Genomic DNA, 288358 nt, shown 5'->3' with positions numbered 1-288358 from the left:
GCTGCACCAGATCAGCCCAAAATATTGTTCCTTAACCCCCTGATAGCCGCCAGGTGGGAGCTTGGGACAGCAGTTTTATTAAAAAGGCCACAACCAAGGATGTGTTTGGCTGTTTTTAATGTCTGTTTTCCATTTTAATTTCTGTCCATGGGCTGTGCAAGTCTTTTGGTTTCTATTCAAGACATAATCTTAAAAATGACATGCTAACACATAGTTTTACTGTGGTTTAAAAACAGGCTTATTTCCAAAAAGAGCTGGTCACTGTAGTTTTTATCAAACGTTACCCAAATAGGAAGTTATGCATTTGTACGGGGACTATTTTCAGCAGCAGATTCGGTTCTAAGTGAGCATTTTCATGTGTGATTGGTTGAAAACAAGCTCCAGTGTGTGTGTTCATGGTAATAAGGAACATGTCACTGTGGCTCACTGAAGTGTTTTTTATAGTTTTTGGACAACAACAATGCTCTATGTGCTTCACAGAAAAAGTTTAGCTAGCAAACAGTGCTCTGTTCTCCACTGAGACCTCTTGGTTATTAAAGACTAACAGTATATTGTTCAGTGTGGTGATATGCATACATTCTCCAGTGTTTAATTTTGTGAATCATCCTTCTGAAATGAAAACGTTGTGCACACGCACTGTATACATGCACTGCCATTGTTGCAGTGTTTGTGCAGATGTCATTATCAGACACCAGCACAGTCTCTTGACCCACATTGAAGAGTCTTTGGCCCGTATGAGCCTCCACTTATCCACACATGATTGCATTCATTTGTCTAATGACCAGTCGTCCCTTCTGAATCCAGGCCAGGAAACAAATAAAGTGTGTCTGTGTGTGGGAGAGAGAGAGACAGAGACAGTGTGCCTATGTGTGTATTGAGGGTGCACCATTAGAAGCACCACAGGTCCTCTTACAATCTGGAATACTTTCAAAGCTATTCATACGTTCATTAAATTCTATACTCTTATTAGCACAAGGTGGTTTGATGTTAAAGGGATACTCCTACATAATTCATGCCGTATACTGTACTCTGTAGGCCTATGTCTTTAACGTAAATGGGTTTGGTAAAAGGAAGGAAAACAACATCAGTCAGGCGTTTCTGCCTCTCGGTGCAGCTCGCTAGAGACAACCTCGCCACTCTGGCTCCATGTTCAAGTCCATCACTCTTTTGCCCTTGATTGCAAAAAAACTGCATTTTATGCCTCATTGGGCTTTAGCAATCAGTATTAGTAATAGGTTTTAATCTGGGAATGTAATGACTTTGCAGATGGGTGTCACAGTGCAACGCAGTGGCTCCCTGACCACTTGTCTTCTTGACTGGTCTGTGAAACTGGCACGAAACCTGGGATAGGAGGACTCTTCTCTAGCTGTGAAAATGCAAGGTGAATCAGTGTCATCTGATACATATAAATCTATATCTAGATAGATAGATAGATAGATAGATATACACCGATCACAGTGCAATGTTTTATTGGGAAATCTTGGGTTCTGGCATTCGTGTGGATACCACCTGACACGCTCCACCCACTTAAACACCAGTGGAGAGCAGGCACTCCCCAGTAGCTGTGGCCCCCCAGCAGGACAATGCACCATGCCACACTACAAAGACTGCTCAGGAGTGGTCAGAGGAACATGACAAAAAGCTCAAGGCATCGACCTGGCCTCCAAATTCTCCAGAACCCCCTTTTGATCAAGCATCTGTGGGACGTTCTGTTACCCCACCTCACAGCTAGTAGTTGGGGTAGTTGGAGGCCAGGTCAACACCTTGAGCTCCTTGAGCACACTTGAGCAGTTTTTGGTGTTGCGGCATGGTGCATCGACATGAATGCCAGGACCCAAGATTTCCCAACAGAACATTGCACTGGAAGATAATCAATGTTATTCACTTGACCCACCAATGGTTTTAATGTTGTGGCTAACTGGTGTATATAAATATCCTTTTTTACCATAATGGGTATGCATGTGTTCAGTTGTGAATTTAGCTTCAACACATAGATGGAGAAACCATCACTGACCGACACCCTACTCTGGTCCATGGTCACTGTGTTCCAGATTCTGACCCAGGAGGACTGGAATCTGGTGCTGTACAACATCTTGGTGGCTACCTCCCTGTGGGCCATGCTCTACTTTTTCTGCGGTTATTATAGTGGGAAAATGTGTTCTCCTCAATATACTTTTGAGCATAGTGGTTCAGATTTAATAATTTTGAAAAAATATATATTATTTATTTACCATCCCAGAAAAGGAACAAGCGATAACCAATTAATTATTTCAGTCTCATAAAAACACTAAATTATTCATTCAGAACTCTGATTAATAATTAAATGAATAACTATCAGAGGTGGGAGTAAGTCACGTGCACGTCATAAGCAAGTCTCAAGTCATAACCTTCAAGTCTCAAGCAAGTCCCAAGTCACTGTGGTGAAAATCGACTGCTCTGTGTGTGTGTGTGTGTGTGTGTGTGTGTGTGTGTAAGCAATAGAAAGAAGCAAAGAGGTGCATGTGTGGATGTCTCTGTTACTGTGAGCGCACAAAGACAAAATGGCCCACAACAAAAATAACTACACATCAGCCAAATCAAAGATGGCCTCATGACAGGGAGGGTCTGCCTGACCGAATGTGGTCAGTCAGGACAAAGTAAACCTGTGAGGTGGCAACTTTGAGTTCCCCTTCCTCAGTGTAGTTCGGTTGAAAACCAAATTAGAGTATATGTGTATGTGAAGTATGTTAAAAGGTAGTTAGCAAAGAGGATGTTTAGTTGCATTAAAGACACTGTGTGGAGCAGTAGCAAACTAATATCAACTTAGCTTTAGCAAAACAAACTAATGAATAACGTGACTACAAAACGATTACAGCAATAACTCATTAAACAATGTTAAATGCATAAATGTTAAACATACACACTTTCTCTGTGGATAAGCAAGGCTTAGAGGAAATGTGATTCTAGTATGGTCTAGTACTATATTCCAGTGGTGAAGGTAAGAGGAATCTGTTCGCTCTGTGTGTCCTTACAGAGTTAGCAGTTTGGCGCCATCTCGGCTTTGTTCTCCTTGTTTCTTGAAAAGTTAGATTGGAGACTTTGTGTCTGCTGCGGTGCTAACTTATCTTGTCTCATCTGCCATTTAGCAGACCTTTCTGTCTGCTGGGAGCAGGCCACGTTCAGAGGGCTTTGTTTATGGCTCCTGCTGGGAGAAGAGAGAATGAGATTAAGCAAAAAAGCCGAAGTTTGTTGGCCTGGTGACATTCACACGCCACACTTGACGAATGGTAGTGCAAAACTGGGTCCATGAGCGGAACTTCACATTGAGGTTTGATCATGCAGAGGCCTGTGGGAGAATGAGTACATGTTGCGGTCCTTTGTTTGATGAACAAAGGAGGCCACAGCAGCCATTTCCTAGGATGACTGAACTTACAGGACCTGCCTTGCATGCCCAGTTCAGAGATGCACAAGTGAACAAATCATCTGTGGAGTCTGGTGACAACATAAGAGGGAAACATCTGTCTCTCTTCCTGTAGGCCATCTGAAGACTCTGCATCTACAGACACCAATGAGGACAACAGATCTCTAAACTTGATCCACAAAGTGCTTCAGTGGAGCTTAAAGGGTGGTCATTCTACACGTCGTCTCCAAAGAACAAGTTCTGTTCGACCACATGGTTCTGCGCTTCATTCCCCTAAACTGCTTCACCATTGCTATGAAGAGGTCTGGAACAGACTCTGGAAGCATGGAGGGATGGATCATGAGCATGTCCCGTTATGTGATCTCTGCTGTCTCACTGTTCGAGGTGCTTGTTAAGGTTTTAACTCTTGGTTTGCTGTTTGAGAGGGAAAGCTACTGCCGGTCCTCCTGGAACATCATGGATGGTTTGATAGTGACTCTGTCTTTAGTCTACATCTTTGTCTCTCTGGCCAGTTCAGGCAAGGATAACATGCTGAGCATCCTGAAAGCTCTGCGCCTGCTGTGCACACTCAGGGTGATCAAGTGAGCCTGAAACTGGAGCTGGCAGTGGACGCTCTGATTGCCTCGCTTAAGCCCATTAGACAACTATCATATTATATTTATATTGCACAAATATTAGTGTAAGATCAGAATTCAAACAGACCAGTGATGTTACAGCAATAAATACAGCACTAACATATTCAATTTAAGTGGCTTTTCTTCCTTCATTGACTCCCTCTGTAACAGTTCTTTAAAGTCTGAGCTAATTACACAGATATACTTTGGTTAGTTAGCAAATGAGACTTTGTGATGAAACCACCGCTGTAAACTGAGCTTACTGAACCCAGACTGGCCAGTCCTCTGCCTGCCCGCTCAGCTGCTGAGCCTGAGTGGTGTTTTCACTAGGGTTTGTGCTGTGAGCATGAATCTGAGTACGTCTTTATTTTTTCCGTAAGTCATGTGTAAAATGTTCTTGTGGTTCTGATTTTATTTAGTTGACCTAATTCTTTTTTTTGAAGTCTAAGTTTTGCTCGACTAAAAGTTGGCATATTGGTGTTTGTAGTCATCAGCTCATATTGATATTTCAGCCCATCTAGTCCAGCCATAATCAATAATTTTGCCATTTTTTGTCAAATAATTTAACGTAAGATTGTAACTTGTTCTTGTCTGATAAAAAACACAGGTTAAACAATAGGGAATGCAGCTTTGTCCACAGTGTCTGGTCTATTGGTCTGATGGGAACAATTAAGGGAATACATCCTGACATCGAACATGTTTTCATCAGAGTATTATTTTGGACCAACACGATTCAACAAGTGGCCCGGGGGCAGTATTTTCTTTAACTATTATAAAACAATGAGAGCTGTACAGACACCAAGCCCTGCTACTACATTTAATCTTCTCTTTTTACATCAACATTCCATGTTGATACAGTCATAGTTAGTGTTTAACGACATCAGGGTCACCTTGTCATCATCTTCTCATGAAAAAAGAGGTCACTTACAAACAATTATATCATAATTATTGTTAACTACATTAACACTGGTGCAGAGGACCACCATGAAACCTTACAGTTCTCCCAGTGCCAAAATAATTCAGGGGAAAATATTGTACTCTCTACGCATTCATTAAGTCAATCATTTTCCGTAACCACTGGGTCACCAATTAAAGAGGCAACAGATAGGATTTGTTTTTGTTTTTTTTTAGCTTGGTCGCCACCTAGCGGCAGTGGTGCTGCATCGCACTGTTGCAACAACCAAAGTGAGCGTGGGGATCAGAGATAATCAATGAAATGTAGGCTGTAAAGCCACCAGTATACCTCTATGTATATGTAGAATGAGAAGGTGTGTGGACACTCTACTAAATAAATGAGTAAAGAGACCGAGCAACAATTATCAGATTTATCTCAAGAAACAGCTCACAGTAAATGATACCAATATGTACAGTACCAGTACAAACAACAGTAGACACAGTGGAATTAAACCAATATGCACATGTAAACAGTCCCCATTCTAGAATAAACGCTACCGTATGGAAACCATGCGGCCGGTTGGAGCTCAAATTGAATGGGAAACAAAGTCCAGTGTTCACTTAGCTGGGCGTAACTTAGCTGGGCGATGTCCGTGGATAGCTGCCTCCGTGAGAAGAGAACAGAAGGAAGGGAGGGGGGTATCACTGTCCGAGGGCTGCCGTAGAATGGCAACCAGGATGTCAGCCGACCAACACTCGCTACCCGCTCCCTGGTTGCGGCGATTTGCGATGCTGGCCAGCTAGGAATGAACTAGCAGCCAGTACAGTACAGTCCTCTCTGGTCTAGCTAACATTTAGCCGTGTTACTTACTGATCCATTAGAAAGAAAGCTAGCTGGACATGGGTTTTGAAGCCTCTTTGGTCACGGAGCTCCCTCCATCTCTTGAACGCCTGACTGAGGTTTTTTCTCATTTTCTGCTCATTTTTCACTTGTCTCCAAACTTTGTCCGTCTGCCATTGTGCTCGTGACTCAACTATCTCATGCCCAACTCCTCATAAGGACCAGCTCCAGTCCCTGATTGGCTGACCGACCAATTTCACAATACATGACGTGTTTCCTGCCGTAAAGCAGATTTTTTCCGCGAAATTTCGGCACCGGTGGCAGAAGCTTATTGCAAAGATTGCAAAGCCACTAAGTAACCTATGTAAACACTGATAGTCTGATTTTACTGTGGCCACTACCCTGTGCAACCCACATTATTTTCATCATGATATATTTAGGAAAAGATGCTATCTGTTGCCTGCATGTCTTTGGGCTTTAGGAGGTAGGAGGAAGCTGGAGTACCCGGAGAATACCCACACCAACATGGAGAGAACATGCAAACTCCTCACAGAGGGGCTCCCCCAACTACTGATGGCCAAATGAAGCCTCATGAAGCATTTTCTTTATTTTCTGAGCCCACTAGATGGCGCTCATGGTTTAAAGAGAGAGGCTCAAAGAATGGCAATTCAGTGTGATTTCAACCTTTTGTTGAACAAGAAGTGCCATCTAGTGGGCTCATAAAATAAAGAAAATGTTTTATGAGGCTTCATTGGCCATCACTACCCCCCATCCCTAGGCTCAAACCTTGGGGTGGGGGATTTGAACCAGGAACCCTCTTGCTGTGAGGCAACAAAGCTAACCACTGCAGCAACATGCCGCCTACTTTCTACTCCGCTACCTTTATTCAATAGCTATAGCTGCTGGTCACTTTGCAGATCAAGATTTTAAATCCCAAACATCTAATTATCTAAAATGAATACAATGTTTTATGATTGGTTAAAATACCCTGTTCCAGGACAAAAGGTTTTTGTTTGGCCCTTATTGCTCCTGTCCTTCATTGTATGCCCAAGGCCCAGAAACCAATCCCAGTTCTGAAATACTACCTACAAGGCTGTTAACGAAAATGCCAACATGGCACCAGACTATTTACGGATGTTTGAACGTACCAGAGACCATCATAAGTCAAAATTCAGTGCTAGGGAGCCAATATTTGGTACAGTGTACTAGATGATGTGAGATACCCCAAGTGTAGGAACTTTAACAGAAAATGGATGAAAAAAAGTGGATTATTTTGGGGCAAAACAAGCTGCATTTCCTTTGCTCTTATTCTGTAATTAAAGAGAATTCTGATTCAGCTGTCATATAAACTTCCAGGAGAGCTCTTTTGTTTCAGTCAGTCAGCAATAATGGGAGTTCGCAGTTAGTTTTCAACTTAACTTTTAAGTCTTGTGCTGGTGATGTGTTGTAGAGTGTGCACACTGGGGGCTACATGGTAATTTTAGCTCTGAACAAAGAGGACTCCCCTGATAAGATGCTATTATGATGGAAGCCCTCAAGACACAGGACTTAAGAATTAACCCTCTTTACTAAGCAGTCAGTGAGCATGTGATGCAGCTGCACTGTGGAATGAAATTTATGCTGGGATGCCATGACTGAATGTCAGTTATAGTACTTGATATGGAGAGTGCATCTTTTCTCAGACTCCATGCGGGAATTCTTCGAACAATCGAGCCCAAAGGCCAGTTGAGGCTTCAGTACATGAGCAAACGCTTGCCCTCTGGCCATGATTGACCTTTACTTTTGGTATTCTCTGCAGTATGGACCTCACATCACACTGAGAGAACAAAATGCTCAACAATCTCTGTTGCACAATTGTGGAAGTATGCAGATATACACTATATACAGCTCCTGGCAGATTCTCCGCTGTACTTTATCTGTTCACTAAAACACATAAAATTACCTAAAATTTAAGAATAGCATCAGTATTTTGCTACGCAGGACTTCAAGAAATACAAGGTACAACTCCAGTGACGTGATCCAATCAGCTCCTTTAACTTGTGCGTTCTAATTTTGTCCTTTTTGCATCTTCTTACGTTGTCGGCTGCTGCTTTGTAACTGACCGTGTTTGTGGATGGTTCTGGTGATCCATGGTGTCTTCACATCCCGAAGTCAACAAGACAGTTGTATACTTCTTCCAAACACAGGCAAAGCTGCTCTGAAGCCACCCCTGAATTACGCGGGGTGCTAATTTGTAGGATGTCATACAAACTGTAGCATGTTGATTTATGATGGCTACTTGCAGACAACCCGTCATGATCCTGGGTTTTTAGTTCATACTCTGTTATCCTGTTGACTTTGTTTTGGAGTCTTCTGTTTGTGTTCCTTGTTTCATGTTATTCATTCATGTTTAATCTGCTTCCTGTTTTATTTTGCAGATTCTCTCCTCATGTGTCGTGTCTGGTTTCACTTCCTGTCTTTGTGTGTTTTCCCGCCTGTTTTCTGTCACACCTGTCTCGTCAGTCCTTCCCTGTTCCCAGAGTCTTCCCCTCACACCTGTTCTGTATTAGTCTTGTCTGCTCCACCCTAGTGTTTCCCACCAATCCTCATTTCACTTCTTTTGCCTGTGTCTTCCTCCTCCAGCTGTGTCTCGTTCTTGCGATTAGTTTTCCCTTTGTCAGTTCGTCTGTGGTGATCCTGTGGGTGCATTCTGTGCTCGTTCCTGCATTCATACCTGCGTTTTTCCTTTGCTCATCCCTGTCCATGGTGTTTTTCCTGGTTGGTTTTCAGTTTGTTTTTTTGTTCTGCCATCATTTGGACTTTGAGTTGCCTGCCTTTAATGGGTGGCTCGCTTTTTGTTCAAATTCCAACCTGTCTGTTAATCTGCATTTGAACTGACACGTAACACAACCACAACCGCAACACATGCGCAAAGGGGATGTGACGCCATTGAGAGGCAATGACAATAACACAGACCATGTCCTTTATTGAATTACATATTTCTCTAGGTTTGAACATTACTGAAAATGTTTGGGATTATGTAAGTCCACAAGTCAACAAATACAGAACACTGGTCTAGTAATTTTAGACATTTTAAGTTACATATGGTATCCTCATCTTTATATTTGCATCATTTCAATGAAAGATGTATTTGATTTAAATATTTGAGAATTTTTGGGACAATTTTTGTGTCATATTTATTTAGATAACTTAATCTTATGTGTCCTAATTGTGCCATTTGTTTTATGAGTGCAGTACTCAATTTATTAAGTACAGCTTGATAAAGCCTTTTTTTTACACAATGTATTTCCAATTATATAAATGATTATATTGTCTGTTTTTTACTTGGTTAGTTATCGACTAATTGGCACCTGCACAATGACAATAAAGGCTTTCTATCCCATTCTAGTCTATTTAACATAAAATACACTCAATTTAAAAAAAAAAAAAAAACCAAGAACATGCAAACATGTAGTCCCATAAATATCTAAGTACCCACTTATAAATAATATAGTGGAGGTTCTGATTAACCACTGCTGCAAAGATCAGTCAAAAAGAACATCATAACATAGACAAGAATAAATCAGGGCAGACATTAAATTTACATGACTTGCAGTACACAGGAACTATCACAACCCAAAGGGAACATTGCTAAGAACCTTCATGCTCCCCAGAGGATGAAGCATTTATATTTAGTGATGGCCAAATGAAGCCTCATGAAGCATTTTCTTTATTTTTATGAGCCCACTAGATGGCGCCTTTTGTTCAACAAATGGTTGAAAGCACACTGAATTGCCATTCCTTGAGCCTCTCTCTTAATCCCTGAGGATGCTTCATGAGGCTTCATTTGGCCATCACTATTTATATTTTGGACACTCCATGAGGTTTTCCTTAACTTCACTTCCACCCTTATGCCACAGATCTCACGAGGCAGATGTGTATTTGTATTTTTATTGTGTATCTTAATTAAGGCAGTCTCTAAAAGCACAAAAATAGATTGGGCATACTTGCCTCATAACATTAGGACACACACAGTGTACCGTACAGTCTGTTCTTCATGGTAAGATATCTGATTAAAGACTCTCATTGAGCACCGCCAGGACTGTTTTTGTTGTTGTCTCAGGAGAAACTGATCTCTATGCAGACGTTCCTGGAACAACATCCAGCTCTGATAAAGTCTTTTGTTCCATTTGTGAGATTTTGGACAATGTGATTAGGCAAAACACACAGTTCTCAGTCCGCTAAAAGAAGCCAGTGAAACAGCAGTGGAGAGAAATAGCTTCCTGTCTGAGGCTGGGCTGGCGCTGCTGGTTTGAATAAAGCCAAAATCAAAGGGCCTTAAAATACATGTAGGAGAGAGATTTACTTGATAGAGTAAGAGCAAGATATATTACGTCTGACTGTGGAGCTGAAAGGTTCGGCCTTCATGTGAAGTCCAGGAACTATCTGCAGAACAACATCACGCAAGAACACAAGAGGGTGGTTCATTTAAAATGAGGCATCAACACACAATCTTATACAGTGTGCACAGCATAAGTGACTATTTACATCTCGGTATTGAGTGTAAAGCTGGAGATATGAGTTAAAGATGGTTTATTGCCAAGGCTTTTTCCTCTTTGTATCTGTATGACAGCAGGAGGATCCACAACTTTAAATTGCAAGACAAACAGATGTTAAAACAATGTTAGGGATGGTATTAAATAAAAAAATGGAAGATGGATTTTTTTTTCTCAAGGGGGTAAGGGGTGGGTGTTGTGGGCAATTATGACTGAAGTTTTGCAGGTATAATAGTGGTTGGTTTACAGTGTTCACCAGCATAGTTTATTTCATTCATTTTTCCCAGAGGAACGCCTACCAGCATCGAAAAGCAACAGCACTAACATATGGAAGACGGCAATGAGTTCAGCTCCACATCAACTTGTTGAAATGAGGAGCATGTTTTCCTGAAACCAACATTTTCTGTTAACTCTCTGCAATGGGAGCGTAGTGTATCTACACTCTGCCACCAACATCAGCAGCACGACGAGGCACTGAAGGTCTCTTCTGTGCTGGGCACTGCACATTTGATGTTTTTACTGGTCAACGAGAGTTAAAAAATGTTTAACTCTGGGTAAAACGCTGCACTCATTATTGTTTCTTTTTACCCATCTGTCCAATCACAGTTCAAAATCCTTGTTTTAACATATAGAGCCCTTCATGGTCAGGCACCTGAGTATCTGTCTGACTTGCTTCATGTATACGTTCCCAGTGGGACACTTAGGTCGGCCGATCACGGCCTGTTGGCATTTCCTCGCACTAGGCTCAGAACTAGACCGGGCCTTTGAGTCCAGTGCGCCCAGATTGTGGAACACCCTCCCACAGAATTTGAGAGCCGCAGCATCTGTCGAAGTTTTTAAGAAGCACCTTAAAACCTACCTGTATAGGCAGGCATTCTTCAACTTGTCTTAAGTGATTTAGTTTTGCAGCAACTGCTGCTGTTTCATTTTGTGTCTCTGTATGTTTGTATGTATGTGTTCTTGGTTTGTGTTTTAATCCTGTGAAGCACTTTGTGAGTTCTCTCTGTGAGAAATGCTATACAAATAAATTTTACTTACTTTACTTACTTACAGTGGAGGAGACGTGGGGCAAATAGCCTATCACATAGACCAACCGTCACATCTCACATATACAAGTACTGAACAACAACAATAAACGAGAAATATCACATTCATACAGGAGGCAAATTTGTGAATCCTAGGATAGTGAAGGAATGGCCCAAATGGCCATCCAGAATCTGAGATTTTAACAGTCTTATAAGTTTAGTGCAGCTACACTGTGCCACATGGAGCTAATAAACTTGGCTACGACATCAAGTTTGATGTTTGCAGACTGTACGCTGACAGCGCCAACTGAATCACAGGCCACGACATACGGTCCAACAGCTTCCCATACTGAGTGCACAAGAATGCTGCACTGGTTATTACTTCTCCAACTGTGAAGCACAACATAGAGGCTCACATTATTAAATAACCTAAAGTCTTGTGGGCACTATATACTGCGGTGTGTCTGTGTGTGTTTGCTAGCAGCTACGTTGCTCACTTGGCGGCTGCAGCTCCGCCTCTATTTCCTTCCACGCTTCGTCCTTCTTTACGTGATCATGGTCAGAGCTGGAGGACACATCATACAGGCAAGGCTTCTGCTGCCACAACTCCACAAGGTTTCCCTCTTTGCTGGAATTCCACACATTTCTTTTAGCGTGTTTTGCCTCCATGGCGAGCTGCTATCTGTCTGTTTGTTTGGGTTTAGCGCCAGTGCGTCAATTCGTGCTGCACTTCTATTGGTTGGTTAGTAGACGTAGGTGGTAATAGCAGTCACACAGTGAACGAATTTGTCCTCCCAAATTTCTGATCCCAAGCTGTCTTTGATTGCAACGCTTTGACAAAAGCCATCCTTGAACCTCTCACTGTGTGATGTAGGACCACTGTTTTAGAGCCACGACCAAAGATATCTCCATGTTTCCTTCACGATGGTTATCTTTTGTCTGGGACACCCCAAAAACACACAGTACTCTGCCTCTGATTGGCTTACCCTGATATTCTTAAGTGCAACATACACTGTCGCCATACGCCACGCGTCAAAACGCCCGCCTCCATTATATTCTATGAACAAACCCACACTGGCCGATGCGGCGTGGCGCAGCGCTCTGCTTCAGCCCACTACTCTATTTCCAGCGCGGCCGGCGCTGCGAGAAGAGCCTTTTATGTACGTCTCGACTGCCGTAGTATCAACTCCAGTTGCTAGGATAGACGATATTTGGTGCCAGCTACCATTTCTGTTGTTTGTGGTTGTTTTTGGACAGCAGCAAATTGTTGCCTCAAAGTTTTTCCTCTTCTTCTTCCGTTACTAGCAGTTGGCAACCGTTGGCAACTAGTGTAAGTACAGCCACCTAGCGGGCTGGGGTGGGAAATACACTTTAGTGTCGACGGTGCCGTGCTGCCAGTGTGTGTTGGGGGGCAGCACTCGACGGTCACAGCGCCACGCAGTGTGTGTTGCACTTTACACTAACCCTAACCAGTTCCACCCCTCTTGCCTAAACCGAACCAATCCAACCTAGGATTTGAAAATTTGCCTAGGTTATATATAAATATATGTTTGCTTGGCCACAAAGAATCTTCCTGCACTCAAGGTTAAAATATTTTATTAATAAAGGATTGTGTATCTTTGACTGTGGTAAAGAACTGGGTATCAAGAATCATCCAGTTTTGCTGGTGTTGGTATCAGCGTCTAAATTTCTGGTATTGTGACATCCCTAAATAATACAAAACACAAATACACCAGAGGCTGATGGGATATTTGTTTGTGTTGGAAGTATTTGGTCATAAACCAGATTATCTGCATTTTGATTTCTCAAGAAACGTCTCCTCTAACGCTCTAGCTGCAGTTCTAAAACGTGCAGATATAGGACATTTAGTTTTGTCTGTACGACATCATTATGTGGTCTAACTCATCATTATTTGGAAACTAGTGTTTCTGAAATGTGGATTGTGAGGTTCAGCCCCCTCCCCACCTCACTCATTCTTATATGGTCCCCTATGGAAACACAAATGTCCAGTTTCAACCACGTACACCTATAAATCTTCCCTGTTGCCAAGCCCTTTTTTAGCCAATTGGCAGACACATCCTCACACACACACACACACACACACACACACACACACACTTGACCTCCATTCCAAATTTCAGTCTCTTCGGCCAAAAGCTGTGGCGCCAAAGGGTGGGGAATTTCTTGCGGACTGACCGACAGAGCGAGCCAAAGAGCTGCTGGTCTTAGCTAAAAACTAATTATTCAGTCACTATGAAAGAACAATTTTAAAGAATCTCTCTGTTCTGATATCTCGCCGAAATAAAGTTAAATTGGGCAACCATGACTTTGATGCTGGTTGCCAGACTGTCAACATTTTCATGTTTTTATAAAAATTGTGTTTAACAAGCCAGATATAACAAGTCGAGAGAAAGGAGTATGTGAACAGTTTTCCAAATTTAAAACAGAGGCCAGACGGGATCTATGCTCACAACACACACACACACACACACACACACAGAGTCTGTGTTCGTCTCCTCTTGAGGCAGCTAATGGAGGGTTTTAGAGAGCGAGTGTGTGTTGTCACATCCCCCTCTCTGGTCTGTCTTCATCACTCACAGCCCTCTCCTGCCAGACAGCGTTTATGGTCAGTGTTTAAATGATGCAGTTCCTGCACTGAGCATACTGATGCAACACCATCCGCCGTTTTTCACTGTAGCACAAACTTGAAAGAGAACAGCCAAGTCAATGCTGGGTCACTGCGAAGCATTTAAAGAAAATATCTAACATTGTTCTAGCCTCACTGACGATTTAGATATTTATTATAAGATGCCGTTTTTCTATCTGCTTTTTAAAAAACATGGTGACCTTAAATCTCTTGACTTCAGATTTTGCTACAGATGTCTGCAGCTGGTTTGGCAGCCTCAGTCCGTCAGTAGAAGGACAGTGAATGTTAAAAAACAATACTACTCAAAATATGCATGCAAGTTATTTTTTAGACTATTTTTTAAGAATTGTAATGATGCTCGTTGGCCTCACATAAGGACATCCATCAGTCTGTCCAACACTTGAGCAAGACATATCATCAAGGCTCTTAGTGGATAGTTCTTCATGACCTTGGCGATCTTTTAACCTCATATCGTCAAGTTAAAAAAGCCTGTTCGCAAAACTTTTGGGCGTAAAAGGTAAACAGATTGTCCACTTGTACATGAGACCACCATCAACCATAGTGTTTGGGACGGCTGTGATGTTTTGACGATGTGTTATGTGTGCAACCCACCACCTGGAGATGTAAAAAGCAGCTAGAAGCTGTTAGCAGCTAACTCAAAGAAGCGGGACAGCAGCCAAAAATGTCTGCAAAATGAGAAGACAATGGGCATTCACTAATCATTCACTAATAAGTGCGTAGAAATGTTCTTAAAATAATCGAGCAAGCAAAATCATCATCAGATTAATGACACGAATGCACTTGCTGATTTTGTTCTAACCCTCACACATGAATCAGAATCATTTTAAACTGACAGGCTTGTGTCCGCTATTTGCGATCGGCATAGTCGAACGCCCCCATTTGTCCAAATAAGGAAATGCAATTGTCCAGAGGTTTATCATGGAGAAAGCTGTTAAGTTGTTGCTATGCATATAAAGGTCCTGACACACCAGTGTTGGACCTGCAGTGAGCCATTCGTCATTCTCCTCAAACATGTTCAAACATGGCGGCCTCATATGTGCTCTGTCCTGAAGGAATGGACTGCAATATCGTCCAGCAAGGTTAGTTACGCTATCTGAACAGTTGCTTGGAAGTAGATCAGAATCTTTTGTATCAGTAGGCTACCAATTAACCAGTTGGCTACAACTGAACATATGTACAATATCTATCTCAACTTATCTTACTATCTGACTATATAATGACGAAAACTCTGTGCGTGTGTCTGTTCCACTTTTTTCTCCTCACTGAATTGGTCAATCCATGTGAAATTTGGCACAGTGGTAGAGGGTCATGGGAGGATGCCAATGAAGCAATATTACATCAATTGGCCAAAGGGGGGCGCTATAGCAACAGAGTGAAATGTCAAACTTTGAATGGGCATATCTCATGCCCCGTATGTCGTAGAGACATGAAACTTTGCACAGAGATGCCTCTCCTCATGAGGAACATATTTGCCCCAAGAACCCATAACTTCCGCTTATATAGATTTTCTGCCATTTTGAATTTTTTGAAAAACACTTCAAATGGATCTCTTCCTAGGAAGTTTGAGCGATCTGCATGAAACTGGGTGAACATAATCTAGGGACCAATATCTAAAGTTCCCTCTTGGCAAAAGTTGGAAAACTTACTAAAACTGAGCTTCTATAAGGCAATGAATATTGCGGAGGGCGTGGCTCATCACATAAAGGTGTATAACATCTCAAGGGTTTCACCCATCACCACGCAACTTTGTAGGCATATGACCACACATAATCTGAGGGGACCCCTCCATTATTGACCCCATCAAACAAAATGGGGGCGCTAGAGAGCTCATTTCTTATCTAGGCCTAACCGACATATGGATTTTTACTAAACTTGGTAGATATGTAGAACAGGACGCCTCAAGGTGACTGGAGAAATTTAACTCTAATTGGCAACTGGGTGGCGCTATAACAACAGAAAAATGCTTCAAAATGGCTAAAATGCGACCGATCGCTGTGGCTCCCCCTGTGGACCAATGTTGGTGTTTTTTCTAATTTTTGGTATGACTAAGTCATGGTATGGTATGCTGTACTCAATGGGTATGGACTAGTAATACATACATATATATATATATATACAGTACAGGCCAAAAGTTTGGACACACCTTCTCATTCAATGCGTTTTCTTTATTTTCATGACTATTTACATTGTAGATTCTCACTGAAGGCATCAAAACTATGAATGAACACATGTGGAGTTATGTACTTAACAAAAAAAGGTGAAATAACTGAAAACATGTTTTATATTCTAGTTTCTTCAAAATAGCCACCCTTTGCTCTGATTACTGCTTTGCACACTCTTGGCATTCTCTCCATGAGCTTCAAGAGGTAGTCACCTGAAATGGTTTCCACTTCACAAGTGTGCCTTATCAGGGTTAATCAGTGGAATTTCTTGCTTTATCAATGGGGTTGGGACCATCAGTTGTGTTGTGCAGAAGTCAGGTTAATACACAGCCGACAGCCCTATTGGACAACTGTTAAAATTCATATTATGGCAAGAACCAATCAGCTAACTAAAGAAAAACAAGTGGCCATCATTACTTTAAGAAATGAAGGTCAGTCAGTCCGGAAAATTGCAAAAACTTTAAATGTGTCCCCAAGTGGAGTCGCAAAAACCATCAAGCGCTACAACGAAACTGGCACACATGAGGACCGACCCAGGAAAGGAAGACCAAGAGTCACCTCTGCTTCTGAGGATAAGTTCATCCGAGTCACCAGCCTCAGAAATGGCAAGTTAACAGCAGCTCAGATCAGAGACCAGATGAATGCCACACAGAGTTCTAGCAGCAGACCCATCTCTAGAACAACTGTTAAGAGGAGACTGCGCCAATCAGGCCTTCATGGTCAAATAGCTGCTAGGAAACCACTGCTAAGGAGAGGCAACAAGCAGAAGAGATTTGTTTGGGCCAAGAAACACAAGGAATGGACATTAGACCAGTGGAAATCTGTGCTTTGGTCTGGTGAGTCCAAATTTGAGATCTTTGGTTCCAACAGCCGTGTCTTTGTGAGACGCAGAAAAGGTGAACGGATGGATTCCACATGCCTGGTTCCCACTGTGAAGCATGGAGGAGGAGGTGTGATGGTGTGGGGGTGTTTTGCTGGTGACACTGTTGGGGATTTATTCAAAATTGAAGGCACACTGAACCAGCATGGCTACCACAGCATCCTGCAGCGACATGCCATCCCATCCGGTTTGCGTTTAGTTGGACAATCATTTATTTTTCAACAGGACAATGACCCCAAACACACCTCCAGGCTGTGTAAGGGCTATTTGACCAAGAAGGAGAGTGATGGAGTGCTGCGGCAGATGACCTGGCCTCCACAGTCACCGGACCTGAACCCAATCGAGATGGTTTGGGGTGAGCTGGACCGCAGAGTGAAGGCAAAGGGGCCAACAAGTGCTAAACACCTCTGGGAACTCCTTCAAGACTGTTGGAAAACCATTTCAGGTGACTACCTCTTGAAGCTCATGGAGAGAATGCCAAGAGTGTGCAAAGCAGTAATCAGAGCAAAGGGTGGCTATTTTGAAGAAACTAGAATATAAAACATGTTTTCAGTTATTTCACCTTTTTTTGTTAAGTACATAACTCCACATGTGTTCATTCATAGTTTTGATGCCTTCAGTGAGAATCTACAATGTAAATAGTCATGAAAATAAAGAAAACGCATTGAATGAGAAGGTGTGTCCAAACTTTTGGCCTGTACTGTATATATATATATATATACATGTACAATGTTTAAAGATAAAAATGTCTCCGTCTTCATCCAATTGCCTCAACGAAAATGTGTTATTCCTATTTATACTTTATTCATTCAGTTTACTGATATGTTGAAGTCATTTAATGCAGTGTACGTGTACCTTCAGGACTGTTTGTAAAACAAACAGACTCCATAATGGATTGCCTGCTGTCTATACTGCACTGTGGACTGCAGTTATTCTGCCTCCAGCTGTTCCACTGCTGCATTTTAATGCCTGTGGGTGCACTTGACCCTTGTCCTAAACACATACAGTACACTTTAAAGCCCAGAATAGACCACAACCAGCATGTACATGCATTATCCAGTTGTTTCTCCTTCATCATCATTTTTTCAAAATGTTGGGATTAAAGAAGGAAAAAAAATACTATGGAATAACAGTGATTTTTTATGCTGTTAATGGCAGACAAAAGTGCACTGAGAGTTTACGCCAGTGACATCAGATTGAACGTGTAAATAAGTTATACAACGTCCCACGTGGCTCTCAGCAGTTACATCAGAGGCTAGAAATAAGACAAGTAGAGATGAGATGTGTCTGCTGTGGCAGCTGAGGAGGCATTGATAGGCGTTCAAAGCCACAGCGGGTGCAACTATATCAATGGGATGTTTTCACCATATTTATATTTAAAGCTGTCTGTGTGCTCTCCCTGCACGGTATACACAGCATTAATGTATTTTTCATATGACCACAATGTATTGTGTAATACATGCCTGGTGTATCAAAGCAGCACCTTCAGTTAGTTACATTAAGTGTAAATGCCAAACATTTTCGCAGAGCTGTCACAACTTGCAAAACTTTCTGCTGTCAAAAGGATTAAAGAGAATCTGAACGTATGTCACGACATTTCATATTATAAATGATGACAAAATAAACTGTTATGTAACCTAATACTGTTTTCAGATTGCAGATTGTATAATTTGTCATTGCAAGCCACCATAGTGCCTGTGTCCTCAGTGAGTGACTAACAGTTGTGCTAAATGTGGACACACTCAAGTTGTCTTTCAGAGGAATAATTATGACTCTTAAAGTAATTAAATTTGTTGTCGTTCCGTGTCAGAACTAAAGGTCTGACTGCTAACAAGAACAGGAATGTCAAAGCAATGTAAGAAGTGACTGAATGGAAGGCAATTATCTCAGTGACTTATGTGCAAGGTCGTAGCTATCGCTTAGGATCCCGACACCATGTTTTCAGTGTTGTTCACAAGGATTTGGAAGAAGAGGAGGAATTTAGATTCGACAGTCACACATGTTGGAATCTTTAATACCCATTTTAAATTTGTAAACCAAATTACACTAAAACAAAGGTATAAATTATCTACTGTCAGCTGGGAGACGCCTTATAAACAGTATTCAGATCATCCTCTTGGATCGTCTTTAAACTTCACAGCTTAACATATGATGTCGCTGTCGGCAAAAACCTTGTATGACCAAAACCGCTACTTCAGGAAATGACCCCCACCCCAATATTTCCCAATGGCTGTGAATGGCTGATTGTTTGATCCATGATGGTTTTACATTTGTAAAACTTTCCCCAAGCCGAGAAAACCATGTCAATAATTGCATTAAATCCTGCTATTTCAACGTAAGAAATATTATTAAAATTAAACCAGCTGTGTCTTTTTCTGACCTAGAAAGGGTTATTCATGCTTTTATATTCTCGTACCTCGACTTCTACACTAAAGCTCCACATGATTTAGCCCTCAGTTAGAATAGCTGAATTTCTGACTACCTATGCTCCAAGGTGTGACCTGAGATCCTCAAGCCTGCCCTCACTGGTCGTCCCTGGTTCAAGGCTGGTGACTCAAGGTGACTGGGCCTTTACAATGTAAAGTCAATGAGCTGAGTAGAGACTCACGTGTGGCCAACGAGTGAAAGACTACTGTACATATTCAGTGGGCTACATACTGTGGAAGTAAATCAAGGAGCAAGAGACTTTTTTTTTTTTGCCGTAAGCACCAGAGACAGAGACAGGGATGCTCAACATATCCTCATACGAATGACATTACGTACTTAACTTAAAGTTATGGAGGTCAGGTTTAACGTCAATTCTCACTGAGGGCGAATATCCGCGCGGATTATTCTCGCAGAAAAATATAAAAGTTGATTTCATGGGTTCTTATGGAAGTTTGCACACCAGGGCGGAACTTTGGTGCGGTGAAAAAAGTTTCCGCCCAGACTTTGACCCCCCGTGGAATTCGCCAGCGAAACTACACAGCTGGGCCAATGAAACTGTTTGTTTATAGTCGCGCAGACCCGGGACAGTCCAAAATCCAGTCAGGCAGGACAGTAGGGGAGAGAGGTTGATAAACCTCATTTCACAGCACCCCGTCCTTTTTGATAGCAGATGAGATGATTTTATGAACAATGAATTAATGTCTGTCTAAATGTCTGGCAGTCCATGGTCCAGCTTGGTGGCTGCGGTGAGAGTGGTAAGTGCTAAAGAAAGTTGATGTTGACACTTGTTAAACGTTAGCTTGCTAGCTTGCTGCTGCTACTCGCGCCCATGTTCACCCACACCCGTTCACACTGCGCGGAACTGGAAAACAACAACGCGAAATTCCGCACCACGTCCGTACCGTGCCTGTGTGTATGGTTTAAACGCGGAAAAGCGCTGCGCGAATATTCCATAAATCCGTCCCGCATTTCCACATCACGGGAGTGAGAATGAACCTTTAGGCAAGTGAAGTTTCTGTGCTTAAGTTTAGGAAAAGAAATATGGTGAGGACATACCTTAAAATGACCCCAAGATCACCCATTGTTCACATGGTGCTGAACACCAGTCTCCTGGGGAAAGTCCTATGTTTTGTGTCCCATCCACCATCCCAATCTACCTCCTTATGGGACCGCTTCCTTCTTTGATCCACTTGGCGCATTAGTCACATGTCCGCAGCCTTCCCAAATACATGGACTATACACAAATTACTAACTCATGATTACATGGGACATGTGTGAATTTTAGTGCATTACTTGTTGTAGGCGGACGTACAAACAGTGCATTTAAACACCCTGGGATGTTCAGGTGACGTAGTTTAGCCAGTGTGCTATGGTTAGATTGGTGAGAGGCAAACCAGTTCACTTCTACACATGATGGGGGATGTTACAGTTGGTTGCCCCTTTTTCGTTCTGGATGTGGCAACCTTTTTTTTGCCATATCCAGGACAGATCCCTGTAGCTTAGATCATTAGGCTGACCATAAACCCCTGGTGCTGCTAATTAACACACGAGCAGTGTGCTAGATGCTGCTTTTGCACCGTCAACCAGAGAGCATCCTGGAAAAATAGCTGCTGATACTTTCGCCCACTGAGTGATTAAAATGACTCAGACTGTGCCAGAGACAAAGTCTAACAAACCAGTGAAGGCTGTTGTCTGTGAGTGCACTGGTCATGCAAAGTGGCACTACAGTCAGGTACTATAACACATCTACACAACTGTAACTAAAAGCAGATAACAGGTTGGAGACTGTTCTGAAAACAGCGAAGCACTGGTTCAAACAGAAGCGAATTTTCAGGACAGGTGAATCTAACAAATGACTATTTATGGCACACATTTGCCAAATGACACATCCTTTCTCAGTCCGGTGCCATTGTGGAGCAACATCAATTACCAATGAAATGTATCACCTGTCACTGATCGATCTCAGGGTCACTGACTGGAGGACAGAGGAACAAGGAGGCACAAATAACAAGCTGAGAGAAGCACCAAAGGACGGCTACGACCACGAGCTAATCACACCTGGGTAATGAGATCGCAAGCAGCAGCTGTGAGAGTGAACACTAGATTCCAACTACAATCTACCATGTAACTGTGTTATCACCTGATTCTGAAAGCGACCATGACACCACTCACCTTGTAGTTATATTTAGGTTTCAACCATGAAGCAGGGAACCCTTTTTTTATTTATACACTAATCTATCTAATCTTCCTCAGTTATGACATACATCATCTCTGGCTTAAAATGATCAAAAAAGTGTGAATCAATACTCAGAGGGCATATTGGCTCAGTGCTACATATGGGATCTAGAAGGGGGACACATAATCCATATGGGGATATATTATTACACATCTTGTTGGGATAGCAGAGCATCACTGCATTGCTCTAGAAATGTATTATTAAAAAATGTAATCATTCATCATTGTAAATGTATTACTTATTAAATATTTTAATACATTTTTATGATCCAAAATGATGTGCCACTTCCATTGCCCTATTTCCCCCTCACATTAACTTATGATTTTATCTGGATATCCTATCGTATCACATCATATATCATAAGAGAGTTACTGCCTCAAGTGACGGAGTTCAAGTATCTCTGGGTCTTGTTCACGAGTGAAGGTAGAATGAAGCGTGAGATGGATCAGTGGTTTGGATAAAGAGGGAGCTGAGCCAGAAGGCAAAGCTTTCATCTTACTGGTCCATCTAGTCCCAGCCCTCACCTATGTCATGAGCTTCTGTAAAAATGAGATTGCGTATACAAGTAGCCAAAATAAGTTTCCCCTGTGGGGTGGCAGGGCTCAGCCTTAGAGATAGGGTAAAGAGTTCAGAGTAGAGTCGCTGTTCCTTCGCTTCGAAAAGAGTCAGTTGAGGTGGTTTGCGCATCTTATCAGGATCCTCCTGGGCGTCTAACATTGGACGATGAAAGCTAATAGGCTAGCGACACAGTGACAACCGAGTTTGATTCACAGAACTCACCTCCAACTCTCTCTGCAGAGTTGACAACCCGCACAATCTGCGTGCAGCGACCCATTCCTTTACCCATATCCCTTTCTTCTTTTCCTGTTTCTTCTCATCGCAGAGCAGGACACAAATGACCTGCAGAGCTCCAAGCTGTCGGACATCCATGTTGACAAGTAGCACCAGGTAGTGATGGCCAAATGAAGCCTCATGAAGCATTTTCTTTATTTTCTGAGCCCACTAGATGGCGCTTCTTGTTCAACAAAAGGATGAAAGCACACTGAATTGCCATTCTTTGAGCCTCTCTCTTTAAACCATGAGCGCCATCTAGTGGGCTCGGAAAATAAAGACAATGCTTCATGAGGCTTCATTTGGCCATCACTAGCGCCGGGGAACTTCATAATATCCTGTTTTGGTCACATGTGACAAAACGTAGTTTGGTGATGTCACCGCGTTATCTGGGGCTCTGTTGGCGAGGGCTCGGTAGTGAAATCTTGTGGTGTGCACACACAGGCTGTAACGCAGTTGGTGAGACTCCCGATGACAGAAACACACATCGCCAGGTATGAACACTGCGACACCGCGACTCAAGATTGTTTGCCCAGTCGTGTATTGTGAACAAGGCTTTAGAGGTGTTCCAGGCACGTCCCACTGGTAGGAGGCCCCGGGGCAGACCCAGAACACACCGGAGGGATTACATATCTCATCCGGCCTGGGAACGCCTTGGGGTCCTCCAGGAGGAGCTGGAAAGCGTCGCTGGGAAGAGGGACGTCTGGGGTGCTTTGCTTGGCCTGCTGCCCCTGTGTCCCAGTAAGTGGATGGATGGATGGATATCGTATCTAGGTGAGAGAAAGGGTATGCATGCAGAATGCTTTCGAAATGTGACTTAATCCACAGTGTGTCATTTGCACAAATGTGACTGCTCAACTGTTTGTGTTTATTTGCCCCAGACAGCCCCTGTATCAACAGTGCAGACGTTGGCTGTGAGTTAGTGTGTGTGGGAGTGTGTCTGTGTGTTTGTGTTCAGCTCAGCCTCTGACTGAACTCAGAACTCAGTGGAAACTCCATTTTTTTAAATGTTATTTTCTCCCTCTCTTTTTCCCCATCCCTATATGTTTTGGAAGCAGATTCATAAACCCTGGTATAAGTACAAATTTCTCCTGGGTGAGTTCTTGTCTAACTGCTTCTTTCCATTGTCTTTGATGCAATCATACTGCTTTTAAAATTCACTTTGCAGTTTGTCGTAGCATGCACTAAATATTTTTTTCTCCAGCTAGCCTCAAGGTTCTGTTTGCAATACTCAGAACATTAATATAGCAGCAAACTAGTATTTGCTATGTCTACAAATCAGCTTTTTAAAGCATCCTACAGCTTAAAATTTCTCGACGTGTATTTAAAAACATTGGAAACACTTTTTTGTGTTGTGAATAAAAGCCTTCCTGTCTATATAATTTTATTTTATTTTTTTAAGTAAGGGAAGAAAATTGTGATAATTATTATTTATTGAAGTTGATTGTAGGAAGAGAGATCGTCTGCTAGAATGCTGGGTGAGAGCCTGAATATAAAAATGCATACAACAGAACAAACAAACAATTTCACTACAAGTGAAAAACAAATTTACAACTCTCATCAACACATTGACTTAGTAAAGAAAACATATGTTCTCCTGGTCCTTAAGTATGGGCCAGTTGCTGATAAGTCCCCCTGCCCCTCCTACATAATTTGCATATTTTTAAGATTTTTATGTTTTATTTTATCTATTAATTCTTTTTGTTGGACATTCTCTGGTAAAGACAGTCTCCAGATACTGTGATTTTACACAGTGTTTTCCTTGCAATAAATGATGCAGTGCAGATTCATTTATATTGTTAGCCCATTACTATCACTTGTAATTTATCCTGACAGTATCGCATTTAGCCCATTTCTACCTTCCTAACTTTTCCAGGAACCCAGGCACCATTTCAGGAACTTTACCACCATTTTGATCACAGGATTCAGGGAAGAAATGCAGTTCTTTTGCAACAGTTCCATATAGTGATGGGCAAAGCAGTTCTTTAGATGTTACTGAATCACTAGAATCAGTTCATGAAAAAGATTCGTTCAAAAGATTTGTTCACCGAATCGTTCAGTGCTTGGCAGGAGGAGCCCTGACTGTGTACTGCGTCTGCCCTGCACTGGTGAGTCTCATTACTGGCCAGCCTAACGTTTTAAGTTTGTTTATCTGTAAACTAAGTCTGTTAAAACAATGGAGATGTGTGTGATTGTGTTCATGTGGCTTGACTCCTGGCTACATTAGCCGTTAGCTTGGAGAAAATGGTCCCTATGAAAGTGTATCGCTGAGAAGAAATGATTTGAATTACTCAGGGATCGGGGTTACGTCGTTCACTGAGTGATTTGTTCACCGAGTGATTCGTTCACTGAGTGATTGGTCACGCGGTAGGCAGTCCCTCCCTGCGCCCTGGCTGCCTCAAGTAATTCATCGTTAGCACGGACGGAATCGGCAGTTCCACTCCCGGCCACCACGCTTGCTGCTGAGCTGAACTGAACTGAGGAATGAACGAATCAGTTCTGGAAGTGATTCAGTTCAGTACGTTCACTCAACAGATTTGTTCTTTTGAACGATTCGTTTGCGAACGACACAACACTAGTGCTAAAGCTAAGTCTCTGGTGTGGGTAGCTCCTGGTTATCTTAAGTACTAAAGACACTCATTGGGTCAGACGATACAATACGATATGATACGATGTGGCATGATATGATGCAATATGCTTTATTGTTCCTGTAGGGAAATTAATCTGTGACTCAGGAGCTGCACACGTATTGCTGTTTCACAATAATAGCCCAGAAGAAACACAGATCAAGCACTTGATACAACATGTGTACAGCTTAATTTGCCCAATGAGACAGCACTATGTGCCTGAGAATCGCAATTAATGCAAGGATAAAAATATCTTGTAATGTTAACTATAAAACAGATGAATGTCAGGAGCACTGGCAGCTTCAGTCTCACTGACCCTCCGATGAATCAAGACATCTATTATCTAACAGTATCTGACAAATTACTGTACGTCCAACACCACATTAGAACACTGCATCAGTGAATCACTGTCTACTTTTATCACCACCTCCTCTACAGTGTGAAAGTGCAGAAGGGAGCAGGGGGATACAACTCACTGAGCTACTTTGTGGATGGACTCACTGGAGAATACCTTACATGCATATGTGCTCACTGAATCAAAGACACAATCTGAGTTTAAAAACTATACAGACTTTATCACTTTATTACATAAAGGCAAAGTTAAATAAGCTCGTCCCTAATGTATCACTATCCAACAAATGTGAGGGTGTGGAAGGAATAATATAAACATACAACAGTGTTGTCCTTTGTTCAAAGTTAAAAGACTTGAGCACTGATGTTTCTGTGGCCACCTCTGAGATCCTTGGCATTGATATTCTCTTACAGCCATTTCTAATTATACTGGGAGTGTCACCGAATCAATCAAGGCTTCAAAGAGCTAAAGGACAGCTTTTATCTTACTGAGAGGAAATGAATACTGATAATTTACAAGGAGGGAGTGCCCATGATGAAGCTATTGCCTCTTGATTTGAAAAATATTCTAGAGTGGACCTTAAAGATTTCCTTTGAAAAACAGACCTGTAGCTACTATCTAGTCACAATGTGCAAAACATATCCATCCATTCATTTCACTCTGCTTATATCGTGCTTTTAGGCAGGCCAAGCAAAGGACCCTGATTTACCTCCCTTTAGCCACACCAGAGTCCAGTTTGAACCAGTCTGAGACCCATGATTTCAGATAGTCCTGGATTAGTTGTTCAGTTTTAGTAGAGTTCAACAGCTTTCACACCACTCAAAATGAACTAACTCCAAACTGGATAACACAGTGCAGGTCATTAACCTAACACAAATGGTTGGCTGTAAGGGGGCCAGCATAGGAAACTAACTAATGGTTGCTATACCCAAATCGTCGGTGAAGATTCTCAGTCATCCAGGTCATGGTAATCGTAAGTGCTAATATCGTAGGCAACTGGACTTGCTTGCGTTTCTTGAAGATGTTTCGCCTCTCTCTATCCCCCACCCAGAGATGGGCAAAAATACATCAAAATGTATTTTGATACAAAATACAAACTACCCCTCAAATAAATATATCAAAATAAAATATATGTATTTTGTATTTTCAAATACAGAAAATACTTTTTTTCTTTCTCTTTTTAGCAGCGACCCGCAACTCTATAGGTCACTCTGTTGGTCGGTTGGTCGGTCAGTTCACAAAGCTTTTCGTGAATAACTCAAAAAGTCCTTGACCAAAAATGCTCAAAATGTGCATACTGCAACTAGAGACCATGAGTAACTATACCAGAAAGAATGCCCACGATTCGTCCATAGGTGGCGCTATACTAACTGATTCAAATCTTTTTGTGAATAACTCAAAAAGTCCTTGACCAAAAATGCTCAAAATTGACATGCTGCAATTAGAGACCATGAGTAACTATGCCAGAAAGAACAACCATGATTCATCCATTAATGGCGTGATAGTAGCAAATTTGGTCGCAGCTATTGCAAATCTGCGCTTGTTTTTTCACAGTTTGGTGTAGGCTACCCTAAAATATTATTTATTGATTCAGGTTTAGATTCAGACAGCTTCATTGATCCCACGTGAGGCAATTCATTTGTAGCATACTCATCCCAAGCATCAACTACAACAAATACAATTTCCTATGTTATGCACAGTCCAGTAAAACAGACCACTAGGTCATTGAATGGCCCAAGTTTATAACAACATATAGATAAAAATATATATAAAAAAATAAGTAAGAAATATTGCTACATCCAATATTATAAGAATGTGTAGCCTATTATTTTTGTTTTTTGATTCGTGGAGAAAGTATTTTGAGTATTTTAAATACAAAATTACTCCACTCAAAAGTATGTTGTTACAAATTATATTTGCTTTTTATAGTACTCGTACTCGTACTCGTACTCGTCGTCCTCTGCTTATCCGGGTCCTGGTCGCGGTGGCAGCAGCCTCAGCAGAGAAGCCCAGACAGTCCTCTCCCAAGCCACTTCCATCAGCTCTTCTGAGGGAACCCCTCCAGCGTGTCCTGGGGCGGCCCCGAGGTCTCCTCCCGGTTGGACATGCCCGAAACACCTCCCAAGGGAGGCATCCGGAAGGCATCCTTACCAGGTGCCCGAACCACCTCAACTGGCTCCTCTCGATGTGGAGGAGCAGCGGCTCTACTCCGAGTCCCTCCCGGATGTCTGAGCTCCTCACCCTATCTCTAAGGCTGAGCCCAGCCACCCTGCAGAGGAAACTCATTTCAGCCACTTCTACTCGCGATCTCGTTCTTTCGGTCACTACCCAGAGCTCGTGACCATAGGTGAGGGTTGGGACGTAGATTGACTGGTAAATTGAGAGCCCAGGTTTCTTGCTAAGCTCCCTTTTCACCACAACGGACTGGTTAAGCACCTGCATCACTGCTGACGCCGCCCCAATCCGCCTGTCAATCTCCCGCTCCATCCTGTCCTCACTCGTGAACAAGACCCGACTGCTTTTTATCGGCCTTATCAAATACAAATTACAAAATACTCAAATGTAATTGAAATACGTATTTTAAATGGAAGTAATAGAAATACTGCCCATCCCTGCCTCCACCTACAATGCAGTCTTGGGATCCCTCCCCAGACGACGTCACACCCATTCACCCCTGGTCCCATCTGACCCTAACGACTCACATGGTGGCCAGGTGGGTCAGCGACTCACATCGTGACCTTAACAACTCTGAAACTAAGAGCTCACGTGACTCCTACGACTCTGCAAGGGCTCCCACCCACACAGGGTTTATAGCCTGCAACTTTATACCAGTCATTTAGACCTGAAGAAGCTTCTTGGGTGAGAGGCGAAACGTCTTCAAGAAACACAAGCAAGTCCAGTTGCCTACGGCATTAGCACTTAAGTATACCCAAATCCCTTTTCCAGAAACATATGGACTGGAAAATCAAGAAGTGAGCCTGTTGACACTGCACCAACACATCTGTTCATTCACCAGATCCAGTAGCATAGACTGTTGTTGAGCCACTCTGCTCAGTTCCTCCGACATAAAGTCGAGAGACTTATGGATCTCCTCCATGCCGTCATCTCCCACAAGATTAATTTCATACTCCATCTTAAGGCCCATTTATGCTCCCTTTACGTACGAAAATGTATACGTCCGTTTCAAACGATGTTACCGTCACTGCCCACATACTTCCATGAGCCCTTTACGTTGGCATGGATGTTAACCAATATATCCACCAGGGGGCAGCCCAATGTCAAAAGTTTATGACAACAACAAACTCAAAAACAAACATGGCGACTGTGGAGGAGATATTGATAATGTACCTCTTGCATAAAAAACAAAAACAGAGGCAGTGTTGTAGGAGGCGGTGGTCGGTGAGGCCGTTAAATACATCGCGACTGGAGGACGGAGAATTCTTTTCTCTAGTACTGCCGATGAGAGAAATTGAATTGTTATTTCTTCTTCGTGTCTCTCTAGAGCTACGTATCGGGTAGTGACAGCAACACTGCCCCCACGGTTCCCGGTGGTACTGCTCCGTTTGGCCCGTATCCGTAAGCTTTATGGAAACGCGCAGAAATATGGACGATATGAACGCAGAGCATGGACAGAAGGCTCCGTCCGTATCCGGATCTGGATCCGTATTTAACGCTGAGCATAAATGGGCCTTAATGCTAATGTCGATTTTCCTAAAACAATCTAAAGAACCTTTGCTGGTACAACAGCTTGAAAAAACAAATCTGATATTCAAGAAACCCATTGTGTCCATCTCCACCACTTCACTGCTCTGAGGGAAAAAGCACTATATTCCACCTGATCCCTAGATCCCAACTGTCCTGAATGCACAACAGTGATGGATGCAAGAGAAGTGAAGGGAAGAATCATGAAGCAGTGCAGCTTGACGCTAAGGTGTGAGTAATTAATTGAAGAAAAAAAAAGGGAAAGCTTGGATGGAGAGTGCCAGTAAAATGGCATTAGACCCTTTTGGTTCTCTGTGTTTTAAAAGAAAGTAATGGTGTATGTGGTGTACGTCTGCAGAACAGCTCAGTCTTAGAAAGCAGCACCCAGCAGACGCTGAGGGGAAGAACTAATCATTCCTTCTGTTGCTATGGGAATATTGTAAACCTGCCAAATTTGAAATGTGTTTTGAACAGCAGACATACTGAACCCTAAAACCTTGGTCAATTCTCTGAGCCGCTGGGAGAATGCAGTAAAGGAGCAAGTCCATTCAGTTTTTAACAAGCACAAACACAAGTGCTGGAAGAGATGGGTAAAATATTACAAAGGGGATTTAGTAATGTAAAGATATGATGTATGGATGATGGTATTTAGAGGCACTGTAGAAGGGAGACAATAATCAGAGGGATAAAATAAGTAAAGAGAGAAAAACAAAACCAAGACAGAGGAAAAAGCAAAGAAGAAAGAAACCACAGAGAGGCTGGTTAATTTGTGACCTTAATGACCTTGGTAGTTGCAGTGGGTAACGATTGATGCCTTTTCACAGCTTTCTCTCCCATTAGTGCCGTAATAAGAGAGAGCCCATCACCTGTGTCACCTGAGGGCTGATGCCGCCTCCACATCCATCATCCCACAACAAAAGGTGACCCGTATTATCCAGGTAGCCATCTCTAATACTGATGTCTGCTCTAAGGCTGCTGCACACAGTACCATGGCAACAATTACTTTATTCTCTCTAACTTGTTGGTCTCAATCACAAACTGAGATACAACAGACAGTGCGACTGAAACAAAATCCAAGGCTAGGTGGTAGATAGTGGTGGGAATAATGAAGTAACTACCCAGTGCCGCAACATGGGGAGAGCCTCAAGAAGCCCTGAGATAAAAGTACTTAGAGCTTCTCTCATTGTGGCATCAGGGCAGATTGTGATGTCAGAGACTCAAATAAAATTGAAATGTAACTAAAGAAACTGACAAGATTACATTTTACTGAAATTGTACCTGATATGATTTAATGTGACTGATTGAATTTGTAACAGCATATGTTCCTCATTCAATCAATCCATTTATCAAAGATTACTGCCAGACAATTGTATCCCTGCAAAATAAGTGAATTACTGAAATGTTTTATATCAAAAGAGTTACTCGTAGTGATGAACCCACAAATAAATATATAACTTGGTAACACAGGTAACTTGACTACAACTACAACCTTGTTTCCCACCTTCCTGTTAAGTAAATGGTAAATGGACTGTACTTGTATAGCGCCTTACTAGTCTTCCAACCACTCAAAGGGATTTTACACTATTCTATTTTATTACATTTATTTATTTGCAAGGACAACGCACATTAATCAACATTTCTGGAAATGTGCCAGTGTTAGCTAGTGGGCTAATTTTTAAAGACAGCACTAACTACAACAACCAGAAATGGTCAAGATGGAACAGAAGCAACAGCAGAGGATCAGTACAATACAATAACACACAGACATGCAAGTAGTGTTAAGCACCAACACACAGATTAGCATTACATTCAGACATGCAGAGCAACAATAGAAAGTAAACACAGATAATTATACATTGTCATATGCACTAGCATACAATCCATTTGTCAGAAAGTTAGTCATGCTCATTATAAAATACATATTGCATGCATACCCATGCACTACGTGTCACATTCACCCATTCACACACTGGTGGCCACCTGTTACTCATCAGAGTGGAGGAGCTGGGGTTCAAGCCGCCGGTCTCTCGAATGGTGGACGACCTGCTCCACCTAGGAGCCACAGCCGCCCCCAAACTGACAAACTAAGGTGTGAAAACAGTGGAGCATTTAGCAGCTAACGAGCCAGATTTTGGTGCCGAACAAACCAGAGCTAAAAGCAGAGTAAATATTAGACTTCATAAGGTGGACGTGAACACAGTTTCAAATGAGTAGGCTACTAATGTTTCTCTGTGTCCGCTGTGTATTTGTATTGTAAGCTATTGCTAACATATTTGCCCTAACAACTTTCGAATGTGATTGTTGTGCTTCCACCAAATTGATAAGGGTTTGCTCTGTTAGTAGAGGCTAATGTATTCTCGAGCCACTGGTCTCAATCAGAGATGATGAGTGGACTCAAGTGTCATCACTTGAGGTCATTTGTTAGACTATGCACAGCTCCCTCTGGAGCTACAATTATTGTACAGATACAGTAGTGACTGGAGAACTGTAAACAGACTTTGATGTGTAAAATGGTGGAATTCCCCTTTAACATTAGGGCGGCTGTGGCCCAAAGGTAGAGTGGGTCATCCAATAATCGGAAGATCAGTGGTTCTGTCCCCTGTTCCTCCACTCTGCATATTAAATTATCCTTGGGCAGCAGTGGCGGCTGCTGGTCTTTCAAGGAGGGGAAGCTCATTTTCGGCCTACATCATAAAATGTGTCCGTTTATTTATACGTAAATTCTACCCTCTGGGGCTGCTGCGCGAGGCTAGTGTGACCGCCTGTGAGTGCTTTGGGACGGTGGAGTGGCTCACAGCAGCACTCGCTGCTCGTTGGGGACAGTAACTGCAGAGCGACAGAAGTCAGAGTCTCCAAACACGAGTACAGTCTCCAATAACACCAGAAAAAGATGCTAGATTTGTCGCTAGTCGTTTTTAACAAAGAGAAAGTCACTAAGAGGATTGGAAAAGTCTCCAGATCAACTCAGAACAACGGAATGAAACTTGAAAAATGCTCCAGTGGTGCTTTATATTTCAAGATTGCTGATTCGGTCATTTCGCTGTCAATCAAAAAGGGATTCAGCCTCAGACAGATCATCCAGTCATCATGCAGAAGCCCAGTGTCCAGGCCAGCCGAGGCCAGCCCACTGCCCCATAGACCCCCAGAGACGCTGAGCATCCGATGGGCGGGACAAAACCGAGCATTTATCCAATGACTGTCTAGTTTCGCTGCAGTGGAACAACCCACTCTATGCTTCCCCATTGAAGTCTTTGGATGCTGAGCTTCAACACTGTTTAATGCACTAAATATGCGCTAGAATGCGTTCAACTTTTGTTCAGAATCAGCTACTTATCACAGGTCACTGACGCGACTTTCTTCTCATTCATTCCCGTAGCATCACAGTCAGTGAAATGTAAACACAACAGTACATATCTGACCACTTATTTTTTGACATTTTAGGGGAAGCTGAGCTTCCCTTGCAGTCTTACAGCAATCGCCACTGTTGGGCAAGATACTGAACCCCTGTTCCATTGGTGGCTCAGCCACCTCCATGTTTGCTGGTGATGTCTGAGGTGAAAGCGTAATGTAATGGTAAATGGCAAATGGACTACACTTGTACATCATATTCACCCATTCACACACACATTCATACACTGGTGGCCGAGGCTACCATACACCTGGTGCTCAGCTTTTTTTCTTTAACACACTGACACACCAATGGGTCAGCCACAAGGAACAATTTGGGGTTCAGTATCTTGCTCAAGGATACTTTGACATGTGGCCAGGAGGGGCCAGGGATTGAACCGTCAATCTTCCAATTAGTGGAAGGCCTGCTCTACCTCCTTAGCCACAGCCACCCCAGACTATGAATAAGGTATATTGCAAAAGGAAACATTATTGGTGTATCTGCCCTGTGATTCGTATTTGTTGGCCAATGCTACACCCTTCCACAAACTTTCAAGAAAATGGGGCCAGTAGTTTTATTGCAAACCTGCTGACAAATGAACTGAGTCAAATACATGACCTCTGTGGAGTTAATAATATTCTTCAATGATCTCTTTTAAAGGAAATGTAATATTAATGTATAACATGCTAAGTGTACAGTAGGTTGAGAAAATAGAGCTAAAATTAGCTTAAATTTGAGGGTGTGCAGAGAAAAGCTGAAACAGTACCACTGATTTGTGCAAGTACAATTTCTTGTACTTTAAACAGTTCTTGACTTACTACCCTAATAGTAACCACTACTGATGGAAGAGTCAAGTTGTTGATTCAGTTATTTATTCGTGTGTTATGGAAATGATTTAGAGAGAGGGGAGGGGGGTTCCTTTAGACTGCAGATACACATTTTTTTCCCTACACCCCTGTTCAGTGCTATCTCTCTGTCCAGACACACTGAACTCATCAGTGGCGGCTCAACATGCTGCGAAGATGTTTTTCACCATCTCAACCAGCTCCATGCATACAGACAAGTACAGTGACGTTAATTACCCACAGTGCATGTCCTCTAGGAAAGAAGACTTTTCAACTTCCAGAAGTTCAAACAGTGATCTCCTGCTGTCACTCGAGGCCACTGCTGGTTTTGCTGAAATTTCCGTTCCAGCTCTGTTGTTGTTCTTTGCTGCCACCGTCCACATCCTCTGGCCTGTGTCCAATGTGCCTCCACAGCAGCCATGTCACGCTGAGGAAACATACGTGTCCATCAGAAACAGAGGTGGATTCACCTCAACAAGAACAGGCAGACTGTAGTTCCTGTTTTGTTCTGAGGCAGCCTTTCACCAAAAGAATTGCATCTGTAATTTAAATGTCTCCCATATCACATTGATTCATTTCAGTCTGTGGTTTCAAACAGGAAACTGAATTACTTGGCACAATAAATAGGTAACTGTATCTAATATATGCATATATTCAAACCCAGCTGACAGAACAGACACAAATGCAGCTTCAGCTTGTGGAAAAAAGGAACTTGAGGAAAGCGGCTGTCCACATTCATTAGTCTCAATCCATAAAGTGAACTTTTGGTGTGAGACCATTCATTGATTTATATATTGATTCTTTTATGTTTTTTTTATAAAGATACAACTACAAGTCAAAACCGAATATTTCCACATTTATGCAAATAAGTGAAGCAAAAGTAACCTAAGGGTTGATGAAGGACAGATAAAAACTCTTCTTTTAGAAAGGAGACCAATGTGTCAGAGTTGATGTGTACTTCATTTATATTTTCACTATAACAGAAGTCTGACGGGACTTTCACATCGGGGACCTGGGCCCATTCTGAGTACACCTGAACCCCAAAGTCCAATTTGTTTAATCGGTGTGAACACGGTGTACTGTACTTAGGCACGGTACACTGATCTGGGCCCAGGTCCCAGCTCCGCACCTACAGCAGCAACTCCTCCTCTGGCACAGGAGCACAGGAGTGGATAGTTGGGGCAGTCGTAGTCAGGCCCCGTTTGAGTCAATCAAACCAAATCTGAAAATGCCCCCATTGTGTGTGGTGTGCCAAAATCTTTTATCAATCATTCACGTTGTTTTGAATGGAGGAAAGAAAAGCATTAGTCATTTTTAGTAACATTTAATTCGGGAAAAGAACCTGTAACGACCGTTGAGATGAAGAGAGAGCTGAGCCAGAAGGTGAAGCTTTTGATTTACTGGTCCATCTACGTCCCAACCCTCACCTATGGTCATGAGCTCTGGGTAGTGAGCGAAAGAATGAGATTGTGGACACAAGCAGCTGAAATGAGTTTCCTCCGTGGGGTGGCTGGGCTTTCGTGTTGAAAGTGGTCAGTTGGTTCAGGCATCTGATCAGGATGCTTCTTCACCGCAATTTTGACGTTGCAGAGGATCTTGAGAGCCGCCTTGGGTCGGAGGTGAGTCAAGTCCTCATGTGTGAACAACCCTCCGAGCCAGTCGCCCTCTCGTCTGAGACTTGGACTGGATATCTGGCATGCTAGAAAACTGGAGAAGTCTGACACGACTGACAAAGAGCATCAGCCAATGAGAGACGGGATACGTCCCATGTCAGCACACAGGAGGACGGAAGAAATGTGAGGAGGACAAGTCAGCAAGCAACAACAATAGTGGCGTCCACAGCAGCACGTAATGCGCAGTGTGTTTGAACCCAGGCTCTGGAAGCAGATCTAATTCATTTATTTTTACTTCCACGCAATTCAAATAACCCGCTTGTAGCCAGATAGTGCAGGGTCAAGGACAGACGATCTCTAGGGGATATGGCAAGCCTTAATCTGGTGTCTTTCCTTGCGATGTACGGCTCTACCAGCCCCAGTAAGAAATCAAAGTCCTCTGCTGTCATCCGTAGCATTTTCCAAAAACCAGTTTGATCATTCAGCTATGAAAGGTAGAATAATCTGGGCTTCATTTGGCCATCACTAGTAGTTTGGTGATGTCACTGCGTTATCTGGGGCTCTGTCGGCGAGGGCTCGGTTTCTGCAAACCATGAATATTCTACACTTCTACAGTGTTTCATACATATATCAATGTTTTATTATGCTGATCTGTTCTGTACGACATCTATTGCACGTCCATTCGTCCTGGAAGAGGGATCCCTCCTCAGTTGCTCTTCCTGAGGTTTCTACCATTTGTTTTTCCCTGTTAAAGGGTTATTTTTGGGGGGGTTTCCTGATCAGCTGTGAGGGTCCGAAGGACAGGATGACAGGATGTCGTATGCTGTAAATAAAATTGATTGATGGACTGAATGTTTCTAAATTGACATAACAAGCTGGCTCTGACATTTGGAGGTATAGGAGAGGCAGACCACTGTTCAGGACCAATAAACAACGACATAGCTTGTGATGTGGAGTGAGTCATTGATGTGTTGTTTTTTTTTTCAGCACCTTAAAAGTAAAGCAGTTGTTTTTTCCCCAAGACAATGCGGCTGTTCCTGCCAGGATAGTGCCCTTCAAAACAGGGTATTTCAAGCCAAAACATGATTTTTATAAAAAAAAATTCCCCATTATATCCTATGAATTAGCACTCCACAAATGATGTTACACACCTAACCTAAATACACAGAGGTAAGGTTTAGGCATCAAAAGATACGGTGGTTAAGTATAGAAAATAAACATGGTAAAGACATACCTTAAAATGACTCAGAGTTCACTCAGATGGTATCGAACACTGGTCTCCTGGGGAATGTCCTTGCAGAAAGTCTTGTGTTTTGGGATCCATCCACCGCCCCAACCTGCCTCCTGACAGGGACCAGCGTTGCCAGGTGTACGATCACGATAATTATCCCTCTGTACGATGTACGATCAATAATCCCAAAAAAGGCCAAATGTTCGATAATTTGACCATTTCATGAATGTGTGGTTGTAATCAGTATGCCGGAGTTTTTTTGTGGGCCCTGAAGGCATCTGTTTCTATGCGACATGTTTCCAGCCAATCGCACTTTGCTTAGTGTGAGATACGGGTGACATTTGTCTCTGAACAATGAGCACGATTGGCTGAATGGTCAGCTGTACCTGCCCCACGAGGCGCTAGGACCTGTCAGGAAGTCGAACGAGAATGAGATTCAAAACAGAAGAAGAAGAAGAGGAAAAACAGAAGCAAGGAAAATGGAAAAAAAGTAAACCAAAAAAGTAAACAGTAGAGTGACTATATTTGCCTGTAGCGCATCAGTAGGATTGTTATATTGGTTATGACAGATGTACGATAATTATACGGTACGTCTATGTAAGAGTCTCTGGTACGATAATCCTACATTTCCCACCTGGCAACGCTGATGGGGACCACTCAGGACTGCTGCGTTCTTTACTGCTGTCAACGCACTGGTCACATGATCTCATCCTTCCAAAATGCATGGATGCATAAATTACTGGCTCATGATTTTGCGGGATGAATGTATGAAATTTGTGCACTACTTATTGTAGTAAAATGTACGAACAGTGAGAATAAAGTTTCAACATATCCACTTCATAACAGCGTCCAGATGTAACGTATCCGTGGTTTGCAGAAACCCACAATGCCAACGTTTTTGAGTTCTGAGTGTTGTGCTGCTGTATTTCATTAATTTATTTATTTTGTAGTTTCCCCAACAGTAGCCCGATTTGTGGTTTTGTTGGTTTAGTTTTCATTAGTGTTCGTTGGGGACTATTTTCAGCTGCGTATTAATTCACATTTGGTACACTAGTGAGTATTCCTGGCAGACAGTGCGTGTGTGACTGAGTATAAATAAACTACTGCGTGTGTTTATGGTAATGAAGGAAAAAATTAGAGTTAAATTAATACTATGGAAAGCAACAGAAGTGACATTATGATTAATAGCTTAAAGTAATTATTGTTTGACTTATGAAACTTCAAGAGGAATTAATGGAGTGTATATGAAAATAATTGTATAGCAGCTATGTGAGTCACTGCAGTTTTAAACTGTGGGAATTAAGTCATCTAAAACATAATGTTTAAAACAAATACTTCTCGATAACCAGGAGTGGATTACAACACGTCTGGCTCCCCGTGTCGAGGCAGACATTCAGTTATTAATATGCTAACATCTAAAGTGAATGATTTCAGGAGAAACGAGATCCATTAAGAGTAAAAACATGTAGACCGGTTTAAACAAATATGAAAAATCCCCTTTCCTCCAGTGTCATATGCATATTGGGGCTTCAACAAAGTCTCTCTGATCTTTCTATCTGCCTCCCTTCACTCCTTCCATTCAGGGAGAGAAATGGGCTGCCAGGATTTTAAACCTTGACAAAATGGTGTCAGAGAAACTGTCATCTTTGAACAGCATCAACCTCACTTATTTTCTAAGCAAGCTCCCTTTTTCATCATCGCTTGCTGCTCTTCTCTCCTGTCTCTCTGCTGTCCATCCCCCAAGGACAATCACACTTCAAGAGCCGGGAGTAGAAGGAGAAACAGCATACAAAATGCAAAATGTGTCAAGTGTATGAGCACATAATGAAAAAAAACACACATATTGTCATTTTTTCTGAAAGAAAAGTTTAAAATAACGAGCCCTCTTTTAATTTGGAGGCCAGAAGTGATTGTACATGAGACCATAGCAAACGAATAACTTGCGTCATACGTGCATTAAATCACTGAATCGATGAATGAACTTCCCCCAGTACGTCCTTGGTGTCATACGTCCCTGGAAGATCTCAATGCTGATTGGCTTTCACGGTGCGAACTGGTCGCTGTTAACTGATTCTGAAAGCTTTTCAGATTTAAATAATTTTGTAGATTACCCTCATTCTGTATTATATTTTGTGAAGTTGTATTGCCTCTGTATTGCAATACATTTCAACAGTTTATCTTATTTTGTTCAATTAAAAACATGTTTTCAAACACCCTATATGACCATGGCACAAATAACACTTTTGAAAAATAATACTTTACACATTCTGTGTCAATGTCAACCACCCACCGTGACCTCCATGACTCTATGCGGGGTCATTTGGGGAAAGGTGTATCAGCCCATTCTTATTCCCGGCTCGTCAATTACTGCCGCTTTGTCAGTGGCCTCGACTTCAGATACCAACGCACAAGAGGGAGGCAACTTCCGAGGCGATGTGATACACACCAGGTAGTGACAGTTGTTGAAGCAGCGAGTAACAGCTAAACTTGTCAAATTAAGCTTCTTTGTCAGCTGAAGTCTGCGTCAGGTACCGACACACAAAGGAACCTTTCGCGGCGTTATGACACACACCGCCTGGCGGCAGTTTTTCATATTGTATCGTGACTTAGGTATCATGATAATAATGTATTGTGGATCCTCTGGTGATTCCTATTCCTGGTATACAGAGTGAGAAAGTCTGTATAGGACAGGAGGGAGGGTGACAGATGGTCAAACACACTCTGGACTTTCAACCAGGAGCCCACAGTTGATTACCTCTGTGAAACCAAAAGTCAGTCGAGTTATTTTAATAAGAAAGTAGTGTGCTAGTATGTGAAGCATGCTATGGTAGTGACGTATGTCCCATGTCAAGTGATGTTACTGTATGTTAGTAACAGCCGTAGTAATTTAAAGCCAGGCTATGATGTTCTTTTCTAAACCTAACCGTGTGCTTTTGTTACCTAAACTTGAGAAAATAAATGGCAGTGTTTTACCTATGTGGTTAGTTAATTTTGAAAAATATTGTATGCATTTAAAAACCAGACGAAGCCGGCTGCCTAGTACATCATATTTTAACAATCAGGTAATTTGACAGAGTGGCGTTATTTGATAAGTTAGGATGAGAATGTGTTTGGTGTGTAGCTGTAATTAGTGATGGCCAAATGAAGCCTCATGAAGCATTTTCTTTATTTTCTGAACCCACTAGATGGCGCTCATGGTTTAAAGAGAGAGGCTCAAAGAATGGCAATTCAGTGTGCTTTCAACCTTTTGTTGAACAAAAAGCGCCATCTAGTGGGCTCAGAAAATAAAGAAAATGCTTCATGTGGCTTCATTTGGCCATCACTAGCTGTAATATATATATATATATATATATATATATATATATATATATATATATATATATATATATGTATATGTACCTACATTCACACCATGCTGTTTCTGTTCTTGTTAATGTGTTGAAACAAGGATGGTGTTTGATAGGCTGTCTGAGAAATGCTTAATCTGAAATCTGTGTGTCTTTACAAACTTCTTGTTCTATATCTAACCATGCGTTATCTAAATAATGCATTGAATTAAATAGTCTGCTTGTGTTACTGGATGAATGTCTACTTTTGACAGAGCCGGTTTGATCTGGTGCCTGTGAATTCGGATGGAGTGACTTTTTTTCTTTTCTGTGAGCTAGTGCCCTTTTGATGATTTTTATATCTACGTTGAGAGGAGAAATGGGACAGTAATTTGATAAGGTTGGGTCTTTGTTGGGTTTGAGGAGGAATGAAATTGTGGCTGTGTTCATGTTTGCTGGAAATCTTGAGTTTTGTTTTATTTCAGTTATCAGTTTGTTGAAGAGCAGAGCCAAAATGGTCCAGAAGTGGTAATAGAACTCAGCGGGGAAGCCATCAGGTCCTGGTGCTTTGTTATTGTGAAAAAGATTGAGGGCAGTAGAAAGCTGGTCCTGTGTTATCGAGGAATCCAGTATGTTGGTTTGTTCTTTACTAAGCTGTGGTAAATCATGAGTTGAGTCTTCTTGAGTCTGCTTGGGTCCTTCTCTGATGCTGAGACCTTGACGATGGAGACTGTTGCCTTGTCTTTATTTTGTTTAATTTGATTTGAAAAATATTTACTATACTTATGGTGGCAATTTGATTCTCAAAGTCTGTGTATCAGGAGTTGAGTTTTCTTATTCAAAATTTCATTTATAAGGAATTTAGATTTTTAAAATTTGTTCTGGGTTTCCTCTAGTGATGGCCAAATGAAGCCTCATGAAGCGTTTTCTTTATGAGCCCACTAGATGGCGCCTTTTGCTCAACAAATGGTTGAAAGCACACTGAATTGCCATTCTTTGAGCTTCTCTCATTAAACCATGTGCGCCATCTAGTGGGTTCAGAAAATAAAGAAAATGCTTCATGAGGCTTCATTTGGCCATCACTAGTTTCCTCTGTTGAAGTACTGGTCACAATGTGGAACATTATGCAGACTGAATGACCGTATTCACCAGGAAAAGCTTAAATATAGACATATTTGCGATTTAAATTTGTGTTTTTTCATCGTACAACAAAACAAGCTCTATAGTGTAAACCCTGCAGTAAAAATAAATTGATATCCAGCAAATGTTGGCTGTTTTGGCTGCAATATTGTTTAAGATCTACCAGAAGTATAAAGACAATAAATCATTTCCCGCCAAAAGGGACTGTTTTATAACTGTTTCAGGAAGTAATAGTGGTGGGTGGTAGGAGACAAAGCTGCTTTTTCAGAAGCATATTATTAACTTGATTTTTGATTTACTGAGTGTATAATAAAACCAACTTCCTATTACAGCAAAGTGTATGCTCATGTTTTAATATGAGGTCTATGAATAGTCAACATGTGCCCAGAGGAGAGGTATCGCTCACTTCCCCTGCATTTGTTTAATTAATATATCCATGAAATTCACTGTGTTGCTTCTGTCCCAATACAAATCCATTAGCTTTAAGTTTGGTGACTCATTTTCCTGTTTGTCTCCTACTCCTAGCAGCGAGCGGTCTGTTTTGGGTGTCGTTTCACATCAGCAGTTTCTCTGCTAATGAGCTGCTGCTCTGATTGGCAGCTGGACCAGAGGCCCAGCCAGGAGACTACTGTGCAAAAAGACACCGGGTTAGGTTAGAGCTGATTGGTCAATTTCAGAACAATCCAATGTCTGCGATGACACCAAAACAAAATCTGACTTAAATAATCACTGACTGTATTTCAGATAGTTAGGAACTGCTGAATGAGAGGTGTCTGTAGATGTCGTGTTACATTTACTTCGTTATATGGAGTTCATTATTTACAAGAGATCAGCCATGGAAAGAGTACTAGAGCATTGTACATAAGTAAAAGAACTGCTTCTTTAAAGAAATTTTACTCAAATAAAAGCAAAAGTACTTGTGTAAAACTTTACTCAAGTAAAAGTATAAAGTTGGTCAGTTGAAATGTACATGTTACTGCATCACATTTTTAAAGGGTAAAGGGATTAAGGGGCATCTTTAGCCTACAAACTAAATTGCAATAAAATGTCAGTGTACACACTATTGGAACAAAACCAGCAACATGAGGCTTTATGTACAAACCCACAGCAAGTTCAATTTCTGTAGACTGCACTTTGCAGCAACTGATTATTAATCAGTTTAGAGAAATAACCAGAAAAGAGGCAAACCTTAGACAAAAATGACTGTCACTAAATAAAAAGTCCATGAACCCTCACAGCAGATGAAAAAAGCAATATTAAGATACACAAATGAATTAATCTGATGCTTCTTATAGGAGTAACAACAAAATAAAATCATCATAACATAACACAACATAAACGTCTCTGCTCATTCCTTCTCAAAGCCTAGTTTTCTAACCAGTCACTCAGATTCTCAGGTCCACTGTAACTAGTCCTCTTAGCCTCTCAGTCTAACTGTGCTCCACAAAGTTTTCTAAGGTGTTGAGCTGAATGGAGTCACAACAGGGATTATTCTCAAAAAATGTTGGTAAAAATGTTCTAACCTTCACCTTAGTGAAGGTAGAAGTTATGTAGTGAAAGCAGAAGTCACTGCTGGTGGATCCACTGTGAGAATTTTAGCATGTTAGCCTGAGTCAGGCTAATACAACTTGCACCTGGGTTGCACAATATCATAAGCCCTATTCGTACGGGATTAGTATTACCTGGGGACCTCTGGTAATTTGTAATAATTGCGGAGGATGTCTGTGATCTTAATCCCATGCGAATGCACCATGTCTGTTCTTTGTAAAGTAAAAATTCTGCCACGAAATTACCTACTATATTTTGCCAAACACAGACGTCCCGTGATAATACTAGTCCCGTGCAAATCTGCATCTCAGTGATTGGGGGGTATTTTATTGTTGTTGTTTTTATTTCATGCCTTTTTTCTACCTCTTTCCCGGTTGAATTATGGAGGCTGCGGTGGAAATTATGAATGACAGTTTTGATAGCATTTTACGTGCAAATACAGGAGTCTTATCATCTCGGTACACAGTATGGAGACCCATTCACAGAAACAGCAAGCTCAGATCCATCAGAAGAGCAAAATTTCAGAAAATATTGAGATGGATGACATGCGTAGCAGCATGCGGTAAGGAACATTTTTCTATCTTTCAACAGGCTTAATACAAACGCCCTGACGGCCCGTTATCCTGACAACAACTGCCCACTGTTCAGAAGTCCCACTGCTGCTTTGACATTTTATTTACTGTTGCCATGATGACTAACACATACTACGTTAAAAGTGATCATTTTAACACAAACCATAAGCTTTCCCTAAGCCTAACCAAGTGGTTTTTGTGCCTAAACCTGACAAGACCCTAACAATAGCGTGGCTCACCCCACACAGCAATTAAACTCAGCGTCTCCTTGCGCATCCAATGTCTATTTTTCTTACGTGTAGCAGCTATTTGGCTTTGCCCCGGCTCAGCACATGGATGTGACTCAGCAGCACGCAGCAGCAGCAGCGGATGTCTTCTTCTTCTTCGGATTTTATTGGCGGTTGGCGACTCAGCAGCGGATGTTACGATGTGCACAGCTTTGACATCATATCTGGCCCGTAATGTCAGTAAATTTGAGTAAAATACAGACTTTGCTTATCCCGTGCGAATGCACCGCAAGAAACACAGATGTGGGGAGGGGGTAATTTACAAATTACCCGACGTCCCCAGGTAATACTAATCCCGTGCGAATAGGGCTATAGGCGTTTTTGATTTGGGTTGCTCCCTAGGTGGTGCATTAATGAGTGATGTGGTAATTAACTGCTTGCCACAGCCAGCTGCTGTTCCGCACCCCTCCTACCCTTTGACCCTCAGCTGATAAACGTAAAAATGTACAACATATATCTCATTCAGAATGTCAGCTGAGTGCAGACTGTCACCTTTCTGTTGCTCTGCCCTGCTGTATCCGTAGACACACCTGGAGCTTCTTGTCTGCTGCAGCTGCTGATTTATCTTCTTCCTTTCAGCCTGTTATCATTCTGAAGTCATCAAATACCACTGCTTTGTCAGTGATTTTGGCGTCAGACGCTGATGCCAAAAGCCACCTTTCACTGTGCTTGTCAGCACCTGTTGCAGCAGTTTGATATCCCAGTGCTGCTAACAATGTAATATAAGGAGGTGGAAAGTCCCTGTAGGGTGATGCGAGGGATGGTGGATGGGTTCAAAAAAACCCAGGACTTTAACTGGGTAGTCCAGTGTTTGCTTCCTGTGTGAATGTAAAGGCAAACCATGATGTTTTTTTCTAAACCTAACCATATGCTTTTGTTGATGTCCTGGTGTTAGTTGTGTCGTCGCAGAACATCAGCGGCACACGCAGGAGGATACCTAGCGCTTAATATGTTGACATGAAAGGTCACCGACAAAGCGAAGATATGTGAAGACTTGGGATGAATTGATTCATGTGAGTAGTACGTATGATACTTGTGATAAAAAGTACTTGAGTAAAAGAAAATAACTGATCTTTAAAAATACAAAAAATTACAAGAACATAAAAAAATGACATTGTTACAGTAATGAGAGTAAATTCAATTTGTTACTTCCACCCCTGGAAATAGTGTTAAAATATTACAACTTACTTACTTACTACTAACTTAAGACAAGAGTGTCATTTAAACATCATTCTGCATAATCTCTGAGTAATTCTGGCTCATAGGGACTGTATCTGGCAGAAACATCTGTTGGCTTCACTGGCTTGTAACTGACAGAAGATAAATCCTGTCACAACCACAGAGAACATTACCTACTGGTCTTTCAATGAATCAATGAAGCCGTAAGTAAAACACCTGTCTCTGTCTCATTTCCAAAGCTACAAGCATCTAGTCTGGTATTAGAATTCTGACCATAGACAGTGATGTTCCTACTGCTGATAATTTACCTCAGGTGTGTTCAGGCCATGGTTTAGTTCACAAAGGTGAAATTCACTGGCAAAATACAAAATGTTAGATGTATGTGATGTACTTGATTGCTTCTAGATCTCCTCAAAGTATGCATGTGTTAAGACCTGAAAAAGCAACTCCTGAGTCTGTGTGTTGTATAATAGTTTAACATAATTGCAAAGTGGCTAAAATCATCATCATCACCACCACATTTCAGCATCTGCACATTACACTGCTGCTGTTACACTCCTTCACCCACTGTTTCTGCTGTGTTGAGTGTGTTTGTGTGTGTGGGCCACACCAACTCAAGGTAAACGTCTTGGGCAGCTCCTGTGTCAGATCGCATAGCATGGAGCTCGGAGTGATTATGCCGCCCCTGCAGTCTTCCTCGACAGAGTCTAAATTGGATGTGGCAACGAGAATCAGAGGGAGCCACAGGAGTGGACAGATAAACTTTCCAGGGAAAAACACTGTCATGCACACAGCGCTCGCTGCATTCTCTTTCTGACGCCACGCTGGTGGCATTAAGACATCTCGCTGACACCTTTGAACTTTGAAGAATAAAAGGTTGGAGGAAGAAAGGCACGGGCTTGATGTTTTATTTTTCATCAGGGGCATTTATAACCTGTCTCACTCTTAACTGTCTCCTCACGCACCTCTTTCATCCTTCCATCTACCATGGCTGTGGCCCTCATTAGTAGAAGTAAGGAAAACAAATGTGGAGCTTAAGATTGGACCTCTGCGGGAGAGCAGGCTGCTGGACTGAGTGGGCAGACTGTCCACGAAACAAAGGTACGCCATCAAGCCTTTGTGTGGGCAAACAGAGTTCTGCTAGAGTGCAGAGCAAGTCACTGAATCAGTCAGCCACCACCACGGCTGAAAGATGTGGACACAGATCATAATATGTGCTATTTTAACATGCTCTCATCCCAGGTTGTTGAATGCTTTCTCATGCCCCTCGGCTTGTCATACAAGATGCTGGTGGTACCTTTTGGTGTCTCTGTGAGATGCACCCTTTAGCACACAGCTGTATCCTGGTTGAAACGTGGTTAACGTTAAATGATCATGAGGCAAAAAAACAAAACAAAAAACAAAAAAGATTAGATTTGGTTTCATAAGGGACACTAGAAAGAAGAAGAAGAAGATATACTTTATTAACCCCCAAGGGTTCAGGCTGAGAGGACTGCCCATGGACAGGGGCCCTGAGCAGTTGGGGGTGCCATGCCTTGTTCAAGGGCACCTTGGCAGTTCCCAGGTGTGAACTGGCACCTCTCCATGTACCAGGCCACTCTCTATATTTGATTAGGATGGGGATTTGAGCCAGAAACCTTCCTGTTCCCAACCCAAGTGCCTATGGACTGAGCTACTGCCACCCATTGTTACTCAAACAGTGATCTCCTGGGTGAAAGTCTGTGTTTGTTTGACCAATTCACCAACCCTCCTCCCAAGCCTTTGGCCCTTTCTCACTCCTTAGACTACGCCCCTTGATTTGAGTGTCAAATATTGCCACAGAAACGTTATCGCTATCGACCTTTTTTAGCATTAGATTGCCTTTTTCAAAGTATTTTAAAATGTGTTAAGCGGCTTGAGAACTGGCTTTGCATTCAGAATCCTTTGTTTTATCTCCCCGCTCTGCCCCGTCCTCTTGAAGAAGCACTCTGAAGGGGTCAATGTGCTTCAAGTCCACCACTCATACAGTATTGCTCTTGGGGGGGCTGCATCCATCCTCCTCACTTTTGTGACTTTCTAAAATTGACAATTGACATTCACTCCCACTTCATATAATGACTGGCCAGAAGGCAAGATTTGAACTCCACCTAAAGGCTTTCTTCATTTTTCATACAGCTATTTCTGGCACTTTGCTTTTGTGGAACTGAATGCAACACCATGAATTCCTTTATGGAGAGACTGAAAATGTGTGCTGTTTTCCCCATTTGTAAAATTCATTGAGTTAAGACTACAAAGCCAAAAACTACATAGTTCTTGGACAGAGGTTGGGATGACATTGTGATGCACCCAGAAGGTCTCAATGATGTCAGGCTTTTTACTTCACCCTCCAGTGTTAGAACCCGGTTCCCCAAAAAATACATTAAAGCATCTCTGGAGATCGTGTTATGGGTAGATGTACATCCCAGAGGCTGATGCCCACCACCCCCTAAACCTCAGAATAGGGACCTGTGTGTGTAGCCGTCTGGTTGATTCAACTCTTGTTGAATGGATGGTTCAAAATGAAAAACATTATAAAAACAGCCATGCAAACATCTCTGGATGACCCCCTCTTTGTATGTTTGTCTACCTCAGGCCAGAGAAGCATTTGCCAGCCTTTATCCCACAATGTTCGCCAGCCCCCGAGTAACGACAGCAATACATTTCCTAGCAACAGCAGGACGCCTCTGAATGAGAAGAACACCTCAGTGTGAGTGGGGTCAGAGTTTTTCAGGCATCCAGTGTGATCACCTACGTATGTGCTGACTCAAAAAAAGCCACCAGATTCTATTCATGCTGCAATCGCTCTTTTTGCACAACACACTGAGGTCACAAATATCACTTTGTCTGGTATAACTTTGAGAATGTTTCAGAAAAGAGTTATTAAGGTTCATAAAGACGTATGACCACATTTGACCACATTTGAATTTCCTGGCTCTGGTAACTGTCAATGGCAGCGAGCCATCCAACCTTCGCTACATGCCTTCAGAAACCCATGACTGACATCACTGGGTTGTTTTTCTACACTCGATGTACTGAGCCCAGACCAGCTCAAGGGAAGCTGCTCTGTAGATGACCCTGACCACCAACTCGCCCTCCTCAACAGGAGGGCAAGAGAGGAGTGAATTCCCCCCGGGAGTCAACAGAATATTAAATTTGAAGTTAGTTTCAGGGTTGTAACCGACCTCTTGCCCAGTGTTGAGAAGTCTACATGACTATGTTTGTGTTTTTTACTTCATGCCCTTCAAAAAGCATCGACCAGATGGCACTAGCTATTAATTAGAACTTCACACCATAGTTTCAAAGATGAGGGATCAATCCCATTATCATTTAAATCTCAGCCCTCGCAGCCTTTGTTGTACCGAGGCAGGGCTCACAGAGTGGTCTGTGGGTGCCAGCGGACAATGGAAAGCTCATTTACTTCTATGCACTGTGTAGCTTCCCCTTGCAGAAAATGAATATGTCATTAGCCTGGTTAACCCCAGAAGTAAATTGTTTTAAATCCAGGCTGCGCTATATGCATTATGTAAAGCAGTCCTGGATCTGAGCTGGACCATTACTTTAAAGCATGGAGTCTACTCCGCAATTAATTTGAAATGATTGTTCATAGAGAACAAAAGAAAACCTAATTTATTTTTGATTTACACGTCATATCGATTTCATGCTCGCATGACTAACCTGGCTCGATAAAAAAACCTCAGTTCTTCGAAATTAATTATCCTCTCAGGGATTTGAAACGTTCGACATTGTTCTTTTCATGTCTATGGAAAATCCCAAATATGCTTTTAAAAGCTCTTTTGAAAGCAAATCAAATGTAATAAATGTATGCTGATCCTCTGAGATACAGAGGGGAGTAATAAAATGAGGCAAAGTTTGGAAAGATTGAGCACTGCTAATGAAAAATGTATTAATCTGCTTGAAGTGAGAGAAAACTGAAGACTGACTACAATTCATTTACTGTTAAAGATATTCAAAGAGCAGGACTTTCATTACAAGTTAACCTTCAGATTCATACGTGAGTCAACAATGATTACTGTTCTCACAATATTTTTTGACACGAATATGTCATAATCCAAACAGCCCTCAAAACCTTGTTTCTGGTGTCACCCAACTTTTAATTTACTTCCTACTACGTCTTTGTATTATTACCCAAACTTTCCAAAAGTGGGTCAAAAGTTACCTGTTGCATTTCCTCTGGAAATTTATAGGAATCTTGATTCTTTTCAGGTATATTCGCCACAATATTTACTGTGACTACACCTCAACTGTCCTTAGCATCGCCACTTGGCTACATTATTTTATCCAGCAAGACAATTTTACCTTTGATACAAAAAGTATCAGGCATTTCTGGACCTAACAGTTCTGGGGACTCCCTGAGAGGATCTGCCCTCCGGGGAGTCCCCAAAAACAATATACCTTTTAGGGGTTTATTTCTGTTTGCTTCTGCATCACCAATAGGAACACAGAAGTGACGTACTGTAAGCCAGGTGACTTTCGCTGAATCAAAATGTCCGGACTTCACTGCACTTGCAGACTTGTGGACATTCGCGGGAAGTGTGGGAGTGCTTAGGGCTGTCCAAATCCATAATTCAACCAGTCCACAAGGGGCCTCAAGCTGACTTTCTAAAGGCTTCAAGAGAGTCTATGTTCTATGCAACCAACTGGTGAATCTCATTCATGGTGCCCTATTTAAACTGCTCTGGCCTGCCTACTGTTGCTGCTTCCTCTGCAAGCCACTTCCCAACCCGCCTCCACCTCAGCTCCTCCTTTTCATGCTGTGTCTGACTTATCAATGTCAATTCTGTTTGTCATTGATGCTGCTCTGTTTCTGCAGGTCTTTGCTGCTGTTCTCCCTGCCTTATGCTTTTCATGTAGGCGCATGGAAGGGCAGGGAGGTTTGCTAACTCTGCCTCAGGCTTTCCTCGTATGCGTGTGGAAGGGCAGAGAGGTGTGCTCTCTCCACCTTAGGCTTTCCGTGTAGGCCAAAGAAAGGCACAGAGGCCCCAGAAAATAATTTTTACATGTTAATTTCAAAGAGGTAAAGGAGTGTCTGCTAAATTTATTTTTACTGTGAAGTATTTGTTGAGGATTTATAACATGACTATGCAGCTTTTTTAACTCTGCTACTTAGCTTATAAGGCATGTCTCATATTTTTAAGGGCTAGACTCTATTTGTTGATTGTCAGATGGCCTACTATTTATAATTTAATAGTTCTATATATGCTTGTATTTTTTGTGCAACTGAAAATATGTTTTTGATTTGGGATTTCTTCATGGATTGAGTTGACTTGGCTTTTAGATATTCAGCTGAAATGGGGGAACAGTGATGGGGGTTGGAGTTTTTGTCATCAGTTACAAGTAAGCATTTTAGTTGACAAGAATAAAAAAAATTCAGGCTAAAACATTTTTTGTATTTTTGCATTGCATTTTTTTATTGAGTTCATTTTATGGAAGAGTATAAATTTCAATGATATAAAAAATAAACTGGTCAAATAAAATGTCAGTGTCAGGGCTAAGGAAAAGTCTCTTAAGGTAAGCTGTAAAATTCTTAAACCTGACACTTGAGTCAGCTCCTACGAATTTAGAAACATGGCTGAATATGGAGGAGGGAGACAGAGAAGGCCAAAAATTGGATTAGCCAGTTGGATGTGATGATAAGCCAGTGAGGACGGCCGGTGCAGCGCCTCCGTGGCCTTTCTGATAACAAAGCTAATCCATCCATCTTAGCCTCCTGGCCTCTGCTTTGATTCCCCTCATCAAACATCCCACCGCCCTATTGTTAGCCATGTTTGCTGCCTGTCCTGCTGCGGCGCTCCGGCCATAACTCTTCACTCGGCAACGTGGCGAGCAGGTCAACTATTAATTTAGGTGAAGTGCCACAGTGTCTGTACCTGCTGTTCAGCTCAGCAAGGCGAGCTGAGCTGCTCAGCTGAATGAAAGAGACATGCTGCCTGTCATCTTTCACCTGCCTGGCACCCTCGCTCCTCTGGGCCTTCTTCACATGCACTTGTCTTCCAAAAGTGCCCACCGTGACCGGCAAGACAAATTGCGATATTACGGCAAAACTATCAGCAGGACATTTACTGTGGCCAAGAGTTAAGCTGGAGTCATAAGTCAATCCTAACAGACAGCCAGTCGTCGAGGATGTGAGGCAGACAGAGGAGGAGGAAGGGGGAAGTGGCAGGGCGGGAAATGAAAAGATGAGGGCTGTGTTTTACCCCAGAGGGTGTTTCACAAAGTGAGATTAAGCAGTCCAACTTGTATCAGTGAGTTCTGTTTGGTAAATGCTGTTTCCATTAAAACTACAGTCAGTAACTTGTGTAAAAAATAACTTGTGTTATTTGCTGAAACTGTCACTATATCCAGACATGAGACAAAAAAATCATGTTGCTCCTCCTCCTCATTGCACTTTTAATGGCATAGAATCCAACAGCTGAATGAAAACATTTAGATTCAAGGAGTCTCAGCTGTCACTCATGTTCATCACTACTCATGAACTTCGGTCAAACTGTCAAAGTAGGCAGCGCTGATCAAACATGAATCCAGATTCTGATACTGCATTGACTATCTCTCATTTCCCAAAATGAGAACGTTTGGTCTGACTGGTGGGCGACGCTTTATGTTGGCTCGACTCTTTTCAACATGGCGGCCGGGCCAGCTTCTGAGGAGAGAAACAAGTAATGCAGTAACAGAATCTTGATTCATATTTGATCAGCGCTGCCTAGTTTGACAGTTTGACCGCAGTGCACAAGCCGTGATTGACATAACTGACAGCTGCATCAGACTCTACGAGGCAACAAAGTAGGGGAACATGATTTATTTTTCTTACTGACGTATGTGCTACTGTGTGAATAAACTACGTTTCAGCAAATATGATTATTTTTATATAAGTTACCGACCACAGCTTCAAGCCTTTATCTCCAGAACTCCACTGTCTCACTGCTGGATCATCATTTCAAACTCACATTGTGAGGCTAAACAAATACAATACGACTGTACCGTCCACTGTAACAGAAATGTGCCTTTTTTCCATGTCGTTGAGCCAGTTTGCTGTCTCTGATAAATAGCTGTCTGTTAGTCAGGAAACAGCACTTCAAAATAAAAGCTCTGTGTCAGAAATTCACTGTATGTGAGTCTTGACTGACAACAATATCCACAACAATATCATATTTGATATTCCAATTTCGCTGGGATAAAATGTTTCATCATAAAACTCCTCCAAAGGGCAGCAGTTGGATCATGCTGGTTGTGGGTGGTATATCTATACTTCATTCTGATGGTATGAAAAATACTCAAACTGGCACCACAGTGTTAAGATGCTCATTTTTATTCACAGTTACAAGTTGACAATACCTTTATTATTTGGTCTGATCAATCAGTGGTGCTTTAGATACATGTACATATTTTGTTCATACAAGGTTCCAGTGAAACAGAATGGGCAAGACAAGGGAAGACGTAGTTGGGATAAACGGAAAAAAAAAAAAAAAAAAAAAAAAGCATTTAGAAGTGACCCAGAAATAACAGTGGATAAGCTGGATCAAAATATTATTTATAACTGTTTGCTATGGTGATTTGTTATCTGATTGTTGATGATCTGTTATTATTACACGGCTCTATTAAATGCTGTATTCTGATTGGTCAGTCGCGGCATTCAGAAGTCTGATATTACTGTGTAATGACCGTTGCTATGTAGCCCGGCATTGCTAGGGACGCCGCCCTGACAACAGTTACTTTTTTATCAGGCCAACGTAGCCGTTACCGCTTCAAAATAATAATTTACAAGATACAAAGATGGAGTATTTTCATGATATAACTTTGAACATATTTGGTGAGCATGAAAATCTTGAGTCATGGTTACTGGCTGAAGATGAGAAGAATGCCGGAGAAGAGGGATGCTCAGAGGCGCACGGAAAAGAGAGGAGACACAAGATTGTGGATGACAGGGAGGTTGATTGCATCGAAAAAGAAAGACATGAACTAAACACCAAACGGAGCTATTGTAGCGCAGATTCAGCCGTTGTGGCAGTTTTTTTTTCTCTCCTCCCGATTTAATTTATAAATCAATAAAAATCGTATAATTAATCAATATTCTGTCTCAAATTATTTATTTAACTGATAATTAGCCGTGTAATAAGCAGGATAATGTATAATGAGCCGGTGAATACTGGGAAAATAACTCCCAACAGGGGAGTAGAACCGTGCGTCGAGGTTCTATTCCCCTATCGGGAGTTATTTTCCCAGTACTCAGCGGCTCATTACACATGTTTAATGTGTGTTTAATGTGTGTTTAATGTGTGTTTATGTGTGTTTTGAATCAGTCAAACTTTACAGCACTTCACAGAAATCCGAACGCCAACTAGTGTTTTGGAGGTGTAACTGCAGCGTAGGCTCTGCATGGAGCTGACTGACAAATCTGCCTTAACAATATAACTGTACCAGGTAATTCTTACATACTTGCTTTATGAATAGAAAAAAATATGTGATCTATATAAATCCAACTGAAACATAAACTCCTCCTCACCTCGTGTCTTCTTTCCCCACAGTACCTACCTACATGAACCCATACTGCAGGATGCATTATTTCATGTTTTTTATATACAGTATCATTTCGTTGCACATGACCAGAATATTGGTGGAGTTTGATTCTTCTTGGGATTCAAGTTTTTTTTTTTTTCCCGGAACTGCCCACCACAGAGTAAGTCAGAAATGCAGCGTAAATAAAGCTGTGGAGTGAGGAGTGTCTTTTTCATTAAAGTAAATTTACTCTGATTAGACAAATTGATGTGATCAGCATTCCACTGCCAGACTGCATCCCCTGACTTTCTTAATCAGACTGCAGTGCTGTTGGCTTTCTTTGGTCATTAGACGCTTATAATCATCAGACCACATGTGGCTCTGAAGGACACACTGTATTCTTCTGGAGTGTGACTGCTGCATTCCTCTGCACAGGCGTGCTTTAACATAGCATGCACAGCATCCAGCCACCCTGTCATGACTTCATTAATCCTAACTGGAGGAGTCACTAGTTAGTTTAGTGAAATTGGACTAAAGCAGAGGACCAAGTCACGCTTAATGAAGTGAGACTTTCATCAATAGAAGTCCTGCTTTCCCCGAGCCTCCTCTGTGAAATACCCCCCAGGTAGCTGCTCCTGACAGCTGCTCCCTTGTTTGAACATCAATTTCATTTTCAGCGCTCCTTTGCCCCTGCCTCACCAAATCCCACAACAATTACGACACAGATAAAGTGTTCAGAGGGGGAATGCTGCTAATGAAATGTGGCCTTTAGGGCTGCTCGTGTACAGTTATGTGTCAATGCAGTGGAATTGCTTCAGGCTAATAGTGTGTCACCGGCTTACCGCCGGCAGCCACAGGACTTTGTATTAACATTCATGTGAAGAATCTTTCTGCAGTGTTTTGTTTGTTCTAGTTTTTTTGTTTTGATGGTGATAAACATTCGTCTCTCAAAGGGGAAACCTTCTTTTCACCCTTGAAAGCTGTTAGGATTTTATTCTGTTTCTCAAGGATGCACACATACACGCTTGACTACACTTGGGAACACTCCTATTTTATATGTATAAATTTAATAATTAATTCATTATCAGACATCAAGGTGTCCTGATAATCCTCCGAGATATTAATGTTTTTGTTCATACACTTACACATACAACTAAAAAGTGTCATTTAAGTGAAGTGGAACTTGAGGCCGAGTATACTGATCTCATGTCAGTTTTGGTGTTCAATATGTAATGACAAATTTATTATAAGATGATATAAAACATGTCCTTTCTGTCACAGTCATATATTGTCAGGATATTGACACATTTTGAGACTCTAATAATAATAATAAACTTTATTTATAAAGCACCTTTCAAAAAACAAGTTTACAAAGTGCTTCACAAAGATAAAAACAAATACACAATTCATCCCAGTATTACACAATCAAAAATAAACAGAGATAAGACAATGAATAATTAAAGAAACAGTAAAAGCATAGGTCAGATAAAACTTATTTATTAAAAGCCAACCTATAAACGTCAGTTTTCAACAGAGTTTTAAAAGACGACACTGAGGTAGCTTGTTTGATACCCAAAGGAAGTGCATTCCACAACTGTAGAGCCCTTACAGCGAATGCCCTGCTACCTTCAGTCACAAGTCTGGATCTGGGGACCAAAAGTTACAGCTGGTCAGCAGACCTGAGAGTGTGAGGAAGGGTGTAAGGGGTAAGGAGATCAGAAATGTAAAATGGGGCGAGGCCGTTCAGGGACTTAAAAACAAACAATAAAATTTTAAAATCAATTCTGACCACCACCGGGTGTTCAGACCGTCGGGTTTTTGTGAGAACTCTAGCTGCAGTGTTTTGAATAAGTTGAAGGCAGTTGATGGATTTCAGCGTCAGTCCGGTAAATAAAGAGTTGCAATAATCTGAGTGGCTAGAAACAAAAGCATGGATTAGGGTTTGAGCATTACTGAATGAAAGAAAGGATCTAATTTTGATGATGTTCCTGATTTGACTGATGGCTGACTTAGTGATATTGCTAAAATGTTTAGAAAAACTCAGATCTGAGTCAAAGATTACCCCTAAATTTCTAGCCTTGTGAGTGCACTGTAATCCTAATGAAAGTAAAATCTGGGTTACAGAATCTCTGTGTGGTTTAGGTCCAAACACCATCACTTCAGTTTTATCGTTGTTCAACATAAGGAAGTTGCTGGACATCTAGGCTTTAATGTCTGTGAGACAGGCTGTGAGTATGTTAACTGAGGTGAGGTCTGATGAATTTATAGATAGGTATATTTGAGAATCATTGGCATAAAAATGGAAAGAGATGTTGAAATTGCGAATAACCTGACCCAATGGTAGCATATAGAATGAGAAAAGTAAAGGGCCAAGAATCGATCCTTGGGGAACACCACAGGTAATGTTAGCATAGCTAGAGAAAACATTTGCCACTGAGAAGGTCACTGAGGTATGACTTGAACCATTGTAGAGCAGTCCCAGTCACCCCTACCCAATTTTCAAGACGACCAATTAAAATGTCATGATCAACAGTATCAAATGCAGCAGAGAGATCTAATAACACCAGGACAGTACAGCAGCCAGCATCTGAATTCATCGTAATGTCATTCACAACCTTTAAAAGTGCAGTCTCAGTGCTATGACTATCCCGATGACTACGGGAGCCAGATTGAAATTTCTCGAAAAGTGAGTAGTTATTCAGGAAAGATAAAAGCTGCAAATATACCACTTTCTCCAATACCTTAGCAAGAAAGGGTAATTTAGAAATAGGTCTAAAATTGTTGAAATTATCACTGTCAAGATTTATGTTACTTAACCTCATATGCAACCCCCTTTTTTCTTATTCCATACATTCTTCTTCTTTGTCAAAACCTGAGCCTACATTACCCCCGATGCAACTTGACCCTAAATGCGAGATAGATGAGTGTGCTGCTGGTAGCGGCCTATGTAGCCTAGTGTCTCTACCCTGGAGCAGAGATGAGGAGGTCTGATAAGCTCACCTCCCTCCTAACTCCACACTTCTAGTTTTTTTTTCCTTTAAAACTTTAAGCACTCAGACTCCGGTGACATCACCCCAACCCCTTGGGCCAGAGGTATTAACCATGCATATGCACATGCACCATGCATACGCCTTTTTCCACCCATGAACTTGCATTTATAAAGGAAGAATGTAACTCTGTAACTTTACAGTGATGCCGTAACTTCACGTTGGTTACTAATGCGACAGTATCATACAAACAAGTTGTGTGAGAATATGTTGCCAATGACAAAATCTGTCCACAGAGAAACAGACAGACAGACATATAAACACCTGACAAAGTAGGTACGTGGTGGATGGGTCCAACAACCACCGACATTCACCCGGGAGGGCGTGTTCAGTAAGAGTATAAACCAAACCTTATTTTTTTTCCCCGAAACCCAACCACATGTGTGAGCTGACAAAACATAACCACGTGCATTTGTTGTTTAAAGGGATAGTGCACCCAAAAATTAAAATTCAGCCATTATCTACTCACCCATATGCCGAGGGAGGCTCAGGTGAAGGTGTGTGTGCGCTTGTGCGCAAGACCAGCGAAAACACGTGAACACACATGAAGGCCCATGTCTCACGGTCTCGCGCAAGCGCACACATGTGAACGCAGTATACAGAGAGGCAGTTAGAGCTACAGGCTACAATGACGCCCGTTTCCACTGAAGAAGTTCCTGGTACTATTTGGGGGGCAGGAACTTTACAGGAACGTCCTCTCGCTCGGCCCTCTCAACCGCCGTGCTCACTGTGCGGCGGAGCAGGAGGAAGGTTCCTGTATGTGACGTAATCATTGCACGACCATTTTAACCGGGGCAACGCGGCAAAGAAACAAACAAAGAAGAACAACAACAAAGAAGAAGAAGCAGAAGAACGAAGAAGAAAGCAGACATAAGAAAGATGATAATCAACATGGAAGGAGCTGAGGTGGTTGCTGGGTTTCTGGCGTGTCTCTTGGTTTACATGGCGGTGGAAGCTATGAACGAGCTAACCCTTGTCTGCTGAGTTTTAAAAATGTTGACGTCACATCCCGCCTTGAGTATATCCAGTCAGCACCAAGTAATCCCCAAGCCCTAGCCAGGAGTTTTTCAGGGCCGTTCTGAGTACCTACTCCGAGGCAGGGACTTGTTTAGCCCCTGTAAAAGTTCCAGAACTCTGTCCTTCAGGGGTGGTTCCTGCGATGGAGACGCGCACCAACGGCCCCGGCCCTGTAAAATTATCCCGAAGGTCCTGCGGTGGAAACGAGCCTAGTGAGGCTAAAAACAAAGTTCAAATGAGGTTTTTCCAAACAACTTTTTATGTCGGGGCTTCAGGACACTTGGATCACTACGGACGAGCAGTATGGAGATATTTTGTGGTTTCAATTATGTGTTTTTGGACGTTTGAATCTGGGGCGCCGTCAGCCTCCATTAGGTGGAGTTGTGTTGCTACCTCCTCTCCCCTTGGATCTCTGCAAGTGATGTGAGGACTCTAAAACTTCACCTGAGCCTCCCTCGGCATATGGGTGAGTAGATAATGGCTGAATTTTCATTTTTGGATGCACTATCCCTTTAAGGATAAAAAGAAGGCACTTCACTGTGTTGTACCGCCGTAGTGCGGATTTTAAAAGAAACTATGTAAACTGTACATTTCCTGTGACAACGGAAGTGTGTTTTGAAAATAGACAATGCATGTGACAGGCTGGAGTTGACACAGCGTCAGCACCCAGGGTAAATGTACATCGTATCTAGACGTGGAAAGTCCATGACCAAACGTTAATATGTGACGAAGTCGGAGTGAGAATGTGTTGAAAACGTATGAATGTAGAGTTTGTCATGTGCGGGAGAGTTTGGACAGATGCAGCTATTGTGTCACTTACCTCCACTTTTGTAGTCCAGACACGCTACAATACCCTTGGGCACAATCATGGGTCTGTGATACACAGATGTTCTACAGCAGGTCTAGTTGCTGACATGTCTGTATATATACCTTGACATTGTTTTATTCTTTTTGTCTTGTATGCCTGGTGGAGGTCTAACAGAGAGTTTTTTATAGAATCAAATAACATGTTCAGATGCTGGTGTGCAGAAGTTTGTACTTTATGCTGAACACTCAGCTCTGACAGGCACCTGTAGGCAGCATTGTGCTTTTGCGTTTGGCTGATAGGTTGCAATTTATGCACAGTCTGTCACTGTCAGCTCAGTATGAAATATTAAACACCAATGTAACATTTCTGGGCTGAGAGAGAAGGATTTCTGGGAGTGATGGATTTATGACCACATTCTCTCCTCAGTATGTGTCAGTCCAGTGTAAGCAGAACTATTTGTAGGATTTAGAAAATAGAAAAAAAACTTAACAGCAGTATAGCTGGACTGACAGTTGTCTGACCCCCAGAATAACTCCCCTCCATGTAGTCCAGTCCCCTGCTGCTCTGGCAAACCTGTGTTTTAACAACTGAGCTTAACTCAGAGTGATGCAGCAGTCAGCCTCATGGAGACTGAGGAAATGATGTTATTACTGTTCCCCACACCTCTGCAGCAGTCTCTGACGGAAGGAAAAGTACTTTACACAGTTGTTGGTCATTTTCGTGGGGATTATATCCTTGGCCACGTTTTTAAATCCAAAGTGTCCATTAGGCTAATTGTTCACAAATTAAAGATGATTTTCTCTTTGGGTGCTATTATGAATTTCAATAGCTGGTCCTCCCTCTGTATCCTGTCATTATCACAGCTAGATGTCATTACTGCCATATAGTTTTATTTACTTACAATTATGTATTTGTCTTTGCAGAATCAGAGTTTATAATGACTTTTAATTAGCAGCATATTGTGCTCAGGTTAGTTTGTAATAATTGCAAGTACATATGGACATACCCAACACCGAGGTCACAGATGCTCCCACTTTGGTATATCTTCCAACGTATATTAAAAAGTCATGAAATAATGCCAAAAAAAACTTTACTTTGGTGGCACAAAGATATTGTACAACGCAGAGATTACCAGCTTGCTCAGCCAACACATTCTCATCCAAACTTGTCAAATATTGCAGCCTTGTCAGTGCCATTCATGCCTACACATTACACACTTGACATCTTCTTGCATTTTTTGTTCACGTCCTGGGACGAGCGTTTCCCAGCCGTGTTTGAGCCACAGATCCTGGCTGTATTTTCCTGACCTGTTCTTGCTGTTATAGCTACTTCTATGCCACCAAACGTGTTCTAAGCCAAGACATGATCTTTTCCGAACCATAAACGAATGTTTTTCTGCCTCACCCAAACCACACCTTCAGCACAGCATTGTTGACAAATGTAACATAATACAGAAATGCACAATGCAAATGTTTTTTGTTTTGTTTTATTCCTGGCAATGTGGTTCTCTAACTGCAGGGTAATTTGACACTTTTTTGACTAAGAGGAACTGATATATTGGGTGGTCAGATCAGTGGGCAGTCAAGGTGTAGACAGCCTGGTCTTATTCACAGGTCATCAGGTACCGTCACTATGTTACAGTTCTCAGCATGATATCACACCAAAGGCACCGTTTAGTGTGTTTATGAGACACACCAAGCTTTTAACTCAATCTAATGTAAACCTATCCACTGCAATACTGAGAGCAACTGGCGTAGTATAAAGAATAAGATGGTGATAAGATGGTGGTTGGGTCAAACAGAACCGCACTGTTGTTTTAAAGTAATATTACGTGATGTAGGTATGTCATTGTGCACTGATGTCACTCGTGATGTGATTACATCACATTATGTTATGTAAGAAAATGGACTGATTTTAACTCAAAACATCTTTTTTTTTTTAAATCTAACCAAGTAGCTTTGTTGCCTAAAACTAACCGAGACCTTTTCACAGCATTAACCACGTGTTATAATGTGTTTAACATAAGCCATGTTTCCATCAGCCTGTTTAGATGCACATCTAGAAGTATCGCATCGGAAAATTATGATGGAAACGCCAAAATTCGAATTAAAATCCCCTGATTCACACAAACTAAAATACGCTCGCTTTAGCCAGGTTTTGGTTGATTCGAAAAAATGTTGATTCGCAAAACGGGGGATGGAAACAGTTGTGTTCGAATTAAGTTAGACGTAGCGCACCTCTCTCTATGGTGATATCCACACTCCGGGTCGGGAAGGTGGTAATGCATTTACAAGCTGGTTGCCAACCGCCAGAAAACGTAGAAGAAGAAGAATGCAAGACTTGTTTTGCGAGTTCGTAGTTTTCACCAAAGTCCGTACATTTAATGGAAACACACAGGATTGGTATTTCTTTTAATGCACATTTCCCAGTGATTCGAATCACTTTTGGAAACATAGCTATTGATGCACTAAAGGCTGCCCTATCAATCACTACTATGACTAAATAAAAGTTCTTAATATGTAATAAGTTCTTTTACCTGTATATGCATTCCATTATTGTTGGTCAGTCAGGAACACTTTAGTCAAAGAAACTTTATTTCCATTTGCAGTATTATATTTGGCGGTATGGCTCTGTCTGACTCTTTCCTTGGGCCCACGCAGAAAGCCTCTTCTACGCGCCTACGTGGAAAGCAGAAGGCGGAGAGAGCACACCTGTCTGCCACGTGCAAATGAGGAATAACCTGAGGCAGAGAGTGCAAACCTCCTTGCCCTTCCATGCGCCTACATGGAAAGCCATAAGGTGGGGAGAACACACCTCTCTGCCCTTCCATGCGCCTACATGGAAAGCCTAAGGCAGGGAGAGCAGCAGCAAAGACCCCCCGGGAACAGAACAGAGCAGCATCAATGACAAACAGAAATGACATTGATAAGCCAGACAGCAAAAGGAGGAGCTGGGGTGGAGGCAGGTTGCAAAGCGGCCTGCAGAGGAAGCAGCAACAGTAGGCAGGACAGAGCAGTTTAAATAGGGCGCCTTGAATGTGAACTCTTCTCTTTGTGCTGCTTTAGGCTACATCATAGCATGCAATAAATAAACTGGTTTTAGTACAAAAAACTAAAAATACAAACATGAAAAAAAAACTCCACACTTCACCAGGAGATGGGTTTCTTTGCTGTTTATGGTTCCCATTGCACTTGATCTCAGTGAAGTTGCCAAATGGTGATGTCTTCTTTGCAAAGAATTTTGGGAAATGAAGGGAAACTAAATGTGCTATTATCCCGTAATTGTCACTTGTGGTCATAGTGGCCATGTGTGGGGAAAAGGACCAATGCAGTCTTAGTTTAAGGTAGAATAAAATAAAGTAGACAAACACCAGTCAAGAACTGCAGTTAGAGCACAGTTACTGTGCAGGAACAGGTTCCCCAGACTGGAACAGAGGACGTAAAAATGCAATAAAGACAATTAATCTAACACAAAAGAAAGGAGAGTTTTTAATTTGATTTTGAAAGCTGCTAATTTTGGGGGGCATTAAATAACAATTACCAGGAAGTTGGCTCCATCAGTGTGCTGCTTAGTATCCAAACCCTAAATACTGACCAACTAAAAAATTCAGTTCAAAATTCAGGCTTAATCACTGTACCAAGACCCAGAGTTTAATAAAACATACACACTTGCCATCAACTGTCCACACACCCTTTTGTATACTGGCAGCAGTAGACAGGAATACAGTGAAGATATTTTAATTCCTGTCTTCAAAGAAACGTCTACATCACAGCAGTGTGTCTAAGTCCTTATTGATGGAGATTGATGGAGACATATTTACAGACAGGTAACTTTGATTATCACTTAAGAGCATGTCAGCTACTAATAGCGTCGGGAGGTCTCATCTGAGGAGGTGGATTTCAAGAGATAGAATGGAACTTCAAGCCTATACAATAATCAGTAAACATTCACAGGAGATAAAGACCATGTTTTTTTTTTAATTAAGAGTAAAGGCAACCTCAGTTTGTAGGAAACAATACAACAAACAGATTTGGAGTTGAGAGACAGTGATGAATGAGCAGATACACTGTTTAAGCAATCATTGAATCATCATTTCAAATTTCCTTTATGTTTAGTATTTCAGAAACTGCTGATCTACTGGGATTTTCAGCACAACCATCTCTAGGGTTTACAGAGGATGGTCCCAAAAAGAGAAAATATCCAGTGAGCCAAAATGCCTTGTTGATGCCAGAGGTCAGAGGAGAATGGCCAGACTGGTTCAAGATGATAGAAAGGCAACAGGAAGTCAAATAAGCACTGGTTCCAACCAAGGTGTGCAGAAGAGCATCTCTGAAGCAACAACACCTTGTCCAACCTTGAAGCAGATGGGCTACAGCAGCAGAAGACCACACCAGGTGCCACTCCTGTCAGCTAACAACAGGAAACTGAGGCTACAATTCACCAAAACTGGACAATAGAAGATTGGAAAAACCACATTCAGATGGAAGCATGGATCCATCCTGCCTTGTATCAACGCTTCAGGCTGCTGCTGGTGGTGTAATGGTGTGGGGGAGATTTTCTTAGTACCAACTGAGCATGGTTTAAACACCACAGCCTACCTGAGTATTGTTGCTGAGCGTGTCCATCCCTTTATGACCACAGTGTACCCATCTTCTGATGGCTACTTCCAGCAGGATAACGCACCATGTCACAAAGCTCACATCATCTCAAACATGACAATGAGTTCACTGTACTCCAATGGCCTCCACAGTCACCAGATCTCAGTCCAATAGAGCACCTTTGGGATGTGCTGGAACGGGAGATTCTCATCATGGATGTGCAGCCGACAAATCTATATTCATACAAACTGCCACACAACTTACTGATGACAAAGCTGCAATTTTGTGACTCTGTAGGGCTTTAAGTTAAAGTTTCAGTATTGGAAAATCACTTGATTTTGTTCCACCGTACGCAGTTCGCTGTAAACTTAAAGCAGGAAGTTTCTCATTACGCATACACTGCACAACAGGCCTAATAGCACTAGCATAACCATGCAATATGAAACTATGAAATGATAACACTCTAGAGTATGGTGTAACACTAGGCTTTATCATATTCTACTGTCAGGTAACAAGACTAAAGCAAAGGCCACACTGCCTGTGTGAGCAATGCTTGACAGCTACCTTGTTTAACTGCTGCGGCTTGCATGCACGTACTATGTTCACACATTGCTACTGCGGTGCTGCTGCAGAGCTGCCTGCTGCTGTACCTACTGTATTTCCACAATTAAAGGCTGGTTCTTTGCTGGTGGACTTTTATTTTGAAATGGGAACATGAAATGTTGAGTTAAAAGAATATATTCATATTTGTTCACGTCTGTGACAGATACAGACATTAAAACTGTACTGACAGGTAGTGATGGCCAAATGAAGTCTCCTTTCTGAGCCCACTAGATGGCGCTTTTTGTTCAACAAAAGGCTGAAAGCACACTGAACTGCCATTCTTTGAGACTCTCTCTTTAAACCATGAGCGCCATCTAGTGGGCTCAGAAAATAAAGAAAATGCTTCATTTGGCCATCACTAATGACAGGTAAAGGCCCATTTATGCTCAACGTTAAATATGGATCCGGATACGGACGGAGCCTTCTGTCCGTGCTCTGCGTTCATTTCATCCATATTTCTGCACGTTTCCATAAAGCTTACGGATACGGGCCAAACGGAGCAGTACCACCGGAAACCGTGGGGGCAGTGTTGCTGTCACTACCTGATACGTAGCTCTAGTGAGACACGAAGAAGGAATAACAATGGCAGTTATCGAATGCCCCGGCGGACATCCTAAAGTACTGGAAATGATGCTTGTCGTCAATTTCTCCCATCGGCAGTACTAGAGACTTTGTCTTTTGTGCAAGAGGTACATTATCAATATCTCCTCCACAGTCGCCATGTTTGTTTTTGAGTTTGTTGTTGTCATAAACTTTTGACTCTGGGCTGCCTCCTGGTGGATATATTGGTTAACATCCATGCCAACGTAAAGGACGCATGGAAGTATGTGGGCAGTGACGGTAACATCGTTTGAAACGGACGTATACATTTTCGTACGTAAAGGGAGCATAAATGGGCCTTAACACTATCAGTATGATCAAAAGACCATTTTCACCGTCTATTTCTGGTGACAAAGGTGTGACTCCTATTCCCTTGATGTTCCGCAGCCTTGCAGCAGCTGCACCACGCCTGAGCTGCACTGCTCACACAGGCAGTGTGGCTGCTCTAAACTGTTAACATGGCTGCCAAAATATAAAACAAGAGGCTTTGGGACACACACCTGCTGGTCACATAGGCACTGTGGCAACATGGATGTATTCAGTGACCTGGGTACAGCATTGGTGGCAGGCACTGAAGTTTTTCAGTGGTGCATGAAGCAAAAAAACCTCTTATTCTGTTGTATGAAATTACGTGGATGATCGGTGCTGCTTTTGTATCACTGGGCTCACAGAGCAGGCGCACCAGAAGCTTACACTGAGCACGCTGAAGCGGCTAATTTCTTCCGGCAGAGCAGCTGACTTCCAGTTTAGCGTTAGCTTAACTTGAATGATGTTTAAATAATTTAATCTTCCTGCTCTTTTAGACTTTCCAAATGTTATCGGACTAAATGGATAAACGCTTGATAGTGGAATGAGTCATTTCGCGGGGGTTGTGATGGTTGTGAGGTATTCATCCATCTTTGGTGTATTTTCTGATATATTCTGTCGGTTATTTCCTCATGTGTCATGTTTAGTTCCTTCCTTTGTCTGTCCCCTGCCTGTTTTCTGTCAAGTTTACATTCATGTGTTTGTGCCCAGTCCCTGTTTTATTTTGGAATGTGTTCTCATTGTGTTTAGTGTCACTTTTACTTCCTGAGTTTTCCCGCCTTTGTTGATAACCTCATGTGTTTCACCTGTGTCTTGTTTCACTCACCTGTGTGCAGTTATTAATCAGCCCAGTGTTTCTCCCATTCAGCTGTCAGTTTGTCTGTGATCATCCCTGAGTTCATGGTGTTGATCTCTGTCTGTGTTCCTTTCATGTTCTGTGTCGGATTGCTTCCCTGGTTTGTTTCAGTTTTGGTTCTTTTGGACTTTGAGTTTTGTTGCCTGCCTGTTTGGAGGATTTTTACCGCCATTAAAACTTGCTTTTTGTTTAAACCTTTTGCCTGCGTACTGCTTTGCATTTGGGTCCTCCATTTAAACTAAAACATAACTCCATTAACGACAAGGACCTACCATTTTAATCTGTCACCAATCTGAAACTGTGCCAGAAGTGGAGATGAGAGGTTGTCATGTGACAGATTTCAAAGAAAACCATAGCATGCACATTAACAGGTCTATTCCAAATGTGTTTCATTGTATGGAGTAAATCTCTCTCTCTCTCTGGCGTGTATACTGGTGGTGTGAAATCTCAACACAAGAGAAACTCCTCTCACCATCCCTGGGAATACAAACGGAATGAAGTATCGCCGAGGTTATCTCACATCTCCTTGATGTCCATTTGTTCTCAGCAGTACGTCGGTCTGGTGCGGAGATAAAAATCACAGGCAGGATGGAGACAGGGAGGCTCTCTGCAGCATGACACCATGCTCTGCTACAGTAGAAACAAGAGAGCTGTTGTGTTTCTGATAGATTTCTCACGAATTAAATCATCTGCCTTCCAGTTGGATGTTATTGCCCGGTCGTTCTTTACAGAAGTACTCATCCAGCTGTTCTAAACTTGCCTTGACTCAAAGTTTCCAGCTGTAAAGCCTGATGTACTGATATCAGGCTTTATGATTTTGTACAAAAAAATCACCAACATGAAAGCAACCCGATGATATCTTTGGTCACGGCTCTAAAATGGTGGCCGCTCGTCACACAGTGGGCGGGTATCCAGGATGGTCATTGTCACATCTTGCAATCACAGACAGCCTGGGATAAAATTCTGACAGTGTCGGAAATTTGGTATGACCATCTCACTGCATGAATGCTGTCATGATCTATGTCTACTAACCAACTAGTGCAGTATGAAGTGATACACCCTAAAAGAAATGTGTGTGACTCCAGCAAAGACAAAAACTTTGTGGAACTGTGGGAAGCTTTTGCATCGTACGCGTAACCTGCCATTCAGTAGGCGCTGACATTGTACAGTCTGCATACATCAAACTTGATGTTGTGCCCAAGTTTATTAGCTCCATGTCTCACAGTGTAGCTGCACTACACTTACAAGACTGCTAAAATTTCACAAACTGCAGAAGACTTAACCCAAACTACTGGTCTTCAACCAGAATTATAGTTTTGCCAATTATCTAACACACAAGTTAGGACAAATCTTTAAACCTGAGCAAAGAAAACCAAAACAGTCTGTGTTGCCTACATACCATTAGAAGTCAATGAGATCATATGTCCTACCCCTTAAAGGGATAGTGCACCCAAGAATGAAAATTCAGCCATTATCTACTCACCCATATGCCGAGGGAGGCTCAGGTGAAGTTTTAGCAACACAACTCCACCTAATGGAGGCTGACGGCGCCCCAGATTCAAACGTCCAAAAACACATAATTGAAACCACAAAATATCTCCATACTGCTCGTCCATAGTGATCCAAGTGTCCTGAAGCCCCAAAATAAAAATTTGTTTGCGCGCGAGACCATGGCGGTGCCCATGTCTCATGGTCTCACACGATCCCTTTAATAGTGAATTTTGGTACACTATTGGCATGCTTTTTTGTTGAGGTACAGTACGTGGGTCAGTATTTCTCAAAAAAATCTTCCAAATAAACAGACTCAGCCAAGTCACCGTCACTGACCCAATCAGTAGATTCCATCAGTAGAGGCCTTAACTGGTGAGTGAAGGCCTTGCTGTATGCTCAGTTGTGATTTGCACTACATCTCTGCATCCCTTCAGTTGACGTGCGCTGCTCCCAGCACACACTGGACTGTACCTCTTCCGCCTCTGCATTATCTTAAAATCACGTGTGTCTCCAGAGCTATGACTCGCCAGAAGTATCTTTTTTGCCATAGTGAGTCGTTTCGCTCAGAATATTTTTTCTCAACCAAACCATACAGTCTTCGTCACACTCGATACAAAGCAACAGCAACAGAGTTCTGTTTATTCATCCGTGGTGAGGAGAGGAGTCGAGCTGCCATAGGAGCAGAGAAAAGAGCTGCTACGGGAGCCGGTATGAACAAGCAGCGAGCAAGTGGAGGGAAAATGCATTTAATTCCAGAACTGGTGAGGCTATTAATAGGACAGTGGCGTAAAGTGCCGCGGGCCGGTGCGTCCAGGAGCACCACCTCATGTCTAGCCACTGCTGGTGTGGGGTTGTACACTGGAATTAATAAGGGCATATCATTTGACGCGCACCATGTTTTGGCCCTAACATAGATATTGCTTTGTCACTGATGTTGAGTCAGTTTGTTGACTCTGTGTTTCTAGTCTTAATGCCATACCATTACACTATATTTTAGCATGTCACAGACATGTCATTGGTCACGAAAGTGAAACAAGAAGTTATCTAACTAGGAGGCATGTTTTTTTATTTTCGCCTTGTGATCCCACTCAACTCACACCTAATGATGATATTTTTAAAGCAACAAGAGAATCTTGGGAAATGAAGAGCAGTCACTGTTACATTTTTATATAGCTTTCTGGATATGTTGTTTTTATTTATGTGGCCACATTAGAAGCTTTACTAAATGTTTCAATTTTCCATACGTATGGTTGAGAGGGCAACAGCAAGAAAAATAGTCTTGAAAAAGTAAAAGTGGAGAGAAAACTCACACAATTTCATATTGTGCCATGCCCGGTTGTTCAAATGACAAAAACAACCATTTATGTCCTTTGGGTGCATTCCAAACTGGTCTATTGAAGCTTTAGTGTGGGCAAATTGGTATTTCAGCACAAAACTGTAGCTGTACAGTGAAGCTCTTTGATTCAGAGAGCTTTATCTTAGTGAAAACATGCAGCGTGCCAGGGTTTTGTGCAGGCAAAGTGGTATTTAACTACCAAAGACTACTACAGAGATAGAAATATGTAATGATTAACTGACTAGTGAAATTGAAGTTAGAACACAGGGACAGTAGGAAGGATAAAGGTCAACAGTCAGAGCAGTCAGAAGAAGTGGGGATACTAGGACGATAAGACTCAGAGTGGGAGTAATGTCTCATGTTTGAGTCTTCATCCAGTTCCCCAGAGGACTCTGCAGAAAATGACAAAGAAAGAGAGGCAGAAAAAGAGGAGACAATCAGAAGAAGCAGACACTGGAGGGAGGGGTGTAAAGCTTAAACAAGCAAAGACATGAGAGCTGAGTTGGTTTAATTATAGTCTAGGAAAAAATGGCCAGCAGATTTAGAGGAGGCCAAGTTTAAAGCTTAGTTGTGGCAGGGTGCTGGGCACTTTTGATGACTTGCTCACCAAAAATTATGTATTTTCAACAAAAAAGAAGTGTTGCACAACACTTACCTTTCACCATTATACTTTGTCAGTTCAATTAGGTAGCCATGGTGAGCCTCTGTGACACATCTACTGGAGTTTTGTGTGAGCAACATAGGGACAAATTACCAAAACTGATGGAACATGGATGGACATCCGAAAGTACCAAAAGTGAATCTCTTTGTCCATGTCCCGTATTTGCTGGACCAAAATATGTTCACACACTCCAACACATTCTCATCCCAAGTCGTCACATATTGCTGTTGACCTTCCAGGACGCCACTACCAATGCAAGGACATCAACAAAAGGTTAGGTTTAGAAAAAACATCAAGCTTTGGTTCTACAGTCATACAGGAATCAAACACGGGGCTCCTGGGTGAAAGTCCTAAGTTTGTTGGACCCATCCACCACCCCTTGTGTCCATGCTATAGGGACTTTCCAGCTCCTTATAAAATGTCGTTACCATAGGGTTTCAACCTGATGCTGTCAAGCGGCGTTTGATACCAGTGCGACAGATGCCATTGGATCACGTTGTCAACTCACATCACCTGTCCACGTACCATCCTTCTGCGACAGGTACTGTCCAGCCAACAGGTGGCGTCTCATAACACTACCAAAGGTTGGCTGTTGGAGTCAGGTGTCTGTTGCCAAAATCACTCACAAAGCAGTGGTTTTCGACAACTTTAGAATGAGGACACGCTGTTGGTTCCCTCCATTATCACAATGCAAAGTTGTACAAAGTAGCACGAGTATAGATACAAAACAAACAGATGTCAGAGGGATACATATTAGGATGATGTGTTACTAAACAAGTCAGCTGGGGGATACTGTCTTTTTTCCATGGAGACGACTGAAACCTGTAGCTGAGGCATAAATTGATAACCTTGTGTAGGTCTCAAAGTGGATTGTGGATTTGGGCTAATTGGAACAGCTTGATTTTCAAGCACAGAGAGAGTCAAGATGAGAAAATGTTTGTTTTTGAAGTGGGAAGAAAAGTGGAGATCAGAGACGTCAAAAAGGTACGTATTCTACTTTATATTTGGCCTTTAAGTTCCTTACATAAAGTTCCACGTATAGGCCTGGAGGGTCGACGCATTCTTATTCCAACTCATCAAATATTGTGTGCTAGGTATCCTACTGCGTTTATTGTTGACAAGCTTGTTATATGCATTGTGTTTTAAAAATACAATGTTATCGTTACTCTGTATTTACTTTACATGATAATCAAATGTGTTCTGAGCCAGGTTGATAATATTTGTCATTTTAAGTTGTCATTACCAGTGGCATGGCACCAAGCAGGCTGCTGTTATGAGAAACGACAAAAAAAGGACACAAAATTACCTCATGGAGACACAAACATACAAAAAAGACACAAAACAGCCACAGAAGACACAACATGGCTACAAAGTGTGCCCATGCTGTGTCTTCTGTGGCTGTTTTGTGTCTTTTTGGGGTAATTTTATGTCTCTTTCTTTGTTGTTTTGCATCTCTTTGTGGTCACGTTGTGTCTTAAGGCTGTTATGTGACTTTTTCATAGTCGTTTGGGTCTCTTTGTGCCCACTTTGTGTCTTCTGTGGCTGTTTTGCGTCTTTTTTGTAGTTGTTTGGGTTTCCTTGAGGTAATTTTGTGTGTTTTGTTGTTGTTGTTGTTGTTGTCTCTTTGTACAACAACAACAACAAAAAGACACAAAATTACCTCAAGGAAACCCAAACAACTACAAAGAAATACACAAAACAGCCACAAGAAGAGACAACATGACTACAAAGAGATGCAACACACCAAAAAAAGCCACGAAAAAGCCACAAGGAGACACAAAATCAGCACAGATACACAAACAACAATAAGAAGACACAAAATTACCTCAGAGACTCAAACAACTACAAAAATGACACAAAACAACCAAAAGAAGACAGAAAATGACTGCAAAGAGATGCAGAACAACTACGAAAACACACAAAACTACCCCAAAAAGACACAAAACAACCACAAGGAGACACAAAATGGGCACAAAGAGACCCACATAACTACAAAAAGACACAAAACAATCAAAAGAAGACACAATATGACTACAAAGAGATGCAAAACAACAAAAATGACAAAAAACAACCACAAGGAGACACAAAATGAGCACCAAGAGATCCAAACGACTATGAAAAAGTCACAAAACCGTCTTAAGAAGACACAACATGACAACAATGAGACAAAACAACAAAAGAAAAAGACACAAAATGACTACAGAGAGACACAAAACCACAGAAAGATACACAGAGACACAAAACAACACAAAGTGTGTCTTGCTCTAATGTAGGAGGGGTGGAGGAGCCCTTTGCATATCCATGCCCATTACCTCATAATGCGCCCATGCCTTCCACCTCCTCTGATAGTATTCTCTTGCTATCACTCAGTTTCCAGTCAGAATCACCCCAAACCCTCTACCTCTTCCTGGGTGCCCCTGCTGTGTGTCTTTTACCGTACTCGCCATGGTTCAGCACTGGCTCATGAAAACCGAGCCCTGAGGGTTTGACCCCAGAACTTGCCTCGCAGCTGACTGTTGATGCTTGAGCCCACTGAACTGGAAATATGTCATTTCATTTCAGAGTGGCTCTTCAGTTCGAGACACAGAGTCGTGTTGTTGTGTCTCCTGTCATGACTGATCTGTGTAGACCTTCTACAGTACACTAATTCCATTTGCTTTAGTTGTGGGATGATGTTACCGGCAAACTATTTGATTCAGCAAGACTTTCTGTATCATTGTTGTCTGTGTTTTGTTTATGCTTGGGGCATAGGCCCATATGGGTTTTCTACTTATTGATCGCTACAATGATTTATGGCAAGGTGGACAGCCAGACTCTTCTTCTGGTGATTTTTTATACTGAGTTTCACTGCATATTTTCTTATTTTCGGGGGGTTTCATATGTTTATTGTCCCCACTGTTTGAGGTTAGTGAAGGCTGCAGGGCTGAAACAGCATGTTGGTATAAAAAGTCTGAAAGCAACAAATAAAAATACATCTAGTTGGTGAAAGTGCTCATTGTTGCCGGTCCCTCAGGGGGAAAAACAGCATTACAGCATTACATATTTCTTCTATGAGTCAGACTTCCTATTGATGTTGTGGATAAGGGTTTTGTTATTTTCTTTTTTCTTTAAACATTGTTGCAATGCTTCACTTACCGAGGGGCCAGGCACATTAAAGTGGCAATGCTGTTGGATGTGAGGTTTTTCAGGTGAAGCACAGTATGGAGGAACGGGTTCAGCTGGGAATTACATCTTAAATCAGTTGATCAAGATTGGTAATAGTGTCAAGGCCTGAATGGGCCCGAAGCTAAGCATCACTACACCTGGGCAGGCTTGGATAAATTCAGCAACTATGACACTGTATTTTGTTTGCAGTTCCTACAACCTCTGGCTTCTTCCCACAATCCAAAGACAATCTCGCACCACCTTTTAGTATTTGATCAGTGTGTTAGGAGCCCCAACAGATGGGGTGACGAAAAATGGGGATGGTAACAAACACTTTGATTGGGACCATCCACAACTTTTCACCATGGAAATGCAAAAATTCTACAGTGGCGTGCAAAACTTTGGCTACGTCTGGTCAAAATTGTGTTGACTGTGAACAGTTAAGTAAGTACAAGATGACCTGATCTCCAAAAGGCAAGAAGTTAAAAATGAAACATGCTTTTCAACATTTTAAACAAGATTGGTGTAATATTTTTTGTACACTTTTAGAGTAATAAAAAAAGGAAAGGAGTACCATGCAAAAGTTCGGGCACCCTGAGACGTTTGAGCTCTCAGACCTTAATGAGCTTGTTAGGGCTCTGGCTTGTTCACAGTCATCGTTAGCAAAGGCCAGGTGAGGCAAATTTCAAAGCTTTATAAATACTCTGACTCCTGAAACCTTGTCCCAACAATCAGCAGCCATGGGCTCCTCTAAACAGCTGCCTAGCACTCTGAAAACTAAAAGACCTGATGAAGACTATAAGAAGATAGCAAAGTGTTTTCAGGGAGCTGTTTCCTCAGTTGGTCATGTCAGTAAGAAATGGCAGTTAACAGGAACTGTGGAGGTCAAGCTGAAAACTTTGTGAGAGAGCTGCTCGTAGGATTGTTAGAAAGGCAAATCAAAACCTCTGTTTGACTGCAAAAGACCTGCAGGAAGGTTTGTCAGACTCTGGAGTGGTGGTGCACTGTTCTACTGTGCAGACACACCTGGACAAATATGACCTTCATGGAAGAGTCATCAGAAGAAAACCTTTCCTGTGTCCTCACCATGAAATTCGGAAGTTTGCAAAGGAACATGTGAACAAGCCTGATGCTTTTTGGAAACAAGTCCTGTGGACTGATGAAGGTAAAACAGAACTTTGAGGTATGTTTGGAGAACAAATTGTTAAACACGGGGGTGGATGGATGATGCTTTGGGCTTGTGTTGCAGCCAGTGGCACGGGGAACATTTCACAGGTAGAGGGAAGAATGGATTCATTCTGGAAGCAAACATCACAGCATCTGTAAAAAAGCTGACGATGAAGAGAGGATGGCTTCTACAACAGGACAATGATCCTAAACACACCTCCAGATCCACAATGGACGACCTCAAGAGGAGCCAGCTGAAGGTTTGGCCACGCCCCTCACAGTCCCCCGACCTAAACATCATTAAACATCTGTGGATAGAGCTCAAAGAGCAGAGCATGAAGACGGCCCAAGAATCTCACAGAGCTAGAAGCCTTTTGCAGGAAGAGTGGCTGAAAATCCTCCAGACAAGAACTGAAAGACTCTGAGCTGGACACAAGAAGTGTTTAGAAGAAGGGGGCGCTACTGAGCACTGACCATGCAGGGTGCCCAAACTGTTGCTTCAGGCCCTTTTCCCTTTTTGTTATTTTGAAACTGTAAAAGACTGAAATTAAAAGATAATGTTGCTTAAAATTTTGAAGAAATGTTTAATCTTTAACGTCATGCCTTTTGGAAATCAGTTACTTAACTACTGACAGTCACTGAAATTTTGACCATGGGTGCCCAAACTTTGCATGCTACTGTATTTGTTCTTGTGATTATGACTAGCACACAATAATTTCCCTGAAAATATGATAATTTAAGCTTCTGGTAGTTTAACATTTTCCATCTGGCAACACAGCTCGTCCTTTGTTTTTGAAATATAATGCATCAAGACTCACTGTTTCTCAACAAAATAATCTTAGAAGTTTTATACAGATCTTTTAACAGTTACAAAATCGTGACTTTTTCCACTTCTGTTTCTCTTGGCCAGCAGATTTGACAGTCAAAGTTGAACCAAGGCAAAATTTATCCTGCAATTCTGCCAGAGCCAGCCAGAGATGAAACAGGCAACGAATTCTTAAATTCAGTCGACAGGCTTCAGTGTAGATGGAAGAAAGATGGCGTGAAAATTCATTAAGACAAGTACAAATATTTCGGAAATTAATTATTCAAAAAATGTTAAAACCAATAACTTGAAAGCTGGATTTTTTAACCTTCACAAATCTCTTACAACAGCTATCATTTATTAGAAAGGATATATCACAAACGTAGGTCTTTTGAGACAGAAAAGAGAGGTTCATGGTTAATTTAATTTATCGTCATTATACAGCACAGCATTGCACCACAAAATGCAGTTGTAGTTTTTAATGCTTAACCAGAAAAACAAACACAATCAAAGACATATTCTTTTAAACATCAGTTGCTTCTTGCAGTTTCTCTGCTCCATTTCAACCTTTGTACACACTTGTTTATTGGTGATCTCTGTCAGGGCAAAAGCTGAATTCAGTTAACTCAAGACCACGATGTTAAGAGCCCAACAAAGAGGTTTGTTTCTCAGGCTCACCCCAAAGTCATTTTACACAGAACTCAGAATTCCTGCAAAATAAGATGCATTACCATGAGCCATTCCTCTGTTTTTCTGTTGTTGAGTGCAGCGTCGTGTACACAGTAAAACAGAAGGTATTAAAAGTGTCTGAGATAAAGGGCGAGGTTCTGTCAGGAGGCTTAAATATCAAGAGTTGACTTTGGAGATTATCTGACAGAGTCATTTGCATACAGACACTTCTGACAGAATCGATGAAGCACAGAGCTCTCACTCTCTGCCTCGCTCTATCAAACGCTGGTGAAATTTTCATGAAGGAGGAGACGCTCGTCTTTCACATGAGAGGGAAGTGCCACTTGCTCCAGAGTGATACCATGTACAGTACAGTGTGTGCAATTATTGCAGGCACTGCTTCCACATCAGTAATAGTTGCATGATCATAACTAGCTCACTGCTCTCACTGCTGATGGTCTTTGATGAATAAAATAGCATGCCGACATTCCTTAATTAATGAAACATCCTTTTAATCTAACTTTTGATCGCGTATTTTCTTTCGCTGATTTCAAACTGCTCAGGGCAGCCATTTTTGGAAGTTTAGGATCACAGTGTTACCCCTCAGCAACCAAAGAAATCTGCTTTAATACACGCTATAAATGTCATCGTAATAAAAAGATTTCATTATTTGTTCTGGTTAGTTCACACAAGCAATATTTGCATCACATGGACATCTCTTCCCCATTTTCCATCGAGTTTCATCAACATTGCAGTTACTATGACAATAAAATCCACCTCTAGAGAAGCATGTAAAATTAGCTCTGTGTGAGCTGTCTGTCAGCAGTGTAAAGTTACAAATAAATACTGATTATAATAAATTACTGAAATGAAATAAATAGAGCAGAAGTCCAAGGTTACCATGAATGACAGAAAGTACTTCATTATTAACCATTTCATTCCTAGATTGATTTTCAGCTGTACTGTATAAAACATAATCAAAAGGAACCATTGCAAATGATCAGCCAGCTTTGTATTTATTTATTTATACTTGTGTGGCAGACCCTTCGTTGTAGCCTACACACGTGGCCTACGCTGTTGTGAGCGTTTATACTTGTGCGGTGGTGTGTCTGTGTCACTCTGCAGTTACACCTCCAAAACATTAGTCGGCGGCAGAGTTTCTGAAGTGCTGTAAAGTTCAGTTGATTCAAAACACACATTAAACACACATTAAACACACATTAAACATGGCTTAATAGAGACACTTTCAAACACAAGTACACAAATCAGCTTCACTATAACTCGCAGCATTCATTTATCTGGACACATTTTCCCCACAAATACAACATGCTAATGTTATTAGCACAAGCCTATAGCATTTTACATTGTATAAATTAGCCTAGCAGCTAGGGAACTTTTCCTCTACTCATATGAAGCCAGGAACAACAGCAGCATTTAACGTAAGGTAACGTTACAAAATTCAGCTCCATTACAGCTCACAAGGTTCACTGACAAAACAACTGTCTGATACTAAACACGTTTTCCAAACAAAGACAACATGCTAACGTTATTAGCACAAGCCTATGGCATTTTACATTGTATAAATTAGCCTAGCAACAAGCCTCCTCTGCTCATATGAAGCCAGGATAAATCACACACAAGACTTAAAATGCTATTTTTGTGGAGGCTTTATTGTCTTCACAATTTATTGTTTCTTATCTGTGAAGTTAAAGTAAATCAAAGCTTTGTTTCCACTGAGGGAAATGGTGTCAGCTTACAGAGACAGACAGGAAGTCTGTGTCGCCATGACATGTAGTAACATTTCTGGGGAGGTGCACATCAGGCAACGGCGTAGGCTCCAGATTGTAATTTTACAATTTTGTGTGCTTGTCATCACATACGTGAAACCCCCGTTTCCACCAAATACTTTTGGTCTGGTACCTTTGGAACCAAATTAACCCATCAGACATGGTACCTAGAGCCTCGGTCTGTTTAGTGTTTCCACTGCAAATGGTACTCCTAAATGTGGGCGGGTTGTTGTTGCTGCTCCGTCCAGCACTCACTGTGTTTCCTGTATTTTCACTGGTGACACCTCGTTTATCGTCCACGATCGAGGCTGCACACAAATATTTTCAGAACATAATAGAACAGGCTGCAGTGAGAGTCTTGACCCTTCCATCCACCATTGTTGCTCTTTATACTACGACACCTGGCTTCTTCCTTTGCTCCAGTCGTATGACGTGGATACTCTGCAAGGCACAAGTCACGTGGTGTGGGTTATGAATTATAGTGCATTTGTTTTTTGAGGTATAACTTATGAGTCCAAGCAGTGAATAAGGTCAGCCGGATCATTATGAAGCTCTGGTGACCCTGAGTCACTGGACCCTACACAGAAGTGTATACAGCTCTTTATTTTCTATATGATCACCATGCGAACACATCTCCTGCTTTCCCACACAGCATGATAAGTGCTGGTGCCATTCATTAGTTTCTCAAACGCTGAATCAACTGAGGAAGGGAGGATTTTTTTTAAACACTTACCATATATAACCATATTCTTTACTCTAGAACATCTGTCATTTTGCAGCACCTTCCTGCAGGGCTCTTCTTCTTTTTAGTGCGCTCCCACTCAGCTCCATCTTTTCTCTTTCTCTTGCTCTCTCTTTCATCTGCACTGTCCTTCTTTTCTCCCAGCACGACCACACACACTCCGTTCTGACTGAATGTTGATGTGTATGTGAGTATGTCCGATCTCATGTGATGACAGGCACATATACAGTAGTACCATTAGGTTAAAAACAGACGGGGTGCAATGAGACTGGATTCAGAGTGACTGTAGCTGCTTTGTGTTGTTTTGGCTTTCATTTCATTTCGCATTTTTAAGACTTGCCTGACCCTGTGGACGGCTCGTCAGGCCTCTGGAAAAATCTACTGATGACCGGGTCAATGATCCGCACACTGAGCCTCATGTGTAGACATGTTCTGCGCACGCAGAATTACCACTGGATTCACCAGCCAACTTTGTTTATTGAGTTTTTATAAAGATAAAAACACAACAGCACTGCTGCAGCACGTCAAATGACACCCGTCAGGTGCTGCCCTTAGCACACACAGGACGCATCGCCTGCAGCACTTCAACAGAAGGCCGCACAAAGTTATTACTACTTTCACTAAAGCACCTGTACTTCTTCCACCTCTGCATTAGCTTAAAATCATATGTGGACACTCAGTAATTAAACTTCATTTTCACCTGAAGAGTTGATCTCCAGAGCTATGACCCGCCAAGCAATATCTTTTTAGTCGATGTCTTCATAATAACAGGACTGTGGGTCTTACAGCTCGGGATATTTCTCCACCCTAACAGGTCTCTCCTCACGCATGAGATACAGCAACAGGAGGTGGTGAGGAGAGGAGTCGAGCTGCCACAGGAGCATTGAAAAAGAGCTGCTACAGTAGCTCGTCTGTACGAGCAGAGAGTGAGTGGGGGAAAAATGCTTTTAATTCAAGGGTGTCGAGACTGGAAATAAGACAGTGGTGTAAGGTGCTGGAGGGTGGCGTGTCCATCAGCACCAATGTGCATCTAGCTGCTGCTGGTGTGACGTTGTACACGGAAATTAATAGGGTCATATTTTTGATGTGATGTTCGGCGCAGGTGTGTTTTGGTCATCAGTGAATCAGAATCATTATAAAGGCCCATTTATGCTCAACGGATACGGATGGAGTCTTCTGTCCGTGCTCCGCGCTTATTTCGTCCGTATTTCTGCACGTTTCCATAAAGCTTACGGATACGGGCCAAACGGAGCAGTACCACCGGAAACCGTGGTGGCAGTGTTGCTGTCACTACCCGATACGTAGCTCTAGTGAGACACGAAGAAGAAATAACAATGGCGGAACTTTTTGAGGAAAGGTTGTGCGAGTTAGTTAGAAACAAAAAAAAAAAGCTTGCTGGCTGATTCCTGCAGTGAGGAAGCGCAGGGTGACAGCTAGTCACTCTGCCTCACTCATAGGCATGCTGTGCGACTTGTCATGCTGGATGTGGGGGGCCACCCGGCGAAACAAGTTATCGAATGCCCCGGCGGATATCGTAAAGTACTGGAAATGACGTTTGCGTCAATTTCTCTCATCGGCAGTACTAGAGAAAAGAATTCTCCGTCCTCCAGTCGCGATGTATTTATCGGCCTCACCGACCACCACCTCCTACAACGCTGCCTCTGTTTTTGTCTTTTATGCAAGAGGTAGGTACATTATCAATATCTCCTCCACAGTCGCCATGTTTGTTTTTGAGTTTGTTGTCATAAACTTTTGACTCTGGGCTGCCTCCTGGTGGATATATTGGTTAACATCCATGCCAACGTAAAGGACGCATGGAAGTATGTGGGCAGTGACGGTAACATCGTTTGAAACGGACGTATACATTTTCGTACGTAAAGGGAGCATAAATGGGCCTTTAAAATGACAGGTGCGTACCTGCAATCAGCATCCTGTCACGCACCCATTTCTCACAAGTATGCCTACAAGTGTTTTGTGGAGAAAGCGGTGACGTTTCTACACACATATCAACGTAAGAGCGTCTGTAAATATCTCCACAGTTGGAGCCGGGTCCATGTCATTGGTCTGACATCCGATTAGTCCGATGGTCCGTGGTGCTGAACAGCTCCCGGCGGGCGTATTTCTGCCTTGATGGTGCGCCGCGACCGGCTCTGGGTCAGCTGGGAAAGGCTTGAGGCAAAGCAGGCTCACAGCTTATGTGTTTGCCACTTTCTTTTTCATTTTAACCCACACCATGATCTTTTCCTGACCCTAACCAACTGGTTTTTGTGCCTAAACCTAACCAGACCTTAACCACAGGGCATCATGATGATTTCAGAACAACGGGACTTCGGAACAATGGGTTTAATATGATCGGAACAATGGGCTGTTGGACCAATGGGCAGTTCCCGTCGGAACCAACTGATAAGCTGTTGTCTTCAAACATGTTCGTCTCTGTTGATCACGGCTTGTGATTGGTTGCATGGGTGTATGGGAAAGACTCTGGCTCCGAATGATGTCACCAAAGCAAGATGGCAGCGGCTGTATCCGGGATATTTTAACTTAATTTCATGACAGTGGGGCTAAGTGGAGACATGTTGTCCATCTGTAAAATATTGTGATGTGTTGTTAAAAACACAGCTAGTCTTGACCAGCAGTCTCATCTTGGTGTCACTCCATCCACCGTCCCCACTTTGTTGACAAATGCAACATATTCTGGGTTCCCAGAAATGTACAATGCCAACATTTTATTGTTGTAAAAAGTCTTGTCTGGCAACTGTGCTGTAATCTAGCATGCCTTAAACAAAAGTGTCAAGGCAACACAAAAAGAAACCAAACATATTTCACACTAAGAACAACTTTAATACTGAAAGGACCAGCAGGTTTGGCTGCAGCCACACTTACCTTCAGCTCAATGAAATAACCCTGTAATCATTACCGGCATTGTTAAGTCGTCAGACTTGACAAGGCTCCTGCAGAGAAGCAATTTTACAACTGCTGACAGACTGAACAGCTCTCCTGGTTACTGTTAATGGACATAGGTGTGTAAATTGGTGGAGTATTCATTTAAATGTACAGAATTGGAATGAATGTGTGGTGGCCATTGTTTTCTAAATGTCACCCAGTATGTAAAATTAAACAAAACAAATGAGCGATTCAGTGCTTGGCTTGTTTTATTCCAGCACCATCAATTATCTGTCCAGATTTGAAAAGGTAAATGTTGCTTGTAAAAAAGATAATTCAGTGAGATACATGTCACACTTGCCTCCTCACAGATGTTTCCCACGCCATGCCGCTGCTTTGATTTCCCCAGCGCTAGAATTGCAACCCCAGATATGTACATATTTTGTGGTGTTTATGTTTACCTACTGATCTCAGTGAAATGTTCATCCAAAGGAGACAGGAAAATAAACCACTGATACGCTGAGGAAAGATAACCCTCCAGGACCTTAAATCCATCAGCTGAACTCTCACAACCAACACATTTTACCTCCTCGCAAACGTCTGTATATGTTCTGATGTTATTCACCACGCATTTTGACACAGAAATGAATCCATGAGCTGACATCAGTGACAAAGTTTATATCAGCTACCAGTTATATAAGCGTGCACTCCATCTCTCCTTCCCCTCTTTCTTTCTCACTCTTTCTATATATATATATATATATATCTGTACATTACACACACACACACACACACACACACACACACATATATACATATATACTGAACAAAAAGTGTTTATGCAACAATTTTGTTTTTGCTCCAATTTTCACATGTTTAAGTGTTAAGAATTCTTCAAATTCTGGTCACAAATTTGTTAAAATCTGTGTCGGTGAGCACGTCAATTAATCAATCAATCAATCAATCAATTTTATTTATAAAGCCCAATATCACAAATCACAATTTGCCTCACAGGGCTTTACAGCATACGACATCCCTCTGTCCTTAGAACCCTCACAGCGGATAAGGAAAAACTCCCCAAAAAAACTTTAACGGGGAAAAAAAAATGGTAGAAACCTCAGGAAGAGCAACTGAGGAGGGATCCCTCTTCCAGGACGGACAGACGTGCAATAGATGTCGTACAGAACAGATCAACATAATAAATTAACAATAATCCGTATGACACAATAAGACAGAGAGAAAGGGAGAGAGAGAGAGAGAGAGAGAGAGAGAGAGAGAGATGCAGGTAATAACAGTAGCTTGCAACAACATTAATGAAAGTAATAATATTATAGTTATAATTCTAACTGTTGTGGTACAATATGTTGAAAGTATATATTAATATCTGATAGTGTACATCAGGGGTCGTGTTAACCGGATATTCTTGGTCATTGACCGGATTTTTACAACAATGACGGGAAAATCTGAAGGCTGTCGGTCATTTTGACCGGTTGCAATTACCACCCCTGCCCACTTGGCGGCGGAGTGCACAGTCAGTGGTTTACGTCGCTGCTGTTTTCACACTGTCTGCAGAGAAAAAGTCATTCATCTGCTTCATATAGCGTTGTTGACATAACGCCCTGGACACACTGGACATGGAACCAAAGCACGGCGCCCAGCAGCGGAGGCAGTTTCAAGTGAGCGCCCATGTTAACCTATCTGACTGTCCACACAGGCCCGCGGAGTAGAGGCAGCGCTTCAGTTCAGCGTCTGGTCTATTTTTCACAGGAGCCGCGAGCGCTTCTGTCAAGCTGGATCGAGCGGATCGTACCAAACAGGAAGTCGGACACAGAAAAGACGAGAGAATCCGGCCAATTTTCAAAATAAAATAACAACAGCAGGCACTGTGGAACATGAGGAGAAAATACCGTGTTTATAATATAAAAAAAACACAACAGTGCATAACCGAACACATTTTTCAATACCATAATCACTTCATTACAATTTTAATTTTGTGTCACCGATCCTACAGACATAACTACATAACGCCCTGGACACACCGGACGCATTAGTGCTGTCCAGGCCGAAGCCTAATGGCACGAGTGTGTGGATGTCTGTTCATCTTTTCGTTCATGTCCTTATTAATGCACACATTATAACTTGCTTTTTGGATTTATTAAAAACAAACGAATGAAAACTAAATGTCTTTGAATATCTTTATTATCATTTAAAAACGAAAATTAAAATGACCGGTAAAAATAGATTATGACCAGATTTTTATGACCCTGTAGGTCAAAATGACCGGCGACGAAAAAGTCTAGTGCAACATCTGGTGTACATATGTGACAATAATCATATGTGTATAATAACAGTAGAAGTAATGATTACAGCAACAGCAGGAGGCGAGACAGAGAGAGAGAGAGAGAGAGAGAGAGAGAGAGAAGGAGAGAAGGTGCCCGGTGTATTATAGGGGGGTCCTCCGGCAGACTAGGCCTAAGTCAGCCTAACTAGGGGCTGGAGAGGAAAGTCTTAAGTCTAGTCTTAAATGTGGAGACGGTGTCTGCCTCCCGGACCGTAACAGGAAGATGATTCCACAGGAGAGGAGCCTGATAGCTGAAGGCTCTGGCTCCTGATCTGCTTTTGGTAACTTTAAGCATTAGCCTAAATTAGCTGGAGAGTTTTTAAAGACTTACTAGAGCTACCTGATAATAGAGAGTTACAGTAATCCAGCCTTGAGGTAACAAAAGCATGGAGCAATTTTTCTGCATCTTTTCCGGTCAGGATAGGCCTAATTTTCACAATATTACGCAGATGAAAAAACAGTTTGTATTGAATGAAATCAAGATGTTGATTAAACAGCATCATTACCCCACAGGTGTGCCTTGGGATGGACACAATAAAGCCCTGTTTCCACCAAGCAGTACGCTTCAGTTTGGTACGCTTTTTTTTCTGTTTCCACTGTGAAAAGTTGTGGATGGTACCAACAGAACCGTTCCTTACCGTCTCCATGTGTGGTCCCCCCTCTGTTGGGGTACCTAGCACACAGATCTGGTACAGCTCTGAGGTCTTCACACTGGCTTCCTGTCTGTCAGAGAATCAACTTCTAAATACTGCTGTTGTTTTATAAAGGGACCTGCTCTGCTACACGTTGAACCATCCAGACCTCTCAGGTCTCCTGGGACAGATGTGCTTTGTGTCCCCAGAGACTAAACATGGAGAAGCAGCATTTAGTTTTTATGCACCACATAGCTGGAACAAACTTCCAGAAAACTGCAGGTCTGCACCATTTCTGACTTCTTTTAAACCACAGTTGAAGACTTGTTTGTGTGCTGCTGCCTTTTATTAAATCAAATATTCATTCATTTCTTACATTTCTTACTTTTATTAATTTAAACTTCATTCTTGTATTTTATGCTTCTCATGGTAGACTTTAACCTTTTATTTTCTCTTATTTAGTTCTGTAATAAATTGTTTTTAAATGTTATTTTACAGTGTGTTTCTTTTGCGTCTTGATGCGTTTGATGTTTATGTGGAGCACTTGAATTGCTTTGTTACTGAAATGTGCTATATAAATAAACTTGTCTTACCTAAGACCAGCCACAGGAACAGCTGGTGCAATGATTTGTTTGCACAACCAAAGAATTTCTGCTCAAACTGTCAGAAACCATCTTGGGTTTAGTTCATCTGCATGCTAGTTGTCTTCACCGGGGTCTTGACCTGACTGCAGTTTGTTGTTGTAAACAGCTTTTGTGAGGCTGCTTGGATGTAATGATGTTGGAGACATCTTAAAGTAGAATACCGGCATCAGAATGATGAAGAAAGGTGATTGAAGTGACTTTGAACATGGCATGGTTGTTGGAGTATTTACTGGGATTTTCAGCACAACCATCTCTAGGGTTTACAGAGGATGGTCCCAAAAAGAGCAAATATCCAGTGAGCCAAAATGCCTTGTTGATGCCAAAGGTCAGAGGAGAATGGCCAGACTGGTTCAAGATGATAGAAAGGCAACAGGAAGTCAAATAAGCACTGGTTCCAACCAAGGTGTGCAGAAGAGCATCTCTGAAGCAACAACACCTTGTCCAACCTTGAAGCAGATGGGCTACAGCAGCAGAAGACCACACCAGGTGCCACTCCTGTCAGCTAACAACAGGAAACTGAGGCTACAATTCACCAAAACTGGACAATAGAAGATTGGAAAAACCACATTCAGATGGAAGCATGGATCCATCCTGCCTTGTATCAACGCTTCAGGCTGCTGCTGGTGGTGTAATGGTGTGGGGGAGATTTTCTTAGTACCAACTGAGCATGGTTTAAACACCACAGCCTACCTGAGTATTGTTGTTGAGCGTGTCCATCCCTTTATGACCACAGTGTACCCATCTTCTGATGGCTACTTCCAGCAGGATAACGCACCATGTCACAAAGCTCACATCATCTCAAACATGACAATGAGTTCACTGTACTCCAATGGCCTCCACAGTCACCAGATCTCAGTCCAATAGAGCACCTTTGGGATGTGCTGGAACGGGAGATTCTCATCATGGATCAACTGTGTGATGTCATCATGTCAATATGGACCAACATCTCTGAGGAATGTTTCCAGCACCTTGTTGAATCTATGACACCAAGAACTAAGGCGTATATATTTCTGATGTGAGAGGTAGACATACTTTCTGTCAGCTGCATCCTTTCTGTGTTTTCATCTTTTCATCTCCCCCATGTTTCCTATCTATCTGTTAATTATTTGAAATTGATTCATTTGCTCATTTTTCTTACCCTCTCCTCTTATCCTCAACAGACATTTCCCTGGTCATCATTAAAAATAACAACTAATTAAATGTTCTGCCTGGGTAAATAAAGACGGAATGAAAATAATAATAACAAACAAACAACGTGGATCACTTTTGAAATCAAATAGTTATCTTATGCTGCATACACACTGTCAGCGACACTTTTGATCATTGCACTTTTATTTCCATTCATTATTTCTTTATTTCTTTTCTTCCATAAGATGTCAGAGAGAAACAGCGTGACATTTATGCAGATATTTAATATTTACCACAAAATGCTAATTAGTCTATTGGAGCTTGTCAGTATGATATTCCTTTGCTGTGACTTCATTCAATATTTGAACATATCTGCTTTATTTATATTTATATTACAGTGGCCGCCACAAATAAAACAGTGCATGGAAAACACTGCACTAGCTTGATAATCAGTTCAGTGTAGCAGTTTAAGTTTACTTTAAAAGTGTATAATTTTTATTCATTCTATTCTGCATGTACATTTCAGTAAAGTTTATTTAATACAGCAGCTTTATCACACCAAGGTAACAAAGTGCCTCGCTGTGAGAAGGAATAGGATTGTTGTAAATAAGACTAAAAACCGGAGTTAATAGTTTATTCACTGTGTTTCTATGCAGTATATGATGCTGCTAAATAACTGAAAGAGTAGCCTCTTTTACACTGACAGATTTTTGGTGAATGTTGGGCCGTTTTGCCGGCAAGCTGCGAGCGTTTAGACACGCAGAGCTGGATTGGCGAGTTGATCCAAGGTGCCCAATTTCCCGCCTCGTAGGGTAGACATATTGGCAGTGGATAAACAGGAAACAGCTGTTAGCAGGAATTAGCGAGCAGCTAGTAGCAAGTGGGAAACACAAACCTGACAGACACTGTAAAGATGAGCAACTGGGGAGACAAGGAATTGCGCGCCCTCCTTGTCCTCGCAGGAACGGGCCGACTTTTGAGAGAATCACTGAAGGACTGACCAGCCGCGGCTTCCCTCCCACGTCACTGTTTACGTCACACGCTGAGCTACATGTTTTGTTACTTGCTCACGCCCCCCATTGCCCCGAAAAAGGCACATTCTGTATAAACAAAAGTAGGTAGGCGGCATTTTGCTGCACTCCTCGATTTTGTTTTTATACTGCCAATGCAGAAAAAAGACTGATTGGGCTTTCCTGCACATTTGCACAATTCCTATCTATTTAAAGGAGCTATATGTAAGAAATCAAAAGCAAATAGTCATAAAATCCTCCTAATATGTCACAGAGACTAAGGAATAATGTTCATATAACATACTGATCTCACCGACAACAATAGTACAGCAAGAATATTCACATTTAAAAAACATTTTTACAGTCCGCAAATCATGTTTATGTTTTGAATTTGTGTTTTGGCCTGTTGCGCCACCCACCGCCGTCTACCAGTCACACAGTCAGTAGAGTCTCAACATCAGTTACAGTTACGACTGAGCTACAGCAGCACGGCAAGCAGCATTAGCAGTGTCCCGGTACATAGCATTAGCAGCCGGCTCCTCCTCAGCTGTATCCTGGCAGCAGCGTTAGCAGCAGAGAAGCCGGGCTTGTTCGAACGGTCTGCTGGAAAACCGGAGATCAAGGACGCGGCGACGCGGCCCTGCTACGGCAGCTGCCGTGGGCAAACAAATCAGTCTCCAGCGTGCCGCTATCCAGCAACCTCGAATCTGTAGGGGAGGGGGGGCGGACACTCGCAGCAGTATTTTGAATTTGAGTGCAGTAACCGTTTTGGCCACATTCATTACATACAGTGCCTTTAAAAAGGGCTACTGAAAGTGCATTGAATTTGAAAACACGTGTCAAAATTAACAGTCTCTAGAAGTGTATGATTTCCCTTTTTCCTATAATCTTGTGAAAAAAATAAACACAATTGCTCAAAAATGCAGTCTTCTTACGATCAGTTGTACATGTCCGAAAAAACAGCTCTGGAATTTTGCTAATCATGTTTTATTACCAATGCTACAACTGACACTAACATTGTTCGATAATCTATGATTCAATGATCCATTTCATGTTCTGTTTGGAGTGTGATTTAATTTTCATGGCTTATTACTTGATATTTATTGTTGTCTTTTTGTTGTTGTTTGCTTTTTGCCTTTTTCTGTCAGTGTCTGTTTTTGTCATTTTTTGTATTGTTTAATTCCCCTGTGACTTTGTTTCCTGTTAGATGTTTTGTCTAAGTGTGCTTATATTGTATTAGGGTTGGTGGGGACTCCCTTGAAAACGAAATGGTACATCTCAAGGGGTTATTTATAATAAAGAATTCCCCCCCCAAAACAATCACAATACATCTGTTGTGTAGGACTAGATGTTAACATCCCTTATTGCACGCTTGAGACACTGCTAGAGACTCTGTGGGATGGTCAAGTGAGAGGTGGCATCCTCTGGTTATCAAGTGGGCGCCCGCCTTCCTTGGTGTTTTGCTGATTGGCCCACGACACCTCCAGAGGGTTCAGCATCCCAGGTTCACCCCCTAGATGCCATCTATTCATTTGAGGGCCCAGGTGGAGTCCTTCCTCTTTATCCAAAGCCACTGACTCCCCATTTCAGCGGCTCTGGAGAGGTCCTTGACTGCCTGTCCGTGGGCCTTCCCTCGCACTCCCATTTACCGGCGTAGCCTGGATGTTGACGTGGCTACGAACCCTCTGCAGCCGACTTCCACTGGTCGTACCTTCGCTGTCCAGCCTTGTTGCAAGCTCGGCGTACCTCAGCTTCTTGCGCTCGTAGGCCTCCTCCACTGCACTCTCCCAGGGCACTGTCAGCTCGATAATGTACACGTGCCTGAGCGAGGTCTGGTTGCTGGTTAAAAAATCACAACAAATATCAAATTGACACCCAGGTATCCTGATAGTATAATGATATGCATATTATCCCAGTCCAAAAAACCAGCTGTTGTCTCATGCACAGATTCAGCAGAACGTGCTGCGCCCCTCAGTGCGTTTAGTGACGGTGCGTCCACAGCTATCCATGGCGATCCAGCACGCAGATGACGATCACTGCTCTTCGCTGCATGTTACGCACATCTCTCCCACTGCTGGGGAGGCAAAATTTGAAACTGCCAACCAAGTCACCTCGCAGCTCCACCCTCTCTTTCCTTCTCTTGGAACTTGGGTTGGGAACTGGAGGGTTGCCAGTTCATCTCCCCATCCAGAACAAATATGGAATGTGGACTGGTAGCTGGAGGCATGCCATTTTGCCTCCTGGGCACTGCAGAGATGCCAGTGAGCAAGGCAGCGCCCTCACTCTGACGTCTCTCCATTGAATGCATGGACAGGTCTTGTTTGTGTGTATGTATTTTGAGCATGTCTGTGTGTGTGTGACAACAGAGTGAAAAAATTGAAAAATCATCTTCTTCTTCTCTCTTGTGTGCTTCATCTCTCCCAGTTCTCTACTAAATTTCTTTGTTTTTTGTCACTCTCCCTCTCTCAGTTGCACCCCCCCCCCCCCCCCCCCCCTTCTGTCTTTTCCCCTCTTTATTCAGTCCATTAATAGTGCTGCCATTTATGCACGGGAGCTGCCAGTTTCATTACAAAAAAAAAGCTAAATTAGCAAGAACCCGCCTGATATAGGCCGGGGGGCAATGATGACAAATTACAGCCCAGGTCGGGTCGGGCCCAATCAGATCTCAGGTAGTTTGTGTGGTGTGTTTTTCTATTGTTTAAGAATCCAGTAAGATTAACAGCAGCAAACGTGTAATAGCATATTTCAAAGTCACATGACATACGAATGAAAACTATCACATGTACTGCTGAAACGTCCCCTGACACAATATCCTGCTGAGTCCAGATTAAATATGTCGCCCTGTGTGCTCCGTGCTGATCAAAGGGAGAATAAAGAGTGGAGCATGTTTATGGTGAATCACACCGTGCCGCGCACAAAGAACATTGAAACAAAGAACCTGTGATCTGAGCCGTCACACCTTCACTGGGAGAACACACTTTTCAAAATGAGCTGCAAAAGCAGTTATTAGTCGCTGTGGTTTAAACACGATATTACACTGATACACAAGTCTGCATCTTCGTGTCCATATGTGGCTCCCAACCTTTGCCAATGCAAGCTGTAGCACCGGATCAATCAATCATCAAAATCCTCCTAACGCTGCAACAGGATGCCAAGTAGGATGGTTATTGATCATTCCCCACAGTCTCGGTGTTTTCTGCCTTCAGACAGGACCATAAAATGTAGCGAAATCACCAGTGTCCCAGGTGACCAGAGGAGGAGTTAAATCAGCACCTCAGAGAAAGAGGGGTTTAATTAGCATGGGATTAGCATTATCACCAACCTCTGTGTGTAACATTTATAATTGACAAATTACAGATGTGTGCAGGATTACAATCACCAGTGTTCTCTGTAGATACTGAAGCTCACCAGCTGTCTGAAGGTAATACTGTTCTGTGTGAAGACGGCTTTCACTTCTTGTAACAGCACTCATTTGGAGCCAGAATCTCTCCTGAGCAGCAGCACGTACAGAAACAACCGTGACACATGCCGCAGTCCTTTTGACAAACTTTGGCTTTCGGGATGCCGAGGCCCGGTTCCCGCTCTCCTCGGGATTTTTTTAAGAAAGAGAATGATGAAAAGCCCACTTCACAGATTATCCCGGGCTACAAAAAAGAAGACTTATCTTTTCAGTAAGATTCCAAATTATGAAAGGCAGAACCTCGCTGGCAGATGTGCTTTGCTTTCATTAAGCTGACTCCTATTTGCTCGGGTTTATCTGCCGGCAGATATCCACGATGTGACAGAAATACATTTTACAGCTGTAATGACAAGCACACCAAATCCTGTGACGGAGTAACATTCAGCACTCCTTTGTAGATGGTCTGCAGACTGCAAAGTTGCATATTAGTCAGAGTGAGATAACACTGAGCCCCACTTTATTATTAACTGAAAACAAACACGGCGCTGCTGTTGCTGCTTACAGAGGGCATCTGGAATTTAGAAACCCTGCTTTCCTCGGGCGGCTGACCCAACAAGCTCTCAGCTGATCTGTTTGTACCTTTCTCATAATGAGTATTCAAGACAAGAATGTGGTTCATCTTGCATCGGAGACCAGATGACACCCAAACTGTAACTAATGTCCCTAAGCTTACTGTGCTAGAAACTCATTCTGCCTGCCAAGCCGTAAAAAATCAATGTCTGTGCAATCAGACAACCACGGATACAGCTGCGCTATACAGTATTCTGCTGCATGTTTGACTCCTTCATGTTAATGAGAAATATATTCCTCCAGACCTTGAAAGACCTTATCGTGGTCAGGATCATGATCAACCGATCAATCCACACAACAACACCACAAACATGCTTTCTCTTGCTTTGATTTTTTTCCATGGGAGCTATAAAGACTGTGGTTTTTATTTCTTTATTTCTTTCTAATTGAAGGAAACAGATCTTAGCAGGGCATATATTGACACGTTTTGCAAGTATAAGTGGTTGATGTTGGGTTAATGTTTGTTTCTCTTTGCTGAAGTAGAAGCACTTATACATAACATACATATAAAAGATCACATAAGATAAGCCTCATTAATTCTACACTGGGGAACTGCACATAATACAACACCATCAGGAGATGGAGGCAAAGGAAAAAAGAGATAAATAAAAATGAAACACGATAAATCACAACAAAAAATACAAATGAGGTAAAAATAATATATATGCTATTTACACTATATACATCTGTCACTTAAACAGATACTGTATGTATCTAATGGGTGATTGCACAGGGTGATTGTAATACACACATGGTGTAGCATTAAAATAAAAGCTAAATAGTAATGCACAAGTAAGAAAATTGCACAGGGTTGTGACACAGAAGGAGACATAAAAAAAACAACCAACATCTAGGAATGCATCAGGAAGATGGCCCCCAAAGATGAGCTGCTAAGTGAATACCTCAGGCAGCAGAAGGGGAGGACGAACCATCATGGAAGGACAAGCCCCTGCATGGCATGAACCACATACAGACTGAAGAAGAAGGCCGACATCAAGAAATCCTATCAGTGGCTGGAAAAGACTGGACTGAAGCACTAATCATGGCAGCACAGGAGCAGGCACTTAGTACAAGATCAATAGAAGCAGCCGCACCAGGCAGGACCCTCAGCACATAACAGCAGGGTGAAAGATGCAGGCAGGAAGAGCGTACATGGAACGCCATAACTAAAGCCTAGTTCACATTACATGAGCTTCACCCTGATTCTGCGTCGTAATCGTTTGAGTGTTCATACCTGGTGACTCGTGTTTCTGTCAGTCTCGCCAACTGCGTTACGACCTGTGTGTGCACACCACAAGATTTCTCCACCGAGCCCTCACCGACAGAGCCCCAGATAACGCGGTGACGTCACCAAACTTGGACACGACACATCGTAAAGGCATGGATATTCTTCCCAGTGTTGAATCAGATCTGCCTCCAGGGCCTGGGTCCAAACACAACGTGCTCCCCGTGATCCTGTGGACACCGCCATTGTTGTTGTTGCTTGCCGGCTTGCCAGTGTTGCCAGATCTTGGGAGAGAAACAAGCAACCAGGGCTATGGAAACAAGCCCAAAAGAAGCGACTATCATGCGTTTAAATAACTTATTAGATGGATATATATAGAGAAAGGTGACGTTTAGAGAGCAAGCCCAAATAAGCAACTCCACTTTAGAAACAAGCCCAAAGTCGCGGCTAATAAGCGGACCTGGCAACCCTGCGGCTTGTCCTCCTCACATTTCTTCCGTCCTCCTGCGTGCTGACGTGGGACGTATCCCGCCTCTCATTGGCTGATGCTCTTTGTCAGTCGTGTCACACTTCTCCAGTTTTCTAGCATGCCAGATATCCAGTCCCAGTCACAGACGAGGGGGCGACTTGCTCGTAGGCTTGTTCACACATGAGGACTCGTCATGGCAGACTATCTGCCGACTCACCTCCGACCCAAGGTGGCTCTCAAGATCCTCTGTGACGTCACAATCGCGGTGTAAATCGTGTAATGTGAACTAGGCTGGCATAGTGTACAGGAACATCTGCGCTGTCTATGGACTGGAAGTCCCAAGGTCAGAATGGAAGACACCTCCTAAGGTGGTTGAGAATGACTGAGCTAAGATCCTGTGGGACTTCCAGATCCAGACAAACTGGTGATGGCTAACCAACCGGACATCGTGTTGATCGACAAACAACAGAAGAAGGCAGTGGTGATAGAAGTAGCAATCCCGAGCAACATCAGGAAGAAGGAACGCGAGAAGCTGGGAAAAAAGAGGAGCTGGAAAAGACGTGGTGATCGGAAGTGATAGCCAAATGAAGCCTCGTGAAGCGTTTTCTTTATTTTCTGAGCCCACTAGATGTCGCTTTTTGTTCAGCAAAAGGTTGAAAGCTTCACTGAATTGCCATTCTTTGAGCCTTTCTCTTTAAACCATGAGCTCCATCTAGTGGGCTCAGAAAATAAACAAAATGCATCATGAGGCTTCATTTGGCCATCACTAGTGATCAGAGCACTGGGGGCTGTGACCTCCAAACTGGGAGAGTGGCTCCAGCAGATTCAAGGTCCAACATCTGACCACCCTCAGACTACACCAACTGTTGTATGTGGATACACTGAAACTGGTTTAAACATTTCAACAATTATATGAAGATAAAATTTACAGTATAGATAAATAGAAAACAATATGTTCAAATTTACCCCTAAACATTCGATTTGTGTTTTTCAGGGTCACTTATGAAGTTGGAGATCCTCTTTATTTTGCACGCTGTGCTCATCTCATCACATTACAAAATGTCACATTAAAATTGAGGTCAGGGAGGAAACGACACCTCCTGTATGGGACATAACAGCAGACTCATTTTTAGCTCCGGTCATTCAGATCCCATTGTGCTTTCCTTCCTCGTGCTTGACATATGAATACTGCATGTGTGAAGGCAAGCACACACGCAAATCCACATGCACACATGGTATAACGGTGTCTCCAGGCGCTTTAGGTGTTAAGAGAATATCAGGGCATCAGAACAGCTCGCTGTGCTCCTTCTCTTTCTGATCTTCTCCTCAGACCTCCTGTCTCTTGATGGTTCACAAGTTCTCTCATGCCTGTCTGCTCTTCTTGTGACCTTTTCAAAGTTATACATACAAAATGAGATTCTTTCCCTTCAGGAATGTACCATTTGAGAGCGATCCCATAACTTAGAAGACACTTTCCAGCGCTGCAAGGATTTTCAAAATGCCCATTGAGACATACTGTGAATGATTTCTTTCCCCTTTTTTCCCCCCCTCCCCATTCTTCTGCCTCGCTGTTTTTTTTTTATAGTCATTCCACACTTCAGCTCTCACTCTACATCTAATATTGGGCCAAGATTTCAATTTGTTGTTTGACCTTTTCTCAGCTACATTCTTTGGGAAAGTGCAAATAGCATTGTGCTCCCTGCACTTTAATTCTGGGCGCTGAGCTTCGTTGAAGGAAAAGTCCATCTCAATTCTTCAAACTAATATATTCTATCAATAGTGTCATATTTTTTGATGCCTTGGAAATATTGCTGTTATTTACAGGTATTATACACTCGCCTGTGCAACATTACATTTTGAGCGATGTAATGCATCTCCACTGCCGCCTCATGCGGACCTGTAATGGTATTCTGACTGTTTTACATGACCAATGGCATTTTCATTGTGCAAATGCAAGTCGGATCATAAATAAGCTTGTTAATTTTTGCCCTGCTGTTTGTGATGACAAATCACCCGCCGTGTAAACATTGTCAACAGATGGCAAAATTACTCAAGCGAGGGTGTGCCTGATACTTCTGGGAGGTGTAATGGCGGGGCTGTGTCTGGCAATGGGATGCTAAGTGATGCAGTGCTCCATTCTTCTTAGCTCAGCCTCGGCAAACAGTTTCATACATCATATCGACGCACCTCCTCAGACAGATGTGTTCTGAGGCAAAGACAGAACACATGCTACGATTACCTCAGACGGATCTCGCCGAAACAAAGCGCACAATGGATATTCCACAGTCCCAGAGCTTGACAGGCCTCCGCAATAAAAGTACCCCCCATGAGTACAATGTGTGTGTGTGCAAATGTGAGTGAGAGGGTGTGTATGCCTCCCATGTCTGCCTTATGTTCGCAGATTTATCATATTCCATTCATTTGCTGTGAATAAGTCTTAGATAAAGTCATCATTTGCAATTACCCACTTTTGTTATGAAATGGCAGTTACACAACACAGTCCAAATTGTCGACGGGGTCATGGTTGTTTGCACCAATTTCTTCGCACCCACTCAGCTCTCCCCTTCCTCCCCCCGCCTGTTTGAAAGAAAGAGATAAAAAGAGACAAACGACCTGATACTCAGACCTTGTGAATTTCAACATGAATGGGCTCATTGTATCTGCTGAGATGCAATTACACTGCCTTTTTCTCCTGCTTATGCCTTACCTTGTTTCCCCACCAGCTGAACAGAGATGTTTTGGTAGTTGGAGGTCAGAGATGAGATGGGGCAGGCTGGGGCGTTGGGAGGCTTTGTTACAGCTGAGGAAATGTGAGTGTTTCCGTCATCTGTGATACCATAGAAATTCCCCTGGGTGCACAGCTTTGGTCTTTTCTCAACCCAGTCACCAGAATAAATGTTGGCATTGTCATTTCTGCAAAGCATGTATATGCTACATATGTTGAAACTTGACATTTCAATTTTAAAGTTTATGTTGTGACATCACTGTGGTTGGGTTGAGGCACAAAAACCACTCTGTTGGGGTTTGGAAACCATCTCGTCTTGGCTTAAAATACTTGGTTTGATTGCTAATAACACGGCTTAAAATGGCTCCAACTCTCGCTAGCCACATCTTGGCAGCCATCTTGCCTAGGTGTAGCACCATCCGCCATCTCCTCCTCCTGATGAGAAACTCAGTTAATAGATATGTAATCTCAACTACATCGTACACAGTGTTGGGCTGATAAGTCTGACACAGCAAAAGGAGGAGCTGGGGTGGAGGCAGGTTGCAAAGCATCTTGCAGAGGAAGCAGAATGAATGAGATTTGCCAATTCATTGTATAGAAAGGAATCATGTGATCTATCAGCTGACTCCTTTCCACCAATCAGCTGCTCCATCAGTTGATTGCCAAAATGCATAGAAAAAGCTATGTTTTCAAATGTACCCTTGTACCTGTGGATAAGGGCCTTAATTTAAGCTCAGCTGCATTTGTTTGAAGGGTGAACATGATTTAGACATAAGGCTGCATATATCTGCTTTTTCAACATCACCAATGATATCATTTAAATTATTTTTTGACCAAATGTAACCGTGTTGTAACCAAAACCCCTCACCATCTTGTCACCACTTAATCCCCAAATTATGTCAACCAAGTTGGGAAACATTGCTCTCTCTCAAGGTTTTGAAAAAAACTGTCATTTCATTTCATTCTTCATGCTAAAATCCATCTAAATATTCTGACTTCTGGCTCAGTGGAGCTGAAAAACGCCACACTGCACAACAATTTAACCTAATTAAATGTCAAATTATACTGTTCGTCCATGCCCGCCTAAGTCTTTTATGATCTGGATGAAATTTGTCCATGCCTTACAAATCAGTTTAAAAATAATGCTGTTGTTAAGGTTTTCTTCAGTTTAAGCACAGAAAACAACGTATTTAAGGTTAGGGAAGCTTTGTGGTTTAGTTTCAAATTACTTCTCCGTCAAAGTCAGGGGACCTTCATCATCATTGTTGCGAACGCGGTAATTCTTAAAAAAACCTGGGTCAGTTGGAAACAGGAAATTAGTGGCCTCCTGTGTTCAAGACTGATGTTCTGTTGGCCCATCCATCCCGACCGCCTCCCTCTGTGGACTCTTGCGCTCTATAACAACTTAACCTGACTTCCTCCTTTGCTCTCATCATGATTACTACAGCTGTTAGAGGGCTTAGTCACTTGAGTGTAAACATATGTCGTTTTGGGCCACTTGCTGAAACGACTGATCCTTTCACTCTTCTTGGAAGAAGTGCACCAGTGTAGCTCTTGAGCTCAAAACTGTGGTTAAAAACTCATCATCACGGCTCGTTGCGTTATTGACTGTCCTAATCCAAACCTCTCTCCAACAAATTAGATTTATGCACTATTAATTTACACTGCAGTATAGAAAACAAATGCATATTTAAACTTTTTTATACTTATGTTTAAGTACTTGCAGCACTTTGTCAAAGGGTAACTTTGATATATTCTTTTTTGTGTCTAAGTGACTGATGGGAATAATTTTTGAAATTCATTCAGTATCTAACCTTTCTCACTAAAAGTGCTTCTTTTTGCCACTGACTCTGACAACAATATGGAAAGGATCCCTACAGAGACCGACCTTTTTGTTTTAGAGTAAAATCCTTTTAGTTTAACCAGAAAAAGCTCCAAAATCACCAGACTCCATTGAAATAAGTATGCATAGAGCCACCGTATTTTCACATCCAACTGGGTGAATTAAGGGTTTATTTCAACTAAATATACAGTTTCGTGACTGTTGGAACAGTGGAGAGACAAACCAAGACAGTTCATATGAGATTTTTGTTTCTGTTGACTTTGAGTGCATTTTATGATGCTAAAATTATTGTTTATTTAAATGGAGTCTGGTTGCTTTGGCAATAGCGACCTCTGGGCTGTTTCTAGTTAAACAAAAAAGGTTCTTACTCTTTAAAAAAGGTCGACCTTTGCAGGGAGCCTTTCTATAATGTTTTAAGACAGTAAATATTAACAATCTGAGCCTGTCAGTGACAAAAACAAGCAATTTAATTGGATGTAAATAGATGTGCAAACATGCCTTGAGTGGTTACATTGCAGCCTGTTTCAGGGCTGCCACTAGTGATGGCCAAATGAAGCCTCATGAAGCATTTTCTTTATTTACTGAGCCCACTACATGGTGCTCTCGGTTTAAAGAGTGAGGCTAAAGGATGGCAATTCAGTGTGCTTTCAACCTTTTGTTGAACAAAAAGCGCCATCTAGTGGGCTCAGAAAATAAAGAAAATGCTTCATAAGGCTTCATTTGGCCCTCACTAGCTGCCAGCAGCAGTGTTGCTACTCATTGTTCCACATGGTCTCTTAGACACAAAAACATGGAATAATAGAGTCCAAGTAGAAAAATGCAGAAATGACCCTTTAAGGAAAGGGAAAGATCATAATTTTGGTCAAATATTGAAAGCAGTGACTTGATAGCAGATGTTGACTGTTTTAACATTTAACCAAACCTCAATCTTTTCCGAACACGTGGGGCTTATGATAAAAAACAAATTCCTGTTTCCTACCATGCTGTATGTATCAGTTACGTTCCCTATCAAACTTACTTGGCAAAACAAATTAGTAGTATGTTTAAGTAATTGCTTGAAACAGGCCCATAGCACAGCAGGAATTCCGAATAATGTCTGATGTCTAATGTTCGGTGCCGGTGCAGTTGGTGAAGATGTTAAAGTATCCTTGACTAAGAGCTCCAGCTGCTCCCAATGGTTAGACCTTGCATGGTAGCTCTGCCATCATCAGTGAGTGGGCGAATTAGAGGCGTTTTAAACACTTTTACAATTTATTTACTTACAATTAAAACCCCAGTGTTTTGTTTTTTTATGTGATTACAACATCTTTTAAATGATTCTGACTCGATACTGGATAAACACTGTTATAAGAAGATCCTAATTATAAGATCATTTCCCTTCTTGCACAGTCTGTTTTCTGTTTTTGGATAAGGATGTTTTGATAATAATGAAGACAGATAAATTATATGTAACATCTTTTAAATGGTACAATAAATGGTAGAATAAACAAAAAAGGCTGTCTGCCACAGTATTTTCTTTGATACTTGTCAAACCTATCAAAGTTAAGCTGGCCTTGATTTTTTTTTTACAGTGCTCCAATGATGCCGTCAAGCATCAACTAATAATATGTGTTTGTATCTAGCTGTGGTGTCATTATTTAGCTAGGATAGCTGACACTATGCTAGCTTTAGGTGTATTGTGGTGCAATGGGGTGGCAAAATGTGATATTAAAATGGGGCTCAGACAATGATCAAAAGCACAGATATTTTTTTGGCCAGCTGCGAAGTTTGGTTGGTAAGATGAAAAAAAAAAGTTTAGGTTTTCAGCATATGAGATTTTAGGCATTATAATGCAGTGATCAGTATGAGGTCAGACTATATAGTTACGGTGGGTCAGGACAAAAAATTGCAGCAACTAGTGATGGCCAAACGAAGCCTCGTTAAGCATTTTCTTTATTTTCTGAGCCCACTAGATGGCGCTTTTTATTGAAAGCACACTGACTTGCCATTTTTTTAGCCTATCTCTTTAAACCATGAGCGCCATCTAGTGGGCTCAGAAAATAAAGAAAATGCTTCATGAGGCTTCATTTGGCCATCACCAGAAATAACCAAGGATGTAGTTTTGGTTTGGACATGGTGGATACACATACTAAGCAAGGGGTCTGGGGTAGTGATAGCCAAATGAAGCCTCATGAAGCATTTTCTTTATTTTCTGAGCCCACTAGATGGCGCTCATGGTTTAAAGAGAGAGGCTCAAAGAATGGCAATTCAGTGTGTTTTCAACCTTTTGTTGGACAAAAAGCGCCATCTAGTGGGCTCAGAAAATAAAGAAAATGCTTCATGAGGCTTCATTTGGCCATCACTAGTCTGGGGATCCTCCTCAGGACATTTTGAGCGAGAAACACTTGATTTTTTTTTGCCTTCTGGTGAATTTTTATTGTAATTGTTGAAATGTCTTTAATTTTTTAAAGGACATAATACATATAATAGAATGCAGTGCAGCTTTTGGACATTCTGTACTGCTTTCAAATATTAAAAAAAGAAAACTTTTTTTTCTCATTTAATGTTATCCCTGCTGAATAGGCCTGATTAACTCTTCAGTCATCTTTTGTTTGGTCAAGTAACCATTTTAAATGTGTATGTGCCATTTATTCATGCCAATGGCTTATTTAAGTTATAAACTCCATGACTATAATAGCTCATATCCAGTGTATTCTTGTATGATATCCTATGAAAATGCACACACAGTGGTTCGTATGATATCCTACGAATTGGCACCCCACGAATGATGTTATGTCCTCGACATAAAGTTACGTAATTAGCTTACCTTACCTTGTAATTAACGTAAAGGAGGTGAGGTTTAGGCAACTAAAGTTACTTTGCATAGACCTGGTACCACTCCAAAGTCGTGGAAAATCGTAGCTTGGTCAGTGACTTCCGGCGTCAGACATAGATGAAAAAAGCTTTCATTGAAAGCTGTCTTTTCAAGTCAGCATGATACATAGCTAGCAGCATCAGGGGGAAAGGCCACAATGAAAGTTAAGGTGGGGAAAGTCCGACTATGGCAGGCAGGAGGGGTGGGTCGACTTTCACCTGGGAGACCAATGTTTGCTTCCTGCAAGACTGTAAAGCCAAACCCCATTTTTTCCTAAACCAAACCGTGCGTGTCAATTTGCAGAAACATCAATTTGCAGTGTTGTATCAATGTAGTCCATTTATTTTGAGAGAGACTGTATGTAAACATTAAATTTCCTGTAAGAAAGGAAGTGTATTTTGAAAACAGACAATGCATGTAACAGGGTGAAGTTTACCTAGCGTCCCAGAATGTCAACTACCAATGCATCCAGGGTACCTTGCATGTCATATGTCGACAGGGAAAGTACCTGACCAAACGTCAACATGTGACGAGGTCAGAGTGAAAATGTGTGCTTAAGATTGGTTTAGGAAAAGAAACGTACTGTAAAATGACTGAACGTCCGCACAAAGGTTTCACGTTCACAAATCCTGTCTTGTGGGGAAACTCCTGATGGGAAAGTCCTGTGTTTTGTGACCAGTCCACAGCCCCGACCTGCCTTCTTACGGGAACCACTCTGGACCGCTTCCTTCATTACTCCCATCAGCTCATCGGTCACGTGATCATAGATTTCCAAAATACGTAGGTTATGCATGAATTGCCGGCTCATCATTACATAGGATATGTATGAACTTTAGTGCTTTACTTTTCGGAGGAAACGTAGGAACAAAGCATGAGAACAGCCTGCCATATGTTGTCACGTTCACAGAGAATGGAAAACTTGGACAAGGAGAATGTGTGTTAAGATTTACTTTTTTGGACAATGCACATTTTTTTCTTCTATATATAATTACATTACTCTGATTTATTATTGTACAAATGAACCTTTCTCAAAGCGTTCTCATTTGTTAGTGCAAGCTACTTTTCACTGTAAATGACACCTGTGCCTTTATCACATTAGTATTAACACATAGCCTCCTGTATGTAAATGTATACTCAGTATAATACAGTAGTTCAGACTGATGCTAAAGTTCAAAGCCTTAAAAGTCTTTTTAAAGTCCAGATACTTCTTCCTTTCCTGTTCAGTATCCATGTAGTCCCATCTGGTGATGAAGGTATAAGCAGCAAAGATCAATAACCTGATACAGATAAAGTTGGTTTCAATGCGGCACAGAATGCGATTTTAACATCTCAGCATGAATGCTAAAAAACACTTTGATTTGAGATGAAGTGAAGGCAGGAGGTGGAGCACTGACACACTCAGCCAGTGACTGAGCATTATATTAACACACTATGCTAATCCTTTCAGCAACGCTGCTGGAGTCCAAGTTAGAAGGAGAGATAAAGCTTAGTTCTCAGGTTCAGGTTATTTTAAGACATAAGAGACCTCATTTTCAAAGGAACTATAGAATGAGAGGGAGAGGGCTGGGTCCTGAATAGAAACATAATTAGGTATTCTCTGCAACAGTAATTATCCGTGTTGTTTTTGACAGCAGTAGAAGCGAGGGCATGTCTCGCTTTGCTTCCATCTACTTGCAGACGTCTATCTCTTCTCATCTTGTTCATGCGAACATTAGATTTTCTGTCTTTTCGAGTGGAGCTTTGCCACATTTCATTATTTCATCATTCTGTGGAAAGTGGTAAACACCACCGCATGAATGATGATCAAATATCTGCAGAGGAGCTGCCGCGTCCTCCCAGTCATCTGCACATAGCATTGGGTTATTAGGAATCGTACACTACACACAGAAAACGGTTAAAAACCCAAAGGGTAAATAAATCACTTAGAATGCTTTTAGACGCCAGATGTACTAAAGATCAGTAACAATCACAAAAGTTCTTTCTATAATTTAGCTCATTCGTCTCTCTGATTCGTCTTCACAGGTAATGGGGTCTAGATGAAGGATGTCACAAGCAGACAGCAATTTTGAAGTTAGCTCTCCAGAGAACTTCAGAATTCAAGTCTGAGCCTGCCAGAGTCACCTATCAAATCTGTGAGGATGACTGTGAATTGAAGCCATGAATTGGGTGTCTGGCAGTCCCAGTTTAAATATGGAGCAGTAAATGTGGATTGTGCTGACTGATGGACCGGGTTATTTGCTGAAGGAAACAGTACAGCACATGGGGAAACAGAACATTATACAAACAGTATAGTACTTGTAGCATCCCACTCATCAGCTTTGTAGTTTTTACTGTCTGAAAGAGGAACTCTTTGCTGTTCACACACTCCACACTACACTGTCTCTAACAAAAGAGCTGCATCACAAATTAGGCACTTGGAATCTGAAAGACACAGGTGTTTACCAAATATAGGGTGTCTGAGGAAACACTAGCACATTGCATTAAGGGGAATGTAGGATTTAGGATTTTTAGATCTCTTGTTTTTAACCTGACATCAAATGGACTGACATGAAATTGTGTGCAGACATTTATTGTCCTTAAAGGCTGATCTCCTGACCTTTCCTTTAGGTTTTGTGATTTAGAGTGAAATATCTTTCAAACAATTCTCATGAAATTCTGTATATATATTTTATGTCAACCCAGTTGCCACAGTAAGTGTTGGCATTGTACAGATCTGCAAACCACAAATATGTTTCATCTCTATGTTATTATGTAGCAGATACGCTGAAACATTTCTTAATGTTTTAAACATGCTGTGGTTAACACATGGGTAGATTTAGGCACAAAAACCACTGCGTTAAAGTTACAAAATGATCATGTTTTGGCTTAAAATTCCCAGTTTGGATGGTACAATACCAGGTGGAAATGCAGCATAAAAAACAGTCACTTTTGTGGCACTATTTCAGCTGGAAATTCAGGGTTGTCTCTGTAAAAAAGCAACCACGTTTGTGGCACAATCCCGGCTGGAAATTCAGCAATGTCTCTGTAAAAAACAGCTGCTTTTTGTGGCAGTATTCTGGTTGGAAACTCAGTGATGTCTTCGTAGAATACAACCACATTTCATGGCACTATACCAGCTAGAAACTCAGTGATGTCTGGGTAAAAAAGACAGGCACTTTTTGTGGCATTATTTCAGCTGGAAATTCAGAGTTTTCTCTACAAAAAAAACAAAACAAAACAAAACACTTTTGTGGCACTATCCCGGCTGGAAACTCAGTGATGTCTGGGTAAAACAAACAAAAAAAAAAAAACAGTCACTTTTTGTGGCACTATTTTAGCTGGAAATTCAGGGTTGTCTTTTTAAATAAAACAACCACTTTTGTGGCACTATTCTGGCTGGAAATTCAGTGATGTCTCTATAAAAAAGAACCGCTTTTTGTGGCACTATTTCAGCTGGAAATTCTGCGATGACTCAGTAAAAAACAGCTGCTTTTTGTGGCATTATCCTGTCTGGAAACTCAGTGATGTCTTCATAGAAAACAACCACATTTTATGGCACTATACCAGCTAGAAACTCAGTGATGTCTGGGTAAAAAAGACAGTCACTTTTTGTGGCACTATTTCAGCTGGAAATTCAGGGTTGTCTCTATAAAAAACAATCGATTTTTGTGGCACTATCCCGGCTGGAAACTGAGCAATGTTTCTGTAAAAAATAACCACTTTTTGTGGCACTACTTCAACTGGATATTCTGCGATGACTCAGTAAAAAACAGCTGCTTTTTGTGGCTATATTCTGGCTGGAAAGTCACATTTTATGGCACTATCCCAGCTAGAAACTCAGTGATGTCTGGGTAAAAAACTGCCAATTTTTGTGGCACTATTTCAGCTGGAAATTTAGTGATGTCTCACTTAAAAAACAATCGATGTTTGTGGCACTATCCCAGCTGGAAACTGAGCAATGTCTCTGTAAAAAACAGAACCGCTTTTTGTGGCACTATTTCAGCTGTAAATTCAGGGATGTCTGTAAAAAACAACTGCTTTTTGTGGCACAAACCCAGTGGAAACACAGTGATGGGAACCTAAAAAAAGTGACAGAAATGCATCAGTGTCTTGTTAAAAAGCAACTGCTTTTGGAGCATAGATCATTGGGGACCAGATTGAGACCTACTCCTCTTAAGCTGTCTGTGTGGTTGTTGTGGTCCACACCTGAGTGCAATGACTGCATTCACACCTGCCCATACAAATCGCACCAAGGGGGAAAACAAACCAGAATTCAATATAACCCGACTAAAATGTGCAGGTGCGAAAACACACTTAGTGTTGTTGTGAGGTATAATCCTATGGCTGTGACTACTTTTAATTTTAGTTTGTCACTCTTTATCATAACTTGTGATGATAGCTATATACATTACACTATTATATAATCAACTAGCTTGTATCTTCTAATTCCTGTATGAAATACAATATGTCTTTCTCAGTAATAAGCCCTTCGATAACATTTGAAAATATAATATCTTTATAGCTTAGTTGACAAAAACCAGTGAGCCCACACACATACACAGTCACACACACACAAACGCCAAATGAAATAAAAATAGTGTCCTTTAGAATAAAACAAACCCATGCAGGCCAGAGTTGTAGCCTGGCAGCACAGAGACTTAAAACAAATAGCTGCTTTATTTGCAAGTGGAAGCTATCAATATAAAATGCATGTGCAATATTAGTTTGTACCCATGAATTTCCAGATAGAGAGAAGGCTCACACTGCAAAAGCCCATAATTAATTGAATTCAAATTATTGTCTTGTTTTTAAATAACTAAAAACAAAACATTTTTGTTTATTATTATTTATTTGATTCCTTATCTATGTCTGCAAATTAAAGTTCAGACTAAGCTGCATCCAGTGTGTGTGCACGCGTGTGTGTGTGTGTGTGTGTGTGCAGACATGAACACATGGTGGCTGGGCAGTAGCCATGTCATTTCTTTGCAAGCCTCAATACATCTGAAATGGGAACAAACACAATGACTCCAAATGAACAGCAAAATGCTTCAGCAGCTTTTAGCCAGCCGTGCCTTTTCTGCCTGGATGATATGTTGTGGTCTTTGCTGTTTGAATACCTATTACATACTCAAAGAGGAAATAAAAACCCACTGCGTCTCTCTCCATGGCTCTGAGTGCTTTCTTTCTTTCTATTTCATAACTGGAGCACAGTACAGGACACTTCCCCAGTGGTGTGGCTGCCATCGCCCCCTGGGATCCCTGCACATACAGATGGAGGCCTTGCTCAGGATTTTTAATGTGGTCCTGAGTTTGTTCATGACCCTCTGCTTTATTTCCTCGGAGACCTCAGCCCTCTTCTTTTATATAACTAAATCTATTTGGTGTAGTGAAAGAAAACCGGACAAACCATGAGGCAGACACCTACAACATAAATGAATAAGAATATGAAAAACGTAAAATGCAGCAAATTTTTTCTGATTAGAAATCAGCCTAAACCCTTTTCAAGTTTTGTCTGTGAACCACAGAAAATGAACAGTCTAGTGTTGAATTCTCCAACAACTGAAGAGAATACAAATGAGCACTTAGGATATGTGTTGAATGTGTACCAAATTTTGCACATAACAGTAGCTGCAAAGCATCCCTGACATCAGTGCCTCAGGCGAGCAGAATGGGGAAATGACACCGGCTTGTTTTCAGCACTTCTCGTCACAGTTTAAGAATGTAGGACAGAGTGAATAAGAGGCACATGAAGAAGAGAAAATAGCCTGTTGTCTTACTCTGCCGTTGTAAACACATCTTTATTGGGTGGATAACATTCTTTTTCTCTGCACGGGGAGGTGATTTGTTCACTGTGCATGTCAGGAGGTGGCTGGAGTTGGAGTTTGTTTAGGAGCCGTATCATCATCACTTTTCACGGTGGCCCTTATATCTGAGTATCAGTACAGTGACACCTCAAATAGCATGAAAGCAGAGAGAAACAAAAGAATAAATCCTAAAGCACATGACAATGTGTTTTTTTTTAAATAATTATCCCAGCAGAAGGCTGCGGTGATTTTAGGAAACTGTTTTTTTTTTTGTTTTGTTTTGTTTTTCACAGAAATCTGTGACTTCAAACTGTGCAGTCATTTGCAGCGCATTGCTTTTCATCTTGTTTCATACTTTCTCTTTGGAGACTACAGGGTGCGCATGCAATTAATTTAGTTTTTCAAGTGACACTGAAACTGCTTTCTAATAAATTTTGTAAATCTGTGAAACACAACGCATGAATAGTGTTTAACACAAGTAAATTCACCAGGCAGATTGAAGATGAAATTCATTTGATTTCATTTAATTTTAAATCAGTATGAACATCCTTGGTGGTTTTTAAATATAACCATTTTAAAACATTAAAAAACAATTGGTTTTCAGTTCATGTACATTTAAAGTTCTCCTATGTAAATTATGCTTTTGTGTTAAGTAGCATGGACTTTTGGTTTCACATGGGACACAAACTGTCATCTCCTGAGTAAAAGTCTTGTTTTGTTTGACTCATCCACCTCCCCTCCTTACTACCCTTTGCCAATTTTTATTGCTCCTTATGGCCAAGTATTGCCATGGATGGGTTAACACTGAAGTTAGTTGAAAGCCGGATGTGTCTCATAAAGACGCCAAAGGGTGCCTTTAGTATCAATATAACCCACCGAGGGCTGTGGCATGTTGGTATTTAACTGATCCGGGGATGAGAACGGGCTGGCTCTGAAATACTCTTTGCCTGTACTTGCCTTCACTACGATAGGTGGCGATATGCCACCTTCCAGAAAATGGTCTGTGACCTATTATGTCACAGACCAAACAATTGACAAAAGTTAGCTAGCAGCAAACTGGTACCATGGTGGACACCTTTACAGCTCTGTACATTTTGTCAGTCCGAAAAAAGCAGGGCTCTGGATGTAGAATTCGCCATATTGTTACCTGCTTCTTCCTCTGTTACACATTTAATGCTATTGCACTTCCGGGTCAAAGCCCAGGGTGGAAACTGTGGAGCATGCGCTGAGCGCCTCGGCCAGTTTGGGTCTGATTGACTATACACATGCAGGAGTAATTTGACTTCCAATCTCATTATCTGCGTGTTAGTCTGACTTTGAGAAATTTGATTTAGTATGATCAGTTCAGTTGCATTAACATGTTTACATGTATTTTGAAAGTCTGGTTCTAGTCTGACTGACACAATAAATTGAGTGACTGATATGGTATAAAGTAGTGATGGCCAAATAAAGCCTCATGAAGCATTTTCTTTATTTTCTGAGCCCACTAGATGGCGCTTTTTGTTCAACAAAAGGTTGAAAGCACACTGAATTGCCATTCTTTGAGCCTCTCTCTTTAAATCATGAGCGCCATCTAGTGGGCTCAGAAAATAAAGAAAATGCTTCATGAGGCTTCATTTGGCCATCACTAGTATAAAGAGCACAAAAGTCTGTATAAAGCAGGCAGGAGGAAAAGATGATGGGTCAAACAAACACAGACTTTTAGTCAGGAGATTGCTGTTTGTGTCCTGTGTTAAACCAAAAGTCAGTGATCTATTAACGACGTATTTATGACACGTTATATACGTATTTTAAGCATAGACTGTAAAAATAATGGATGGAGCTACCGCGACACCCACAGGTTTGTGGACTCCTGTTTTGAAGCCTCGAGTTCTGACGTTGCCATCTTGGTATTTTGGTTACAGAAGGGTGAGAGGGTGGAGCTCTGGAGGAGCGAGGGGTGGATTTGACTGAGAAGCCGAGGACACTATTGGCAGACAGCCTGTCACTCAAAGCAGCTAACCCTTAATTATGAGTAACTTAAGCCATAATAACACGTAGGTAAGTAGGTAAAACAGGTGAGCTATATGAAAATCCACCCCCTGTACATCTGTACATTAGAGATGGCCAAATGAAGCTTCATGAAGCATTTTCTTTATTTTATGAGCCCACTAGATGGCGCTTTTTGTTCAACAAAAGGTTGAAAGAACACTGAATTACCATTCTTTGAGCCTCTCTCTTTAAACCATGAGCGCCGTCAATACTGTACAGCTCATGGAGCCAGCCTCAAGTGGCCACTCAAGGAACTGCAGTTTTTGGCACTTCCCTGTTAGCTTGATTTTTCAGTAATGGAGGTTGCCTCTAGTGATGGCCAAATGAAGCCTCATGAAGCATTTTCTTTATTTTCTGAGCCCACTAGATGGCGCTCATGGTTTAAAGAGAGAGTCTCAAAGAATGGCAGTTCAGTGTGCTTTCACATTTTGTTGAACAAAAAGCGCCATCTAGTGGGCTCAGAAAATAAAGAAAATGCTTCATAGGGCTTCATTTGGCCATCACTAGTTGCCGCTTGATTTTAACCCAAAACATGTTTTCTGTCTCAATCTATCCAAGATACAACTTTAATCACGTTATGAGTTCCACCCAGGAGACGCAGACATTAAAGGGGCACGAGAAAGTGTCTGTATTTGACGACCCGAAATGAGAATGCGCTGCACTAATGGGTTTTACTGGGCAGCAGTTATACCCTGTACAGCACCTTTAGGGGAGGTCTAAGGGTGTGTATATTGTCACTGCAAAATGTGGTAGTATGAGTGGCCAATGTGGACCCCTTTTTCCAAACATTTCAGTTTCAAAAACATGTCATGTCAAATGTTATAAACACCTATATCAACCTGTTCTCATTAGCTCATCCAAAAGAGATGTGGACTTGCTAAAAAAAGAAACGGGAAAGATGAACGTTTATGTATTCTCCAGTCAGACCACAGATTCTGAGAGATGTCACTGAAGCATTGTTAGCATTTTATAATTAAGCTTAAATTTGACTCCTCTAATTATTAGTGATGTCCAGCATGCTGCTCTGAGCCGATTCACTCCCTTGAACTAAGATCCAGCTCTCTGACTGTGTTTTTATCGTCTCTTCAGTGTTATCTGCTGTTGCTCCGATGAACCCGCTCTCAGCAGTGTAGTGTGAGCAAGTATGACTGACCGCCGCTTGAACCAAAGCCAAGATCAGGAATTATTCATCCTCCAGTCACCATGCTCCCTCAGACCATCACTGTGCTGCGTGACTGCTGCTGAAAGCCCAGCACTGGTGGGACACATGAGGGGTAATCTGTTCAACTCAAGTGTCCGGACTGACCTGGATAAACAGTGCTGGTGATGGGCGCTGATAACATTTCTAAACATGGCAGTGACATTTCTAACAGGTTCTATATTCACAGAAATGACATTTCCACCAGCGGTGATGATGTTTCCACAGATGGCAGTGCTGTATTTGCCCACAAATGATGTTTCCGACCCCAGCAGTGACCCACAGTGATAACATTACCACTCATCTTTTTAGTGTACTTTTCCTGTGTTTGGACTCTGGCTGCTTCTGTTAGCTTTTGTTCATCTCATTTAATATCAGCTTCATTATTGATAGGTTGATTTTTTTATGATGACACCAAATAATCTTATTTAATATATTTTTATAACTCCATATGTATTTTTAATTCTTCTATGCATCTTTTATAAGTTTCTGTGTATCCTCATCAGTGTACTTCAGTTGCACTCAGAAATCCTGGGTCCGTAGTATAACCTGCGACGGCCCAGCTCCAAAGCAAAACAGTTTTACTACTTAAAATTTATGTCTAACTAGCAACCATGACTTTAAACCATGACATGACTCTTCTGACTCTAAGAATCTGTGCCTGCATTTTCTCTGTGCAGACCTCCTTCCGTCAGGGTTCTGACCAATGCACTGCATTAAATACGACTTTTAAAATATGATCAACATTGTTGCCTGATTAATTTCTCCTCATTTGATGGAACATCAGGAACTTCAGCTTTCAATAATTAAGAGCAGAATGTCCTCTTAACCACTCTATTATTTTAGTTGGTCCATTTATTTTTACTTTATAAGATACTGTAAAATGTTTTGGTCTACTAATTTAATGTAAGCTTTTAAATGGAGTCTAAAATAGTCTTTTGAAGTCCACATTTTATAATGTAGAAGAGCAACAAGTGCAACAGTTTCAGTTAATGCCAGCCTCAGTGACTGTCACAGTACAGCCTCTTTAAAACTGGTAAGGAGGGTCAGGTGCATGAAATGGAGCACATAGAGCACATAATAAGGAAATACTGTATGTTAGAGAGCATAAAAATAAAGAAATATGCATACATATATATATATATATATATATATATATATATATATATATAGTATGTCATCAAAAATTGGGAAATATTGTCATGGAATAGTATGTCGTCAAATCACGCAAAAATGTCATACTATAGTATGTGATCAAAAAGCACAAAAAACTATCATAGTATAATGTTCACTGCAGGAGCATTTCACAACTTCTACATCTGATCGTGACACCTTTATTGTTTATTTATGAGTGACCACATGCATGGTCTGACAACAGTCTTGACAATCAGCATAGAGGTTCCATGGTGTAATGGTTAGCACTCTGGACTCTGCATCCAATAATCCGAGTTCAAGTCTCAGTGGAACCTGCTTTATAGCCAGTTAAAGAAAGAGTCCTTCCACCATCCCAATCTCAGTTTGGAATTACACCCCTGACAGCCAGGGCTTCAACCTGAGAAACGCTTGTTAAAAATTCAGACATGTTTGTTGTGGCAAGTCAAAACACTCACTCAGAGTGAAAGTCTGGCTCTGAAATCTCACGTCTCGCGAGATTTGAGTTGTTGCAGGAAGTTACCGCTGGAGTGACCTTACAAACGCGAGGAGTTACTCAGTTTGGAGTAGTCATGGCTGAATTTTTACCCGATTTTGACCAACTGGATCTGGATGAGCCATTTGAATTTGATGAGCGCCCGTATTTATTTGAGCACGGAGTACACGGACGTACACGGACACAGAGCTCATTGAAACTGAAGAGCGGACGAGGAGAGAGAGGGAGCAGCAACAGGCAGAGGAACATGTCTGAATCCAGCTAAAGGTAAACACAGACGTTCATTTCTCCTTTCCGTTATGTTGTCAGATAATTATACTAACAATCCGAGCCTATCTGTGTGGAAAAAAATGCACTTTTAGTGGACGTATTTTGACGTTGTTTGACGCTGTCTGAGTGCCCTATTATTTAATATAGCGCACGCTCACGGGCTGCAGGCAGGTCAGCCCTAGCTTCATACTGGAGACATGTCACATATTGAACATCCTATCACTCATTTAGACAAAAGTAGATCAGAAAGCAGGGCCCAGGTTGGAAAAAACATTAGTTCCCCTTTAAGTTTTTGTGCAGAGTTGGTGGTGTAGTGGAAAGCATATCTGCATACCAAGCAGTTGACCTGGGTTTGATTCCCGGCCACTGCATTGCTTCTCGTCCAGTGTACTGTTGCCTGCTTTTGTTGACAGAAAGTCAGCACAAAGACAGCGAATGCTCTACTTCTCCACAGCGATTGGTGGTATAGTGCGGAAACAAACTGACCAAGGTTTGGTGTGACTCTGTCGCAGTCTCATTTTCATTTTCATAGTATAGTATGTTATCTAAAATCATGAAAAACATAGTACAGTATGATGATTTCTCATGATTTTGGACGACATACTATACTATGACGTTTTTTCATGATTTTGGACGACACACTATACTATGACTTTTTTCATGATTTTGGACGGCATGCTATACTATGACTTTTTTTCATGATTTTGGACGACATGCCATACTATGACTTTTTTTCATGATTTTGGATGACATGCTATACTATGACTTTTTTTTCATGGTTTTGAATGACATGCCAGACTATAAATTTTTCCTGATTTTGGACGACATACTATACTATGATGTTTTTTCCTGATTTTGGACAACTCACTATACTATGACTTTTTTTTCATGATTTTGGACGACATACTATACTATGACATTTTTCATGATTTTGGATAACATACTATACTATGACGTTTTTTTCATGATTTCAGACGATGACATACTTTACTATGACGTTTTTTTCATGATTTCGGAGGACATACTATACTATGACTTTTTTTCATGATTTTGGACGACATGCTATACTATGACTTTTTCATGGTTTTGGATGACATACTATACTATAACTCTTTTTTTCATGATTTTGAACGACATGCTATACTATGACTTTTTTTCATGATTTCAGATGACATAGTATACTATGACTTTTTTTTTCATGATTTTGAACGACATGCTATACTATGACTTTTTTTCATGATTTCAGACGACATACTATGACTTTTTTTTCATGATTTCGGACGACATGCTATACTATAACGTTTTTTTCCTGATTTTGGACGACATACTATACTATGACTTTTTTCATGATTTCGGATGACATATTATACTATGACTTTTTTTTCATGATTTCGGACGACATGCTATACTATAACGTTTTTTTCCTGATTTTGGACGACATACTATACTATGATGTTTTTTCCTGATTTTGGACGACATACTATACTATGACTTTTTTTTCATGACTTTGGACGAAATACTATACTATGATGTTTTTTCCTGATTTTGGACAACTCACTATACTATGACTTTTTTTTCATGATTTTGGACGACATACTATACTATGACGTTTTTTTCATGATTTCAGACGATGACATACTTTACTATGACGTTTTTTTCATGATTTTGGACGACATGCTATACTATGACTTTTTCATGGTTTTGGATGACATACTATACTATAACTCTTTTTTTCATGATTTTGAACGACATGCTATACTATGACTTTTTTTCATGATTTCAGATGACATACTATACTATGACTTTTTTTTCTTGATTTTGGACGACATGCTATACTATGATTTTTTTTTTCAAGATTTTGGACGACATGCGATAGTATGACTTTTTTTCATGACTTTGGACGAAATACTATACTATGATGTTTTTTCCTGATTTTGGACGACTCACTATACAATGACGTTTTTTTCATGATTTTGGACGACATACTATACTATGACTTTTTTTCATGACTTTGGACGACATACTATACTATGATGTTTTTTCCATGATTTTGGACGACATGCTATACTATGACTTTTTTTCATGATTTTGGACGGCATACTATACGATGCCATTTTTCATGATTTTAGACGACATGCTATACTATGACTTTTTTTCATGACTTTGGACGACATACTATACTATGACTTTTTTTTCAAGATTTTGGACGACATGCTATACTATGACTTTTTTTCATGATTTTGGACGGCATACTATACGATGCCATTTTTCATGATTTTAGACGACATGCTATACTATGACTTTTTTTCATGACTTTGGACGACATACTATACTATGACTTTTTTTTCAAGATTTTGGACGACATGCTATACTATGACTTTTTTCATGATTTCGGACGATATACTATACTATGACTTTTTTTTCATGATTTCGGACGACATGCTATACTATAACGTTTTTTTCCTGATTTTGGACGACATACTATACTATGATGTTTTTTCCTGATTTTGGACGACATACTATACTATGACTTTTTTTTCATGACTTTGGACGAAATACTATACTATGATGTTTTTTCCTGATTTTGGACAACTCACCATACTATGACTTTTTTTTCATGATTTTGGACGACATACTATACTATTACTTTTTTTCATGACTTTGGGCGACATACTATACTATGACTTTTTTTCATGACTTTGGATGACATACTATACTATGACTTTTTTTCATGACTTTGGACGACATACTATACTATGACATTTTTCATGATTTTGGATGACATACTATACTATGACGTTTTTTTTCATGATTTCAGACGATGACATACTTTACTATGACTTTTTTTCATGATTTCAGAGGACATACTATACTATGACTTTTTTTCATGATTTTGGATGACATGCTATACTATGACTTTTTCATGGTTTTGGATGACATACTATACTATGACTTTTTTTTTCATGATTTTGAACGACATGCTATGCTATGACTTTTTTTTCATGATTTCGGACGACATACTATACTATGATGTTTTTTCCTGATTTTGGATGACTCACTATACTATGACTTTTTTTTCATGACTTTGGACAAAATACTATACTATGACTTTTTTTTCATGACTTTGGACAAAATACTATACTATGACTTTTTTTTCAAGATTTTGGACGACATGCTATACTATGACTTTTTTTTCAAGATTTTGGACGACATGCGATACTATGACTTTTTTTCATGACTTTGGACGACATACTATACTATGATGTTTTTTCATGATTTTGGACGACATGCTATACTATGACTTTTTTTCATGATTTTGGACGACATACTATACTATGACTTTTTTCATGATTTTGGACGGCATACTATACGATGCCATTTTTCATGATTTTAGACGACATGCTATACTATGACATTTTTTTCATGATTTTGGACGGCATACTATACGATGCCATTTTTCATGATTTTAGACGACATGCTATACTATGACATTTTTTCATGATTTTGGACGACATACGATACTATGACATTTTTTTCATGATTTTGGACGACATGCTATACTATGACTTTTTTTTCATGATTTTGGACGACTCACTATACTATGACTTTTTTCATGATTCTGGACGACATGCTATACTATGACTTTTTTTCATGATTTTGGACGGCATACTATACGATGCCATTTTTCATGATTTTAGACGACATGCTATACTATGACTTTTTTTCATGACTTTGGACGACATACGATACTATGACATTTTTTTCATTATTTTGGACGACATGCTATACTATGACTTTTTTTTTCATGATTTTGGACGACTCACTATACTATGACTTTTTTCATGATTTTGGACGACTCACTATACTATGACATTTTTCATGATTTTGGACGACATACTATACTATGATGTTTTTCTCATGATTATGGACGACATGCTATACTGTGATGTTTTTTCATGATGTTGGACGACATACTATATTATGACCTTTTTTTCATGATTTTTGACGACATCCTACACTATGACGTTTTTCCTGATTTTGGATGACATACTATACGATGACATTTTTTGATGATTTTGGACGACATACTATACTATGATGTTTTTTCCTGATTTTGGACGACTCACTATACTATGACTTCTTTTCATGATTTTGGACGACATACCATACTATGAAGTTTTTTTGATGATTTTTGATGTCATACTATTCTATGATGTTTTTTTCCTGAATTTGAACGACATACTATACAATGACTTTTGTTCATGATTTTGGGTGAAGTACTATACTATGACATTTTTTTCATGATTTTGGACGACATACCATACTATGATGTTTTTTCCTGATTTTGGACCACGTACAATACTGTGACGTTTTTTCCTGATTTTGGACGACATACTGTACTATGACGTTTTTTACGGTCTTAGTATAGTATGTCTTCCAAAATCAGGAAAAAAACATCATAGTATCCTATGTCTTCCTGAATCAGGAAAAAAACATCATAGTATCCTATGTCTTACTGAATCAGGAAAAAACGTCATAGTATAGCATGTCGTCCAAAATCAGGAAAACACGTCATAGTATAGTATGTCGTCCAAAATTATGAAAAAACGTCATAGTATAGCATGTCATCCAAAATCATGAAAAAAAGTCATAGTATAGTATGTCGTCCGAAATCATGAAAAAAGTCATAGTATAGTATGTCGTCCAAAATCATGAAAAAATATCATAGTATAGCATGTCGTCCGAAATCATGAAAAAAGTCATAGTATAGCATGTCGTCCAAAATCATGAAAAAACGTCATAGTATAGCATGTCGTCCAAAATCATGAAAAAATATCATAGTATAGCATGTTGTCCAAAATTATGAAAAAATATCGTAGTACAGCATGTCGTCCGAAATCATGAAAAAATATCATAGTATAGCATGCCGTCCGAAATCATGAAAAAATATCATAGTATAGCATGTCGTCCGAAATCATGAATAAAAGTCATAGTATAGTATGTCATCCAAAATCATGAAAAAATATCATAGTATAGCATGTCATCCGAAATCATGAGAAAATGTCATAGTATAGTATGTCGTCCGAAATCATGAAAAAATATCATAGTATAGCATGTCATCCGAAATCATGAGAAAATGTCATAGTATAGCATGTCGTCCAAAATCATGAAAAAACGTCATAGTATAGCATGTCATCCGAAATCATGAGAAAATATCATAGTATAGTATGTCGTCCGAAATCATGAAAAAATATCATAGTATAGCATGTCGTCCAAAATCATGAAAAAAGTCATAGTATAGCATGTCGTCCGAAATCATGAAAAAAGTCATAGTATAGCATGTCGTCCGAAATCATGAAAAAATATCATAGTATAGCATGTCGTCCAAAATCATGAAAAAACGTCATAGTATAGCATGTCGTCCGAAATCATGAAAAAATATCATAGTATAGCATGTCGTCCAAAATCATGAAAAAACGTCATAGTATAGCATGTCGTCCGAAATCATGAAAAAATATCATAGTATAGTATGCCGTCCAAAATCATGAAAAAATATCATTTATAGTATGTTGTCAAAATCAAGAGGATAGATGGATGGGTCCAACAGCCACTTTTTCTTGTATGTTTCACCTGGGAGATGATTTCTTCTTGTGTGACTGTGCAGCTAAACCTTATTCTTTTTTCCCTTAACCCATGTGTGAAGGAAAAAACATCAGTTCTCCATGCGTTAACCACTCCCTCCCTCCCTGTCCTTCATTTGGCTCTGCAGCTGCATGAAGGGGCGGCGTTGTCCTCCACATTGCGTGTGCGGTCCACATCCTCCTCCTGTTCATCATCATCCACCTGAATATTACTGTCATCGGACCTGTTGAAAGTGAGCTCTCTGAGACTTGGTCAAACGATGCTAAAGACTTTGACGGATGCAGAAAATGCAGAAAATCAAACCTGTTATGAAAACTTTAATGATGGATGAAAGTTTCAGACACATGAAATGACACAACAAGAAGCCATATTTTATTTTTAGACGTGCGACAAAAAAAAAGAAGTCTGTTTTGTGTCATCCTACAGCAGGAACATCCTGGGTCTGACTGAGAATTCTCTCTGTCTGCCTTCCTTGTGCCCTCCTTGTGTCTGTGTGGGTTTCCTCCCTCGCTCTAAAGACATGCAGGTCAGGTGTATTGGAAACTGCCTGCAGGCGCGAGTGTGAGTGTGAATGGCTGTCTGTCGAAATGTGTTAACCCAGTGAAAGACTGGTGACCTCTCCTGTGTCAGCCACGGGATAAGCAGGTGTAGATGGATGGATTATCCATCTGTTACGCTGCAGTGAATGATTTATTAGCCATTAATGGCCGAGTCAATGGTGATAACTTGTAAACTGATTCTCTGTCTGCCTTTTTTTAATAAAATACTACCCTGGTGACCAAATGTTCACGTAATGATTTGACTGTATCAGGCTGAGCTAATGTCTCAAAGCCTCTGTAATCCACAGCACCACCGTCTCTGAGCATGGGTAGAGGGGAAATTAGTTTTTATTGTATTTATGGGTGGACTGTGCCTTTAATGAGAATTACAGCAGATGTAAAGGATTTAAGGATTAACAACCTTATATCAAGCAGTGATATATGAGCACTAAGCACTGCACAGACTCCATGTTCTCTGCTAAATGCTGCATATCTGCAGTGCATTTCCCTGCTGCAGTCTTACAGGGAATAATGTCATCACACACTTTTAGATACAGGAAGTTTTGACTTAAATACATTTCTTTAAATGTAAATCCAACCTGTTTGATTACTGCAAAACTCCAAACTGCTTCTGACTGAAACTACCCGACATATTTCAGTTTTAAGCAGCAATACAGAGCAGAATTTAATCCATTACAATCTCTTCATTCTTCTGGTGGATGACATTTTCACAGGTAGCACGTCGCAGGGCAGCAGTAGAGAGGCTAACACCAAATGTAATGAGTCTGTCCCAGACATGGCTCTGAGGATGGCCTCGAGTTAACAATATTTTGTGTTAATTAAAATGTTAATTAGACTATCCCTGTAGCCAGACCCAGAGTCTGAGAGTGCTCTTTTTTTTTCCAGGTCGCTCCATCTAACCTCCCATGGACACCACAAATGTCATGAAACTGCGGGGAAGCGGCTTTGAAGTATTGTCGTATTTGAGATTTGAGACGCAGCGGCTGAACATAAACATGGAAAGTCTTTTTCATAAATGTGTATAGAGTGACTCAACATTTAGCATCTTCTCAGGAAGTAGAGGGACATTGATACACACAGGGACAGGTCAGGGTGTTAAAGTGCTTCCAGTTTGCTAAACACCATTAAACAATGTAATTTTACTATGTAATGCTTGTAACTGTATAGCGGATATTCATTCATTTTTTCATGAATGAATATCATATACAAATGTATTTGAATCTTGCTTGCAATTTCACTTTCAAATTAGTGGCTTACATAATCAGGTTAAAGAGGATTTAAAGCTTTGAAGTGATGTCACCACATCCCCATAGGTACTGAGCTAAATGCTACCCTAACCAATGGGACTGATGGCCCAAACTATCTAAATAATACTCATTTATTTAATTTCACTTGATGATGGCACGCCCTAATGGGATTAAGGTAGGGATTAAGGCTCCTACCATTAACCGCAATGTCCCTGCTTCAAGTCGGGCCGTCATTCCCCATCTCTCCCCCTTTTATTTTCTGTCATCTCTCTAATATCAGCTATCTAAGAAAGGCACTGAAAAAAAATAACAAAATATCCTCGGTTTCACTATGGATGCCTTCTTTGAAGACATGCCCTCAGGAAACATTGTGATTTCATTTATTAAACACGTTGCATCTCAAGTCGCTGTCAACTTTTTTGGTAGTAACCCAGACTCTGATCTGAACATAACCATACAGAGGTTTAGTAATGCTGTAGTGTCAACGTGCAGATTGGATATTTTGGCAGACACCATAGGAAAATTTGGTCACTTGTCACGATCAACCAACCATCTTTTCTCATGTGTTTAGGCTTTTTCCATCATATCACTGACTCCCCCGTCAGTTCAGATCGGTTGCCTGATCACCCGACCTTGCCTCCACTGCCTGCCATTAATTGGATTTGTTTGCTGTTTGGTTACCTGCTATCTGACCTTCGCCTGCCTGACTACGTTAACTTAACTTGCCAAGTTGAACCCAGCCTACTCTGAACGGTGCCAGGATGAAATCAGCACAAGCCAGCATGATCCAGCACCATGAGCAACAGCTTATTTTCATGGCAGAGGGAGTGCAGGTGATGGCTTCTCTTCTAGATCATAATGATCTCTTCTCTTCATCTAATGATGTGTGTTTGTCATTGGAGGACAAAACAGACAGTGCATGTTACAGGCAGAAGTTGACATGGCGCCCCATAATGTCAACAACCAACACACCCAGGGTACCTTGCACGTCATATGTTGATATGAAAAGCGTTGATATGTGACGAGGTCAGAGTGAGAACTTGTTGCTCTGAAAACATTTTACGTTATAAATAGACAATACAGTAACAGAATCTTGGTTTTTATTTCACCAGCACTGTCTGTTTTACCGTTTGATAGTGATGGCCAAATGAAGCCTCATGAAGCATTTTCTTTATTTTCTGAGCCCACTAGATGACACTCATGGTTTAAAGAGAGCGGCTCAAAGAATGGCAATTCAGTGTGCTTTCAACCTTTTGTTGAACAAAAAATGCCATCTAGTGGGCTCAGAAAATAAGGAAAATGCTTCATGAAGCTTCACTTGGCCATCACTACCGTTTGATATGAGTTTGACAGAGAGGGGCAACTCTCCCTCTATCTGCTTCTTTAATGTGTGGTCACTTTTTTCCTCTGATAATTTAAGATCCAGTCGTTCAGGAGGTTTTTACCGGGAGCTGATTTATCCGCAGACGTTTCTTCCTCCCTAAAACAAACAGGCCCGGTGATTCTCACCAGTAAAAACAGTTACTGCTGCTTACTGCATTGGCCCTATCTAGAGCCAGTGTTTGCTTTGTCTGTTCTGGGCTACTGTAGAAACATGGCGGTGCAACATGGTGATCTCTGTAGATGTGGACCTACTCCTTATGTAAAAGGCTTATTCTAAGGTAACTAAAACATAGCAATTCTCATTCTCAGGTAATTACACACCACACAAAACATACTTATTATCTTATATTCCATTTTTGCCAATATATCCCCCTAAATCCTACACACTGATAATGATGGCCAAATGAAGCCTCATGAAGCATTGTCTTTATTTTTTGAGCCCACTAGATGGCGCTTTTTGTTCAACAAAAGGTTGAAAGCACACTGAATTGCCATTCTTTGAGCCTCTCTCTTTAAACCATGAGCGCCATCTAGTGGGCTCAGAAAATAAAGAAAATGCTTCATGAGGCTTCATTGGGCCATCACTACACACTGGACCTCAAGCCCTATCATCACATAGAATAAATACTTTATTGTAGTGAAAAAGAACTGTGAATTTTGCCTGTGGGAGGTCCGTTTTCAGAAGGTTAAGTACGTACAGGAGAAACCTGTTTAATTGTTCACATGGGCATCTGAATGTTGTTTTAAGACAGACTTGAAACATTGTGAACTTTTGCTTTAGGGCCATTTACAGATACACTTGACATTTCTAGAACTACAAGGTTGTTAAAGGAGAACACTCACTGTTTAAAATAAAGAGTGTATGAAGGTCAAGTTTGTATAGGTTTACAGCCTGTAGAGATCTGATCCACCATCAGAACCAGACACATTTTGTACTGTTTAGATCTGAATGGGAGTGAATGCATTAGAGAGAAACAGCAAACATGTTGTGTTTAATAATGACACATGCTGGAAACTGAATGGATGTAAAATTTTAAAAATGAGCAAACACTCAAATCACACTGGAATTATCCTCAATTATGTTCCCATGGTATCAAGCTTCTGTTTTGCTAAATTACAAGCCTGCCTCAATATCAACATGCTTTATCAACACAGCCCATTGTACACAGCAGATATGAATACTTGTTCATTTACTGGATGTGATGAAACAGCTACTTTTATTACTGAAACCATTCCATAGAAGTCATGCACAGATAATATGAGCAGTCGCAGATGATGTTATGTGCAGTATTTCAAAGCTGGACTCAAACTTTACAGTTAACTGTGACAGGCGTCAAGCTAAATGGCTTCATAATACACACTATAGCTCAGCCTCTGCACAGGGACAGAAACATATTACTGTCCTTTTCAGCCAGAGCTATTCAGCCTGTCCTCCATCCTGCCATATGACATCTATTACAATACTAGTCAATGAGTTTCACAGAATGGCAATGGAAGGTTCCCCCAATGTCAGCTCTCCTATCTTTGAAATGAAGTCAGTGATTAAAAGGAGTAAAGACAGAGAGCAATAGGCCACACTCGAGGTGACAGACAGCCAGAAAGTGAGAGGGAGTTCTTCAAGTAGCCATTTGCTGTGCGGCCACAAAATGACGGCCCCAATTATTTCTTAGCAGCATGTGTGTGCAGAGGCAGCTGAGCAAAGCAGGAGAAAAATGAACCCCACTCACACTGTTGTAATTAACTATTACAAACAAAGTAAGAGATCTTGAATAGCTCGCATATGCATTACTGGCACCATCTGTAAAGGCTGCTTCTCATCTGTGTTCACTTTATAATAATGACACAGCCCTCATCTGCACTTGAAAATCTTTTGTACTTTTCTTTTTTCACAGTGGAATCACCATCTTGTAAATACTTTTAAAAGCAGGCTTGCAGTTTGGGAATATAAAGGCCCAGAATGCCTCAAATGAAGCAGGTTGTACTGGTTTTCCCAACCCAGTGTCACTCCAAAGTCATTCTCAGAACCCATTGGCTGTATTCGGCGTCTGACTTCTGGCAGACGGCGAATACAGCCTCTGGGGGCAGACCCCTGATTTTTTGGCATTCCGGTTTGATTTGGGCGGAGGAGGTGAATTTCCGTTTTCGACTTCCGTTTATATATAAGTAAATATGCTGAAATATTGCGATGGTTTGCAGTGACGCCAATTATGTTCCGCCTCGTTAGTTCACCGCACGGACCGTTTAACCTGGCAACAACTCAAACGTGATTGGTCAATATCACGCGGACTACAAACAGTCTACAACCGGAAACCAGGGCTCTTCTGCTCTTCTTCCGGAGGCAAGATCTCAGGGGTTTGTCTACAGACTCTACATTCACTGAATGTAGAGTCTGTATATAGAGACTACTCCGAAGTCATCGAAAAGCAGACTATGTGTGTTTGTTGTTGGAGGACAAAACAGACGGTGCATGTTACAGGCAGAAGTTGACATGGCGTCCCATTATGTCAACAACCAACATACCCAGGGTACCTTGCATGTTGTATGTTGATGTGAAAAGTGTCGGTATCTGACAAGGTCAGAGTAAGAACATGTTCTGAAAATATTTATAGGTTATAAATTGACAATACAGTAACAGAATCTTGGTTTATATTTCACCAGCACTGTCTGTTTTACCGTTTGATAGTGATGGCCAAATGAAGCCTCATGAAGTATTTTCTTTATTTTCTGAGCCCACTAGATGGTGCTTATGGTTTAAAGAGAGCGGCTCAAAGAATGGCAATTCAGGGCTCAGAAAATAAAGAAATTGCTTCATGAGGCTTTACTTGGCCATCACTACCGTTTGATCTGAGTTTGACAGAGAGGGGCAACTCTCCCTCGATCTGCTTCTATACTCTTTGTGTTCATGGTGGCAGGCTTACGAAAATGATGAATCACAATCTGCACTTTGAGAAGTAGTCAGAGAGCTGGCAAAAATGTATCATCTGGCCGTAGATTTTTGCTGGCAAATGAGCAGGGATATCTGGATGCTGGCAAGATGGAGGGAAGTTTACTATAGCTCACTGAGACATACGACCCACACTGTTATGATACAAAGCTGGTTGAAAATTGACAAAGTATTCCTTTAACACACAGACAACAGCAAATCAGGTGTAATCCTTCTAATTTTTATGTTATTTGTTTTCTTCTTCAGCTTATTAAAATTATTGGATCTGTGCTAAATGCAGGTCTGAATCACGCAACCATAAAACCCCTTTTCACACCCTTCTAATATTTCTTCAGTTAAAGGCTTCTTTTCATTCTCTTATCTCTGACATTGCCTTCATCATGCTTCTTGGCTCACAGTCAGGTGCAGGAGGGGAATCTGTGATAAATTACTTTTAGCCCTGGGCTGAAGTTTAATTTCTATTTTTGTTTTGACTGCTTATCATAATAGGAGCTCACCTGTATAACAAAAATAATTAGCCTGCAGACTATATTTAGAATGTTATCTGTTCTCATTGCACAGCCATGTCTGCTCCTTTAGCAATAAACACATTTGATTTCTCTGTCACTTTTTATAGTCAGATGTGAACCAATTCATCACAGTGCGTAGGGCTGTAACAGCTGTGATGTAGTCTTAAATTGACACTTTTGTTTTTTTAATGGTTAGTAAATTATATCCACACACCAGGGCGTCATACTTTAGATTGGGAATTACAGATTTACAAGCTCGATAAGTAAATGCAGACCAAAATAATCACAAGGAAACTACATATAACATGTAATAAAAAAATTAAAATAAAGCCCATATTTTATAGTTGCCAGCCACAATGTTGTGACGGCTGGTATTGTTTTCACCTTGTGAGTCGGTATGTGTCATCATGATGAAATGTGGTCCTGGTGACACCAATAGTTTCTTTGCATATGATGTCATACATTGGTGCACTGTCTTGATGGAGGGCAGGAAATTGGACAACACAATCTCACTCTGACCTCACACATTAAACTATAATGGCAACCAGCTGCATGTCATGCCGATGCAAAAGGACTGCTTTTTTCTTTGGTGTCTGATGCCAGAAGTCACGGCCCAAGTGCCGGATTTTGACGACTTTGGAGTTAGGCCAGGTTGAACTAGAGGAAAAGACCAATAATTTGCACTGTTTACGGCTGTTCCAGTCAATTAAATTGGGAAAACACAAAGGCCACGTTATGTCCCGAAAATAGGTAGGAAATGGTAGCTAAAGTTAGTCAGTGTTAGCTTAGTGTTAGCCTGACAGCAGTGCATCCATGTACAGAGCTGAAATATAAAGGACAGTTATACTCAAGCACATTTACTCATCCAGCCAAAAGTAAGATGGTAGTCATTTTAGTCGGGGATCCAACCGCACACAAAATAGATACAGTCTGCTGGACCAAAGGTTCCCATCTGGGGTGTTGCGGGTCCACTCTAATGACCTCAAGTGACTTTGTAAACATTGTAAAAACCACTTTATTTGTAAGTAAAGTGAATTTCCAGTGCAGAACTTTTATTTTGAAGTGCTGTATTCTGCTGTAGAGTTGACAGAGACGGCAAACTAGCTTGAGACATGGCCAAACGCAATGCTGAATATATTAAACTGTGTGGACCTTGAACAAATGACTAAGGAGAAACCTGGATCCTGTGGATGACCCATTTGGGAACCACTGCACTAGACTCTTGCAGGACGAGGTCATTTGTAACAACGATTGTGTCTACACAGGGCAAATCAGTCAAGTTGTGGGAAAAATCACTTTTCTTTGTTTTATATGGATCAGATCCTAAATGAGTTTCAATTTTCTGATGATACCTATTGCAGGTTTATACAACTCTTCTGTGTAGTTGCTGTCCTCTATTTCCAATTCATGCAGTATACAGATTTATCATTTAACCACTTTGTAAGTCGACTTTCATGTCTGCATATTAAGCACTAGGTATCCTCCTGCATCAACAGCACATGGTTAGCTTTAGAAAAAAAACATCTTAGTTTGGCTGTTCATTCATATAGGATGTGAACAGCTAACTAAGCTAGCACGACAGTAGGTATTTTGTGAAACTAGATAACCTAAGACATCTATAGTAATGATGGCCAAATGAAGCCTCATGAAGCATTTTCTTTATTTTCTCAGCCCACTAGATTGCGCTCATGGTTTAAAGAGAGAGGCTCAAAGAATGGTAATTCAGTGTGCTTTCAACCTTTTGTTGAAGAAAAAGCGCCATCTAGTGGACTCATAAAATAACGAAGATGCTTCATGAGGCTTCATTTGGCCATCACTAGTAGGAAGTAGGGAAGGGGCCATTGGCTACCCCATTTTATGCCCCTGGCCCACATTCAATTTAAGTCACAGAGCACTGCAATGCAGCTGGAGTGATTCCATCATAAGATGGTCTCAAGTTCCATATATTTCTAAGAGAGCAATGATTTCTTATTTCTTTTTTTTTTCTTTTTCAACAACAATTCTATCATCATCTTAACCTGCAGCAATAAGCTGTGCCAGCAAAAGTCAATAACAATCCAATGTGCTCAAATTGGAAAGATGGAAGTGTGTTGATGAATGGCTGGTGTCTGGAGTAAAACACCATAGATTAACTATGCAAGCATGTGAAATATACTAACAAACAAAGAATTATGGTTCAATCAATCTTAAAATTGTCTAGAATTAACTGTGTTCATGTGTGAATCTCTGGGCAACTGCTCATCAAACAGATGTTTTTAAGGAACAATATGCACAGACTAACATTTCACATTCTGTTGCGCTAACCATGTGGGCAATATGCATCGCGTTATCTGTGCAGATACACACTCAGAGACAATAAGCTGCTTCAGAGCATTAAGGCCCACTGCAGGTGATCCAGCTGTGCAGTCGTCATCAGTAACTGACGTTGCTTCAGATGACACTTGAGAGGGATTTATGCACCAAGAGAAGAGGCTTACTGGCTGACAAAAGTGAATAAGTGGTGTTAATGGTTGATATATATATTTTTTAACTGGTTTGTGAGCTCTTGATAGGCATGTGGTTTTCTTCAGCTTGTTGGATAATCCACTTTCCTTCAGTGAGTGCATCACCGCAGGAAGTAGGGGTGCTGCAGGACCCCCTGTTGGCACTGCAGCACCCAAAACATGTATTTTATAAAGAATAAATAAATAAAATAAAAGTGGAGAAATTTCAGTAAGATTCACTGGAAGCACTAATGTTCATAACAGTAAGCCATAAATCCCTGGGGTGACTATTTTTTAGAATATCTCTAGAACACTGGGGTCCACGAACTCACTTTAAATAGCTTCTGTCACTGTTGTAGCTTTCCAACGAGTGTTCCGGTGCAACTGCATCAATTTTAGAAGCTCTTTTATCCAGCGTGAAACAGTAATGTTTTTAGAGGCTTTAAAAAACTAATTAATCAAACCATGAATGTCTTTGATTATTTATCCATTTATCTGTGTCTAAAGGTCATGTTGTTGTCATTAGCCGTAAGCTAAAGCCTACTCAAGAGAACAGATGTAGCTAATGTTGCGTTTGTAGCATATACGACACGCCCCTACAAACCGCGCCCACCAACAGCACAAGACAAACCCACCAACACAACAGTTGTCTGAGCCCTGTTACAATACAACATTGTAGTGAATAAATATGAGGCCAGATGTAGCAGTAATCCACTTCATAATACATAATACACAATGACGTTATTCACTGTATACGTAACGAGACGCCTTTTACCTAACAATTGATAACTAGCTAATCGCTAACTTAGATGTAAGTAATGATCCATTATCCTTACCCTAACCTTTGCTGTCAACCTTAGACCTACTTACTACCCTTTAATACTTCATAGCTAGCTAACTGCTAACTTTACAGTTTTGTCAGGACTTCTGTTTGCTGGCCAAGTGGCGAAGGGGGCTGGTTGTGGACTAATGAAAGCGTCTGTGCAGAGTTTGCCTATTCTCCCCGTGTCAGTAGTGATGGCCAAATGAAGCCTCATGAAGCATTTTCTTTATTTTATGAGCCCACTAGATGGCACTTTTTGTTCATCAAAAGCTTGAAAGAACACTGAATTGCCATTCTTTGAGCCTCTCTCTTTAAAATATGAGTGCCATCTAGTGGGCTCGTAAAATAAAGAATATGCTTCATGAGGCTTCATTTGGCCATCACTACGTGTCAGCATGGGTTTTCTCCAGGTACTCTGGCTTCCTCCCACAGGTCTAAATTGGCCGTAAGTGTGAATGAAAGCATGAATTGCTGTCTCTATGTGTCAGGCCAGTGATAGTCTGCTGACCTGTCCAGGGTGTACCCCACTTCTCGCCCAGTGTCATCTGGGATAGGCTCCAGCACACCCGCGACTCTCAACAGGATAAGTGGTTACGGAAAATGAATGAATGAATATCTTGAGGTGAGAGTTCAAGGGACCCCTTTGAAAATAGCCATGCCAGTTGTTGCCTTGCCAAAATTTCACCTAAATCTGCAGCATTATTTTGTCCCCCTCTTGACTTGCTATGCCAACATGGTTGGTACCTATAGAATAGTGATGACCAAATGAAGCCTCATGAAGCATTTTCTTTATTTTATGAGCCCACTAGATGGCGCTTTTTGTTCAACAAAAGGTTGAAAGCACACTGAATTGCCATTCTTTGAGCCTCTCTCTTTAAATCATGAGCGCCATCTAGTGGGCTCAGAAAATAAAGAAAATGCTTCTTGAGGCTTCATTTGGCCATCATTACTATAGATGTCTTAGGTTATCTAGTTTCACAAAATACCTACCGTCGTGCTAGCTTACAAAATAAGTGTGGCCCCTCTACAGGGGTGTCACTGCTCCAGACACTGCTTGGAATTTAGATTTTAAAATTTTAATTTAGTGTATCATCAAAAATGTTGTCAACCAAAGACACGTCAAAGTGCCTGACATATTTTTGGTAAGAGGCTAATAGTTTCTCCCTGCTTCCAGTCTTTGTGCTAAACTGGGCTAAACATATTCTGGATGAATCTCTCTGCTGCATGCAGATGAAACTGAAAATGATGTATTTTATTTATTTATTTATTTCCAGCTTCTAACATAGCAGCAAATAATGCTTTTTCCCGAAATGTCAGGGTAAACCTTTAATTGGGACATCTCAAGTGACAAAGAAATCATTTAAGTGCAACTTCTAAACTGTATTTAGGCTCACTAGGCAACCACGCAGTGCGACGGCAAGGGACCTGTGTGTCACTGATTTGTTTTTAGTACCTGAGATGCCCCTGAAAAACCTTGAATTGATTTGACAGCAGGGTGTCACTGTCACGTCCTCCTGTGTATGCAGTTCACTTCCTTCACTCATGCCCCTATGGCAACCTGTGAGGATTTGAAGGAGAAAGGAGGATTTTGCTGGAGGGGTCTTCCATATTGGATGCCACTTAGATGTGGAACTGCGGCACGACATCGCGTTTCCATGCTGGATACAAAGACACGATAATGTGCTGTGGACCCCAACACACACACATTCAACACTTTCAACGGCTATGATTAATAGTGATTGGAACTAATTTGTTTGTTTACATGTAAGGAAAGTGCTCAGGAGAACAGTACATGTCTGTCCCCGGTTCTATAGTTTAATGAAGCAGGCTTCACATTCTGTCAACACACATTCAACACTCAGTTCTCTTGGGCTCTCTTTTTTAATCAACACACCCACTCACTTAAAGCATTGCAGCACATTTCCATAACTGCCTTCATACTGCTTCATCTGTCTCTCATGTTGGGTTAAACTCAGAGCTTTGTATTCACACACTTTAAGGTGACATAGCCGTTGTTGTCGTATTCAATCATTGACAGCCATCCTAAGCCCGTCGCAGTATATTTTTGCCGGATATGCCAATGTGATTGTCTTCCAAAGCCTTTGGGGTTCGTAAATCCCCCAGCATTGAGAGATGCTTAGCAGTGATGGCTCCGCAAAAACACATTTCCATTCCCCTGGGCGTTTTGTGGAACAAAACAATCAAGCAGGGTTAGAAAGTCACACGGTACATTACAGTGACGGATTCCTGAAAGCCCAATAAAGACCCTTACATCAATGCCAGTTTCAATTGATTACTTTTAATGAGCGCAAATAAATAATGCAGGACCGCTCACTCTCACACACACACTCACACACGCACACTGGCAAGCAACAGAAACTTTAGTAAAGTTTAATGCCCTTCAATTGCTTTGCCTTTGTTCAGATGTCTTTGGGCAGATTTGCTTGTTAGCACTTTGCCAGCCACCAGATCCCAATCACACCAGTAAGACGGTGTCCGAGGACCCCTCATCCTGTGAAGTCAGAGGCACCGGTCAGCATTTGTAAAAGCATTTGGGAGGTTTGCATTCATTTCTGGGAAATCCAAATCAGTCAAAGTAGTACAGCTTTGTCAGGCATCGCTGAGGACAGGTCATAGATTGTGTTGAACCCATTTGTTCAGGGTGAGGTTTGCAAAGTAGGTTTGTTCTTGCTCTTGTTTAAGTGCCTCATAATCATAAAGAAAGACGCACTGACACCTGATAAATATATATATTTTTAACCAAAAGCACCAAGGCCTTACTAATGGCAATGGCATTTGATATTTGTCTGTCCATTCATCTGTACCACACTTGGGACAAGAGCAAGCTAACTCAACAATGACTGGTCAGATTTGGTATTTGGGATAGATATTCACGGTCCCCAGAGGAGGCGATGGACGTCATTCCCTGACCTTTTATTCAGTGTTCCAATCAGTATCCAGTCTCGGAGCCCATAAGCTATTGGTCTGATGACAAAGCCTCTGGTGGAAGCAGCCAATATTTAAGAAGATCTGATGTGGCAAGTGGATATTTTGGCCAACACTTTTTTTTCCCGTGCATTGGACATTTAGCTAATCTCTATAAACAAATATCTTCATATGAATGCAGATACATTGGGGGAAAAAACAGCTAGCAAAAACCCAATTTCAGACCATAGCTGGTGGGTTTTGTGAGCCAGGGGCGTCCTAGCTTCCTACCTCCAGATAAAAGTCAAGGGCTCTTTATCCATTAATTGATATTAGTTCAGGCAGAGCTTCTGACCTGAATTTAGTAATGTTAGATTTGACTTTTGAAGCTCTGTTGTGTCATCTTCTGACTCTGTTTGTGATCTCTATGTGATGCCCTTTTAGAGCCAGGCCAACATTATTGTAATGCAGCATTAGTAGACTAGCCTTCGAAGGAGACAAGAAGGCAGGTGAGTACAGGGGCAGGTGAGCATCAATTATTCAGGGCCATTAAATCACCCAAAGAACCTCATAAGTAGTGATGGCCAAATGAAGCCTCATGAAGCATTTTCTTTATTTTCTGAGCCCACTAGATGGCGCTCATGGTTTAAAGAGAGAGGCTCAAAGAATGGCAATTCAGTGTGCTTTCAACCTTTTGTTGAACAAAAAGCGCCATCTACTGGGCTCAGAAAATGAAGAAAATGCTTCATGAGGCTTCATTTGGCCATCACTACTGATAAGGAGATGGCATAAAAGAGTACAGGAAACTTGTGGGAAGTGCTGTATACAAGAAAAAGTCACGATACACCAAAAAGTAAAATAGAGAAGTGCTAAGTATCGGCCATTTTCAAACACAGATGCCAGTTTGCTTCCACGGCTCCATTCACCACGCTAACCTGCTCCTTATGTGCTAAGCTTTGGTGTTCATTTATGATTACAGTCTGTCTTCATGTATGTGTTAAGTGGGGATTAGTTCTCCCAGCAGTCACCATTGCTGTTCAGATTTCTTAAGAGTTCCCTTGAAGAACAGAGCCTCTGCTGTAAACAAATTGCCATAAATGGTCAAGTCCTTGATGAGTCTGTAATTGAAACGTAGCCATGGATATCTGCGCTGTATCAAGAGTATAAACCCCACAGCATTGTTTGATTGTTCCTCTTGTTTCTGGTCACAAATGTCTCACGTGGAAAGCAAAGGTTGTGCTTGAGGTTTTATTGGTAGATATTTGGTATCCAGTCGTACTCGCAACAAATTACCACTTAGTTTTAAGACATTTTAAATTGCAGTGGACTGATTACCTTGGCATTTGGTGATCACAATTTTAAATACCAGTATGAATTTAGTAATGTCATATAATGCCTTCATGAAGTCAGCATTTTCAGCGAAACAAACTTCAGCATGCTTGTTAGTACGTCCAAAGGGCCTAACAAGCCCCTAGAGGCTACTTGTGAGGCTTCGGGCTCTTAGGCAGATTTCCTTTTTTTCTACAAAGACACTTCCAGTCAGAGCTACTTCACTAACCTTTAGGCCACTGCATCCCCACAGTGTTCATATGGCTAGATCTTCCCCATTTTATCTGATGTACAACGTGATCCTTGAGGTGTAAGAAAGCAGTATGGAACACATTGCCTATGCCATGCAGTGCTAACAGTGGGGTGCTTTGCATTAAGAATCACAGCGGTTCCCTCGCTCAGCATGGATTCTGTCTTTACATTGTATGCATGTATATTTCATGAGCATATGAAAATGTAAACTTCGCTTGTCTCACTGTATTTCTTTCCCTTGATGGAAGTGTATAAAAAGATGAAGATATCTTTGCCATCTGTGATTCATCAGCACTGCTGCAAAACACCATGGCTGAATATACAACATTTAGACACAATAAGTTATACAATAATCTCCTCCTTCCTTCGTTCTTTGTGCTGCATTAAGACCAGTGGCCTGATTAGAGTGCCAGAGGCAGGCTGGTGCTTTGCCCTCTGTTTGCCTCCACATAAAGAACTGTGTCATTGCTTGCTGCATTACCCAACACAGGCAGAGGTTTAATTTTGCATTGTTCCTCGTCTATCTCTCTTGCCTTCGCTCCCTTTCTCTACTTTGCCTGCTTTGCATTCTGAATTCACTGATTAAGTAAACCTGATTAGCCGAGCCGCCGCTGCCAAATTCACACCTCAATTCCAAAGAGGATCTCTTTTTTTCCCCCTCTCTTCATTTTCCATTCCTCTATCTTGTCTTTCAAACAGATGAATGGAAGATGAGATTTGACAGGCCCATTTTTACCAACACAGAGGTAGTTTCCTGTTTCCAAGGTTTTCACTGATGAAGGCTGACTGCCAAAATTAAGAGACCTGCAGTAAGACCAATTTGCAGTATAACCTGCAAAATGCTACCCTGTCCCCGCTTAAACATCACAGGAATCATTTGTGAGGCATCTGGATTGTTTTGCTTTAGGAAACAGTAATTCATAGTGGTTATTTTGTCTATTGTTCTTCTGTACCATTTTTTCTTTGTCCCATTTTGCTCAAAAACACTATTCTTCATATATCAATAGATGATTAATTTTATGCAGTATACAGATTTTGTGCCTTACTTTCTTCTACACTTAATTAACGATACCAGCCTTTTCATATATCAAACTGTGTAAAGGTCTTTGTACATGGGTGCTTTTATTATTGATAATTGTTATAATTTATGAATTGATATTTTAATACCATCCTCATATAAATCCATGGTATTTGTATCTCAGCCCATGTATATTGTGCCAACTTCACAAAATTCCAATATGATTTACATATTGCATTAAACTCAATGGAAGCCCATTCTGTCTAATTGTATTTAGACCTGCATATTATGCAGACTCTGTTGATATTTCAGAAAACTCATATTGCATGCTGATTACCTGTACATAATTCCATTATGATGACATCTACAGATTTTGAGTTACTATGTAATTTATCAGAGGCTGTGGAGGCCAACTCAGCCCCATCGTATTATAACTCAGCACCTGTATACAGCACAGATTGCAATTTAAATTGGTAACTCTTGCACACCCATAACTGTGAACATGTTCCCACTTCAGACTTGTCAAGTACAGCAGCGTGGTCAGCGGCCCTTTGCTTATGATACTTTATGCACCCCTCTAGCGTCAATTCTGGATGCTCAAGGGCACCATGTCAATTTTGTACTTGTTACGTGCTGCATTGTCTTTTCAAAATAAACTTCCACATTCACAGGAAATGTACATTTCCTCATCAAAATTACAGCAGGTTAGGTTTTGAAAAAAAGATCTTGGTTTGGCTTAAAATAAGTAAATCTAGCCCCTTTTACACTGCCAGATGTTCAGATGTTGGGCTGTTATGCCGGCAAGCTGCGAGCGTTTAAACACACGGAGCCGGATTCGCTCTGTGTGTCTAGCCCAGGAGAGCCCAATCAGTCTTTTTCAGCATTGGCAGTATAAAAACAAAATCGGGGAGTGCAGCAAAATGCTGCCTACCTACTTTTGTTTATACAGAATGCGCCTTTTTTCGGGGCAATGGGGGGCGTGAGCAAGTAACAAAATGTGTAGCTCAGCGTGTGACGTAAACAGTGACGTGGGAGGGAAGCCGCGGCTGGTCAGTCCTTCGGTGATTCTCTCATAAGTCGGCCCGTTCTTCACCGTCCCCGTCATCTGACGGTTAATGGCCTCTTCGTTTGCGAGGACAAGGAGGGCGCGCAATTCCTTGTCTCCCCAGTTGCTCATCTTTACAGTGTCTGTCAGGTTTGTGTTTCCCTCTTGCTACTAGCTGCTCGCTAATTCCTGCTATCAGCTGTTTCCTGTTTATCCACCGCCAGTGGCTCGCACGTGCAGCGTCATCAACAGCTCCTCCCACAAGTCTTCAACAGCTCCTCCCTTGGTGGAAGGGCGCCTCGTTCTTTTTAAACCAAAAAGGTTCCGCCAATATGACTACCCTACAGTACGAGGCGGAAAATTGGGCACCTTGGATCAACTCGCCTAAATGCTTGCAGCTTGCCGGCAAAACAGCCCAACATTCGCTGAAAGTCTGGCAGTGTAAAAGGAGCTTTTGTGTCTGCGTTGGCAGAATGGGTGGAGGGCAATAAAAAAAATGCAGATGTGCTTGTAGTTGCTTGTAGTTCAAGCAACAGCAAAACTCCCACAAATGATTGCTTTTGTGTCGCTGGGGCATCAAGGCACTGTTTAGATGGAGGGAAATTTACCATAGTTCATTTACACATTGTTTTGATACAGAGCTGGTTGAAAATTGAGAAAGTAGCTCTTTAAAGTCTTCCATCAGTCTGTTGTCTGTCATTTCGCAATAATGACCTGCTTGCTATACATTACCCTTCACATACCACAAGAACATTCACGTCTATGGAGGCCCATTCAGTTCCATTGTATTAGCACTTTACACCAGAAACTCCACTCAAATTTTTAAATGCTCACTCTTGCGCAGTGATGTATTAAAAACAGTATTTCACTGTAATGCATCAAAGCCTATCACTGAAGTGTTGTAAAGCTCTCACTCTTTCCTTTAGCATACCACAGGCCTAAACCTTACATTCAGATTTTATGTGATAATAAAGTCATCCAAATTCATGCCAGTCATCAGACATAGACAGCTAGTTTTACATCACTCTCATCTCATTCTGTTTTTCCCATTTGTGTGTCTCTGGGTAGTTGCATAAAAGAAGGCCTGACTGGTTTGGAGTAACATTTAACATTACTATCACATAAAAACTGATAAAGCTCACACAAAAGAGAGAAACTTCCCTCCAAGTTGAAAACTGGGCCAGTATTTGGCGTAGTCAGAACTCTCTCCAGTCCGCTCACTATAAAGCTCAGTATGTTACCAACCAAACAGATGGAATCCCCCAGTGTTTGAATTTCATCTGTGAAAATGGTTTATTTAAATATTATTCTGATATTGTCATTATAATACAAACTGTTGCAATGTTCCAGTACAGAAGCCTCACACAATACCAAAGAAAAGAGAACTATAATTCATCAGAATTTTTGACAGCTCAACAAACAGACAGGACCGCATTGAAATGAAATACATTAGAAGAAACAAATACATCTAGAGTGGATGAGTAGCGTGGCATATAAAACAGAACAGAAGAATGGCTGTGTTTCTGCGCTAACATCCTGGATGAAGGAACTGCTGCTCTAGCCGTTATTGTGAACTGTTCTCCTCTTCAGTAAGAGACACCTTGTTGCTTGTGAGCAATCAGGCCTCCATCAAAACTCAAACTCACGACTCCTTTTTTTTTACCAAGCGTCATTTTTCATCATTCCGATCACAATATCAAGTGAGTCATCACACCAATCTCCCCGTCTTTGTTATTCATTATGTTGCAAGGACCCACAGTTGAGCGAGTCCCCTAGATTAGGATGAAAGCTTTATAAAGGAGATGTTTCTAATACATATAGATATATTTTTTTGTCAAATACATTTTACCCAAGTTCATTTTGAAGAGGTGAAAACCCACTTTGGACTTGTTAACACTTGAATATGAGTACATGACACCATTGTTACAAGTACAGAACATCACTGGCCTCTGCCTTTTTAAATGGATATTTAAAAAAAATGTTAACATGCTGATTATTTCATTTACAAGTTGTACAGATCTGTAACTTTTTACATGAGGGTTGGACAAACTGTCCACTCAAACTGTGCACACATTTCCAACAGAATCAACATCCAGATCCCATTCTCGACACCTTAAAATAAGCTGTACTTTTTTTTTTTCTGCAAACTAAACATTCTGAATAATATTACATAACATGTTCTCATTTCAAAACACAGAGATCGATTTCCTGTCATAGCAGAGTGGCATATATATGACAGTGATGCTAGATTAAGTGTCCAAATACACCCTGAAGCTATTTGGAACTTGAGGGATTAGACAGGGTTGCCCTCTATCGCCCACACATCTTGTACCCAGGCTGGAAGCTGCTGATCAGTAGATGTCTCTGGTCTGATCCCAAAGCATGACAAGCACTGCCAGCCTTTGAACCTTGGTGCTGAATCAACAAGTTTCCCTCCACAGTTCTTTGGGAATGCAGTACGACTATACAAGGGGGGGATTTTTGCTTTGTCTGCAAAGCGGAATAAAAGCTCGAAGGGTGGTGAGTATTTCGCTTTTTGAAAACACACAGCACAGTTATCGTTGGCAATTACATGTATGTTATGTATGAATGTTAGATTATACCATACGACACATGAGAAACTACATAATCATGCTTCATGTTAAGTTGCTGTAAATTTTGGGCATCAACTGAGCAGAAAAAATAGTATGTGCTTCGGGGTCAAGTGCCTACCAAAATAAAATATTGATCTCATTGCAGGGCAACTGCTGCACTCTGGCAGCATAGTACTCACGGTGGATAACATTCACTTACAGGATGACTCAGGAGACATAAATCGACTACTCTATTATTTATAAATATTTCAGTTTGAATTGGAACATCTGCATTTCTGATAGATGGTGCACACTTTCCTCTTCAGCTCAAAAACAACAAAATAATCCCAGTTATTTAGAGGTTGTACTGTAGCTGTTGTTGCACTGTGAAAGCAAAAGAACACCTTTGTCCGTGTTTGTGTCAGATTGTCAAAGCGTTTTGCTTATAAATGCTCTGCGTGGATAAAAAATCTCTATGATATCATCTGAAAATAAAGCTAAAAATATATTACTGTAAGATATAAGAGTCAACAAAACTAACTTATTTCTCCCAAACATGGGTCATATACAATGTGGATGATAGGCAAGTCTACTCTCTGTGTTGCACTGCATCTCAACCCCAACCCTAACCCTAACCCTAACCCTTGCCACTCAAACATCTACCTGCAAAATATGCACAACACATACTAGTACTCATGTTCCAAAGTGGTAAATAGGCTACTCATTCATCCTCTGTAGTAAGACATACCAGGGAGGTGCAACTGAAGCATGCCATTTGAAAATGGTGTGGGTCAATTAAAATGAATCATCCAATGGTCACATATCAGGATTTTCAATGACTCATAAATTGTGACATCCTTTTTATTCCTACTGAGGATGCAATACAAATTAAAATGACAAGGGACATTTTTTTATTCACACCAAAGCTAGCACATTAAAATAAAACTAAATTGAACATACTGTAACACTGAACTCCAAGTGTTGAATTGTGTAGCTCATAGAACTTATGTTCCCCTCTTTTAAGCTGTCAGACCAATAAGCATGCACACCTGTATACAGTATGTATCACTAACATGATGTAAAACTATGCACATTAGATAATTTAGATGGTCAGTATAGCCGAAGAAAAATGAGAACCCTTTTTAACCGTGTGGTTAATGTTAACAGTCTAAATTAACGTGTACTTTAATTTCTTCTGTTTCTTTGCGAGGGCCTATTCACAATGAAATTCCATGGCCAATATGGTGAGTTTCAGCTATGTATACAACACATACAGTAATTCTACGTGTTTCAAATAAAACAGATATATATTTAGAATCATATATATTACACAAATATAGATTCTCCTTTTTTCTTGTTCACTTTTGAGCAATAAACACATGAACTGGAACAGCGAAACCATAAGAAAGTCATTCCTCCATGAGAGTTATCCAACAAGATACAGAGTCCGTTTTTTCGCACCGGAGCGTTGCACCTCGGATGGTGTCAAGTCGACGTCTGTACAAAAGGTAATCCAACTGGTTTAAAGGTGACAGGTGTTTACAGTGGCTAATAACAATGTGCTGGGTGCAAGAGCAGTATAGTGGCAGGGAAATGAGGGCCAACTGTGCTGTCCGCATGGTGGGTGGTGGGGGTGGATGGGGAAGGGATAAAACAGGCAATTTTCTCGTTCACTTTGAGAGCAAACAGAGAGAGAGAGAGAGCGAGATCAGGGCACAGACCATGTCAGTTCTTCAAATTATAACAAGGCATCCCTCACCAAACCACACGCCAGAACGAGGACAGCCAGTCCATAGCTGGATGATATTCTTGTACCTGAGAAGAGAAGAAAAAAAGGATAAGAAAATGCTCAATGAAAATTACACTTTCTGATATGACTGTTGCGCAAACAATGCACACAAGAAAAAGCCAGAGAACCAGCAGTTGCACTGCATCTACACTAAACCAGTAGTCCAGGCATTATTTTGGGGAAAGATCCCGGTTCTGGCAAACATGGATAAGATATGTTTGGGTCGTTGTTAACTTTTAGTCAGTGATAAGATGCAACCTTTCATATGCTTCTTTCTCACCGTCCTGTCCAGAGAAATGAGGGCAACAGCACCCTCAGCAAATCCCTCAAAACAAAACAAGACTTTCATCTTGGCTGTTCACAAACCTAAACCCCTTCCTAATTACTGTAATCATGACCACAAGATCCCCTGACCTTAAAGCCAGGGTAGGCACTTTGTTTTGGCATCACTGGACAAAAACCCCATAATAACCTTTGGGCATATTGTTACTGAAGTGGTGTGGATGACTTTGGCCAATCACAGGTCATTTCAGAAAGAGGGCGTTCCTATTGTCTGTTCTACAAATGCAGATGTGCATGCACGTCACTTCAGATGGTGAAAGTCTGATTCAATGGAGAAGAATCCTGCAGAGAAAATTGCTAATGCAGCATTCTAGCAACCAAAAAAAGGAGGATGGACTCATCAGAATGAGAGTCTACAAGAGAATCTGATAATAACAGAAATAAAGTACGTGCCAATATTAGCAAAGCATTTCAGAGGTGGAGAGAAAATACTGCTGATAGTTTAGCCTTCTGCTTCTGCCTCTTGATGTTCATGTTTATTTAGCTAAGGTTAGCATTGCAGGCAAGCTGTGAGCATTTAGACACACAGAGCTGGATTGGCGAGTTGATCTGAGGTGCCCAATTTTCCGCCTCGTAGGGTAGATATATTAGCGGAACCTTTTTGGTTTAAAAAGAACGAGGCGCCCTTCCGCCATGGGAGGGGCTGTTGAAGACTTGTGGGAGGAGCTGTTGATGACGCCGCACGTGCGACCAACTGGCGGTGGATAAACAGGAAGCAGCTGATAGCAGGAATTAGCGAGCAGCTAGTGGCAAGAGGGAAACACAAACCTGACAGACACTGTAAAGATGAGCAACTGGGGAGACAAGGAATTGCGCGCCCTCCTTGTCGCAAACAAAGAGGCCATTAACCGTCAGATGACGGGGACGGTGAAGAACGGGCCGACTTATAAGAGAATCGCTGAAGGACTGACCAGCCGCGGCTTCCCTCCCACGTCATTGTTTACGTCACACGCTGAGCTACACGTTTTGTTACTTGCTCACGCCCCCCATTGCCCCGAAAAAAGGCGCATTCTGTATAAACAAAAGTAGGCAGCCGGCATTTTGCTGCACTCCCCGATTTTGTTTTTATACTGCCAATACTGAAAGAAGACTCATTGGGCTTTCCTGCAAATTTGCACAATTCCTGTTTAAAAAGGGCTAGTGTGTGCTCCATGTCACTCCCCGCTGCTACAGACCACCTCGCAGAGAGGAAAGCGGGCAGCAGCTCCTGAGGCTGACCCACAGTCACTGGACACAGCAACTCAAATCCAGCCAGAGATAACCCCAGCAAATCATACCCACAGAGCGCTTGAGATTGCCAGCATATTTCACAATTTCATAGAGGCTCATGACCGTCACCAAGTCATTCAAAAAGCACTACAAAGAGAATCATATGCTTACCTTTACTGTTTATTTCTCTTAAACAGCCAGTAGTACATGGAACCAGCCATCACCCTCCTTTTCACTGCTTCGCTGTTAGTTAATGCTACTTCTAGTTTCAGGGTCTCAGGCATGTTATGTCCACTCACATTCTCATCTCTCGCCTCTCACGGATTCCCATTTCTCCTCATCATCTTCCCTTTCTCCCAGTATATAGGACTACTGTATACATTTGTTCAATTTCAATCATTTAAGCTATTTAGAATTGGGGGGGACAATTTGTGTTTTTCAGAATTTGGGGAGGACATGTCCCCCTCGTCCCCCCCGGGATCTTAACCCATGCTCATGATTCAACCCTCACTCTATCATTCTTTCCACCTCGCCTTATAAACTGCACATTATTTCATGCAGTGGTACAAAATGAGTCTAGATGGCTCTTTATTGTGTTATCTAACATGTGGTTGCCTGTTTGTGTTTCACCCTATTCTGCATCCCAAATGCTCCGCCATATGGTTTCATTAAGTTTGGTCCATAAGGCTGCAGTCACCTATAAAGTCTGTGAACACTGCTTTGCAGCAGAGCATGAATTCACACGCATACATAGCAAAATATATCCAGATAATTTCTTTGTGTGAGTCATTAAATTGCTTTTATCACTATGGCAAACATTATTGGACCATTAAACATTCATCCATCTTGTGACTCAATGAGTTTCAGTGAGTTATTGTATTGACTTTGCTTTGATGCTGTCACAACACAGAAACTGGGAATGTGAGTTTCTTATTTGTGCGTGAGTGTGAATTTCAATGTAAAGATGGTCATGCCTCGATTTACATATTCATCTCCTCAAGCACATACATCATGCCGAGGCTGCTCAATGTGATCGGAGTTAATAGCACCCGGCACATCATTCATACAAACTGTCAGTGTCTAAAATTGTCCCTTAGCTTGTGATAATTGGACTACAACTTCATATTCTCACATAAATTCCACTATCTTTACTAAGCAACCACAGTAAACTACAAATGTAACCCCCCCTTCAAACAGCCTTTGAAGTGTTTTGAAAAGGATTTACATGGGCAGCTACTGTTGCCTTGGCCCTGACAAACTGCTATCACCACTGCAGACAGCTCTGACTGTTTACTGAGCATCTGACATGACTAACAACTGCAAACTAGAACACAGCCTCCTCAGCCTACTCTTTGATTTGCCTGCGTCTCGGGGACATAGAACCAGAACAGATGAGAGCAAAGTAACCGATGACAACTATACAATCCTATGCAGCAGAATTCTGTGGACAAAAAAAAAAAAAATAGTTTACTCTCCATCGGCAGAAAGAGAGAAAGAAAGGATTTGAGGAAACTGAAAGGAGGGAGAAGTGAGAAACAAGAGAAGTGGGAAGTTGTAATCCTGTGAAACAAGGCAAGACTCGACAAATAGAAAATGAAATGTTCCCTAAATCATATTGACATTGACTGGATTCTTGTGTCAGACCGGGCGATGGTTCTAAGAAGGAAATCATCCGGGGGGACACTTTGTACCTTGCGGTGCAACTCTGGATTGTCTGGACTGCTGGGGATTTGGGGATGAAAGGAGGGAATAGTAAGGGGGGGGGGGGCAGAGATGGAGGGCTTTGACCCTTTATTCCTCCCTACCACATCTCATTTGGCTTGAGGTGATCCAGAGAACAGGAGTGCCACAGAGGAGCGGCAATCACTCTGGGCCAAAACATCCTTCACACAGAGAATAATTAATCAGCCTCCAGCTACGAGTCAGAGCAAGACACAGACGCAGAGAGACAGAACATAACACTGTAGATGGAAAAATATGCACTAATTCACTAATACCAGGCTTCTGACAATCATCTGCTCAGCGACAATGTTAAAGATGTGTGACTTAATTTAAAATACTGAAACCTCTTCATTATCTCGGGATGGATATGACCTTGTCCCAGTCCCCCTGTCTTTTCTTTTGGCTACATCAAGTGTGACACTCTCAGCAGTTGCCCAGCTAACCAACCCAATCGCCAGAATAAATGTTGGCATTGTACATTCCTGCAAAGCACAGACATGGTACATTTAGACATTATGATGTGGCAGATAGAGTGAAACCTTTTCGTTTCTTTGCACTTCAACAATGCTGTCGTTATGTTTGGTTAGGTTTAGGCACAAAAATCACTTGGTTATTGTTAGGAAAAGATCATGTTTTGGCCTAACATATCCACTTTTGGCGGCACAACCTGGAAATGCAATGATGTCTCAGTAGAAAACAGATGTGTTTACTGGGCAGGAAACACAGAATTACTGCCATGTGCATCCGCAAACCAGTCAAGCTGCACTTCCAGTTTACATCCATGTCTGTCCAGACACATATGTAGCAATGATAGCAGACAATGCTTAAATATTGATGCTGCTGCAGAGACATTACATAATCTAAAACAGGTCCAGTCATAGGGTCCAGATTTCTCCTTAGTTATTAGTTCAAGGTCCACACTGTTTCATACATTCAGTGTCATACTTGCAGTTGGCCATTTTGTCGAGCAAATTTGCTGTGTCTGTCAAATAGCTGCCTGTTAGTCACTCACTCTACAGCAGGAAACAGCACTTCAAAATAAAAGCTCTATGCCAGAAATTCCCTGTGCCCTGTTTTTTACAAACTTGACACTCTCATGAGTCACTTGTGGTGCATTCGGAATGGAATTGCAACCCCATTTGGGCCATGACACAACAGTTGGGAACCACTGTTCCCATCACACACACAACCCAACAGCACTGAAGATCTAAACAGTCACCACAGTTTCAAGGTGGACACCCAGGGTTGGTGTTACAGATTCAGTTTTTGACAAAATGTCTCCTTTTCTGTTACTGAGATGTGACATTGCATAATGGCCAGAAAAGTGTTTTTGCAGAATGTCATGATGTCACGTAGTACATAAATTCACTTCATTATATCCCATAAGACATTTGTGTGAAATTTTGTCATATTTAGTGTATTCATTCTTGAGTTAGGGCCAAAAACATGTCTGTGAGGTCACAGTGACCTCTGATCAACACCATCAATGAGTCCAAGTGGACATTTGTGCCAAATTTAAGAAAATTCCCCTAAGGGCCTTCACAAGAATGAGATGAATGCAAGGTCACAGTGACTTTGATCTTTGAACACCCCAGTAGATGAATCCAATTGGACCTTTGTGCCAAATTTAAAAGGAATTTCCTCATCGTGTTGTTGAGTTATTGTGTTCACAACATTGAGACAAACCAAGTCACAGTGCTCATAGGTCAAAAATCAAGGTCACTGTGACCTGGTTTGTCTCAATTTCCTCATCGTGTTGTTGAGTTATTGTGTCCACGACATTGAGACAAACCAGGTCACAGTGACCTTGATTTTTGACCTATAAGCACCCAGTTCGAATCAGTTCATTGTTGAGTCCAAGTGGACATTTGTGACAAATATAAATGAATTCCCTCAAGGCACTCAATGCGTTCACAAGAATGGGACGTATGGACAGATGGACGACTTGAAAACATAATGCCTCCCGCCATGGCCGTGGCATAAACACAGTTGCTTTTGTGGCACTAACCCCGGTGGAAACACATCGACAGGTCACTAAAAACAACCCCATTTAGTGGCTGAAAAGCTGGTTTTGCTGTTTGTTGGACTTGGCAGATGTCTTGCCCAGGTGACATGCCGTCTCCATCCCCTCCACCTCCCGAAGACAAAGTCAGCTCATACACTATGCTGATATGATACACATGAAAGGCACAGATGTATCAGTGGTTTGCAGAATCTTATAACGCCAACATTTTCTTCTGGTGACTGGGCTGAGCTAACCTAAGCCATTCTGGACATCTTGTACTATTTCACAGTGGTAAAGTTATGTGGTCTCATCTGCATGTAGAAGGGTTGAATTGCAAAGATGTGCTATCTGTGTTCTGCAAAAATACCTGTGTTTGGTTTTGCTTCACACGTCATAGGAAATCATCCCGACTACTTAATTTTGTGTTGTGTTTCTGCTGCCATCATTACTCCTCATACCACACTGTGTGTGCACAGGTTTAATGCACAACCAAAAAAAGTACCTAAATTAATCAAATAATAACAATGAACTGACGAGTGCCGCAAGGTGTTCAAAGCGCCAAGCTTCAATGTCGGATTATGAGGTAAAAATAACAACCATGCAACATCAGTCAAGCTTTATCCTGCGCTGCATGACTAATCTGGTGAAAATGATGAAAAGTTTTAAAGGATGAATCTCACTGAATGTCTGAGTGTTGAACTTACATCTGTCTACACCTCCATGCTTTTAGTCTATAGCCTGTTTGTTTCACCAAATTAAATCATGGTGGAAAGTCGTGCTGCTTTGGCTACTAGCAGTTCCTGTTCATACCTTGGAGACAACGATCACCTGGGTTACTTACAAGTATTCTAAAATTTGGATTGCATTGTTACTGACAGTATGAACACTGACTGTACTAATTTACGCACTGTTTGGGTCTCTGTGTTTGCAGATTGCATCAGGAAAGCGTTCTTATGAACTGGAGGCAAAAATATCCAACTACACTGCACTGTTTGAGAATGAGAGTGGATTTCATCACATAATTTGTTTGCTAAACTGCATACGAGCAAATGTTTTCCCTGTGTGTGCTGTGTGCTTTTCCCCCATGAAAGATATGCATATATCCTATCTACTTGGACATGATACATGGTTTAAGCAGTTCAGGGTTATACTGTGATTAGGTGGACATCACAACTTGCATCCACTATCAAAAGATATCTGCGCAGCTGGGTTGTAAGAATGGATCAAACTGATGTCTTCAAATATGGATCTATTATATTATCCATATAAAAGACTAACTACATAAAATCCAATGAAAAGACCCAGATTAACAACAAATGTACCCTTATAACAAGTACTGTGTGTGTCCAAAGCATCTTATTCCTGTGTGCCATAGAGCTCCATTGTTGTCCACAAACTATTAAAAACACATAAATGAGCCAAACTGTTGCACTGGGTGACACATTCCTTCATTACTATAAACCAAGCAGCACCTCCAAGGCTAAAAAAAGAAAACAATGTGGAAGTGCCAAAAACTGCAGTTCCTCGCGTGGCTAATGAACTTCACAGAAAAAATAAACACGTTTACAGCCTGGTACAAAAAACAGATTTGGTCTCTGTAGCTAATTTCCTTGTTCATGACAACTGCGAGGTGAATTTTTACATAACACACCCGTTTAAATGTTATTCAGGCGCAAAGTTATGTGCAATGAAAGGTGAGGCCGCTTTGAGTGAGAGGTTGGTGCCGTCCATTGAGTGGCTACAATGGAAAAACGTTTTTTTAGGTAACGTAACCATGGTGTAACAACAAAAGTATAGGCATAGTCGTAGCTGTCACTATTTCAGTGTGTTTCTAATAGTGAAAACTTTTTTGTCATATAAAACAGTCTTGTTTAGCATTTGGTTGTACTTAGGTCAGTTTTTCTCATATGTGCATTTTGTTTAATGGCTTTCAGACTCTTTTTCATGAGCTAAAATTAGCACTAGCATTACCACAGTAACCCAGAGACTGTAAATGCACCATGCTAACCAAGGCTATTCAAAGAAGGCTGGGACATGCTCTTTGACCCCATGTGAGCTATGGGGTATAACATAGATATATATAATCATAGATGACTCATTCCTGTGGCTACTGTGCGTCAACATCACCGCCATCTTGGGGAGGTCTCGGCTGGCTGGCTAGTACTGTTGTGTATGGCGGTAAATCTTCAGCAATCTTGGCGTGCTCACTCAAAAGTCTCAAAGTGTAATTGGTAGTGATGGCCAGATGAAGCCTCATGAAGCATTTTCTTTATTTCATTAGCCCACTAGATGGCGCTTTTTGTTCAACGAAAGGTTGAAAGCACACTGAATTGCCATTCTTTGAGCCTCTCTCTTTAAACTATGAGTGCCATCTAGTGGGCTCAGAAAATAAAGACAATGCTTCATGAGGCTTCATTTGGCCATCACTAGTAATTGGGTGCCAGTCCAAAAAATTACAGCAGAGCACTCACTAATAAGTATAATACTTTTTAATATAGTGGATTGCACAGCAGCAGTCGAACGGACGCGTTTCAGCTCATAGCCGTCCTCAGCGTTAGGAAATGGCCACTTTAGAATGAAAATACAGACAGTACTTACTGACCCTCATGACGACAAGAAGTCCAGTGTAGTTTTTAATCCACAAAACTTGTCGGGGTATTTCACGTAAAATATATTCCAACTCAAGGCTGACTTCAGATTCCTCAGTGTGACGAATCAATAATCCCCATGTTCTATGAAAGCGCCCCAGCTATTTAGCCTTTTGGCAGGTGCAGACTAGCTGTTTATTTGCCTTTACCCACTTACTCATAATATCCACATTACTGATGATTATTTATTCAAAATCTCATTGTGTAACTATGTTGTGAAAGCACCAATAGTATTGGCGCAATATCAATATTGAGGTATTGGGTCAAACATATTGTGATATTTGATTTTCTCCTTATCCCCCAGCCTTAGTTTGTTTTGAGTAGGAATCAGTGGGCTCTTAGCCAAGAGTCTCAGGCAGCATTGTGAAGTTGTAACGTATTGCAATGTGGTCTGTTTTGGGATGCTAACATGGAATAAAGCTAGCCTGATTCTTTAGCCATATTCATCGTCACAAGTAAACAACAACAAAAACAAATGCATCTCATTTGATGGTTTAAAATATAGCTTGGATTCAAATGTTCACATTTTTTATAAAATAATTTAGTGAACCTCTATCGCTGGCTGATCTCTTGTTCAGATCAAGAACGGCACAGGCCTGCTCACTGGGGACAAAATTTGGGGTTCAGCATCTCTCTTATAGGCAGCAGCTGGACCTACACCTGCTCCACTGCAGCGCAGCTCTGAGTAGTTTAGCGTGAACAGGCCTGGACACACAGTAAACATTTCTGTAAATATTAAATCTAACCATGTATTTTTCTCAAGATATAACTATGCAGCAGCGATAAACTGAGGCAGGGCAACCCGTGTTGGGCCATAATGACCTCCTTGTGGGTATAACCTAACATGATGGGTCACTGCTGCTGCACAGCTGTGCTGGGTCATTTCTTTGGTGTCAGTCTGCACATCCTCCACATGTACTTCTTAAAATCCACTGAAGCAACTCTAACTAGTGCAACACTCTTGAATCTGGTGATCAAGCCACACTTGTGCAGCAGGGAGTTTGTTGTTCATACATTATTGATTTGCTGTTTGGCTGTTAGTGGTTTCTGCCGCTTTAGTTGGTATTTGCAAAGAAAATTTTTAAAAGTTTGGTTGTCTGAGAGAACACGAGCAGAAAAATAAGGTGCATGTAGATGATTTTATCAGGCAAAAGATAACTGGAAAAAAAAATCACATATACCATCAACACAGTCTCCATTCATATGCAAATAATATAGTGAGATGCAGTCAAAGTCTGCTCAGGGTGTCTGTGGTGTTTTTGTCCTCTCATGTTCTTCAGTGACAGGAGAATGTGTCTACATGCAGACAGACAACAGCATGATGACAACATAATGTCCTGCTGTCTCTGGCCCCAAATCTACAGTCATCACAATTCAAAGTCATACAGTGTGTCATGTATAATGTTTCCCTGGCGACCATCATTTCTATCAGTCATGATAAATTTGTGATAAATAATTTTATGCAGAAGTAGGCCCAACTATTATTTCACATAGGTCTGAGACACCAGAGCCAGTACTGTTTAACAAAACTGATTGTGTTCAGATTTAAAATTTTGACCAGTAAACATAATTTTCCAATATGATGGTGCAATAAAATGGATTAAACTGCCTTTCTTTAACTACGGAGGAGACAAATGTGACTCCCAGGCTACTGGACGAAGCAGCCGCCGCAGCTCATGAGCCTAACCCTCAGCCAGCTGCAGAATACCGGAGTCGAGCACTGGAAACCTGGTGGTGTAGTTGTTTCAAATGCAAAGCAATGCCAATGGATGAGGAAAGTCTTTGCTGCTCAGACTGGGAATTGGCGATGCCTGCACTTGAGAATCTGGACATCAGTACTGACGAGACTGCTGCTCTTCAGAGATCACTGATCAACCTGAGCACGCACACGTGAGTGCGGAGCACAGAGAGGCAGTCAGAGCTACAGGCTACAGTGAGGCTAAAAACAGAGTTCAAATGACGTTTTTTGAAACAACTTTTTATGTCGGGGCTGCAGCACACTTGGATCACTATGGATGAGCAGTATGGAGATATTTTGTGGTTTCAATTTTGTGTTCTTGGACGTTAGTCTGGGGCGCCGTCTGCCATCAGGTGTGCTAGCCGCTCCCCCCGCTGATCTCCGCAAGGGATGTGAGGAGTCTAAAACCACCAGGGCCTCCGTCGGCATATGGGTGAGTAGATAATGGCTGAATTTTCATTTTTGGGTGCACTATCCCTTTAAGGCCAAAAAACACTGGTGGTGAACGCTGTACATCAAAAAATACGCCCTTATTATGTTCCATGTACAACCCCACACACTGCTCTTGGACTCCTCTCCTCCCCATTGATGCAAAGACACCTCTGTAGCTGTTTCTGTGTCTCGTGTGACAAAGAATGGATGAGGAGAGACTCACTGTCGAGGTCCAGAAATATCCCAAGCTAAACGACCCACAATCCCATCATTATAAAGACAATGGCCAAAAGGATATTGCCTGGCGAGTCATAGCTCTGGAGATCAGCTCTTCAGATGAGAAATCTAGTTTAATTAGGGGCTGTCCACACATAATTTCAAGCTAATGCACAGGTGGAGGGAGTGCAGATCTTTCAGTAAAAGTAGTAATAACTGTGATTGTCTGCTGATGAGCTGCAGCTCACGTCCAGTGTGTGCTGGGAGCGGCAAGTGATGCGTGTCACATGATGTGCTGCAGCCGTGCTTTAGCCTCACAAACTACTATAATATTAAGTTGTTTGGGTTTTTTTCTAGGGATTTCCACAGGGCAGATACTGTATCTACAGTACAAGAATAGATAGAGAACGTCAGTGCTCCAAGGAATTTAAAAACCATGATGGATTTTCATCTCTCCTGTTATAATATATCTTAGGGTATAAACCTGCCCCAGTCCCCAGAATGACCTTTGATGCAAACACCACACAATTTTTCCAGCACTGAAGCAAAACAGCAAAGATCCTCTATCTTTTAAATGGTTTCATCCTTGTCTGTTGCTTGTAATTCCTCCGGAGCAGGGTTTTTAAAGTCTCCTTGCCTCAGACAAACTGATGCTGCATTCATACATACAGATACAAAGTAAAGTAAGCTGCAACTGTGTCTCTGTGTGTGTTTGTGTGTGTGTTTGTTGCCCTGAGCACCTCATTTACATACTCTGCTCTGACTGGACAACTTGTTGTTGATGTAGCCACCGTACTACTCTCAAGGTAGTTGTATAAGTTGCATAAAGTTCAGCTTTTCTCAATTTCCCCCCGTAGTGCTGCTGAGCGCCTTTTAAATCTCTCAGCGGGCGGTGCCGCCAGGTCCAATTCACAATGAATAGAGGCCTATTGTTGTTCCAGCTTTTTAATCTATATGTGTGAACGACCCGTGAGACGACTGCACCCGCTCCCAGCACTCTCCTTGGACTACAATTTGAGCACTGCCTATATTTATCTGCATCTCAGTGAACTGGCACCATTAAAAGTATGCAGAGTAAGCTATTAGCAGTTCCTGTCCCATCACTGGATAACTTTGACACAGAAGAAGACTTTTATATATGATTTTTACACACATTTATAGACATTTACTGACACTGTACGTCACACTAAATCCAAAGATGGTAACTAACTAACATTGCCAATGTCGAGATAGTAGTTGTCAATCCACTCTGATGTGCATACAGTATCTGTGTCCACAGAAGCAGGCCCTGGCGAGCCAAGAGGAGCTGATTGACAGCAGATATTTGCTTGACCAAAATATTTGTCACGTCAGCGCCACGGGAGGAAATCAGCACTGTTTGTATTTATTGATTCATTGATTTTATTTCCCAGCTCACTGCAGCAAGTGAGGGAAATCTGCCACTCACAGACAAACTGGGAACTGATCATCTACATATGACGCACAAGGTGTTCTGGGGGCATCTGTTGTCGACGTTCTCACATGACGTGTCAATTTATGCTTGTTAAATGCATTTTTTACTTAAATAAACTTACAACATGGGTAAAACACCTCATTTTATGTTTATTTCCTTGCACAACAAAAGCATGTGGTTAGTTCTAGAAAAACCCCACCATACACTCGTACAGGAAGCAAACAGTGGACACCTGGGTGAAAGTCCAGGGTTTTTTGGACCCATCCACCTCCACTCCTGCCCTCCCTAAAGGGACATTCCAGCTCCTTAAGTAGCATTTTTGTCCCACAGCGTAACAGGCTGACCCCACTGGGCAGCACTATGAACTGACACTGTCCAGCCGTGTATCATACCACCGGGAAGAGATGGCCTCTCTCGTCAATGTCTGACCAGATATCACTGACCAAGCAGTGGTATTTGATGACTCTGGAATAAGAAGCAGGATACCTGAGGATATTCGTGTGAATTTAACAGCTGTCTGTGCAGATTACACTTCACTTAACACACAGACCTTGACTTTGAGCAAAAATAAAATGCATCAAATACATCATGGAGGCAAAAGAGGTGAGATGGATGTGACTAGTGTGACATATAACATACGCGTCGGTAGTGCTTTGTAAACAATGACAAAGGCATTACCATGGCAATAACAGTCAGTTACCATCTCTGTTATATTGCGGTTGATCTCGTCCTCTGCTCGGAGGGGAAGGAACTCCTGGACCTCATTGTTTTCCCAATTTGCGGACGTTTTCGTCTACTGGTCTTCCTCTTGGAGTTAGCTGCCAACTGCTATCAGCTGCTTTTTAAATCTCCTGGTAGTGGGTCGCACACACAATATGTGATCAAAACGTCACACCTGTCCTGCCGCCTGTTCCATTTACACAGATGTCATTTTGGAGCTGTTACTACCTCTGCCGCCGTCTTAAAGGTGAGACAACTCTATCCCTCCATTCCGAGGCGGCATAATGGTATTCATGCCTTGCAGAGGCAGAGTAAAAGTGGCTATTGTGATCTCATCTTCACACCTGAAACTTTCGATGACTACATCTGGCACAGTTGTGACGCTATCATGGTGACAAAATTTGTCCACAGACAGACACATAAACACACAAACACTTAGGTAAGTACTCAAAACACAACATGTCGTAGTCCCCACTACAGTAAGTGTCTACAGGACCACTTCTTGCTATGATAACACACACTTACACACATATACTGACAAGTTGAAAACAACACCAGCCCCGCTATGGCGGGTGTTAACTGTGTGTATCATGTTTGTGTGTTCAGATTTGACTGAGTTATGACTTTGAGAAGGAGCACGATTGTTGTTGTAAATTGCAGTAATCAGGCGCTAAGGGTTTTAAAGTACCGTAATTGCCTTCGTGAGCTGTGTGTCACAGCCACTGCCGCTGCCAACTGCTGACCATGCTGGTGAGCGAACAAGACTCCAATAACCAACATACTGTTACTTTGAGAAAAACACCTGCATGCACCTGTCCCTTTCACCTCATGCCTCTGCACACCCTGGGGAGATGCACCTCGCTGCTTGAAAACCACCCAACTATGAAAATATGGTTCAAGGGGCCTCACTCAGCAACAGTCTCTTAGATTTACCTTGAATTTTCTCTTAATTTACTGGTAAGAGAAAAAAATGGTCAACTCCAGATTCACATTTGTAACCATCCAAATCTGCTCTGCTGAATGATGAATCCCACTTGATCATGACTCACCTATTAGCATGGGTAACACACAATAAACACTTTATCAGGGCTGGTGTTGTGCTGTGTGCAAAGACTTTGACGCATGCCCAAGAAGGCTGTAAGAAGAACTTCTGCGGAAGTGAAATCAACTCACTGTTTAAAAAAACCTAAACAAGGTAAAGATTAGGGATTAGCGAGTACACCATTATCTGTATATGTACTCGAGATGGCCAGAGTTTGGCCCCAGATTAGGTGGGTTTAAATTGAAAGTGGGTGGGACCAGGGGTCGTGTTAACCGGATATTCTCGGTCATTGACCGTTTTTTTACAACAATGACCGGAAAATCTGAAGGCTGTCGGTCATTTTGACCGGTTGCAATTACCACCCCTGCCCACTTGGTGGCGGAGTGCACAGTCAGTGGTTTAAGTGGCTGCCGTTTTCACACTGCAGAGAAAAAGTCATTCATCTGCTTCATGTAGCGTTGTTGACATAACAGCCTGGACACATCAGACGCGGAACCGGAGCGCAGTGCCCAGCTACGGAGCCAATTTTCAATCGGCACCCATGTTAACCTAACCAGAGCGGAGCGCCCGCAGAGGCAGCACTTCAGTTCAGCGTCTTGTCTATTTTTCACGGGAGCCGCAAGTGCTTCTGTCAAGCTGGATCGAGCGGATCGTACCAAACAGGAAGTCGGACACAGAAAAGACGACAGAATCCGGCCAATTTTCAAAGTAAAATAACAACAGCAGGCACTGTGGAACATGAGGAGAAAATACCGTGTTTATAATATAAAAAAAAACACAACAGTGCATAACCGAACACATTTTTCAATACCATAATCATTTCATTACAATTTTAATTTTGTGTCACCGAGCCTACGGACATAACTACATAACGTCCTGGACACACCGGACGCGTTAGTGTCGTCTGGTGTGTCCAGGCCGAAGCCTAATGGCACGGGTGTGTGGATGTCTGTTCATCTTTTCGTTCATGTCCTTATTAATGCACACTTTATAACTTGCTTGTTGGATTTATTAAAAACAAATGAATGAAAACTAAATGTCTTTGAATATCTTTATTATCATTTAAAAACGAAAATTAAAATGACTGGTAAAAATAGATTATGACCGGATTTTTATGACCCTGTAGGTCAAAATGAAATGAAAATCAAAAGTCTAGCGCAACGTCTGGTGGGACCTAATTGAAAGTTGTTATGTTAAGGCTGAAATTGATATTGGTTGATCAGAAGTAGCTATATTCATTATTTATTACAAAACTATTCACATACAACAATCTCAGAATTGAGCTTCAGATCATTTTTGCTGTAAATAGTGATGACCAAATGAAGCCTCATGAAGCATTTTCTTTATTTTCTGAGCCCACTAGATGGCACTCATGGTTTAAAGAGAGAGGCTCAAAGAATGGCAATTCAGTGTGCTTTCAACCTTTTGTTGAACAAAAAGTGCCATCTAGTGGGCTCAGAAAATAAAGAAAGTGCTTCATGAGGCTTCATTTGGCCATCACTAGCTGTAAATTCCACATCAGCAGCAGTCATGATGAAAGTACTCCAATCCTTTACTTAAGTAAAAGTACTAAGATCGCACTGTAACAAACACTATTTTTACAAGTAAAAGCAATAAAATATTACCTAGGTAAAATATATAAGTACCATCAGGACAACGTACTTTAGTACTGAAGGAAAAGGAAAAAAATTGAATTAATTTAATCATTCAAAATAATTTAAATATTTAAAAGGAAAAGCAGCTGTCTTCTGTTTGAGAAGCTGGAACCATAAAATAATTTAAACAATATTCAAAATAGATGCCAATTAATTTTCAAACTAACTATCGCTTATCACTTCTACGTTTTCATATGGTTTGTGCTGAAAAATCTTAATTTGTAAAGCAAGTAACTTCAGTAATTAAATAATTTTAGTATAATAAAAACTAAAATATTTCCTTCTGAAGGGAAGTGTTACAGAAATAAAAATATAGTAAAATATAAAAATACTCTAAAACATAATAATCTAAAAAAAATATTTTTTAAATATTCCTCATGTTTAAAACTAATTTTTCCTCACATACGACAAATAATTAATGGACTGTGAGAACAAGATTTTGAAGCTTAAAGGGATAGTGCACCCAAAAATGAAAGCGCGCACACATGAGCGCGGTGCACAGAGAGGCAGTCAGAGCTACAGGCTACAATGAGGCTCAAAACAGAGTTCAAATGACGTTTTTCCAAACAACTTTTTATGTCGGGGCTTCAGGACACTTGGATCACTACGGACAAGCAGTATGGAGATATTTTGTGGTTTCAATTATGTGTTTTTTGGACATTTGAATCTGGGGCGCCGTCAGCCTCCATTAGGTGGAGTTGTGCTGCTACCTCCTCTCCCCTTGGATCTCTGCAAGTGATGTGAGGACTCTAAAACTTCACCTGAGCCTCCCTCGTCATATGGGTGAGTAGATAATGGCTGAATTTTCATTTTTGGGTGCACTATCCCTTTAAGCAGTGGCTGCAACAAAAGGCGTTCATTAAGTTTAAAGTTGTACTGAAACCACAGAAGTGTAATCTGGTCCTAAGGATTTTCTCCCGCATTAATGGGGTTACTTTTTGTGTTTAATCCTGATTCATGATGCTTCCTTTCCATACACATGTTCTCAATCACGCGTAAATCTTTCTCCTAAAGAGATGAGCAAAAATAAGAAATCAATGGGTAGTCACAAAATAAGAACAAACTTCGAAAATGAACATGAATAAGAGACAATTGGTGCGTACATCACTTCTTGCATGAGGAGGCCCACGGTGTAATAAACCTAAAGAGTCCTTTAATTAAACTACTCAAGTCATTTGGAGTCTTCCTGTCAGAGCCAGACACATTAAAATACAGTCCGGTTCTTAATGATACTTATATAACATATATGAGATGATTATTCTCTGTATTAGCATGCATCTGGCGTCAGGTTGTTTCCATTTGTTCTATCCTGCGCACTGAAGCTGCATATAAGCCATCCACATAAAAGCACCATTATGTCCAAAGCCATTATTCTCATGTAAATCACACATTATCTCTGCTATTTATTTTTCCGAGCTGTTTTCCACATCAACACTAACCTTGCCAGCGAACGCACTAAAGGTAAAGGTACCTTCTGTGCTACTGTGCTATTTATAGAAAACTACAAAGGAAGAACAGTTGTGAATTATTGTTGTTTATGTACACTACCATGCATTTTAATTGCTGAGCAAAGAAAAAAAATACAAAAGGAGTCTTATAAAAATACAGCTGAACACACACAAAAGAGAGCCCTACCTTTTATGTGGGCAGTATTATTTCATGTATCCGTCACCGTGGCTAAAAGCATCTCCACCCACTTCCTGTCATGGTTTGGTTGACAAGGTCACTGTGTCTTTATAAGTCATTTTGGATTAATTTACAGCTGAATTCTTACGTGGTTATTCAGCTGGAGACGGGAAGTGAATGCTGGGGGAAAAGGTTTCCATGGCAGATATGATGTGGAGACGTCTGGGAGCACATGATGCCTCTGAGTTTGTATTTTCTCCGTGTATTTCCCTGGCTTTCTACCACAGTCTGAGGGACTGCACACTGACTTTTCTGTAGGCATAATGAGCGAGAGTATCTGTCTGAGCTAGCAGAAACCTTTTCAGGCGCTCTCGGTGCATGCTGGGATAGAATAGACCCACACTGAATACTCTTCATTTTGTCCTACTTAACCTAACACAACACTCTACATTTTGCCAAAATGTTTTTGGCTCGCTGAAATGGTGATGTGGAATATCAATTCCGGGCCAGCGAGGCAGTCAGGTTCAGCGAGGCACGGAGGTGAATCACCACAGCACCTCCACAGGGAGCTAAAACTGGCTTAGTGCCAGTTCCATCTATTCTTGCTGATCCCTGGCCGGCTGACTGTCTCTTTGACTCGCTTCCTTACTTGCCTGGTGGCTCTGTTATAAAACCCGCTGTCTCATTTGCTTGTTGACTGATACACTCTCTGTCTGACTGTCTGGCTGCTTAAGCCATGACTGGATTGTTGGCTGACTGACTGGTTAAATACAACTGGATGTCATTACCTTGCAGCTTGACTGTTCAACTGTGGGCGAGGTTAAATGTGATAACACAGTCTGGTGAGTAATGCAAAAGCTCCCAAATTACCATCCACTGCTTTTGAAAGGCTCACACCGGAGGTTGTGTGTGTTTCAGCTGACATTACTGCAACCATTATCCAAACAATTTAGCCATATGGTAGCCTCGTCCACCAGGGTATCAATGTGAGGGTGAGTGGGTGAGTGCTGGCTCGGGTTGTAAAGCACTTTGAGTGGTCGCCTGAGCTAGAAAAGCGCTATATAAATGCAGCCAATGCCGTCCATAACAGACATGAGCAGCAAGCAGCTGATTAGGGCTCAGCAGCTGAACATAATTGGGACTGGCCCCAAAGCAAATATTTCTTCTTGGGCCCTCGCTTCGCCCTAAACACGAGCACATGTGCACAACCACTCCAGACAATTGCAAAGCAGAAAATTGCTATGTGACTATAGAGAGGCTCACTATGCAACTCTAATGCTGCAAACCAGCCTTTCATCAACGCCACCAACAGAAGCTGAAATGCTATATTTATAATCGCTAATCTCACAGTTTTATTATGTAGCTATATCAAAAACCAAAGGACTAAAACACAAAGTGGAAAGATGGTATATTTAATGCCCTCCAAAGGCTGTTTTCTGAGTGTCAAACCAAATGTGTTGTATACAATGCACTTATTAAATGGATTTTCATGAAGTAAATTATATGCCTCAGAACTGGAGGCCAACTGATTTATTGGTTTGACCGATTAATTGGCACCAGTAGGACATTTTACACACTATTCTTAATGGTGGAACTTGCCTCCGATGGTGGCCGATGGCTGTGCAGCCTCCATCAGTCATGCGGGCGGGTGATGGAGCCTATCCCAGCTGACACTGGCCTCAAGGCAGTGTACACCCTTGATGACCCTGGACAGGTCACCAGACTATCACAGTGCTGACACTTAAGCCCTTTTTAAATACAATTTGTGCAAATTTGCAGGAAAGCCCAATCAGTCTTTTTTCAGCATTGGCAGTATAAAAACAAAATCGGGGAGTGCAGCAAAATGCCGCCTACCTACTTTTGTTCATACAGAATGTGCCTTTTTCGGGCAATGGGGGGCGTGAGCAAGTAACAAAACATGTAGCTCAGCGTGTGACGTAAACAGCCTTGCTCCGAGAGAAGCTGCAGCTGGTCAGTCCTTCTGCGATTTTCTTGTAAGTCGTTCCCGTCATCTGACGGTTAATGGCCTCTTCGTTTGCGAGGACAAGGAGGGCGCGCAATTCCTTGTCTCCCCAGTTGCTCATCTTTACAGTGTCTGTCAGGTTTGTGTTTCCCTCTTGCTACTAGCTGCTCGCTAATTCCTGCTATCAGCTGTTTCCTGTTTATCCACCGCCAGTGGCTCGCACATGCAGCGTCATCAACAGCTCCTCCCACAAGTCATCAACAGCCCCTCCCGTGGCGGAAGGCCGCCTCGGTCTGTTTAAACTAAAAGGGTTCCGCCAATATGTCTACCCTACGAGGTGGAAAATTGGGCACCTTGGATCAACTCGCCAATCCGGCTCTGTGTGTATAAACGCTCGCAGCTTGCCGGCAAAACGGCCCAACATTCGACGAAAATCTGGCAGTGTAAAAGAGGCTATAGAGACAAACAACCATTCACACCTATGGACAATTTAGAGTTACCAATTAACCTGCATCCCATCCCAAGGTTCAAACCCCCCCATCCCGGGTTTGAACCAGGAACCCTCTTTCTGTGAGGCAACAATGAAAACCACTGTACCACAGTGCTGTCGTCGTATACGACCTATGTAATCGTATGGACTGCAGGACTGGTTTTTAAGTTAAATAGTAAATAGGTAAATAAAAGGTAAATGGTGCAACAAGGGAGACCACATCCAAATGAAAGAACTTAAGAACTGCACTGATAGAGAACCCTGGAGATCTCCCTGTACCACAGTGTGGCTGTAGGTGGTTTGTCTTTTATCCAGTTGAACACTATACATTTTCTGGCCATCAGCAGCAGTTTGACACCGAGTTTGAAGTGTGTTTGAGTTCCCGTTAGCTCCCCGGAGGGTAAACAGAGAATAAACAGACAGTGGTCCTTCCTAACTTTGATCTGAAATATGCTACTTATCTCCTGAGCAATCATGCTCCTAAATCTGAAAATAAATACACTCTGCCGAAAGTAGTGATTTTCAATTTCCCTCTGACATTTAATACACAGCAGTGGCAGTTGGGAGTCCATTTGGTGCCAATCATCCACAATATATTCAGTCCGAAAATTGGCCTCCCACTTTCTTTCTCGACGCTTGTGTCTAAGTTAAGGGAGTACAGCAGAGTGTAGATTGAGGAAATGAAGTGTGAAATATCTTTACGTTCAAGGAGAAACTGCTCAGTCTTACTGTACACACAGAGGGCTGGGGGAGGTGAACTCCTTCAGGTAATAAGGTATCGGATCTGAGGGAAGCCAAGCCAAGCTGATTTGGGATGTTAAATAGTGGCTGTAGCTGCTCGTTAGCATTTTGACTGCTTTGTTGTTCAGACTGTTGTAAAGTCAGTAGAAAGGCTGAATGGCTGCCAACAGAGTGTGCCAGTAAACCCGGAACTCCGTTAGCGCTTTTAGCACTTCTGGTTCTCTCGTCTAAAAGTCAATACATTTTTTGAATTGGATTTTGGTAAAATGCTTCCAACAAGGTCTGTGGTTAACAAAAGCTTAAGCGAGTTTCAGGTTTTGTTCTACGACATAGAAGACGTCAGTAAATACTCTACTTGTGAATTTTGAAGCTTTTACATGTCGTAAAAAAGGCGGTTGCTAACAAGTTGCTCAATACGACTACAAACCCTGTCGGGGACATTAAACGTCATCACCCCCGAACAGGCGAGAGTGCTGGCAGTCCGCCATTACAGCTTCTTATTTAGCTTAAACAGTCCGATTTCCCCATTATACAATGTTTTTAAAATAAAGCGGCCGAAATCAGTTGAAAGCTTAGTGGCGGTGACGACGGAGTCATGCGACCATGGAGTAGTCATGTAGTCTGTTAAAGCCTAACGTTAGCTTTTTACTTCTGGCGATCGCATTTAAGCTTCAAATGTGGTATGAAAGGTGTTCATATGTGAAGATTATCTCGCTGAACAAAACCTGTAAGTATCATAAACTTGTGTTAGCCACAGAGCTTATTTTCGGACATAATCCAAAACGCAATGCAAAAATCACATTCACTTTCTCTTCCGGGAACCAGCGCGATGCTAAACTTCCGGGTTTTGACGTCAGCCCTGGCACACTCTATAAGCAAGAAACACATACATGTAAAATACTACAGCAAACTTTGAAAAGGGTTCACTGTTTATTTGTTAAATGAGCTAAAGCATCGGTGTAAACAATCAGATATCAGTGTTATACACAAGACTGCATTTAACAAAGGTTAAAATCTAATGGATAGAAATAATTCATAGAAGTAGGTGTGTCCCCAGTTACAAATTTCAATAGTTGAGTCTGATTCGTCAAGTCCAACCTAGCATCTACTGAAAGTTGAATCAGCGCCATGCACAGTACTAAAGCAGGATTTATACTTCTGCGTTGAATCAGTGCCATAACCTACACTGTAACCCATACCAAAACCTACGTAGCCTGACATGCACCCAAGAAATGTAACTACATGTCGCGGCAACGCAGTCCTCCTGTCTGTTTCTGTAAAAAAACACCCTGGCAAATGTTTGATTGATTGGATCTTAATGCATCTTGGTGGTCAAGATGCAACGTGCAAACAGCTGTCTCTATGCTCCTGCCCCTGCTGATGTTGACAGCACTATGTTCTTATGTGAGTGCTCTGAGTTATACATTTATAGCAAAATAAGATATACATTGGGAGAAACCAAGCAGTTCTATGTAAAATCAGACATCCAGCGCCCCCATACAGCCTTAATCGAATGATCCTTTTGTTTCATGACCATATTTTCATTTTGCAACTGCAACAATTTGACTGTGAGACTGGCAGTGGATTCACACACCTCAGATCAAACTGTTGAATGGTTAATTTATTAGCTTGGTTCTACTTCTTCCATATTAGTGTTGCTCCTGTGTATTCCTTGTAACAGACACAGTAATGTCTCTGCCTGCTGGACACAAGCTGCCACAGTTGCAGAGACGTGTAGTCTACATCTACTACGAGTCTTCAGCGGGCTTTTCCCCCACTGCACACTCACAGATGTTCGACAGATTTGCACCCAAAAGACAAAAATGGGAGTAAGGAAGGACTCATAGCAGCATCCACATGAACTTGAAATGACACATTGACATTGCGTGCGCTTGCTTGAGCAATATGAATGCAGCCATGAACAGCAGTCCTGCGGTTCTTAACCACCTACTGGAGTGATGACTCATTGGAGTTCTTTCCTTAGACATATGCAGTCGAGGCAGTTTGAAAAAATATGGTGCTTCTTAAAAACAAGGTCAGTGATTTTCTGTTTGCATGAATGCTTATGCAATAAGCTGAGTCCATATTTGTTTTTCTTTCATGCAGGAACCAGGCTGGCCTCAGGGGTGGAGGGACAAGTCTGGCTCCAGGGACATATTTCTCTCCTTTTTTTCCCCTCTCCCTTCGCATTCAGCTCTGGTCACCTCTGAGCTTTGAGAGAACAACACTGCCAGGAACGATGGAGGCCGAGCTGTGATCTAACAACATCTGACACACTGGTGGGGAGTAGCTGTGAACAAACCACTCTGCTCCTGCTGCTGCTGCTGCTGCAGCCGCTCCACCAGCCACAGTCACATTCCCCCCATCTGGAAAGTGCCTCATTGTTTACAGATGCAGCAATGCGGAAAAGGAAAAATATCTGCACTCTCCCAGGTTTAATTTCATCTCAGCCCATTTACCTATTGTTGCTCATCTGCCTCAAACCTGAGCGCGGCAGTAATAGAACTCTGTCGCCCTCAGCCGTAACACCTCTGTGCCGCTCAGAGAAGGTGGCTAAGGCTGCCTGAGCAGCCACGGAGAGGCATTTATCAGTGTCAGACACACCGCACAGAGGACTCACTGCAACACAGTTGTCAGCATAATTTGGCTGCCTCATAATCTCTGACTCTGCAGCCCCGGGGATTATTCAACTTTTTACCTCTATTCAGTGGCAAGTAATATCTTTCTATGTTTCGCTTCAGGGTGCAGAGGGCTGTCTGAGCCCAGAGCAGGGTCGACTTAGTGTTTGAACTGTCTGACCAGGGAGAAAATGATTGACGTTTGGAGATGAGGAGGGGCTGTCAGAACATAATTTGATATTCAGAGAATGAAAATGATGCAAAGAGTTAATGAGATAAAATTCACACAGAGCCACCTGAGGGGAGCAAGTAGGCTGCTACATAGGGTTGTTACAGGCTGAACACTGTGGAGATACAACATTGGTTTCCTCTTTCAGCTGCAGATAAGAAAAGACACAATGAAAATATGGACCATGTGAATATGCAAGACATTCTCACTGCCATTAAATCAACTCCACACACATACAGAAACACAAGAACACATCACTCTAAGAACATGTTGGCATTGCACATTTTTGCAAACCAAATATGTGTAAAAGTACAAAGCTAAAATACAGTATATAATTTCAACGTTTCTAAAGTGACATAATATTTGAGCTGACTTTGTCATCGGGAGTTTGTGGGAATGATGGATGCTGTGACACCCAGGCGAGGCACCTGCCAAGCTACAGACTACTGTCCGAGTCCTTTCACAGCTGCATGATACGCGACTGGTCGCCGTTATTGTTTTATAGTGCCCAGCGGTAGTGATGGCCAAATGAAGCCTCATGAAGCATTTTCTTTATTTTCTGAGCCCACTAGATGGCGCTTTTTGTTCAACAAAAGGTTGAAAGCACACTGAATTGCCATTCATTGAGCCTCTCTCTTTAAACCATGAGCGCCATCTAGTGGGCTCAGAAAATAAAGAAAATGCTTCATGAGGCTTCATTTGGCCATCACTACCCAGCGGCGTCGGGGGGAAAGCAGCGGGACAACAACAAAGGTCACAGCAGTGGAAATCCGTGGACCGATGGGTCCAACAACCAGCGACTTTCACCCGGCAGGCCGGTGCTCGCTTCCCATAAAATTATAAAGCCAAAACCTGTTCTTTTTTCCTAAACCTGGCCATGTGTGTTTGTTGGCAAAACGTAACCAGGTGCATTTGTTGCATTTGTTGAAGGAAACATGACTAACGACAAACTGTCCAACAACCAACACACCCAGGGCACCTTGCACGCCGTACCTCGACATGGAAAGTCCATGACCAAACTTCGATATGTGACGAGATCGGAGTGAGAATGTATAGCAAGACCAACAAACAATAAAATGTTTCAGTGAATCATCGCTGCATTTCCAGCGGCTTTTTAGCAACTCTACATAAATGTTTTTTAGTGACCCCCTGTACTACTGTTTCCACCAGGGATGGTGCCACAAAAAGTGGTTGTTTTTTACTGAAACATCACTGCATTTTCCATGCCACAACACTTTTAAAAACCAAGACACTGCTGTGTTTCCTGCCGGGATAGTACCACCAAAAGCATGTATTTTAAGCCAACACATGATCTTTTCTAAGGCTGACCCAAATGCTTTGAAACCTCAATCACTGCCACAGTAATTAACGTCCAAATCAAACATTTTTCTACACCATTACCCACAAAATCTCAAAAAAAGCCATAAATTGAGGAATAGTATCTCAACATAATTCATCATGCATTGACATTAATCAAAAGTCCAGCATGTGGAAGAGCAAGAGTGCCAGATATGCCAAAGGAAACTGGCATATCACAAATGTACAACCTGCTTGATGAACCACTTGAAAACTCTCAGCAGTTCAGCCATCTTGCAAAGTTTTCTTTTCTTCTAGCTAATATGGCAAATGTTACTGTGACCTGTAAGCCAACAAAGTGGCTGATTGTCAAGTTATTTTCGGTGCAATGGCTGAAAACTGATGTTTTAAAAGACGCCCAGTGATCCAGTCCTCACCCCTTGGATTACTCACAAGTGTTTCACAACAAAGATTTGGTTCCTCACTGGTATACAGGACAGCCATAATCATTATCTAACCATAACCAAGCGTTTTTTTGTGCCGCAAGATAACAACACATGAAACACAGTGTTGCTGAATCATCTCAGTTTCAACCAGTAGCGTAAGGCAGTTATGGCGGGCCCAATAGTGTTTGCTATTGTGCACATATCATCTTGTCACATGATCAGAGACTTGACATTGGATAACACGAACATAAACATAAACATTACCCAGCAATCATCACTGCATTTCTGTATATCACAAAAAATACCAAAGAAAATAAGGAAATATTAATTTGATTTTACAATTTTAATAGTTTATAATGGTTTATTTCGAATAAGCTTTTTTTTTAATAGATGCTACTGACTATTTTATACAAAAAGGGAAAAAAAAGACATGACAATAATGGGTTTGCCTTTTCAAGGGCATATATAGCAAATGGCACTTTTTATTTTATTTTTTAAATATTAATGAGAGTTCCTCTTGACAATAACTCATAAGGGCCCATTCTCCACCCAACACAGTGTTTGAGGGCCCGCTCTCTTTATAGGCCCCCCTACTTTACAGGCCCCACTGCAACCCCACTGCCTGCACTTTATGCCCCTGGAGTCTAATTTATAAAACTTTGCTTAGGATCCATACTAAAAATGTACATACGAACAAAAGCCAAAAATGGCATGCCCCAAAAAATATTCAACAATTTATGCTCATGGTTTAAAGAGAGAGGCTCAAAGAATGGCAATTCAGTGTGCTTTCAACCTTAGTTGAACAAAGAGCGCCATCTAGTGGGCTCAGAAAATAAAGAAAATGCTTCATGAGGCTTCATTTGGCCATCACTACTAAGTAGCTTATCAGCAGTCTCATTTAATTTTCATACATTTCTTGTGTTACAATAAAAAAATTACATTTTTCCTACGTCAAATTATTACCATAAAAACATGTTAATTACTTCAGCTTACAAAAATAAGTTTAAAGAAATTATTTGATAGAAGACAGTGATAGCTTGGGAATAGTCACTGTATTGCACAAGATGGCTGCTGTGTATTTCCCCACATTAAAAGGAAGGGTTTCCTTACAAAGGTAAAATATGTTCACATTTGTCAAAGGAATCCTCTGGGAACTGAGGTGACCTCAGCAATAATGAAAGGGTTAAACTATCCTCCACTCGCTTGGTGCGCACGTTTTCCATTTCTCACAGAGGCTGATGATGTTTGCACTCAGCGAGACAACTCAATAGGTATTACACTGCACACATCTTTGAGGGGATTTCAGCCTCACTGTGCTCGATGAAAGACAAAGGTAACATTGATATTCCTTGCAATCTGCTGAATGTAATTACAGACTGGATATTGGATTCCCATGATGGACACATGCTGCAGTTAATATCATGAATTCCATTTGTTCAAATTCTGTGAAAATAATGATAATTTAAAATCAGTACATGAAGCATTTCTTTGTGATTATAGCATCTGTCAAAGGAATTGTTTTTATGTGTTGCTTTCAGACATTTTCAAACACTACCAACAGCAAAGTAAAAAAAAAAAAAAAAAAAAAAAAAAAAAGATAGTAAAGGTTCAGGAGCAGTGAAATTCAAACCGAATGAATGTGGAAAATAATATAGAAAGATGCTGCTGATTTGGGCTAGCCTGCTCAGGCAGGGAGTCCCAGAGCTGTGGCGCCTGCAGCAAGAATCCCCTCGGTAATAAGGTGAGATTTAAGAAGCACCAGAGGAGGCCTGCCTGAGGATCTCAGGAGCTGCTCATGAGGGATGAACATTTCTAAAATATAGCTTCGAGCCTGACCATGTAGTGCCTTAGCATTAACGGTAAAGTCTTAAAATCAATTTAAAAGCTCACAAGCAGCCTGCAAAAAGACGCATGAAAGGGTGGAATGTGTTCCCGTCTCCTAGAATTAGTTAAGAGCCTGGCAGCAGCGTTTCAGGAATGCTGCAGGCAGGCGAATGACTTATAGCTGATCCCTCAATAAAGAGAATTGCAACACTGCAAATGAGATGAAATAAAACCACAGACTTCTTCGATAGCTGCGATGACCGGAAAAAATAAGGAGCTAATTTTGGCTTTGATCCTCAGCTGAGGGTAACAAGACTGCATCACCCTGATCACCAGGTTATCAATGGTTATTACTTTAACTGTTATTATTACTTTAACTGTTAGAGAGGATAGTTTCTTTGAAACAGTTTGCACTTGTTAGTAAGTGAGAGGCACAAGCAGAGCCAGGCAGACACTGTGACAAGGCTTACTGCATGGCTCTCCAACTGGGCTCCATGAACATGCAGGTCTGTTATAACCAATTACATAATTGCAACTATAAGATGGGACTTGAGAAGTCAAGCGCATTCCCAGGTTGTTAAATACCAACGCTTTGTCTTGCCCATCAGCATGTGATACTTTGGCGTCTTTATGAGACGCACCAGGCTTTCAACTAAATCCTGTGTAAACCCATCCACTCCAGAGCCCGGCCTCACTCTGAAGTCGTCGAAATCCGGCACTTGGGCAGTGACTTGTGGCGTCAGAAACCAACGAAAAAAAGTTTAACCGTTATAGTTTAGCACTGACTTTCACCTGAGCGAGCCGTGTTCGCGTCCTGTAAGATTCTAAAGCCAAACACTGTTCTTTTTTCCTCAGCCTGACCAAATGCTTTTGTTGCCTAAACTCAACCATGTGTGTTTGTTGTTGAAGGTAAAAAAAGACAATTTGCGGTGTTGTACCGACATAGTGCTTTTATTTTTAAAGACACTGTATGTAAACATTAAATTTCCTGTGACAACAGAAGTGTATTTTGAAAGAAGACAATGCATGTAACAGGCTGAAGTTGACACGGCGTCCCAGAACATCAACAACCAACACACCCAGGGTACCTTGCATGCCATATGTGGACGTGTAAAGTCCATGACCAAACATAAATATGTGACGAGGTCAGAGTGAGAATGTGATGCTGAAAGCACCTGATGAAGCAACCTGGTCTCACTTGGAAGTTGTCAAAATTCAGCGCTTAGGCAGTGACCTCCAGCATCAGACACCAGCAAAAAAGGCCGTCCTTTCATGTCGGCATGAACACTGACCACATGTTAGAATGTGTTTTCAGTGTGCGTCTCTTAGATATGCTTAAGTATGCACTGTGTGTCGCTACAAGATGCAGAGAGGCATGACAAAGCAGTGACCTTGGAATGAAGATGAACTGAATATCTTGACTCTCGTCTCTTTCTTTATTTCTTTCTTTCTTTCTTTCTTGTGATTTACTGCTTATGTGGTTAAAAAAAGCTTTGGACAGAATTATTCCCATATAATATGCACATACAAATTCTGTTTAATTTGAGTATAGTATTTACAGTGTTCATTTCGAGTCTTTTCATACATGACAACACGTGGAAAGGTGTTTTTTTTCACTACAGTAATACTATTATGATCCTTTGGCTGGCCACCTGAGGCTGCTGCTGATTGCGCATTGAAATCATGACGGGAAAAAGAAAGTAATTCTCTCTCCATGAAAATCGTAGTCTCCTTAAAGCTTATGACCAACTGCCAAAAAAGAGCCAACGAGATGTAGCAGTGAAACGTGGTGTTCCTCAGGCAACCTTGTGTAGTCAAACAACAGGAAAAGTCAACCCGCCCTCATCAATTGGACTGATAATGCCTGGTCATGTAATGCCTCCTTGAAGTGGGTCCGTTGGTGAGGGGAAAGGCTAATTCAAAGTTTCCAAAGACAGGTTTTAAAAGAGAGAGAAAATTGTGGTAAGAAATGGGCTGACATGGTATATATGTCTGTTTCATTACTTTATATTCATGTTATAAATGTACAAATGTCAATTAGATGTTAGTCTCCATGATCAGTTATAATAATTATCTGCTTATAGTGATCAATTTGACCGGAACATACGTGATAACTAAGCAGTTTCCACTGTTTTTACAATTTGTGGTCAGAATATACAGTAAACTTATCTTTATATCAGCTAGTGATGGCCAAATGAAGCCTCATGAAGCATTTTCTTTATTTTCTGAGCCCACTAGATGGCGCTCATGGTTTAAAGAATTCAATGTGTTTTCATCCTTTTGTTGAACAAAAAGCGCCATCTAGTGGGCTCAGAAAATAAGGAAAATGCTTCATGAGGCTTCATTTGGCCATCACTAGTATCAGCCACCAAACACTATGATATTCACACTGAACCCAAGGATCCTCACACATTAGATGGACGAAAACCAACCGCTGCCTGTCTAGCTTTGCAGAATATAACGAATCCAAATGATTCGGCCTTTGTATATTTTCTATGTGCACAATGTCTTCACAAAATCCACATTTTATATCTATTATTATTTTACGTTGTCACATAGATGGACTCATATGGATCAGCTGTGCCCCAAACCAGTGTTGCATTCAAAACCACCTAAACCGAAACCAAGTCATGACCTAGATCAAAGTGTATCAAGACCGAGACAAGACAAAGACTCTGAAAGGTTGAGACCAAGCGAAGATCAAGACCAGACCAGTATGAGTCCCGCACTGCAGGACACACACACTGCATCATAAAATGAGGAACATACAAACAACAGACACTCCTCAATTCGATCTGAAAGACCCACATTCCCTAAGAACACCCCCAGAAAACAAATTAATTTCCTCTAATTCATCTCTTTTATTGTATGAGCAAAAAATACAAACATCAAGGAGCTGAAATCAACTTAATCCTTTGAACTCTGCAATAGAAATGTGCCGCCAGTGCCTACATTGGTAGTTTTGCTTTTTTGGCATCTTCATATGCTTCATATCCCTAAATTCTTTGCAATCTAAGCAGTTATGTAAGTTGATAAACCATAATAAATGTTAAAAGTGAAACTGAAAAAAAAAAAAAAAAAAAATCTACCTTTTTTTTTTTAAATCAGATTTTTTTTTTTTTTTTTTAAAAAAAAAGAAAAAACAAAACATATTGATCAAAAATATTTTTAAATGTAGAAACATATACAAAATATTTTCCAATGGTCCAATTTTTTTTTTTTTTTGATATGCACATTATTTAGTTTTTGAGATATGCTAATGTCTATGAACAAAGTGTAAAGGCGCTGCGATGGATTCATCATTCATTCCACTGGCGCCACCACACGTTTAATGACGTCATTACGAGCCACAACATGATGACACCCAAGACTCAAGCTTTAGCCTTCTGTGGCAAAAAGAATGAATGTTTCAGCTATCACAGTTTTTATTTTAGATCAATATATTCAGGATTATGCAAACAGTGATCTCCTGCAGCAATTAAAGGGAAATTCCAGCATAATATCTGTGAAATGCTACGTTTAAACCACACCTAAGGTAAGGTAACATAAGGTACTGAAGTGAAAAGAGCCAGCTTTCTGCTGCAAATAGAATGTAATGCTCTGGCTATTATCGGCTATTTTAGATTGCTATGTACAGGATTGCGCTCACAACAATCTCCTGTGGCCATTATGTGGAAATACTGGTATAGTTATGGCAAAATAACATGTTTTAACAGCTCGTAAGGTAGGGTCATGATATGATGATGTTAATGACAGAAGCCTTAGTTTTCTGCTGCAACAAAAGAATACTTAAGCTGTAATGGCTCTTATTTTAGAGCTTTCTAAACAGAATAATGCAAACAACAATCCCCTACGGCTGTCGTGGGGAAGACAGCTCTAAAAGGGTTAATAGTCCTTGCTCAGCACTTCTTTTTTGCACAGGCAATTTAGTGATACACCCACAGCTGTGGTCTTGATTAGTATAGAAATAAAAGTATCTAAGTCTAGAGTCCTCTTTGTCCGATGCCAAGACATGACCGAGTAAAAATGTGGTTGAATCTGAGACAAGACCGAGACCTTCAGAAAGAGACTGCCCCAAAACAGACCCTATGGCACTCCGCACACAGTCCTGAAGCCATTTACAGACCACAGCTGCACTCAAAGTTCAATCAGATTCACCTTTGACTTTTCATGCTCGTTGTGACCTTTTCAATGTGCAAATACTCAAACGACAGCTTACTGTGACGTTACCGGAAAGTTATGTGTGACAGAGGGCTAGCTAACAGCATTCTATGCTCCCTGAACTGTACAACCCCCACCAGGAAACCATACCAACATCTTGGCAGGACGACTTCAGCACGGCAAAATGTCAACAGTTGGATGGGCTATCAGTATTGTGAATGGGCAAATGGTAAAAAAATACGGTGCATTTCTGTTGTGTTGTGATCAAAGGTTATGCTACACTTTGGCAGGCTGATAGGGTCGTTGATGAATACAAAACACTCGTCAAATACTCGGCCAACTTTTCTGAATTCTGGCTTACAAATCACATTTTCCTGCTTGTACTCTTGTCCTGCAAAATCTGCACTGATATTTCAGTGAGACTCTCCACACAGTCTGTTTAACTGTTCACAGTCACCAGATGCTGGATATTCTATTCCCTTGGATCCACAGGGTCAATCATGAGAGTGAATGACGCAGGCACCTCAGTCTCTTTCAGACTACCTTTTTACGAGGCAGGCCTGTTTTGTGAAGTTACCATTTTTCACTTGACTGCTTTGTGAATACATGCTGAGGTCAGATGCTGGTTGTTCTGGATCTCAACCAAACAACCTTTTTCAGACAGATGACTCACAAACGTCTCAAACATATCAAAGGTTGCAGACCAGACAATACGCTGCTGGTAAAATCTCTAGACTACATGAGTCTTTTTTTGTGTTACCTCATTATGTAACCCTCGCCCAGGGGCCTTACCTGAGCCGGGGTTGTGTTTAGCTGTATTGGAGGATGTGTGAGAGGTGGAGGTGGAGGCCACCCTCTGGTCTGAACTCATGCTGTCCTGACCCAGAGGTGAACTGGACTTTCTCGGCTTCTTGTCTGTCAGGTGCAGCGGGGAGCTTTTCTTGGGAGGCAGCAGTGGTCGTCGTGGCCTGGCCGTGGCATTGACCTTCAGCCAAGCTTGGGCTTTGTACTCCACAATCTCTCCGTAGTTAGCTCGTGTCACCCGGCACTCGTACAGTCCTTCGTCGCTCTTGCTGACTCTGGAGATCTGCAGCTTGTGTGAGATGTCGTTGCCCTGGACTTTCACTGTCTGTTAGAGTGATTGAAAGAGATCACAGTGTCATAACACTGGACGGCATGATGGAACATCACAAGGTTTTATGATGCATTATGCCACTTCTTCAACATGCTACATGACTGTGAGACATTTGGCGTACACATTCAGAGGAAGTCTGACTCATGGATATAAACATATACAGAGGTGGAAATGATAATGACAGTTTAAAGAGACAGTTCACTCTAAAATCAAAAATACATCATTTTCATCTTAAGGACCAGATACTTCAAACTAACAGTGAAGAACTAGTGGCAACAAATGCCGACTGTTGCATTGCCTTACGTCGTCTGTGTCTTGGACAAAAAGTTGAAGAGACTGCAAAGACTACAGCTAATGGCCACGTTCTGCCCCTGCATGAGAGGAAGTAACTTTCTATACTAGCAAGTGGCTATAGTCTTTATCAGTCATTCAAAAAGGGAAACTGGAAGACCAACAGGATGAATTTAAGACGTTCGTTAGCCAGTTAGCACGTTAACAATTCAACACCATGTTGAAAGAATAAAGGATATTTGTTGTGTGCTAGCAACAATCAATTATGAACCGTCTGTGCTAAAGAGCTAAGTGGCTAAAAAAATAATCTTACCTAACATGACAAGTTTGTTTTGATCTCCCGCCCTCGGGACTTAAGTTTTTTGTTTGCTTTCCGCACTTTCTTTTCCTGCTTGTGCACTGAGCTGCCAACAAAGGCAAACTAGTAGCAGGAGGGGCCACAAAAACTAGAGCAACAGATGCTCACTGATGGCCCGGCATTGACCGATGGCCAACCATTGGCTCGGTGTGTCAGTACCTGTTGCGCTATTTATCAGTCTAGATTGTTTTGGTGTGAGTTGCTGAGTGTTGGAGTTATGGGTCGTGGAGATGTCTACCTTTTTGCCATACAGTGGAACTAGATGACACTCAGCTTGTGGTGCTCAAAGTGCCAAAGAATAAATTTCCAAAACTCAACAGCAATGTCTCGTTCCAGAAACCATGACCCATTTATTCAAGATAATCCACAGACCTTGTTTTGAGCAGTAACACCCATCAACCTTAATACCACACAGCAGGTAGCATCTACTGCTAGCTCATTTAGCACCACAGTCCTGGCTAATGTTGCAGCTCAGCCATGGAGGATGCCATTAATGCTGACATGTCATGCTGTCACGACCACAAACCTTTTGTCCGTGTGGGGAAGCGCGCTTCCTTCTGCATGGTGATACAGCTGGCAGGTGTAATTTAGCAGAAAGGAAAAGGTTCCTACATGAAACTGCTCACAACTAAGTTTGTGGATTATCTTGACTAATGTTATGATTTCTGGAACGAGACATTGCTGTTGACTTTTTCTGAGCTGAGTGCCATTTCGTTCCATTAAATGGAATAAAGGCAGACACTCAGCAGCTCACACCAAAACAACACACACTGACCAAAACTCTTTTCAGATAAGAGGGAAAATATGTGTTTTTGATTTTGGGTTGAACTTCCTGTTCAAAATATACTGCTAGGTGCTCAGGTCAGGATTAACAGTGGTTCTTAATTGTGTGCAATAAGCATATACATTTTTTTTCCCATCTTGTGGTGAACCTTTAGGGCTCGCACCACCTTTTTATACCTGATAGTAGTGATGGCCAAATGAAGCTTCATGAAGCATTTTCTTTATTTTCTGAACCCACTAGATGGCGCTCATGGTTTAAAGAGAGAGGCTCAAAGAATGGCAATTCAGTGTGTTTTCAACCTTTTGTTGAACAAAAAGCGCCATCTAGTGGGCTCAGAAAATAAAGAAAATGCTTCATGAGGCTTCATTTGGCCATCACTACCTGATAGTGATGATGTCAGTATATTTTGCTTACTAGCTTTCGTGCAAAATATTGTCTGGAGTCTTAAGATGGGCAATCTGAATTAAATCCTCCATCACAGTACATGTGTGTAATTTGATATCGCAATTTCAACAGTACCTGTACTGTAATAGAATACATTTTCTGTAAAGTCAGCTTAGAAACTGGTTGGTTGGTTAAACATGTGACTAAATTGGCACGGCCCTAGAAAACCTGGTGTCACATCTTAAGCATGTCTCTATAACATCACATATTTGTGACTAAACAAGCCATGATCAAAGTTCAAAAGAGAACTGAGGCATTATGTATTAAATGTCAAACGGTGAAAAAATTAAGCATTTAACAACTAAATTCTGATCTGGGAGTGAGTCTACAATCCACAGCTGTGCATGTATGAATTCATTACTATAATAAGGGGTGAAGAAGTGATCCACTGTGGCCTGTACAGCTCCAAGAGCAGCACAGCAAGCTCACTTGCCCATGGATGTTAATCAGGACAGCCGAACTGGTGGGACCAGTATAAATATTTAGTGGTACTTGTCAGATTTTTGCTGACATGTGCCAAAACCGTCTCCTTAAAATGAAGTTTCTATGCAACTAAATAAAAAATACTTTTACAGGAAACATGCCAATTCAGGCTTGAATTATGTTCACTGGAATCCTTTTTTGCTAATTCACACAGTGCTGCCTCACTGAGGTCATTGCTTCAGTGAGGTCATAGGGAGGTATATAGTGGGCAAACAAAGCACATCACTTTGACGTTTGAGACTGAGGTTTGCATCCTGAGCTCTGTGTGGTTAAGTTTAGACACCAAAACAAACAACAAACTTGTTAGAGAAAGGTTGTGGTTTTGGTTCAGTGATACAGTACGTTCATTTTTCGACTTTGCAGATTGATTTTATATTTAAAACATAATAGTATAATATAAAACAATGGACCTCAGTCACCAATATCATCCTAAGTTTTATCTTAAATTTGTTCTCAAGAAAGGTCCTAAAATGTCAAATGTATGCTGTGTCCTTGAACTGCAGGATTGTTCACACCTGTGTCCTTAAACTGATAAACCCCCTTGTCCATATTAATTAAAAGGACATGTCAGATGATGCTAACTAGCATATGCAAATGCACTGCCAATCCCCATAAAAGGGTATGAAACTGCAGGGCCTGTGCACCAAAGACTATATTTAAGATAGACAAGGTGTCTCCACGTCCTCCCACTGTACAAAAATGAAGCCAAAACACCCCACATACGGCTGCTGCCATGTTGTGCTGGTGACAGCGTTTGGAGCCAGAGTCTGTTTAGTAGCAGTCTCTGTGGTATAATTCCTGTCCATATACCCATCTGACCAATCATGAGCAGTGCCACTGATTGTGAACACACCGACTGACGTTGAGTTTTTAGGTTGGCGACTATCATAGCGGGGGCGGAGTTTATGACCTGTACTGCAGACAGCCACCAGGGGGCGATTGAGATGTTTTGGCTTCACTTTTGGGGAGCTGCCATGTCATCCATCTGTACATACAGTCTATGGTGTGCACACATAGAAACTGAAAGCTGAAACAGAGAGTTGTGTCAAGAACACCCAAGCAAAAGACTGAAACGAGTGGAGCACTGAACTCCAAACGTTAAAAACACTTCAGTAGTTCTGAAATAGAGGTGCTGCAGGAAGTGAATGCCAAATGAGAGGTCATATTGAGTAGCATCAGCAGTGGATTTGAAACAACACAAAAAAGATGCACGGGATGCTTGTACTTCAGTGATTGCTGTATCTGAAGAAAGGCACACAACCGATTAAGTAAAAAATAAAAGATTGGATCTCAAACTGAGGCCAAAAAAAGAAGAGTGACACTGACAGTGGAGGGGCACAGGCTTACCCTTGTCACCTTCTAGATATACATGATGCTGGAAGGTGTGTTCCCTCCTCAGGATCTGCAACATCTCGCAGCAGCAGTAAATATACCACTGCGTGAGTAGGTCTATAAGTCTACTGAGCCTATTAATAATGTGATCAATTACTAATTATTATTTATTTAATGCTTATTTGTACAGGGACAAGTATGTAGCATACATGAATGCCACACGCCACAGCATTTATAGCCACGCTAATTTGCAATGCTCGTCCCTAGCTGGGCCTTAAAGGGGAACTAATGTTTTTTTCAACCTGGGCCCTGCTTTCTGATCTACTTTTGTCTAAATGAGTGATAGGATGTTCATTATGTGACATTTCTCCAGTATGAAGCTAGGGCTGACCTGCCTGCAGCCTGTGAGTGCGCGCTTTATTAAATAATAGGGCACTCAGACAGCGTCAAACAACATCAAAATACATCCATTAAAAGTGCATTTTTTTCACACAGATAGGCTCGGATTGTTAGTATAATTATCCAACAACATAACGGAAAGGAGAAATGAACGTGTATGTTTACCTTTAGCTGAATTCAGACATGTTCCTCTGCCTGTTGCTGCTCCCTCTCTCTCCTCGTCCGCTCTTCAGTTTCAATGAGCTCTGCGTCCGTGTACGTCCATGTACTCCGTGTTCAAATAAATACGGGCGCTCATCAAATTCAAATGGCTCATCCAGATCCAGTTGGTCAAAATCGGGTATAAATTCAGACATGTTTGTTGTGGCAAGTCAAAACACTCACTCAGATTGAAAGTCTGGCTCTGAAATCTCACGTCTCGCGAGATTTGAGTTGTTGCAGGAAGTTACCGCTGGAGTGACCTTACAAACGCGAGGAGTTACTCTGTTTGGAGTAGTCATGGCTGAATTTTTATTTGAACACGGAGTACACGGATGTACACGGACGCAGAGCTCATTGAAACTGAAGAGCGGACGAGGAGACAGAGAGGGAGCAGCAACAGGCAGAGGAACATGTCTGAATCCAGCTAAAGGTAAACACACACGTTCATTTCTCCTTTCCGTTCTGTCGTCAGATAATTATACTAACAATCCGAGCCTATCTGTGTGGAAAAAATGCACTTTTAGTGGATGTATTTTGACGTTGTTTGACGCTGTCTGAGTGCCCTATTATTTAATATAGTGCGTGCTCACAGGCTGCAGGCAGGTCAGCCCTAGCTTCATACTGGAGAAATGTCACATACTGAACATCCTATCACTCATTTAGACAAAAGTAGATCAGAAAATAGGGCCCAGGTTGAAAAAAACATTAGTTCCCCTTTAAGATATAAAAGACTCAGCAACAACAGTAGTACAACAACCTTGATTCCTCTTAAAAAAAACTGTTTCAGTTTGAGTTTAAATGGATCTAAATCAGGATCTAATTTGAGTTCTGTAGGTAAAGACTTCATTAGATAGCATGGTTTCCAAGGGTTTTTTTGTTTTCTTTTAAAGACTATAATATTTCATAAAATAATGAAAATAATTATTTCAATTTTTTTAGAAATGGTAAAAATATTATTGGAATTTAAATCTATCTCAACAACATTTTTACAACTGTGAGACTGAAGAAAACACATTAACTCAATAATCTGCACAAATGTCATATCTAAAATTTGCATAAGTAGATTCTGTCCCTGCCCAAGAACAAATCCCAAATAAGAAAACATTAGTGAATGTAAAAATCTTTGTAAAAAAAAAAAAAAAGTGGGTTTTTGGAAGGAATTTCTCCATGACGACGGTTGGTGAATGAGGCCCATCATACTGAGTAATTTCTTAAATCCAGGCATGCAGCTACAGGGTGACAAAGAAGTCAGACAGGGTAATAAACACATGCTCCTTGATCTGTGCCATTACTTTACAATCAATCAATCAATCAATCAATTTTATTTATAAAGCCCAATATCACAAATCACAATTTGCCTCACAGGGCTTTACAGCATACGAAATCCCTCTGTCCTTAGGACCCTCGCAGCGGATAAGGAAAAACTCCCCAAAAAAAACCCTTTAACGGGGAAAAAAAACGGTAGAAACCTCAGGAAGAGCAACTGAGGAGGGATCCCTCTTCCAGGACGGACAGACGTGCAATAGATGTCATACAGAACAGATCAGCATAATAAATTAACAGTAATCCGCATGACACAATGAGACAGAGAGAAAGGGAGAGAGAGAGAGAGAGAGACAGAGAGAGAGAGAGACAGAGAGAGAGACGCAGGTAATGACAGTAGCTTACAACATTATTGAAAGTAATAAAAAGTTATAGTTCTGGCTACTGTGGTACAATATGTTGAAAGTATGTATTAATATCTGGCAGTATACATGTGTGACAATAGTCATATGTGTATAATAACAGTAGAAGTATGACTAATGACTAATGATGGCAGCAGCAGCAGGAGGCATCTGGCAGGACCACGGCAGCAGCACAACCACACACGTCACGCTGTCCAGGCACCGCTGTGATATGAGTTAATCTGAGAGACAGTGGAGCACAAAGGCTCCGGAGAAGAAGCCGAGTTAGTGACATCCAGAATGGCCGAGTTAGCAAGATGCAGTAATAGGATGAGAGAGAGAGAGAGAGAGAGAGAGAGAGAGAGAGAGAAGGTGCCCGGTGTATTATAGGGGGGTCCTCCGGCAGACTAGGCCTAAGTCAGCCTAACTAGGGGCTGGTACAGGGCAAGCCTGAGCCAGCCCTAACTATAAGCTTTATCAAAGAGGAAAGTCTTAAGTCTAGTCTTAAATGTGGAGACGGTGTCTGCCTCCCGGACCGTAACAGGAAGATGATTCCACAGGAGAGGAGCCTGATAGCTGAAGGCTCTAGCTCCTGATCTGCTTTTGGAGACTTTAGGGACCACGAGTAACCCTGCGTTCTCAGAGCGCAGTGTTCTGGTGGGATAATATGGCACTATGAGCTCACTGAGATATGATGGAGCTTGACCATTTAGAGCTTTATAAGTTAACAGTAGGATTTTAAATTCAATTCTGGATTTTACAGGGAGCCAGTGCAGTGAAGCTAAAACAGGAGAAATATGATCTTGTTTCTTAGTTCCTGTTAGTACACGTGCTGCTGCATTCTGAATTAGCTGGAGAGTTTTTAAGGACTTACTAGAGCTACCTGATAATAGAGAGTTACAGTAATCCAGCCTTGAGGTAACAAAAGCGTGGACCAATTTTTCTGCATCTTTGCAGGTCAGGATAGGCCTAATTTTTGCAATATCACGCAGATGAAAAAATACCGTCCGTGTGTTTTAATAACTAATGATGACCCAGTTTATAATCAACCATAATATACCCTTATAAGACATCGGTGACAGATATAGGTGACCTTGACCTCAGATGTGTCACATTACATTGACTGTGTGACCATCTGAGGACTCCAGTGAGGTCACACGGGGGATGTGTGCTGTGTGGTGCACTGGGAACAGAGTGCACATGCAGAGTGACAGGAAAAAGGGGCAGAATGGTTGGCGGGGCATGAGCGCAGGAAGGGAAGCACTCTGACAGTAATAATACACTGCCACTGATTTCACTGATTAGCTCTTTTCTGCGGCTGAAGGTGTATTATTGGGGGAAATCAGCCGCTGTTGTGTTTGCTCCGAATGACACGCTGCCAACTTGCGTCACGACGGCGACGGCCCACGGTTTGTGAAGCGCTAGGTGGCAACCAGGGATACATGCAAGCTCTTCAACTTACACTTATTTTTGTGCCCTCGTCGTCAGGATCAGGCTCCGGTATCATCTCCATCTGGGAACACAGAGAGGAAGAGGAGGAGAGAGGGAGCATTAGCAGAGTGATAGTAGCTCTCACAGAGCCATGCTGAGGACACATTCAAATACGTATGTTACGCAAGTCGAGTGTCAGCCTCCCTGAAACCAGCTACCAGACTACTACGACAACTTTAAAAAAAAGAGGCATCATCTATCCCTGATGGTTATAAATCTTTCATTCCGACATCAACACACAGTTTACAGACTGAGCGACTGCATCGCCACTGCTCTGCCTTTAAAAATAAATGCACAAAGATGCTGCTCTTGCCACTGTTTTTGATTTATTTTTAGAATCTTTGAGTGGTTCTGAAGAGAAATTAAAGACAGTTTCCAGATGCTGCAGTGAATAAAGAGGGAAAATTCAGACCATGATGCTGTGTGACAAACTAACAGCTTCCGGAGACAAATTACGCCTCAAAACCTCCATCATTCTCTGCAGTAAAAGTTATATTATCCATGAAAACTTATGACAAATAATAAAATGTCAGAAGGCCTGGAATAGCTTTCCAGTAAAAGAAATTCAAGGCACAAAAAGTCCTGAACAGCAGCTCGAGAAATGCCCGTTTGAGCCCTGGTGGCATAATTCTAGCACGGTGGCAAGCACTAAGCCTACAGCCTACATCGTGGACTGGGCATTGATTTTAGAGGCCATAATTTATTTATCTCACATCGGACGCCAAATGGATGTGTGCCCGGAAAATAAAAAAAGTCTGCTGACTACAAAGCTGAAGAGGAGCAAGAGCAGTGCGGGAGAAAGGCATGAGGGGAGGAGAAGGAGGAGGAGGAGGAGGAGGAGGAGGAGGAGGAAGTTTCTCCAGAGGACGTGGAAGCACCACGGCTGAGACAAAAAGAGGAAGGGTGGGAGAGGAATAAGATGGCTACTTATGAGCATTTGCAGCAGAGAGCGTTCCTTCAAGTGCTGTAATTACCTCGGAGGAACTGGGCACTTTTCCCTGGAGGATGTTCAGCAGACAGGTGATTAATGAGCAGAATTAGGAGCCATAGCTTTCTCTGTCTGCATGTATGCATGACTCTTACATCTTGACTTCACAGATGGACCTGGCATTCTCTATTGTATCAAGGAGACGTCTTTAACAGCGGAGGCAGGATTAATTGTCCTCAAGTCTTGGCGTTGGACTGCTTCAAGTCATCAATTTCAGCCTCCTCTTTTACAAACTTCACAGTGGTTATATGGGCTGGCTGTGCAGTCTATATCTGTCACCTGAGGAGGATAAAGTTAGAGTTCCACTCGAGGAGAGATGCTCTGCTCTGGTTGACACTTAGTGGCTGCTGCGTTCAAGAAACAAAGTGACAGAGAAGACGGTGGCAGACAGTTCAACTGCTCCTCAAACGTTTCATTATTCTGTTAAAACAGCTCCTCATCACAATACTGCTGATCTCTATTCTTTCCCAGAGTCCAGCGTGTTATCAATGCAAAACAAAACTGTGGTTTTAATTCTTTGTTTTCATTAAAATCCTTTACTGGCCTCTGTCAAAGCATGAGCATCATGTTGTCATTGATTACAGCAGGATTCTGCTCTGACTGATCAAAGGCCGACTGAGCTACATTATTTAACTGGTGATAATTAAGTACAGCCTGCGAACATCTTCCTGCTCCACTTTGTTTTTGTAGCTTTGATTTCGTCATTCTTTTTATCATTGCAAACACTTTTGATGCTAACTCAGGAAGCGTGGAAAGCTTGAAACGTTAAAAGTAATCCAAACCTTTCTGTGTTCTCAGTGACGTTATTTTCTTGTATTTATGCAGCTACTGAGCACATTCTCTCATTTGGAGACTCTTTTATATCACCTCTGTAAGACTGAACCTTCTCGTTGATATTACTGCTACATTTAGTAGTGATGGCCAAATGAAGCCTCATGAAGCATTTTCTGTATTTTCTGAGCCCACTAGATGGCGCTCATGGTTTAAAGAGAGAGGCTCAAAGAATGGCAATTCAGTGTGCTTTCAACCTTTTGTTTAACAAAAAGCGCCATCTAGTGGGCTCAGAAAATAACAAAGATGCTTCATGAGGCTTCATTTGGCCATCACTAACATTTAGGTCTATGGTCAATTAGCTACACTCGATACGTTTACATGCTTATAGCTCCACTAGGCCATTTAATTGGACTACTGTCCTTGTCCGGGTATACAAGCATGGGAGGGGCATTGATTTAAATAGGTGGAGATATGCCCCCTTTCAGCTTGTTAGTATTGGACCTTTTTCCTGTTGACCTATTACGTCACAGACCAAACAATGGACAAACAAGTTAGCTACGGTTAGCTAGCAGCTAACTGCTACCATGGTGGACAACTTTACAGCTCTGTACATTTGGTCCGTCCAAAACTGCATGGCTCTGGATGTAGATTTCACCATGTTGCTACCAGCTTCTTCTTTGTTGTGGAGCAACTGTGGAGCATGCTCAGAGCACCTGGGCTAGTTTGACTGTATGACACGAAGGAGAAATTTGACTCCCAGTCGCATTATCTGGGTGTGTTAGTCTGACTTTGAGAAATCTGATTTAGTGCGATTTCAGTCAGACTAAGATGTTTACATGTATTTTAAAAATCCAGCTTTGGTCGGACTAACACAGTGGATCAATTTTCTCTAATGTCATCTGAACGTACTGACTATTACTGCTCTGGGTGTCACGTACTGACTCAGGGGGGCAAAATATATCATAATTAAGGCCGACTCTTGGTGACTCGCCATGCACCCCTGTAAAAGGTGGGGTGCCGTAAAAAAAAAAAAAAAAAAAAATCCAGTAGCATACTGCAATCCTGGTGCCAAGAATGAATGTGTTTCACATGGTCCACTGCCTGCCTGCTCCAATCAGGTCGCGAGATCAGCAAATTCATTTTGTTCCATGATAGTTTCTTTACTGTTTTCAGTGAAGGCACACCCATAATAACTCCTTTATTCATGTTTTGTTTATTTTCCTGCTTTTATTCTACGTTCAATTTTCATTATTCTTACCAGCACTGTAGTCCAGGAAAGTTAGTAGTTGTCTTTACTGATGACTAGTGATGGCCAAATGAAGCTTCATGAAGCATTTTCTTTATTTTCTGAACCCACTAGATGGCGCTCATGGTTTAAAGAGAGAGAGACTCAAAGAATGGCAATTCAGTGTGCTTTCAGCCTTTTGATGAACAAAAAGCGCCATCTAGTGGGCTCAGAAAATAAAGAAAATGCTTCATGAGGCTTCATTTGGCCATCACTACTGATGACCCCTCACATCTGAATGTATCTGTTCTATCTGCAGTCTCTGACTGAAGTGATGATGGCCATCATCGAGGTACAGTTACACACTGCACCAGACTGTTGCAAAATAACCAAAGAAAACTTTTTATTTTGATTAATTATTCTTCAGTTTCTCGTGTAAATCAACACACGTGTTAAAGGCGGACACGGCCTAATGAATAATCAAAAATTCCTTTGCTCTACTAACTCCCTCAGGGCTGTCTGTGTCCACCGGCACTACCTCTGTGTCTCCATCTAGATGTTCCAGTGAAAAGTACACTATGCGAGTCCACACGATGCAGGGCGGAATAAATGTTTGTCTGAATGCCAGCTGCCCCAGTTCATGTCCTGTCTCAGACTAGTAAGAGTTGACCTTCAGATTATTTAATAATAAAATCTAGACAACACACTGAAGCGCTGGTCAGTAACCACTGGACTTCAGGAGGTAGGAAACCATGCAAATCCCATGAGATCGTCAACTGTCAAGTGTTCTTGACCAAAACAAGCACAATGGAAACCAGCAACTTGTACTGCAGTCTGACATTAGCATTGAAAAGGCTAAAAAACGGAGGGAAATGGTCAGACAGGCTGATGGGGAATGCTGATGTATAGCGTGTATTTACTAGTATGTCTCCCATAGCAACACATTCTCACTCCGACCTCGTCACATATTTATGTTTGGTCATAGACTTTCCACATCCACATACGACGTGCAAGGTACCCTGGGTGTGTTGGCTGTTGATGTTCTGGGACGCCGTGTCAAGTTCTGCCTGTTACATGCATTGTCTTCTTTCAAAATACACTTCTGTTTTCACAGGGAATGTAACGTTTACATACGGTCTCCTTCAAAATAAACGCACTTTGTTGGTACAACACCGCAAATTGACATGCTTTTTCCTTCAACAACAAACGCATGTGGTTTCATTTAGCCAACAAAGGTACATGGTCTGGATTAGGAAAAAAGAACATGGTTTGGCTTTACAATCTTACAGGAAGCAAACAACAACCTTTCTGGTGAAAGTCAGGAGGGGTGGTTGTTGAACCCATCCACCACCCTTCCTGTCTGTCATACTTGGCCTTCCACCACCTTAACTTTTGTTGTTGTCTCACCACAGTTCCCCTTGACACTGCTGGTGCCGTTAAACTATAACCGTGTTCAGCTGTGTATCATGCTGATGTGAAAGGACGTCACTTTTCGTCACTGTTTGACACAGGAAGTCACTGACCAAGTGCCGGATTTCGACGACTTAGGAGTGAGACCAGGTTGCCTACAGCCACACACAAGCAATGTTATTGGTTGCCGGTAACAGTCACAAATATCAATGAGTTTAAAAAGAGTATTTTCAATCTGCTGGCTGTCACCACAAACTGACCCAGACCTGAACAGACCCGGCCCACCTTGGTGCCATCAGTCGTCACACCCAAATCACATTCAGAATCAGCTGGCATTGCTTAGGCTGCATTCAAACCAGATCTGGCGTTGCGGCCAAAATGTCAGTCAGCCGATTAATTTGAATGTGGGTAGTGTGTCTAGACTTGGGGAGTGGGGCTGCAAGAGATGCGGGGGGAGGGGATATATTGATATATTGATATATTATACCGATATCATGACATGAGACTAAACAATTTTTTGGATATTGTAATATTGTAAGTGTTGTCTTTTCCTGGTTTTAAAGGCTACATTACAGTTAAGTGATGTAACTTTCTAAACTTACAAGACTGTTTTAGCTGTTCTTTAATTTGCCTTTACCTACTTAGAGGGGAAACACTGTACTGATAATAATGAGTAATGTGGATATAATGTCTGATTTTTACTACAGCAGTGGTGCTTAAGTGCATTTTGCGCTGTCCTAAGATATTTAGCATGTCCCCTAACATGAGAAGGCCTTTGGACACATTTGAACACAGTTGTAGATGTTGAGTTATGTTCAATAAAACACTTCCTTTCCCCATATTCTGTTACAGTCACTCCTGCGTGTGGGGGCAGATGTAACATTTGACATATAGTGTTTCAATCAATATTGTGACTCTAATATTTCTTCTAAAAACAATTGATGACCATTGAAATGTAAGATAAATATGAGTTATCTACAATACAATTGTATCCAAATAGTTCAAGAGGTTTTTGGGTAATGACATCAAAATAAAAAAAAATGTTACAACTGCCCCCGGTCTCCCCTATTCAACCCTGTGTTTGCAGTCGCAGAGACAAGAGAGAGGACAAGAGAAAGAGCTGGTTTATATATAGATGCCATGTCCGTTGTATGGGCGCAACACAGGATGAAACAAAGCTAAAGGTAAACAGCATCAGACAACAGCGGGGTGTATCACAGCCTCCACAGAGGCATCCAGTGTAGTGTGTGTGTATGTGGCGAGTGAGGAGAGAGACAGTGTGTCTGCACACGGGACAGACAGATTAACTGGACAAGTTAGCAGATGGCAGGAGGAGAGCTAGTAGGTGTTAGCTCAGAGAAGTTGATGGCTGCAACGAACAGCTCACAGAGGTTGCGTTGAGTTACATTGTGAAGCTTTGAAGCTCTATTCAGTAAAAATGAATATTGGCCAAAGGTTAATTATAACCGCCTCATGATGTGTTCAATTAATCCTGTGAAATGTAGTTAATACAGGTGTTTCAAGGAGAATTCTGTTGGTATTTTCACAGTAATATAAAATAGATCTTAGAGAGTGAATTATGATATAAAGTAAAAAAAATGCCTTGAAGCAGTAATCATTTTTTTTAATATTTTTTTCATGGGAAAGGTTATATTAAAGGTTGATTCTTAAATATGTATGATTGAGTTTGTATTCATTCAACAACACATTCTCACTCTGACCTCGTGACATATTTACGTTTGGTCACGGACCTTCCACGTCCAGACACAACATGCAAGGTACCCTGGGTGTGTTGGTTGTTGACGTTCTGCCTGTTACATGCATTGTCGTCTTTCAAAATACACTTAAGTTTTCACAGGAAATTTAATGACTGCATACAGTCTCTTTCAAAATAATCACACTACGTCAGTACAACACCGCAAATTGTCATTGTCAACATCAATCACACACAGTTGGGTTTAGGCAGCAAAAGAGAAGTTAGGTTTGAAAACAGAGTTTGGCTTTTTTCGGGACGCGAACACTAGTGATGGCCAAATGAAGCTTCATGAAGCATTTTCTTTATTTTCTGAGCCCACTAGATGGCGCTTTTTGTTCTACAAAAGGTTGAAAGCTCACTGAATTGCCATTCTTTGAGCCTCTCTCTTTAAACCATGAGTGCCATCTAGTGGGCTCAGAAAATAAAGAAAATGCTTCATGAGGCTTCATTTGGCCATCACTAGCGAACACCGCTCGCTTGGGTGAAAGTTGGTCTTTGTTGGACCCATCCACCACCCCTCCCGCCTTCCCGCCCGCCCCACTCAGATATTCGCCACCTTAACTTTTGTCCTTGTCCCTCTGCCTTTCCCCCTGATGCCGCCGGGCGCCGTTAAACTATCACTTTCAGTTTCTGACACCGCAAGTCACTGCCCAAGCGCCGGATTTTGACGACTTCGGAGTGAGACTGGGCTCCTGTGGAAATATGTAGACAGGAAGTAGATCAAAAGTACAATATTTCTTTTTTCAATTGCTAAATTAACAACTTTAGACAAACATGCACCCACCCACAGACACTTCATGATGAATTTCTGTACATTTGGAGCTGGGGCTTCAACTGAGCTCACAGACGTCCAGCAAATTAGCAAAAAGTGCAGAATTTTAAGAGTCAACATTCCTTCAAACGACATGAATTCATCCAGCTGAAACAAACAAAATAAAATAAAAGAGAAATATCCCTCAAGGTTCATCAGGGTTATAGAACTGCATGCATGGCTGCCAGTATCCACACTGTGTAACATCCAACACAGCAGACTAATCACACAAAGCAGTATTTTAAGGAGCTAAAGCTATGACTGTGTGTATGTGTGTGTGTGTGTGTGTGTGTGGGAACAGTGGGGGAGGATGAAAGGACTGACAACATGAATCTTTTTGTTTTTGGGACAATATCTCTCCACTCGGTCTCCAGGTCAGCTGACTGTGCTCGCCTTGTTCACATATTGAGAATAAATCCATGTCTGGTTTCACCTCTGCCTTTCAAATATTTTAAAATATTTTATCCAAATTGACTCTGTGAATTTGCAGGCACTAAAACTAAAAAAAATTAGGCAGTATTTTATAAGTGTGAACCCATTAGTCACCCAGCACTGTACAAATGCAATTAAGGTAATTGTGACATAATGAATGTCCAATATCAGTTCAGAATCCCGGCATTTATCATTCGCTGTAAAAGGCATTTATCTGCCACTAGGATGTCGCCGCTGCATGTCATTAAAAAGAACAGATAAAGATGTTAAAGTGTTAGACCTTTTTATAGAGAACAATCAGAGAACCGTTCCAACTCGTCAAGAACAACTTCTTCTTTATCTAAATGTGTACCTGACAAATCATCCCAGAAGTAAGTTTGGAGCCTGTGACAGCAATGTAAAAGTTTTCAATGACACTGTCGGAATAAACCGCCATTATTTTCCCATTTATATTTCATTTCAATCGCATGAGTGCCTTCTGAGCCAAAGCCGCAGCCGCTCGCAAGTATCTCAATTTCAATCGCTTGTCTCTTTATTGCAAAACTCTTCCACCATGACACGCTGCCATTCTTCATGCAAATCTCAAATTGACTTCTTGTAAAATGTGCTCTGCAATTATTGGGCATAAAAAAAAGCCCCATTGAGTTGCTGCGACTAAATTAACGTCACATGAAGAAAAATTGTTATCATTTAAGCTGAAGTATAGACTAGCCCACCCAGTGCTGCTGTGATTGTGTTACAGCTCTCACTGTGACGGGATAAGATCTCATGTGAGAGCTCTGACCCTTGATGATAGACATGCACCATCAATGAAAACACATTAAAAAGAGCAAATATATAAATGAGTTTATCCAGCAATCATTGCTTCCGCAAACACAAACACTGAGAGGAGGTTAAACTCAGGTCGTGGACTTCATATGACACATAAAACCCTGTAATCTTAAGCTATAGTGGGGGAGGAGATGTGCCATTATATATTGCCATGAAAAGCTTATCATCAACAGTTTCCATAATGTGATGCCAGCTCAGTATGGTGTTAAAATACACATTAAAAAAGACCTCCAAATTGTCCTTTGAATATGATTGGGTGCAATAATATTTCACTTAAATGGCTCTGTGATGTGATGCATGACATAATCAGTCTCAAGGCATGTGGGTTTAAGCATGGACGTGGGAAGCTTTGAAAATGTGAGTGAGACAGTCTGACAGGGGTCTGGGGTCCTCCCTTAGAAAATGTTTTTGTCCATTTTCATCCATTTTTATCTGCTTATCAGGGCCAGGTCGCAGGGGCAGCAGGCCAAGCAATTCAAGCCAGACATCCCTCCCCCGAGCAACGCTTTCCAGCTCCTCCTGGGGGACCCAAGGCATTCCCAGGCTAGCTGAGATAGGTAGTCCTCCCAGCGTGTTCTGGGTCCGCCCCGGGGCCTCCTACTAGAGGAACATGCCCGAACACCTCCAACAGGAGGGAGGCACCCAGCAGGATCCTGATCAGATGCCTAAACCACCTCAACTGACCCCTTTCAATTGCGAAGGAGCAGCGGCTCTACGCCAAACTCCCTCCAGATGTCAGAACTCCTTGAATAGATTTCTTTAATGTTATCAAATTAGTGAGGAAAGTGGAGAGGACAACTGTAGTCAGTGTGACCCTGTGCATTCTCCAATAGACTACAGTCATTCTCCAATCATATCACTTACTATGACGAATCCAGCCCAGTCACCAGTTGAAAATATTGGCGTTGTATGTTTCTGCAAACCACAAGTACGTTACATTTGCACATTTCATACATTCCAAATCCCAGCCAACATTTGTATGTGGGGCCCATGTGGGTAGTAAATGGACTGAAAATGGGCCCTATATGGGATTGTCCACAGGTTCCATTTTGGCCCCATTCCAATTGCCCGCATGAGTGGATTTGCCCAAAGTGGGCCCCAGATAAGACGCCCACTTTGGGCCCATACCCACTTTGTACCCAGGTAGCCCTAGCATAATCCATGTGGGGCCCACTAGGGTAGACCTACCCAAATCCCACATAGTTCCATTCCATTGTCATTTGGAAGTTTTCAACTACCTGCTTTGTCAGGAATTTCCATGTCCTGACACCAAAATCCACCTTTAGCTGTGGTTTGATGATGTAGAGCCAAACCATGGTGTTTCTTTCTAAACCTGACCATGTGCTTTTGTTGACGTTGTGGCATTGGAAGCGTGTCCCAGAACGTCAACAGCAGACACAGGAACTTACCTACTACATAATATGTATATTTGAAAGGCCATTGATAAAGTGGTTATGTGTAATGACTTGGGACGACAATTATGGATAGTTCCCATTTTTCAGCCCATTTACTACTAACATGGACCACACACAGGGTCCAAAATTAACACCCGCCAAGCGGTAGATTTTCCATTTGGCGAGTACATCTCCTAAGGCTATCCGCTACACTGGCGGGTAATTGTCTGTACCAAAACAGTCGTGTCATAAAAGCTATGTTGAGTGTCTCTTGCATGTTTTAGTGTCATTTATGGGCATGCTGCTGCTCGCTTGCTGTCAGTGTTAGAAACACACACACTACAGATGTGTTTTTATGTTCATACAAATGGTGCAGCAAAACTGAGCATCTCAAGCACTTTTAACTCTGTGGCACTACAGGACATCAGCTACATGAAGGTGATAAAATAGCTACGCAGAGGCTCCATAGTCTGAACCAAAATGGCAAACTTTATTGCCTCCCATACTGTAAACAGCAGCGCATGCAGCTTCATTCCTTCCGTTCTTACCTTTCACAATAAAAGCCCCAGACATATACACTGCATCACTACGAGAGGAAACTCATTTACATACTGAGGCTGTGGCAATGAGTTGTTTAATTTATTAAAATATATTGCTTCAAATTTTGCTCTGACCTCTTCTTTAAGCCTCTATTCAACATATTATCTCAATGAAATCTACTGAAAAAAATGTTTATGTGACACAAAAGGACAATTAATTATTTTGGCCAGAAACAAAATTTGCTCAACCAATGGATTTTTTCATCTACCAGTCTGCTTGGCCAGCGAGTCAAACTGTTTATTTTGCACATTGGTCCAACATACAGTACAAATGCTGTTTCTTAAGCGACACTGTAAAGACTATAAGCTGACCTGGGATGGTGGATGGCATGTCAACTTGGCACCTAGACCCCTAATAAGCTGCAAACCATTTGAGACCAACAAATTACAAAAACAGTAATGTTTGCTGTGTTTCCAGCGGGGATAGCGCCATGAAAAGCAATTGTTTTTTACCATAACAACGATTTCTCCAGCCGTGATTACGCCAAAAACCTAGGTTTTAAAGTCAAAGCATGATCTTATCCCAACCATAACCAAGTGTTTTTTGTTCTGAAACCTAACCACACTTTTAACACAGTGTTGTTGAAATGTAAAGTTTCAACATATCTGCTACATAATCACACAAATATAGCATATCCATTGTTTGGAAAATTGTATAATGCCAACATGTTCCCAGTGATTGATTTGCCAGTACCTGAGGCCTACGTTTCAAAGATAGATCATGTTGTTGGCCAGTTATTGTAGTTGTTTTGTCTGCTTACACATATTTAGCCAATAGTAAGCTGATGAACAGGGGGGCTGCTGTGCTGTCAGTCAAAATAGAGACTTAAGCCCTTTTTAAATAGGAATTGTGCAAATGTGCAGGAAAGCCCAATCAGTCTTTTTCAGCATTGGCAGTATAAAAACAAAATCGGCGAGTGCAGCAAAATGCCGCCTACCTACTTTTGTTTATACAGAATGTGCCTTTTTCGGGGCAATGGGGGGCGTGAGCAAGTAACGAAACATGTAGCTCAGCGTGTGACGTAAACAGTGACGTGGGAGGGAAGCCGTGGCTGGTCAGTCCTTCGGCGATTCTCTTGTAAGTCGGCCCGTTCTTCACCGTCCCCGTCATCTGACGGTTAATGGCCTCTTAATGTGCGAGGGCAAGGAGGGCGCGCAATTCCTTGTCTCCCCAGTTGCTCATCTTTACAGTGTCTGTCAGGTTTGTGTTTCCCTCTTGCTACTAGCTGCTCGCTAATTCCTGCTATCAGCTGTTTCCTGTTTATCCACCGCCAGTGGCTCGCATGTGCGGCGTCATCAACAGCCCCTCCTGTGGCAGAAGGGCGCCTCGTTCTTTTTAAACCAAAAAGGTTCCGCCAATATGACTACCGTAAGAGGCGGGAAATTGGGCATCTCGGATTAACTCGCCAATCCGCCTCTGTGTGTCTAAACGCTCGCAGCTTGCCGGCAAAACGGCCCAACATTTGCCGAAAATCTGGCAGTGTAAAAGGGGCTTTTGTAACAAACACAAGAATGCTATAAGCAACGGGCAAACAAAATACACTTGATTAAATGCTTCGATTTTCGGTAAGGTAACAATTACCTTGATATTTTGAAGTGACAGTGAGTGACCTACCTAAACCCAACTACCTGGTATCTGGGAATCAAGGACTGGCTAATGTTAGCAGTGTATGCTACGTGATTATCTGCCTGGGTGCAGATTAGCAGTGCAAAGATGAACGCATCTCATTGATTTGGGTATTCTCTCAATAAGCAATAGGTTTGATAACAAAGCACTGATATAGTGTTCTGAAAAGAGCGCTCAGTGGACAGACTGATGCACTGATTGTCGACAAGGTAAAAGTGAATGCACTCTAGAATCTATTTCAGAATTAGATCAGATCACCTTTCCAGGTACAGGACACTCAAAAATGTGATAAATGATTGTTAGTCTAGTAAAAGTGATGATTGTCTTGCCGTCTGCTTTTAGAGTTCCTACCAACTGATGTTCTACTTTATTTTTTTCACCCTTTTTCCTGAATCTTTACTTTGCAGTTTGACCATTGGTGTTTGAAATATGACAGAATTTCATCATCCAGAAAAAGGCCCAAATAGCAGACTGCTCTTACTTTGGTGTCACCCTCACGCTGTGTGTGATTGACAGTTGGCAGAAAAATGGACTTTAACAGGTGAAACACACACGTTTGGCAGATTTTTCACTATAAAACTTCCATGAAGCTTAATCCAAGTGACAAAGGAACAGCAGATTTGTGTGCAGTGTGACTTTCCATCAGGACTGAATACAAAACAAAAACCTGAGCTGGTAAACAGTTTAGTTCAGGAGGCGGTGTGGCGGCTATGTTGGTAGAATTTTGTGGAGATCAGCAGCAGGTGAGTTTTTCCAAATGAGTAGTGAATTGGCAGCGATACTGTATCTGCCACCTACGCATCTCTCACTGTTACACCTGCAGTTTTGAGCTGATGTGTGACAATAAACTGCTTGTTGGCTTTATTTCATTAAATCATCTCCTACCTCAAGCACATACACATGCACCTTTTGTTTTGTCATTCATGGAGTTGTTGAAGTTTTGGTGTACAGGACTATTAGCCTGGTCTAACCCCTCAGATACAGCCTATTGATTATCCATCAGCCCTGAGTAAAAGAAAACCGTTTGACCGGTTGAACCTGGTGAAACTGATCCATAGAATTTTCATTTCAGGTCATTACAGGCCAATCAGTTCATGGCTGAGTGATTCTGTTCTGAGTCTCTACTGTTCACTGCTGCCATGCTTCAAGACGTGGATGAAAGTCATTGTTTGCTCTGCTCCTTTCCCTCCTGGCTGCACGATGTGATAAGCTGCTGTCAAATGGATTCAAACTATCTGCTGCCAAAAAATGAAACTCATAATTTACAGGTATTTAAAGTCAAAGTGGAGTTGCAAGTCCTTTGTAATTTTCTTAAGTCTAAAGTCATTAGTTGAATGACTTGAGCATGACTAGAGTCCAAGTCATGTGACTCATTTGTTGATATAGGATTGCAGGGCTTAGAATACCACGTACATACGCATGGTACTGCGTGTTAGATTTGATCCCTGTATGTAATGATCAGGTCTAAATGCACTGATGCATGTAACTGCTCAGGGTGGGCAACTCTCATGCATTGACCATGAGACTCAGAGAAGGAAAAGCTAATTTATAACTGATACAAATTGATTAGGAGCCAAAAGAACCTTTTTTTTTTTTTTAAATTGCAGATTGCAACCAGTTAAAACTTCTCCCGGCTAGAATTCCTTTGGTGGCCATTGTTAGAGAGGTTTTTACTGAGCTGAAGTATCCTCAGAGGTCTCTTCCTCTCCAAAACACAGAGCCCTATTGATTTAAACCTATAAAATACTGAATAAAGCAGTTTCATGTTACCAATCAGTGTTTCTATTATGTTGTTTGGCATCTCAGAGACGGGCGTCACTACCCACCACATGCTACTGTATGTGAACCTTTTATGTCTGATAACTTAAGATTCAGACGATCAGGAGGTTTTTGAATTGAAGAGGTTATATTATCCTCAGAGGTCTCCCCCTCTCCAAAACAAACAGCTGCGTAACAAACTGGTTAAAAATAATGATAATATATAAAGTTTCCATTTTAGGTTTGCTGAGAAATGCAATGGATTTCCATTCAAACTTTTTCAATGACCATATTAAATTTTAAGTAGTTTCATTGCACATTACCAAACAAGAGTGTTGGCTTAAATACTATTGTGGCACACTGAAAATGTCCTCATTTTAATCTCTCATAAATTACATGAATAATGGTTTTCAGTATATCCTGTTCTGGACGACCCTGACTATGCAACAGGTTCTCATCACTAGTAGTGACGGCCAAGTGAAGCCTCACAAAGCATATTCTTTATTTTCTGAGCCCACCAGATGGCGCTCATGGTTTAAAGAAAGAGACTCAAAGAATGGCAATTCAGTGTGCTTTCAACCTTTTGATGAACAAAAACTGCCATCTAGTGGGCTCAGAAAATAAAGAAAATGCTTCATGAGGCATCATTTGGCCATCACTAATCACTAGTCGTCACGCATCGCTGCTTTGTCGGTGGCCTTTCACGACTATGTATTGCGTGCTAAGTATCCTCCTGTGTCTGCTGTTGACGTTCCGGGCCACCGCAACCAACACCGAGACATCAACAAATGCCCATGGTTAGGTCAAGAAAAACATCATGGTTTGGCTCAACATTCATACAGGACAGGAGCACCTGGCTCCTGAGTAAAAGTGTGGGATTTGTTGGACCCATCCACCACTTCTCTTGTCCGACCTATAGGGACTTTCTAGAGTCTTATACAACATCTATATCATCAGTGTTTCAAACTAACGCAATCCAGCAGGATATCATACCACCATGAAAGGTTCCATGCAGCCACGTTACAAACTGATGCTGCCTGGCGGCATATCATACCACTGTGAAAGATGGCTTTGGGAATTGGTGTTAGTGATGGCCAAATGAAGCCTTGTGAATCATTTAATTTATTTTAAAGGCTCACTAGATGGCACCTTTTGTTCTACAAAAGGTTGAAAGTACACTGAATTGCCATTCTTTGAGCCTCTCTCTTTAAACAATGAGCGCCATCTAGTGGGCTCAGAAAATAAAGAAAATACTTCATGAGGCTTCATTTGGCCATTACTAATTGGTGTCTGACCCGAAAATCACTGACAAGGCTTCGGTATTTGATGACTTCAGAATGACAACAGGCTAGAAAATGCACAATTATTATCAGATAGTATTTTATTCTAGTTTAGGAGAAAAATCAAGGGAAGTTGAGCTCAATTTACATTATAGCATCCGTAACTTCCTCATATTTGAACTGCCACAAAAAAAATCCTCAATAGGTTTGCTAAAATTTTCCAAAATGACTATGACCATCACAAATTAACAGTGATTTAACATAAAACTAAAAACTCCATTGAAACACGGACACTCTGCTAAAGCTGTGATGGAAGTGCAGCAAAAAAAGAGGGCAAATACACCTGTAAAAAAGGTTTTGGTGCAGCAAAAGTCATTTAAGTGCATGTTATTTTAAAGGTTAAATGTACCTGATGTTGCTGATATCTGATGCTTTGTGTTAACTGTTCACGATCTGCACAGGGCATCACCAGCGTACTATAATTAGAAAAAAAACCTGCACCAAAAGTACCTAAATACTTAAACAGCTCTTGGCTGTGTTCCCTGCACATCTGGATCCATTTTGTTATTAACTGGTGTCCCTGTTGTTGTATAACTGGCCAAATGTGCACTCTGTGGCACAGTGTGAGGGTATTTCCAGTGCAGCATCAACTGGAGCTTAATAGCAGAAAACGTCTCAAAGATCTGAAACACAGACCGTGTCGTGGTGTCAGTCTTTCACAATCAAAGAGCAAGGCTTTCTTTGTAGAGCCGCCATTTGCACTGATGCTCAATAATGATAAAAGGATAAATCCATCATGGAAGAGGTCGAGATAACGGTGTCTCCACCCACAGCAGCAGAAAATAGACCAGCATCTGATGTAGCAATATCATGATACGTTTTGCGTAAGACAAATGTAACCAGCAACTGAATGTTCTCACTTTTGAGCTAATTATACGCTCGTACGCCCACTTTGATTGAAAGCAATGAGTTCATGGCCCGCTGATGCGGAATGTAGGACATCATGAGCTGAAGTCAAGGTAGATGAGGCAACCTCTGACACATCGACCATCACAAATTGATGATGTTTAACAATGTAAGAGTGGGGATTTTTTTTTTCATACTTCAACCGGTGTTGATGTTGTGAGAGAATCAAAGGCAGCACAGAAGCTGAAGTCAGAATAAAAGAGGCAGTTTGTGTTGATTAGATGAATATCATAAAAAGACAGCTGCCATAATAAAAACACAGAGATGATGACTGAAAGAAGACAAGCAGCCTGACTTGTGAGCTAACAAGAGACACCGACACAGAGGGAAATTAAACAGAAGTATTGACTCGGATTCTTAAATCATCTTTTAGAGTATACAGTCTCCAACTTGAAATACAACACATGTCATCATGTTAAAAGAGACCACCTGTCTGAAAACACAAATGATCAACAACACAGTGAATGCACAGTGTAAGACATCAGGCTCTTGTTCCAACAGGCTTTCTATGCACACTGCCTTAAAGACCTGTAGGTTAGACAGGGCAGTGAGTCTTAATACAATAAATATAATGTCATATTATATTGGTTACTTTACTTTGGTAGGACTAGCCATAAAGCAGTTCGCAACGTGACTCCGATGTCAGCAATTATAAACTAATACAAACTATATTATGTTAAATTACAAAACATCACCCTCTCAGGCTGCTCTGATGCACTGTTTGTTATTGTGAGCTTGTTATTTGTAGTGATGGCCAAATGAAGCCTCATGAAGCATTTTCTTCATTTTCTGAGCCCACTAGATGGCGCTCATGGTTTAAAGAGAGAGGCTCAAAGAATGGCAATTCAGTGTGCTTTCAACCTTTTGTTGAACAAAAAGTGCCATCTAGTGGGCTCAGAAAATGGAAAAAAAAAATGCTTCATGAGGCTTCATTTGGCCATCTCTGGTAATTTGTGCATAACCCACATATTAGGGAAGGGCTGTGATTAAATGAGCAATGCACTGGTGGGAGTAAAGAAGGGAGCGGTCCCAAGGGGTCCAGTTATGTGGCAGGTTGGGGTGGTGCATGGGTCACAAAACACAGGACTTTCCCCAGGGAACTAGTGTTTGGAACTCTGGGTCATTTTAAGGCAGTGGTTCCCAACTGGTCCAGCCACATGGTCCAGATTTCTCCTTAGTCATTAGTTCAAGGTCCACGCAGTTTAATATATTCAACATCATACTTGTCATGTCATAGAGCTAGTCTGTTGTCTCTGTCAAGTAGCTGTCCGTTAGTCAGTCACTCTACAGCAGGAAACAGCACTTCAAAATATAAGCTCTGTGCTGGAAATTCACTGTACCTAAAAATAAAGTGTGTTTCTTTACAAACTTGACACGTTTGTAGGTCACTTGTGATCCATTCAGAATGGACTCACGACCCACCAGTTGGGAACCACTGTTTTAAGGTACTTCCTTTCTTTTCCTAACCCTAACCACAGTAACTTTTTTTTGCCTAAAGTTAATCTCTGTAACTTTATGTTATTTGCATAACTTTAAATTCAGGACGTAACATCAACCATGGGGCCCTAGTTTGCAGGATATCATACAAATCACTGTATGAAAATACATTGATTCTACTCATCCACACACCACCCCGACGCCTTCACCTTTACTTTCCACCTGAATACATAAGAGCACACTTCTTCCTGCACTGGTGCTCGACGTCAAATTTTGAGGCGTGGAATCTCCCAGTATGAAACTGATTCACAGGACACTGGGCTGGACCATAATATGACACATTTTAATACTCATACCAGTTTTATCATAGACAACACGTCCTCACTCCCAACTTGTCCAATACGCACATTTTAAGCTATAATGCTCGACATACCCCTCTAGTGTCATTTTTGGACACTTGGAATAGTGTGCCAATATCTGATTGTTATGTGCTGGGGTGCCTTTTCAAAATAAACATCTGTATAACAGGAAAGTAGGTTTCAGAACAAAAACTGGTTTGGAGTAGTATGTTCGTGATGTGGTTTAACTTACAAAAGAATGTCAACAAGTATGTTTCGTGATTTTAATTATGTTACACAGTAATGATGGGCAAGTACACCATTATCTCGGCTCAACCAAGACCAAGCTGCTGTATTCGACACCCTGGGAATGAGAAGAGGTTGTCATGAGAGATGTGCTATGGCACACGCCTACTTCACATGACCAGGATGATGATACCCACTTGACTTGGAGCACTACAGTTTAAAATACATCTTTCATCATCATCTCAGACTGCTGATTTTGTTCCTCCTTTTTTACAGTGTAGTCCAAGGGTTCATCTCACTGCCAGTATGGACTAGAGGAACGACTACAGCTACCAATAACTCCTGCACTGACACAGCTTTGAAAAAATCCAAACCTGTCCATGCAACAGGCCGCTTATTCCATTTCATAGCCCCAGTATACCAAAGAGAACCTTACCAGTTCTGCTCCTGCATCTGTAAAGGTTTAGTTTTGCTACACTTGTTCTGCCACTGTGAGACTGAACTTCTCTTACCTTCTGAAATAAGTGAGAAATCTTCCATATAAAATCCTGTGAACTGTATAACATTGGATTTGATGGGCTCTTTCCTGAATTCAAAACCAAAGTAGCTCTTTCATATGAATCCTAAGATCCAGCGCTCACTCGTTTGTTTACACAGTTCAATGCAAGATCATTCATCTTATAAATATATATTAACAAACCTCCAGGGCAATGCAATAGAAGAGTAAACGCTGCATGTGTAAGGCACCTACAAATTGACAGCGTATTGATACTCAGTGACACATCTCCAATTATGATGGATGTGTTTGGTGTTTGGTGCCACCGAGATCCATTACGGCCAGGACAACTTAATCATATCCGATAATGAGCTATGAGTGTTCCATGCATTTCAAATTCAATCTATCCTCCAGCTGAGGCCCTCGGTGGCAGTGTGCCCCCTCTTTAAGAACAAAGTGAGTCCACAGTGGGTGTAAAGTTAGAGTACATAAAGCACAGTAGTGTGCCCTGTAAAGTGCTTCCTAATTACAATGCTCACTGACTCCCGCTTGAAGATGTTTTGGGTCTAAGCTTAGTTGTTAACCCTAATTACATCCCACAGCTGACAGGGGTCCCATTCACATGCAAACACTAATCCCCTTCACAGCCCATTGGTTTATGACAAGAGCTATGTTAATTACATGTAAAGCCTGCAATTGTGCGTGTAGAAAACATGAAAGTGCTTCAATTGTATACAATTACTCCATTACTTTATCCAGTGAAGGGAAAATGATCCTTTGACAAGCCAATGTTACAGGAATTAAAGACCAAAGGAGGGTGCTTATTGGACTCACAGCACAACTGTAAGAAGAGGTGCAAGATGGTACTTTGGACTGACCCTAAAAATGCCATGAAGTCAAATGCACTGAATCACTATTATCATCTCAGCTCTATTCATGACACCCATACACACTCTGGCAGCCGCATTAGTGTTGGAATGAGGACACATCAGTCCCAGTGTGCAGCAGCGAGGTCAGAAATTGGAGGTTTGTCCTCTTTTCAGCAGCAAATAGCCATGCAGACATCCTCAGACATGCACTTGACTCTCTTTGTCAGAGCATCACAATCCCACAGCGTTAGCTTCCACGAATTACAATTAGTCACCCGGGCCCAAAGGGCTGCTAGAGTGCTTTCATCTCTCCCATCATCTTTTCAAGTTCCATTGAAATTGCTGCACTTAGACTGGGAATTCTTCTGTCTCCTACAATGCATCAGAGCTGCATCTTATAATGCACAAAACTGTCTGAATATGCTTCTCTAAATTGTTTCTTTTTATCAAGGTAATTTTGTTGAGACTAACTTGTGCATTAGAAGACATTTGCTAGATGACCTTCACCATCATCAAGTCATCTTTAACTTTAGTTCAAACCTGCTTCTCTGCTATAAAATGCACCTAATGGCTTCGTCAGCCATGCATATTTTAAACTTAAGGCGTACTATGTAGGAACTGTTGGTTACTGTTTGTTAATAGTATCATCAGTGAAAATGTAAAAGAAAGTCAACGCCAGATTCACACTCGTTTTGGTACGAACTTTGTCTGCTTGCACTTTCATTTCACTATATTTGTACTTTTTCTGCATTGTGTCTAATACAATCACCAGTAAAAAATATTGGCATTGTCATGTCTGGAAACCACAGATATGTTAGATTTGCATGTTATAATGTAGCAGATGCACTGAAACTTTATGCTTCAAGAATACTGCGTTAGGTTACATGGTCCCATTTCCACCAAACACTTTTGGTATGGTGCTGTTGGAACCAACAGTAACCCTTCAGACATGGTACCTACACCCTCGGTCTGTTTAGTGTTTCCACCACAAACAGTACTCTTAAATGTGGGTGGGATTGTTGTCACTCACTGCTCCGTCCAGCACTCACAGTAGCCCCTTTTACACTGCCAGATTTTCGGCGAATGTTGGGCCGTTTTGCCGGCACACTGCGAGTGAGTTGATCTGAGGCGCCCAATTTTCCTCCTTATAGGGTAGACATATTGGCGGAACCTTTCTGGTTTAAACAGAACGAGGCGACCTTCCCCAATGGGAGGGGCTGCTGAAGACTTGTGGGAGGAGCTGTTGATGACGCTGCATGTGCGAGCCACTGGCGGTGGATAAACAGGAAACAGCTGATAGCAGGAATTAGCGAGCAGCTAGTAGCAAGAGGGAAACACAAACCTGACAGACACTGTAAAGATGAGCAACTGGGGAGACAAGGAATTGCGCGCCCTCCTTGCCCTCACAAACGAAGAGGCCATTAACCGTCAGATGACGGGGACGGTAAAGAACGGGCCAACTTATGAGATACTCGCCGAAGGACTGACCAGCTGCGGCTTCCCTCCCACGTCACTGTTTACGTCACACGCTGAGCTACACGTTTTGTTTTTATACTGCCAATGCTGAAAAAAGACTGACATGGGGATGGTAAGGAATGCTTCTGTTGGTACCATCCACAACTTTATATAGTGAAAACACAAAAAAAAAAAGTACTGAATTGAACTTAACCGTACTGCTCAGTGGAAACGGGGCTAAATGAATCACTTAAATATGGTTTGGAAAAGATCATATTTTGGCTTAAATTTCCTGGGTTTCACTATCCCCAGTGGAAAGTTGCTACAAACACCCATTTGGTGCCCGAAGAGCTGCTGAAAACACAGCAATGACTCACTAAATTACAACCAGTTTTGTTGTTTGTTGGTCTCAAATGGTGATTCTCAGCTTGGCAGGCATCGAGCGTAGATGTCTCATCAGAAATACTGATATGGTACGTATGAACATTTCCTTCAGGTGGAGCTTACTCCTGGATGCGTGCTGCTTACAGTCCAACCAACCTCACCGGAGTGTTATGCCCAAGAACGTCCTGAACACAGCAAAATAAGAAGTAAATAAAAAAAACACAGGCAGAGTCTCTGCGGATAAATACACCACCACACACTTGATGACTGAGAGGGATTACATTTGTGTGAGTTCATACATTGTTTTCTGGGACAATCCTGTATAGTATACCTTAAAATAAATCCAAAAAGACAAGCTTAGATACTACAGGTTTGTAATGTTAAGATAAGAAAGCCAAAAAAAGATTTAACAGAAACGCCACACTTTTGTTCCTTTAAAGAAATGAGAACAAACTTGTTAAATATGAAAATCCACTCACTAAAACATTTTGTTTTTTTTCCCTCTTAAGTACCTAGACAAGAGCCTGGCCACTCTATTGTTGCCTGCAGCTGTAATTACTCATTACTGTAATTAAGCTGCATTTTTTTGTGCACTTGTCTTTTGTCTTCATTTTCGAAATTGTGATCAGTATGTTGTGATAAGAATTGCAATTTGCTTCAGCCTAAGTAGCATTCTCCCATCATCCACGAGTGGCAGTTGTCAGATACTGTGGAGATATCACTTGTTTAAACAGTACTGCAATCAGCAAAGCCGTAACAGCTTCCAAGCTTGTAATGTAACTGCACTCTCTGGTTCCAGATGGACACCTTTAGGCGTTTTTGGACCAAACAGTGTGACTCCCTGAGAGGAACTACCAACTGGGGAGCTTCCCCCGAGAGCTGCATAATTTCAAGGCTTTTTTCTGGTTGTATTTGCACAGCCAATAGGAGCCCTCAAGTGACATAAGCTGGTCTACGCCTGTTTCGCTTTCACTAGTCAAAATCATGATGTATCTCCACCATGGCATATATGCTCAGTGAAGCCTGGACTTAACTGGTCCGTGGCTTTTAGGTTTTTAAAAGTGGTGGTTGCTTTTGCTGCATTGGCTGTGTCCAACAACAATCAACATACAGCTATGTCTGGACCAATCACTGTACCCTTACATCACTCATGTTTATTCTTGTGATTGAGTGCTTAAAAAGCTTCCCTCAAAACACTGCTCAAAGAACAAAGGTTACGATATTGTAACCCTAGTTCTATTAGCACAGGTAGATCCCTCTACTGGACTATTTGGGTAGTACTACTCCAATCATGAGCACTTATTCATATACCGAGAGCTGAATAAATGTAGCTGACCAATCAGGACGTGCCTGCCTGAATACGTGTGGACCCCATAGTATATAGAGAGGTGGATTCTCAAAGTGAGACATCCTACACCCTGTTCAGTAAGCAAAGTAGAAGCGAAAGGGCTACACCTGTGCTAATAGAGCTAGGGTTATAATATCGTAACCTTTGTTCTATCTCAAGCAAGCTCCACCCTCTACTGGACTCTTTAGGTACAGTGGCTAGAGCCCAATGAATAAACGCCCTGTCACTAGCGATGGCCAAATGAAGCCTCATGAAGCATTTTCTTTATTTTCTGAGCCCACTAGATGGCGCTCATGGTTTAAAGAGAGAGGCTCAAAGAATGGCAAGTCAATGTGTTTTCATCCTTTTGTTGAACAAAAAGCGCCATCTAGTGGGCTCAGAAAATAAAGAAAATGCTTCATGAGGCTTCATTTGGCCATCACTACCTGTCACGACATAACATAGATCCAGTCACACTGGTCCTAACCACGTAAAGATTAGTCACTGTAGCCCACCTACTTTTTTATAACCTAGGCCACCGCAGTGAAGAAGTAGATGGCCCCAGCCAACCCAGGTGGTAAGCAACTGATCCGGGTTGAGCTTTGGCCTAACCTTGCAGGGTCCAAAGACAAGCAACAGACATCATGGGTCATCAAGGAACACGGACACATGTTGGTGTATCATGCCCAGAGGGGGGTCAAGTGCACCACAGCTGACATACACCCCGCCCTTTTCACCAGTCCTGTGTCGTACCAGTGAGCACAGACCCTGAAACAGAGCCTGACGTTTACAAGATATAGAATCATATGAATGGGCGTCAACCACAACGCCGCTGTACATAATGTCCTCGACACTCAACCTGCTGAACAAGGCCAGTGACACTGCCACACCAAGCTGTGCTTCTTTCAAACTGAAAATGCTTTTTGTTGCATGCAACCCACCCCTTGATCTCCTTGCGTAGTTCACAACACTGTCACCTGTGAAATAAAGGCAAAAGTGTCCAAAATAAATACATTTAATAATACAGGCAGTGAAAGCCCACATTAGTGGTCAGTCGTAAAAGTGTCATGAGAGGAAAAGTAGACACACAACAGCACACACGGATGTGATACAAAGAAACAAAATACAAAAAATGATTTATATGAATGAGGCCACTACTGCCAGCAGTAACATCATTTGTTAGTGCTTTTCAAAAATGGTTGTTCCAAAAATTATTCATGTGCTGGTTTTCTGAGGTTATAATCCTTGAGAGCCTGCAGTTACTGGTGTTAACTACAAGTGCGTTTTAATAATACTAATCTCAAAATAACGTGTGTACTGACCACTTAGGGCAGCAAACCAAACAGCTGCTCATACCAACCATTTTAATGATGCATGAATCAATAACATTTATGAATATCATGAAGTGGTGCCAGTGGAGGGCACACCCTCAGTCATACTGGACATAAACAGGTCTCATCATTGTCTGTGATGAAGCGTGCGTAGTTAAATGTAAAACAGTCTGCAAATGCAAAACTATGCAAGAAAATGAGAAGCACCCAGCATAAGAAGCCTCTGTGGAGCCCCATTCACAGTGTGCTGAGCCCGGCTCGTCTGCTAATGTAAGTCTCTCTGGCCACTGCATCTGAGGCAGCAGGATCCAGTCCAGGTGAAAGCCCTATAAGCAAGCTCCTGCTGGTAAATGCACCAGCCTGTCAGCCCAAATCGAGGTCATTCCGTATTACACAATCAGTGACTGATGAGAATATGTATTAAAAGGTACATTTCTATGCAGTAACTTTACAAGAAGCCCAGCGCACATTTTGTGGTTACAGAGGAAGATCCTGAGCTGACTGTTTTTGTGCAGCATGTGAAGAGAAAGCAGGAGAACACTCCCGTCCATCATTCAAGTCATCATGAAATCGAAAATGCCTTTTCAATCCTTTTAGGTCACACTGCCAGACATATACACTGCAATTTAAAAATATACCCCCCCCCCATCCCAAAAATCCTAAAACAACACCAAACTGCAAAAACATGGATGCATTACACACATCTACCCCCGGAAGCATAAAACATCTATACATAAGCACAGTTTCAAGGTGGACACCCAAGATTAGTGTCACTAATTCAGTATCTCAGCAAATGTCTCCCTTCTGATCCTGAGATATGACGCTGAGTCATGGCCAGAAAAGTGTTCTATGCAGAACATTATGATGTCAAAGTGTAAATGACCTTTGGCCTTTTCGACATATAATATTTTGTCACAGCATGAGAATTCCTGAGTTAAAACCCAAAATATGTTTTATGAGGTCACAGTGACCTTGACCTTTGACCTCCAAATTCTAATCAGTAAATCCTTGAGTCCAAAGGTATGTTTATGCTAATTGTGAAGAAATTCTCACAAGCTGTTATTGAGATACTGTGTTTATAAGAATACCACCGACAAGGTCACAGTGACCTTGATCCTTGATCTTTGACCACCGAATTCTGAACTGTTCATCCCTCACTCAAAGTGAATGTTTGCAGCCAATTTTAGGAAATTCCCTAAAGGTGTTCTTCAGATATTGCATTCACAAGAATGAGACAGATGCAAGGTCATGGTGACCTTGACTTTTGACCACCAAAATTTTAATCAGTTCTTTCATTCTTTCATGAGTCCAAGTGGCAAAATTTGAAAAAAAAAAAAAAAAAATCTGTGTTCTTGAGATTCTGTGTTTATGAGAATAGGACAAACAAGGTCACAATGACCTTGACCGTTGACCAGCAAAATCTTATCAGCTCATCATTGAGTCCAAGTGGACATCTGTGCCAAAATCGAAAAAAAAAAAAAATGCTTCAGGCGTTCTTAAGATATAGCATTCAAAGAATTTCCTTCAGGATGTTCTTGAGATACCGTGTTCATGAGAATGCGATGGACAAGGTCACAGTGACCTTGATCCTTGATCTTTGACCACTGAATTCTGACCCGTTCATCCTTGACTTAAAGTGGATGTTTGCAGCCAATTTTAGGAAATTCCCTAAAGGTGTTCTTCAGATTCGTTCACAAGAATGAGACAGATGCAAGGTCATGGTGACCTTGATTTTTGTCCACCAACATTTTAGTCAGTTCTTTCATGAGTCCAAGTGCCAAATTAAAAATAAATAAATAAATAAATACATAAATAAAAGTCAATGTGTTTTTGAGATACTGTGTTTATGAGAATGGGACAAACAACGTCACAATGACCTTGACCCTTGACCACCAAAAACGAATCAGTTTATCTTTAGGTATTCTAGAGATATCACATTCACCAGAATGGGACATGCGGAGGGACAACCCGGAAACATAATGCCTCTGGCCATGGCTATCACCAGCACAGAGGCATTAAAAAACAATAATCAGTTTCTTTGTATTCTTGAAACAAACTTCAATCATGTTTTATTCCTGTAAAACAAAATGTAACGTGTGCTTGCATGAAGCTGGTACCAAACAACTGTATCTAATAATACCGTGGTCATCCACCCATCAGTCAATCTGCAACTTTTATTGACAGAGAGCTAAGATTACATTAGCTAGCTAGCAACAGCCTGCTTTGTCTGTTTGTCTTAGTTTCCCCAAAATACCCTAGTTAAAGGCCCACTGGCTAGAATTTACTCACTTTGAGGAAAAAGACAGCTCCAGATTACGCTCAAGGCATTAACCAGTGAAGTAGTTAAGCTAACTAATGTTATTTGGAGCACACGATGGACTTAGTCTTTCTCTCTTCCTGACAGATACCATTATACCATCAGCGCTGCACTGTCAGGGCCTCGCTGTCATGACCAACCCACTTTTCAGCGATCAAATCAAACTCCCCCCAACATCATATCCCTCCTGCCCGTCCCTTTTCACTTTGAAATATGTCATGATACTTGAGCTCTCTTAAAATGCCGTTTCATCTGGACTTCAAGGGTTTTGACTGTCGTCCTAAAGACATTTTCCCAAGCTTAGCAGTCAGCTAATGAGAGCAGTTATCACACTGGTCATGACAAGATGCACAGCAGAGCACTGCTTCTCTACATATATACCATATATGTAAAAAAAGAAAAAAAAGAAGAAGAAACAGGACATCTGTGCTGACACACTGTCCCATTATCACTGTCCCATTATCACTCTATAAAGAGACTGCAGACTAATTGCTAATGACAGCTGCTAATATGTTCACAATAGCAATGCTAACATGCTGACACTGAGCAGGTGTAATAATCGCAATCTTAGTTTAGTGTGTTAGCATGATGACATTTGCTAATAAGCACTAAACACAAAGTACAGCAGAAGCAGATGGATGACTATAGATAGCTGTAGCGGATTTCATGGCACTCCATCAAATTCTTGTCAACTGAGTCCCCACGGGTTGTTTATGAAGCATTGAGCTCCTGGGCACAGATATGTATAAGGCTCCACCACCTCTCCTACGTAAGAGCAAGACACGCAGACTTTGTGGTATTTTGCATCTTTTGTGGTTAAATGTCTCTGTGGTTAGTTTGTATCACGTCTTTTTGTGTCTCTTCGAGGTAATTTTGTCATTTTTGGTCATTTTGTCTCTTTGTAGTTAGTCTCTTTGCATTTCCTCTGCATCTCTTTGTGTCATTTCGAGACTATTCCTTGTTGGTATGCGTTAATTTGAGAGACATTTTGCAGATGAGGGCGAGTGGGGTGCGTCCTCTGATGCGACCATAATGAGTTTACTGCGTCCTTTTGTCCTGAATGAGAAGATCTCTGTACGTCACATACAATTTTTCTATTCCTTGCTACTCGCAATCTCGTCACACAACAGTGAGATCACAGTTGTGATATTCTTCTCGTACCTGCTCATTAATTTAACTTTATGGCTGTTAGTCTCGAGCTTTTTAGCCTGCCCACATTTGACACAACAGAAATACATCGGCCACTGCCATCGATGCATGTCAATGTATCTGCCGATGACTGTCAACAATGTGAATATCAGATGATATCAACGTCCAGCCGATTAACTGGTGTGTAAACTTATTATTTCTTTAACCACAAAACTATGCTTAATAATATTTGACATGCCATCATCAGATTCGGGCTGAAAATGTGAACTGAGCCGCTGATTTTGTTCCGACACTCAAAAGACAAACACCATAGATTATATTTACAGAATTTAGCATGATGACCAACTTACTCCATTACTTCTTAAACTTAAGTTATGCCCTTGGTTGTAAATGGTAAATGCACTGCACTCCTGACCACTCAAAGCTACACTATAAGTCACATTCACACGCCAAACAAGGCGACACCTGCCATTCAGTAACCATTCAATCACTGATGAAGCTGCCATCAGGAGCAATTTGGGGTTCAGTATATTGCCCAAGGATACTTCAACACCTGCACTGGGAGAGCCAGAGATGGAGCCACTCACCTTCTGGTTGGTGGACAACATGCTCTACCTCCTGAGCCACTGCTGCTCCAATAGTCAAGAACTTTTACTTGAAGCCAAAACAGTCAACCTGCTGGTGATGCAAAAGAAAACCTCAACAGATCATCAAAGTCAGTCGACTACATCCTCAGGGGATTTAATGTTTGTACAAAATCTTATCGCAATACAGTAGACGAAGTGAGTCTGGATCCCTGCACTGCCGTCCCTAACATTTCTAAGGATTCCTACTCCAAGGTTAGGTAAATTTAGGCACTAAAACTTGGTCAAGGTTAGGGAAAGACTTTTTGTCATGGTCAAAAGAAACCAACGATGACAATGAAATGAGGACAGAGTAAATGAACAGTGTTCTCCCATATCCAGTCACAGGTTTTGTGGCTCCCTTCATTCACTCTGATATCTCGGTGTATTATGAGAATAGGGACACTTTCATTCTGTTACCTCTAATAATCATGTACTGATGTCTGTCTTGTATCATAAAAAATATGTTCCAACTGTGAGTGAATAGTAAAAGGGCTACTTTTGCTTGTCCTTAATCAAACTGCACTGTGCCTATATTGAATGGGGTACTTCAGGGCGCTTTACAAACCCTACATGAAAATGGCCTCTTCATATTCAGCAGCTCTCCTTCTACATGTCTACCTTTGTAGGTTGGCGCAGAGTAAAAGTGCAACCAATAATCCAAGGATGGAAACAGACAAGCGTAGAAAAGGGTGTGATGAACAAGCGTGAAAATGAATCTGCACCTTTGAGAAGCTTTAATTGATTTGGCAGTTTAATTTTTGTCCTGGCTGGCTAATCCATTTCCAGGGAGACAAAAAGGTGAAATGGCATGGCTGGAAATGAGGGGACAGAGGCAAAGGCAGTCTCAGAAGAATACTGAATGAAATGAAAGACACTGAGTGAAATGTCAATTCAAGTCGACGGCTAGCAGAATGACAAAGTACTTACTACTCGCAACGGGAATGCCTAATGAGAGCCGAGAGGTGACATTTGAGGAGAACGCTGAATTGTGACAGCTTTAGTCCAGTTTTTAAAGCTCAACTAGGCCATTTTGTACATTGGCAGCTCCGGGTGACAACTGCTTGGAAAAAACCTGAGTTGAAATGCTCAGAAATCCTCAAAGGTGACATCAGCCAGTGGTCTGTCCCATTTTATCTGGACCGTGCATTGCTCACTGCTGAGCAGGAGACACCTTTAGACAAGCGTAGATTTCTCTCTTCCTGTGGAGAGACATTTCCATCAGTGACAACATGGAGAATAGCATTTCATTTGGACAAAAGGGTGACACAGCAGTTCAATTAATGGGAAACCCTTTTCTTTTCAAGTCCCACTTTGTGCCTTAGTCACTTTTACATCAATGTTTTGCCTATTACAGCGTCACATCAAGCCTTCAAACTTTCAAGTGAACTCTCTGCCCTTTCTGTGAGGAATCCAATCAGCTCTTCTCTTCTCCAGATACATTAGAATATGTCAGCAATCTGCGCTGAACAAAAAAAAAAACCTAATGAGATCACTTATACTTCAGACCCACTTACGGATGATCTTAGCACAATATATTCCAAACACACTGAGGTGTAATGGATAGATTCCTAATGAGTTCACAAAAACTTAAAAAGATTTGACGCGTACCCCACAAGACTCGGGAAGAAGGAGAGTCTCTGTTCAAAGCACTACGGATGGCTGTAGTCTGCTTACAGTAATGGTGTGAGACTGCTAAAAAAGAGCCACAGGGGTGGTGCAATAATAGGAGCAGCACATGAAAAAGGTCTTTGAAATAACTAGATCACAATTACAAATGCAGCCACACAAGCGAGCTGTATCAAGTTGAATGACAATTAGCGGTATATGTGTCAGCGGGGAGGAAGTGTACAAGTTTGGCAGTCACTACAGGATGTGTTTTTACAGCCACATGTAGAAAGTAATAATTACCTAGATTACAAATTGGCCTGACTTGCGAGAGAACTAGTCACAAAAACATCAATTTTCCTTAACCCTTTAAACCCTCTGGCTGTTTTTAATATGGATAAATAATGTTAGGGTTGGAGTCAGAGAAATGGCTGTCACTGGAAACTGCAAACTAAAAAGCGCACTACATGATGTATGTGCGTCCTGATATGACTGCAAGACGAGGGTACATTGTTGCCTGCATGGGGCACTAGATATTGAATACTCTGGAAAACAATAAGCTATAACGATGACAGCCTCTCTGACTCAGGTGAACAGTGGTGGCAAACAGAATCTTACTGTCAGGGTAAAAAGTACTTCAAACTGTGACCTCAAGAATTACCATTGATATGGACAAACACTTTGTGCAACTCCCTCACCAAAAGATTTATAACCTTGTGTACGGAGCACAATCATAGGCCACAATCAGCACGGAAAAAAAACAAAAAAACAATTTATGATTTCACCATCCAGTCAGGTTCCTGTCCAGACAAAGTCAATAAAATCCTCAACACACATTGTCTGAAACAGCTGCCAGACATTGTGAGTTCACATTCATTTAGCAGCCAACATGAGGCCTGAAGCACAATAGGATACAAATGCTGCCCTTGACAAAGCCCCCATGTTTTATCATTATGTTTAAATGCTCTGTAATATTAACACGAGTTGTTTCATCAACAAGACAAAGCCAGTCCTCTGTGAAGGTTCTGTATGCGACATTGAAAGCATTAATACAGCGGCATTTCACTATTTGCTATGTAAATATATGATGGTGGCCTGAGCGGAAAATGAAGTCACGCTACTTCTGTGTGTTGTAATTTGAGCTCCTCTGTGGTTTGGTGTCTGAGCCAGGCAAGCTCTGTGTGCATGTTAGTGCATGTGTGTATTCATCTCACTGGCTAGCTCATTGCAGTCGCTTTGCCCTGTGCTCATACAATGACTTACGCTAATATCAGGACAGCTGCTTTGTGGAAGTGTAGCGCCCACCTTCTGGTTCCCTCCCAGTTAACACTGTTAGCTCTGTTATCACTGTTGCTGTTGTTAAAGGAGCTATATGTAAGAAACAGTCGTAAAATCATCTTAATATGTCACAGAGACTAAGGAATAATGTTAACATACTGATCTCACCGACAACAATAGTACAGCCAGAATATTCGCATTTTTTTTTTTTTTTTACGCTACGCAAATCATGTTTATGTTTTGAGTCTCAGCATCTGGGTTGCCAGTAGTTACGACTGAGCTACAATGGCTGACGGTGCGACTAAACCCAAACAACCTCGTTATGATTCCCAAAAACGCCAAGACAAAACTCGAGGCACAGCGAGGGTCTATATAGGAGATGCTTTTGAACGGTGGAGACGGTTGAAAGCGGAGCAGAATTTGAAATCGGATGTCGAAGTGGCTACTCTTCTCCTCGACAGGTAAGCTTTAGCCAAAGTTGGCTAACTAGCATCATAGCTAGACGGGGATGGACATTTCGAATACTTTCAACTGTTATTCATTTTCGATTATACATTGTAGCCCATGTGCAGGTGGGTCATCGACCTGACTGATTTTTTTTTGAGAAACAAACGTTGGCAGCACGGCAAGCAGCATTAACAGTGTCCCGGTACATAGCATTAGCAGCCGGCTCCTCCTCTGCTGTATCCCGGCAGCAGCGTTAGCAGCAGAGAAGCTGGACTTGCTCGAACAGGCGGCGGACACAACTCGCAGCAGTACTTTGAATTTGAGTGCAGTAACCGTTTTGGCCACATTCTAACATATGGCGCCTTTAAGCATTGCTTATGGGACTAGCTGTGGTAGCTGCTAGCCGCCTGTTCCGCCACCTCCATGTTGAGATCCTTGTCCAGACAATTCCTAAGCTAGTTTTACACATCTCCTGTGACCCTTCATTACATCAGCTTTGCTTGTGTTATACAGGATGTTGCCCTGGTGTCTGATTTCAGATAGCATGCTGGCGTTCTGGAATCAAAAGACAGGCGTCGGCATCTAGTGTACAAACACGCCGGGCAGCGCTTTTTGGCATAACCTGGCAACAACAATCATTTACCATCACTGTCATATGGCGGATGATCTCGTCCTCTGCTCGGAGGGTAAGGAGCTCTTTGACCTCATCGTCTTCTCAATTAGCAAATATTTTTGGTTGCTGTTTTTAATCTTTGAGTTAGATGCTAACTGCTACTAGCTTTTGTCCTTATCTGGCGGTGGGTTGCACACATAAATCATCGTCAAAGCATCACACCTGTACTGTCTTGCTAGCTGTCTCTGTCACACAGACTTAGATTTGGTGATGTTGCTACCTCTGTTGCTGGCTTAAAGGCGAGACAACTCCAACCCCACATTCTGTGATCGTACCTTTTACACAGAACAGCGAGGCGGAATGACAGCATGTCTTTCCTGCATTGAACAAGCTGCATAAAAAAGGTGGTATATGCTCTGAATTTCACACATTCCCCTTTAGGAGCTTCCCAAACTAGCACATCTAAACAAGGAAGGCCCAACATCCATGACATTATTAACACATCAGAAGAATATGAAGAGTGAAGCTGGACTCTGATTTTGTTGCAACTGGCACAAACTTATATCCTATTAACGAATCTGAAGGTGAGCTGAAGCTTAGGTTTCTTACTTTCGAGGGACAAATGAAGCATCCATCCATTTAGTTAGGTGACAATATTCACCTGATTGAAGCTAATTTCAGAGGCAACATAATTTCGAATACAGCAAATGCAAAGATGTGAGTGGATGCAAATTCACTCCGTGACAAAGATGTGGTGCCGCAGGTTGGGAATGTTTCAGCTTCTTCGAAAAAATCTTGTGTTTACTGAGGCTTTATGACTGAAATTAATGAACTCAGAGGAAAACTCACAGACAGCTGATGGAAAATAACAAACAAATCTGAAGTTCCTGGTCGTCAGAGAGGCCTGACATAACTATACACACAGTGACACTCTCCACAACTACTTAGCGAGCCACAGCTAAGCCCTGTACAGTCAACACACTGTCTATTTGGGATGATTTTGGGGTGCAAAACATTCCAGTGGTCCAATCCAACATTGCACAGATATTTGTATCTTAGGAACACCTTTACCACGACAAACTTCCCCACTGGCACGCTATTAGTGTCTTAGTGGAACATGGCAACATTGCCCACTTTCCAGATCTATGTATAATGTTGCACAAGCAACTTCATTCATCAGGCCGCCAACACCTACATAGGTCATCACCATGGCTATGTAGAATCTGCCAGATTCCATTTCTCACTTGCTAATGTGTCCATTAGTATTTTCTTATGTAATGTGAAATGCAAAGTGGTAAATACACTCAACCACTTCAGCAAGAAAGCTACTGCGTGTTACCGTGTCTCAGTAATGGGTGACCAAAAAACAAAAACTGAGGAGGGTTGTCTGTGTTGGTTAGGTGTGGCTATTTGCACTATTCAGTATAGATAACAGAAGATTAAGTTAACTTTTTACCTCTATAAAATCTGCTTTGACACATCAATAAAGACAGTCTGAGTATGGATAGTATTTTCTGTTTTCAAGTTCTGATATATGATTGCCTGTTGAGGACAAACAACCAACCCCTCCCCTTATATCCACTATTCATAAAGTAGTGTGCTTCCAGGGTCCTGCAGCATTACCTATAGCTACATCCCTGATAAGTGCTTCTATATATTGCACCATACAGCAGTCGTCAGATTAGATAATTATGAGACTACAGACCAAAACAACATAGATCCATTCAGTGCTCTCCATATCATAAGATGAAGCATCCTCAAGTACAGAGGTTTTGTTACATCTGCTCACAGTTTGTTCTACATTGCAAGCACAAATGATCTCATCTGAGGGGGGATGGCACCCTATACTGTCTGTCTGATGGTCACAGCTTGTATTCACTAAACAGGGGATGTGATAGCTAGCTAATTATCACTCGCCTTTTTTCTCACCCCTCGGGACTCACTGGTCATTGTCATGCAGTTTTGCTGCTGTTCTGCAACCTTTCTTTACATGTATCTTTTATATCTTTTCTTGTCTTTTTTTTTAAATTGATATTGAAATATTGACTTGATACAAAAGTACAGATGATGCAGATTTGATAAAGGATGACTCACAGTCAGAAGCCGGGGTTGCAGCTTTGTTTCTGATGTTATCTCGAGATCTGATGTTATCTCGAGATCTCGTCTTATCTCTTCTTTCTCATGAAAACTAGCTTTATCTCAGTTAACGAATTCATTGTTTTAGCTTGAGAAAACTAGCTTTGTCATCTCAGATAATCTGTCTATTTTCATGATAAAACAAAATTCATTTTATTGTGTAGATAAATAGAGCTTTGTTATCTTGAGATAACAAGATAATGAATATTAAGTCGTTCTTCTTTCTAGGCTACAAATAATGTTTATCAGTGATCAGGAGTGCCATGCTAGCATGCACTGATGTAACAGATTTTGCCAAGAGGGAACTTCAGATATTGGTCCCTAGATTATGTTCACCCAGTTTCATGCAGATCGCTCAAACTTCCTAGGAAGAGATCCATTTGAAGTGTTTTTCAAAAAATTCAAAATGGCGGAAAATCTATATAAGCGGAAGTTATGGGTTCTTGAGGCAAATGTGTTCCTCATGAGGAGAGGCATCTCTGTGCAAAGTTTCATGTCTCTACGACATACGGGGCATGAGATATGCCCATTCAAAGTTTGACATTTCAATGGGTTGCTATAGCGCCCCCCTTTGGCCAATTGATGTAATATTGCTTCATTGGCATCCTCCCATGACCCTCTACCACTGTGCCAAATTTCACATGGATTGACCAAGTCAGTGAGGAGAAAAACGTGGAACAGACACACACACACAGAGTTTTCATCATTATATAGTAAGATTAATCCCTGGGTTGTCCCCATCATGATGACTCAATAACAATTTGGGAATCTTGCGGAGATTTCCTCAGAAATATGAATTGTTGGCTGGGATTTGCGACCTAAACTTTGATTTGGAACCTTAACAATCTCTACCGACCAATGTTGCTCATGAATTCAAGCCACTCTGTAAACTTCGGCCAATGTGGGTTCTTCCGGTTGCATAGAATAAACCTGGTCATTACGATAAAACCTGTTACTGTCAGTCCAAATTCTTCTTCAGTAAGGCCTGGCGGCATGAGAGATTTGTCTCCTGACAGACATAATTGTGGGTATTTTTGTAAAGGCTGTTTGAGCCACTCTCCGAATCTTTTCAGTACCACCTTACAAAAAAGGCAGCACCATGGGAGAGCCCCACAGAGCATTGGGACATATTGACTCACTTATGCAGTTTGTTTTTATTATTCACGACAATGAAAAATACCAGGCAGCAGAGCAGAAAGTTATAATGCTCTCCACAGAGACGTGATTCAGGAAGACCAATATATGTCCGTCCACTCTAAACTGTCTCAGTGTACGATTGAAATATAGACGCTGCAGACTAACAGTCATTGGAGAGAAGGGAGAATGAAACGCTTGGCACACTCTTATCGCATTTTTGTCTCTTTAGAAAAGCAAACTGAACCTTTCACCACAAGCTAACATGGTAGATTTCCTTAAAGCTTGACAAGTTAAGCTGCAAGCTGTAGTTTCGACACCCCAAAGGGGGAAATATTTCACTATTGATCACTTAAAACTGCTGCACACCACACACAGCACGCTCATGTTTACCAACCAGGCTGATGTGCAGTGCTTCATTGCAGGCGGATGAAAAAAGGTAGAAGAGAGGCAAAGCATCTATCATTTTCCACAAAAAGTGAGAAAATCTGCCTCTGAGGTGACTTCATACGTCTTATTTTTCTGTTCTGCTCATAAAATGTATTCTTTCAGTAGCTCCTGTTCTCTGAGGAGGCTTCCTGGCAGTTGTCATTTCCAACAATGTGAGTTTGTATGGACGAAACCAGGCCTGGTGTGTCACTGTGTCCCATTTCTCATATGGGGAGTGTCATGAGAAACTGATGGCTGTTATTAGCAGTATTTACAGGATCTGTGGTCGGTGGTTCGGCTGACTCCCATGGATCAGGACATGTTTGGTATGTTAATCTTTTCTTACAGGGGATTCAACAACGTAACAGGATTGATGAATTATTCACCGAAATATGGACGGTACTTAAATGCAATTGAGTGTATTTTTTAATACATCACCCCCTGTCCTTCTGGAGGAATTAATTTTATGTTTTTATAGTTTTTTTAATCTACTAGAGGTTTTTAACGGTCCAGTAAACCCAGGACCTGAGTTGGGTCAGGGCTAATTATGTGTAGGCTAATCAGGTCATGTACACTGTAACCAATTTTGTAATCTGAACAGTATTTTACTGTAATATGTTCAGTAATTGTACATATTACAGTAAGTAATTGTGATTTTTTTTTTGGAGGGCAGGATAAGGGCTGTAAAAAATTAAATAAGTTAAAGGTCTTTAGATGGTACTGTACAGACATAATTTGAAGTCAGTCAGATAAAATCTGTAAAAATGCACAACAATGACACATTTAATTGAAAATGGCTGACTTCCTGTTGGGGTTAGGGTATGGCCCCAAGAGACTTTTTTGTATGTCTCGGGATGTCACACATGGCTGCCAATTTTCGCACATGTAGGTTAAAGCTATAGTGCGTAACTTCTACAGGTCTGTAAATGTCTGTTTCACCCAAGCCACTACTAGAGGAGATGACACAATACTGATTAAGCCGATCGGCTCCTCTAACATCTCGCCTTATTTTTCAATATATATCATTTTTAGTTTGCATGTCGACCGGCGACATTCCCGCGCTGGTGCACAGGAAATGCTGCCTCACAACAAGAAGGGCAGGGGGGGGAAGAGCGGAGAGTGTCATAGCAAGAGGTAGAGTGCAGGTAGAAAGAGAAAGCAACATGGCGGAGAAGCGGCTGAGACACGGTTCAGAAGTGGATCCTACCACAAAGAAAAAGCCTGGACGTTCGGCTGAAGGTCTATTAGCAAAGAAGGAAAGTGACCGACGGAGAAGGCAAACAAGGATTTGTATTGGCGTCGCTTTTCCTCGGTGGAGAGCCCTGAAGGAAGAAATTGGGCTGAGGGCAGACACGGATGTTGCCTTGCTGCTGTTGGATAAGTAAGTGACTTGGTTTATAATTATGAGTAGTATGTGTTGCTGTTACATGTACTGGACCTAGTACTTTATTATTTTCTTGGAAATGGTGCTATGAACATAATGTAATGTTAGCAGCCTGATGTTCGCCACGTTGTGTAGCGTTGTGTACACGGTGTGAAGCAAGTGTTACTCTGTGTACACGGTGTGTGGCGACTGAAGAGTGTTACTCTGTGCACATGGAAGTGCCGCCGGCTTATTAGTTGTAATAACACATTATCCGCTGGGAGGCGACAGAAGTTACACACTATAGCTTTAAATGTACTGCGGGGGCTACTTCACTGAAAGTTTTTAGGCGGGTGCTACTGAGACATTTTTTTAAATCAGAGTGCGCGGTCCATAAAATATCAAATTTTTGACCACTTCTAATAAGTGTGCAAAGGTCCATGACTTTTCGAGCATCTTAAACCCCTCAAAAGACTGATCTATTTCTGGGAAGAAGATGAAGGAGAATTTTCTTTCAGTTTCAAGAGGGTCCTTGCACCAAGTGGTGCTCGGGCCTTAATAATGTGGTCAAAAAACAGTATTGTAAATGTAAAGACACTGTGAAATAAAACACAGTAATAATACCGTACAGTAACTTACTCGCATCTAGCTGCTTGTAAGTTACTGTAACATTTACAGCAGCCGTATTACAGTGTAGGATCCCATTGTATTGTTGCAGATCTCTGGTCTTTATCTCACCAGTCTCTGATTGATATCTCTAATACCTGAATGGTATCAGCTGCATTTTGGATTGAGTTGGTTGACCCTGAGAGCTATTCAGATCAGTTCCGATGGCCCTGGGGTCCCTTTTGGTTTAGACTGCTTATTTCTTTCTCTTTGAAAACAAATGTATACACATCAGGTAGGTTTTCCGTGGGTCTGGCAAATTAGGGCTAAAATTTTGTACCAAATTTTGCACACTGGGACTGAATCAGACTCTCCAGGGTTTCAAAGTGTGTCACAATTTACATGGTGCACATCCCTTAATAAAATTGTTTTTAACAAAATTACCAAAAACAGAGTCAGTCAGGACCTAAAGCAAATTTTCGCCCCGGATAGGTGAATCTGGCCACAGTTTCAGGTGTGTTAAATATGCACTTCCATCACTGCTAAACACTGCCTTTCAGAAGCTTGTGCATTGTAATCTATGCAGGACTGATTGGAGCGGCCTTGCCTCAACAGTGCTGAAACAAATTTGATTTAATCTTATTTTTATTATTTCTAAATGCTTGAGCATAATATGTGAATGCACATTTGAGCTTTACAAAGCTTAATCTACCAATCTACATTTTGCAAGTTCAGTTTCCACTCTGAGGTTTCATAAGAAACCACCCACTCAAGAACTGTTTCAGCCCAGCCAGTTACGTGTTGGGCCAGTCAGTGAACTGCGAGGAGTTGTTGCCGGTGCATCTCAAAACTCCTGATGAAGCAACTGCATGATGTATTTCTCGCCTCAAATTTATTTGGACACAGATATCGACAGATACTTTAGAAGAATTGACATTTTTAGCACAGCTGCTGTGTTTTTTTTTCCGATTTGAAAATCAAATGCAAAGACTAGTGACAGCGCAGTGAGAGATGCATGCATCCAATCAGATATGCGAAGAGTTGGTGCGCAATCAACCATTCATTACAGATAAGCCATGCTGCAGAGCTCTGCAACAAACCATTTCTTTAAAGTCACTGTTACAAATAACTACAGGCAGCCTTGGATCAAGAGTAAAACCACTGCTGGGCCTCTGACATTAGTGTGGGCACCAGTCAGTGCAGTATAGACTGAGTCGACAAGCAACAGCCATCATTAATAATGTACTGCATATACACTATATTTTATCAAAGGTTGTCATTGGAGTATAGCAACTATAGGCAGGTGCAATACCACTGAAAAACAAATGCAGAATCAGGTTGCTGATTTGGTGCAACTTCCTTATTAGAAACTGCAAGAAGCAAAGGTTCATGGCCAGCCTCGTGGTACAAAATGCAAAACCTGAAACCTGTTCGTTTACATGCTGGGATGGGGAGTGTATCGTGTATCCTGCATAAAAACCAGAATATTTATTTGCACCTGGGTGAAAGAAGTCACACTGCAGCTTGTTGGGTATTTACACCCATCCCTACAATGCATTATTATGGATCCCACTGTGTGCTATTTAGTTTAGTTTAGTTTACTGGGGTAATGCCCGAGCATAAGCCAGTCTCCCTGGGGTCCAACACATAAACCATACAATTAACAAAAACATATGTACATTATAAGCATTAAAACATCACATTACAGACAAAAAAGGGGGACAAGAATCATAGACACCTAAAACAAAATCCACAAGTAGGATTTTATAAGTTACATTATTTAATTTACTGTTTGTTCATACAGTTAATTGCATGAGGTACCTAATTGGAAAGTGGCTCCAGTATTTATTTCAATTTATTGGTGAAGAGTTCCATCCTGTAATGGCTCTGTAAATTCTGTGATTGGCTAGTACTCATCAAGTTCATAGGAAGTTAGGGTTAGGGCTGATACAAGCCGATCTCAGATAATTTTTGAGATATTCTTATGGCACCAGGATGCCCTTAAGCTGGCAGCAAAAGGTAACAACAGAGTCGAACCAACATCTGTGTAAGAGGGACAGCCAGCAGGATGGAACTATGGATGGGATGTATGAAGCCCACAACCCAGCCAACATTTGTATGTGGGGCCAATGTGAGAAGTAAATGGGTGTTAAAATGGGCTTCATTTGGGATTGTCCATGGGCTACATATTTGCCTCATGTTTACCCAGATAAGACGCCCATGTTGGTTCATACCCACTTGGTACCCAGGTAGCCTTAGCGTAACTCCATGTGGGGTCCACTTGGGTAAACCCACCCACGTGGGCAGCTGGCATGTGGCCAATATGGAACCCATGGCCAATCCCATATAGGGCCCATTTTTCAGACCATTTACAACCCACACATATTCATATTTGGGCAATGGAAGATTTAAGGAGCTAATAGCAGTTAGCAGCTAACTCGAAGAAGGAGAACTGCAGCCAGAGATGTCCGCAAACTGGGGAAACAATGAGGTCTGGGAGCTCCTTACCCTGCGAGCTGAGGATGGTTATCAGCTCCAACATAACAGAGATGGTAAATGATAGTCATTGCCATGTTATGCAATTGTTATTGTTTAGAATGATGTGTATGTTATATGTCTAGAGGCTGATGTTGTTGTGTTGTGTCTCCACAATGCTCGTATGCTGCTTGCTTCTGTAAAAAGGACGAATGTTAGCTTGTTATTTTTAGACTTTGTTAACTTATTATTTACAGCTTTTAGGATGTATAAAACAGCAGAATGTGCGTTGTGTTCAGAAACTTCCACAGAATAACTGAACGGCCTAATTTAATGTCATATTTCGACGTTGATGGGATGCCCAGGAAAATACCCCCGGTGTAAATAGCCATGCTGGCTTTTCCACCCCAGGTGCAAATAGCATTGTTGGCTACAGACACCTGGGTGCTAATAGCTAGTGATGGCCAAATGAAGCCTCATGAAGCATTTTCCTTGTTTAATGAGTCCACTAGATGGCACTTTTTGTTCAACAAAAGGTTGAAAGCACACTGAATTGCCATTCTTTGAGCCTCTCTCTTTAAACCATGAGCGCCAATAGTATCTGCCTATAAATAAACTCGGGGTGTCGTCAGAGCCTGATTGCAGTGAACTTGGTGAACTCATGAATGTACTAATGTGAATCAACTTTGATTTGACATTGATTGATGTAGTATGTTGCAAACTCATTTCTGGCTGCAGAACCATCTGGATCTCTTAGATTATAGTTTGGCCTTAAATATGAGAATTTGGGAAACCTTGTCAGATTCTGATGAATGTCACACTTGTAAGGGCGCCTGTATTTGGAAGTATGTAGGTGGTGGGCTGTTTGGGTTTAGACTGGGCATCAGAAATCACAAATATTCAGTCATAACTCTGTCAAACACACACACTCATGATACACGTTTTTAGATACAGTGTGACCCACACTTTCCAAGGATATCATGATCCAGTACATCAGAAATTATTAAAAAAGATGTTCTTTGTAACTACAGAACTTGCCTGAGGATCATCAGGCTTTAAAGTTTACTTCAGTATCAAAGTTATCGAGTGATATTTGTCATGCATCCACTGGTGCTCTTCAAACAGAAACTGCTAATATCTTATTCAGCGTACTTTTAATGATGCCAATATAGAAAGATGTAAAACGGGGTCTTGTGGCCATTAAGACTTTTTTTTTCCACATCCATGTTGAATGATTGCTATAATTATATGATAGCTATTACTTATTCAGGGTATAATAACAGTGTCAGATATTATCTTGTTTGATGGGAATTAATTGACACATCAATCACACATTCAGGAGTTCCATATTTGTCATTTCCATGTCATGAGTATTAATGGGCCCTATATTCAATCACACCTTCAGTCGTGATTCAAAACAGAGTGAATTTTATCACAAGATTAGCAAAGGGTGACAGTGGGAGTCACATATTAATACCTTGACATGCTTGGTGTTATGGAGATAGAGATGTTGTGTCAGACGTGTGGAGACGCAGTGCTGCTTTTGTCAGCCGGAGTAGAAACGAATGCAATAAAACGACAGGTGCTTCAAATCAATGTTATTCAACAATTGCTGTGGGGTTTCGAGTCGAACCTTTTCACTTTTCCTGCGGTGAACCACAGCCGGGGAAGGTGTGTGTGCTGCATTATTGAGGGGGTGTGCTCCAGCGGTGCTTTGATTCTATGAGCAATAGACCTCTTTAAGCAGATAAAAAGTTTGCGGGAAAGAGAGAGAGAGAGAGACGGGGAGAGAGTCTCTTCAGAATACTTTGCCGTGAATCCATATCAGCTTTGAAGTTCAGATGCCTGACTTCAGAAGGTAATGAAATAGTTATCACAAAATTTCCCAAAGTTAAAAGGGAGAAATGAAAGCATGGAAGGGGAGAAATTGCACTTAGAAGTCATATTCCTTTAAAAAGATTGTAAAGCTGCTAAAACTGAGCTTGATTTCTCATGCAAGAATTAACTCCCTGGATAAAGTATATCGAGCTTATAGTACATCATTAAAACATTATTTGTAAAACATTTTCATAAATCAGAGCATGCACTCTTATACTGCCTGTATTAAAGCTTTCATTCAAGCTATCACAGGGGATGAGCCTCTCCAGTCCGAACCCACAAATCCTGTACCCATCAACCTGACAGCCATCTATCTGTAAAGTTTAATTGCATGTTGCCTGGATAATGGATAGTATTTCAATCTGAGGAGCAACCTTGGACAACTTCTTCAACTCTCTCATTGGTGCGCATTAGTGTCTTAATCAATTTTATGAGGTAAACGATCACGGCAGTCTGCGGAGGCATCGGAGGTGTGGGCGTTGGAAAGCAGATGGAGAGAAATAAACTGTAAAAAAAAAAATAACTGTACTGCAGATGTTTGCAGCTACGACAGGAACAGTTTGACTTTAATGATGCAATGGTGAAAATATTGATTAATTGTGGAGACTCGGTGGAGCAGCCTGAGTGCTTCCCTTTGAATTTTAAAGGAAGAATTGTTTATATGACAGCTCCACCGGTCCGTCTGTCAGCTTGTCCAACACTTTGGTCTTGAACAAGATCTCAACAACTACTGTCCAGATACAGTGAATTTTTCATGGTCCCCAGAGGGTGATTCGTAATGACTTTGGTAATTTTCATGCATTTTGGGGTACAACAACTGGGGGGAATTATCTTCTCCAGAACACTTTGGTGCATTACAACTCAAAAATCTAGATGCTTATATCCATGTAATTGGGTCTAGATGTTCATGGCCCCCAGGGGATTAATCCTAATTTTTTTGGTGACCCTTTGAGATTTCCTCTAGTGCCATGATCAAGCCAAAATTTCCTCTTGTACAGTAAGTACATAAAATTAAAACCTAGTGGGAAAAATGTCAAAAATTATTGGAACATTCTCGCTCCCTTGAGGATGAACACCTCTCCATTGTTTTACCTCGAGAAGCACCCTCGGGCCAAAGCACCAGCTTCAAAAGCATGATGCAAACATTCAGACCCTCAATCAGATAATCCCATTTTAACTAGAACGCCCCTTGTGTCTTTCCTAATGCGCCATAAACAGCACCAATTCGTGGCCCATTCTGGTAAAACCTCATGTTCACACACACCGACTGTAAACTGAACCATGACACGCCATCCTGGGTCCATTCACCATGACTCAGGACTAAAGTGTGCCAGCTGCTCAACCTTCAGAAGTTGAGAAAGGTTTAACTTATGCAGGAAAATGAACTGCTTAGTCATGCACAGGTATTTTCGTAACTGGAGAAATTAATTGGAGCTGAGTGTGTTAATTACGTGCTCAATGCAGACACACAAAGACACTTATGACTCATGACAGCCAGGGTTGATCCTAGACTTTTGGAGGCCCTAAGCAGGATTTGGTTCAGGGAACCCTTCATTGTAACATGTTGCCATTTCAGATGAAACTGAACCAGCTTGTGTAGTCTAAATATTAGTTCAACCACAAATAATGTACAAATAAGTATGCAAATATTAAAGAGACCAGCGGCAACACTATGTTTAATAGACTACAGTAAATAGAGTATTTTTCTGTTACCCCCTAACCCCATGAATAGTACTTCTCAGGGTGTTTTGTTTGATCTGGTGAAAATTTAAGGCATATTTCAGTCTTATGTTTTCATGGGAAAGGCTCAATATGTAAGAATGTAGAAAGGATACAACAAAAAAAACATGATGCACCATATGGCGAAGAACATACATTTATTACAAATAACCCAAATAAAATCTGCTAATTTCTTTTTCATTGGTGATTTAGCATAAAAAATTTCACTGAAGTTTTTTGGGGCGGGGTGGAATCTGTGAAGGTCTTGCTAGAATTTTCATGTGCAGAATCCATGTGGGCCTGCAAATAACTAATTACGGTTTTGTGAAAAGTCTGGTACAGTAATCAAATGAATGTAAATGAAAAATGAAAGGAACCATACCATTTTTTTATAGCAATCTCCAAATGTAATAGCCTGGAAATCCAGACTCAAATCTAGAAAGATTTTGAGTCTGGCCCTCACTGATACACCCTTCCTACCCAAGGGGCGGCACTAACTGAGGCATATTAAAAGCGGCCGCATGCAATTGGATAGCACGATAGCCAATCAGAGCAAAAAACAAGGTGACGTATTCATTGCACTAAGCCCCATTTGTTTGCCTACCAGTGGTGCTAACTGATATATTATGCTTTTGCCGTATTCCGTTGGAAAAATGGCAAAAACGTCCTTCCTGGAAGCAAAGGCTTCTAGGGGAGTCTTCTGTTCCTCTCTCAAGGAAAAAGATAAGTGTAATTGGCTTAGCGTTTCTTCCAAAGCTAACTCGAATGGACGTGGTCCTTCGGCAGCTGCCATCTTGGCTGTTTACTTTTTGACTCCTACGGCGCAGTGCTGTCTTCATCATGTTACGCCCGCCCAGAGCCCGCCTCTGTCACATAGACTGATCTGACTGGTCCGATGGCGATTCAGCGGGCTCTGCTCGTCTGGGCCAGATCCCTGTGAAGAGCAAATTCGAATTTGCTGGGGGCGGGGCATCTGGATTTCCAGGGTCAAAATGTAATGTATTTAACTTAAATCATGGGCTGCAGTGCTGGTAAACTCTCAAAGAACAGTTTGTGAAAATGCTTTGTGAAAATACAGCCATCTCTGGCTGCAGTTCTTCTTCGAGTTAGCTGCTAACTGCTGCTAGCTGCTAACTTCTAGCTGCTCCTTAAATCTTCCATTGCCCAAACATTTATATGTGTGGGTTGTAAATGGGCTCAAAATACAGTTTGTGTGGCCTTTTGTTCATGTCACATTCATTAATTTTGTTTGACTTATCGCATCTAATTTCACCACAGAATCCTGGGAGTGCTTGTTTTGTTGTAGATGACTTATTTGGCATACCAAAACTGTCAATTTTGTCCATCACTGAGTTGCATATTTTCTCATTATATGTTGGCAAAAATTATGAAATGTCAATTTATTAGGGTGGTCAGTTTTTATTTCATGAACGCCTTGTGTTTATTAAAAAAAATCTTTTCAAGGGGCCCAGTACACTGGGGGTGAGGACCCTATTTATTGGCATGAACCCAAAAACCAGTGCAAAGTGGTAGATCATGGATACATGGACAGTGTGAGCATCCAAGCACAACAGTTCACCCAGGCCCTGCAGTGCTGTGTGCAAAAGGGTTACAGGGAATATAAATCACAGGTAGTGGTGACAGCCAGTACATGTCTCATGGTGCTAAACACCAGTGCCGATCACGACACTTCTAAGACCCAATTTTCACCAAATCCCAACCTCTTGTTTTGCTCTGCCTCATTTGAATGAAACTCCCGGTGGTTTGAAGCCCTCCTCCCGCGGGTAATGCTAGTTTCAAGGTCAGGAAAATATCAAACTGTCAGAGTGCTGCTTGCACAGACTATAACAAACTAATTCTCCCTTTAGGGACAATAAAATGAATCAATCAATCTATTCTGTGGTGCCACCATGACTTTGAATATTTCCATACCCTTCACCTTGACTGAATTAACTAAGGGTAACATGGCAACAGTTGTGTGTTTGACAGTGGTGCTATAGGTGCAATGCTGGTCTTGGAGACAATGACAGCAAAGCTCTGTTGGAATTTATGGCTTGTGTTGCTGCTGTTTTACGCCTACCTCACACCGTCCTGGGAAACAGCAGTGATTTTGTCAGCAACCATCAGACCCTCTGCCCTTATCTTCGAAAATGTGAACCTTAATCTCCCGACCGCCCGTCAACAGGAAGCAGCCTTTTTAACGAACACACACATCAATACAAAACTTTACAAAACATTGCTGCACTTTGTTTGTATCCTGAACTCTTCCTGCTTTTTACATTTTCTGAATAAAAGTTTAAAAACTTCAAATTTCTGATTGGATTCTACCCTGCTGCACACCTGCCTTGCTGTGTGACATTTTGACGATGTTCTGTCTTGTGACTGTTCTTAGAAACTTCTATTTCTGAGTTTGAGGGGCATAAATAGAACTTGTCAATTAAAAATAGTTTTAGTCAGAATAATACAATGGGCTGAAAATAGAACCTTTGATGGTGACTTTTTTAATACAAAGCAATGTCTACTTTGTGCTGCAATACGAACATCTGTTTGGTAAAGGATTCTAAGTGAAGTTTACTGGCAAAGAAGTTGTACATTGACATCCTGGGAATCGTAAAAATCCAGATTTCCCATTTGTTTTTACTGTTTCATTGGACTATTCGAGAGCACATAATTATGTTCCTAATTACAACCTTTCTACCAGTATTTGAAGGCAGCTTCTGTTTTTTACTGTTGGGACTGCTGATGTGGTGTAGAACAAATGTAGAAAATAATGAGGTAAATATTGGGCATTTGGAGCCACAGTGCTGGTGGAGCTCTTTAAATGCCACTGGCAGCAGGTAACTGCCTGCTTTGTCTTGGCCCAAGGGGCCTGGGGACCAAGAGTCCCAGATTGTCTGTAGCTTTTTGGCCATTTTATTACTGGCAAATTAGTTTGAACATTTGCACAAATAAAGTACAATATCAACAAGATCCTGCGTTATTACGTAATCGTTTTGACCTATTTACCCAAAGACAATCAGTTCATTTAAAAAATAATAAGCAGATTAATTAGTAATGAAAATTATTAGTGGTCTCTCTGCAAAGTATAATGAAACGGCCATTCATAATGTGATGTATGTACTATGCTTGATGGGAACTTGAAGGTAGTGATGGCCAAATGAAGCCTCATGAAGCGTTTTTTTCATTTTCTGAGCCCACTAGATGGCGCTCATGGTTTAAAGAGAGAGGCTCAAAGAATGGCAATTCAGTGTGCTTTCAACCTTTTGTTGAACAAAAAGCGCCATCTAGTGGGCTCAGAAAATAAAGAAAATGCATCATGAGGCTTCATTTGGCCATCACTATTTGAAGGCAATAGGGGTCATTTTGTTCTTCCGTGGGGCCCCTAAACAGAACAATCCAGCCATTCCTAGGACACACTTGGCTCCATGAAATGGCTATGTTGGTCTGCCGGTCATTAAGTTGGTCCACCACTGTGATCCAGACTGAAATATCTCAACAATTACTAAACAGATTACTATGAATTTGCACAGATATTCATGGTCCCCAGAGGACAAATCCTAATGACTTTGGGGATCCTTTTCCAATAGTGCAAACAGCAGATTGACATTTTTCACTTTTAGTGAAATATCTTTTCAACTACTGGGTCGGTATCAGTGAGATTTTGTCCTGGCATCCATGGTGCCCAGGCCATATAGTCTACTGACTTTGGTGACTTTTCCTGTAGCACCACCATGAGTTTGACATTTGTGGTTTTGAGTGAAATGTCTTAACAACAATTACAAGGGATTGCCATGACGTTTGCTACACACCTGTGTGATCCCCAAAGGAGGAATTCCAAACACTGTGGTGATCCTCTCACTTTTCATTGCTATCATCATGTCAAAATGTCCTATGCTTTAGTTTATGACCACATACATGTAAAACTAAAGACATTTTCAGACAGAGAGAGCAACACAGACAGAGCAAAAAACCATATAACCAAAAATACAAACCTATGATCATGTTAGATGTCAGTAAAGGCACTGCAACAAGGGTCTAAATGTAAAACATGAGACTTGCCATGCAGGCTGCTGGTGTGGAGCTGTTTCAGCTGCACTGGACTGTAGTTTAGATGGAGGCAATAAATAATGCAGTATTTCTCAAAATTCTAAGAGAGGTGTTTTGATGAGAGTACATCACTGGTAATGTTGAAAACTTTTTAAGAACAAAAAAATAATAGATACTAGAAAGCAGAAAGAAGCAACTCAGTAGCCCCAAAAATTGTTTGTATTGCACATTTCAGCAAGCTACAGATCTGTTACATTTAAATGTTGTTATGTAGCGGAAACTTAAACATGTGGTTATATTTAGGCACATAAATTACTTTGCAATGGTTCATTTTTTGTCCCACTATTTCAGCTGAAAACACAGTGGTACGTAAGTAAAAAACAGCCACTTTTTCGTGACCCTGCTAGTCTTTGTTTGAGACTATGCTTTGTAATGCTTGCCATTGGACTTGTAACAATGTGGCCTGTTGGTAACTGTCTACATGTGTGAGAGTGACCTATGTATGTGGTGAACCAGTATACATGCCTTATTCTGCACTGAGGAAAGTCCATCATGGACCGAAATGTTCTGACTGTCTGTGCAGCCCTGCAACACATTAAATAGAGATTTTTTGAAGTCCAGACTTCAGTCTCAACCTTTTATGTTCTGTGTGTGGGTTTTCCTTTGCCAAATTGTGACATTTCTTTTCCGCACCAGAAAAGAAGACTAGCATAGGACAGTTTATTAAGGTGCAGCTCATCCCATTCCTTGCAATTTGTCACAAAAAACACCAATTCTTGGTGGCTAAAAGCCACAGGAAACACAGCAATAACTTGCTAAAACAAAACCAGTTTTGTTGTTTGTCTTTCTGGAACAGTGGTCTGCAGCTCAGCAGGCGTCTCGCCGAGGTGTCAGACCATCCACTATCCTGTCCACCTCTTATGAGAAAGTCAGCTCATATACATCACTTTAGAAACACTGATATGACACATATGAGATGTGCAAATGTTGTGTGGTTTTCAGACATTTAAAATGCCAACGTTTTCTCCTGGCGACTGGGCTGAAAGAGGCTGACTGCAGCTGGGCTGATTCTCAATTCCTGCCTGAACAGAGAGTGATCCCCAGTAACCAGTCCTCAGTTTGGGCCTAATGTCACTGCTTTACTAGTCTAAACCCTGCTGCACTCCGGGTGATTGATACCTCCATCTTCAGGCAGATGTCAGCAATTCTCTCTGATTGACAGCTCGAAATGACTTCCTTTACTCACCCAAAGTGCTTTCTGTCTGCTTCCACCTGAGGATATTGAATCAGTCATTCCTGGTGCTACACACACACACACACACACACACTGTGATGTAAAGAACTTCTTCCTCTCCTCCTTCAGAGTTTATGCTGGCCTTCACTCCGTCATTGACCTGAGACTGATAGAGCCCTGTCGATAGGCTGTCTGCAGCGTGGGAGTATTCAGTTTCTATAAGCCAGCCACGACTGATTCGCTGCAATTGTGGAATTTGAATAAACACGGTCTGGAGGACACGACTGGATTATCTTATCTCATTGTGTTGAATTATTCCTTCAATTTCCTCTGCATGGACACAGAAGGCAATGTCATGTGGTTTGTGTAATTTACAGTCACATGCCCTGCCGCAGTAGCACCGTTGACAGCACACATGTCAGTGTTGTGGCATCTCATCTGGGGTTATTCAAGTGGAGACCACAGATAATACTTTAAAAAAAAAATGTCGCTGGGAGTGTAATTTCAGGCCCTGAAAGCAAAAGTGCTGCCGCTTCATCATCTCGAGCACGCTGTGGAAAATTGCCTAAATGTTAATCCAACTGTTGTACAAGCTTGTGACAACTCCTCTACCCCTCCACACCAACAGCAATCCTCTTCTTTTTGTTCTTTCTCACTGTTTTCCGAGACAGTTACTCCATTTACCACAGTAACATTATTGCTCCAGACAAAGAGGTAAAAAAAAAAAAAAGAGGGAAAGAAACGAAAGAGACAGGATGAAAAATCAGACGCTGAATGTAATTCAAACAAAAACCCACAGTAGTCCAGGTTTAAGTGGCTTTTTAAATTAGCTGTGTGGAGTCAGAGTGGAGTGACTGTGTGGACTCAGGTGATGAGGCCGTGTCACCGGATGAGGGAGGTTTGAAATGAGCTCATCCCAGCTTGCCAGGATGGAAGAGCAAACATAATGGCCGCAGCAATGGAGACAACAGGCAACTGAGTTTGAGGTGACCTTGACCCGTTGATACAGAGGTTCATTCAGTTTATATTCAAACTCCTCTCAGGGATATTTTTGATACTGCTATTAAATGAAATGACTCTGTAATATAAAAGGTATGCTACTACTGTTCACCCACTGGGAAATAACAGCCATGCAGCTTTGGGCAACTTTTCGTAAATGCTAATTAGTGATGGCCAAATGAAGCCTCATGAAGCATTTTCTTTATTTTCTGAGCCCACTAGATGGCGCTCATGGTTTAAAGAGAGAGGCTCAAAGAATGGCAATTCAGTGTGCTTTCAACCTTTTGTTGAACAAAAAGCGCCATCTAGTGGGCTCAGAAAATAAAGGAAATGCTTCATGAGGCTTCTTTTGGCCATCACTAGTGCTAATCCCTCACAAACACATATTTAAGTGCTTGGTGTACAATCACTTAAAGCCACCTTAATCAATATTTTCAGATTAGCAATGGGTCAAATTTCTTTTTGTAATTTGTACTTTATGTTTGGTGGATGACACCACCCTCACTGGACCAATCTCATGTGGGATGACGTTTGGTCATCGACTTTCCATGTCGACATACAACGTCCAAGGTACCCTGGGTGCGTTGGTTGTTGTAGTTCTGGGATGCTGTTTCAACTTCTGCCTGTTTGATGTATTGTCTATTTTCAATATACACTTCCATTTTCACAGGAAATGTATCGTTTGCATACAGTCTCTATTGAAATAAGCGCACTACGTCAGTACAACAACTCAAATTGACCTTTTTTTTCCATCCAACAACAAATGCATGTGGTTGTGTTTAGGAAAAGGACAACAGGTTTTGGCTTTACAATCGTACAGGAAGCAAACACTGATCTCCCTGGTGAAAGTTGGTGCTTGTTGGACCCATCCACCCTAAAGCCTAGGTCACATTACACGATTTTCACCGCGATCTTGACGTCGCAGAGGATCTTAAGAGCCACCTTGGGTCGGAGGTGAGTCGGCAGATAGTCTGCCCTGACGAGTCCTCATGTGTGAACAAGCCTACGAGCAAGTTGCCCCCTTGTCTGTGACTGGGACTGAAAAATAAACCCACCTTACAACACCTGCTTAGCACCAAACAGCAGACAGACACACAGCAGGACACTGTTTGAGACTAGCTGGTGAATATAGTTGAGCATTTAGCTGATAAAGAAACAGCTGTTTTTCTCGGGAGTTGAAGACCAACACGGACCTGGTCACACCTCACTGTGTCGTGCAGCCTTTCAGCAAGCTGATTGGTTTATCTGATGTCCTGTCAGAAATCTGATATTTGTCTGGGTTTAAGCCAAATGTGGCTATCAAGAAAGCAGCTATGCAAATACTTCAAATGACACATCCTTTTACTTGCAGACCCAAAATATCCATGTTCCAGCCTTCGCCCACCTCATCCACAATTTAGTTTCTTGCAGCTGTTAGCAGCTTCCCAATTTCTGTTGTGCATTATTTTCCGGGACAATAACGTCCATCAACACCACCCTCAAAAATCAAGTATTTTTGAGTCTGTCAGTTTTCCAGTGTAAACACTTTCTGCATCTTCAAAACCAGGTTAAAATTAGTGTGGAGTGTTTAATTGGAACACAGCGTAATTTTGCACTCAGTTTGTCTTCCCTGCCTCTCGCCTTTAAAAGGCGCCGTCACTGTAAACAATGTGCAACAACCAATATGAAGCTTCATTTAGAAAGCTACATTAACCCTAGCTAACTACAGTCAACAATTAGCCTGTAACAGTGTAAAGTAATTATGAGCTCCAGATATCCAATGCAGCATGATGAACAGTACTAAACTGTTTAGTATTGGAACAAGCAATTTTAAATACATCATTAAAGCAAGATTTTTTTTGCAAGTTGTTGCAGGTGATTCAGGGGGTTAACTGTTTCCCACCATATTGGATTTTTTTCATAGAGCCTTTTTTGTTTGCTCAGCACTCACATCGTGCAAAAGCCACATGATGACTCGTCAGATCTCAGACCTAACACACATTATAGTGTTCAAGCCGAGGTGCTTACACATCAACCACATAGTGAAACACAATGAAGCCACTATGCAGAGCGCTCCAGTCACAAAGCCTGACATTAGAACAGGCAAACAGACCATAACAGCTTATTAAATCAATATTATGATAAAGAACTGTTCAATCAGAGGAAGAAAGCAACAGATGTGAGGATAAAGTGCAGAGTTTAACTCAGTCATTGACGGAAAATAAATGCAGATACTTGGGACTATTATGTCAGCGCTCAGTGAAGCTTTGATTTATTTTTTTACAATAATAATTAAGATTAGCAGCACCTTCAGCAAAGACAAAGGCATTAATAATTAAAAGAATAACATTGCTTTGTTTAGTAATTAAGGGCACTGCAGCAAAAAGGAGCAAAGGAATACTTCACCAAAAAAACGAGTCTGTTAGTCGTTCAGTGTTGCCTTGAATTAGTGAAGAAAACTTTGTTTTTCTTGCATGCTTTTACAGAAAATGGTGAATATACTGATCATCTGATTGATTGGGGTTTATCCCGTTTATCCAGTCATATGCACAGCACTTTTCAAACACCATCCACACCGTAAAAATATAAGTTTGAAGAGCGCATTTATATGTTTTACTTTCAGTTCAGTTTTAAATCGTAAGGTTTCGGAATACTGAGTTTACAAGTTGTGTGAAAGTTTGTAAAACTGATGTTTCAATATAGGATTGCCATTGTAAAGTTGTCCCTAATCAATTCAAAAATAAAAATGTTTGCCATTTTCTGTGGAGTCATGCAAGGACAACAAAATGTTCTGTACGTATCAAGGTATGACAAACTGATATATAAATGGTTATTTTGTGGGTGAAGTATTTGAAGTAGTTTAAAGTATCTCTTTGCAGCACACAAGAGCTACTGTATGCTATCTGTGAAAGAGTGAAAGAAGTTCAGTAGTCTCTCCAGATTTGTTGCAGCCTGAAACACCTGATTTCAAAAACTGCGATGCATGTTGCCATGTTTATAGACTTTTTGTTTTCTTTGTTTTGTGCAATCAAATTGTGGGGGCAACTGGAAATTGCAGAAATAGTATGATGCTGTTTCGGATTTGGGAGCGTATTCTTAAGAGCATTCACTGCTTCCAACAGACATCTATTTGTGATGTTGGGGGGCACCTGAGCACTGCCAATCAGCTGTAAAGGACCGCTCCTGTGAGAGGCTCTCCTCCTGCTCTCTCTACTTGCAAAGCATGAGCTAAAACAGCAAAACGTGATCTCATCACTACTCGTCATATTTTGCTACTTGGGCAGAGGCCTCTCGGCAGCAGTTAACATCTGACACAGAGCTGCTGATCTCACACTGACAGCAAAACAGCTCGACTGTCATTAAAACGTTACTGTTGGGTAATGTTAGCCATGTGATGCTAACAGTTAGCCCTGTCCCTGTGTGTGTGACTCCAGTCACAGAGCTCTGGTCCTGCAGCAGTGGTCTCTTGATAAACACAATACTACACTATTTTTTTTTTAAAGTTTTTTTTAGATTTTTTTTTAATTTACTTTATTAATCCCCCTGAGCGGAAATTCAATGTACTATGTACTCATTGGCGTAGTGCACAAATTTCGACAGGGTAATGTTGTCTCAAACCAAACATGGCCGTTGTGCTCTCGCTGGAAATAACGACCACAAATTAGCTAGTTAGCAAGCTAGCATTAGCATTCACGTTATCGTTTGCGGTACCAAATCATTACAGACTGCTAAATTAACCCAACAAACATACTGCTGGCTTATACCTGACAACAGTATAGTGGTGCTTAGTGCAAAAAACACATGTATTTGTACAATGCAGCGACGTTCACGGTCGCACAGTCCTTGGCCGCTATTTCCAGTTTGAAAAGTGGTCCCTCCCCTTATGCTACGTAGCCAAGATGGCGACCATTGAGGGCGAGAAGTGTCCATAGTTCCACACTCAACTTCTTGACCGTTTTGAGCGCACCATCTGGGTACTCATAGTGCACTGCATTTTTCCATACTTCTCAGTGTGAACGCACTTATGCACTCAAAATATTAAGTGTAAGTACAGAAGTACGCGATTTGAGACACAGCAAAAGAGAGGGGCTAAGTGAATTGATACCCTGCACGCAGCTCTACAATAAAATGAGATTTTACCTGTTTCATTTCTTTAAGAAGGCGACACTTTGGTTGCGTGTCTGCTGTAACCACTAAGCATGGTATACCTGGACATTGTTTCTTTTACTACACACTCCCAATGTACATCTCAAAGTGGTCTTGCAAACAGATAACAATGTCCTTACCTCCTACATAGTCCATCATGCATTCACCATGATTATGTATAATAACTCTGATGCTGAGTATTGGCACTGGACACAATGAGAGAGGAGGGCGTGTAATAACCTCACAGTTCTGGGTAATAAAATCAATCAAAACATTTTAAAACACCAGCTGCTATCTCCTGCTGTCATTTAGGGGTGCTAAAGTGAGACGTGTCCGAGCGCAGCTTCAAAATAAACAGTCTGACATTTTGGGAAACACACATTGATCGCCATCTTACCCAGAGTCAGATATGAGGATCAATATCATTTTCATCTCTGGGCATCCACTACACCGATAGCTTAGCACAAGGCCTGAAAGCAGGGGGAAACTGTTAGCATGGTGACATCAAAGGAGGAAAGACAATGCCCTCAAACGACAGTAACGCTGTCCTTCTTTAACCTTAGATCTGCATTGATATGTGTAGAAATACAAACAACAAGAAGTTGATTTTCCAGCAGCTGTTGGGTTAAATAAGTATTTACTGGCAAAAATCCTGTTCTCATTTTGAAGGTTGTTGGTTTATTTACTGTCAGAGCTCAGATGACTGTGGGATATACAGCTATCTCACCACTGAAACACATTTGGCATTGCCTTTAAAAATGACCCATGTAGGACTGTGAGCAAGATGACACTAGTTGTCAGTGCCCTCTGAAGCTGTTGATTTTCAACCTCTATGCTCATGGTTTGTTCGGTTGAGGCATAGAAATAACTTGTTTATGTTACAGAGAGATCTTGGATATTTGTTGCAAGCCCATCCCTGCAGAGCACTTGTTTTCAACCGAGAGCAGCCGAGGAATTTGCCGTCAAGTGCCCACAGTTTGATACACCAAATTCGAAATAAATACAACAGATGCTTTTGTAAATCCAGTCTGATGCCCTACACTAAAGCGCAAGCCTAGTTGTTAAAAGAAACAAAGTGTTTTATGTCTACAAATATTTCTGATTGCACCCAACATGTTTGTTGGTTACTGAATCATTAATTAAAAAGCAGAAAATCTGTTTGTTTATTTGTTTGTTTTAGGCCAATATGTTAAATGATGAAACTAATTATATAAGGTTTTCCTACCCATGTTTACCTACACAGAAGGCAAGAATTTCAATTAACGAAGTCCAATTAAAGTAATGATCACTAGTGATGGCCAAAAGAAGCCTCATGAAGCATTTTCTTTATTTTCTGAGCCCACTAGATGGCACTTTTTGTTCAACGAACGGTTGAAAGAACACTGAACTGCCATTCTTTCAGACTCTCTCTTTAAACCATGAGCGCCATCTAGTGGGCTCAGAAAATAAAGAAAATGCTTCATGAGGCTTCATTTGGCCATCACTAATGATCACCTGACACCTAATTTGACTTATTAGCTTGTATTTTCATAATAATTTAAAATATTACGGAACAGTCAACATTGTTCAAAGACAACACTAATTTAGATCCGGCAGACTCTATCCACAGGAGCACACTGTATTCACACTACATGGCTGGCTATCAAACATTATATGCCTTATATCAGGGGTAGTAATTACAGTGCCTGTGAACTCCTGGTTGCCTGCAGGGAGCCAATGAGTCACCTACAGGGCACTTTCTGAAAATAGATTCAGTCAAGCCAGCCATCACTTGCATCTCTGTGGTCACATCAGCTAACACTATGACTACAATTTCAAAATAAGGTGTTAGCATAGGGTATATAATGCCAGGTAGGGGAAAAAGGCTGGCAACCACAAAACCAGCCCTTCTGAAAAATCTCAAAAACTTCTTGATGGTCAGTCCGCATCTGGTAATTCGTTGTTATGGTTAAAAACATGTTACGGTTATGGTGCGTCAGCTCTATGCAGTATCTACGCTGTAGCCTACGCACGTGGCCTACACTGTTGTGAGCATTTATACTCATGCAGTGGTGTGTCTGTGTCACTGTACAGTTACACCTCCAAAACACTAGTGGGCGGTGGGGTTTCTGTGATGTGCTGTAAACTTTAGTTGATTCAAAACACACATTAAACACACATTAAACATGGCTTAATAGAGACAACTTCAAACACAAGTACACAAATCAGCTTCACTATAACTCGCAGCATTCACAGACAAACACTTGTCTTTATCTGGACACATTTTACCCACAAATACAACATGCTAATGTTATTAGCACAAGTGTATGGCATTTTACACTGTATAGATTAGCCTAGTAGCTAGCTGACTTTTCCTCTTTTCATATGAAGCCAGGGACAACAGCAACATTTAACAAAGGTAACGTTACAAAATCCAGCTCCATTACAACTCACAAGGTTCACTGACAAAACAACTGTCTTATACTAAACATGTTTTCCAAACAAAGACAACATGCTAATGTTATTAGCATAAGCCTATGGCATTTTACATTGTATAAATTAGCCTAGCAAAAAGCAGAGACTCCCTTTGCACCTACAGTATGAAGCCAGGATAAATCACACACAAGACGTAACATGCTATTTTGTGGAGGCTTCAAGTCATTGTTTCTTATCTATAAAATAAAAATAAAGCTTCGTTTCCACTGAGGGAAATGGTTTCATCTTACAGAAACAGACAGGAGGTCTGCATCACTGTGACGTGTAGTTACGTTTCTGGGGAGGTGCACATCAGGCTGCAGCGTAGGTACAGCGTCGATTCGATGCATATTCCCAAAGAATCCCAAAGACCATTGTCAAAAAATGGAGCGATTGAAATGAGTTTTATAGAAAATAATAAATATATCACGTTATAATTTTGAATTAAATATGGATTAATTCTGTATTCATAATTTGCTAAAACTCTGATTTTACTACAAAAATATCTTCAAGACCACTGAGCATGTTAATCCTTATTTGTCCGTCTGACGTAGACATATTTGGCTGACACTTTGCATTAAGTAGTTTGTTTCAGTCATAGCTTACCCCCCGGCTTCAAGACTGTTTTAATAAATGCAGCAATAAATTATAAGCAAACAGAATCATTTCAGAGCTGACTGGAAAATAAAGTTGAAATTACAGAGAAAAAGAGATGTGTTGTGGTCAGATGGTGAGGACCCAGGGTTAATGCAGCACTGGCACTTGATCCTGATCCTGAGATAAATGTTCGTCCTATTCCCCTTGAAAATCATTGTGGACAAAGAATCATATTGAAAGTAGAGAAAGGCCGGGATGCAGGAAATCATTAGTTTGGCTCAATAAAATATCCATGCTGGGTGGAAACAGAGCTCGGGTTATGCCCCTAAACAATCGCTGTAATTGTTTGGAGGCGGCCCCGATCAATAAAAGGATTATTGGCACTGACAACACATGAGTACATATCAGTGTGTGATCAGTGTCATAACTGTTCTAGTGCAACAATACATTACATTTAATATCCTTGGACTGCCATCCAGCAAGCGGAGGCCTAAAGCAATTAAAGGCAGAATCAATGCCCTGAGTCAAAACACTGTGACAGCTCTATTATCCCTGGATATAGGAGGCCTAGTGGAGTCCCATTTCTCTGCTTCTCCCTCCTCCTGTTGTCTGGTGCACACACACACACAGACACATTCTCTCTCATCCGTCTTTAACTATCTGCAGTGGAGTAGATACACCGCAGCACTATCACACACATAATACACCGACCTTTCACATTTTCAGCCATTTTCCCTCCTTTTTTTTCCAAGAACATTTTCCCATCTTTGTGTCCAAAATAATCCCTTCTGGTATTTTCTTACGTTTTTCCTTCATTGCCTGCCTCTCCTCGTTCTGTCTCCCCGTCTGTCGGCATCAGTCTTTTACCGGTGAAATCCACCCCATCAATGTCAGCCGCACATCAGCACTGACAGCACTTTCATCTAATCGCACTCTTTAATGTGCTCGGGCTCTTCAAGTCCTCTAAGGTACCACGGGCAAAAATGATTTTTACCAGCGTTCGTTCATTTTGACGTATAATACTTTGCTTCATTGACCACTGCAGCTAAAGCAGGCTTAGAATTATCGAAAATAAATCTGTCAAAATTACACTCCCCTACTCTTTTGCAGCTTAGCACTTAGGGCACGGACACACTAAGCCAACCAACCAAAGAAAAGACATGAAGACTCAAAGGTCATGGTTTCTGGGATTTTACAGGGGTTGGCAACCTGGATGGCTTTACATCGTTCAGTTGAAAACATTTTTTGTCTCCGGTATTTTTAGACCCACCTATACTGAGTTCCTGGCAGTGTGGAGAGAACTGTGAAACTGCAATTAGACCTACATGTTGGGAAACAATATAATAAGGATCATTTTACAAGGATTTCCCTGCACTTTCCGATTAATTTCTTTGGATATTTCCTTGACAAAAATATGGTAATCCAGTGCTAATTATTGGGTGATAAAGTTCAGATTTAACAGTTGTTGAGTTTCAGAGGAGCTTACTTGAAAAAACAGCTGTACATAAAAAAAAAAACACCTGCCTGAACACGTCTTTTATTGTCTCCAACATGTGTATGCCTGGAGGGAATCGTGTGTTGGTCATGTGTACGTGTAAGCGTGTGTCTGCACCTAATCTTGCAAACTACTGGACCAATCAGCCTAATATTTTGCATGCACTTTTATGACCAACTCGGTCTCATTCTGAAGTCATTCAAATCTGCCACTTGGGCAGTGATTTCAGGCATCGCACTGACGAAAAAAGAAACCTTTAACATCAGCATGATGTACGGCCAGTTGCCATTATAGTTCAACGGCGTCTGGCAGCGTCAGGGAAGTCAACGGAAGTTCAAATGGTGCAAGTCTGAGTCAGGTGGGTGAGAGTGGTGGTGGAGTGGTGTCCATGTCCGTTAAGATTTAAATACAAAACCTGTGCTTTTTTCCCAAACCCAACTATGTGTTTTTGTTGCCTAAACCCAACCACTTATGTGTGTTGTTGACAGGAATAAAAAAATCTAAATTCCCGGTGATGTTATGATCCACTACATTTAGGCATAAATAAGGTAACACCTGCGAACATCTGGCCTTTGTATGTAATGGGAAAGGTTACAGTTGATATTTCCACTCTGGTCAAATGACTCTGCAGCAGTCATCATGGGTATGTGTTGGCTCTGGCTACAATCGACAGCGATGGAAACAACACCTGGTTCAATGTGCGAATTTTAGCTTTGTTACCAGCGAATGCAATGAGACATCACCTTATAATATCATCTCGCTCAGCCCAAGGCGCGCTCATACATCAATCCAAATTAGTCTGCCCGGAGTTCGAAAGAGAGACTGAATAAGTAACCACTGTAACATTTTCACCAGTCTCCATGTTGCTTTCTACTATTTACTAACCCGTCCTTTCGGCAACATAGACTGTGATACACTTGGGGAAAAAGTCATTACATCCCGTACTAGACCGAACCAAACTACAACCGCTTCACAACACGAACCACGTGAACCACTGCAGCCGTTCCTAATTAAATTTCCATTGGTGTCAGTGGTGTTCGCCTGTAACTGTAACACATTACGTGCCACCACTACATAATGCAGTCTAAAGAGATTGTGGTCATTTCTCACATATCTGTGAGATCAGGTTGGATCAGAATGCAAATACAGAATATTTATGATATTAGAAAGTGAGCAACTGGCACGTTTGCTTAGCTTGAAGGCCCTTTCCATCCAGTGCCAGGGAGATTCATTTGCATGTCATTTAAAATACAAATGAAAACAAAAAAGTTTATGTCTTCTAGCAGCCGGTGCTCTTTGATTAAGTCCATAAAATAACACACTCTGATTCTTTGGCCCAGTTGGCAGATAACATGTTCTAATAAACAGAAGCTTACAAGTTCACAAACTTGAACAGGTGCTGGCGCTGGAGCACACGTAGCCTACAGGCAGTGATGGTAAGTCATAGTATCCAAGGTTGTGCATGATCATTGATATGTGATGACTGTGAACCCTATGGCACATGATTCACACCATTCCTCTCCACATCAAAGAGGCCCTTTGTTGTGTTTAGAAGCATCTGCATTCTTTGTCTCTTCTCCTGTTTATTAAGATTTTTCCTTGAATTTGTCCCCATATGAGCAGCCAGTCAGACAGCTGCCTCTCACAGGCTGCCTTTGCTGCTGATTCAACATGATGGGTTGCCTGAATAACCTCTGATAAGAGCTGACTACAGCCAACAGACAATGCCAAACACTCTGCCAAAGCCGGAAGCAGCAATCAGCCACAGATGCTCAATGGTGGCCCAATAGTGCCTGATTATCTTGTAGAAATGGCCAAATTTGACATGCTAGGGCTGAGCATTTTTTTTCTGCAGTTACTCTATGGAGTCTCTGACATCTTGTCTCACATTTATTTTATGAGGTATGTTACATTAAGGAAATCCCTACAAATCCCCCTGTAATGTATTTGCTATGTATTTATTCAAATGAAAGGGAAATCCACTGATAAAAGATATACTGCATAAAGGTCTAACTAGCTATCTCAAATATATACATCAGTCAAAATGAACAAGTGTATTTAATGTAAAATGTCAGTCTAAAGGAATAACAGGTACACTCATCCCGCTCACCTGCGCCGCTTTGTCTAAACAGTCCATCAACATCATGGTGACTGTTGAGCTTAATGCCAGGAGACAGACAGGGCTGACTGATGAGGAGGCTGCCTGAGGAAGTCACACTTCCTGTTGAGTCCTTACATGTTTTTTGTCACTCCACTGTCAGTAGGTTGCCTTAATGAAGTGTAGCAGGTCCTGCAGCCTGCAGCCACACATACGAGCATTGTTACTAGACAGGCATCTTATGTATGTACATAATGAACATGGTGCTTGGTGTATCCTGGGAATGTAAGCTCAGTGTGGTGTGCCACTCGCATCCTGCTCCACATTGGTTACATTCCATACAGTCACATAATACTGTCATATGATGGCCTGTCGCAGGAGTAGGCAACCTGCGGCTCTGGAGCCATATGCTCTTTAACTCCTCTCCAGTGGCTCTCTGTAGTGATGGCCAAATGAAGCCTCATGAAGCATTTTCTTTATTTTCTGAGCCCACTAGATGGCGCTTTTTGTTCATCAAAAGGTTGAAAGAACACTGAATTGCCATTATTTGAGCCTCTCTCTTTAAACCATGATGAAATAAAGAATATGCTTCATGAGGCCATCACTAGCTCTCTGTGGCTTTGATAAAAAATATCATATTTTTCATTTTTATTTGTCAGTGTTGTAGGCCCTAAGAAATGTAAAAATGTGTAGCCTATGCACTGAATTAACAAAAATGTGCATCATATGTCTACAGCCTGGCGCCTCTTCCTCTAAATTCTGCCTTGTAAAAACCACCAGAACAACATTGAAGGAATTCTAACTGGGAGAACTTTAGCTGGTTGCAATCTGCAATCCTTCGCTCTAGATGCCACTAAATATCCCTAAATCTTATGTAACATTACTTTATTTTGTTGGTGAAACTGTACCCAGCACTCAAGACGTTATAAACTGAAATGACAGGGGCCTTAAAGAAATATTTCACCCACAAAATGACTATTTGGACATCAAAGACTCATTCTGTCACCTTGAACTTGAAAACTTGAATTAGCCATATTCACAGCACCGCCATCATTACTGACGTCATCACTCGGGGTGGGAAGACTCAACGCTGTCCCATAGCAACCCATTGAAAACATGCCTCGCTGGAGCAGGAGTCTGAAGGCTGTTCTGTACATCTCCTGGGACCAAATTGATTCATGGGCAAGCCAAAAGGCCAGCATCCCCAAAAGGGTGCAAAAAAGGGGATATAGCAATTTCCTCGAGGGTTATATTCACGATATTGAAGGTAAGAAACTGGTACTGACTGCCTGCATTGTTATGCTAACGCTAATGTTCGCTCAGTTTGCTTTTAAGACAGTCTAAGTTATATATAGTTATATAATGGCTTTTACAAATGTCATCCGCTGATGTTTAATGAATGTTGGTTTTACTTAAGAGTCGGGAAGCTAGTGACAACAGGGTCCATGTCATTGGTTCGACAGCCCATTGGTTCGACATCGCATTAGTCCGACTGTCTGCAGTGCTGAACGGCTCGCGGCGGGCGTATGGTGCGCCGCGACCGGCTTGAGGCGGAGCAGGCTCACGGCTTATGTGTTTGTCAGTTTCTTTTTCATTTTAACCCACACCATGATCTTTTCCTGACCCTAACCAAGTGGTTTTTGTGCCTAAACCTAATCAGACCTTAACCACAGGGCATCATGATGATTTCGGAACAATGAGTTTAATATGGTCGGAACAATGGGATGTCGAACCAATGGGCTGTCAAACCAATGGGCAGTTCCCGTGACAACATAACAGTGATGCTTATTTCATTTCAGTCAAAGTTCAGGAGAATAGCGGCAGCAGGGTGAACACAACATCTGATGTCGTCTGAAAAGATAAGCTCGTTAACATCAAACGAAACAAGTTCTACTTCCAGGCTTACACAACATGAAATGTATCTCGGTTGTGCATTTATTATCCTGAATTTTTCTCGATTCCTATCTTATAATGAAACGTTACGTAACTTTAGCATTAATGTTAGCAGTTGCAGCTAACGCTGGGGGTAGCTTGATGGGCTATCAAATTTTGTTGTACCTTGAAATATGGGCCGATATACTTTTAGACTTTAACAATCCATTGTTTTCTCAAAGCGTGGTCGACCGGAAAACGATGGAAGGATGGCAGTTTGTCAGATTGTTTGATTGAAAGGAGGTACAGCTAGGAACACAACAGTACGTCATGTTGCAGCATTGAGTTTTCCAGGTGTTTTCCACCCCGAGTGATGACGTCAATAAAGATGGCGGCACTGTGAGTATGGTTAATAGAGAACGAAAAATCACAAAACTGGGAAACTTCTTGACTCGTATTAAAGAGGAGCAGCATTTAACAATGTGGGCAAACGAACTCAGCTCATGCACTCCAATGAGCAGAGTTTAAATGCAACGGCACGCTCGTCGTCTGTGGGTGAGACTATATTTGCAGTTGTTAAAAATATTATGGTTTTCACCAACAAGCATGTGTTTGGGAAGTATTGTACAAATGACTAGATAAATGTGACTTGGGTTATGGGAGAGTTATGTTTTGATAGTTTTGCTGTTGTTAAACATGACTTCAGTTCGTCTCCCTTTTTGGATTCTTCGTTCACCGTGGAGGCATGCAGGAAAAACAAAGTTTGTGTGTGAGTAATAGTTATATAATATGCAATATACAATATACAAATGATCATTTTGTGGATGTAATCATTTAAAGCAACACCTGCTTGAGCATTTAAACTGAAGATCTTATTATGAGACAAAGACCAGCTTTCAAAAACAATGTTTTCACGCTAGTTTTTGGATGTATACTCATTGTACATTTCACATTCACAGCAAACACTGAGTCCTGCTGACTGTAGCGTAGTCTTCAGATTTGCCTGAGGTATAATTTGGAGAATAAGAGGACTCGTGCCAAAGAAATAAAAATTACTGCATACATTTGAATGCTGCTCAGAGTGCATTATCTCTTCATATCTGCATAATGCATCTGTATTCAGATATACAGCCTGAGCATGCACAGGGAGTGGATGAAAGTGCACAGTCAATAGAGGCTGACAGCTTCTTTTTTTTTACCCAGCTCCCCTGGTGGGTTAATCCAGCCCTGCTACTGTTAATGATTTGTAATGACTTCATCTTGTCACATGTGGTTATGCACCGTTTGTTTTTTAATCTTTAAAGGTCCCATTGAGTCACCCAGACATAAAACAAAACACACACTCACTGCTATACTTTCTACAAATTTGAGTCAGCTAGTTGGGTATTTTGTCCGTGGCTCCACCGTGTCTCCAACTTATCCAGACAGAGTCAAAGATAATTATGTAGACTTTTAACAGTGAGTTTCCTGCAGAGGCTTATGCATCTGTACACAGTCATTTTATTTCAGGAAAATCATTTTAAAACGTAGAAAAGTAGAAATGGTTAAAGACAGTTTGTTCTGCTGATTAAAAACCATACACTACATATTTAAATTCTGGCAGTGGACATGTAATTATCTCTATCTCAGTGAAGATAGGTGAATAAGGGGACTGGAAGCAATTAGAGAAATTAATCATGAGAGCCAATAAAAGTCCTCTACATTAGATCTAAGCTCCTCAGGGAAAGCATTATGGGCCATGAGTCCTGTAAGCTGAAACAAATCATTTCTCTACTCTTCCTCTGGCAATAGCCTGCGAGCATTATGACTAATAGCAGTACTGACTTCCTTATGGTAGGTCGTCCTGCCCTCCAACTTACACTTGGAGTTTCATAACTTCAGGTACAAACAATCTTTGTGGTAAGTAATTCATTAGGTAGATGAGGTTTGTACACTGTGGATGTTCTTCTTTAAACACAAAAGTGAGAGAACAATTAGGGACCATTTAGACTTGTGTTGTTTCCGCTCATGTTGTTTGTTCTTGTGTTGTTGCCTTCACTGACACTTATGTGTTGTATGGGAATAGAGAAGTAAACAGGATGACATGCAGCCATTCGTGGAAGCTTCCATTTCATTCTCTACACCACACACGTCATGCACAACTCTGCTAACTGCAACCTGTAAAAGTTCTCTGATGACCAGGGGCTTTATGGGTTGGCGCCAACTAGTGATGGCTAAATGAAACCTCATGAAGTATTTTCTTTATTTTCTGAGCCCACTTTAAAAAGCATACTGAATTGTCATTCTTTGAGCACCATCTAGTGGGCTCAGAAAATAAAGAAAATGCTTCATGAGGCTTCATTTGGCCATTACTTGTGCCAACCCCACCAGTCGCAAAAATAAAATGTTGGCATCATCCGTTTCTGTAAACCACAAACATGTTACATTTGAATGACACCTAGGCAAGTTGCTGCAAAGCTGCAGACCACTGTTCGAAACCAACAAACAACAAAACTGGTTGTGATTTCGTTACTCCTGCAACTTTTTGGGCTCCAAATGTGGGTGTTTTCAGCAACCTGGGGCTGTTTTTCTAGCAGCTTTTTTAGGGACCAGTTGCTGTGTTTCCTTTGGCTGTTCAGCCTCCGAGCTATGTGCCTTTTGGGGACCCATTGTTGTGTTTTACAGCTGTTCAGCCCCCAAACATTGGTGTTTTTTAGGGACCTATCACTATGTGTTCTGCAGCTTTTTGGCTCCCAAATGTGGGTGTTTTTTCAGCGACCTTTGGCTATTTTTCCGACAACATTTTAGGGACCAGTCGCCGTGTTTCCTGCAGTTGTTCAGCCCCCAAACATGGGTGTTTTTTAGGGACCTATCACTATGTATCCTGCAGCTTTTTGGCTCCCAAACGTGGGTGTTTTCCAGTGACCTTTGGCTATTTTCAGATAGCATTTTAGGGACCAGTCGCTGTGTTTCCTGCAGTTGTTCAGCCCCCAAATGAGGGAATATTTTATGGTCCCATTGCGGTGTTTTCTGCAGCTGTTAAGCCCCCTAACATGGGTATTATTTAGGGATGGGATGTTTTCCAGACAGCAGGATTATGCCCCCCCCCCACCAAACTCGGTATTTTAAGCTTGAACGTGATATTTTCCTGGTTTTGCCAATGGAAATGTCTTCACATCATTCACATCATTGCCAGGAAAACCAAAGAGCTGGTGGCAGACTTCAGCAGGTGCAAACACTCTCCTTTTGTACCAGTGAAAATCCAGAGAATAGAAATAAAGATGGCAAAATCTTACAAGTACCTGTGTGTTCCTCTGAACAACAAACTCAACTGGACAGACACAAATGCTCTGTATCAGAGGACAGAGCAGACTCTCTGCTGAGGAGACCCAGGTGTTTTGGAGTGCAGGGGGGAACTCCTGAGGACCTTTTCTGACTCATCATCAGACATCTTCTATGGAGTGGTCTGCTGGGACAGCAGCATCTCAACAGCTGACAGGAGGAGACTTAACAGACTGGTTAAGAAGGCCAAGTCTGTCGTAGGATGTCCCCTTGATTTGATGGAGGTGGTGGGAGAAAGCAGAACGATGCCTAAGCTAACGTCACTGATGGGGAACATGTCCCACCCCGTGCAGGACACACCGACAGCACTGGGCAGCTCTTTCAATGACAGGATGCTTCACCTGCAGTGTGTGAAGGAGAGATACAGCAGCTCCTTCAATTCCTGCTGCTGTCAGGCTTTACAACCAACACTGCTCTCATACCACAACAGTTAAACATTACTCCTGCACAATATCAATGTAAACTAAACTGTGAATATCAGTATTTGCTACATGTAAATGTGGCCATTCAGTCTGCTGCTGTAACACTGCAAAGTCCTCAGAAGCAGGACTAATAAAAGATTATCTTATCTTTAGGACTGAGTATAAGGTCCCATGAAAAAATGGTTGAAAATAATATCGTGCAAATACTGTAATCATTTAATGTCTTGCATGATAAGATTGCAAGACATCCATCTATCAATTTTCATCCACTTATCCAGGGCCAGGATGCGGGGGCAGCAGGCCAAGCAAAGCACCCCAGACGTCCCTCTCCCCAGCAACACTTTCCAGCTCCTCCTGAGGGACCCCGAGATATGTATTCTCTCCAGTGTGTTCTGGGTCTGCCCCGAGGCCTCCTACAGTGAGATGTGTCTGAAACACCTCCAACGGGAGGCGCCCAGGAGGATCCTGATCAGATGTCCAAATGACCTCGACTAACCCCTTTCAACACCAAGGAGCAGTGGCTCTACTCCGAGCTCCCTCCAGCTGTCTGAGCTCCTCACCCTATCTCTAAGGCTGAGCCCAGACACCCCACGGAAAAGACTACTTTTGGCTGCTTGTATCTGCGACCTCATTCTTTCAGTCACTACCCAGAGCTCATGACCATAGGTCAGGGTTGGAACGTAGATGGACCAGTAAAACAAAAGCTTCACCTTCTGGGTCAGCTCCCTCTTCACCACGACGGTCCCGCACAGCGCCCGCATCACTGCAGACGCTGCAGCAAACCGCCGATCCATCTCACGCTCCATTCTACCCTCACTCGAGAACAAGACCCCGAGATACTTGAAGGAGGCAGGTTGGGGTGGTGGATAGGTCACAAAGATGCAGACCTTTACCCAGGACTTTATCCCTGGAGACGCCTGTTCAGAACCATGTAAACTTTGAGTCATTATAAAGTACGTCGTCACCATGTTTCTTTTCCTAAACCTAACCACAGAAACTTTACTTTAATCACGTAACTTTACATTAAGGACTTAACATCATTCGTGGGGTGCTAATACATAAGATAATATACAAACCCCTCTATGAGGATACGTTAGCGTGAGATACAAAGAAATATTAGACCTACCCTCGAAAGCTTTCCACAACACTACAAGTCGGCAAAAACTCCACAGAATACCTGTGACTAAAGGTAATCATGTATACTTAACATTTTATACTCCATTTTTCATTTTCAAGTGTTCGAGACAGCCATTGATTTCCTTTCATTTAGGATCATTATAAAAGCTAATTAGCAGGCTCTTGATACTTAATTAAACTGTGTAATCTATCACTTGCCATTACATTTAAGGCACAGATTGATTTTAAAACTGTGCTGCATTATCATGCAGTTATAATAACTTATGCAGATAGAAATAATACAGACTTAATGTTCACTGTGACGGATTACACGACTCAAGAATGATCTTCACACCGTAAAACTCAATCATGCAGTCGTGATTTTGCTCCAAATTAACATATCCAGGAACTTCTCAAGAAAAGAAAGACATGCCATAAAACTAGATTATAATCACAATAAGTATAAAAAACATCAACAGGGCATGTGTTGATTAAAAGCATCCCTATATTAATTAAGTGCATCACCGCTACAACATGTACAACTATGATTGATCTTGCTCTTAATGAGTTCTCTGAAATTACTCAGGGACACCAGAGTATCAAGCGACCATATCTGCTGGAAATGATTTTACGACGATGAAGCAGCACATCTGAAAAAAGAGAATGAATGGAATGATTACTATTGGATAAGAAAGTTAAAATATGAGCTGATACATGTCTGATAATTAAAAGAATATCTATTAAAAAAATTAAATAAAAAAATGAAAATATACATATATATACTTTTGTCACAAATTATCTTTCCATGTAATTCTTCTTCTTTGCCTGCCCCTTCCCTTCTTCTCCTGGAAGGAGGGCCATTTCAGTTTCCTGGCCCAACCCCAACCCAACCCTCCTCACAAGACCACTCGGGAATGCTTCCTTGATTACTCCTGTCAGCGCATTGGTTCTGTGATCGCAGGCTTCTTAAATACAGAGGTTATGCACAGATTACTGGCTCATGATTACACAGGAATATTACTTTACACAGGAAAATGTAAGAACAGTTTATGAGAACAGTTTGAGGTGGGCTAGTGGCACCACAAACCTCACTACCAATTTGGGAAGAAGACATGTTTGTTGATAGTAAAGGCGAATAATGCTAGCATTGGCAGCTAACGCACACTTGCTCAGAACTCATAATGATTGAAGGTAATAACTGAAGCCATACGTGGTTTTATTTATCAGTATAATGTTTATAAAGTTCTTGAAATAAAACTGAGGAGCTACTGGTCTCATATACTAGTTAGACATATAAACATATCAAATCCCTCCGAACTCAAGCTAAATCAATATTAAAGCACAGCCAAACTCAATGGTATCTCAATGGTATCCAATCAGCTCTGAGTGGGACATAAGTTCTTCTGGTCCCATTGGTCGGTCTCGACTTGGACTTTATAAGCAATTGCTAAGACACAAATACCTCTTGTAAATACTCTTGGCTGCTAGCAATAAGGCCATCACACACACATGGCTACAGTCAAACATTTTAACAAACGACTGCAACCATCAAATAAATAAATTGTATGGAGAAATTGACCTTTACCTTAAAGGCTCATTTACGCTCTATGTCAGATACGTATACAGTAGTGATGGCCAAATGAAGCCTCATGGAGCATTTTCTTTATTTTCTGAGCCCACTAGATGGCACTCATGGTTTAAAGAGAGACACTCAAAGAATGGCAATTCAGTGTGCTTTCAACCTTTTGATGAACAAAAAGCGCCATCTAGTGGGCTCAGAAAATAAAGAAAATGCTTCATGAGGCTTCATTTGGCCATTACTAGTTCACAGACACAGATGGAGCCTTCTGTCTAAATACTCTGCAATCATGTTACTCATGTTGCATGTTTTCTGAAAGCTTACGGATACAAACAAAAGGAGCAGTACCACTGGAAATCATGGTGACAGTGTCGCTTAGTTCAAGTAAGGTAAGACCATAGGATATGACAAAGACATCGTGAAAATGGTGGAACAAAAGAATTGATAATATAGTGAAAGGAATTCTCCACAAATCACAATGTATTTAATGGCCTTACTGACCACCACTGTCCACAACACTGCCTCCATTAAGGGTACATTATTGCAATCTCCGTCATCGTCGCCATGCTTTTTTGTCGTCTCAAATTTTAGACACCGCTCTCTATGCCTAGTGGATGCACACATGTCAACACAAAGGATCCATGGAAGTACTTGGGCAGTGATGGTCACGTTTAAAATGATTGTATCTATTTTTGTTTATGAAGTTAAGTGTAAATGAGCCTTAAGACTTTCTTATTCAAGCGGCAGCTAGTGATGGCCAAATGAAGCCTCATGAGCATTTTCTTTATTTTCTGAGCCCACTAGATGGCTTCATGAGGCTTCATTTGGCCATCTGGCAGTCTCCATGGCTGGGAAATAAGTGTCAAACATTGCAGTTCCTCTAATGGCCACTTGAGGCAGGCTCCAAAACAAAGTAAAACCACATTGACCCTGTTAAAATTCCCAACTTTACAACATAAACGTACTCTATAGGTAATTCCAACATTCATGACAACTGTACGGGGGGTGAATTTTTAAATGACTCACCCGTTTACATTTTCTTAAGGCCCAAGGTTATGCATATTTAAGGGCGGGGCTGCTTGATTGACAGCCTGTCTGCGAGGCATAGCTAACGGTTGCTGTAATCTGTGAGTGAGATCTGCCTCTCACTCCTCCACAGCTCCAGCCTCATAATTAAATTTGGTCACTTCTGGCTCCAAAAAAGAAATGCTGATGTGGAGGCTTCAAAACGGCAGTCAACCAACCAATGGGTGATGTCACGGTAGCTATGTACGTTATTTATATAGTCCATGGTGATATTACACAGCATGTAAGATACTGGAGAAAATGGACTACATATATTTGCATATAAGCTGTAGCCCTTCATATACATGAGCAACATTTTCCGTGTAATGTTGCCTATGTCAGCCTTCTCTTTGTGCTTGAAATTGTTGGTAACAAATGTTGATAAAGTTAGGAAAAAAAACGAATAAAAAAAGAATTGACATACAAAGCATAATCAGCAAGGACTGTGCAATAAACAAAAATACATCCCTGTATCAGATAACACACAACAGAGTAACAGCAAGCCAACGGCTGCAACTTGGCAACATTTTCAACAATGGAAGGGTACTCCAACAGAGCTGACATCAAAGGCATCATCTGTAGGCATGTGGAGAAGCCTCTGATTCAATTTTAAAAGTACTTCTCTGAGTCTGACAACTGCTGTTGTGACACCAAATGGATTCAGTTTCCTTTTGGTGACAGTGTAACAGAGGGGTCAAGAAGAACAGTGACAGCAAAGGATCCGTTGATTGAATTATCTGTAGTGGCTGTTAGAAAAAGGCAGATATGAGATCCAGCCGCCCTCCTCGTCTGGCAGTGGATTGGCTGCACGATGGTAACTGGGGCTGACATCAAAAGCAATAAAGTGACTTTGCTGTTTACGACCACGCATCTGTGACAGTGGATTCTCCACCCTTGTGTACACGGAGAACAAATATAATGCCACACTTTGGCAAGAAAATAACAAGCCTGTGTCCGATAGAAGAATAGGAGTGTGTACAGCTCAGGACATGCAGATTTCCTACTAGAAAAAGCATTTTGAAACTTTTTTTTCCTATTAATGAACACCACAGAGGTTGCCGGATTGCTTTTGAGCCAGAGTGGAGGTTCAAAAACGTCTGTAATAAACCATCACCCACTGTAAAAGTGAAGCGCTGATATTTTGAATGAATACAAGCATCACATCAGGCAGCGGCAGGTCCTATTTTCAACCTAATCCTCACTGCCGTATCAGCAATAAAAGATATAAAATAGAGCCTGTGCATTCAGATCAACACGAGGAAAATAGTCAGTGTATATAAGCTGATTTCCATGGTGTTAAAGTCACAGCCAACCTTAACACCTCCATCATTACGCATGTATTCTAATCTGCCTCTGCTATCAAACAGCAAGGATAAACCATCTCCCTAATCCATGTTTAATTTCCTGTCCCACTGTGATGTATATAAGCTCTTTTTCTGCCATCACTGGTCATTATCTGCTGCTGATTAAAGCACCAAAAGGAATATGGTGGATTATGGGAAAGCTGTTGTTAAATATATTGGCTACAGGGAAAAATATATAGACCTGAGAGAGCAGCAGTGATTGATGGGGACTCTATGGACGCTTGGATGATTTTTCAGGATCAATAATGTCAGTGGTAACCAACTCCTGTGAAGTGGGGTTGAGAGGTTTGGCTTGTGCGTGAGACATTTGAATATCTGTGTTTGCTGTTGGTTGAAAAAAAGCCCAAGAAATATAGTTTGTGTAAAATAAACTCAAGAGGAACTAGGCTAAGTAAGTGCTTGTAACCATATGGAGACAAAAAAAGCAAAAAAATGGGATCTCAAATTCAATTTCAGACAGTTGAGAATGAATTTCATTGTCCGTTTAGATGACATTTAAATGCCCAGTTTGAAGGATTTACAGAAATATGTTGACTGAAATGGAGTATAATATAATCTGTATGTTTTCTTGAGTGTATAATCATTTGAAAATAAAACTCATAGTGTTTTCGATACCTTGAAATGAGCCATTTACATCGACTCGTCTATGGAGGTTGCAGCGTCGGACGACCGTGTTTCTACAGTATCCCAGAACGGCCAAACCAAAGACTGGCTCTAGATAGGGCCATTTGCGTTTTTGCATTGGTCACTGTAGTTTGCAGCCCCTCCGCGACAAGACCATTGGAAAAACATTGATTTTTTCAAATGTTAAACTGCTTTTTTATTCAGAGTTTGTTCCAGTTTGAATCACCAAGTCTGTTTGTTATTCCGCACCTGATAAAAATCGACTGAACGTTTGGGTCTTAAGTTGTGAGACAAAAAGGTGAGCACATCTCCGACATGCCAAACAGCATCGAAGAAACACTGATTCGTAACGTGATTCTGCTTTATTGAGTATTTTTACCAATTTTAATTGCAAGGTCTGTTTGATTTGGAGAGGAGGAAACCTCTGCAGATAATTCGGCTTCTGGTAAAAACCTCCTGAACAAAGAACATTGAAAGAATTCTAACCGACTAAAGTTTCATCTGGTTGCTATCTGCAGTCCTCCCCGCTAGATGCCACTAAATCCCCCTAAATCTTACACACTGTTCCTTTAAAGCTTCACTTGTTAATACTTTTATATTAACAATAGATCAAATTACTTTGTGTATTGAAAAAGGGCTCACTTGAAGTGATGAGCTACAGCTCCTCTCAGCCCTGCAAAGTGTTTTGCTGTTTAAGCTCACTGTTTCAGTCTTCCAGCCCAAAACGCTTCTGTTTTAGCCCAAAGTCCTGATAAACCTGCTGTACACTACCTGCTCTGCACCATAACAGTAGACAGACAAAATTAGACACCAGCTGGTGAACATGGTGGGGTTGAAAGATATATCTGAGGGGTCGCATAATGATTAATGGGCCAGGAAGGAAGAAATTACCGCTCTGCTACTAAGGTTTCCTCAGGCCTTTAACAGTAAAGTCCAGACTGGCTTAAACCAGGTTAGCGTTTAGGTTTGGCTTCTTGTCAGGCTTAAATCAATTGTCTTGTATTGAATTGTATCCACTCAATGCTCTTTTTGATTTCATGATCAGCCAACCTTTCATTTCCTTCTTCAAGTCAAATGGGAAGAGCTGTCTTTATGACACAGTCACAGTGCCTGGATGTTTCATCACAAAAATGGTCTCTGCACCGAATCAGATCTTTAACATTTTTAACCGCACTAAGGTTCCTTGGCTTCTGCCACACTGTGTCCCCTCTTATTTTTCCAACAGCTCGAACGAGTCATCCCTTATTTTACCTCTTTGTGGCTGACTATTGTAATGCACTGTATTCTTTTTAAAGCCAAGAAGCTGGAGCATGTCTACAATTAGTTCAAAATTCTGCTGCACAAATTACAAACAAAGACCCCAGGCCACAGTGTTCTCATATTACCCCAGTGCTTGCTTTTTCACACTGCCTTCCTGTTAAATTTAGAATTAATTTAAAACCCTCCTGATTAATTTTAAGGCACTACATAAGTTGGCTCCACCATGCAGCAGTGAGTTGCTCATCCCTCACAGGTCCAGTAGGCCTCTCAGGTCATCAGGACAGAGGCTCCTGGTTTGACTTTTAAAGGGGACCTTTCATACAAATGCTAATGTCGGATGTCTGTATTAAATGTGGCCAAAGTTCCAGTTAATAAGGTAAACAGAAGAAGTCCCTGTAAACAAAAACCTCAGGCTTTTGATGGTCATTTGCTCCAGACACATTAGTGCAAGTGTTAACGTTACGTAGCCTGTACTGCTACATGTAGCAACATGCTAACATCAGATGTAATCTTGGTCGCCAATGTTGTTCATTTCTCCCCGATATCAGATCATGTTCCTTTCTGGAATCTGTCCGGTTGTGTTCAAAAGCCTTTATTAGTGATTTTAACACAAGAAAATGCTGCAATACACAGTCATTCTACATTTAGAGTCATGCAACATGTAGCTGCATGCTAATGACAAGGAAACCTGTAATATCGATAATGGATGTTGTAAGTTACTCCCAGATTTAGGGTCATATTCCTGCTGGAACATGTCCTGTTGTGTTGAGATGCTTTCACTGGATATTCTTAACAGGACAATGCGTTGCTATACACAGTCATTCCCCGACCTCAAGTACACTGCTACATGTAGCTACATGCTAATGTCAGGGAAACGTGTGATCTTGGTTGCTGATGTTGTTCATTTCTACCCAAATTCAGATCATGTTCCTTTCTGGAATGTGTCCGGTTGTGTTTAAATGCCTTTATTAGTGGTTTTAACAGGAGAAAATGCTGCTATACACAGTCGTTCTACCTTTACAGTCATGCAACATGTAGGTACATGCTAATGACAGGAAAACCTATAATATCGATGACGGATGTTGTAAGTTATTGCCTGATTTAGGGTCATATTGCTGCTGGAACACGTCCTGTTGTGTTTATAATCTTAGTTTGTGATTTTTAACAGGACAGAGTTCCACTTTTCTTTGTCACAGTCATTTCCCAGCTGAAATTACACTGCTACATGTAGCTAAATGCTAACTACGGTTGCCAATATTGTGAATTTCTCTCCAGTTTTAGATTGTATTCCTGCTGGAACGTCCTGTTGTGTTTAGAAGCTTTCACTGGATATTTATAACAAGACAAAGCGTTGCTATACACAGTCATTCCACAGCCTCAAGTACAGTGCTACATGTAGCTACATGCTAATGTCAGGGAAACGTGTGATGTTGGTTGCTGATGCCCATTTAACCTGATTTGGGATCATTTTCTCACTGGAACATTTCCGGTTTTGTTTTGAAAGCTTTTTTTTTCACAGTCATTCTCTGGCTGCAATGATGAGACGTCAAGAAACAAACACCAGCAAATGCTGACCAATCAGAGCACCCTGGGATTAAAGTGAGCATTTCAGACAGAGGGTAAATACAGGTGTTCCAACACAGACAGTGTAAGAAAAATAGTGTTTTTTGAACATTAAAGCGTATAAAAATGTTCTAGTACAAACCTAAAATACTGGTATAAACCTGAAAATGATCATAATAGGTGTCCTAATCTCATCTTGAAACCTATTCATTCTTAAAGGCATCTTATTGATGATCCCTTGCCCTGATTAGTTTGTATTTCTCAAACTTGTTTTGCTTGTGTTTTTGTTCATTGATTCAAGCGCTTTAATCATCTTTCTGCAACTGTGAGGCACTTTGTAACCCCGGTTCTAAAAGTGCAGTTTTACTCCCTTTATTGCTAAGTGAGAAATTACTCATGGTGGACCTGTCCGTGGACACTGATTATATAAGACTGGGCCAAGAACAGAATCACATGAAGAGTGTGTGTGTGTTTTAAATACACATTACTGCTGCTGGATCATGACGTGTTTCTGAACTCCTTATTTCAACTAAACAAGATGTTGAAAAGCTTTTATGCATTCATTTGCTCTGGTAATAACATAAATGTATTGCTTAAAATGAAGGATCTTGGCAGCCAGACGAATAACATGATATGATTACTGTGCAAGACATCCCAGCTACTGTTAGCTCTCCTCCCCTCATTATCGACAAGCAGCACGGATAGCTTGTTTCAATGAAACAGCGTGTCCCCGCTTTGCGACTCTCCCGTGCTCATCTCAATCTTGCCAACATACAGAGCTGTGTAGATACACATGGGACAGTAAATGAGGATTTGTTTTGCATGCATGTATGAATCTCTTCCAGATATTTCCCCAAAGGCATTCTGTATCCTTATTGCATCACACCTCCCATATGTTTTTTCCATCTGCCCATCCCTTCATCCCTCCCTGCATCATCTCATTCCTCTGCAGCACATGAATAGGCTCAACATAGCTGAAGCTGCCCTGGATCCAATAACTGAGCCATTCAAAGTCACATCAGGGCTTTCCTGGCATGTTAGGAGGGAGAAGTGAGAGGGGGAGAGTGGTGCAGTTTGCAGAAATAGAGGAAAGACAAACAGTGACGCTATTAACCTTTCTACTGATTTGAATGTGTGCACATGCTTTGCTAAATGTCTTTGAAATATTTAACCTATCTGACAGCACTGAAAATCAAATCTTGGTATTCTTTCAGGCCGTGGTGCAGAGCAAAAAGCAAGGAAATTACTGGGCTGGAGGAGTGTCATAATACCATAAAAGGCAGACCAAATTAAAAATGTGCAAATCCAAACACAAATAAAATCCTTGAAAGAGTAAAAAATCGTCTTTGTGACCTTCACATTTCAAAACGCATTATGTTTGTATTGCGTGACAGTCCAATGAGTCATTCCAGCACTTTGCTCTTCAAAGAAGAGAAAAGCAGACAGCCATCTGAATCAGATTTATCAATATGGCAAAGTATTGCTGTGGCTTTTTTGCAGAGTCGGCTGACAGAGTGCCATCTGTCATTCTCTCCGGCACCAGAGCAGTCAATCATATTCCAGAACACTCCATCGCCATCATGAGAGAATAAATGCCCTCTAACCAGAAAGCCTTGGCACATTTCATTATATATAAATATATATATTCTATTTGTCACTTATTGACCATGAAGAACCCTAAACCAATAAAGAACATATCCTATAACCAAGCACTGTGAGTATCAAAGTCTTCTTCCACTGTGTCATGGAGCCATTGTCGTCCAAAAACTATTAAAAACACACCAATGAGCCACGCCAAGTAACATGTTTGTTACACACCATGAACACACACCATTGTTAATTGTTACTCAATCCCACATTCACCAACCTGCTGACTTAAATACTCAAACACTCAATACTACTATATAATCTCCAAGGTTTGGTTGTAGCTACTGTGACGTCACCCACTGCTTTGTGGACTCCCATTTTGAAGTCTCCAGTGCAGCATTGCAGCTGTCGCCATCTTGGTTTTTTGGAGCCAAGAGTCCATATTTGGGCGAGAGGGTGAAGCTGTGGAGGAGCGAGTGGTGGATCTGACTGAGAATCAGGGGACACTATCGGCACATGGCCTGTCACTTAAAGAGGCCCCGCCCTTAATTGTGAGTAATAAAAATTCACCTCTGTATAGTCATGAAGCAGCCTGTTCTTATTCACCACCACTTGGTCGGTGATTTCTGTGTCAGACCCTGAAGAAAGAAGGCATCCTTTCACAGTGGGATGATGAACTTATAGCACCTCCGGACGGCATCAGTTTGAGATGCCGCCGTACAATAGCACAATTTAAGTGCTGGAAAGTCTCTGTAAGGTGGCTGGGTCCAACAAATACTGTAGTTTCACCCTGGAGCCCGGTGTCTGCTTCCCATGTGAGTGTTGAGTGTTGAGCCAAGCCACGTTTTTTTTCTAAACTTTACCATGTGCATTTGTTGCACAAGGATAAAAACATGCCACGAGGTGTTTTACCGGCATTGTAAGTTCATTTTGAAAAAGGTCATATGCATCTCACGAGCAGAAACTGTACATTTCCTGTCAAAACAGAAATGTATTTTGAAAAGACACAATACATGTCCCAGAACGACAACGACAGATGCACTCACAATACCTAGCGCATCATATGTAGACGAGAAAGTCCACTGACCAAACTGCAATATATGTAACAAGCTGGGAGTGAGAACATGTTGCATGAATGTTAAAATTAGCTGTAGAGACCAAAACCATTGATTTCTGCTGTAAAGTTGGACATTTAAACATGGAGGTCTGTGGGGATTAACTCACTCTTGGAGCCAGCCTCAAGTGGTCATTAGAGGAACTGCAGATTTTGGTACTTTGACTTTTCACTTCTCCAGAGGTTGCCACTTGTCTGAACTTCATAAATTTAGGGTCTACACCTACATCTACAAAATAAAATCTACAACATATATTAAAATGACTATGTACATTTACTCAACTATTTTATTTAAATACAATTCTTAGATGCTTGTACTTCGTGATCATTAAATGATTACTTCATTAAATTGTGAAAGCTAACATTGTAGATTCAGATTATTTATGCAGACCTCATCTTTACCAGCTGCAACATTAAAGTGCTGCACAACGTTATGGCACTTTTATTAAAAACAAATAGCTTTACTTAAAATAAATGAGTCTAATGCACTCAAGGCCTATGTTTCAAGTAAAAGAAAACAATATAGAATCTTCCAAACATTTTGTTTTTAATGTTTTCTACTTCCTTTCCAAGAAAGAGAAATGTTCTTGTGGCCCTGCCAGTAGGTTGGATCTTGGCTTGAATGGAGTTATGCACATGTGTAGGTGCTCACTGGTGAGCCTGGATTAGTGTTTGGTTTTAAACATGTTCATCACGGTGGAGAAAGCTGACTCACAGCTGTAAGTCAGTCCAAATATGGTCAAGGTGTGAGGAGCTACTTTGTTTAGACCACAGAAAACAACCTGACACAGCTGGTAGCCAGAAAGTAGCAGGGTCAGACGCATCATGCTCCGTGCTGTCATCTCTCTCACATCTGTCTTATGCTGTTACTCTCTCTCGCAAACTGTCTGCACACGGCAAACAATCCAATTAAGTGAAGCTGTCGCCGTATTGACTGGATTATCTGTGCCCGCTGTCTCCTGTTGAGATTATTACTTATTCTCATTTCTTTATCAAGACATGTTCCCGGGTTTGTACCATGCTCAGCCATTTGGTGATGCCTGCACCACTGCATCAACTGTTGAAAATAGTCCCTAAGAAACGCAGCATTTTCCTGTTTGACTAATGCTTGTGAAAAACTACAGTACCCAGCTACTTCAGTAAATTACTGCACCTCTTATAAAAAGTAGGCTTTATTCATGAGATTCAAGGTCCAAGAAAATAATTTAATTAATAATTTAAACAGTATTTGCATAATGTCACCATTCTATTATCAACTAAATGACAGTCACACTTGCAGCCAGACATCGTCCTGCTACTCAACACAAGCCATGTTTTTTTTTCCTTAACTAACTCTAAGCTAGTTTAGCCTATTAGCAAACGTGTTGTCCAACCCTTCCACTCAGAGGAGGAGAGATATAAAAGGACCCCAGCTGGAACTGAACTCAGGACTGTGTGGTTGTGTCCAGGCCTACCATCAGGGGGATCAAAGGGTACAGATGAACCCAGGTCAAGGCCAAAAGGAGGCTCGTGAAAAGGTCTATGGTTGACTTTTAAATTGGATCAGGTGCAACAATTTACTCACTGACTTAAATCATTGAGAATACAAGTTATATGTATTTACATGATAAATTAATGGATATCAGATACAGTTTTAAAGCTATAATGAAGACACAGGTATCGTATTAAACTAAAGAAAGTAAGGCATTGGTACCAACCATGTTAGGCTATCTTATCGATGAGGGGGTAAAAAGGAAAAACGAGTTCCGAGTTTACAACAAATTTTGGCAAGAGAAAAAGCAATGGTGTATTTAAATATTTCTGCACACTGTGGTCCCTGAACAGTCTTGAGATTACATAACTTGGGTATGACTGGAAAACTGCGAGATGACAACTATATACTGTTTATACTTTTTCAGTTTTACGCACAAATGTATGAATAAATTAAGAAAAATATAAAGCTATTTGTTCACTCCTGATTTGATCTTATGATTTAATACCTTGCAGAAATGTCCTCACTCGATGTCTGACTTGACTTTTCAACATCAAAATATATATAAATACAAAATACATGTGGAAATGTGTTGGGAATACCCCGCCAACGGCAATGAGGAGCCTACTTTGGAAAATGTTGTCCCCCTGACCATATTTCCTAATGGCAGGCCTGGTTGTGTATATATGGTATACACCTTAACTTTAAGGCTACAGGGACAACCCTTAACCATCATGCCTTACAAAACAAGGTGCAGTTAATAAGGGACGAAAGACAAAGCAACACAAAACCAACTGTACTGCTGACAGCATTTTACAGGCTAGATGGTTGATAAGCTCGTCAGCGGTGATGCTTTGAAAAGCTGAAAAACAAATGTCAGTACTCAGTCTATTCTCAGTACTCGTCTGTTTAGGTCAAGTGTTCTGACCCTTATTCTTCAGCACCACAGCAGATAAAAACGCTGTCTGCCCTTGGATTGTCAGCTACAGTTCCAAGCACGTTTGTCTACGTTGTCTTGTCATGTCCTTGTCAGCTGTTAATAAAACATGCACACCAGTCTGCCTACTCAATGTTTAGAGGGGAAAGGAACATTTTTGAAAACCACAATTCATTCTTTTCTTTTGTTTCTTCCTTTCAACATTAAGTGAAACTCTGCACAGATCTTAGTGTGCAGACATCTTTTCTATCAGTTTGGACTCGTTGATATTTTCAGCATCATTGCCAAGATTAAGCCGAATGGAGCCGTTAGGAGTTAGGTCAAGGTTAGGGTTTGGTTGGGCGATCTGAAATGAGCGTTCCAAGGGGTTCTGGCTCTTGGGGACTGGTAGTATGGGGATACTTAAGGGTCCCGATAAGGGTTGGAGATGGAGGAGCCCCATGAACATTATAATAATTTGATAATTTGGATAAAATCCAAGGGTACTGGGCCACTGCACATGTGGCGCAAGGAGATTTTGTTATTTATTAATGATGCTCCCGTCCCTCAGGGTCTCTGGAGAAATAATCTGGTGACTGCAGATGAGATTAATGAGATAAATAAATAGATGAGCAGGTCCATGAATACATCAGTAAATAAATAAACAAATAATAAATGAATGATTAAATATATCGATCATTAAGTAGGTTTAATTATAAATTGGCTGACATATGGTAAAAGAGCTTATAATAGGTGTTGAACTGAATCAAAGAAACTGATCATCTGTTTGGAAATATCAACACAACAGATACACTTACAGGTAGTGATGGCCAAATGAAGTCTCATTTTATGAGCCCACTAGATGGCGCTTTTTGTTCAACAAAAGGTTGAAAGCACACTGAATTGTCATTCTTTGAGCCTCTCTCTTTAAACCATGAGCACCATCTAGTGGGCTCAGAAAATAAAATGCTTCATGAGGCTTCATTTGGCCATCACTACATACAGGTAAGTGCTTGTTAAAAAGAGTAAGTGCTTAAAAAGTGCTTTAATTCGATGTACATGTTGCTACTCTAGTTACAGAGCTTAAACTGAAGATTGGCTTTAATTTTAGAGATGAGTTTTACTTTCAGTGCCAAGAGAAAACTTGCGGAAGCTAATTTTCTGTCTGTGACCTCCACCATTTTACGTAACCTTCATTCAGTATACAATGCATCTCTTTGTTTTATTAATTAAAATGCAAAGTCACTTACTCATCACTGTGTTCTTTATTCTTTAATGGGTTGGACATCACTGACCATTCACAGACCACACTGGCATATTTTTATCTATAGAGCAATACTGGGTAAACTTCCAGCCTACCTCTGTACCCTGCTGTGTGTCAGCCCTGGTAGTAACCAGCTACGCTCCTCCAGGTGGTTGCTTTTTAATGAACCCTGGGTTTTAACTAGTGATGGCCAAATGAAGCTTCGTGAAGCACTTTCTTCATTTTCTGAGCCCACTAGATGGCGCTCATTGTTTAAAGAGAGAGGTTCAAAGAATGGCAATTCAGTGTGCTTTCAACCTTTTGTTGAGCAAAAAGCGCCATCTAGTGGGCTCAGAAAATAAAGAAAATGCTTCATGAAGCTTCATTTGGCCATCACTAGTTTTAACAGATCCTACTCTGCAGCATGGAAATGGAATAGTCTTCAAAAAGATCTAAAATTGGAAACACTTATAGTCAGTGATGAATTAAAGGGCATCATAAAGAACGTGGTGACAGAGACATGTGCTTGCTTTTCCTGAGAGGCCATTTTGTTTAAATAGTTGTTGTTTTTATTGTGGGTTTTTTTATTTAATGTTGTATTTGTTGCATTTTAAATGTGTTCTGATTGGCTGCCACCTCGGCCAGGTCTCTCCTGTAAAAGAGCAATATCAATGGGACTTCCTGGTTAAATAACAGTTAAAATAAAAAGGTGTAAAAACTTTAAAACAATCCATACACACATGAGAGATATTAGAGTTCAAAGAAAGTTTTGCATCCGTGTTTTTATATCAGTTAAAGTATCGTTATTCAAGTCGAAAGGTAGAAGATCTGGATGTTAAAGCTTTATGTCGTCAGTATGAACCGATACAACCAATCACTTTCAGTTTTAGACTTGTCACAATATTTGATGATCATATTCTTTCATCCATTTTGATACAACGATGTCAAACCTTTTTTTGTTTTTATCAAAAAGTAGTTTTCAGATGTTACATCTGCTGACAAATGCTTCAGACGATCCGGCTGGTCTGGAGCTGTAACTTTGAGCCATCACAAAGGTTAAGCTGATGGAAATAAAGGCCAGACAAGTGTACCGTACAGTCACCAGCACTCATCTTAGGAGAGTATGAACAAAAGAGGAGGTTTTTTTTTTTTTTGAGGGAGAGAAAAAAGGTGAGAATGTGACACTGGTGCAGTGCAACACGAGGCCAGTGTTCCAGCAGCACAATGCAGTAATGCAGCAGCTTTCAGTGATTTCAAGGAAGCCTTTCTTCCATGACTGATGACTGTAGCGGGGCCTGACAGCGAGCAGTCCACAGTCCACTAGCTGAAAATGAAAGCAGCAGGCTCTTTCATGTGCCGGTGCGTGCTCACACACAAACAGCAGCCTCCCGTGGAGAACTCATGTTCACCGCAAACCATTTGGAAACCATTACGATCATTATGGACGCGTGTGCGCAGACGGGGGCAACGCGGCTGATGAGAGCAGTTACAGGGACCACGCCTGGCGCATCGTATTGACTCCTCGCGCAGTTATCTCAGCGAGGGTGTCGGAGGAGGACGCACGAGCTGCAGTCAGGCAGTGATGGAGGGGCGGAGAGGCAGACAGTAAGGTCATTCAGAGAGCACGGCAGCCAATGGATTTTATGCTTCCTTGCTGTTACACCCACTGGATTTATCAACTCACTTGTTAAGAGAGGTAAAGCCCGCAGTAGCTTGAGTGCATTTTGGTCAAAGTGCGCCAGAGGATGTTTTATGTAATGGTCGTTTGTATTCTGACCGCAGGCCTCAGCTGATCCTGTTTTCACTGCCGGGCTCAGCCCAGGGCAGCATCGCATCACGTCCGCTTACCTTTTCTTAATTCATCTCACTTTTTACAGACACATCACACCCTCTTTTAACATATCCCATGTCAGGTAAATCCAGGTTTGAATCCAGCAGCCGAGTCATTTATGCACTGCGGGCGGTATTTGAGGAATGAAATGCAGTATGAATTTTTAAACAGCGCACATATGCATCGGGTCTCCAGCAGCATCTCTGATTCTTTGTGCCTTTGCTTGATCCAGCTTCGAAATTCATACTGTCAAGGTGTATCTTCTCTGATATTCCAGATATGCAAAGATTTTCCTCCACTCGCAGAAAGCATTAAATTGATTCTAAGCTGTTTTTATTTTTTATGTATTTATTCTCAACCCAGGGAGGAATATAAATACGCGACGGTAAACTCACGGAGAGCTGGCTGAAAGGATCAGAACAGTTACCTTCACAGATAGAAGTCAGCTCTTCGTCTTTGTTTCCTTATATCCAAACATAATCCCACACCAAATAGAATTACCAGTGGACAGGGTTGTAAAGATTTACTCAATAAATTGATCTTATGGCAAACCATAGTGGTCGGATTAGCTGGATAAGAAAGAGATCAAACCCCAGGAAGGATCGAATCCACCTCTCCAGAATAAGAGGGATTTAGGGTTTGAAACCAAAAAGGGAATTGACTAATGTATCTTTAAATTGAAAAACATGGAAATGAGGCTTTTTGTCCACCATGTGAGGGAGAGCCTTCAGTTATTATAATTATCCAGGAGGCTTTGCTCTGTTCTTTCGATGCTTTTCTGATTCTGTGATGGAGGTCAAGGCAGCAAAGCAGAAATCCACAGCCGCGGGCTACGCTTATTTAGTGTTGGTGTATTTATTACTGCCACCAGTGAAAACACATTATGTTCTGACCTCTGACTCGTATGTATGATCTTACAAGAGTAACTACAGATTTGATTGATATGTGGTGGTTAGATGAGGGGATGGTGTGGACCTGGCCAGCGTTAGATGATTTACATCATCATCACTTTTCAGTTTATCATCGCAGGCCTGGAGTCAGCTGTTAAACTGTATCACACTCACATGGTGGTCTGACAGAAAATCAAACACAGAAGACCGGGGTACTGCCGGGGAGCCATGAGGAGCTTGGCTCCTCTTAATAAGACATGAGCTCCTCTGAAAACGTGATTTGTGAGATTTTGGGGAGTCTCTAAAGTCTCTCTGCGGCGGGTTGCTGAGGTCTGTGTCTGTGCGGAGTTTGCATGTTCTCCCTGTGTCAGCGTGGGTTTCCTCCAGGTGCTCCAGCTTCCTCCCACAGTCCAAAGACATGCAGGTTAACTGGTGACTCTAAATTGTCCGTAGGTGTGAATGTGAGTGTGAATGGTTGTCTGTCTCTATGTGTCAGCCCTGTGATAGTCTGGTGACCTGTCCAGGTTGAACCCTGCCTCTCACCCAGTGTCAGCTGGGATAGGCTCCAGCCACATATTCCTGACATCACAATACTGAAGTTTATAAAGAATAAAGAACACAGGTATCAGTCAGTATCAGTCCTCCCTCTGCTGCCAAGGAGAGTCACAGCCTGCACGTCACATTACCGCTTATTAATGTTAAGATACAAGACAAACAGAACTAAACCATGAGACATAAAGAGCTGCTTTAGTTGTAACAAGTTGCTCTTAGCTGGAAAGTGCTCTGTGCTTGTTTATAACACAGTATTAGTGGTGGTGGACGAGAGACTGCAGACAGAGCAGACTGAAATATTTCTACATGTCTACATGTTGCTAACGGGTGTATTGATAAAGTATTAACTTTTTCCTCGTCAGCTCAAGTCATCTTAACTTCTCTGTCCCTACTGCGGCATCTCTGCTCCATGTTTGTGCATAAAAGTAGCACAGCAACCCCGACACACAGACAACAGGAGGAGCGGCTGCTGCAGCACCATAATAAATGACACCAAATCATAAACAAGTACAGTTACAGATTAAAGCACCAGTGACGGGGCGTTGGTGGCTTAGTGGTAGAGCAGGCGCCCCATGTACAAGGCTGCCTGGGTTCGACTCCAGCCTGTGGCCCTTCCATCTCTCTCTCCCCTTCACGCTTACACTGTCCTTTCAATTAAAGGCTAAAACGCCCAAAAAATATCTTATTTATTATTAGATTGATTATTAAAAGATTGATCTCGGGTCATTCAAATGAAGATCGAGTTGAATCGGATGAATCGATTATTTTCACCCAGCCCTATGATGCATGTTTCTTCATCATTAGGGATCATGCCTGAAATGAGGCTCCTATTAATATGCTATTGGTTGTTAATGAGAGATTATTGTGCCCAGTATGTGATGGGTACGGCTGGCACCATGTCAGATTTTCACTGCATGATTGTTGCGGCCAACACAATAACAATATTGTCCTGATATCTATTTAAATTTGATAAAAGTAAAATATTCTATCAGTCAAATTAATCCTTAATGTGTATTTTCTCTTTTCTTGGCAAATAAATCACACTCAAAATTCAAGTGTAGGGAGCTGGACACAGAGTCTGTGACCATAACAAAACAGAATCAGACATTTTGTGTCTTATTGGAGCTGATAACCTTTAAAATAAAGTGAATCTTTGTCAGAGTATACTGTGCCGTGCTTTAGTCGGCCGTATCGTATCACAGCCTACTGTGATGTTTGGTGTTGATACCTGTGTGGAGGGTTGATGCAGTCGACTGATTATTATACGCTGACATATTGCTGGTAGAGCTACACGCCTGCAGCTATAAAGAGTCACAGTCAGTCCTCTCTGTGAGACAAGCCCGCCCCCCTCTGCTCCCTTCAAGAGCCATGGTTTATTTCACACACTGCAGAAGATAATTGATGATTAAAAAGATGACGTGTTGCATCTCAGAAAGGGATTTTGCCTTTTTTAGGATCCCAACAAATAAAACTGCATAAATGAAAGGAAGCCTGCTCACTGCAGTTTGCTGCTACACTCACGTGGCACAATGTTCTTGCAGCCACATAATTGCAATGTTGCAACGAGCCTCTCTCATCATGGCAGTGTGCTTAAGCCTTGTATGTTGTGGACTTTGGTTATCATCCTCGTTTTTTCCTCATTTCTAACAAACCTTTGTGCTCAATCTGTAAAACTACACTTCTTTTTTATATTTTATTTTCCTCTGACCTTATTAAAACCCAATATGTGGACAAAATATGTAAATAACCATAAACCATCATTGCGCTAAATTGCTGCTGCTGTTCATTTAGCATGTTATAAGCCCCAGCAGCCTGAGTCTGCTTGTTCTTAAGGGCAAACTCTACAAGTACATAGTCTACATCTAATAAAAAATATATCTGAATTATTAAAAACAATACTGCAATATATTATATTTTAAAACAAGGACTGACTTTGATGTTATTTGATATTGAAGAGAACTGAGTATATGGTGACAGTGGATCTCTATAGCGTGACAACACATTAAAAAATATTGTTCTCCTATTTTTTATCCTTGTTCAGTTGTATCATTTATCTAAATATTTGACAATCTATTTAAAGAGGATGATGAGGCTAAAACACTCAAATAAACATATGGAACCTGTGATGAAGGGTCAGCCGTGTATCCCAGAGTTAACGTGCAGATACAGGCACTCACACCGTGGTTAAGGTTAGTTAAAGATCCTAGTTAAATTACAAGCAAATCAAAAATATCTCTAAGCACAAGATATGAAGTGTTACTTTTAATATTTAGCCCAAATCATAATCAGACTGTTAAATGATTGCTGCCAGTGGACATATCCCAGGACAGCAATTGACTTTCATTCAAAACATATTTGGCAAAACACTGTAGTATGCAATGTAATTTCAAAAACTAAAAAACGTTGGGAACCACTGATCAATAAGTGAAATTACTTGTAATGCATTTGTTCAGCCCAATGAAGGCAAAACAGCCAAAAATGTGTTACATAATAAAAGTTATTAAACAAGAGCTGTGTGACAGGTTTTCATTTCTATGAAATGCAAAACAGATCGTGGCTCTCTGTCTTCCACGTAGTTACTAAAAGCAGACCTAGAGCATTTGAGAGATGTGGACTGCATGCTGCATGTGCAAAGACAGGACTCTGTCGGATCACTACGGCACGCTACACGTCTAGAGGTAGTCCTCATCCTGCTCATTACTGTCGTCTTGGAGAGTGGATTTTGAAAATGTTTCCTGCATTTAAAATGAAAGAAGAATGGCTTTGCTGTGACATTCTGAGGCTTTGTAAAAGGCAAAGAGGCCTTCAACATACTACTGCTCATAACTTACAGGAATACTTCACCCTTCAATACATCAGTTACTCCTGGTATGTTACATTGAATTTGTGCAGAATGCTCTGTTTGTGAGACATGCCGCTGCGGTGGATGAAGAATCCACAAAATTCTTGATTAATTTCTGTCATAAAAGTCTGCATATACCAACAGCAAAACTATATTAGAGCATCTGTTTTGCAGTTTAATTCAAGTCTCATATATCCAGTCTTATGCTCAGTACTTCCCAAACAGACATCTCTTCCCGATGAGGAGCTGAACGGAAAGTGAACTGATCAAAGCGGTGATAGACCAGCAGCTCCCGTGTTCGGTGAGGTAAAATTACTGTTTTAATCAATGAAGTCTGGCTTTGAAAAGAGCATACATACATGCTCCCTGTCAGCAAGGGGTGTCCGTTAGGGAAGTACTGAGTATAGGAATGGATAAATGATACTGCATGAGCTGTGTGAGAGTTTGTAAATTGACATTTTGATTTAGTTTTAAAATGCAGATCCCCATGATCTTTAGAATTTACCCTCTGTTCACCGTGCATGCAAGAAGTTTCCTTGACAGATTCAACCTTACACAGGGTGACTAACTGATGTACAAAATTTCATTTGCAGGGCGAAGCATTCCTTTAAAATCTCATCCTCAAAATGATACTCTCCGTCTTTTGAGTTATAATTTAATAAACAAAGGCCTGGCACATGCAGTAGAATACCAAACAACACTACATAATCTTGTGTAATCACGCACCACGCTGCCTCGTTTTGTACTCGTACTAAAATGCCATATAGAGTGATGACCCGTTGCTTCCACAGCAATCTGCTCATGTTCTGTAACAGCAGATGATCAGCTCACACTCATTCTCCAGTGCTGCTCTCCTTCTCTCTGTGTATCTTTACTCTATGACTTGAATCAACAACATCACAAGTGTAGCAGAATCCCGTCAGCGACATGAATCCTCTTTGTCATGGAGGTGTGAATATGTTGTTTCTGTCTCTCTGTGTTTGTGCATAATTATGAACTGGCAGCGTGTCATTCATAATCTGAGAGGAGAATCATTTACCACTTGTTGTGGAGGCTGCAGCCAAACAGCAGCTTTCTCTATTGACTTGTTTGTTTGTTTTTTTGCCTTCTTCCTCTAATCCATGTCCAGCGCACACACGAGCACAAACGCTGCGACGTGAAAATGATTTTCCTCCAATACAAATTAGATTTCGTGAAAAACATCAGAAATTCATCACGTTTTCTTGTGTTCTATAGAATGTGAAAATCAACATGTAGCCAACAGTTCAGTGTTGTCAGTTAAAGAAATATTTCACCCCCCAAATGACAATCTGTATATTAATTTCTCACCACATTACATTACATTTGTGAGGAAAAACATGCCTCCACAGTGAACGAAGAATCCAAAAATGGAGAAAATTCATGACTGATTGAAAACATATTGGTACATGTTTAACAACAGCAAAACTATATCAAAACATGTGCTCAGTACCTCCCAAACATATCCATTACAATATAAAAACACCTCCGCCCATGTGTAGCGCACCCTGAGCATGCACATGCGTGTGACCTCTACTTGAGCAGAGTTCAAACTCACGCTACTCAACCGTGCATGAGACTGTTTGTATTGACCGCTGCTGCTCAGCACTTAAACACGTCGGTACAATCAGTGTCACACACGGCCGAGCGGAAGTTAAACACAGACGCCTATGACTTCAATTTGTGAAGCATTTTCTCAGTTTTTGGATTCTTTGTTCACCATGGAGGTATGCCAGGAAACATTTTCTTTACACATTAAAGTGTTAACAGCAATTGATACACAAATGATCTGTGATTTGATGACGTTCTTTTAATTGATAATGCTGCGCTGTTATCTACATGTAGATTCTTACAGGATATGGAACTTTTTTTGGGGGGGTGAAAATGTGGAAAGGGCCATTTGTTCAGGAAGTGCTGCGCCTACAGTTGAATAAATGAGACTTGGATTATACTGCAACAGTTGTGTGAGTTTGTAAATGCATGTTTTGATGCAGTTTTGCTGTTGTTAAATGCGGACCCCCTTCAATTTATTAAGACTGTTTGCCTTTTTGGATTCGTTGTTCACATATACATATATACAAGAAAAACAAACTTTCCTTCATGAAGTCAAGGTAACATGTGGCGAGTAATTAATGCAAAAATTACCATTTTGTGAGTGAAGTATATATGTTTATATTTTAAGATATGTTGGGGGTTGCTTGCCTTTATTTGATAGGACAGTTAAAGCGCAAAGGGGGGAGAAAGGGGGTTGGGATTGAACCCATGGCCACTGCGGCAAGGACACAGCCTTTGTGCAAGGGTGCCTGCTCCACCAGGTGAGCTAGTGGGTGCTCAAAGTATAACTAATAAGGTGATGATCATTTTTTAAAGGTTGTAGCTAATAAATGAATTCTAACGCTTTGGAATAAAGACTTTCTAATGACAGCATGAAATGTGCTTGACCTAATTAAGCCACCTGGAAATGGAAGCTGGAAAACTGGATGGTTTTTTTGGAAATACAGAATCAATGTCTCACCTACTTGAGTGGCACACTTCAGCAGACCAAAGTGATCAATAGTGGTGCTTAATGGTTATTTCACAAAGGGCACAAGCAGACTGTCTAGCATTAATGTATGGGTGTATATTACTCATTGTCTGCATGGTCATTTTCATATTGCTGTCTGAATCCGGTTCCTACTCCATGAAATACTGCAGGGAAACTGGGTGCACCTATAAATTATGCTCCCACAGACAAGACAATGGACCCATGTGTGAAATGCAACAATAAGGTGATAACTTTTAATCAGTGCTGTCGGTGTGGATATGCTGCAGCGAGGTATGGGCAGATGCCAGGACGTCAGGTTTTGTTATGTGTCTGATGTTCTTCTTTGTGATATGACTGAGCAGCCTTAAATAAAGCAGTCACAAAAATAAAAGTTGAGTAAGAAGGATTCGTGCCGCAGACAAAAATAGCCCAATTTCACAGTATATTCATTTGTAAAGTTGAGAACTGATCTCGGGTCGCTGAGAGTTGAAGACAAAGTATCCGCCCACCCATCCGCCCGACTATTACTTTCCTCCTGCTGCACTTTTTTCAGCGCGAAACTGCCGTCTGTGTTCTTCGCGTTCCTCTTTTCATGTCACCCTTTCAACGATCCAACAAGTCTCACTCCTCATGCACGCAGCTTATATTTGCATATGGATTTGCATTCTAAGACATGGCGCTCATTTCCTCTAAATTTCCAGGAGACCAGCTGCTTCCCAAGCACCATCTCTGACACAGCCTTGACTCTGTTCCCATTCAAACTGCAACACTGCAGGACAAACACACACACACACACATACAGTGGCCTTCATTTCAAACGGCCTTCCATGATAAGAAATGTGAGTAACAATGAGATGTCTGCATCAATAGCCCACTTCAGCCCAACATCCAAGAGTCACGTGGGATCAAACCCACATCAAAGCCTGGCCGACGCCACTATGAAAGCCCGGCAACAATGGAACAATAATTAAAGCCACATGGATATTGAACCAACCCCCTGTCACAGACACATACACACACACACACACACACACACACAAACATATCCCGCTTCCTCTTTGTCACAGAAATAGAAAGCGCACTGTTTGATGTCTGTCATGACAATACACCAACCCTTCCAAATCTTGACACGCAGCTACCTGCCATACAATACGTAAGCGAGTCATTTCCATCTATCTGAATGCAGTAAACACACTCTCATCCACTAAGCAGGCGATCATTATTTGGGGCGAGGGAAGCTGTCATAGCAGGCAGTAATGCAACGGCAATACATAACAAAATGCCAAAGCGCTTCCAATGCACTGTTTAATGAGGCAATATACAAAAATATGCTTTGGCTGTATTGATTCAGACACTTTTTTTTTACCCGTTTATGAAAAGCTGGGCTCATTTACTTCATTTATCATGTAATTAATATCCAGAACGAGCTCCTTTTTTTTCCCACAGTAGTCCTTGATTAATGTAATTATTTTTTTTCCTTGATGGAGCTGCTCCTTGCTCGGTGTGTGGAGGGATTACTTTAACTCTTTGAGGGGAAGAAGGCAAAAATATTACTTGAAATATGGAAAAAAAATCAAGTTGCATGTGCAGGTTTTAAGGAGCGATTTCAAGCCTTGGCAGAAATGTGTTATTGGAACACATGGGGGGATTTTAAAGAAGTTTTTGATCACTTCAAGGGAGCAGCTTAAGATATCTGAAGGTCATAACACGTTGTGCCTCATAAGGAAATAGGTCAGCAAAAAGTTGTGCCATGAGTGCCTGGTATTGTCTTCAGGGCTGCTGCACGAGCACGACGCTGATGACACAAGGCGCGTAATAGCGCGGATACTTGTTGGATGGCCCTATTCCCTTTATGAGTGGGTGTGCTTAAAACATCACTCGCACAGCTCATGATGGGAAAAGAGGGGGGGGGGGACAGAAAAAAAGGGTCCCTTGTACCTCTTCAGCATCGACCTCCTCCTCGCTGTCAGTGGGTTCCGGCGCTTTCACGAACCACCACTGGATCTCCAAATACACCGACGCGGTTCCGCTCTGGAAAGCACACGCCATTTCTATGTTTTGTCCCTCTTTAACCGTCATGTTGGAGGGCAGATCCGTGAAGCGACCTGCAGATGAGAGAAGGAGGGGGATGAGGAGAGGATGGGGGGTGATGGGGGACAGTTGTGTGATTCCTGCACGCAAAAGAAATACCCATGAATTAATCACTTAAATGGTCTGCTTGTGGATGCGGTCGTGAGCGCGGCGCGGTCGCAGCAGCTGTGCGCTTGATAAAGGTGCGTTTTTGTTTTAATTGAAGGAGATGCCCCCCCCCCCCCCTCCTCCTCCACTACCACCACCCCTCCACCACCAGTCACAGATACCAAAGCGTCTTCATTGGGAATTTACATAACGCACAGTCGCACCACGGCTACATTATTCACACACTTCATTACGAGCAGAATTATATGGGAGTTTTTTTGTCAGGCTCCTTGTGCCAAAATAAACTTGCCTGCGCCAGAATGAGCGGAGAAAATAGCTGAATTAATAAAGGAGTTTGGTGTGAGTGAGGCTAAAAAAAGGCAACGCAGCCTAAAGCAGAGTGGTGGCGACGGTGCGAAAAAAGCAGCGAGGATACCCGTGCATGCAAAGTTTCACACCAAATCCTTCCCATTCTGTACCCACTCGAGTTCAGACTGTGTGGAGGCTTGTGCGCACTTCTCAGTGATCTGGGAATGCAGCTGTAATGAGGAAGAGGAGCACAGAGGCAGTTTGAAAGTGGTGATCTCCGTCATGAAGCAGGGCAGGCTTTCAGCACCGCGGACAGCCGCCGCATGCTGCAGCTGTCCGCGGTGCTGAAATCACCGGCCGATCGCTCACTTTTTACGCAAGGAGCCCCTTTAAAAGTAGTTAGACGTCTTTAGCAGACAATTGTGTTTTTGGGGCATGAAGGAAAAGGCGAGAAAAAAGCAGGCGCGTGGCTCTGCTGCACACGATGTGAAATGACTTGATTTCAAACAATCACCAGTTGCATTTTTTCGCCATCACGAGGGGTAAAAAACGCGACCTTCTCCATCTCCCACCGCGAGCTCCCCTTTTCCCCATACCTTTCCTTCCCTCACAGTCCAAACATCTCTGGCTCCAAACAGCCTCCTTTGCTTTTCTGCAAAGACTGCGCACTTTTAACACTTTCTCGCACCGAGCAGCTCCCATGCAGGGCAGCGAGCTCGACACGATGACACCGAGATAGGAAAATGTGTCATTCTTACCTTCGAAGGAGAATCCGAATTGCACACAAAATCCGGCTAAGAAAACAAATCCAACAGTATCATGAGAGGTCCACATCATTCCAATATAGGAGGGTAGGTTTTTTTACATCAGCCGAAAGGGGGGGAAAAAGGCGAATGTTTCCCAAAAAAAAAAAAAAAGATAATGCCAACACACCAGCAAAATCAAACAGTTGCTGGGCGAGTGTGTTTAAACGGAGATTGCCGACGGTTGAACATGCTGCAAAACTACAGCTTCTCGTTGCTGAAGTTCTGTGTTTTTCCTCTTCTCTTTCCCCTCTGTGTGTCTCTGCAGGAGAGACTGTCGACTGCTTGGCTGTACTGAAGTCTGTAAAATAACCGGGCTGCGGTCTTCGTCTGCGCTACCGGAGAGACGTCAGTCTAGTGGATCACTGTGGCATCCACACACTCCACACCTCTGCAAATCTAGTCCTCACCCGGCCCCTCACTGTCACCTTGACCGCTTGATTTAAACACGCGCCGCACATTTTAACCTGAAAAGCAAATACATGCATCTGTGTGCAATATTTTGATTTATTTTATTTTATTTGTACACAAGCGCCAAACGATGTGGAGAGTCTTGTGCACTACTTTTTGACTCACAGATGCTTTAAAGGCCTCTGCAATTAACAAAACAAGCGGAACAGAAAACTTCCTCTCTCACAGCCATAATAATTTACATCATAAAAAAAGTGTGCGTATTTAGTGTGGGTGTGTCCAACTCTTGAGTGCTTATGCAGTCACTCCGACAGCCCGTCTAAGAGGCTATAAAACAATATTGTAGCATTAGATAGGAGCAAACAGGGAGGGGGTGCTGGAGGGTGGAGGGGTGGAGCAGCGACCCGGCAAGTGCAGGGCAGGTATAGCATGTCCTGAGTCATTAAGATAGAAGAGGTCCTGCTGGAATATTATTAGTCTCTCGGGCACACTGGGAACACTGTGCCCTTTGTGTCGCACTGGGCACAACTCGCTCCTAATACCTGCTTTAAATTGACTCAGGGGCCAATCAGAGATCATCCTTCTGGGACTCTTCCTCTCCCATCAACAAACGCGTCTGGGCAGAGGTATTAAAGTGACTGGTCTAAAATCAGCTGGATAATCGCAGGTCCCTGTTGTCACCACCTGAGTCACACCTGCACTCTGAGTGTCACAGTCACACCTGGTAAAGGTGCAGAGCTCACCAAGTATGGAAGAAGGGACTATGGGATTTCTTCAAAACTAGAAAACACAAATCATGAGGATTACAGACTCTGTACTGCAAGTACTTCTTAATAAGGCTTTCTTTTCATCTCCGAGCTGTTGCCAGAGTTATTACAACACCAGTGTGTTCCCCCACTGTGACTAGCTCCTAATTTGTTGTGAGGCAAAAAGTTTAACAATCTAAGATAACCTAAAGCCATCATCAAGTACATTCAGTGTGTGATAGTATTTATGGGGAGGGCATTCCCAGCCTTTATTCTGACAGCAGAGAAGTGACAGGAAATGAGGATCGACTGACGAGGCGTGCAGGAAGGGATCCCAGCTGGACTGAACCCTTTGCATCAGGATGTGGTGTTGATGGATCAGTGTATTAAAGGAGCGGTTCATAATTTTTCAAGTCTGTCTTACAGTAGTCTCGCTCACCAGACCTTTCTCAAGAAAAGAAAGGTCTGGCTGGGCCGACTCTCACTTTAAGATTGGAGAAAAAAATGCCCCAGCTGCTTGTATTTCTTTCAACTAATCACAATTGTTCTGGGCGGTGCCACAGCAACAGTGCGCTTGCAAAAATATTGCCGGGGGGAAACAGGTTTTGGTGTAACACGCCCACAAAAATATCGCCTACAGGACGCGAACCATGGCAGAAAAATGGCTACATCCCCGCAAGATCGAACACCGCAAAAGTTAGTAAAGGACGTGTTGAAAACTGCTACACAACCGGAGGTGGTAGGGCGGGACTTCAGCGGGTGGCTCGTTCCGCCCAATTAGAGGCTGATCTATGCAGCGAACTTCCGCCCACTCAGACTAGTCTTACAGTGATACTCACATGGCCGTGTGTACATTGAAGGGGTTGGTGTTGGCTGTAAGTTTTCCTCTCGTCCTCACTGACTGCAGAATCCATTTCTGAAGTGATGTCACAGTCCTTGTTCTGTGGATTTATAGTTAAACATGTCATATTTATCAAGTGAAATAAAAAAAAGTGTTAAACAAGAGACATGGTGCTGCAGTGTGTACACTAGTGATGGCCAAATGAAGCCTCATGAAGCATTTTCTTCATTTTCTGAGCCCACTAGATGGCGCTCATGGTTTAAAGAGAGAGGCTCAAAGAATGGCAATTCAGTGTGCTTTCAACTTTTTGTTGAACAAAAAGCGCCATCTAGTGGGCTCAGAAAATAAAGAAAATGCTTCATGAGGCTTCATTTGGCCATCACTATTGTATAGACTGCATCATCGTGATGTTGTGCTAATGCTTCCAGCAGAGATATGTGACATTGGCAAACTTGTTTTTCTGTCATCATCTTCAGTCCTGACTGTAACATTTAAAGATTTATAGTTAAACATGGTGGTCCGAGCGATCTGACATTCTGCTGTGCTTATTCTCTGTGCTGTGTTGCCACTGTTGGGCAAGCTACTTGGAAAATATGGTGAGCTAATCTACATTAGGGCTGCAACTAACGATTATTTTCATTGTCGACTAATCAGTGGATTATTTCTTCGATTAGTCGACTAATCATTTTATCGAAAAATGTGTTACAATGTTGAAAATGTCGGTCTGTCTCTCCCAAACCCAAAAATCATGACATCTAATGTCTTGTTTCGTACTCACGCCAAAGGGTTTTAGTTCACCGTCATGGGAGAGTGTGTAAAGCTGCCAATATTTGACCGTAAGAAGCTGCAATAAGAGTATTTTGGGGTACTTTATAGTACTTTTTTTATGAAAAATAGAATAGAAGAATAGAATAGTCACTGATTATTTTAATAGTCAATTAGTCATCGATTAGTCGGGTAATGGTTGCAGCCCTACTCTACGTCAAAATGAAAATTCACTTAATTGAAGCTATCCTCAGAGAAATGCAGCGAGCTAAGCTACCAAGCAAAAGTAGCTGCTACTCGCAAAGCTGCTTCGTATTTTTTGACTTTATGTCAAGTCAGCGTTTTCTCAGTGATCAGAGAAACTGTCAGACAAACAGGCAGCAAAAATATGTTCAGTTGAACTGTTTACTATGAAATAACAGACTTCAATTAAACCTTTCTTTTTTGTTTCAAGACTTTGCGACACTTGAACATGTCCTCCACTAACATGACATCAATGCTCTCTGTTTACCTACTGAATGCATTTCTCTGTCTCGGCCTGTTTCAGTCAGCTCTCTGCCTCGGTCAGTGATTCAGAAACAGAATTTCAAAATATATTTTTCACTCAATAAAACCATGATAAGTAAAATAAAGTATTATAAGCAATAACAATAAAAGACCTAAATTACAACTTAGAGCATGAACATGTCCTGCAGATAACCTGTGACATCAGTATGTCTCTGTCTCCACTGTCCTCTGTCTCTCAGCTCTTTTCTCGTCCCTTGTTGTGTCGGTTTCTCTGGTGTCCACTGCAAACTCACTAAATATATACAGTCTATGGTCAGGACACATGAGTGCAGTGTAGCCAATCAGAGGCAGAGTAGGGCGGGTCTTACCAAGAAAAGCCAATAGCGAAGCAACAAGCAGAATGAACTCTAGGATTAGTCTGGGGCCGTTTAGTGGCCGTTTTGGTAAGCAACCGGAACCAGGGCGAGACAGACAGGATCCGGAATTCGATGGATGCGCCTTTCCGTCAAAATAAAAGCACCAAGCTAATAAAACTGCAGTGAAACTTTTTAATTTAAAGAATTTACAAGAAAAGCCCCAAGCCATTAAGTTAACCTTTTTCTTTTATTGTATTTAATTGTATTACATGTTATTGTCTATTTCAGTTGTCTGTTTTATTTAATAGGCACTTGATCCTAGTTTTGTTCATTATACCTGTAGTTTGTAAATGCATTTTTTCGATAAAGTTTGGGGCAGTGGGGGCGGAAGAAAGGAAAACTGTGTGATGCTCGTCATGTAGCATGCTCTATCAACCACAACAACAATATGGTACTAAACCGGAGACAGAAATCGATGGTGCGCCAGAATTTAAAGTTTTACTTTAGTGAATTTGGTGAATTCCGGATCCGCTCTCTAGACTGGAACCAGAATCCAGACAAACTTCAGAGTGAATGGAAACCAGGCTCTTTGCCGTATGTGAAGAGCCTGGTGACGCGAGGCTAAGGATTAGTACATGATGTCATATGTGCTTCCCTCGTCTACATGCTGACATCAGTAACATGACTTATCCTCAGTTTTATTATCCTTAAATTCATCCAGGCCTGTGCAGAAAAAGAGTGTTGCACTTCAGAGCTCTACCTGGGAAAAGAACTTGTAACTTTTGCGGACGCTCATTTAATTAACTTCACTACTGAAAGGCTATTTGACTCAGAAAGTAGTGATGTCACCACCACGCTACTGAGAAATGCAGTTAAAATAGTGACGTTGCTACTTGTACTGTAGTGACGCTACTGCCCAACACTGTGAGACATTGCTAGTGTCTTTGATAACCCAAACCTACCAGCAGGCCTATAGAAGCTAAGCAGTGTATTTCTGTGGACAGGAGCTGCAGCAAACTGTATTTTAGCCACCTAAAACCATCAATACCAGTTTAAGTGCACGCCATATTTGGAATATCTTCACCGCGTCACCTTAACCAATCACAGCAAAGCTAGAGCAGCAACTCACATGTTATAAGATGTTTGTTTTTGTCTCTTGAGTCTGGTGGCCCTGAGATAACAGCCTCATTTCCCATCAGAGGGCTGCGTGACAGTAGAGCTGTGAACATATTGTAAATATAGTGTACACTTTAACTGGTACTGATATTTTAAGTGGGTCTTTATTAGGTGGCTAACAGCTGACTGATTTCTCCAGCATTTGCTCAGTGTCATTTCATTTCATGTACATTACAGACGCGTTTCCACCAGGAAATTATTGTAAACAAACATTGTGAGTTACTCTATGAGACAGTTTCCAGGTAATAAAGCCTCAAGCAGGCGACAGCAAGGACTACAGTATCTGACTGAACAGCCTGTGTGCTCATTTCCACATACATAGCAGCCAAAGATGCTTCAAGGCAGCAGGTAGCCTCACAGAGACAATATGAACCAATGAATATTTGCCTTTATCTTTTTTGGCTGATGATAATTAGAGTCATCTTCAAAATGTGTCAGCAACCTACCTGTGGAAAATCCTCCCCACCTGTCTCCATCTACCTGCATGGAAAATCCCCAGCCACTCCTACCTGCCCTGTTCCTGAATGGGCGGGGCTTAGAATCTGTGGCTTCATCCCAATACCTGATATGGCATCCACGTTTCCCTCACCTGCGTCACGTGATCACAGCTGGATCAGCTGATCAGGAGGCTTTATTAACAGCTATAGAAACTTTTAATGGAGTTTGTTTCTGCACACACATAATGTTATATGTACATATATAATGATAAAGTCACAGTGTTTTCTCTTTACACATGAACAACAACCTGCGCTCTGTAGTTTATAATCTCATCATCTTTCACAGTCACACAATGTGTTTATGTAATTTATTAATTATTCGTCTCTATTTATTGAAACTCTGATTGTGAGTTCATTATTAAATAACCCAGACTATGATCACGATGTTTTTGAACACTGGAAATTATTTATTAGGCCAAATGTTTCAGGGAAAATTCTAATTCTGTAACTCATCAACCCGACACTCAGGAATGATCAGCCTCAGTGTGACTGAATGGAAATGACGATCAGTGGTGTAAAAGTGTTTCCTGCTGACAGAGAGACCCTCTGACTTTGGTTGTATCCATAATTGAAGCTGATGATGGAAATAACAGATCATGAAGAGAAAAATCTTTTCAAGAAATGAAGAAAGTCGTTTGTTTCCTTTTCTTGTTCAGATTTTTAACTCGATGGTGAATCAGGAAACAAAATATAAAACGTGGCAGTTTAATCTGTTATCTGTCTTCCCTCTGGTGATGTATCAGATCAGTCCGATCAGCTGTCCAATCAATAACTGATATCCAATCCTCTCTCCTCGACTCCTACAAGGTGGCAGGTCTCAATCGATTTCCGGGTCAAGTGATCGGGGAGAGAGGGTAGAGGAGTCGAGGAGAGTTACTGGGATGGACCCTACATGTAGCAGCAGCTCACAAGTGGCAGTCCTTTTTACTCTGCAGAACGAAGACGCATGTGGACCAGCCTCAACCTACCTTCAAACTATTTGAAGTGAGTACATGAAATGTGAGTTTCCTTTTATTTAAATGCATTTATAATAGGGTTAGGAGATCATTATGTATCTGTTGTGTTGATTAAGTGTTAGTTAGGTCATGTCCTGATTCCTAGATTTATCTATTGTGTTTAAAATCGCTTTTGTTGGACTATTAATTATTACAAATCAGTTTTCTTTATTATGTTCTTCTGTTGTTAGACAAATTAGCACAAACTACCTAAAAATGAAAGATTGAAATGGACCCTCCTGCACGTGCTCACCTGTCCGAATCAACACACCACTGAACTGATTAAGTCCTTGAACAAGAGTATTCTAAATTCCTAACTATTCCTCACAACCTGTCCTTTTTCAAATTCCCTTTACTTTATGACATACCTCTTGGTGTAGCTTCACAATAGCTAGCTAGTTATATAGCATTTTGCTAAGATTTAGCCTGGTCTCACTCCGAGGCTGTCTAAATCCAGCGCTTGGCAATGACCAGCGGCGTCAAACACTGACAAAAAAGCTGTCCTTTAATGTAGGCATGATACGCGGGTGGTCTTTGTTTAAGTTTAATTGCACTCGGTGGCTTCCGGGGGAAACTTAGCAGGACAAGAATGAACGTTAATGTGACCAAAGTTAAAGTAGTGTGAGTGGGAGGGGTGGTGGACGGGTCCTGGGAGAGCGACGTTCGTGTCCCGTAAGAGTCCACAGCCAAACCCTGTTCTTTTTTCCTAAACCCAACCATGTGCGTGTGTTGTTGACCAAAGACGTCAATCTGCCGTGTTTTACCGACGGAGTGTGTTTATTTTGACATAGACTGTATGTAAATGGAAAATTTCCTGTGAAAACAGAAGTGTATTTTGAGAGAAGACTTGACACTGCATCCCAGAGCGTCAACAACCAACGCACCCAGGGTACCTTGCACGTCGAATCTGAACGTGCAAAGTCCAGCGTCAACGTCAATATGTGGCGAGGTCGGAGTGAGAGTGTGTTGTTACATTAGCTAACCTGAGATGGGTCCATGAACATTGTGACACCAATTTAATGAGTCATTTTCACAGGTCCCATTGTCACATCTTCAACACTTGATTTCGTTTATGAGTCGAGCACGTTGCGTATCTAAGTAGAACAGGAAAGGAGGTAGTTGACCGATGTACCAGGCTTTCTCAACTGTTACTGGAGCTCAGAGTGAAAAGGGGGTGTGACTTAGGGAGGGTCAGTTATTTATATTTGCTCAGTTTTAAGGGTTTTTGCTAGTGATGGCCAAATGAATCATTTTATTTATTCAATAAGCCCACTAGATGGCGCTTTTAGTTCAGCAAAAGGTTGAAAGCACACTGAATTGCCATTCTTTGAGCCTCTCTCTTTAAACTATGACAGCCATCTAGTGGGCTCAGAAAATAAAGAAAATGCTTCATGAGGCTTCATTTGGCTATCACTAGTTTTTGCTGCTTGAAACCTGATTAAACTGTTGATAACCAATTAAATTCATTGGAACTACCTTAACATATTACAAACCATGAGCTGTCCCCTTTAAATCTCTGCCAAGTTGTGAGCTGTGTGTGTAAGTGAAGCCAGCGCTGTGGTTCTTGCCATGTCAAAGTCATCCGAACAGAGAAGTCAGATGCTGACATGTGATAGCCGGTGGTTCCTTGTGCTCACAGGGCTGGCATGTCACAATGTAATGAGGGCCCTTTAGGAGTCACCTTGGATTCAGGGTGACTCCTCGACATATCGACACAGTCATACTGACATTTTCAAAATGAGGTCCTCAGTGCTGATCTAAGTGCTGATCTAAATATTTGTGTATGTAGATTGTAAAAATATATAATTTGGTGGTCTGACAGGCTGCCATGAAGAACAAAATACTCAAGAGTCCAGCCTTTAATTACAAATCTAAACAAGCCAAAATACTAAAAGGTAAACTTTTGCATGATGGTTTAGAGCAAGTAAATCAACTAACCATGTGATCGCACTCCTGAAGAGAAAATATGTAACAGCACAGCACTCATAGAGTATCTATCGTTTTTAACGTGTATGTTATTTCCATTATTAATTTAGTGACTTCACTTGATTCCCAAATATGAATTTAAAGTTCAACATAAACGTGACTATACAGTTTTGAGTCAAAATGTTAGTCCTAGTTTCCATCATGTTTGTCTCTAATGTATCTGAACTATAAGCTAATAACTTTGATGTCTAAGTTGGTGGAATATATAATTCAAACTTTTAGCAAATAAATGTATGAAAAACATGTTGTTGTTGTTGTTGTTGTTGTTGTTTTTCTTTTTCAAAAATATTTTTTTCATACATTTAATACCTTTTCATATTGTCTCTTTTTGTATATTCTAAATCAGTGCAAGTCCAGAATACAGTCGACAACAAATTTTACCTGAAAGTATCCAAATTTTCTGTCAACCTTGTGTCATCCATCCAAGTTGTTGAACACTGCTGCTTGGTCAGTGACTTTAGGTGTCAGACACAGAAAACAAAAGACACCACCTTAGGAGGTGTCTTCCATTCTGATCTTGGAGCTTTCAGCCCATACTCAGTGCAGATGTTCCTGTACACTCAACTCGGTCTTACTCGAAAGTCGTCGAAAACTAGAAGTTGGTCATTGACCTGTGGCATCAGACACAGACGAAAAAAGCCGTCCTTTCATGACAGCGTGATAAGCGACCAGTCACTGTTATTGTTTAAGGGCGCCCGGTGGTGTCAGGTGGAACACAGCAGGACAACAACGAAAGTTAAGACAGCAGAAGTCGGAGTTATAGTGGATGTGTCCCATAACTAGTGATGGCCAAATGAAGCCTCATGAAGCATTGTCTTTATTTTCTGAGCCCACTAGATGGTGCTCATGGTTTAAAGAGAGAGGCTCAAAGAATGACAATTCAGTGTGCTTTCAACCTTTTGTTGAACAAAAAGCGCCATCTAGTGGGCTCATAGAATAAAGAAAATGCTTCATGAGGCTTCATTTGGCCATCACTACCAATAACCACTAGCCTTCACCCGGGATGTTGATGTTCACCTCCCAAATGGTTGTAATGTCTGTTTTTCTTTTTTCCTAAACCCAACTGTGCGTGTGTTAGCAAAACACAACCACGCGCTTTCGTTGTTGAAGGAACAAAACATCAATTTGTGGTGTACCAATGTAGTGGGTTTATTTTGAAAGAGACTGTATGCAAACTGTACATTTCCTGTGAAATGGAAGTGTATTTTAAAAAAAGACAATGCATGTAACAGGCAGAAGTTAACACAGCATCCCAGAACGTCAACAACCAACACACCCAGGGTACCTTGGACGTCATATGTGGACGTGGAAAGCCCATGACCAAACGTCAAAGTGTGGCGAGGTCAGAGTGAGAATGTGTTGGGGTTTGCTGCAGCTTACACTCTATTTTGCTTAGCTTAGACCTGTTGTGGACATGTTTTGTGCCATCTAGTGGTAGCGAGAGCACAGTAATCTGTGTAAAAACAAGATGGCAGCCATCTGTGCTGAGTCACTCTACAGCAGATCCTGACAAAAATTAGACAAAGTATAAAACCATTAAGACTGAGACTTATTTATTTGTGCTTACTAATGTATGTAGTTTTATTTGGCGCATATATTTGGTATATTTATGCATTAGTAACCAGCTAATGCCCTGTAAGAACTCGTTTGAGAACACTGGGACTTAATTTTCATCTTGTTTGAGGACATTCACTCCTCCTACAGACAAAAAGAACATTGAGCAAGGAAAATTCATACAGAGTTACAAAACAAACAAATCACAAGGCTTTTAGTTATAGCATTATTTGCAATTTTGCTTTTGCACAGCCTTGTTCAGGCATAGGAAATGAACAGTTTTGAACAGTGACTCCAAACCCAGAGTTACAAAACATTAAACAAATGCTGCATCATTTGTAATTTTGTATTTGCACAACAATGTTCAGGCATTGAAATAAACAGTTTCACTTGGTTCATTTGGGAGAAAAAAGTTCAGAAGTACGTGCTGTAAGAGAATGGCATGTTGGCACAAATATCTGAAGGTTTGTCTGATTACTTTTGACACCAACCTGGTTCATTGTTGTTTAATGAAAAGTAACTGCAATGTTTATTTGATCTTTTTGCTTAATTGATTTCAAGATAACCAACGATGAAAATAAATTTGAATAAAAAAGGATCTTTTTTAATCAATTTTCTCATGTTTTGGTAGATAATGAGACGTTTCTTTAGTAGTACAGAAGAACAATCAGCTGTCATTCAAAATGAAGAATAAATAGATAAATACGATAGAAATAATGTTCTAAAAAACATGTGAGAACTTCTTGACAGATGTGGGAGCCCTGCTGTGAAAACAAGAGCCTCTCCTAGACCCTCACACGTTATTCTGATCTCGTATCCCAGTACTCTGATACAGCATGTCACACTTATTTGATTAAAGCCTTCACTCAGTGTTGGGTTATGAGCAAACAAACCATTACAGCAGACTGGAGCCACAGCGTGTCAGATCAGGGCTCAAACACATGATCTGGTTACTGCTCCTGATAATGTTCCCTGTCTCAGTCCTTCTGCTTCTCTTTACACTGTGTCTGTATTTCGAACTATGAATGAGGTAAAACAGCTGCGTCTGTTTGTTCAAATGCCTAAATATGACATAAACTGATGTTTAGCTGGCTGACAAAGAGCTCCAGCAGCTGGTATGAATTATGACTCCTATTTGTCGTGAGAAAAGGCAGACGTAACAACACGGAGTACAGCCACAAAACCCAGGGCTGAATCAACCCAGCAAAGACAGCAAGTGCAAATAAAGTTAGCTAGCTTGCTTCTAACTTACCGTGCCTTTCCCCTGACTCACTGCCAGCTGGAAGCATCTCTCATACAATATTGGCTGCTTTAACATGGCAGCAATTGATATCTCCTGCACAAGTTTACTTAAGTTGGACTCCATGCAATGTAAGGATGAACATTTGCTTTGCCACTGGAAGCAATTATTGGCCCCTATGCTCGCATTTAACAGAAGTGAACGGGAGGCAAATATTCACCAGTGCTACTTTCATTCATGTGTGACTTTACCCTTATGGTAGGAGCAGCTAATGTAGCCTCAAAGCTCTAGCCTCAAGCAGAGATGTAAAGTGGACACCTGTAATATATCTGAATGTGTAAAGTGGAGGTCCAATTAGGCTTGTCACAATACCAGAATTTCCGTAGTCGATACCAATACCAGTGAATTTCCATGATTCTCGATACTCATTTGATACCACGATAAAAATCAAAAACAGAACTCATTTATTTCTAATTTCACTACTTTATTAAAACTGTTTCAAACTTTAACTTTAACTCTAAGGCCTCAATTACACCGCAAGCAATCCACAAGCTTAGCGGCAGCACACATGTATTCACACCAAAAACGAACAGATGCGTCGCGCAGCAGCCGCTGCTGTCCCATTCAAATACAAACCACACCTGAACAGTTGGTGGCGGTAGTGCACCGTGTTTGCAAATCTCCAGTAAACCCCAAAGAAGAAGAAGTGAGTTTAGACCCAAAGCCCAGGGTGGACAGGTTCACGTGCCAGTGATGATTCCAACGCTTGGAGATTTAATATTTAGCACTACAAATGGGTAAGTACATGAAACATGTGCCTGCCAGGTCTCGCTTGGTCAAGGGGAGATGTCTATGGTGGCCGAGAGAGGTCACGACACATGCAACCTTGTGTTTTTTGTTGAATATCGCGACCAAAATTGGCGTCTCTTCTATTTTCGAGCTTGCTCACGAACGCATCGCTTGTGGTGTAAATGAGACCCTCTCCACACATGACTCCTACTACCTGACTTTTCGACGAGCCGAGGTGTTGTTGCTCCAGCAGCACTTGTAAAAGCCATTGTTTCTAGCAAAGCCTACAGAGAACAGGCGTTCTTCTTTGGTAATCGTCCTCGGCACCGACTGACGCGCGTATAATACCCCCGTCACTTCCAACAGGAATCGACACGGCCTGCTGAGGGCAAAGTGTTGGAAACACAGTGGCAGGGTGACTAAACATTTACGTTTGGTGGCTAAAAAAGCAATGTAAGCGCAGCAATGAGATGCTAAGAACCAACCAGTTCTGTTGTTTGTTTGCCTTGAACAGTGGTCTGCAGCTTGGCAGGCATCTAACCTAGATGCTAGATGTTACACTATCCCCATCCCCTGCAACTCCTGATGGCTTAGGGCCTGTCCCAATACCCCCCCTTGGCCCTACCCCTACATTTGCATGTTCCCATGAGGGGTAGTGGTGTCCCAATTCCTTTTTGCGTGTAGGGGTAGGGGTCATAACGAGGGGTAGTGGGTATGAAACTAGCCCTTTGAAGCGAGGGATTTCAGATGCTGATTTGCCAGCGATGGGTAGATGTCGCCATGGCTACCAATGAGCAAGAGACGGGTTGCTTGTTAGGTAGCTAGCTAGCACGCACTATCTGGCGTCTGTCATCTGTCCTGTTCTGCAAAATTGTTGGATTTTTCACATTACGATAACACGCCAGCTAGTGTAACTATGCTGCCTCGTAATGTCAGTTGGTTAGCTAGCTAGCAGAAGTCCCCTGTTGTTTGTCGTTCAGCAAACGAAGCATGATGAATGCGGCAAACGCGATCGGTAGGATGAACTCAACTGGAGACTCCATTGTAGATGCCGGTTGGAAATGTAGACGGCTCGCAGCTTCCTGTTTAAAATAGTTACGTATGCGTGAACGTAACCAATGCACTGACATAGTGAGTGGTGTCCCAATTCCTAAGGAAAGATTTCAACCCCTACCCCTTGCTTCATTTCGAGGGCCAAGGGGTAGTGGACAAGGGGGGTTACTGGGATTGGGCCAAAGTCAGTACACATACCACATCACTGTAGAAACACTGATATGAAACATATGAAGCGTACAAATGTAACATCTGTGGTGTGCAGACATGTACAAAGCTAATGTTTTCTTTTGGCAACTAGGTTTTATTTGTGTTTTACCAACAGTCTGTGGTTTTCTTTTATCTATGAACTCAATCTTTCCCTAAACCTTCCAAATACCAAATGTATTATCCTGTCCTAACAAAATAGCTTTTATGCCTAACCTCAACCAAATCTTGACCTTAGCTGTGGCAGATCAGGAAACAGTAATGGTGATAGGAAATTACAAACTCTGTGATTTATTTTGGAGGAACAAAGAATGAAGGATTCAGCATCTCTTCACCAGATGTATTATTTCTCTGTCAGTGTGTAGAAGGCTTCAGTCTTGTTGACCTTCATGGTGCAAAATAAAATTTACAGACAATATAACCAATTAACTGAATGAATGAAGCATTTTGCACACTTTTAGAGTCTTTCTTGTAGGACAGGGAACTTTGACAAGTGACTTTAGTGTTTCTAAACTCCTGGCTACTGCCCTGTTTAGACTTGTTCAGTTTGAGAAAGAACATCCGTATCTGCAGTGTGATATGTTTCGGTGTGTTGAGCTGCCCTGTTCAGCTGCTGCAGACATTGATCATTAGGAGAAAAAAAAAGGAAAACCTTTAAAAGGAAGCAGTGTCACCTCTGCTGCAGCAGACCTCAGTGCATCTACACTGTCAAGAAATACCATCTGCCCTGCCAGTACAATAGCCATTAGGCAGTGAAACCACAGTTTAGCTGGTTCCCTGCCAGCATCCATTTTGTCAGCCTGAGCACACTCCACGAGGCTCGCTGAGTGCAACAGAGTGCATCAAAAAATAATTAAACACTTTTTCCAGGGTGATGATGCAAGCAGTAATTAATTGCCTGTGCATTCAGTAATGTTCATTAATGTGACTGCCACAATAATAATGCTTTCTACCAAACTGTCTCATCTCTCGTTATCTTGCTTCCCGAGGTTTCATGGCTATAATATCTGGTTGTGGAGAACAACATGGCATATCAATAAGACCCAAAGCCCCCAAAAGCCAGTGTAGTAGTGCACAGTGAGCAATATCTACAACACAAGTGTGAGTAGCATCCAGGAAAGTATTAACATACAATTAAAGTTTAAAACGCAGTTCATCTGAATTTACCTGAACTGCTTTTTTTGTGCTTCACTGCTCTAACCTTTTTCTTCTTCTTTTTTAAGTGGGGTTGGCTCTCACTTCTTCTTATCATCATCAACCTCCGAGCTCAGTGTCACATCCTTCCTGAAGCAGCCTGATGTCAGGATGATGCAGCTTTGGTGTTTGAGCAGCGTGAGAGGTCTGTGAGACGAGCCTGTAGTGTCTTTTTACTTTTGATGCGGGGAGAATGTCATCTATGAAAGAACCCGTCGAGCTGAGTCTGTGTGTGTAATACGAGATAAAAGCCAATGAACTTTTAATGGGATGTTTTACTTTATTGGTCCCTTGTGGGGAAATACTCTTTTTTTTTTCCTTGTCCTGTTTTACAGGCAGGTCAGAGGTCAGGGTTAGCGACACAACACCACCACTGAGGCACATGGGAGGCACATGGGATTTGACTTGTGGTTGGCACATGTGCAACCTTGATCACACAGAAAGCGTTTTCGCAGCTGGAGGCAGCCTTTTGCAATTGTTTTCAATGACAGTGAAGCTTTTTGTGTTGCAACGAACCTCACGCTTCTGTGTTCAAGACACCTGGTGTTTTTGTCAGAGCACCCTGAACGCCTCAGGTTGAAAAAAACTTTAACTCAGAGCAGCAAAACACCTCACGTCATCTCCACCTTTACCCCATCGTCCAATCAGATTTGAAAGATGGGCCTTCTGTGGTGGTCATGACAAAAAGTTTACACCTGGTAAACAATGGAGAAAAAACTGGTGATAGTGGTTGCTGAATACACGTGATGGCCAAATGAAGCCTCACGAAGCATCTTCTTTATTTTATGAGCCGACTAGATGGCGCTTTTTGTTCAACAAAAGGTTGAAAGCACACCATTCTTTGAGCCTCTCTCTTTAAACCATGAGCGCCATCTAGTGGGCTCAGAAAATAAAGTAAATGCTTCATGAGGCTTCATCTGGCCATCACTACTGGATACCCAGAGATGATAGACAACAGGTTGTCAAACTGCCCCTGAGTTGTCCTAAAATCTGCCTGGTAACGTCCATGATGGAGGAGAAGCTCCTGGCCCAACTGGTGGTACTCCCCATGATCCAGCCTCTTTTTTAGGGTCTCATGTACCCACACAGATCTCTGTTTATCTGCTGACAGCCTCTCACCTTAACCAGAGCTACAGACAGTACCCTCTGCCTCGACATGTCAGCAACTACACACTGATTACTGTGAAAAAACAACAACAAAAAACAGTAGATTGATCACATGGGTAGGTTAGTGCAAGGACGTTTTCTTACTGGTGGCAATTAGTCGCATTTTGTAACCTGCAAAACACTCTATGTGTGAGCAGGGCCTGAGACCCCCAACAGACAGATAGAGTGCTTTTTAGCAGCCTGTGGCGTTTTAATTGTTTTCAGTGAGAGTGAAGCGTTGAGCATCATGTTTTTTGCAGAAGCGTCCTCTCAAAACTTTAACTCAGAGCAGAAGAGCTTCCAGTGCCATTGGTGTGTTTTCCCATTGTCCAATCAGATGATTCGAGAGGCGGGCCTTCTGTGGTGTCAGTCATAAGTGCTTACAGTTCATGGTTGTATCAAGTTAATGTTAGCTCACTTTGCTGTCAGGAGAAGTTTGCCTTCAGAGCTGTCTGTGAGCCCTTTTTTGGATTGGTTTGGGAAGCAGATCATGGTTTGAGTTAAAATCAAAAGACTTCTGCCAGAGTGGATGTGCACTCACTTTCACTGTCGCCCCGGGCAAGCTGACATATCTGAACAAATTCTAGCCTCAACTACTTTTTTAATGTTTTACCAACCATAATTAGGCCCATCGATTGACAGCAGATTGTCAAACTGTCCCTGACTCATCCTAAAATAAGCCTTTAACTGACCATCATCCAGGCAAAGCTCCTGGATCAGCTTTTGGTGCTCCCTGTGATTTCTCCTCTTTTTGAGGGTCTCATGTGCCCACATGGATCTCAGTTAACCCACGACCAACATAGGCCTACTATTTGGAAACAGCCTCTCACCCTCCGTCAGAGCCAGAGCAAGTTCCCTCCCCCTGTCCTTTTTCTTATGCAGATTTTAGGTACAGATCTGTGAGTGTATTTCACAGCAAAATAACAGAAACTAAGGACAGGTAATTTGGTGGTTACCTAGCAACAATTTAAAGAAAGAGCTCTTGTCTGATTCGGGGCAGGCTTCACAAAAAAAGGCAGCGTGGAGCACCGTATGTGCTCCGTCTGATCCAGGCCTTAGACTAAAGGAAATTTTCCCCTTCATGACAACTGAATGGGGGTGAATTTCTAATAAATGCACTACATCAGTGCTACAACACACGCATGTGATTGGGTTCAGGAAAAAAGAACAGGGTTTGGCTTTACAGTCGGTGAAAGTCGGCGGTTGTTGGACCCATCCCACCCACCCCTCCTACTCGGACTTCTGCTGCCTTAACTTTTATTGTTGTCCCACCCCATTTCCCCACGGTGCCGCCGGGTGCCGTTAAACAATAATGGTGACCAGCTGCATATCATGCCGTCATGAAAGGACGCCTTTTTCATCCGTGTCTGATGCTTGAAGTCACTGACCAAGTGCCGGTTTTCATTGACTTCTGAGTGAGACTGGGTGGTTTTAACATATCCGCTACATAAACCTCTCAGTGGTTTGCAGCGTACAATGCCAACATTTATTCTGGCGACTGGGCAGTATGTGGGATTGAGTCCATATAAACTATAGTGTGTGTTCATGATAATCAAGGAACATGTCTCCCAGTGCAGCCATGTGGCTCATTGATGCGTTTTCTGAAGTGTTTGGACAACAATCATGAAGCCATGAGGGAATCTTTATTATGACTGCACTTGGATGTTGCTTGAAAGTTTACATTTCTACCACTTGCTTCACTACATGCCCCAAACAACCATTACAACCTACTGTACATTCAGAGTGAGTTCAGTCCTGTCTGCTGTATGTGTGAGCGTGGAAATCAGTCCTTGACATCACTCAGTGGTTAGCAGTTTTACAACTATGCCTCTGCACATAAGAGTTTTCTTTCCCACTCAGATACAAGCCTCTCAGACAGTACTCCAGCTGCATGTTGCCTCAAACAAACTCTGTGTAGGCTTACATTATGGGAGTTAGCATTAGCATTAGCTCCAGGGCTAGTCAAGAAGCAGAAATGTATTTTGCCTGCAAAGGTGGCTTTAGAGTAATAAAAATAATTGCTATACCACATCCATCCAGTCCTAACATGCTATTAAAACTGCGGCGTTATTGTACGGACAGAAGAGTAAGATCACAAAAAGGTTAAAGCTCGCATATGTAGGCTTTGCTAAAGTCTTGTGGAGCTTCAGTCTACTGTGAGTCTATTGCACAAACTGGATGCTGGGAGTAGGGCTGCCCCAGATAATCGACCAAATGTTAGTCGACCTGAAAGGACATTAGTCGGCAAGATTTCATTGGTTGCTTAGTGACAGAAAAGAAACCCCCAAACAAACGTGAAACTCTATCATGAGCTGCACCTTGTCAAATTAAAACCTATATGACTGGACCATGTGTGACTTTAATTTGAAAGGACAGACACAGGAAGTGTCCACGCTCAGCAGTCAGACAGGAGTCAGGTTAATTTCCAGGGCTGGTACCTGCGGTTATTCCACAGGCTAGTTAATAACATGTCGGGCAGGAAATCCAAAGTGTGGGATCATTTTGAGAAGGTGAAGGACGAACCCAAGGTGATATGTAAACTCATCTTCATTGGTCGACTACAAACATGACGTATCATGTGAAACATGGAAGTAGCTACATGCCCATTAGCCCACAGCGTCATTAACAGGCGGCTCGCTCAGTGTGTGACGTGCACTTGGAGATAAAATATAGGCCTATATTAATGAAGGTTCATTAGTACGGTTTGTATTTCTCTGTAATGTAGCACAGTGTTAACAATGTTACTGATACTATTCTTTCTCACACCTTCAACTCAAACCACCAAAATATATCATTTAATCATTACATTCATATCAGAAACATGCAGGAGACTAGTCCACTGATGGACCCTGATGAGGACTGTTGGTCCACTGATGGACCCTGATGAGGACTGTTGGTCCACTAGGAACAGTCTTAGTCGGCGGCAGCCCTAGTTGGGAGGGTTCTCTTTCAGAGTCAGCGCTTTCAGGCAAAACAGAACTCCATCAGTTCAACTGCTCTCCTCACCACACAACCCGTCTGCTCTCCTTCACATGAGCTGGTATGATGACAATCAAACTTAACAGCTGTCACAACTCCATCCAGCTCCTAGTTATTCAGTCTGCTGTTTACTCTGTTTCTCTGCCATATCATAACTCGCCATGTCATTTTAGATCCAGCCTCTGTCTCCAGTCCTGCAGTAACCCCTTTCCTGCCGTGTCCATCACCAGACCCTTCCTGGTGCCCACCTGTTCCCTATTCTCCAGTTAGTCCTGCAGCATATATACCAGCACACATTAATTTAGTCTCAGCCAGATTGCCTAGTGTTTATTTATTTTTAACCCTTTTTGGAATAAAGCCAACACAAACTTTCACAGCGCTCTCAGTGTCTGTGTCATGCATTTGGGTTCAAGTCTGCTCTGTGTTCCCACCTTTACAACATCTGAAAACAAGTAAAGGTCTGATTAAATATAGGAACATGAATTTAGTGATGGCCAAATGAAGCCTCATGAAGCATTTTCTTTATTCTATGAGCCCACTAGATGGCGCTTTTTGTTCAACAAAAGGCTAAAATCATGCTGAATTGCCATCCTTTGAGCCTCTCTCTTTAAACTATGAGCTCCATCTAGCTTCATGAGGCTTCATTTGGCCATCACTAATGAATATTTAATAGTACTGTGTATATAATTAGAAAAGTAATAACTGTGGTGCAAGGCATGTGCAGAGTATAGCAAGTGAAGCCAGAGCAATACTTAAAGCAGCATTAATTCTATTGTTTTGGCCGAGGGCGTCAGAGGAACAAAAATCACAACAGCAGAATCGCAGCATTATCATCTTATGAAGTTGTTAGGGCAGACATGGTGGCAAGTGGTAGCTTATTTACACAGTCAGCCGAAACAGAGCAACATAATCATTCATTTGAGTTGTGTTTGTGTCCACCTGAGGAATGCACGTCTAATAGTGTCTTCAGCTGCTAAATGCTCAGCTGTGTGTGTCTGCTTTTTTGGTGCTGAGCAGGTAGTGTACAGTGGGTTTATCAGAGCTTTCTCCCTGAAAACAGCTACCTGCTGCTGCTGCTGCTGCTGAGAACAAGGTTGATAAGAGCAGTGAGGCTGAAACAAAACAGTTAAGTTAAGTGCTTAAGTGCTCAATATGCTCTATACTTAGAATTCACAGTTTCAGAGACCAACCCAGAGGTTACAAATTTCTGTTTGGGATTCTACTGGCAGATTTCCGATGGAATGTTCGCTCAGCATTTTGCCAATAAAAAAGACATTGTCATGCAAGAAAACTTCATAAAAATGTGCAGCTTCAGAGACCATAGTTAAGCAAATATTTTCAGACAACTAACTTAATTGTGTGCTCAAAGTTTTAGGCTGCTCTCAGCCCTAGAGTGGTCTCCTTTGGTCTGAATCAGGGACTCATGTTGTTCCAAAGTTGCATAATTGCCGAGAGTTGGTTCGTGTTCTCACGGCAGCATTTACAAGAGGACCAGATCAAATGCCTTATGTGAGAAAGCTGCTCTTGATTGGTCAGAATTTCCATGTGGGAAAAATCCAGGAAGTAAAGCAAACGTTGAAGAAGAGTACACTTGCAAGATAAATGTGACACTTTCTAATGTCACAATGGAGGGAAAACTACGCAGGTTGATTTTAGCGCTGCTCATCGTGGACTATATTGCTGTCATTGTTCATTTTAGTCAAACCATACAGTTTGAAAACGAGGCGCGGCTCCAACTAGAAAACAATGTTTTGATGCATTGGATGTGCTGAATGTGCATATTAAGGCAGTACAGGAGGAGGTGCACATTAATAATCCTCCAGGACTGTAACATGCTCATGTTTAACCCAAACAATGTGTCATGTGACTGCAGTTGCTTCACATCCAGGTCGGAACACCTTCTCACCACAAACCAACCGCACCAGAGTTCGTTTGTCAATGGATCAAGACCATCTTGAGTAGGAGGTCTCGGCAGGTGTGCGAGCACCCTTGGTGCTCAAAGAGAAAGAT

The 288358-nt window shown here is 41.5% G+C and overlaps 1 protein-coding gene across 1 annotated transcript; it reads right to left on the bottom strand.

Annotated features, from left to right (window-relative positions):
- Positions 1-134785: 134785 nt before the first annotated feature.
- On the bottom strand, positions 134786-268306 carry vstm2a (V-set and transmembrane domain containing 2A). The gene is made up of 5 exons (XM_033638207.2): positions 267862-268306; positions 266555-266721; positions 174856-174906; positions 167095-167431; positions 134786-135752 (listed from the first exon to the last, which is right to left on the bottom strand). Exons 1-5 carry the CDS (start codon positions 267938-267940, stop codon positions 135676-135678), a joined length of 711 nt encoding a protein of 236 aa, XP_033494098.1. The 5' UTR covers positions 267941-268306; the 3' UTR covers positions 134786-135675.
- Between the last annotated feature and the right edge of the window lie 20052 nt (positions 268307-288358).

This window comes from Epinephelus lanceolatus, chromosome 20, assembly GCF_041903045.1.
Source record: "Epinephelus lanceolatus isolate andai-2023 chromosome 20, ASM4190304v1, whole genome shotgun sequence".
Lineage (NCBI taxonomy): Eukaryota > Metazoa > Chordata > Actinopteri > Perciformes > Serranidae > Epinephelus > Epinephelus lanceolatus.
This window is presented reverse-complemented; position numbering and strand designations above follow the sequence as displayed.

Coding starts and splice junctions, on each gene's coding strand:
- vstm2a (XM_033638207.2), bottom strand. CDS start 267,940: ATGATGTGGACCTCTCATGATACTGTTGGATTTGTTTTCTTAGCCGGA. Junction 174,907..266,554: donor AGGAGGTCGATGCTGAAGAG/GTACAAGGGACC, acceptor CTGTGTTCCCAG/ATGGAGATGATACCGGAGCC. Junction 167,432..174,855: donor ACGAGGGCACAAAAATAAGT/GTAAGTTGAAGA, acceptor TCACTCTAACAG/ACAGTGAAAGTCCAGGGCAA.